Genomic DNA, 288358 nt, shown 5'->3' on the forward strand with positions numbered 1-288358 from the left:
GTTCTCCCTTTTGCCATGCATGGCGGCCCCCTAATGACAGTAGCAGAGGCTGCTCTGCATACCTTTACTGCTAGAGTCATTAAAAAGACTAACGCCGACCGAGAGTATTCGGCTTTCCCCTCCTTCTATCTGTCCTCATACTTCAAAGAAGGATTTTTAAACACTCAGGCACTGTGTATCCATCCGCATGCTGTTCCTACTGTATTTTCTGCGAGAACAAAACAGCTCTCTTTCCCAAATAAAGCACAACTTTTTTTTTTTTTTTCCTCCAGTAGAAAGTCCATTATTATAGCTATGGGAATACTAGATGCCAAAAAAATGACAACCCGAATCCAGACATATTTTGCTTCCTCTTCAGGATTCTTACAACTGCTGGAGTGCAAAGTCTTCCGATTGTTCCTACTTATTATTTAATATTGCCCAAATGAGGAAATAGTCCTTAATATCTTATGGACATAGCTTGCCCAATTCAAGATAGATGTTCTAAGTCAGACTTGCTATAATAGAAGCAGTGCTAGATCCATAGCCTTGCAGAAAAGTGTGTAGTGATGCATCCTAATGTTGAAGTATGTTGCATTACTCACTCAGGTGGCATTAAAATAAAATTGAATGGAGGGCCTGTTAAAGATGAAAGATGTGTCAATCGCATGCTCGCATGCTCAAAAGAAAGGCGATGTAATCGTTTGAGTAGCTCGACCACCGAGTACGAGGGCAGACCGCACATTGGCAGACTGCAGTTGGAATCCATTGCTAAAATGTTTTAAGCACAGACATTGCTTTATAAGACTGCGATTGCTGTCTGCAAAACTGCCGATGCAGTGCAATGACACATGGAGTCCGACATCAGTGGCAATACAGTACACTATTAACACTAACTCGTTTTGGAATTCATGCATGCAACACATTCCAGAAAAGCTGAGACAGGGACAAGAGAAGACTGGGAAAGTTGAGGGCTGCATAAGGAGGTTGAATGGGCACATGTAGTCTCGTGATTGGCTACAAAAGGAGTGTTCCCAAAGAAAGCAAGTATGGTGTGAATACCACTTGGTCAACAGCAGTTTTGCAACAGCTTGGGAATGTTTCGAAACGTACAATAGCTCCAACAGTTTAAGGTCCCTCTCAATGTACAGTTTAAAGTGACAATCGAGCATATATAGTGACATCTAGTGATTTTGAAGCACACACACACGTTGTCTCAGAGTTAACATGCATAACATACTTCGGAGAGAAAGAGAACGATACAATTCGCAATTGGTTTCTGTGGACGATAGCGCAGAATCTACAAAAGTTGGGTAAATATACAGTGTGTAAATGCGGGCTCTACATGGGATGGGGGCGTATATTTCGTGGTTGACCAGTTGTTGTGGCAAAAAGTGACTCCGCTGACACTTTATTCCTTTATTTCAGCAAACACAACAAAGATAAGAAAAGTCACATACGCCTTTTGCAGCAGTGCTTTATCGTTTCTAAATCCAAACACAAACGCACTCTAACCATTTAAGTGGAAAGCAGACGAGGCCAGCATCGAGTCTAGCAATCCAGGCACACCATCAACAGCAACATCGACACGCCAGGAAGAATCGTAGAATCACGGCACTTCAGGCGGCGGTCACTCCGGGTGTCTGTAGACACAATAAAGGAGCCGCAAACAGGGCGCAGTACGGACCCCTTCATGGCGAAAATCCAACACTCTCCAGGTTACGTTTCGTCATCAGCTCTTTCCATAGCGCAACGTCTTCGCTCAGGGGGTTTTCTTTTGTGTGTTGTAGGTTAAAGGTGTGGAAGGGGTGTGTCCAAGCCCGAGCTTCAAGGGCCTGTACCCTGCATGTTTTTCCAGGTTCCTTTCTAATGATCACGATTGTTGTCAGGCTTCTGCTGAGCTTCCCAATGAGCTTATCATTTGAATCAGGTGCGTAGTGGGAAAAAACCTGGAAAACATTCAGGATACCGACCCTCGTGGACCAGTTTTAGACACCCCTGGCAAAAAAAATAGCTCTAGTCATCCATTCAGAGATAAGGTACACCCCCAAACTAATTGTCCTGCTCATTTTCAAGGTTTTCTGTGTGAACTGAAATTCTACTGGGCCTTCTTTCTCGAATTCCTCATCTCTTCTTGGCCTACAAATCTTCTTTTATTCATCTTCCTGTTTTATTTGTGATTGGCATACAAATAAAACCAGTGGTTGGGCTGTAGTGGTTGCCTCTGCCACAATAGAGGACTTCATGTTTGGTAATGCACCTATAGTAGCATGTCACCCTACTGGATTTACAGTCAGTATTATTTATATACAGTACAGCCCTTGTTATCTGTTGTCTGACCGCATTTCCAATAATTGACTATTTCTATGCAAATAACAAAATACTGTAGGTCACCAACCTTTTTGGAAGTGAGAGCTACTTCTTTGGAACCGACTAATGCCAAGGGCATCAGTTTATACGAAGACCAGTGTTCCCTCTAAGCTGCGCGCGTGCCCATTGCGCACTGCTCGCACGTTTTCAGCGCACAAGAAAGTCTATGCCGCGCGTAAAAAAAAATGCAATACAAACCTATTAAATCTAATATCATACCTCATCTTATCTGATTAATTACACCAATAATATTTTTTTCTGTTCCGTTTTGCATTGTGACAGCGAGTGACGAGTATCCAGCCAATGATACGATAACTTTCACTTACACTATTCATCCAATCAAACGCATTGACAGAAACATTCCCTGCATATACACCCCATGCTGGTTAGCTAGCTAACAACAGTGTGGAGTTAAGAGACACGAATGCTAACCTAATTTCCTCACAAAACTTTTTCCACAGTACTTCTAAAGCTCTTGAGACAAAAATACTTCAAATAAACGGCAAACATTACAGTAAAGAAACGGCGTGGTCCAATCTGCATTCAATCTCAACTGCCCCTGTGATGGATGCCCCAAGGCTCTCAAAGAGCCAGTATCATGCACGGCTCTCTCTGCCTTAAAGGGGAAGTAACATAAATGTCCATTGGGCAGTGAGCCAAAACAACCAACAAACAAATAAATAACTTTTTAGCTCTTGGCCAAAACAAAAACTGAAATTTAAATTAACTTTGGCTTTTTCGGGATCAAAACCAATAATAATTCCAAATGCTGTGAATTGGCTCTTGCAAACATGTCATTTATAGAGGCATCCGTCCTCCTGTATTGGTCCTGGACGACGCTTCTCACCTCAGTTACCCCCTCATAAATGACGGGATAAGTAACCAGAAGCACATTACCGGTCCACACGTATGTTTAGAAGATTTTGGACATCATCAGGTCGCCCTGTTCACGTGAATTCTTGGAGTTCCGAGCTGTCTGGCGTCATCAAAGCACGGGCCACGAATGAGCACACTGGTTCAGTCCAGGGCCGCAGCTAGGCCCCTAGATAGACTCAAAGTCCCCCTCTTTCCTTGCTCATTAATGGCAGAATGCGAGTTATGTGATATTGCTCACTTTCATCAGATATGCGCATGCATGTCTGAAGTTGCTCACCTTGGTCCAAAGCCTGTTCATGAGTTTGCGTGAATTCTCGGATGCATTGAAAATTAGAGGGAACATTGGTGAAGATACCGATCACGTTATTGATTCCTCACAATAATTAAACAACAGTTGTAGTAAATATGTAAATCAAGTGAATTATGTTTTGTGCATGTAATATATGTATGCTTGTTTGTCACATTCCTAGAAAATCACACTGCTCTATCAATTATGAGCTATTTGCAGAACAGGCCTGCGTGCTACTCATTTGATCCTCGCCGGCACCACGTTGGTGACCCCTGCTGTAGGGAGTATATCAAACGCTTCTTTTGCAAAAGGCTAAATTTCCCTTTATCAAAAAGGCAAAAGGTTCTACTTGAGCATGACAGATTTAAAATATTTTATTGTGAGTTGGTGAAATTGAGACACATTCACAATGTTTTTCGTTCAACACGAAGATGCTTGCACTGCAATGACAAAACTCATTGTTCATTATAGTGAAAACCTAAAGAAGGCCTGTGACACTTACGGTATGTTAGAGGAACGAGGTGAGATGTGTTTTCAAGAGCTTTTAGTGCACATTTCAATGTATGTAGAATGCAGCTGTATGTACAGTTAAGTGATTGAGTCACCAGGTCCGTTATCATGAATGGACATGAGAAATGTGCAGAGCGACTTCCTTTGAGATGGACACCCACACAACAGTAAGGGTTGGACATATTGTATGTTTTTCAGCACGTCCCATGCAAAGGTAAAAGCGTGTCCTTGGTGTTTCTTCACTTGCTCTTTCACCTCAGTAAAGAGTGGAGACATGGACTATTAAGTGCGAGATTAGAAACATGTGGGCCTGACCTGGAAGATGGATGATCCTATCTCCAAGAGGTCGGCAATTTTCTTCTTGAACTGGGAATTGGAGAACTCTGAAGACCCCATTAGTTAACATGTGCAGAGACCATCTCATATGGAGATGAAGAAAATCACTTCATTAAAAAAATACTCCGTAAAAGTCTGCTGTCCTTAATTCCTTAAGGCCTTCTGTCAGACTATTCACAACCTTATATTCTATATAGTCTACCTACATCGACATAAAGCATTTAAAATATTTTGAATCGTGATCTGGCATACGCAATATAATAGACGGTTGATGGTTTACAACCGAGTTCTATTCCCACGGCCCAGATGTTATCCAATATCGTACTTAAATCGAAGCACGTGTTCTGCAGTCTCAACCACTAATCGATTCTAATTGCGATGTTTGAATAAAAACAACAAGCCATAAAATGATGAAATATTCCAATAAAGAGCAGTAAAAAAAATGAACACTTCCTTAACTTTAATCCTGTGGTTGCTCAAGGGGTTTTTCTCACGACAACATGTTACATAGGTTGAGGCCATAGTAGAAAACAATATTTTGTTCATAGTGTGGATGTATATTGTTGGACCATGTGTTGCTCTACATCTGTGGGACAACCTGAACACTGCTAGAGATCTTGAGTCAGTTCCAAAGTTCCTGTTAGCAAATGTAGCAAAGCTTTTATGGAATAAAGTTATGATGCAAGCTTTCAATGTTGTATATATATCGTTTTCAAAATTGCTGGTCACTTGGAGGAATTTCAAGGGTTTTCATCGGGCCCAGGCAATTTGTGTTTGGCCGTATTTCCGTGCAGTTTTACTGTGAGAAAGATGTATTTCGCAACAAGTGGAATCATTTTCCCCATTGAGTTGACTCACTCAAATGACAGGAAGTTCTTCTAAGATCCAGGAAAGGAAGAAAGTTTAATCCCCCCTGGTGGAAATGTAAAAAAAACAAAACAAAACATAAAAACAAAAAACAAAGTTGATTTGGCTGCAAATTGAGAATATGGGGCGTATCCTTGATGTGTGCATGTCCATGCGCTACTCCATTAATGTACAATGAACCGCTCATAGCTACGACATATGATTTTGGTCGTATTTTGGTCATATACAGAAAATAATGGCATTCATCAACGAACATTTTGAAGTGCGCGGTAAAGCACTCGAGAGTGTGTGCTGATCACAATTTAATCCGGGCACACGCTGCAAGTACATGTTTTGATTTGTGCCGCATCAGATCATCTTTGAGCTGTGATCCATATGAATAGTACAAGGACGTGACAACACTCATGGATTATTGATGTGATGTTAAGATAGGCGTGCCAAGGAAGACACAATAACATAGTGTAATGCCACCAATGCACTGTTAAAGGCCAACAACAATAAACACACCACTGATGTCAATGCAATAGCCATAGGCGAGCGTCACACTATAGGGCTTAATGCTCCATTACGATTTTTTTGTGAGGTCCTTCTTGTTTCCAAATAAATGAGACCATTATGTGACCTATTTCTGAACGCTAAATGCCCCCAAATTATCGCGCATGCACATTGAGAACATTATAACGTCAGAGACAGCTCAACGTGTTTGCGGAAGTACCAGGCCATGTTGAAACGGCTGTCACAGCGGTGCCATAATATTTTCAGTTATATTTAAGGGGTAAATTAAGGAGGGGAAAGGTGAAGTTTTATGTTAAGGCATTTTGTACAGTGCCAGCAACGTTTCTCTTTATTGCACCAAGCGAATGTGGTGCGGGCAAGAGCGAGAGATAGAGAAAGAGACAGAGAAACAAAATAGACATGGCTCTTCCCTTATTGAGTTCTCTTCGCCGCTTCCGCTATTGTTGTTTTGGTATTTCCAATCTTTTTCTAATCTCCCGACTTTTTGAACGCAGAATTTCGACGCTGGTCGCTTGTTTATAACGTGCGAGTCGGATGAATGCGACCTGACGTCAGCCTGAAGTCGCATGTCAAAAGATTGGTTACGTATCAGATTTAGTAGCGCATACCCAAGTGGGCTGAGTCGGATTTGAAAAATCGGATCCGTGTCACTCACACCGCCATCAAAAGATCAGATACAGGTCGGACAGAGGCAAAAAAAATCGGACATGGGTCAGGTCAGGCAGCGGTGTGAACCTGGCCTTAATAAGCTTTTCTTTTGGAGGCGTCCTTCACAATGGTGTCAGTATAACACCTAGCTTGACTCACCAATAAGCACATTGTAAATTTGATATTTGATTTAATACGATCTGAGTATCGTTGGAGGGAATGGTTGATACATTATTAAACCTAAAAATATCACATTTTCATGAAAACACTGTGAACTAAAGCGTGCCCACCTAATTTCTCACACTCCAGGGCTGAAAATGAGTCCCACACTTCCCTTATGTTGTCATTATTTTTTTCTGTTGATCAGTTTGATGGGATTACTAATGTCCACACTCTATAAAATGGAGTTGAATAGCAGCCATTGTGCAAGTACTTCTAGTAGGATATTTTCTCTGAAAATATGACATCATTGTCTGGGAGCTCCGTGAAATCCTGTTTTTTTTTTTTTTTTCTTGCTTGCTCGAGTAAAGTCATATTCCATTCAATTTTAAAAGGCTGTATTTCATCTGAAAGATATTTTTTTCTAGATTTTTAGAACCACCCAGTATGTTTCACAATACAGAAATGTGAAGTCAAAGCTCCACATCTGCAAGCTATCTAAGAGAAACATTTTTGTGCCCCCCCTCCTTCAATGATAAATGAAAGATATGGCCTTTATAATGCAATGCAATACCACACCTGAACAAACAACAAAATAATAAACCTTGCTAAATTACCCGTACTCTCAAGACAATAATAAACACTATTTTTCGAATGTAGACAGAATTCAGATCTTTTCGCAACTAATATATATATATATATATATATATATATATATATATATATATATATATATATATATATATATATATATATATATATATATATATATATATATATATATATATATATATATATATATATATATATATTACATTATTTTTTTATTTCTTCGTTAATTCATTATATCTTCATATCTTCATAAATTCAATTAGAGAAAGAAGTCAAACCACAACCATATAAACATATGTACTGTGATTTGTTCATAAAAGAGTGTGGACTTTCCTTTAACTTGCTAATCTTTTTACGTGCGCCACTTTATTGGCAGTTTGATCTGATGGCGTTTCAATCCGAAACTGGAGCTAACGGAGATGATGAGAGCAGTGCTGTCATCTAGTGGTGATCTGATATTGAGCATTGATTACAGTGACCAAGAAATAGCGTTGAACTTTAAAACTCTTAAACTTTTCCAAGGGAGTCACACACAGAAAATGAAAGCAAGTGGACAGACAGACAGACAGACTTGCGTGTCGTGAAACACGCTGAACTTCACTTGACCCCGTGAGATCATTTCCCGTCATCTTATGGTTGTCCAGTAGATGTCTCTAAACTATCAGTCTACCTGAGCGTTGGCATAGAAACCTCAATTGCGTGAGGAATAATGCGTTCATTTGAGCTGTATCATTAAAAAGGAGCTTTAGTAAAAGGTTACATTGAAAGTCGGCGGTCAGCTCTTTTGTTAAACGACCAGATTGTCATTAAATTGTAATGGTCTTTAAAGGTCAACACAACTGACTGAAAATAAAAAGGTCAGAACTGGCATAACCTCTCAGTTTTTGTTATATTTTTTTCTTTAAACACAAAACACTAACCCTTATTTTATAAAACGGTCACTTTACAAAATACAATTCCTTTCTGCAGTAACATCAAATGATTCCCGTGTTTGTGGGAGCGAAAATGCATCATCCGTTTATGACCTTGCCATCCACATTTGGATAATGCATGTAATTACAAGTGGTCGCTGTTGCAAGTCGTTCTTGAGAATGTCACCTGGTCCTGGCAGGTCACTAAATTTCTCCTTTGGTATTTTAATTATTTATACTAATTATAGTTCATGACCAGATGTGCTTACTTTGAAACAATTAATTGTGGCAGTATTTTAAGCATTCTTTGAAGACGTGTTCAAACGCTCATAAAATAGCTAATCAGCGCATCCATGTCCTTTTCATGACACGTATGTTATTACATTATTTAGGACGGCGTGTCAAATAAATGCCAAGGTCAAACTGCTCAACTTTTAAAGTCATCACTGCCGTAATCAATAGTCTTTAGACTCTTTACTCCCAAGTTTACTTTCAATATGGCCGGGTGCCAAATGACCATAAATGTGCAGAAAATGGATAGATATCCAGGAGACCACTTTTTTTTTTAGATTAAACATGAACAGAGAATTCTGATTACTTGGTAGTTATACAGTGATCCAGAAAAGAGACGAATGTATGCAAATAACAAAAAGAAACATGATATGGACATTTTCCAACAAACTGATACTGATTATGCCCACTGGACCGACTGTATCTCAACTACTTTTGGGTAAGACATGGAAAACATCATGGCCAGGTCAACAATCCTTCCAGAGGACATCCATATTTGGGTTCACAAATGAATGACTGCCTTTTTCTTAATCATTTCAACTTTATAAAATAAATGACTTTAACCCTCTCAGGCTTGAATGAGGTTTTAACATTTTTTTTGGAATACATATATATATATATATATATATATATATATATATATATATATATATATATATATATATATATATATATATATATATATATATATATATATATATATATATATATAAAACTTCTGTGAAATAAAAGGCTTATAAATTATTGATGCAACAATAGTTACTTTAATTCCATTGTTGCAAATCTGCAACACCTGGCTGGATTGGGTGGAAAACAAATGAACAAGTAATACATAAACAAATATCGACTTTTTGGGTGGGGTGCATTCCACACACCTTTTACGGCACTCAATTATTTGCATGTTCATTTAATCTCCATTAAAGAGTTGCTAATAAAATCAACATTCCAACAAAAAATCAAGGAAAACACTCACTGTAGAGTTCAATTTTAAGTCCAATAAGATACAATCCAATATATTTCCAACCAGTGGACGAGTCAGACGAAAAAAGGTGTATCTAAACAAAATAGCCCATCATTCGATGCTCAAATTGATTGAATGTTGGGAATGCAGCAGTTGCCTGGGGGAGTTTAATTCACAACCAAAAACGCCAGTTCTTGAGACTCTCCAGCTAAAACATGTCAGAGAGTGAGAAAGAATAAAGCAGCAACAGTCAACTGATTAAGCATTACAGAATATGCAAAATCCTAAAGTAGCTAATGGTAAAACCTGAAATAAGACGAGATGTACTGTAATGGGCCGGCTCAACGCTGCAGTGGTCAGCACGTCCGTCTCACAGTTCAGAGTCCCGAGTTCGATTCGGGCTCGCTCCGGCCTCCTTGTGTGGCGTTTGCGTGTTCTCCGCAAGCCTGCGCCGGTTCTCTCCGGGCACTCTGTCTTTCTCACGCAACCCAAAAAACATGCACGACAGTTGTATCGGACTCTAAAATGTCCTTAGGCGTGATTGGGTGTGTGAATGGCTTTTTGTCCCTTTGTGCCCTGTAATCGGCTGGCAACCAGTTCAGTGTTTCCCCCACTTACTACCCAAAGACAGCTGGGATAGGCACCGGCAAACCTGTGACCCTTGTCGCAGCGGCTCTCGAAAATGGATGGATGGATTGATGTACCATAATGAAAGTAAAATAAACGCAACATATGAAAGTGGCATGAATGTGACATGTAAAAATAATGAAAAATAAAAATAATCCAGATATAATGAAATGCAATGCAATTTGACAAAAGTATAATACAGTAAATTTGGTGTACTCACGCATATCCAATTCAACAACATGTTGGGCTTTAATGCAGACAATGAAAATATGATCATACTTTGTATTACTGCATGAAATATGTTTTAATAAATTACTGCCTGTGATTTTCATGCCTGGACATGTTGTTGCACTCTCTCTAGTCCAGATGATCATCCTCTACAGAGGATGGGCCTCAAATTCAGCTGTTTGGAAGTGGGATGAACCATGAGCCAAAATGCTAAATTGTGAGCAACGTGACTGGCGAAGAGCAACCCGCTCCATCGAACAGCGACCCTCTGCAAATGGTGCCTCTTCGTTCCGTCGCCCTTCCTTGGTTAGGCCCGCCTCACTGCCTTCAAAAACCGAGCATTTATTGACCCGGCTGTGTCCACCATTTCCCAGCCTCTTTGCCAGCTGCAGTCTCGGCCTGTTTGGTGACATCAAGGCAGAGCTGCAGACGCTCCTTGATGCTGGCATCCTCAAACAGATCCATGCATCTCCTTCCATCTCAAACGTCAAACCTTGAACTTTAACCGCATTCAAAATGGCAATTCCCCACAAAAGAGAGCTTGCTGCACAATTTTACAGATCAACCAGTTTCAAGAACATCTGCAGGTTCCACTCTACTGGCAGCTGTATCGTCACAGCCTATGTAACCTACATGATGAGTGGGGGGATTGGACTGCAGACACATGCCCTTTGGCTCTAGCAAGGCACTGAATCCTAATTTGCGCCAGCGGACCTGGCAGCGCTCTGGGTGGCAGACACCTAAATTAGGGTGTGAATGAGTAAATGTGAGTTGCTGTAAAGCACTTTCAGCACCCGATGCTGTAGAAAGTGCTACATTAGTCTCTTTTGCAGGGGTGGCCACTTCTTCAGCATTGACGGACTGTCCGTCAGTACGGCACTGAAGGCCGCCCGTTTTGCTAAAAGACAGACGAATGACGGAAATGCTAAAAAAATGGAGATTTAAAAACGTTGAAAGTATCATTTACATCGATCGTTGTAATCGTCGGGATTGATGTCCGTCAGTCGCCACACCCCTTTCTGCTTACTGAAATAATTCAACTGACTTGGATGTTTATATGCTACGTTGCTGCATCTTTATAGTACAAACTGCAATCAGCCTGCAGTTAATGTAACAATAGTCACTTTAAACAAACAGTGGAGAAATATGTTTAGTTGAATGAATAGACTGGGTAGGTTCAATTCACTACTTGTCAGTCGCCAGCTATGAAACAGCTGACTTTACCAGAGATGTATTTGTATTTGCTCCCTGTTTTAGTACTGGTTTCAGGTTTCTTGCTGACAAGAGCATTCAGGCATGTGTTTCGAGTAATCAATGAAAGCAGACCAAATTTGCATTTTTTTCTCTGATTGGCTCTTGGCCAGGAAATGCAAGATAGAATTTTTTTAATTTCCTAACTAAAGACATTTTTTTTTGTAGTAAATTCAACCTCACCAATACCTTCTTTCACTTGTAGTGTATGTGACAGATGAAACGTAAACACATTTAGACACATGTTTATGAAACCGTCTTCTACAGTCGTAGGGCAGGCCGTTGTAAACGAGAACCGACATCCATCATTTGAAAGTCACGTAATGCATAACAATGCCATCCAGTGGATGTTATAGCTGATTGTACTCTCATACCCTGTATTAAACATGATGGTGTGGTAGCTGGCTTTGTTTTTGTGTTAAACTCATATTACTGTGTCGACTTTCAATTGTAGTTGTGTCTGTGGAACCACAGACATGGTGTTACCTTTAAATTCTATGTCCTAAAACAGAAAATAATAATTACTATGATGCAGTAGGCCAGCGCCTGAAGAATAAAGGACCAGAGAAAAAGTGTCAAATGTCACCTTCTTGTGGTGGCGGAAGGTGGGGCAGGAATACCCTGACGGACTGCCGATTACAATTTCGGATGGCTTGAGAAAAATGACTGACGGTCGATGACTGAGAGGGGGCGGGGCTCTGATAAATGACACATGTCGGACCAGCAAAAAATGTAATGCCCACCTATGCTATTTCGCTTTAGGAATAACATATTATGAGTAAGAAAGTTCGACTCGCTGATTAATACTGTACAATCAACTAACATGTTAATTAACACGCGCATTGAACAGTAAAAAATACAAGGTGGCAAAACCTTTTCTGAAGTTGCAGCCATCTATTACCCAGGTACTAATCCATCCAAAGACAAGTGGTACTCTGAAGCATTACAAGATCAACATATGTGAAAATGGTCTGCTGCTGTGTAAGCAAGCCTCTTCATTATTTTTGGAGACGGGAGTAATGGATGAGTGGAATGAAGGAGTAGCAGGACATTAAATGGAAAATGGCAACTTTCTGATCAAAAGATAATGCATTTGTGGTGAAGCATATCTGGTAAATGCCATGAGAGAGGTGAGAGATGTTTCTGCGACAGGTGCTTTTTATAGATTTTTACTTGGTTCTTGTTACTACATGGCTATGAAGTGACGTGTGGGAAGGGGCTGTCAGCTGGGATGAGATGAACTTGCAGGGCGAAGGTTGGGCAGCAGGAGATCTTTGGGTGCTCAGAGGTTACATCGGCATATAGAGGTGCCTGAAGCGTGGAGTAGCTGGCAGCCAGCATTCACGCCCAATTGCTCAGGGGCTACGACGATGATAAATTTCACTGTGTCTCGTGAGGTGGGTGCCATTCATTCTAACGGCTTCCTGGACATGAAAACGTTTGAGGAATGAAAATGCCTTCTGAAAGGCTTGTGTACCACAGATAAACCTTTATCTGTGCGTTGGAGAAAAGAAGAGGATTATACCTATGATACCTTTCTTCTTTTATGTACATTCTGTCTGTGTGTATGTGTTTTTAGCTCAAGCCATGATTTAGAGATGTTGCTGGGGGCATTTTGCACTGTGCACATAAGTTCTGTCTTGCACTACGTACCTCAGGACAGACAAAAGCATTTGCCACTAAAGTGTTCAGTACTCTTGAACAAAAGTCCAAGTTTTGAGGATGATCAGGCATGGAAATGCTTGCCGATTGCTGCCTACCCACACATTTATGCAAACTAGCGGACATGCCCCGGCGACTCACGGACCAGCAAAAATATGTAAGATGCCTGCCTCTGTGCGCCGGCAGCAGCTAAGGCAGTGCAAAATACACAGGCTTTGGTGAGTTATTCATTTATTTTTTTAACTCGGTGAGGTGGACAAGATCAAGCATGTTAGATATTTGCTTCAAAGTTTTGTGAGACGGCAATGTCATTGAAAGCTAGCATGGCTGAAGGAAACCGTATGCTTAATAATGACCATTTCAATCGCGGCTTCCATCCTACAAAATCCTGGTTTGTCACACCGCATAAATTTAGCAGCTGCATTATTATCAGCCCTAGTTGGTGTGACGCATTCACTTCTGCGCATGCGGGTCAGTTCGGGTACTCATTTGGTTCACCTATCAGATTTACTGATGTGAACGATTTAAGAAAAAAAATAAAATCACGTTACCCTCAAAATCTAAAATGTGCGTTAGGACCTGAAGTCTGAACATAGCCTTTGTTTCTGCTTGCTTTTCCAACGGCTTTCAGATGCCTCCTTTCTCCACCCTCTTGTCTATTCACCTTGTAGTGTGTCATTCGCAGTATGAGCGGAACAAAGAGAAAAGGCCATCTGGATCAGGTCATAATGTTCGAGCGATCACGTGAGGCCCAGTCCGAACCCCTCTTAAACCCGTAATTGCTGCGCGAGTGGGAGAAAATAACAGAAATCAGCCAATCGTCAGGGGGAACACTTCCCCTCCCCGTTTGTGACACTCTTTGGGCCATTCACCCTTTGACCTCTTTCTCTGTCACATCCTGCTTTCACACCTCTTGAGATTACAGGAGCTCCTTCTCGTCTTTCTACATTTGTTCACGCCTTGTCTTCGCAGTAGGGTTTGGGATCCATTTAAGAAAAAAACCAGTGCATCTTACAAGTTCAGGGAACAGCTTTTATTGCTGATTTAAAAGAGCAGCTTCCAGTTGAGAATGAGCAGTGTGCAAAACAGAGACAAAAAGATGTCTGTACCCTTTGACTAAGACAAGGTTTCTTGGCGACCTCACACACACACGCACATGCCAATGTGCACACATGCATGCACGCGCACACGCACACACACACACACACACACACACACACACACACGTGCACCCCCGCATACTTAAAATGTGTCCAAGCAGGAAAGAAAAGGCCCCCACCAGTGGATACACTAAACCTTCAATTCACAGCTTGAACTGTACATTTCCATAACATTGAAACGGTTCCCGGTGAAATCAAATCCCCGTCTCTGTTTGCTCCAGCATTGTGAAAGTGTCTGGCTTCTGTGAAAGCCCGATTGTGTTTCATGTCTGACACTTGACCTGCATTTATTTTCACAAATCAGCATCCCTTTTGCTTCTCTTTAGCGCCTCAAAAAAGTCCTCATGAAAGAGAAGACCCCTTAACAGTACTAGAGAACATCTCTCCTTTACTTGGTGTGGAAGATAATTAACGTTCACAATGGGTCGGACAGGTCTCTTTCATACGTTTCCCATTTATGTTGGCTGTGTGTGATAGCAATTGAAGCTGTTGGACTGCCTGCCCTATGCTTGTCGAGATAATTGATAAGTGAGTGCTCCTTCTGTAGTAGATGTCTCCTTTCTGGTCTGGTCCGGTCTGCTCAACCCACCATTGATCCACCGCTGGATAGACCGGGAGTCCATTATCAAAGAGATTACTTTCAAAGGTTTTAATTTTATCGTTCTGCTCATCGATCAGCAAGGCGCTGATCGAGCGCTCCCGCGTTTGAAACGAACACAGCATGAGCATTTTCCTGAAGGATGACTGACCCCATTTTCTTGTCTTTAGAGAAGCTTGTATACCGATTCGCATTGCCACTCCCACACAAGTTCTTTGTCAACCCCCCAACAGAATCACTGCCTCTTAATGAGATTATTGTTTTTCTTTTGCTTTCAAACACATTCACTGCCTGCCCTAGCAGTTAACATGCATCAATGACATACCCGGTATGGTTAAAGTAGGAGGATTTCCATTCATCTCATTTACATGGCGCTTGGATAACCTTGGAGGGTCTAACCAGTCAAGGACACTTATTAACAAACAACCATTTGCACTTGACGTTCGTATGGAGAATTCATTCACTTAGCATGTATGCTATGGGATACAACAGGATCCATATACTGTAAGTTCCACACGTGCCCATAATTTCTATAGATTCCTACCTGCAGGAAAGATGAAGCTGAAATTTGAACACACGAATATAACTGTGGGGTTAATGTGCTAACACGAGTACAAGTTGGTAATAAAACATGTATATCTATTATATAGTCCCAAATACAAAATTCCAAATTATGTTCAATCACTAATGTTCTATTTTTTTAAAAAGTTCCCATGAATAAAAATAGTAAGACACATCACCAAAGCACAAGAACACGACACCAAAATCTTACGCCCCCCCCCCGACTTGATAAAATGTTTTTTATGTTTCAAAAGAGGCCATTATGTCGTTTTTCCTAATGTTTCTTTCAAAGGTCTTAGCACCATGAGTGATGCAATTAATAAAATGCAGATTTTTCTAAGATGTTTAATCAATAGTTATACACTGAAATAAATAGGGCTCGTGATAGAAAACTGTTAGATTCAGGCCCCTAGAACATTTCATGAACAATACACAAAAAGGGAAGACATGGTGCATTTTGAGCCTTAATGTTACCTGTGTTTTTGTCACGCAATGCATAATGGGTAACTCTGGCTCCGGGTTGCGTCACACCGCCTTTTTTTTTTACGTCTACGTGCGATGCTAATAAAGAGTTAACAGGGTTTCTATCATGTTTTTTCAAGAACATAGCTGTCTACCGCAGACCTTCTGCCCTGTGGTGAGGTCACGGTGTCTCTTCTTTTTTTGCTCACTTTTTCCACAGAATACATTCTCTTTCATGATTCAAATAAGGTCATACTGCTGAATAAATACTCTACTTTGCAATACAATAAGAGTAAATATGGGATAACGTATGTACATTTAGTCAGACAAAAACTGAAACTCAACATTTGACTTTCCCTCTGCACCAAAATATTACAGAGACCATTTTAATATATTTATGCAGTGTAACTATTTTCACTGGTTATTGTCCAATAAAAAAAACGACGGTCAGTCGTCAGATCACTACATGATGTCCCCCACGGACAGAGAAGAGAATCGGAGTCTTACAACACTTATCAGATAGTTCAGAGATTCAAGACTATCTGTATATAGATTTGTTTTCAAGCCATTCTTACTACTTTACATTGGTTAATTATATGTAAAAATAATAAAATAGTATGAGGAACAGACAAATAGTATTGATTTGTGAACAATACGGAACATGTAATTGAACACTGTACTGATTAATATATTAGCTGAAACACAGGTCTTTAGGTTTCTTTTATCGCTATTTGACATACTAGATTTTATTGATATGCTCATATATTCTGTATTGCGTTTCGGCTTCACAGATTTTTCTAACTCAGCAGGGGCCCTTTTGTGTGAAGTGTTTCACTTATCTAAGATGTATTCAGCCTTGCGGCCAAAGTCAAAAGGATATACAGTACAGACAAGACCCACTGTCTCCCGCAGAGAAAGAGGGACCAGGCCGCTCCGCAAAATAGTGACGTGAATAGCCCGTCACTTCTGCAGAGAACATCAACTAAGCATGGTAGTGCCATACCTTTTAGCTCTGGAGTGCGAAAAAAAAAAAGAGTGATACGGAGAGATGGAGTGGAGAGGGAAGGGAGAGAAGAGCAGATGTGGAGCGGAGGGGAAGAGCCGCCAGAGCGCACACGACCAAGTAGGTGTAAGAGGCCACGGTCTAAATTTGTTAGATGTGATAGCTTTTGTCAAAACATTTCAGATTTTGTGTACTCGCATGTGCCAGCCAATGTGTGGAAAGTCTCATGCATGTTTATATTTATTATATTCTAAAACAAACAAACAAAAATGTCATTGAATGTTATTTTTCCAGACTTTTTCATATGTTAAAATTAAGCAATGTTTGGCACAATTCTCAACACTGCCTTATCTTATAATTCTTTGGCTGAAATGTACTGGAGTGGAAAAAAAATTCAAAGGACAAAACGACAAAAAAAAAAAACACTCTGATACTTTATTCATTTATACAGTGCCCCAAAAACTTCAGAGGTGGCTTGTTCACTGCTTGACCGTTGTTCACTGCTTAACTTTATTTTCAACAACCAGTACGAAGACAACTGTCGGTAAATTATGCTGGTCCTTCGGACCATTTTGGCCTTCAAAATGAAACGCTCAACCTGTCGATAACCTACTGTTTGTTCCAGGCGCGAGAACAAATCTGGCATTTGCGGGCCTGTTCGTAAAAGAGGCGTACATTGCTCAAATTTGGGACGAGCCCTCGAAAGAACGTTCATCCTGATGGCTGTGTCAATGAGAAAATAAATGTGCCAATTAGTTGCGCGGAAACATGTGGAGAGAATGACTAAATCCTAAATGACCTGCTATTAAAGTCCATGAAGGAAATGAATACCATCATCAATCAGTGAGAGTTCTTCAGTTTGTGCAGTCAACTTATTTCTTTCATTGACTTTTGGGAACATTTCTGCAGTTCAGCAACTAAAATGCGAACATTACTTTGGTCAATTCCTGTCCCTCTAAGGTCTAGGCCAATTGATTCTATGACAAGGTTTTAGTCCCCGGAATTTAGCAATCATTTAATCATGATGGATCTTCAGATGTCAGTGGCTATAGTACAGAATGTCAGATCCTTTTATACTCTTTCACAGACTGATGGATAACCTTTAACTGTCGAGGGACGCTGTACGGGAAAAAGATTTTTTTGCAACTGTCTCCCATGCATTAGAGGCGTTTCTTGACGAATGCTAACAGTACCAGTGGCTTGAATGCAAAATGATTGCTTTTTGATGAATGAAAATCAGAATAAATGATTCACGCTTTTCATTGATGTCTTCTGGGAGTAAAAGATAGGATGTTCATGAAACGTGATAAGCGAATGATGTGCTGTGACAGTGACCATCTAATTGGTCTCAGGCGCACCATTAAAGCAGACTCGTGCATTTAATTATGTCCCTGGCACACCATTAAACATGCTGCCATCTTATTGTCCTCAAAGAAAAATTGAAATGACTAATGTTATTTGGTTGCTAGCATTCACTGAAACCTCACATTACATATCAAAATCTGTTTGATTAGTGCCTGCATGCACGGTTCAGATGAAGGGACGAGGAGGACGAAATTGATCCGATATCTTCCTGCTCGCAGACTGATGGTATAGTGAGAAGGGGACAGCCATATTCCGTCGACAGGGACACAAGACCGAATGACATTACTGTGGATGGGAGGAGGGGAGTGGTGGAAGGAAGAAAGCGAGGGATCTGTTGCTCAACCATGCTTTGACCTTCAACAGACCTTCATCAGACAATAACAATGTGATTGTCTCGCTTCCCTCCGAACCTCCAACATTGTGTCTCGAAATGAGAGCTCCACTTCATGCCTACGTTTCTCCTTTTGAAACTGTTCACGACACAAGTGACATGGAAGATATAATTGATAGTTTTCAAACTGGAGGCAATTAAGCACATTTATTTTTATTTTATTTCTGCAAAAGGAAGATTTACTACACAATGATAAAGTTTTTCTCTTGGGGTAGCCAAATTTATGCACCTGTCTACTTTTGTTTGAATTATTATTGCAATTTCTGTAAATCCTATGAGCTCCGTTTCCCTTTTCAAATACCACTGAGTTTGCCTGCTATATGATATATTTAACTGAAGTTGCTGATCCAAACAACCAATTATTTATAAAGGAAAATCTTGAAAATTATCAGAGGTGCCCAATTTCTTTCATATATATATATATATATATATATATATATATATATATATATATATATATATATATATCCTCGTTTGTTATTATGCGAGAAACAGATATGTGTTCACTTACCTTTCCAAAAATAATCTTTATTTTGGATAAATGAAAAGTCATTCATCACGCAGACTAATTATCCATAGCAACTTATTCATTCATAATAGATAAAATAACAGATTTGGATTTCTGCATGTGCAGTTTTTCATTTTTCATAGATATGTAATCTCCCGGAATTATGCAAGCAGAAAATTAACGGGTAGATGAAGAGAAGGTTTTGAATTTTTATTTTCCATCATCATTCCAACAGGGTAGCCAACATTATGCACGATGAATTATTCAAGACATGCATGTGAATTATAAAGGATAGTTATGATAATTGAATAAAGGTGACAGAGCTTCAATGAGATCAGATATGAGGGGAGGAACAAATACTTTCTACTTTCTACTTGCCGCTTGCATAAATGTATAAATGTCATTGGCACAAAATGGCAATTATTGATAGTCCCAATTTCTGGTTCATATGCATGAAGCAGGCCTACAGACATGGACTCTCTGTAATATGCATAAAATGTAATAGAAACATTAAATTATGGTTTTCGTGGAAAAACAGCAGTCATGTGCACCAAACAGGCCCCCAACCCGTCAGTGACAGAAAGGGGAACACTTCACTGGCGTTCGTGTTAGCATTAGCTTCAATCATGCTCCTGCTCAGTGCAGGTATAACCATTCGATTGCTCTGGATAGATATATAATTGATGGTCGTCGCCATCTGGTCCATTGCCAGACATTGGGATTTGGTCCGTATTGTAACATAAACCATCAGTCTCATGTTTCTTTTCGAACTTACTTTATTTACAGCTCAGCAGTTAGCACACTGTGCTTCTGTAGTTGACGTGACTTTGTCATGACAGCAGCCATGTTTACAAATAGCCCCTTAGTGCTGTTTCAGCCTCTGCCCTTTTGATCTGAATGAACCATTGGCCTTTCTTCTGGAGCCCATTTGCCCCGTTCATTTATCATTATTGAAAAAACTAATAGTCCTTGACTTGGGTTGTTTGAGTTATCCTTCCTTCGAGGAACCGGAGTTGGACTCACCTTAACTCTGGGGTTGAAGTCACCAAGATGTTTAAAAGGCTCCTTGGTGGCAGGGGCCCAGGGACGAATGACTTTCTGGAGTTCCTAAAAGTCTGAATGTTATGGAGCTGTCCTAGTTGACGCGCCGCTGCAAAAGTTGCACGAATGTGACGCTCAATCCGTTGACAGTTGACCGGTCAACTGCCGAGCTCTCGTTGATCGACCGCATTACATCACAATACGCAAGTAAAAACGTCAACCTCGGCCTAAATTGAACACTGAATGTGATTTCAGAACGACACCACGTTGTTCACATCAGGGTAGACATTTTTACGATAATGCTTCTGGGGGGGTAACTACAAAATTAAAGCATACTAAACCATACGGTACAATTTACTGTGAAGGCCAGCGCCTTCTCACCACATTTGAATTTTTTACTACAACGCAGTGGCTTGACATTCTCACTTGTACAGACGGCCCTCAACTTACAAACGAGTAATGTTCCGGACTGCCATTTGTTAGGTGAACTTAACTTTAATTTGTTTGTATGTGGAAAAGACAACGTCTGAACACTCGAGTAACACACGGCGAAATGGGCGGAGGAGAGTAATGCTGGGCAGAAAATGTATTTACGATCGCAGCGCCGGAATTGGGATCAGCAACAGAAAGACGTACTACCCAAAAAACGCATTACATACAAAATCTAAGCAATTTGTATTCCCAAATGTTCGTCAACAAAAGATCACAGATGAAAGTCTGTATTTTGTTGCACTTCTGGCCCAACAAGCTAAAAAATGATCCTGTCTCTGTACTGCCTTTTAAATGTGTCTTTCCTGCCCGGGTCATGACTAAACAGTGATGTCAATAAACATCGTTTAATGTCGCTTATAGAACTAAACATTGTTTAGGGATATCACTGCAAAAGAGGATTTGTTTAATTGATCATATTGGTGCTTAGCTGTAATTAACCTGGCTGCTGGAAAAGGAGATCTCGGGGCAAAACAGTTTGAGCGCTCCTGTTATGGACAGTACCTCTGGATTGGCACTCTGGGGGCGGTAGTATCTCTTTTCAAAAAAGAGCAAATGGATAGCGTGTTATTACAGGGGTATCATACTCCTCAGCCTCCATGCAGAGGGCTATTCAGGAATACCATTGAAGGAGGGTCCATTGGTAAATCAAATCTCAGAGCCAGAAGAAGAAGTGTTTTTTGTTTTTTTTTCTTATCCATGGAACAGCTGAAAGAGCTTTATACTCTCAGCAGAATTCTCAAGGCTATATGGAAGTTCACCCAACCAGTCTATGTGGGTTTTGTGGACATGGAGAAAGGGCTTGACCTTGTCCCCTCTGCAAGCCCAGTGTCAAAGTTTGGTTAACATTTCCAATGAGTGTAGCCAAGCCTGCTCTTTGTAACTGATCGTAACCTCTAAGGACAGAGTTTTTAGGCACAGCTGAGGCCTTGACGGGGTCCAGTTTGTTGTCCTCAGTTTTTAATCTTTGCCTTTTGTGGACGTGGTACATTTGGCTCAATCGAGATGTGATCTTCCACTTTTGCTGTAGAGGTTCTCCACCAAGTGTGAAGCGCTCAGAATGAAAATCGAGATCTTTACATCTGAGGTCACGGTAGAGGTGAGTCCCCCTAAGGGATCAGGGATGAGGTCCTGCGCCAAAAGAAGAAATTCAACCATCGTGCTGACGAGCAACAAAAGAATGGAGCTGGGGATTGACAGCTGGATCTGCACAGTGGCCGCGGTGATCAGTCATTTGTGGTGAGGAAAGATGTATCTGAGTCAAAAGGCAAAGCTCCCAATTTCCTGGTCAATCTACATTCCTAACCCCACCTATAGTCATGAGCTGTGAGTCATGACCGAAAGAACAAGCGCACGATACAAGAAGCCGAAATGAATTTCCTCTGCAGGGCGTCTGGGCTCTCCTTAAGCAATAAGGTGAGAAACTTGGTCAATAGGCGGGGGCTCAGGGTAGAGCCGCTGATCCTTACATTGAAGAGCCGGATGAGCTGCCTTGGGTAACTCATCGGAAAGAAGTGGATAAAGTGACTTTGGAAAGGGAAGTCTGGGCTTCTTTGCTGAAGCTGGGCCAACCTCAAATAAGCAGAAGATAACGGATGGATAGTTTTGACGATGGGTGTCTTTTGATGGCTTGTGCTTTGCCTGAAAGACCAAATACAACTTACTCATATTTTCAAATGTGTTGTAAGGGCATATAATTGTGAACTGGGTGTAGCGATCACATTAGAAAAGACGTGCAGAGGAAGGCAAAAGTCATTTACAAGATATAATCCCATTTTTAAAGTAATGTAAATTTATAATACGGTATTTGAAATACATTAAAAAAAAAAAAAAACGTAGCAAAAAGATGTTGGTTTCAATTGTATCTATTCCAGCTGTCTTGAACCATTTGCCAGCCAATCGCAGGGCACACAGAGACGAACAACAATTCACGCACCCAATCACACCTAAGGACAGTTTTGGGTGTTCAAATCACCTACCGTGCATGTTTTCGGAATGCGCGGAGAGAACACGAGCTCGAGGAGAACATACAAACCCCACACAGGAAGGCGAGGTGGATTTGAACTCGGATCCCTGAATTTGAATTTAATCATTGTGCGATTCTGAATTTTGACAGAATCTCCACAATGTTATCCTCTGTATCATTCGAACATATTTCTGCAGCAAGGATTTGGCCATTGTTTTTCCTTTGTTCCTGACCAAATTGCAAATGAAATCCAAAAATCAATGCCAACGTAGAATCGATTCATCGCGCTGCTCTTTGGAAGCGTCTGCTAGTTACAGGAAAGCTTAAGTCAACAGACAGACTAGGAGCAGAAGGACGTCGAGCAGCGTCTCAGGGGAACGTTGACAAATCCTTACATATTGATTGGATGCAGGAGTTTCTGGACGCACGTGTCTAAACACATCCCTTCAAAGCTTTAAGAGATGCTGCAAACAGAAGAGGAAGTTGCAGGCTATTATTGTGTTGTGACAAAGACGTATGTAGCAAGAAGAGAAAGTACATGTCCTTCTGACAGTCTTATTGCATGTTGCTTTACAGTACACAGCAGAATGCAGCAATGGATGACAGATTGCCCAGGGACACATTATATGTGTGAGATGGGAGTGGGGGGGTGTCTTACCAGTGAGTTGCGGGTTTGTACGGATTGACAGAGCAAAGGAAGCCGCACCCCCGTCAGCAAACCTGGGCAAGAGATTCAGTCACTGCCACGCGCTCCCTTCCGTGGCCATAAGGTACAGATACACACAGATATAATTGCAGTTACACAAACACGTAGACACTCACACGCCACTGCTCCTTTTCTTTGACTTAAAAACGATCTTACTGCAGTGACTATATCTGACCAAGTAAGGGCAATGCCTTTCTTTCAACAGCATACCATACGTACATACTGTGTGCGCGTGTGCTTGTTTCCTCAATATTTGAATTATGCAGATTGTTTTTCGCTTGATTCAATGGTATTAAAAATAAAAGTATATCTGAAAACAAACATGTTTTTCATGATCGATTTTTCATACTGGTACCACATAGGCCCCACAGAATAAACAGTGTCGCCGTGTTTAATATCTATGTGACCACAAAAGTTTTTCCCTGTTAATCTGCTTTAGTAGAATGAGCAGTACTTATATTCACTTCATGTTGAAATCTCCACACTGATATATAGCATATCCCTGTGGTGATCTCAGTGGTATTTTATATGATCATCTATTGATCGGGTGATTAGCAGCCCGGCAGGGTCCGCCAACCTCATGTTCACTGGAGAGTAATGGTTATTGAGTGAGCTGTCAATAGGAACGAAGGACACTGACCAGAACAGAGTGGGGGATGGTCATCATTAAGGAAAGGGGTAGCCATTGTGACCTTCACCTCCCCTCTACACAAGCTCCCTCTGAAGTCCGCAAGATTTGGGTAGACAGCCGTAGCTATAGCAACACATGCTTTCTTCCATTTATGAGCAGCACTCATCTTTCAAACCCGAAATGGCACTTTGCCATCTATACTTAAAATGGGTGCTACAATTCATCTTAGATGCAGAGCTTTCCGTTAGTGTGATGATGCAATTTGTCAGCGACGCGGTCATTTCCCATGACCCGCAACCATAATATTAGGGCATCTATAACATATCATAAAAATGGTGGCAAGTGTGCATCGAATTTGCCATTTTCTTGGTATTTGATCATCCCAATACAATTGACAGCTATCAAGAACAATTTGGAAAGATAGGAAAATATATAAACGAGCACAGGAAATGCAACGTGTTTAAAATTTGCATTTGGTTCAAGATTTCACTTTTAGCTATGCTCATTATAAAAAATAAAAACAACAACAACAACAAGAAAATCAATGGAGTACAGTGTTCTTGTTTGCCTGCGTCCCTGCATCCTATGTAGGTGCATACTTTTTCGACAAGGAGGCATACTTTCAAATGAAATATAATTTTCGGGTGCGCCAAAAAAGTGTTTCACATTTACTACAGTTTAAATTGATTTAAAATTTCAATATATTGAAACTAAAAAAAGAAATCGATATGCTTCTTGTCCTCTTCCATACTTTTTTTTTTTTTTTTTTACTTTTTGCTTCCATAGTAAGCAGTGAGTCGCATGATGCATAAAAACAAAAACTGGAGGATATTCAACCGTGCCGCCCTGATTGAAGGTAGACTTGACGCACAAAAATCCGAATGGCCGCAAATTTTCACTCATGTGAATTGAATAAGATAACCAGGAACACATATTAATGCAAAACAGAAAGCAAGTGGTCTGTTATCAACACAAAACAAAACTTCGGCATGTCCACAAAATAAAATACAAAATAATGTATGCAAACCAAATTACTTCATGCTCACGTATTACTCATATACATGTAAAAGAATGAAAATATTGTTCATACTGTGCAATATAATGTTGAAATTGCGATCGATAATGCTCCCGTTATGCTCAGAGATGTACAAACTGGCATACATTTCATGCTTTGCACATACAATTTAGCTGCTCACTTGAAAACGTTTATTTTCACATCATATTTGTCGTAAATGTACTGAGAAATATTATTATTTCTCATTTGGGCAATATCATTTTCACATAATATTTTGGTACAGCAATTAGGTTGGAAATGAAAACGTATGCTGCTCTACCAAATTCTGTTTCATCTTATTTTACACGAATTTACAGTTAGCTTCAAAGAGTAGCTTTTTGAAAAAGGCATGTTCTTTACAAATCTAAACTCAGTGTGAATGCAGTTTAAACCTTGGACTTACTTTGTATTTTTTGGGGGGGGACTCCAAACATTTCTGCTGGGACCCATACTTTATTAGTATCGCGAGTCTTGTTGATCCAACAGTTTACAGATGTAAAACGAGCACTGGGAGTATTACTTAATTTTGAAGGACCGTGCATTTGCACAAGAGAGTATGTCGTTAGTACTCACATGATGTGTGCAAAAATGTTCACCCCTTTTACATGACAGGCAGCTTATTCTGCTGTGGCGATGGTTGCAGGTTGTTCCTGGGCTGAAATCTGAGTAATGGCTTGAATACACCAATCCAAGGTGGGCCCAATCTTCGACATGTCAGCCGGAGAACGGAATACATTGCAACGATGCTGACTAATTAAGAAGCAATATCATGCCACTGCAGCGGTACTCACTATTTGTAACTTTTAGAAAAAGTCATTTGAAAACTCTTCACGGGGCGAATATTAAAAAGTAAACAATGCATACTGCAAGCCATTTCACTCGGTGAACTCCCATATCAAGCAAACACTCTCATAATGGGCATGGAATCAAGGCTGACATAAATCCTACCTGCTATATCCACTTGTATCCCCTATGTCTTCATTTTGTGAACAGACCTCAGTAATATCATACAATTCCAGTCTTTCTCGCACCACAGTGACAAAGTCATCTTCTCACTCTTCTGCCCAGACAGAAATTACACGTTTGAATACGGAGGGTGGCAATGTGCAAATTGGCTGATTGTCACGGCTGTCCTATGCTTACTGTGCATCCAAGATCCATGTTTGCCACTTCCTGTTTTTGCCCCTTACGCCGAGTCACTAGCGAAAAGCCACTTTCACGCCAATGTCACTCAACTCATTGCCAAAGCCGCCAAAAAACGTCCCTCGCCGCCGGCTCCGATGTAACAATGGTAACGATGTTATCATTTTTCTTTTTTTAACTAATCGGATGTGTATACAGACACCTGTGTCTCTAGGCCCTGTGATTCATTACTTTGGCCCTGCGAGTGGCAACCAAACTGATGTGGTTTCAGATCAGCCTCAATCACATTTGACTGGAATGAGAACATGTGATACTGTGTAGAAAATGAATGGATGGGTGCATAGCTTTTGGATTTAGTATTTAAAATGCATTTCTTGTTTTTTTTTCTTTTGAAGAAAGCATGCATTAGTGTCTACAAAGCTGATATAAGTGAGATTGTTGTGACTAAATCAGTCCTCATCAATTCCAGAACGTTGAGTGGAGCTAGAACATTGATTGGAGCCTGATGTCACTTTGATCTTTGGATAACTCTGCACAATAAAATTCAAGTTTAACCCAAGGAGCCTGTCATAAGTGTGTGACTGATACTGTCTCGGTCTGCATGGGTTTGCTATATGTAGTGGTGTAACTGTAGTGTATTTCTCTCATGTGAAGTGAATCTGACCCAAAAGGGTTAGGGTTATATACAATGGTGCCCCTCACTCACTTGTTCCCTTGCTTATATTAAGGAAGCCTGCCCCCTCCTACCTTCTGCTTGTGCCTACTCAAGTTATTTGCACCTTTGTGTCCTACTGGACAGTCAGGCCCCAACTTGCCAGATGTCTGTTCCCCTGGCAATAAAAGGCCGGGAGGTCAGTTCCGAGTTCCCAACCCCCCAAAAATGGCTCAGGAATGTCTTGATTCAGCACAGCTAAGCAGAGAATAGTCCAAGACAAATAATAAAATGTAATAAAAGTTTTTAAAAAAAAAGGTTAACTCTTCCATATTAAAGTATTCCTTATAATCACCAAACGCACCTGTTTGGATAATTTTGGCGGGACCCATCTTGTTTGAACCCATCTTGTTGTTCATCTGCAGAATGAACTTGGATGGAGGAGGTGACCATCAGGCCAATATCAGTGAACGCTGCTCAACCAGCTGTTCATGTGGATAAACGGATGAAAAACAAAGCCCAGACACACTCCAAAAATCTTATACGGCTTGCCACGACTGGTAAAGTTGTTAAGGTAAATGCATTTTCACTTTCTCTGTAGGTGCAATGATCACACAGCCAAAGACTTTTGTATGGTAATGTATCAGCAGAGTAGCTTATTCTTGGCGTCAGCCAGACAAACAAGTGAGGCACTTGTTGACACAACACAACTATAAAACCTGCATCGAAACCTATCCATTTTCTTTTTTAGCGCCACAGGAGACAGCTGGGCAAATAGGCCCCTTTCTCCATGACCCCTTAAGTTTGACCTCACCCCATTAATTACCTGTGGTGGCTCCCCTGTGTTCCATCCATTGGCCATTGCATTAGAGCAGACCACCTCAAGGACATCAAAGCAACTGATCCTGATGCCCACCCGGGTCTTCGGATCCTCAGTGGGAAGGATGTGTGAGACCTCAGGATGCCAGACACTTAAGAACTTCAGTCAATTGAGAAGTTTGTTCCAGGCAAGGAGTCAGCCTGTTTACGTAGGTAGCAGCAAGCACAATCAACTTTCTTCTTATCTCACCAACATCAACATATTTGCCTGGACTCTATTTATTTATTTGTTTTTATATGGGCTGGAATGGCACCTGTCTGTTTCAACAAGCAGTAATTCAAGTTGCTTTTACTGTGCACGCTATGGATTCTTGTGTGCTTGTGCGTGCATTTTCAATAAACAACACCATCTATGCTAGTAAAATGCACGCAAAACATTTGTCGATTTGATCACAAATCAGTCGCCGATGAAATCCAAGTGTCTGGGCAAACTCCGATACAGATCAGTGCCTCTTGACATGAGAGCTGTAAGAAGTTAGATACACAAGTTTGTTGAACGCATATTGGTTGAACACCTATTTAACACTTGTTTGGCATTTTGTCCAATCCTTTCATCTTCACAACAAAGGAGAAGCATCGAAAGAAGACACTAGGACAGCTCAAATTTCCCCCAGATGGTGACAGCAAGTCAATGTTCAACACGGCACGTCCATTAAGTTATCACACTACCAGGAGGGTGCCATCCCTTAGCCAAAATTCTGTAAGAATGGCGTGGAAGAAAATGACCCAAAAATTGTCAAAATACTGCACAGCAGCAAAAGAAGAAAACCATACATTTTACCTTGTTGCTAGAGTCCATTAATGCATCTGGTTTACAGGAAAAGTGGGTAGGCACCATTAAGATTTCCACTTGAATGGTACCAACATGTCATTGCTCATGATGGTGTGTAGCAAGAAATCCTAAAAGAAACAGATTAAACAAAAATATTAATGAGAGGAGCATAGATGTAATTTATTTTTATTTTTATTATTATTTTATGAATTTTCAATTTACATACTCTGTACAAAACTATATTGTTCCTGTAGTAAACATGTTTTAGAAATAAAGTCCAAAGTAAATAATTCACACCCTAATGATTGGTCATTTTTGTTCATTTGTATTATTGTTTGTTTCTTTTCCTTCCAAACAAATTGGCAAATAGAAAGAGCACCCTGCATTGAGTCATCGCGTTGGGTTTACAGAATGAAGCTGCGCCCAGGGGTATAATTAATACACAACATTGCAAATTCATATGCTTTTGCATCGTAGAGTGAGCATGAAAGGGAATTATAGAACAAACAAAAAAAAAAAAATTACACTATGAAATGGCTTAGCCGTTTGACCTCGGGCACGGGCTGCGCTTTATTAAGGGTGAGGAATTATATTGCTGCCCGGCCTGATATCCTCTGACAGTTCTGGCCAATGAAACAGGAAGCCAACCTTAGCACAAAGTACCGTGACAAGACCCTGAAAAATCAAAACATTAAAATGTTCAATAAAATCGTTTCTTTGTGTCGTCTGTAACAAACGGGGCCGGGTTCAAACGTTGCACAGCCTCATGCAACTTCACCACACATCCTGTGGAGTTTCTCCTGAGTAAGAATTAGGGACAGGTGAGAGCAACAATGGAGGGGAGGGAAACAAAGGGGCGATTTCTGCGTTTGGCCATGAGAAGAGGAAAATGCGGCGATGGTGAGACACTTCTGTGTGTTTTGAGTATACATAGAATAAAGATCAAACGCATATTCATCACACCGGGGGACTTCAGTATACAATGGTGGCCCCGTGGAGCAGTGGTCAGCACGTCCACCTCCCAGTTTTGCGGTTCGACTTCAAATCCGCCTCGCTCCAGCCTTCCTGCATGGAGTTTGCATGTTCTCCCTGAGCCCGTGTGGGTTCTCTCCGGCCACTCCGCCCTCCTCCGTGTTGGACGCGCTGAATTGTCCTTAGGTGTGCTCGGGTGCGTGAACGGTTGTTCTCCCCCCTTTGACCTGCGATTGTCCGGCACCCAGTTCAGGGTGTCCCCCGCCAACTGCTCGAAGACAGCTGGGACAGGAGACAGCAAGCCTCAGACCCTTGCGAGGATAAGCGGCTATGGAAAACGGATAGAATAACAAGGGCAGATGATGCGTTAACTTGCACATCCAATGCGTCATTGAAATAGTGGAGGTCCTCAGCTCGGAATGAAAATTGTAGACCTCATGGTGTGGAAGCCAGCCACAGGTACAATGGCCGTTTTTATTCTGTTACTGTTTGTCCTTCTCTCTGTGTTTCATGCCAGTGCTGTAATAACTGATTTTATTTCTACTTTGTTCAGACTTAGGTACAAATTCAGGTGACATCAAAGCCAAACTTGAACATCTGCTGTTTGGTGGTGCTGTCTGATGGCATTCATCATCACATCTTTTCCCTGGCTGCCTTTGTCCCATCATTTCTTTGTCCTTTCTATATGTACAAGAGATATGATCCTCCTGCGTCCACGCTGTTCCTTCTGCCGCCTTTTGTCTTTCTCCAGGGCACTTGGGTATATGCTGTAGAGTCTATATGGTAACTGCTGAGTACTTTCAGTGTGTGCATGAGTGATAAATGATGAGAAATCTGACAGCTGGAGGAGAGGGGCTTTGTTGTGGATGATGACTGCATATCACAGCACGTGAGCCCTATACTCCATTTCATTGTAGAGGCCAACCGATTTATCTCTCAAATACGTATAAATGTGTTACAAGGGCGTCTTCAGAGTCTGCATGGTCAGCTTTAGCGGAACGATTCCCTTAGCACACATTGCAATCACATCAGGGCTCCTTTTCTCTGAAACAGTCACTCCATTAATGCTTTCAGTGCCACGTCTCCCGTGGCCTCGAGATGTTAATGTGCACCGTTCTCCATCACTCACCCTCCGTCGTATGCATATCGTACACTTGATCCGCAAGCAGCAGTCTGTGGACAGGAGAGACAATGAACTGTATTCAATTTTATATATATATATATATATATATATATATATATATATATATATATATATATATATATATATAAACAAAATGTTTAAAAAAGACAGTAAAGCTCAAAAGTCTTGCCATCATGTTTCATCAAACACATCTGCTTCAAATTGAATTTGTCTAATTTATCTATTTAACAAACTTCTGTAATATTTAAACAACGTGTCATTATTTTTTTTGTTTGGAATTACTGGACACACACACACATACACAAAATTATTTATATAGGAAGGATCATTTTTACATTTTATATTTATTATTTTAATTTAGAACCGTCATTGTAAAAATTAAAATAGCAAACTTTATCTACATTGCTATAAACATTGTTTAAACCTCATTGTTAGAAAATATTTTTGAATAAAAAAAAAAAATAATACGACAAAACATGTATTTACCGTACATCTTATTAATGTTATTATCATATTCATTTAAAAGACATATGTGTGTGTCCATCTGCACCGACTTATAACAAAGTTAAAGCAAATTCAATGGCACACTTTGCATCAAGCATCATTACACAGGTTTATTTGCATAATAATTTTCAACTATAATATTCATTTATAATATTTATAATATGTATTCACAGAAGATAATGTTGCTTGCTGCTTTTCCCGCAGGGAGCTCCGCTAGTTTACCCTTAGCCCTCTGTCTAATATGCACTGTGTACTGCTTACACTGGGCATGCAGTGTGCTGTGACTTCCTCCCAGGACAATTTGACATCATCTGCTCAATGAGGTCGACTTACAGACTCTTTTCAAGTGAAATTGGGTGTCGTCTTATTCTTCGCCGTTTCTGGAATTTCTGTGTCAGTCAGGTGCAACAAATCTTAAAAATTAAGAAGGAGCTGCTCTGATTGTATGATGGGAGCTTTAACACACATGTGGCAAGCACTGCCTCCATCGATCTGCGCCCAGCTGCGCCAAATCTCGGTTTGGCCCTTCAACGACTGCGTTTGCGCCTTGCTAATCGCCAGATCTGCGCTTGGTCGCCTAAATAGGGCCCATTGTGTTTATGTGACATATCAAAAATCTCATGTTCAATTAAAAAAAGAAGTAGCTGTCATGGATTTTGGGTTGTGGGTTTATTTTGAGGGGTTCTGTTCCTTTGTTTCCGTATATAGTTCCTGTTCCCGCTCCGGTTGCGTCTTTCTGCGTTTAGTTTTGATGTAGTCCACCTGTCCGTGTTACCCGCCCCTCGTGTCCTCCAATCCGCTCCCTTTGCCTGTTGTCCCTGCCCAGCTGCCGTGTGTTTGTTTGATTAGAGCTGTATGTATTTAAACCTGGTTTTCGTTACAGCCCGCTTCGGAACATTGTCTCTGTCACGTCATGTCATATTGTCTCTACCGTATTGTTGTCTCGTAGTCCCGTCTTGCCCCGAGTCCCTCAGCTCCGTGTTTTCCTGCCAGCCTGTCCATAGTGTTTTGCTTTCTGTTTTGCCAGCCTGCCTGCGCCCTTAGTTCGAGTTTTTTGCCGTCCTGTTTTTCTCGCTTTTGTTCCCGTTCGTTTATAAATAAATGGATTTAATCAACCCCCTGTCCCGACGCTCCCCTGCTTTTGGGTCCTCCTCCTCTGCAACCATGCCGGCCTCCTCAACCGCCGTACTCCCCCGTGACAGTAGCTTCAGGCATTTCTTTTCTTTTTCAGAATTTAACAGATGCAATTATAACTCTTTATTTTTTGCTGCATTTGAGACATGGACCGAATGCAGACTAAAGTTTCAACCATCAGGATGAATAGAGCTGTTTTCTTTTGTCAAAGGACAAATACAAATAAGAAATAAAACAAACATCCTGTCCATTGCAGACTCGCTCAAACATGGGGTGCTTTTGAGTTTAGTTTGTCAAAGAGCTCTGCTACGGCTTGTTACATCAGGAGCTTTGTTGCTCGTATTAGCTGCGGCTGCAGTTGCAGATGGCTGCTTTGCATTTATGAGGTAGGCTGAACTTAGGTTGCATCTGTGGTAAGCAAAGAATGTATCTCAGTCTTCTTTTATCAAACATGAACTCAGAGGAATTTCTAGAGTTATATTTGCCATTCATTAAAATGACAATACTCACGTGCTCTTCCATTTTTACGTCTTCCTTCTGCATTCAAACATGCTCTCCCACCCACGACAGAAGTCTATCAAGTTATGCCAACACAAGGAGAGCCAATGCAAAGTTTTAAGGCAGTCTTGCTTGACTATATTTTGTAAATTAGATATCACACTGTGCTACTGCTAACAAGGTGATTGAAGCTTTCACAGCTTGGATAATTGGGTTACTTGCTGTAGAAAGACCAACATTGAATGTTGTTTGCAATATCTGTGGAGTTACTGTATCTGTTTTGAGTCGTTTCCTAGATTTGCACAGGTGGAAGAGGGTGTTTGCGCCATTGTCGGGGGAATGACAACTCCTGGCAGTTGAAGCTGCTTCCTTCATTCCCTAGTCATTAACTAGAGAGTGTGTCCATGTGTGAATGAACTCCCCCATTTTCAAGTGGCCTTTATATTTCGGACAGCCCTCAACACTCCTGTGTAATAATTATCTTGTTGAACAAGCGTCTTGAAATGCCACATCTGTAATGTAGAATGCTGATGTTAAATGCTTGCTAAGTAAGGTTATACTGCATGCTAACAGATTTGAATTTGTGAACAACCTTTGGAAAAAAATGGGCCTTTTATGTAAATAGAAACCAGTCTTGCAGCTTTATGTTTTGAAAATAGGGGCAAAATCAGAACTCGCACATGATGTATATTTTTGGTCAGTATACTTTGAAAACAGACACTAGCGAGATGTAAAGGGTGTCACTTGGGAAGACAATAAAAAGAAGTTAAAACAAGTAATAAAAGAGTGGGGAACATCAGCGATAGCCAGTATATGTGAGGGGGCAGCTTTGACCTCCAACCTCCCTCTATCGGCTGCTACTTTCGAGTTGGTGAGAGGCGCTAAGTTCTAAGAAGAAGCCAGTGGACAGCTGTGCCCCCTTTTTCCTCCTATGAGTTCTTTCTGGGAACAGAGGTCCCCTTTCTCAACACGCTTTAAATGCTGAGGGGTCAGCAGGAGCAGGGGCCCAGTTGAGGTGGCCTGGATTGGTTTAGAGTTTCACTGTGTTACATTGCCTTACCCTTTACATGTGTGTAGGTGTGTGTGAGCAGGCGTGTGTGTGGTATCAAGAATGTAGGGAGAGGAAGCTATTATGAAAACCTTCCCGCCATTATGACAAACACAAACTGCAAAGCTTGTCATGAATGCAAAAGACTGAAACTTAACTCCTGTTTTCAGTTCATCCAGAAGTATTTATTGTGCACATGCTCAGTCATGTTAGGCCCACTCAGGTCAGGCTTTTCCACACCTACCTCATCCGGTCAAGCCGTTATGGACCGTACAATGTGCATTGCGCGGTGTGGGCGGCATGGCTCGGTGGTCATCTCCCAGCCGAGAGGCCTTGGGTTTGAACCCCCGACCATCGAGACCATGTCGAAGTGTCCTTGAGCAGGACACTGAATTCCCCAGTTGCTCCTGATGCTGCATCATTGGTAGGTAAATGACTCGTTAGTGTAAAGCGCTTTGAGTACCCAAGGTAGAAAAGCGCTATAAAGTGAAAGGCCATTTACCATGATTGCACACAATTTAAAAAGTGTTGATGACTCACACCTGGACAATTTGTGTTTTGATAAATGGGCAACAGAGACAATACTATAGGCTTTTGTGGCTGGACACATAGCATCCGTATCAAAATTCATAAATGAAAAAAACGAAAATAACAATCAAAACAGAAGCAGTAGACTACAGAAAGACAGTAAAGGCAACTATAATAGAATTTAAAAAAATAGCTGAATAACAACGTTAGCTCCCGTTCACTTGAATGTAACTAATACATCCAAGCTGCTGGTCATTCAAGGAGAGGAGGCCCATTTTTTTTCTAGTCTACACCGTAATTGTGTTATTTACAAATATTTATACTATGTTTATGTGTAAATTTCAACAGTACATATTGTGGCCCCACTTCCAGACAGGCAGCTAGCAGAAAAGTGAGTGACTGTTGTGTGTTAGTTTTCACTGAAACATGGCTAAATAGTAACATTCCCGACTCCTGCTATACAACTAGAGCAGCTAACATGCTACAGATCCGACAGGGCTCTCGCAGAGGGGGGGAAGTCGCACGGTGGCGGCGTGTGTGTTTACATCCGCAAAGCGTGGTGCCGGGATGCCACCGTAGTATACAAACACTGCTCATCTCTGGCGGAATTCATGATCGTGAAGTGTCGCCCCTTCTACTTGCCAAGGGAGATAAGTTCAATCCTGCTGGTCGCTACCTATATCCCCCCAAGTAACAACAGCAACAGAAGTGCGACACTGAGCGAACTGTACTAGGCTATCAGTGAACAACGAACAGCACAACCAGACGGCTTCATCATCCTCGCTGGGGATTTCAACCATGCTGATATCGAAACTGCTCCCCCGATGTTTCATCAACAAATCCACTTTGCAACAAGAAGACATAACATTTTGGACTGTGTTTACACTCAGCACAAAGGAGCGTACAAAGCCACCCCCCTCCCCCACATTGGTGCCTCTGACCACCTCACAATTATGCTAATGCCTGCGTGCAGACCAAGAGTGAAAGTCATCAAACCTGCACTGAAAGAAGTAAGGGTGTGACCACAGGAGGTGACCTCAGCCCTACAGGACTGCTTTGAGTCAACTGACTGGGACATTTTTAAGGAAGCAGCCACCTACAACGGCATCACAGATATTGAGGAGTACATAGACACAATGACCTCCTACATCACTAAATGCATGGACGACGTGACCCACATCAAGAGGATCACCACACTGGCCATCCAGAAGTCATGGCTAACAGGAGATGTCCACAGGCCGTTGAAGGTCAGAGACAAGGCCTTCAAAGCTGGGGAGAAATCAGCCCTGAGAACAGCGAGAGCCAACCTGTCCCGTGGCATCAGGAAAGCTAAACAAGAATACACAAACCAGATAACTTCTCACTTCAAGGACAGCGAGAATGCACACAGCCTATGGCAGGGCATTCAGGCTATCACAGACTACAAACCTGCACCACAAAGCTGCGAAAGCGACATCACTCTGCTCAACAACCTAAACAGTTTCTTTGCACGCTTTGAGGAACAGAACACCACCCGCCCCAAAGAAAACACCACCACCTTCGCACGACCAGCCTCTGTGCCTGTCTCTCCGCCATCAACACCCAGAAAGCAGCAGGTCCAGGTCCAAACAACATCCCTGGCAGGGTGCTGAAAGACTGTGCAGAGGAGCTGAAAGATGTTTTTACAGACATCTTTAACACCTCCCTGAGGCAAGCCATTGTGCCATCAGGCTTCAAAGCTGCCACCATCATACTTGTGCCAAAGAAATCCTCCCCATCCTGCTTCAACGACTATCGTCCGGTGGCACTGACACCCATCATCATGAAGTGCTTTGAACGACTAGTCCTATCACACATAAAATCCATCCTGCCCCTCAGCCTGGACCCGTATCAGTTCGCCTACAGGGCAAAGCGATCCACAGACAATGCAATCTGCTCTGCCCTCCACCCGGTACTCACCCACCTGGACAAGAAAGACTCATATGTGAGAATGCTGTTCATAGACTTCAGCTCAGCGTTTAACACCAACAACTCACCTGCAAACTGGACAAACTGGGCCTCAGCACCTCACTGCAACTGGCTGATGGATTTCCTCAGCCAGAGGCCTCAGGTGGTGCGTGTTGGCAACAACATCTCAGGCAGGATCACCCTGAGCACGGGGGCCCCACAAGGCTGTGTGCTCAGCCCCCTCCTCTTCACCCTGTCACACGACTGCACAGCAACCCACAGCTCCAACCACCTCGTGAAGTTTGCTGACCACACAACACTGGTGGGCCTCATCTCCAACGGCGACGAGACCCACTACAGGAAAGAAGTGGAGCTTCTGACCAGATGGTGCAAAGACAACAACCTCCTGCTAAACATCAGCAAGACCAAAGAGATGGTCGTCAGCATCCAGAGAGGCCGCACCCAACACCCCCCACTGACCATCGATGGTGCAATAGTGGAGAGGGTGAGCAGCACCAAGTTACTGGGAGTGCACATCAGCGATGACCTCTCCTGGACCACTAACACTGCATCTCTGGCCAAGAAAGCACAGCGGCGTCTCTACTTCCTGCACAAACTGAAGCGGGCAAGTGCTGCGCCACCCATCATGACCACATTCTACAGAGGAACCATCGAAAGCATCCTCACCAGCTGCATCACCGTGTGGGGCGGGAGCTTCACTGACTACAACAGGAAGGCTCTCAACGCATTGTGAGGACAGCCGAGAGGATTATTGGTGCTCCGCTCCCCTCCCTGCAAGACCTGTACACCACCCATCTCAGCCGCAAAGCCGTCACGATTGTCACCGATAAAAGCCACCCTGCACGCAGTCTGTTCAGCCTCCTGCCCTCCGGAAAGAGGTACAGGAGCCTCCGTTCCCGCACCACCCGACTCAGGAACAGCTTCATCCACCGGGCCGTGAGACTGCTGAACTCTCCCCCCTTCCCACCCGTGAAACTGCTGAACTCTCTCTCTCTCCCACATTCAGCCCCAGCCAGAAGAAACACCTAGCTGGCAGAGGAAGTTTAGGTCATTCGCCCCCCCCCAAAAAAACAAAAAAAACAAAAACTCAAACTTTGCTCATGCACTTGCAAATTTGCACAGACCTGCTGCAGCCATATTTAGTTATAATTATACTTCTATTGCACTAGCGATTGCACTTAGAACTATAACAACTACCTCTACAAGGCTATTGTGTGATTGCAACTGGTTGGAGAAAGAAATCGCAGAATGACAAAGGAGAGTCCCATAACTCCACACTTTCTAGCCGCTGGGCAGAGGTGAAGTCTCAAGATCAGTTAAGAAACAATGGTATGAAAAACCTGCAAAATGCCCCATTGGATGTTTATACCCCTAGATTGCTTATTAGCTTCTATCATTGTCAATCAAAGAGGCATTCCACCTCAGACAGACAAGTCAATCATCATATAGGAAGCCAAGCATTCAGGTCAGCCCATTGTCCCTGTAGACACCTGCGTCCACATCCAATTTTGCGCAGTGGAGCAACCCATTCCAACACAACCCCATTGCAGTTTCAGACTCTCCACATCAGACTGTGTAAATTAATAGCGCTGTGGTGTTGCCGGGATGAACATGAAGGAAATTGGATCAGTTAGCTGCGAAGTTGCTGATTCCAAAAAAGAAGGAAAATCATTGATATAATCTAACCCAAATGGACATGATGAAATCTGCAAACAGCAGTACATATTTCAACATTTTTATTTTTTTTTTGTGGGATAGGAATGGAGACCTTTAATGGAAGTTGATCACATACAGTGTGAGAAGAGTGAAAATGTCTCTGTTCATTCTTAAATGCTTCATTCTTAAATTTATGACAAATCTGAAATGAAATATTGTTGTACAACACAATAGTATGCTCCATGTATATGTCCAGAGACAACCCAAATGAATAAATGAGGAGCGGATGAGATGTGCAGCTAGACTGGAAAGAGATCTGAGAAGGTGCAGTTTCCTGTCTTCTCTCCTCGTAAGAAAAAGCTTGTTGTCTTCCTTCCTGCCAGTAGCTCAACAAGAGATATTCAATTTTTTTGGCAATTGGATTTTTCAAAATGGGTCTCAATTGACAGCTGGCACAGTACATATTAGGAATCACATGAGAAACTCAACGCCATTTCACACTGGTAAATAACATATTCGGGTGATTAAACCTGGGAACATTGTTTCCTAAAGGCTTTTAAGGTGGAATTGAAAGCTGAAATCTCGGGAGTGCACAGTGAAGCCAACTTCAGCATCTTCCAAACTTTTTTGTTTTTTTTTACAGACTCTTCATCTCTCCACAGTGTGCGTGCTCGCCAGGAGTTGCTTACGGAACTTCCACAAGCAATGATTTCCGAGCGGTAAAAAAATTCCGGGAAGCGCGTGTTGCGGAAAGTCTGGCTGCGTTGAGGGGCATGGTTGCCAAAATGACGTCCTTTGACGTGTGGAGCCGCGCGGATCTGGCAAAAACCAAGCCTTGCTGCCGCCCTTCTCGCCGCTGCTGCTAGATTTGCTTGCTTGTTATTTCCTAAGCTTATTAAAGTCTTGACATTGTGTTTGCCTCCTTGTGGTAGGATGACAAAGTGCTTGATTTGACATGTCTAGGTACTCGGCTTTTTAAATGTTAATATCGCTGAGGATCTAAATCTTAATATAGTGGTGGCGATTACATTTCGATTAATTGTGCAGCGCTAGCATGTGTACATGTACGTGTTCAAAAAATAAACGCTTGTCAATATCAAATGATTGAATGCACATTGTGTTATTAAATGATATATATAGTAATTGAATGGATGTATTTTTTAAAATTTCAAATCAATAATCTGTTTAATATATCTGTGCTGTCGTTTTATAGACATATGAAAGTCTCAGTTGAAGTTACGAAACGCCTTTTCGGAAAAAGAATATTTTCTCTTGTTAGGATGAAAAATTCAAGATACAAAAGCCGAAAATTTTTGGTGTAAAATAATGACCTGAGAAACCAGCGCTCAGGAGACTATGATGCAGGGGTGCTCAATGCATCGCCGGCTGTCTCGCTATTTTGGTCGCCCGAATGACATTGCACAAAAGAAAAAATAAGTCTGAAGAAAAAAAAGAGCCGACTGTCAAAAAACGTCTTGAACAAGCCACTCATTTTATTATTATTGCTTTATTACTGTTGTTGTTTCTGTTTAATTACCTTCTTTATTATTTGTTTGACTGTGGAATGTAGTCTGCTCAGAGAAGTAAACTGAATAAGAACTTTACTGTGTAGTATTACTGTACCATGCATATGACAATAAAACTCTTGAATCTTGAATCATAGTTTTGAGCGATGATTTGTGGGTAGCATATCAGCAGGGTGAATCAGCTCTTAAAAGTTGAGCATTTTCTTTTCTTTTCTTTGCTTTTATCAAGTGCGCGTCGGTGCTGATGGCAGCAAAAGCACCTGTTGTATTTGTCCTGCCGTCCCTCCGATGCCATGCTGCATTTTCTTTGCCTCATGAAGCAGTCTTATCATTTTCATTTTAGGAGTCCGAATCAGAGGCCCTTTCTGGCTCAAATCAATATCCATGTTGGCCCAATACTTCTAGGCTTTGGTCAGAAAACTAAAATTTAACAATGAGGACTATCTGGCATAGCAGGTGTTGGGCCCAAGTCAATGATTGGACGTCACAGTCGTTAAAATGGCACCAACCGTTCAAACTAAAAAGGGGGGTTTGAGCAAATACAGGATCAGACAGAAAAAATGGAGCACTAATTATTAATCTAAGTTTTCAATATTGCTCCCTTAAGTCATCATTTTGGAACCTCAGGAGGGTAACTGGGCCTCACGATAATGCCTGTTCCTACTACGTAGCTGCCGATGGCTTTGCCACCCTCGTGTTACCCATATCATTACTGAGAATAAGTTGTACAGAAAATGAATGGATTGTAATATTAAACGTGACATAACACTTAGTTAGCCTGCCTCTTCCCTGCTTTGGTTCAACCTCCACATTACTCCAGTGGCTGCCGTCTGCAAGAATTTTGCATAATTAATGATAGATGTCCCGCTGATATAGAGAATCACACCCTTATTTTAAGCTTCATGCTTTTGCTATAGTTTATATATACAGCTGAGTCCAATGTCCTTCATTGACGAGCATCTCTTAGTGATGTAACTTGACTGAAAAACAAGAAAACACGTGTTACGGAAGCAGAAGCGTACGCTTCGGATTGATCATTTGTGTCTCAGCGGACCCGGGGGCAAACACGTCTATGTTGTAAAGCACGTTTCACTATCCACCAATAAAGACAGAATCATTTGTTATGACTGGAGCTAATTTATTGTTTATTTTATTCAATCAATGTTGCACAATTAAACTCTAAACAATACAAACCACTAAATTGGTCTTCTTTTTTTGCACACATACAATATATGTGGATATTTATACAAATGTATAAACTGGCATTCCAGCGAGCAAATGTGCAGCAACATTTCAGTGATGATCCCTGACAATATTGACAAATTCACCTCATATATAACCTGAACTGGACTGATCTGTGGGAAGAACAGTAAAAGCAGTGACATCAGTGCTCAAATACGCAAAGAGTAATGGACACACAAGCACACGCACGCAAACGCAAACACAAACGTGTGATCTAACACGGATCACTGTGGAAATGAAGCACCTTTTGCGCTGAATGAATGTGAAGACTGGAAATGATTTTCTTCAGTTTGGTTGACACCATTTGATATCTACTGTACAAGCTACAAAAACACAAAAAAATGGATTGAAAAAAAAATGGATAGGAACCATGTCTTTTCACCTAAGCCAATATTTAAATGACACCACGCAAGTTGACCATTTAGGACTGAATCTCTTCAAAACTTGCCAGGATTGTGAATCACAAATATAAGAGCAAAAGTAATACAATGTGACGTGAATAAATCACGTATGGGCGAAACGCTTCACGAGTTCATAGATCTGATGCTACGCTCACGGGGCAGGCGTTGGGAGTCAATCACACCCGCAGTGCTCCATTTTTATTTCATATCGAAACAGCTTTAAATCGCGTTGACAACATCGATACAGAAGATACATTCTGCTCAAGCAAGCATGTTTCATGGCAGGGAATGAAGACAGCTTGTCACTTTCGAGGCTCCCCCACCTATAGCACGAGTCGGTCAAGTGCGGATGACTAGTGGGAGCAGTCTGAGGATGAGCACATCATCGGGCTTTGGTGAGAGCAACACAGATTTAGACGAAAGGTCGCACGCGCTCTTTTCATCAACACGCGCAGGAACTAGGCCCGCCAATAGCACCCATTTGAGATCGCCACATTTGCTTGCTATCATCTGGCTACATATCAAGTCCAATAATAATCACCAAACACTTAATTTCCAGGTAAAATAACGCAAGAGTTTTGGGTTCACATGCAGCTCTATTGTAGTTTTGTCTGCAGACTACCTTTGATACACTCACGTTGTTTTTTTCCTTACAGACTACATACTAAAATTTAGACTTCAACTCTTAAATATATAAGTACAATAGCATTGTATCGCCACCATCTGACAAGAGAATAAAGTATTTGGAAAATCTCGCTATTATACGTACAGACAAAGGCTCTCAGCAGAAGAGCAGAGTTAAACGCAACGGGCAAGCAGTCAATTCACGATCGTACGGAATGGTAATTTGGTGCCACAGTGGTCGATAACGTATCATGTAAAACCTATTTTGAGCGGAGGTTAATCGCGCCAAGCTGTAGTGAAATACTTTCCTATGAATACTGCGATCTTCCATTCAATTCATCCATACAGCTTGCTGCTTAGAGCAATTCGATTTGTTCGTGAAATTTACTGGACTTTTGGGCATGGGTGGTATTCTTAAAGGTGGAAGGTGTTTTCATACGTATTCATGTTTCTTGACTCGAAAAGAGTATGCCCTGGTATAATAGTGTATCTAGTGGGACATAATTTCACTACGCTGGTTCCTGTCTTCTGTCTGTGTAATTTCAAGTTATGTGAGTCTAACATGGACCTTGGGTAGATGTTATCGATTTTAACAAACACAGCATGTTGAATAACTCCTGAACAAAATGAAGCCCCGCCTCCCACAACAGTATCACTAATCTCACTCTTAACTGCATTTTTTCAAATGTCATACTTGTAGCATGGATATCGTAACGTAAGAGATTTTCCAGGTCCCAAATTGAGTAGAGCAATAACTGCAGACTAAAGTAGACATCATCTGTTACTGCTACTACATTTCTCACAGCAATTTTGTCAGGATTTGGCATGTAGCAGAATTTAAAGACACAATGTACAGCAAATGGGGGCTACTGTTACTTTTGATGTATGCATGAACTGATATACGCAGGTCTGAGCACCTCCCCAAAAACCCAAATTCTTGAACAAAGGGCATACGGTAGTAGCCAGGCTAAAAGAAGTTTTACAATTACAACGAATCACATGGTGCCAAAGAGACTGTATAAAACAACTTTTTTTATGTTTTTTTTCCGCTGCTTCTGTTTCCTTTGCACCCATCAGGGCGCGAGCAGCTTAAAAAGGCCTCGTCACTTCTTATAGGCTGGAATAAAGAACCAGCAAACAACCTGACCTATCGGAGTCTTTTGACAGATACATGATCATCATTACAGCACACCTCCAGTGAATCGGGTTAAACAGTTTGGCACTCAAACCCGACATCCACACAGGCTGCATGAGCAATTTCCCGTGGTAGGAGATGAACCCGAAATTACAACAACCGACTGATACAGGAGCATAAAAGAAATAAAAGACGGGAAATGGCACGTGATTCTGCTTGAAATTTCACAAAACGAAAAATAGCCATCACCAGTTTCTGATGTTGAACATCACATTAGTGGTTATCAAAGGTACAAGCAGAGCGCAGTATTAATCGTAAATGCTTTTTAACACTTGCAAGTGAATATAAATACCAAAGAGTACAGTTTGATCCAAGAAAGAGAAGCGAGTATGATTCAAAAGATGAACAGACAAACGGAGCATTACACTCGCTAAGGTTAAGGTAACTAGGCTTATTTGTCGGCTGATGTGGGGACACAAACAACTCCTGTGTGATTTGAATGTTCAGAGCGTATTACCTGATCATTGTTAGTTACTGATTTCCTGCAGTTTGTCAGCAAAATTGGTATAGCTTGACGCCAACAATAATCAATGCTATGTTTGTTTTGTATATTCTGTTTATGTAAAGTCAAGCGCGCGTTCTTTTCCAAGCTACTTTGGGAACGGAGGTGGTCAAAACTAACAGCACAATAAATTACATTTTGACATCTGCTTTTCAAATCATGTCTTCCTCCAAAGGGAAACTAAATAGCTAGTTTTCACCATTGAATGTTAAAAAAAAAAAACACACTTTTTTTAAGAGCAAGTTTTACTTCAAGCCTGTGGCCAAAGACCACACTTTTGAAAAAGGCACACACTCTTGGCAGACTATTCAATTAGCTTATGTGAGACATTCATTTCTCATTTTCAAAAATAATTCCAAATAAAGGCAAACATATGAATGATCAAATATAATGCCTTGAAAATGCAGTATACTTGAGATATTTCCCACACAAAATTTTAAAAAATATACGTTGACAACACCAGAAAATGTACATTTGGATTGCCAGAAATAGGGAGTGGGTTGAATTTTAAATAGCTCGAATCACTGAAATTTGTGACAGCTTCAGATATGGTGGTGTCCGCATATGACTAACTCCAAGCAAGCGAAATAATCTGAATAAAGTTATAACATTCCCCAAAATAAATCTGCATTTTGTGTGTATTGTGAGTTGTAAGTGCCACCCACTTCACCTTGTTTTCATTGTTCAAGGGTAACCAGTAATTCAAACACCACTGACAAAACAATAGTAACATTTGTAGATAAAGTAAAAACAGAAAAAAAATACATCATTTGATTAAGTTGCACACAAACACCAGTAACTAAACAAGAACATGAACTGCCAAAGTTACCTCACAAAAGAAGGTAAACTGTTTGACATCCTGACAAGTTCACCAACCAGCAAATGCTGACAATTTTAATGTACAGTATTCACATGAGTTTGTACTGTCCATATATGTTGTTATGTTTGTACTCAACATGATTCTTTAAGCTCTAAACAAAAGGAAATAACCTATTGAGGTAGGTAACCGTAATGCATATCAGAGGGAGACCCTGTGACACCACACAGCCAAGAACTGTGGAAAGATAAAAACTGTCCCAAATTTAGTTCTTTGTGTGAGGCCATTGACATCCTGCAGGATTTTGTTCTCGAAGCTCTGGCATGTTATTAAAGAAATTCAAGGAAGGCTGTCATGTCTCCAACAGTGCCTGCTGATTTTTGTATAGAGTTATAGGAGCTTGCTGAATTTAAAAATTCAGCTTACGGATACTGACTCATTCCACATCTTGAACAAATGTTTGTTTTTTTTCCTCTATGTTGGTAAAGTAGAGAAGAAGGTTGCCCTGGAACGGTCCAACAAAGCATCCGTCCGCCCATCATCTTGGCCGCTTATTCTTACAAGGGTCGCGGGTGGGCTGTTGCCTACCCAGCTGTCTACGGCCCTTAGGCAGGGTGCAATCTGAACTGGTCACCAGTCTCAGGACAATTGCAGGGGTCTCCAAATCCGGTCCTCGAGGGCCGCTGTCCTGCACGTTTTCCCTGACACACCTGAATCAAATGATCAGGATCATCATCAGGCTTCTGCTGAGCTTGCTGATGACCAGACCGGGTTTGGAGACCCCTGATTAAGAGTGTCCATGTTTTCTTTGGAACGTGGGAAGAAACTCAAGTACCCGGTTAAAAAGCTCACAGGCATGGTGAGGACATGCAAACTACACACAGAAAGGCCAGAACTGGAAGCAAACCTATGAACTCTGAGTGCTTATCACTCTTCCATAGTGCCGGCCTTACAAAGCATAACTCAAGCGCATAGCTCAACATCCGTCCATTTACTGCTGCTTATCTTCTAAAGCAGTGGTCCCCAATCCCCGGTTCGCGGACCGGTACCGGTCCGTGGATCAACTGGTACCGGGCCGGTGGGCTGCACCCGAAATAATGTTTTGGAGATGATTTAGTTTAATGGTACGTGCACAACGAACGCGAACGAGGTGAAAAAGCGGAGAGTTTTGTACTTGTAGTCAATGGAGTTCGCGTGATTGGGTGCGAATGCATGTCGGGCGACGCGATGGACGCAAATGGAGCGACGCGAATGGCCGCGCACGGTCACGAGAAGCGAAATTTTGCCTTTTGTGTTGCATTGTCAGCACAATATTTAGCACTGTCTCGGCGACTGCGAGATTGCGACATTGAAAACTTTTGGCGCCGACTCTGGTCGCTGTTGATCTTACCCATATGACATACATAGTGAGAAGGATGATGTGGCTTTTAGAGCAGCCACCCCCCCCCCGGTCCACAATATAAATGTAAGGCGTTGACCGGTCTGTGGTGATTAAAAGGTTGGGGACCACTGCCCTAAAGGCTTGCTGGAGGCAACGGACACCCTGAACTGGTTGCCAGCCAATTACAGGGCACGTGGGACAAACTATCATTGGCACACCCAATCACACGTGTGGACAATTTAGTGTGTCCAATACACCTGCCATGCATCTAAGTGCGGGAGGAAGCTGATGTGCCTGTAGAAAATCCACTCGGGCGCGGGTAGAACATGCAAACCACACAGAAAGGCCAGAGCCAGCTGGAATTGACTCAGGTCCATTATCTGTGAAGCAGACATGCTACCCACTCATTCACTGACTTGCTCTATAACCCAACATCTAAAAATACATTTGAAAAAAATTGATTGTGTCTTTAATGCGCATTCATTTTAAAAAGACTACTCTTGCGTTTTTTGTACCAGCGTGGTACCTGCTTTTGAGGGTGGGATAACGAACATTTTTAATGAATTATTTTTTTCTTTAAACCACTCAATGTTCAGTGGCATGAGCTCCATCCATACATATGGAGTTTTTATGCAATACAAGGCAAAATGCACAATTTGAAAAAGTGAGTCAAGCTCACTGATTTTCCCCCACTCATACAGAGTAACTACAAGTGTATTCGCACTGGTTTGAAGCAAGTTGGTGTTTTCGTGTAGGACCAAAACAAAAAAACAAAAAAAAAAACCACTAAATGGTCTTTGGCGCGACCTACTGTCTTAGTTACACACAAATCATTCGAGAATTTTCTATCTGTTGGCCTATCTCAACCACCGCTGAAGAGTTTGGTTGAAAAATCGCAGGAAACGCAATATAACACATAGGTTTAACATCCATCGAAAAAACATGGATTTTAATGAGTGCGGGTGTGTCCAAACTGGTAGCCATGAACATATGTGTGGCAATTATTTAGTACTCCAAGCTGCAACAGTTTAGAATTTCCAGCATGGTTGTATTTTGAACTGTAACATGATTATATAATTAGCAACTTTTTTTTTTTTTTCTGCTTTGATTTCACAAAGAAATCATTGATTAGGTCCCACATCGGTACCGTGTATGCACGAGGGTTAAAAAGAACTGTCGAGGTGCTGTAGCGCCTATGATGAATGCTGTCAAATGGATGAAAAATGAATAGAAGATTCCGGATATTTTGCCTATGTGTATTCAAGCATGGTATTCCCTTTCCAGGGTTGGACAGCTGAAAGATGTGGCTTTCCATCTGTTAACCTTAGTAAGAGCAGTCTCAGTGGCATCAGCAAGGGACTGTAAATGATTAACCGAACTATTGAACTATACTAGCAAAAGTATAAAGTATGTATTGTCAGTTTAATCAGATTTGTGCTTGAGTTAAAAATAACAACCAAAAAAAAACCTAAAATGGGACATGCACATAAACGTCATCGTCTGTACATCTACATTCACACATACATACACACCCATACCTCTCACTAATTTGCATCATTTTGCAGTTTTCCAATTGAGCATACACTATCACATTAGCAGTAAATTGTCTGGAAAATGTTATGATGATTGCATCATATTTTCGGGAGTGTTTTGTTCAACGAAAGAAACTAAAGAAAAATGTAAAACAATAATAAACTAAGATATTAAAATGGAACTGCCTAACTGAAACAATCTAATCCATGGCACATTACATGACATTGCATGTGGTACTACTGAAATATAGGTTCTACAGACACAAATTCTTAACATGAAATAAGGGATTTTCAATACAATAGACAGAAAAGGATGAACTACATGAGCGAAAACATTAAAAATGTTAATTTGAGGTAGAACATTAACATCAGCATTTGGAAGTGCTTTATGTTGGAAACTGGTTTTTCATTCCGCTTGAACAAGCACAACAGGAGAGATGATTCTTGACATCTGAGGTAGCGCGGCACCTGATCTTCTAACTCGGACCCATCAGTTTCTCTGCATGTACAGTTCGTGTGAACACACGGGAAGATAAAGTCCCTAAAGGCTTCCCACAAAACACATTCATTCCGGCTGAGGTAGGTTTTTGTTGAATAAAAGGTTCACACAGCCTAGAGCCTGTATGATGGCCCAGAATTCTCAATGGAAAAACAAAGTCCTGAGACAAAACCGACCGCGTCCCTGGAAAAAGGTTTCGGTCTTCTGCGAGCAACAAGATGGGAGCGTTGGCATGTTTGAGCAGGCGGCTGGCATCTTCGATATCCACAGAAAAGTAGGGATGAGACCAACGACCTTTTACCGCTTTGACAAAGAGATGATAAGATACAGCATATATATGTCAATATATTTTTTATAAACCTAAAAATGAAATTATCTTTGTATAACAGCCTCTCTTCTGTGTGCTGCCGAACACCGGAAAATAAACAGAAAACCAGTGAGAGTAAAAAACACTTAACTGGTAAGCCTGGCGAAAGAAAGAAAAAGAAAAAAATCCCCAAATCATTCCTAGACTCGTAAAACTTCTTAGGGCTTCTTAACTTACCAAAAAAACTATTTGCACAAAATGCAAACTACCTTGAAAGGAAAACCTGAGTGAAAGAGAATCTGAGTGGGCACGCAATACATTGATTAGCCGTGGTTCTGTTGACCCGTATGTGTTGCAGGGGACTCTTGGAAATGTGTCTCTGCGTCCCGCTCCACAGTAAATTCATCCGGTGGTAATGTGGACAGCTGCGTGTCATTTGGGGAGTAGGTCAAGAGAGTCCCGTCAGCCTAAAAACCAGAGGGGAAATAAAATAGATTGTTTTCAAAAAGGCTGCTTTATTTTGCTTTCATTCAAAGTGAGGATTTTGTTTGTTGCCTACTCTGCTGAGTGATGAATATTTTACATGATATGTAATCTTTCATACGTACATATAAAAGGTCCTGTATCTTGGCATTTCAAAGTATTTTACCCTTTGATTTCTCACCCCAAATACCGTCAGTGTTATTTTCCTTTATTGGTGCCTGCCTAAGCATTCTAAGCATCCTAACTACCCGACTACTTGCCTTCAACTCAAGTCTACTTGGTACGTCACATGTACCCACGTCTCTTACTCTCGCTTTCAATCCGGAGTAGGGCAGGATATATTTTGTACCAATACGGCTAAGTGAGCAGGAACATTATACTTAATAGTAACAATGTTTGACTGTAGAAAATGTCAAAATGGTGAAAATGTGTGCTAGATAATCAACATAGTTAATAATAGTTGTAAATAATTCACCTGCAGGCAGAATTATTATTATAAATACTGGTTTCTTACAGGGACCGATTCAATAGGAGGAACGGGTGTTTCTTGTGTTCGGTCTCTTGAGAAGTATTTTGTTTTGTTGCTGATCTGTTTCATTGTGAAGTCAGCAAATGCCCAATTTGAGCATTATGCTGTTCAGATTCTTGTTAGAGAACAGTAAGTTGCGGAAAATGTGAATCTTTCAACCCACTGACACGCAATCTAACATACCAAGGAATTCAAATGAAGTTGAATTGTAAAAGCTATCGAGCATTTTAGGTTCCGTCCATCTATACCTTTTTTGTAGCTGCTTACCCTCACTAAGGTCGCGGGCCTGCTGGTGCCTATCCCAGCTGACTATGGGCAGTAGGTGGGGCACACCCTGAACTGGTTGCCAGCCAATTGCAGGGCACGCAGAGATGAACAACCGTACACACATCCAATCACACCAAAGGACAATTTAGTATGTCCAATTCACTTGCCATGCGTGTTTTTGGAATGTGGGAGGAAGCCGGGGTGCCCGGAGACAACCCAAACAGTCTCCTCGGGGATTACATGCAAGCTCCACACAGGAAGGCCGGAGCCAGGTGGATTTGAACTCGGGTCAACCGAGGCTTAACTGCTTGAAACAATGTCAATTTACAACAGACAGATTGCTCTTGTTTTGGCTCTGAATGAAGAGCTGGGATTCAGTCACGATTCATTGCAGGGGCTCATAGTTTCTGGCGGCTTACAGGGTTTGCTACCACCCCAAAAATCCGACTTGCCTTCTAGAAACCTGTATGGGAAGCAGTGACTGAAAAAGCACAGTAATATATAAACAATATGCAAATGATTGATCGTCTTGATTTTGGTGTGCTTCATAATAGCTAACAAACCACTATGAATTACCATTGCATTCTTTGCCTTTCCCGTAAATAGTCCTCGCAGGAAAAAGTTTGGACTCCCCGTTCTAAGTCATGTGGTTTTACAAATGCAAATCAGGTGTTCCGTAAGCAGCAGCAACCCTGAGAGGACTCACCAAGCGTGCGACTTGCAAGTTAGGCTGAGGGAATAGTCTCTCCAGCTCATTGCAGTCAACCACTTTGTTCCCTCCTGCGCTGCAATTGACCTCCATTTCTCTTCTGGTGGCAGCGTTCGGCTCAGATCCCTCCAGGGAAGAAGAGGATTCCAGTGCTGTGCCGTGTGGCGCCTGGGGGGTGGCCTGAGCTGCCTTACAAATCATCAACCTGAGGATTACCACAACCACAATTTCAAACACCAGACTAAGCATCTGACGGGCCGACGCGAATCCCTAACAAGCGCTATCGGCAGGTTGCTGTCATGAACGCACCTGCCGCGGTAGCTGAAGGCAAGGAACAGAACGCAGAAGATCATACAAGTGACTCCGATATGAATACCAATTATAATGCCGGTGGTGGATGTTTTGCTCTGGTCATCTTGCACACAATCACAGGAGGCATCGAGAACTGATGAGACAGGCATCGAGTTCAAACAAGGACAGGCATTCAAGCTTGAATCACAGTAATGGTCAAGGAAGTATGGGATTGTGTTTGTGCCAAGCACTCACCAGATTTCTCCAAAGCCTCTCGTAGTGAAACAAAGCGCATGGTGGCATTGCCATCGCCGTGTTGATTGTATGCCAGTAGATTTATCTCATAAACCAGCGAAGGATCTGGACAGAAGACACGGATATTCACACTGTGAACATTTACTCAATTTGCTCTTGTCTAAAAACTCGTCCCGAGGTCAAACGACGTTTTGCGGGGCGGCACGGCTCGGTGGTAGAGTGGTCGTCTCCCAGCCGAGAGGCTGTGAGTTCGATCCCTCGACCGTCATGACCATGCCGAAGTGTCCTTCAGCTAGACACTGAGCCCCCTATTGGTCCTGATGCTGCGTCATCAGGAGGTAAATCACTAGTTAGTGTCAAGCGCTTTGAGTACCCAAGGTAGAAAAGCGTTATATTTTTTTTTTTCCTTATAGAAAAATAACAGGTTTGAAAGTCAAACAAACAGAGGGACTCTCCAAGAGCAGGACTCCCTTGGGCTTATACATTTTTTTCAATCTCCCATGTATTATGTTTAGATATTTGTTTTCCTTTGCATTTTCCTCGACATTTGTAAAAAGAAAATCAGTAAAAACAAGAATATTTTTAAGATGATCAAATTTGGTAAAAAAATAACTTTGAATCCCAACAAATTAAAAGCGAGTCTTGAAAAAACAATATATAGTCAAAAGCTTAAATTATTACCCATAATAAAGTCCCTGACAATAATCTTGTGGCTGGTGACAAGTTGATCCTAAGTACCACACAAAAATATTTTTTAAACAAGTGTTACAAATATTAATAGCCAATTTAAATTCTAGAACCATTCAAAATAATATTTTGGTGTCAAACTAAACCAATGAAAAACATTCCAACCTGCGCAGCTTGGCGAAGCCTGCTAAGAGATTTGATACACCCAAACCTTATTTACATCCTCAACTGTCATCAATAATTGAGCAATCAAATGGTGGGCGTGAATAAAAATGAACCCAGCACACCAGACCTTCACGTCAAATGCAGTTTGACTTTGTACAACATGCCTAAGCTTCAGTCTGAGATCAAAGTGTTTATCATCAACAGGATGAAAACCAGATCCACTGCTTAGGTGGTTGACATCGTCAACGTTTCTCATCATCAAATACAAAGAATAAGAAAAAGGATCTGACAAGCCTAGATCCGGGAGACCTCACAAGATAACTTTTCCGTGACAGCACAGCTCCAACAGGCCTGGTCTACTCAGGTCCCTGTGCCAAGCAGAACCGTTTGTAGAGTTCTGCCTCGACTTCCTTGGGCAAATCGTGCCACGATACCAGTGAGAAAAAAAAAAAAGTATGGCATTTTCCAAGGCCCACAGCTGGCTCTAAGATAGGATCACCACTGAAAAAGCGGCAAGTTCAGAAGAATCTTGGGATGAACTATATCACAGCTGTCAAAGACCGAGTAGACCTTGTATGATGGAATCGACGTTCATCCAAAAAACAGGTCATCTTGATAGCGTAAAAATCGTGGTTGGCATCCACAAAGGGCGCCTAAAATATCAAGAAGTATGAGCCACTTCAGTCATTCCCAAACACAAAAGGAGTCAAATTTTGCAGAAAAAGGGCACTCCACGGCATACGCCGATCCCTACATCAAAGTTTTTCAAGTCCAGGAGCTCAACGTGCGCAAGTCCTGGCCAGCCTGACACCAGACAGGAACCTTATCGAGCATGTCTGGGTTAGAAAAGAAAGAACGGAAGACAAAACCAAAGAATCTTGATGAGATAAGCAGCATGTGATCCCTAATGACTTTGTCAATAAATTTTATGAAGCATCGGCGTAACGAAGCCTTTGGATGATTTACATGACTTTAAATATGGCTTTTACAGTGCAACTGCTAATTCTCTGATGTTATTCAACATATCAAACACATATCCATCTAATTATCCTCAAGTTATTCGCTGATTTTACTTTTTTTTTTTTTTTTATTTCTTTTTTTCACAAAATGGATAAGCGACGCGACTTCTGTCAGGTACTGTAATGTGTGGGCATCCGAGAGCAGTGAGACCTCTTACCCAGCTGAGTGATGTTGTATTGGGTAGCGTTGCGTGGTAAGAAAATGGGGCCAGTAAACGCTGCTGTGTGAGCTCTCCTGTAATAGAGTCGGAAGCCTTGGTGTTGACCCATCTTGGTGGAAGCTTCCCACATCGCTTGCACTACACTGCTGTTTACAACCTTGGCGAAGAGGGAGGGAGGTGCTGGAACTGCAACACAAAACACTCTTCGATTAAAATTCACCTCGGATTCATCCGATTCGGCACAGCGGCGTTAATTTTGTTGTTGAAAACTGAAGGAAACTATTTCTATCATTTTTTTACCTGATGGAAACTAGACAAGATGAAAACCACCGTTGATAAACAATGACTGACAAAATCAGTATGCATTTTCAATGACTAGTCAAAATGAGACCAAAGTGTAATTCTCTTCAAAAAAATGGCCACAAATCATTTTATTTTCATTTGATCGCACAAAGATGAGAGGAAAATTTTTGGATTCATGCCAGTGAAGATAAAAGTAAAACATTGGTCTTGCTTTGAACATTGGTCTTGCTTTGAATAAGGGCAGCAAAAAATGTAGATGAGATATACGGTTGTGTTTGATTTAGTGGAAGAGAAGACATTTTGGGCACACGCTAGCTGGGAAAATAATGAGAAACCTGAAGAGGCTGAACAAAGTTAATCTGAAATTCATCGTGGTGGGTTAAAAGACAGTTTGGTGATTGTTGTTATGACCTAACATTACACCGATGAAAACAATGTTGCAAAAATAATGTTAAATTGGCACCCAAATAACTCTGGCTAACTTACTAGCTTGTAACATGTAGCGATGATCACTTGTTGACAATACTCACAATACTGCGTGAAGCTTATGTTAAATGAGATTCGTAACTTGTACCGATCGAGCAACAATGATTTCAGTTGGGATGCAAGATTACCTCACGCAGCCAGTACTCAAAATGATATCAAATAGGAATTAGAGACCTAACATGCAGTAATTAACACGAGTCACCTTGGCAGCTTCACATGAATGTATAAACTAAAAATCACAATCACCTCAGTGATCTAGATCTATATCAAATATTATGCCACACATAATTCAAAACAACTTTGACTAGATTTTCACACATGAAATAGCCCAAATAAGGTATACAAGACAAGTAAGTAAAATTGTCTATTTTGGCTTAGCCCTGGTTTCATGACTGAATGTGCCAGTTATGGAAACGGGGTCCCAAGCTTAAATTTTCCAAGTAAATTTGAAATAATTGTTACGACAAAAACTAAGCCAAAATATTGACAGCATTTTGTTTGCTGAAACAAAATACGCAAATAAAACAATGTTTGATTGGACTACAATAATGACTAAAACTTTAGACAAACAGTCAACAAATACTGGGCAAAAGAAAAAGCAAGTGATTAGATGTGATGAAAACTAACATGCTATCTAAAGGGACTACATTTTAAAATAGCTCGTAAATGAACTCTTTCAGCGCCAAGAGTGATCTGCACAGCAGTGACTATGACAGAAATATCTTCTAGCCTCTGAAACATCTCCTACACTTTGATACGAACAAGATCAGTGACAATGTGTTTTGATGGCAAAATAACCGTTTGTGTATGTATGTAACTACATTACAACAGTGTTCGATTGGCATAATATTAAGAGGAGCACTGGCCACGAGTGTCATCATCTATTACTAATTAAAAAAAAAAGGTGATAAGAATTCTTGTCATTTGCACAAAACACAAGTATTTCGTTGATGGCTCTGAAAGAGTTGACAGACCTGATGCAATCAAAAAATGTTATTCCTAATGTGGATATTGTATATTAGAAAAATGAAAATGTCATTGCATTCAACACTTGTGCAACAGATGTGTTCGGTGTGAGTGCATGTTTAGTTATGAGCTCTCACCTTCCCCGTGAGTGCTCTCTGTGGCACTCTCTGATGGCTTGCTGGCCCCATGGGATGTGTAAGCCTTGACGTAGAAGGTGTAACTGGTGGAAGGCTCAAGATCGCGGATGATCTGCTGCAGCGTCACCTTACTGACGGCCTCCTCATACTCCATTTCCGCCGGGTCTGATTATGAGCATTGCAGAGACGTGAGGTAAAAGAGGACGGTCGCATATAAATAAGGTTAAACCTAGATTTTTTTTTTTTTTCATTTATGTACTACAAAAAAGATTGAGAGGGAACAGCATATACAGTATGTATGTTTCTGTCATCATTTAATGGTTTATGCTCTGGTTGTGCTGGCTCTTAATTGAATGCTAATCTAATTTGCTCTTGATAGTCTTAAGAATTTCAGACCGAGGTCGAGAAAGGAGCGTTAAAGGGTGCTACATTATTACATTTTATTGCTCTTAATCCAGAAACACGCGGCCGTAACCGCAATCTATCGCCAGTCTTAAACTATCAGGCCGTGCCATCCTGTAAGTGTATTTGCAGCACCCTTATTGGCTCATGTCTGGGGCTTTTAATCACACATGAGGGAGATGTATTGAGCAGCTTTGACAACGCTATCTATGTGATATATGACATACTGTATCATACTTTTTAATAGTTAGCGTACGTGCAATCAAATGTCTTTGATCATTAATATATTTTGATGTAATTATACTGTATATTTCATGTGATATACAGAAGGGCATCCAACCTACGCTTTCCTTTTCATTTTCAGGGCATACCTTGAATCGGCTCTTAATTTGACCAGGTGTTGAGCCAGACATTAGTCACGCACTAACATCCGCGCAAGTCATTTGCGTTTGGCTCTCCGGCTTTTGATTGAATCCTCACCGGTGGTCCGACGGATGTGGAGCACATAACCGATGATGTCCTGCATGTTCTGATCGGGCTCCCTCCAGGACACCTGGATAGCGTTGGGTGAGAGGGCCTTCGCCTGTACGTTGGTGGGCACACCCGGGAGTCCATCAGCCCAGAGCACGGTGAGGCGAGCACTGGCCTGCGTGGAGCCGGCGCTGTTCTCGGCAATGCACTGGTAGATGGCCTCGTCCTCCTGACTGATGCTGTATATCGTCAGTGTGCTGTAATATGCAGAGAGATGAGCTTCACTTACGTGAGCATGTCAAAATCCAGTTGATGTCGGGGAGCTTTTCTACAATAAGGGTATGTGGCCCACTGGGGGTGTGTGTTAGTTTAACGGGGTTTCCAATTTAATCCTTTTTAAATTGCATACATTTTTCTTTTCAAATTAAGAGCAAAGTATGTGGAACATGAAGCAACTGTCTGTGTTGGAGTGACTTTGCAAAACTTTGTGTTTTCCTTAGCTTTACTTTATATATGGACACGCGTTGCCATAGTGACACAATTTCCCAGCAGGCAGCATAGAAATAAAACTACCAGTCTAGTTGGCTGTGCAACCAACATAGGTTCACGATTTGACCAATGTCTAGTTGGTTATGGGTAGACCAATTTTAGTACATTTGGTACATACAGTCTGTTGATTTGCAATTGGCTTTTTAGGAAGTGGGGGCAAATTCACTAAAATCCTAGTCAACATGACCAATTTGATTGAACACGGTTGAAAACGCCACCATTCTACCACGAGATCAGTCGGGCACAACTCTTAGAATGCTCATTATTCTTAGTATAGTTAAAACAAAGGATGAATAGACGCAGAAAATGCAGATGCAGCAAATATATGAGCCTATTGATAAAAAAAAAAGGTTTTTCTGTTCTTATGGAAAGAGAAAAAAAAATCAATACGAAAATATTGCTCTCAATGTGTGCTAACAGAGGGCTCACAGTCAAGGAAATTGTCATGCACGCACCTCTTCCATAGTACATATTTCAACTTGGTTTGTCATCTGATGGAACTCCCTTCAGAGAGCATAAATCGATTTCATAGTTTAAAAAAAGTAATTTGCCAACATCAGTGAATCCTTTTCATTTGTACACACACACACACACGCACACGCACACACACACACACACACACACACTGGAAGCACAAAACGGTAACAAATACAGCTTTCCACACAAGGTAAATCCTTTTCCCCTCTATGCTTTTACTTTGTGCTCTCTCCACTCTATCACTGCCACAGGCTGCTTTTTGTCGATCACCGCAATTTTCTCATTCCTGGATTATCTGCGCTGGTTGTGTACATCATGAAATATGTATTTGCAGCAAAGATAGATAGCCTTCATTATCATTATACAGTGTGTGTGTGTGTGTGTGGGGGGGGGTATTATTACTAATATTTAAAAAGAATATAAATTCAAAACATAACCCCCCAAAAAATTTAAACAATGCTAATTCGACCCCAAAAAATCCATCCAAATCGTGGGCTTCAGAGTGAGCTGTGTCGGTTTTTACCTGGAACACTCACCATATTTTCCGCACTGTAAGGCGCACCGGATTGTAAGGCGCACCCTCAATTAATTTCATATTTTAAAACTTTTTCAATCACACTATAGTAATACTCAAAGTAATAACAATAATGACTCAAATGATAACTCTAAACTCTCAATAGCATATTAACTCAATTTGAGCAACCCTGTTCAACTGTAAACACACAAAAGAAACAGGTAAAGCTTACTTTATCACTTCATTCCCCATCTACGAATCCCAAACTCAATATTGATTCATATATAAGGCGCACCTCATTATAAGGCGCACCATCAGCTTTTAAAAAAAAAATAAGGCTTTTAGGTGAGCCTTATAGTGTGTAAAATATGGTACTTATATATGTAAATATGGTTCCTTGCTGCATGATAATCTCTTTCACGGTCACCTTAGAAAATGTCAAGATGACGTTGGTCTTGGTCATGAGTGAATGTCATCAATTTATGACGTACGTATTTGATTCAAAGAAGAGTAGTAGTATCCTTTGGCTTCTGTTTTTTTATATTTCTGCAACTGATTTTCACAACAGTTTCTTGATATTCTTTCAACTTTGACGGAGCCGTGTTAAGATCATCAAATTGTGTTGGATATGTAACATGAATATGTACCGTATGTGTTGTGTGCAAAAAGTACATAATTTAGTGTGGGAAAAAGTTCATCGTAGATAATCTGTCACTGCAATTTTGTGGACTTTTTTTTTTTATTGGACATGTGGAAAGAGGTATTATAGGATGACAGGCATGGCTGACCCGAAAGCAGCTTTATTTTGTTTTGTAAGGATCCATTTTTAGGGAGTGCTCTTCTTGGTTACCTTGGGAAAATGAACTCAGTAGAAATTTTTAAAATGTGCAATGGAGGCATAAATAAATGCTAAATTGATTGAATCTGACCTCATCGGTGACCACAGTCTTCAGTCCTCCAATCACTGCTCAATCATCACATTTCCAACATAGTTTCAAAGCAGCAACTGATGAAGACAGGCCATGTGAAAAGGTGCCATAGATCAGAGAAGCACCACCGTGGTAGCCTGACCTGATGCCATTACCAATACTCATGGATAGTGTGGGGGAATTCAAGAGAAACATCTCACTAAACTAATTGTTTTCAGAAGGTCAGTAGCCCTCGAATGCGCACATTCATGCTCACTCACACAAAATGATCCTGCCGGACGGGACGTGTAGGTTAACTCTTACAGTGCCCGGGACGAGAATTCTCATCTTTTAAAATAGTAATAAAAATAATAAATAATACAATTCTCTGCAATTTTTTTAATTTTATTTTTATTTTATTTTATTTTATGGAGGCTAGCTGACACCCTTGACTAGTGCTTATCTAATATTAGGCAAATTCCGCACTGTAGTGATAAGTGTGACCGTTGGATGGCAGTGTTGCCATAATACTACTCATATATTACATACTTGTAATTCAGTCAAGAATGGAAATCAATCTTTCATATATGATACCACCCATGTTTATGTAAACATAACACACAATATTCTGTTGGCCGTGAAGTGTGTAAAAGAGTTTTAATTTTTTTGTTTGACAACTTTTGAAGCCAATTTGAATGGGATTTTCAATGTTAGCACCTTATGTGGGTCAACTCTTCTTTTTGCCACTTTCCAAAGCTCAGCAGTAGGTGACGATTGTGATATTTCTACCCTGAGTGCTTCTGTTTGAAACAGGCGTTAGTCATGCTGCAGCAGTAAATGTACACCACGTTCTTTCCTACCCGGAAAAGAATATCAGACTGCCTTATGGCTAAATCCCTCTTGTGTCACAAATATCCCATGAAACGGCAATTGTCTTTTTAAAAAAGGTGACAGTCTGGACCTGATTGTTCATATGTAACTATAAAGTACCCCAAGAAGCAAAGAAACAGATGGAAAGAGTGAAAGACAAAGTGTTTGGGGATTTGGGGAGATGGGGGTGTAGGGAGTTGTTTGCTTGTCTTGCATGAGCTCCAAAGCCAGGCTGTCCTTTCCTGACAGGATGACAACCATCATTTACCCATCAGTTCAAGGTCGTTTCACGGATTGATGCATAAGGCCAGTGTGTCTGACCGTGGAGCCTTGGCTCTGTTGTTCCATCTCTGAGGGCGTGTTTGCTCACCATTGTCTCTGAGCAGCACCCCCATAAAAAACAAAACAAAAAAAAACAGCATGGCCATTCTAAATCTAGCATGAGGGAATGGGACAAAGAGGGGAACAGTACTAAAAAAAAAAAGATGGGGGATGGTCAATGAGCCGTCTGTGGCCTGAGAAGAGGAGGGAAGGGCCTGATGGTATGACTGATTATGGGTGGTGTCAGAGGTCAAGGCCACTGCCCAAGCCCAAGATCTCGATGATTCATGTGGGTTGCAAAGAGAGACCGCATCGAAGAAAAGGCCGAGCTTGGTGAAAGAAAGTGAGCTAAAAGAATGACAAAGAAAAGAAAGACCTTTGTAGATTATTTTGCAAGAAAAAAAAGTGCCATCTGCTAAGAAGCATTCAATTATAAAACACTCTAGAACTGTTGTCTTTTCATTCAATATAAACTCTTTAACCACAAGCCCCACAAAGATCAATAGAATTTCATTAGTGAAAATGCTCATGCAAGCCATACAATGCGGTAGTCTGAAGCTCAAAGCACATTAATATTTACAGCAATGGTCATAATGAAAACGTCAACAACTATCCTTGAAACAAGTGTGTTTTTAATATGTCTCAACAAGCACACAGATGTATGTGTGTTGTAACAATAAAAAGCTTCCCATGAGTGGTCGTGCCCATTTACATTAGCAGCCAATCAGGTGTGAGCTAACACCACATTCAGCATTCACCTCCAAAGTAAAGTGCAAAGGGCAACACATTTGTGTTTTTTTATGTTTAAGTATGGGCACACCAAATGAATAATAGCACTGTTAAGCTCCAGGATTTACACACATGCACGATGACTCGCTTTTTGGTTCATCTGTAGGTGCGCTTGTGGGTGCGTGTCTGTGCGTGTGTGCGTGAATGAAATGTTCAATCGATTCCCCTTTCCTACCATTGTCCGATTTCTTCTTGAAGGTCATGAGAGATGAGGGGCTGAGGGAGCAACACTGTATGCGTATTGTTGGACAAACATTCAGACACACACTCATATAGGCCATACATTAATTGAAAATGGTCCATTGCACTCACAGTATATTCCGGATTCCCTGTCATAACACCAATATACTATACAGTATTATAATGAGAATGGAGGCAACGTCCTGCCCAGAGCAGTTGAATACAATTTACATATGATTACTTTGGTTTTGGCTTGGTTCAGGAGGTAAAATGGCTGGCGCCATGATTTCCAATCTACTCTGTGTCTACGCTAGACAGCAATAAACGCAATCCACATAAACAGAGGCTCTTTGAGCTTGAGGTAAAACTCATTTTCCTGTCCGTACCCCATACCCAGTGAGCAGAAAGAAGCAGTCTGTTGTAACCTGAAATCACTGGGCATGCAAAATGGTAATATACGAATAATACGGTATAATTTTGTCATACACGGTATGTCTTTTGAATGCGGTAATGATTCATTCCAACAAATTGATGATAGTTCTTTTAGTTGAAGGCATCACACATTTATTAGCTTGTAAGACTTAATGCCATGCTTTGTGTCTTCAATTATTCTATAGGAATGTCACTGTGCACTACAACAAACTCGTTGCGAGACTATGCAGAAAATGTAAAACACACACACACACACACACACACACACACATACATATATATATATATATATATATATATATATATATATATATATATATATATATATATATATATATATATATATATATATATATATATATAAAATTGTTTGATTCACTTGAATTGAAGTCATGGAGTAGAAACTCTAATAAAGGGTTTAAAATTGTTTTAGGAATTGATGAATATATCTTTGTAATCGGTCCTTGGTGACTGTTTGAATGATCAATTTAAATTTCCATCCCTTTATTCAAAAACAGGACATTTTCATAAATTAACGGTGCAGAAACAAAGACCAGATCTGGTTTGGTCTGACTCATGTCATGTCATTGTTTTTCAAAGTAAAAGCAGATAGCCACAAGTCTGCTCTCACAATAGATTAAATAACATAAAATATTTCCTTTAATTTAATTTTAGTTCTTCAAAAAATTGTCTTTACAGTCCACTGTGTTAGAAATTGTGTCATGATATGAATGGAGGGCTCATTCACTCCTGTGCCATCTTTCGGTTGTTGGTTAACCACAGTTCTCTCAGAAATTAAGAAAAAGTGCCGTTCCTTTGTAACCTCAACATTTCTTCGGACATTCATTCCAGTGACCCGTAGTAACTTCACATCTCCTTAATTGGAAACGGTTTTCTTGATACCATCTCAATCAAGTTTTCATTAGCGAAGCCACAGCACCGGTTTGTATCACAATGACACGCGAGGAATTTTAAAGATGCAAATCTACTCTTAAATGGCAGGAAGCTTTTCACGGTCAACTAGCATTTTATGAGCTAATTAGCTAATGGTAGATTACAAAATGGATCTCGGTTCCCTCCGCAATCAAAGAACAGTTATGTGAAGCGTGACATCCACATTACAGCAGGTCATAGACTAATAGCGGCAAGCGGAAACCCACTTTATCTTCTCATTTGTCCACTTATCATTTTTCTTTTCCACAAGCCCCCTTACAACATGTTTTGTTGGTCTCATTTGTTTTCTTCCACTCCCCTTTTCTTCTCGCTGACTAATAAAGTGTAGGCCGAAGGAGGCAAGTGGGTGTGGATCAGTGCATGTGAGTGATGGCGGTGTCTGCTCAATGTACTCGCTGAGCTACACTGCAGCTATTGATCTATTTCATGCATATGCGATACACTTCCTAGTTATGAATAATAAAGCGATGCATAGCGGTTGGTTCCTCGCTTGCTCCAACAAGAATAAAATGAATCCTGAATGAAACCGTGTACGAATGTACGAAAACGTACACGCACTGGATCTATGAAGCGCCGCATGGTGTACTGCATGTTTACCTCTTTTGATGCAGAAGAGAAGACTGTCATGTTATATAATGTATATGATTAGTCAATTTGATTTATTATTCATTCAGCATGCACCTAATTCCACATGGAACGAAGCCAATATCATTACAGCACATGCATTCATTCCGTTTGTACTCCTCAGAACATTCGTGGTCGGAGCCTATTTAGCGTACTTTGGATGACGAGGTGCTTACTGATCACACATACCGATAAACGACCGGGCCCACCGGTCCAACCAACCCACACCTCTGGGCAATTTGGAGTCCTTAGTTGGTCTTAGAGTTACATAACAGCTATAACAGGCAAGAAGAACACAACAGCCGAATTACACAAGTAGAGAGGCAAACCAGAACCTCTCTGTCGCCAACCGCCAACCACATGCGCCGCTGTGCTTCCGCATATGCAAATGCATGATGATAAAAGGTAGTTGGGAACAAGCTGGTACAATGTACAATTAATCATCGGAATTGTCTTTGAGTTGCATTTGCAATACCACGTCCCGAAAGCTAATAAAACGTTCTGAGACGAATGCAGGCTTCATCGTGTGAAAACATGCTTTTACAAGACTCAGTGCACTCAAGGGGGCCTGCATGGGAAAGCATCCGATATGGTTTACGCACACAAAGGCACGCATTAAATCAGGCGGCGTAAAAATGACCGAGCCCATGGAGAAAGTAGGCAATGCAACATGGTATTCTTTAATGTCCTAAATGGTACTTAGTTGGGTGATTAGGCTCTGCAAATGAGAAAAAGAAGTCTCTTTTGTCCAGGAGAATTCATACAAAGCAAAACTGCTACATTAAACTGTTTTGCTTGCGTTATTTTGGGACATTATTTTTCAACTGAGAGACTGTTGTTTATCATTTTGCTGTTGTTGTTCCTTTACCTGTTGTTGTTCCTGAGTTTGACGTGGCCACCGGGCTCCAGGATCTGGCCGTTTTTCAGCCAGGTGAGCTGGGGCTCTGGCTCTCCCTGGGCTTGGCACGTGAAGATTGCAGTGGTCCCCACAGGTCTTGCGATGGACTGCGGAGGTTGAATAAACTCTGCGGGAGCTGAGGACAAGATGCAAAATTCCAGCTCAAGAATCTTGTCAAAAGCTAACCCAAACAGAATGCATGAGCAGAATAATGACCAGGAGAATACATCAGCGAAGCTGAATGAGAACTGGAAGTTGAATGCTACATTTCAGCTCAAATCTGCGCTTTTGCACACCAACGGCCCAATTTTGGTTGTTAAGGCAGCGGTCTGCTGCAATGTTGGGACTAACGAAGGCCCAGTGTGGACGTTTCCCCCTTTTAGCAACTACTGTAGACGTCGCGCATGGTAGAATTGAGCGTAACAGGGCTCTTGTATCTTGCTGAGCGGCGTGGTGAGATGGGGACGAAACCAGCCGAGTCCCGGCCGACCCCGGCGGTATCCCTCATTTGCATCAGGAATCAGGGCATCGAAAGCGCGCGCAGAGTTTGAGGTTGCGCAATATAAGTTGACCTGCTGGTCATAGATGTTTCATGTCGGTCAATAAACATTTCTGAGTTTAACTATTTAGCCGGATTGCTTTTGCTGAATTCAATTGACTGAGTCGTATAAATTTGTCGATTTTTGTATCATAAAAACATTTAGGAGGATTGTCACGGTGTTGTCTAATGCTCTACAATCATTCCGCTCGTCATTCACCCCCCCCCCCCCCCCCCCCCCATGTTCTGCAAAAGCTGTGACGGCTTGTCTTTGATTATAATTCATTTAAATAATTGATTCATACGGCAAAGGGGGGTTTATACGGCCTTGTTGACCACCAAGCAAGCACAGTGACTCACAGCCCACCCCACCCCACCCTCCTTGAACGGGCCGATGGAAAAATTCATCGCCCACCTCTGACTTGCAGTATGGGACACTGTGATCAGTCAGTTCTCGTAGGCAGCCGTTTGGTGTCCGCTCTTTTTTGCAGCGTGCATGTTTTTTGAGTGACCTTTATGCGCTACTATCACAAGCACCTGTGCCAATCGCGCCTACCAACACAAACAAGCTTTCCACTTTGGTCCGTTGTTGTGTTACAGTTGTAGTTTGTGGTCAGTTAGCATCCTTATAAGCTGTCATCCTAATGTACAAATGGGGAAATAACAGAGACACAGAGGTGCAAGCAAGAGAACATTTGTTAGCCCTAATGTGCTTTAAAACACTTTAACGCATGAAAGTAAACTGCAGTTTCATCATATTATGTCTCATCCCATACTGGAGGCAAGCACCAGTGGTCAATTAGAGGTGATAACTTATTCATATGGAGCAAGGCAGGGATTTTATGGATACCTTAAATCACAGTAATTACAGTTACATCTGCTTAAGTTTCATTTCGGTTGCCGTTTTAATTCGAAATTCACTGTACTCATTAGTGATTGTAACCGTAGTGCTAAATTATTTATGCCTGTGCTTATTAATAACGTGTTTTTTGATGATATCTCACAGTAAACACCAGAGGGTATACCCTCTTTATATAGGAAGCTGCAGAGCACATTGTTGGAATAATGCCTCATGGTCATGATTATCTAAAGGAGCCTGGGCTTCATCACATGTTGGCAGGGAAAACGTTTCTTATGAATCCCTTTCAGAAAAGATGTCACGTAAGGTTTGAGTGACCGTGGCGTGAATTGAACTGTTCAGAATTAAATGTATCATATTCCACCTGTTCATCTGCATGAAACAATCATTAACCTAATGATAAAGTGATAAAAAAAAATCTTTTACCGCTGACATTCATCGAGAAGAAAGATGGGCTGAACTTTCTTTTACTTAATTACAATAAAGTATAACAATATAATAACAAGGCCCCTGGCCTACGTTCTAATGGTTGTCAATCAATCGAAATAAAGAATAACGTAGCAGTTATGGTCCACGCGCGTCGATTTTTTTTTGGTGGGAAAAAGCTCTTTCCTTATGATTTGAAAAGGGATAAATGGAAAAACAAAATGTCATATTAATGGCTCCATTTGTCATAATATCTTGCAAATCAGATTATGATGAATCTTTGCACATCTTCAAAGTGAAGCACAAATCATACGGTAGCCAATCAAATATTTGGAACCAAAAATGTTTTTGAATCACCAATCAATTCTGAGTCGAATCATAGAACAAAAATCAGCATCGAATCGAACGACAGTCATATATTCCGGGCCCTATCAGCTCCCATCTCGTAAATGAATCAATAGAACTGGAGCACAAATGATGGGGATCATCAGGTCACTTCATTTAAGAAAAGAAAAGAGTTTCCTTTGTGATTACTAAATTCTCATCATCTTTGATGCCCTCATTTAATTCCAACTCCATTTGATTCGGCTACAAATATATACAAAACTGTACCGTATGACGTAGGAACGACAAGTTTATGAAGTAAACATATGCTGTGAACATTTGAGCACCCTTCATCAGCAGTTCATGCAATGTCCCTGAATTTCCATTTCTTTAGCCACTTGCATGGGATGCTGACAGCATTTGTAAGGCCTTTCATTAGCTTGCTATCTTTTCTACCTTCATTCTGTCTTTTTCACTGTGTATCACAGCGTGAACTTTGAAGGCTATTTCAAATGTGAAGGTCAGGTGGCGCTCTAGAGGATTTTGATTTGTATCTGTGTGTGTCATCATCAACTTCCATCTATCTTGCTCTTTTTTCCCCTTGTGGATCTTGTGCTTCAAGTCCCTCTTCTGCCCGTGCTTTCATTCTATATTCAACCAAATATTATCCTCACAAATTTGGAACCACTTATTTGTATGTAGTCAATTATTGACCTTTGTTTCTGACTTGATTTCCGTATTCTTCTGAAAATAAGGGCCTTTGTAAATCCATTTTTTTCATTGTCAATGCGAACGACTCTTTAACCTGTACAACTCTATTTCATTACTCTTTTTTCTTTGGGGGGTTGGGGGGGGGTCACGTAAAACTAATCATCTGAAATATTAAGAGTTACATAAAGGTATACGACCTCTTATAGCTATGTTATACCTCTGTTCAGAAATACTCACAAACTCATTTTAACTGGGAGTCAGCACATACCTGTCACAATCTAAACGGCCTTTCAAATATTTTAGTAGACTAACCCTATTTACATTTTTTTAATGTTAACACTGACATTTTGAAGTCAAATCAAGAACTTTCCATCATTCCTAGTTCCTAGTTTTTTTTTTTGTTTGTTTTTTCCCAGCTGACGTCTGACACTAAGACATGGTTCTAAATAGCGCTCAGCATGAGGTGGAATGTGACTGGTTAGGCTGAAGACATATACCAGTTATAAGTGTGTGAACACTTGTGAAATAACATTATTGCAATGCTTTGTATTTTTTACATCCCTTTCTAGGCCACATTGACAATATGAGAAGTTCTAAGTCCTGGGGGACAATTTTTTTTTTTGGTAGATACGCACTCACATGCACGCCCTTATATTGAACACATCTTACTTAACTTTGTTTACCGCATCTGCAATCGCAATGCACCTCTCTGGGTGTCCCCGAAGATCGAGTTGCCATGTCCATGAAACGCTTGACAATTTGGTGGCACAAATTAGACTGCTCTCCATGTAAAAAGGGATACATCATTATTTTTGTGAAGTGGCAAGTCTAGTTTAGCGTGTTTATGAGTTTAATGGTATTAATAATTTTAGCATACATTTTCTCCCAGCACACAGGTGAAAAAAAAGATATGTAGATTGTCAATTTTCATATTTTAAGAGGATTGTGGCTCCCAGTGAACTTTGTTGAGTGAGGCGAGCCAAACGGCTCTTTGACGACATAAGATTGTTGACCAGTCCTCTAAAGCAATATTCCTAACATACATATATTCAGACTTCACTATCCATCTTTCCTTGACAAAAATCAATAACAAAAACACAGACAGTGGCACATAATTAACATCTGTTTTCCTCCTGTAAGGATAAGATGCTTGTCTTTGACTTGACAGGAAGATAAAATGAAGTATTGACCAGGATCAATACTGCTAAAGCAAAGTGTGGTCCAGTTTAATCAATGTAAGAACAGAGTGAATGAAAGATGTTTCCTGCTTGGGGACATGCCGTGCACAAGGATACACACACACATCTGTCCTCGTATAACTGGTCAAAACCACACTTATCTCTAACCTTGTCAACGTGTCAACTTGCTGGATGAAATGCAAAGGATGAGTTGATAAAATGAAGAGCTGCAGTACAGGATATTACGCATCCAGAATTAATTATTAGCCCGACTGCAAATCTACAGGCATCAGTCATATGTGCATCTTTGTGCTGCACAAATTATTTTCAGACCTTTTTTTTTTCCCTGCACTCAACAATTTCTTGCAGAGCTGGGGGATTGGGAACCTGGGCGGTCCATGACAATGAGAATAAAATAGTGTCAGCCACCACAATTTTTTATTTTTTTTTAAATGAAAAAAAACAAACGCAACAAAAAAACTACCTGAAAACCATAAGCATGCATAAGTGGACTGCAAACATACCTTACTATATTATGGAAGTTCAACCTTTTGGAGATTTTAATCATGCTACAATGTAGATTTCTCATATTAACTACCCCCAAAGTGTCATTTCCCTTCAATGGTGCATTTCTAAGCATTCCTTGCCTATTCTGCGCTCTCACCAGCCCCGCCCCAGCAGATAAACATGACCTGCAAGAGGCCTGATGATGATTTCAAGCCCTTGTACCACCCGTGGAAGAGTAAATACATGCCTATCGATGTCCTTTAGTTTTCTTTTGGTTCCGGGGGAGAGATTTTGCACCCAGTCCACCAAGTAGACAGAAACGTTTCATTTATTAGTTACAATGTTTGACTGTAGAAAGTGCCAAAGTGGTGAAAACGTGTGTTTGGACCACAGAGTTGGACAATCAACTTCAGATCTCTTGTTATGAAAACTGGGTTCCTACGGGGATTAAATAGGAGGAACGGCTCTTAGTGAGAGTGGTCTCTTTACACAGTTTGCATTTTAATGTTGGTAAAATGTCTGCTACTCCGCTGGGGTAGTCTCTAGCATTTCTCGACCCTCGTGAAGATAAGCGGTCAATATGATAGATGGCTATTGTCAAGTACTATATTTGACCAAATTGGATGGATGCAGACTGAATAAAACTGATTTTTTTTTTTTTTTTTTTTTTTACAGATGTGTTATGTTAGTATGCAATGCTTCTTTGACTTTTGAAACTGCCATTGTTCACCAACATAGACGTGTTTTCCTCAGTACCTTGCTGGTTACTGCCACTAAAGAATAAGCTACATTCCAAAAACTATAAGGGGAGTCCTGGAGAAAATACCCATACCTTTCACCACTTTATTTGGCCTTTGTGTTTATTTTTATTTTATTTTCATTGGCGTAAGAAAAGGGAAGTGATCAGACAGATGTCCATAACGCATGTTGCCAAGAAAGGGTTATGGTTAGAAAAAAAGTTTTGCTGGTCCTGAGGCAGACAACTGATTAAGATATGCAGGCAGCATGTTTTTTGAGAATGACTCACCTTGAACCACCAGACGTCCCTGTGCTGTCCTACGAACACGGGTCCCTGGTTTGTTAGCGGCACACACATAAATTCCTGAGTGCTGCACGCCAACATCGGAAATCATCAAGTTTCCAGTCCCGAGTACTTGGATACCTTCCACACCGATGGGACGTCCATCTGAAAGGAGAAAAGGAACGCAAGCATGGATTTGAGAACACCTGACCCCAAATGAGTTCCAGTCAAGAAGAGACGACGACCACTACGGAACGAGTTGTGTTTGTCATTATTTATCGTCACCAAGACTGCTTTGTTTCAACCAGCGTGGGTGATGCTGTTAATACGAGCAACTTCATGATCATTTCCATGTGGTAAACAAACATTTATGATTGGTATGCGTGTATTTGAATCGAACATTTGTTGTCCTCCTCCCAAAAATACAACATATACGGGAATGTCATTGACACTCACGGTAGGTCATCAAATCTGAATCATCCATCTAGCCATCCAAATAAATGTGCGTGTTCTCATTATGTTTGTTTCTGTTTGGTTTTTATTTATTTATTATTTGTTGGGATTGCAGACTCTATATGAGGGGCCACCTATTTCATTTCTCGAGGGCACCTATCTGGCATGTTTGAATCAGGTGCATCGGGAGGAGGTTTGCACTGGAAACATGCTGAACAGGTGCCCTCGAGGACCGGGGTTGGAGACCCCTGCTTTAAATTGACGAAAGCTGTCAAAGTGTGGTTATTTATCAAAAAACACCCTTGGATTAATGGGTCACTGGCTCACGAATGGATGGCAAAATAAGTTTAAAACTTACAAAAACGACCAACCAATCAAACGTAGAGCAAAATAACGAAATTAATAACCTCTGTTACTGACGAACAATGATTTAATCTCAGTGTTTGGAGTGCTTTGACAATGTCGGAACAGAAGCTACCTCAAATCATGACAGGAAAGGAAAAGTAGCTCACTTCAACAGTATTATAGTGGTATTGTAGCGTGTCATTTGTATGTATCCATCATAATTAACTGCACACAACTACCCTCTGGACTGAGAAGTACCAGTCCAGCGTTGTCAAAACAACAGCTCTTTGGTTCTTTTTGCCCCTTTTACTGTGAAATTTCTGGCGCCTCTCAGCCAGGAACTAATTAACTTAGTGGCAGAAAAGAAAGAGCTGGAGCTCACAGGGTGTTGTGAAGCTCAATGAATACTGGCAAACAAACTCCAGCATTCAGTCATGAGTGATGAGAAACTATTAGCTTCATTATGCATCTTATTCTAGCCCCTTCGATGTAATCTAATATGTACAAATCCCGTCGCGTTAGCATTTTCATTCTAGAGGCATTGTGTAAGATTGAAATGTCAATGCAATTACGCTGCAACATTTGAGGGGTGGGGCACAGGTTTATATTTAGAGCAACGGATCGGTTTTGATAATAGGTACGGGAAACAGATGGCACATTGAAAAATTGATCAAGACAGATATGAGTTATAGTCAAGAATTACAATGTGCACCGAGGGAGGGGGGAAGCTAATTGCATGTGTCTCTGCCATACAAAGCAATTATTTTCCAGGATCTCCTCCATTTCCTCCAAGCTTCATGACGAGATGAGGCCGGCAGTTAACAACGTCACGTTCATCCTACAAGGCCTACAAGGTGTCGGCCCGTTGCATCTCATTTTCCCATTTTACACTCAAACAGTCCCGAATGTATGAAAATACATCAGGCCACTCAAGGATGGGTGATCGTGAAAATACCACTGCGGAACACACTTGAGACTCACACGCTAGCATGCATGACTGGACAACGTGATAGTGCGCGCTTGTGTGACATGCAGCGTAACAACAACCGACAAATGAAAAACATAGACGATAGACAGCTTTGTTTCAATCTCAGCAAGGTTTTTCATTACCTAGCCTGCTCCAAGACACAATAGGTCGAGGGTACCCTGTAGCGACACACTCCAAAATGGCGGTTTGGTGAACAGTGAGGGTGAGATTTTCTGGACCAACTAGTATCATCGGTTCTTTGTAAACAGATGACTGGGAGCCTGGAAAAACAAAAGGGCGGTTATTTAAGACAGAAATAGGATTGATGGATGGCATCCTTTAATTGGATTTCCCTCGAGTGCCTCAGACCAATATTCTCCATCTCAAGATCCGACAGATAAACAATAGGTTTGGAAAGTCTTGGGACAGTATTCAAGTGGTGACAAGTACAGCAAACGATCAGGACCCAGAAGGTATAATATGTAAGAAAGCTAGTCAAGTGTTTGTTCCACAGAGCGAGATCTGTAAGACTGCTCAAGTTGTGTGCTGTAACAACCTGAAACAGAAAGGAGGGCCTCAGCACTGTGTTTCACTCCTGCACTGTTATGAGCCACACAGCAGAACTTTCCATTGTCCGTCTCACGCACGCCTGTAATCTGCAGAACACCTGTAGGCAGAAGAGTGTACCTAAAAGAGAAAAGATGGTGCCGATTATAACTCACAAAAGATTTAGTCGCCAAAGTGCCCAATTGTAGGGACCTTTGTGCATACAGTATGTGTCAAATTCCAGTTTTCAAAGGCCAGTACACTGCGTGTTCTCAATGTTTCTCTCTCAAGCACACCAAATCCAAATGATAGGGATCACGTTTAAGCTCCTGCAGAGCCTGCTGATGAGCTCATCGTTTGAATCGGCTGTGTTGGAGAGAAAACGCAAAAGCATGCAGGATACCAGCCCTCGAGGACTGGAGTTGGACACCAGTGGACTCGGGTCTCATTTCTGCTGTTTGTAGAGTGCATGATTTGGAATGTTTACGTTTGGTTCGTCGTTATGTCGAAGGCTGAGGTATCTTAGGGTCTTTTTCACACAGGCCATAAGATGGGGATTGACAGGAGGACTAGTGTAGCACTGTGGCCGTACTGGACAGTGGTGGTGAGGAGAGTTCAGGCAAGTAGCCAAGCTCTCAATTTATCGAGCACACTTACTTTCCCATTCTCACCGAGGAGCACATATGAGAAGCGAGCTCCGGGTGGTGACGTCGAGAATGCAATACGAGCAGTAGACATCACCCCCAGAGATACTGTACTATAAGGTGAGGCTCGAAACCATCCAGGTGGGACCGGGAGTCAAGCCACTTATTCCTCCACATTAGGAAGAGCCGTTTGAGATGGCTTCGGTATTGGTTACAAAGGACACCTGGACATCTTCATGCTGAGCTTTACCAGGCATGTCCAGTCCAGAGGGAGCCTCAGGGCAGACCTTATACAAATCGTGGGGACTACAACTATGATTCGCAGCAGTGTCTCGTGGAAGCCTGACTGACTGATCATCACACAGTATGCGATTCCGTAACGGTCTATTACCTTGGTTTATTTGAAAGTAATATGACAACGACATTATAACCAACTTGTCATTGAAATTCAGACCTCTTGTCCGTTGTGTCCACAGGATGGCCGTCTTTTTCCCAGCTGATAGCGGGCTCTGGCAGGCCATGGATTTGGCATTGGAATCTGGCCACACCGGACTCCTCAGCATGAACTGGCTCTGGTTGGACATGAAAGTCAGCCATGGCTATGGGAAGGGAAGAAGTACGGGGTATTAGTCGCACATTTACTGGGAAGAAGGATAAGGTAAGATCAATAAAAGTTTGCAATTAAGAGCTATACAAATATCAAGACAAATGCAAATAAATATTATTAGTCATTTATTTCTTTACTCTCGCTTTTGACAAAATTCAATGCTCAAACTCTAGAGTTAACGTCATACATACTGCTGTTGAAATTGGTTCCTTATAAGGTAAAACAAATCCAGTGGATGAATTTGAAAAGCAACAAGTACTGGACTATAAGATGCCTATAAAATCTCTACATTTTCTCAACACCAATTATGATGAACAAAGTTTGACGTTGCGCTGTGTTTGTTTCCCTTGTGTAGTAATATGCCTTTTGTCCTGGCGCGCCTAAAATTGAGTGCTGTAATTCGAAGTACAGCACATTTGCAGATGTTTACAAAAACGAACCTGATCATTTACACTTCTTATTCCAGTGCACCTAATAGTCTTGACATTTCCGGTATCTGTTGTGTGAAAGGTCTATTTTCGTTAAAGCATAACATTAAATGTAACTTCTGCGCCGTGTGTCATTCACGTGCAAAAATATAACATGCAGATTTTAATCTGGTACCGTCGTGATGTAAATTTAAGTTAAGGAAAAAAATGTGCTGGTGCATATGGAAGAGAACAGGAGGTTGAGCATTCAGCTCGGTATAATGTTATTTTGGCAATATTTGATATATCCTATATGCCATGAAGAGATTCTTAATAAACCATCTTGCTATATCCTTCCCAGAGCCGCTCTGTGATGAGTAAAAATGCATACATGTACAGTAGCTGATAAACTGAAGCAAATTCCACTGGTTGTTTATTAATGTTTTGTAAAAGCATGGTTCATTAAGTATAAATATTCCACTAATGCGATTGTATTGATTTGCATTATACCACATGGGGGCAACACGACCCTATTATTCATATCATTTGTGATATGACTTTACTGGTCCGCCCCACTAGACAACAAATTAGGCTGTACAGTATATGGCCATTGAACTACAACGGTACCCCGGGATATACTCAGCAGGGTCTTTTGAAGACAAATAACAACAAAGACTTTGATAAGGGATCTATCAACCCTGGGAAGCATGAGATCTTTTTTTTTTGGCTTGTTGGGGGGCAAGTGCAACAGAATAAACAAAAATGTGCCACGTGAGAGTAAAACACTCTGCTAAAAATGGCGAGACGGCCAGCCAACACTTCAAAATAAACATCTTGCCAGATAATGAGTGGCCACAAACTCATTTGAATGCTCCCTCTTGAAAGCATGTCGCAATGACGGTGACAATTCTTTCTACAGCAGAAACTGTTCCTCTCGACCAGAGTGAGTGGAACTATGGCACCAGCGTTCAGCCTCTAGCATAAATTAGCCAGCCGCTAGCTAGTAGCGCTCAAGCGCACGAGAGCCGTCTTTAAAACCGTATTACTCAATAGAAGCAGCTTATAGGAGAGATATGGGATTAATATCACAATCACGAGTGTGGCGATATTTTTAGTTTTTCTGTTGAAAAAATGAACGTTAAAATTTTGGCGTAGAAGAAAAAAAGCGTGTTTATAATCACTGAATAAAAATACGCCAGCCGCCACAGCTCACACAAACTGGGTAGTTGAACTAGTTCAGTTCCGGCTGAAAAACGAGCCTGTAACAAAACTGACTCTTGTGCTTACGTTTGCATGTGCCTGCAAAAATGTGCATTTTGTCGAGGTCTGCTCAATAAAAAGAAAATTGAAACCCATTTATACCCAACATTTATATTGGGAATTATTTTATATTACACATTTTTCCAAACTCTGGTCTCATTCTCGTGGACTCGTTCACGTGAGATACCTCATCTTGTGAGGTTATTATCTCATTCCTGAAGAACATTCCTGAACATTACCATGTGATTGGTGTTCCTTACAGGAAACACAAATGTTTTCAACGCATTTCCAATAAAATCGGTGTTATATGCACAGTTCTTTGGTTTCTTGTTTGTTTGTTTTTTTTTCCAGTTAGAAGTCTGTTAGATGTTTAATAATTGAACAGAGATTTGCTTCTCAAGGAATTGTTAATGATCAAGAAACTCATATTTAACATAAATGTGTACTTTGTGCAGAGTGTCTGTGTGCATAACAATCAGCGCAACGACATCTTTTTCCAGGGACCTTCAGAAGCATAAGAGTGTATTATGTATTGCAAGATGTGCTGTATTTTTACAACAAGGGCTGGAAACATATTACAAATAACACTTCCAGGGTGAGTCCGAGAGCCAAACAAAAGGCCAAAGGCCAGTATGACCTTTATGAAGTGAAAACATGACACGTGACTGACTACTGTGTGCAGCCCCAAAACTAGATCTGAAGGCATGACGCAAGAGGCTGCAATTGAAAAGCATCACTGGGATGTGCACAGGCATCACAATACTTACACATTGACTCTAATTGTTGAGGAGACACACATAACAGTTGCTAACAGTAATCTCTGCTTACATTTGTGAAAGACATATGGTTTCCTGAGGTGTTACCATTTCGTATGTTGGTCAGGCAGATTAAAAAAATAAATAAATCATGCTAACACTGACTATGACAACACGCATGCGTCGATATCCACGTACACAGAGTTCACTTCAGCTGCGTGTTACATTTTTTTTCTCAACCGAACAAAGGCACTGTCAATGGCAGATTCAAAGGCAAGCTCAATTAGAGAAGTCCACATTATCCACAATGTTCTCTCCTTCTCCAACACACGTGCATTCATTTAATGTCAACCTAATTAACGTGGGCTATGGACTCAGCTGAATACAGTTAGCATTAAAGGCAGAACCCTATTATTCGTAGACCAGGGCTCAGGAACGTGGTGCCCGTGGGCACACCTGTTCTGAAAATAGCTTACATGAGATAGAACATTGGTGATTTTCTATGAATTTTACAAACAAGTATGCATGTATTACATTTACATTACATATTACACTTTACAAATGTACCATAGCTATTCCTTAATTATTGTGACTTTCAATAAGGTTAGTGACCCCTGTTCTTGACCCACTCGTCTCCCAACCTTACCTTCATTCTTCATTACTTAAGGCAGAGACAATTGGAAAGCAGTGGCAAAAAGCTTCCTTTATAACGGCTACGTGCTTCGATGTATGTCCTTGCACTCGTGATTGTTGCCATTGTTTGTTTTGAGAGAGTTTTATATTTCGCAGAGGAGGGCATCTTACAATTTTTTGCTGGTTTATCAGTCGTCAGTCTTCCCCTGTCATCTTCAGTCCACCTTTTTTTAGAGCCGAAAATCATAATTGTCGGTCCATCAGCCTACCGTTGATCCGTTGCTCACTTTCGTCAGTCATCATCATCCCCCCAATTCAATTTCAATCATCCAACTGAAATTAAAATGAATTAAGCCTCAGAAAAATCACTTTAAAACAGTATGAACTTGAACTTCAGGGTTACCCCCTGAAGTTCAAGTTAATACTGTTTAAAAGTGATTTTAATAAAACAAACAAACATGCAAAAATCCTTTAAAAATAAATATTGAATTAATCAATTGTTTCAGGAAAATATAACACATTTTATGTTCAGTAGGTTATTCAATTTAATTACAGTATTGTAAAAACTCCCCCCCATACGAGAATGGTTCCACCCAACATGCCCTGTGCCACCTCTTGTTACCTGTCAGGTTAATGATTTTTGAACACATCTCTATTATTACACAAAAAGAGGACACTTTGAATTGAATATTTTTCTGTGGACAAATATTTATATTTATTTCTTATATATATATATATTCATTATTTATTTATTTTTTGATAACAGGTCTGACATTTTATATTGATTATTATTTTGCGGAAAAATATGTATTAAAAATGAGGGTATTTCTTTTTGAGAACAGATTTCTTGGTGGATTTATTTTTGTGGGCCAATATAAATGAAATTTGAAAGTATATAAAGTTTAATAAATCAGATACTGACGGTACAAGTTTTTTTTTTGTTTGTTCTGTTTTTTTTAAACCCTAAAACACTTTGCACTAGTAGTGGGGTAGGCTACACCACTGAAAAAAGCTTTCAGAACCACTGCTCTACTGCTAATATACTGTTTTGTTAAAATGTTTTCTTATTTGTCAGTTCGTCAGCAAAATTTTTATTTGTCAGTCCGTCAGCAAAATGTTGGTTCGACAGTCCATCAGTACTGGACAACTGCTCACCTCTGTCGATTCTGTGTGTTCCTATTGTTGCACCCGGCCGAAGACTTACAGGCACACTGTGTAAGATTCATAAAATACATGATTAAAAAGTTTAAAAACTTGCAAATAGATGCATGTTTTAAATATAATCATAGGTCTAGTTATTTTATTATATTACAGGGGGGTGGCACTTCTCCGGAGGCGGTCATGGTTGAAATAGGCTACATATAAACACCTCCGTAATGGAAAAAAAAAAAAGACAAGCAGGTTCTTTTATTTGAATTTTAATCGTATTTAATGTTGTCAGTATCTTTCATTAAGTGTAATTTTTCCGTTTCAGTAAGAAACGGCACATCACATCACACACACACATCACATCACACATCACATAGCACATCACACCAGGATGAAGTCTTGGATTTTTTTTTTTTTTTTTATCAGAACTGGTTTTATTAAGTTCTATTTTTAAGTGTTTTATTAAGCGTGTAAAAAATAATATCATTGAAAAAATCCACGCAGCCTTGTTCCACTGTCTGTGAAAATAGTGCTCCTTTGCTATCCCCTGGCTTAATAATTTCTTGAAGTCAGAGTTGTAGTGAAGGTAACTCTAAGACAGTGGTTCTTAACCTGGGTTCGATCAAACTCTAGGGGTTCGGTGAGTCGGTCTCAGGGGTTCGGTGGAGCCTCCGCCGCAGAGGTCCACCCCTCATTCTAGTCTGTGGTTAGTAGGCACAGTCATTGAAAGCGTCCTGCTCTGAGATTTCCTACCATGCACTGTGTTGGTTTTGTTATTTGAACAAGGTGATATTAATGCACAATTCATTTTGTGCATCAGTAAAAAAAAATCATATTTTATTTTTTACCAAAGAAGGGTTCGGTGAATGAGCATATGAAACTGGTGGGGTTCGGTGCCTCCAACAAGATTAAGAACCACTGCTCTAAGAAGTCTTTTCCACTTGGGTTGCACACGTGATGGAAAAAAAAAAAGCTGAATGGATTTATAATTTGGCTCTTCAGCTAATTGGTTACTTTTTAATCATTTTGGCCATTTTCCCACCTCGGATATAAATTAAACCAGAAGACTGCACTAACAGTTTTGCTAATAGCCAAAAGATAAGTGTACCAGAGAATGAGATACTTAACATAAAGTGGCAATAAGTGCAGCTCCATTATTAGGTTGGCGCTATGAAAATTCCATATCATAGCATAATGCATTTCACATACAGTGCTCATGCCTGGGTACTGATTCATTTCAAGGTTTATCAGTTTTGACATCATTTTCTGAAATAGCAAATTTGCTCAAAATAATTTTGAACCACAAACTGCCAAAGTAACAAAATTGCACCAAGCAACACAAACTGTATGTCTTTGTTTCTCACCATTTTCGAGGTACTGCGGCAAGACGAAGAAACCGCGTTGCTGTGCTAGTGCACGTACTCTTCGCATGCCATCACAAAACTGTACAACATTGTCTAAATCATTGAAACCAAAGCCACAAGGTTCAAAGCATCAAAGGTTCATTCCACCATGCCTCCTGGGTGAGAGACATGGTCCTAGTGCTGGCCGCAGTAAAACCTTTAAAATGTTGATATCTAGATTGAGGGCGGCCCGGTGAAGCAGTGAATAGCACGACCGCCTCACAGCTCAAAGGTCCCAGTTCAAATCCACCTGGCTCCGGCCTTCCTGTGTGGAGTTTGCATGCTCTCCCCGAGCTCTGCGGTTTACTCCCACACTCCAAAAACATGCATGGCAGGTGAATTGGACATACTAAATTGTCCATAGGAGTGATTGGTGCGTGAACGGTTGTTCGTCTCTGTGTTCCCTTCGATTGGCTGGCAACCAGTTCAGGGTGTCCCCCGCCTTCTGCCCGAAGCCTGCCGAGATAGGCGCCAGATAGCCTGCGACCCCCGTGGGCATAAGCGGCTCTGGAAAATGGATGGATATCTAGACTGAATATTTTATTGGAAAAAAAATCTTCTTTCGTTAATAATAATAATAATAATAATAGTACTACTAATAATAATTTAATCATTACTGTTCATTCATGGAAGACACTGATCGCGTTAAATATTTCTCTTCAATCATTTGGATAAATATCAATTGGCAACACGTACATCTCTTTCAAGTGTCCACAAATTCAAATGATCGCTTATACAACTTTCCTAGAAAATCACTGATGAGCTATTTTTAGAACAGGCCGAGGGCTGCTCATGGTAATTCTTGGGGGGGGGACCCGTTGGCGACTAGCCTGACTTTTTCCATCAATGAAGAGGAAACAAAAAGTAAAAACGCAAAAAATATGTAGCCTTTATCAAACAACCTTGAAACAGCTATACATGCTTTGTTGTTCAACTGGAGATCCTATTTTCTGTGTGCATCTCTCACATTCAGCCACCTGGAATTGAAACACTCCTGATCAAAGACGATGAAAAATCACATATCATCAGCAGAATTTTATAAACGAATACAGCATCTTGATAACGCTTTCTGAACAGAAACCACTCTCCTCCTCCCGTTATTTTTTTCCACTCATTAAATATTATTAAGAACCGTCCTTCCTGCAATTTCACTTTATTAACGTTGTGAAATCAATGCAAACCTTTGATCCATAAGAATATGTTAATATTTACCTTTTCTAATGTGTGATTGTGAGCAAAAGCCAATACATTGTGTAACGTACTGTACGGTTGTAGAGTGCAAGTGCACCGCAGCATTGAATTAAAGCCCCAAAGGCATTATAGCCGCTGATGATGTTGCAGAGGTTAGGTGAAGGCTTAAAGAAAATCATTTTGAACCAAATTTACACAAATGAGAAGCTCAGGGTGACAAATGTCTCCTCAGTTTGAAAACACTGAAAAACATGCACTTGTGCGGTATTTCATCACGCAAAACTAAAGACTAAAAAAATATGAGGACAAATGCTTGCGCTAACTGTTTTTGTGTGATCTTGCTGACATTACTGGACGTCAGCCTGTCATGTATAAAACATGAGCCCCGCCCGCGCCACTATAGACACACAAGTCCCAACATTACCAATAAGGATAAATGTAGCGTCTATGGAGCCTGAGTGAAGCATCTGCAAGTGCGGTGGTTTTGGTAAAGCCCATGTTTGACTTGTATTTTTCATAGTGAGTATTGTATAAACATATTCTTAACACGTCTCATAATAAATGCAGTGTTGCTCTACACTGCTGCTCACCTCTACTGGATTTATGTTCGTGCAAAAACCAATCTCCCTGAGCAAATTCATTCAAATTAATTGTTCCATGTATATCACAAGGAAAAATCAGAACAAGGGTGAGCAAAGTTAGAGCAAAGCATGTGATAATATAGTTGATCATGACGAGTTTCAAAACGATAGTATCGAATCAGTAAGGAAAATAAGCAAATATACAGTCAAATTAAAGAGAGAATATATGATTGTGATTGTAAGTTATAACTGGATTTGAGAGCCAAGGTCAGGGTACTTATGATTTTTTTCTCTCCATCAACTTCACACGACTGCTTCATAAACAACGCAAATTGGAATAATGGACTGAATATTTTTATGAAAGTATCCAATCTACAGAGCAATCAAATGACAATCACAAGACTGCAAATTATTGTTTTATCTTAACCCAAATATAATGTGCCGAGACCACATTAGACAATCTTAAATAGTGGAAAAATCAAATTCCCCAGAATTTTAAGCAATAACTTGAATGGTTGCCACGCGAGATGTCAGCAAACTACATTAGATGGCGGTGAATCGGAGCATCAAGTTTTGTCGCACGTGTGCGTGTGTGTGTGTGTGTGTGTTTGTGACTGAGCATACAGCACCTTATGAGTATTCAGTTCAAAAAGTGGCAACATGTGTTATGGTCTCTAGGAGGATTTTAGTCCTATTCCAGATCAGTTCCCTCCACCAGAAGAAATAAATGCGTTTAAGAGAAGAAAAATGTGAGAGGAAATAAAGAAAACTGACCTTCATCATACATCTTCAAATGTAATATTGTTGAAATATGTAACTGTTTTCATGCATTGTGTTGCAAGTGAGATTGTCGCATCGTAGCGGTATCCGTGAGACGAGCACTTGTGGAATTGTTCTTGTTAAATTCTTGGAAATGCTCTGAGCAGCCGTCGATGCGGCAGACTTGATGTTGACGTCTGATACAATGCAGCACTAATCCCAAGGTGAAGCTCCGGCATAAATCCCCAAGCAATTATCGAATGTTATAATGTCCTCACCCTACCTAACGTCACCATTCATCGTCCCACGCCAAGCCCATCACCATCGTTTCAAGCCTTTGCATAGCCCAGCCCCCACGAGTCCGCTCAAGCATGTGATATCATTAAGTGCATGTTGTTTCAGTAGGGAGAAATGACTGCTCCGCCTCCCCTGCCCCCCTACCTTGGGAAGACACTAAAATGGAGATGAAGTCAATAAATAATAGAGATGTTTTATTGTTTTTCTGGTGAAGGAAACCCCTCACTTCAACTGCGTTTAAATAGGTGTGTGCCCCTGAAATAGTGAGATCTGTGGTAGGGATAGCATTTTTATGCAAATGTGATATTTTATAGTTTCTGGGCCCCACGAGCCCCTCTGCCCCCGAGCCTGTCCTCATGCGGCATCTGAGCCTGACTGATCAATCTGCTGCTTCCTGGTGCATGCTGCTCATCCTGTGACTGAAAGAACTGCACGTGTGGGCTGTCTTTGTGTGATACGCGCTCATTCCTACGTTTATGTAGTGTATCGATATCCTCCGGAGGCGTCGCCTGCATTGCATCAAGAATATCAGCTACCGCTTTAACTCTGATGACCGATTGCTAGATGTACATGTGAACAACGCCATAGCTAAACATCTGTTTAAAATTACATGATCGCTGTCCAAATGGTTCAAAATGTCCAAAGTGTGATATCAATCTTAACAGTCTGCCACCACTCCGTAGAAGCTCAGTCGTGTTTGCGTCATCGCTTTATGTACCATATATGTCAAATGTCACGGCAATGCACCGAAAAGCCGCAACATGAATATATCACGTCCACGATTCATCTTTGGGTCATGAGCCCGCAGGCAATCTTGAGAACAGCCTTGTGACTCCAGCGAGAATGTGTCAGTACAATCGCGCAAACCGGCTTTGCCACAGTAAAACGCATGAATGATTGGGGGCTAAAACAGTCATTTAAGTTGGAACAACTTTAAAAGATAAATTACTGACATTTAAGGCACCGATGTGAGTTAGCAGTTTTGCAGTTACTTGTTTTTTAAGTTGGGTAACAAATGGTGGGACAATTTCTGCAAACCACAGCTGCGCGATACCTAAGATTAGGGTAATGATGGACACCCGGTAAAAAGTGGTGCCAGGATCATCGATGCCAAGTAATTTTATGTTGAGAAAATATCATGTTATTTAAACTCATTTGCGCTCGTAAATGACAAACAAATCGTACTTTCCTATTGGGCACTCCAAGAAATGCTAGTATCGAAAGTAGCTCTACTCTAGACACTTTCCCCTAACTTTGATTGGATTCATTGTGCTTGCACTGATGACCTTACTTTCCATTGTTTTGATTTTTGCCTGCCTGTGCTGCCATTCAGAGCAAGCAGAATGAAACACTCTGCTAGCAGGCAATGTGCTTTTGTTATTTGCTTTAACTTCAATTATTTTGTGATAAGTGGACTTATGAAGCGCTTTCTAGACCACATTGTGCTCACTTTCCTCGATCCACACACACAGTCATACACTTGCGGTGGCATTCATCTATTTAACTTCAAGCTATGTTTAAACATTATATATTGGTAATTAAATGATGGTGTGCTACATCGTGCTACAATGCCCAGCTGGTAATTAGAAAAGCTAAAAAAAAAAAAAGAAGAAAAATCAATCAATCAATTTTATATAAATAAAATTTGATTGATTGATTGATTGAAGAAAAAAAAGCATTTGACCCTGAACGTGATCTATCTTCCACTGTAATATTGAGCAATGTTCCCTCTAATTTTCAATGCGTCTCAGCATTCACACAAAGTCCCTGAGCGGGCTTTGGACCCGAGGTGAGTAAGTTCAGGCATGCACGCAGTGCCTCGCCGTACGACTGATGTCGCTCCCAAAGTCAGCTGAATCACATAACTCACATTTTGTCATGATCAAGGAAGGAGGGGGCCTCTGAGTATGTCCAGCGGCCCTGGACTGAGCCACAGGAAAAGTGGGATCATTCGTGGCGAGTGCTTTCGAAACCTATGTGTGGACCGGTAATGTGCTTCCGGATACTTATCCCATCATTTATGAGGGGCTAGTTGAGGTGACAAGCGTCGTCCAGCACCAATACGGGAGAACGATGCATCTATCATTGACATATTGCCATCACAATATTTTTCTTCATTTTCAACAAGTTTGTTCCGATTATTTTTTTATTATATCACAGCAAATCAAATCACAGCTATTTGTGTTAGTTTTCCACAAGGTTGTTAGTATCATTTTTTTATACCTTGAGCAATAAGTGTTTTAAACATGACAGTGTAACGTATATTGCACGTCACCATGGTAATAAACGAGCCACAAGTTGCGAAAAGGAAAAAAGAATCTCACCGACTTTGACTCAGCGCTTGTTCTTCTATTTGCATACAGCCATTCCATCCTAAGAGAAGCGCATTTCTTTTTCACTTTGGCTTGGTGAGTGGATGAGTCGCTGCTCGTTCGTTTCACAAAGAAAAGAGGTTAGCGTTTTCGTCTCTTAACCCCGCACTTCCGTCAATGCGTTTGATTGGATGAATAGTGTACATGAAATCTATCGTATGATTAGCTGGACACTTGTCACTCGATGTCGCAATGCAAAATGGGACAGAAAACAATATTATTGGTCTACCGGTAATTAATCAGATAAGATGAGTTCTAATATTGGATATTATATGTTACGTTTCTATTGCATTTTGTTTTATGTCCAGCATGGGTTTTCTTGTGTGCTGATCACGTGCGAGCGGTGCGCAATTGCGCATGTGCGGAGCTTGGAGGGAACACTGACATTGAGTAGGTTATACCTGCATTGTTAAAACTATGTAGGCCTGTGTATAAGAACGAACGATATCCTTTTCAACAAATATATCTTTTACTCAGTTATTTAGAATATAATCTTATCTCATATTATTATGTTATTCATTCAAAAAGAGTGCAACGGACAGTAAAAAAAAAAAAAGTGTACGAGGAACCCAAGGGAAGTTGGAAGAAATAAATGCAAAAGACCAAGACTAGCTTTACTCGCTTTAGCATCGCATTTGTCGATCCTTGAATTTTTTTTTTTTAATTGACTTCCTTTTTTGGGAGGTCAGGAGGGGTCATGGCTTTGTGGTGAAGTGGTCATCTTGCAATTCAGTGGCCGTGGGTTTGAACCCCCGCCATCATGATCATGTCGAAGTATCCTTGAGCGAGATAACGAACTCCCAGGTGCCGCCGGTGCTGCGTCACCATTAGGTCATTGATTGGCGGATGTAAAGTGCTTTGGGAGCCTTGTAGGTGGAAAAGCGCTATATTTGTGAATTACCCTTTAAACAGGTGAACGTCACACACGCACGTTTTGACATCTTAAATTAGCAGTGTGACTTCACAGCTTCCCTACTTTTGCTTGACTTTTTTCAGGCTGACTCTGTATTTCGACATTCCACTTGCTGGAGGAAGATGGATGATCTTACCTGGAGGAATTTCCTTTTCAGTGGAAAAAATAGGCTTGCAATCTAACTGGCTTTTGGACATGCCGCTGGCTTATTTGCATTTAGCTTCGCAGTGGTGCGCCTATCCTTATTCTGATGTGTCGATCAATAAGGAGGAGCTTTCGCACAAAGTTAAATATAGTAAGATGGATGGATGCTATTAAGGCTCTCTGTAGAAGGTGAAAGGGGTGGGAGCAGAGTTATCAGTCAAAAAAGGCTTAACTATTTTTTTATCCTTTCTTTTGCTAAACAAGTCAATGAAAGGCAAAGACCACGAGGCATGCAATGCAGTTTTGTGCTAATTGAATTGCATCCCTGCTCAGGCTTCCGGTGTGAAATTTGCATTCTTTACCTATGCTTGCTGGGGTTTTCGCTGGGCTTCCCCTGACATTCCAAAAGTTGGGGGAATTGAAGAATAACTTTGGTGTGAATGCTTCTTTTTCTTTTCAGTCTTTGTCATAAGACAGAGGGGATTGTTTAAAGTATTGCTACTGTTGGGTGGAAACTTCCCATCCAAACTGGCCAATGTCTTATTTCTACACGGATCTCATTGGTCAGCGTGTTAATTTTCCAACTAGGAAGCAATTTTTTGTGAAAAACGGTTCACTTTTTCTAATGATTTGCACTTTTAATGGCTCCGCAAACATGCCATTTTTCGGTTCCCTGCAAAGGAAGCACTCTGCTAGTGTTATGTTGGTGCAAATCACAAAAATGGCAATATTATGTGATGTTTAAAAAGAAATACAAATTCTAATTGCGTAAGCCAACTATGACTTTGACTGAACAATGAGAACCATGTTACAAATGGACAATTCCTATTTCTTTCATTCTCAGAGACTGCATGAAAAGCCTCTGCGTCCATTTGACTGAAGCAGCACGGATGCATCGCTAAATTTTCAGCCTCTGCTACGACAAGAACGACAGCAGATGCTCGCTCTCGGGATTTACCTTAATAAATGCACATGCAAATTACAACCTGCTGGCACAAGATAACTGCAAAAACCGTTGTTGTGTGGTTGTTTGTCACAGAGACCCAGAGCTTATCGTTGCCGCTTCTTCTGGCCTCCTTTTTATTTCAGATATTTGATGTCTCACTCTTGAAATGCATTGGTGTGCAGACATCATCTCGTATCACGTTAATTACATCACACCTGTTAAAAGCCCAAACTATTTGCTACTGGCTGCAGATGAGCAGGGTCGCATGAGCTTCCCCGTATCCCGCACCTCCAGACTGCAATATCATTTGCTGTAGACGATTGGTTTTTCTTTTTGATGATCGACTGTCATGCCGCACCACTGTGTGCGGCACAGCTGTGAGCGATGCGATAATCTGGGAGTGTGTCTATCAACCGCTATACCTTTCATTCACCTTCACAATGCCTCTCTGAACTCTCTGCTAAATGGCCTCAGAAAACCAAATAGAGGTTTGCATGGTGAACGTCACACGTATGCAGACCATGATTGCCGTTAGTAGTTGGTCACACGAAATATTTCCACTAAAATGCTCCATATCCAAATGTTTTACTGCATATTTGTGGGGCGGCAAGAGTGGCTGAGAACGAGGGGCCGCTGATGAGGCTGGTGGGATTTGCCGGCGTCAAAATCAGCTCATGGTGCAAAAATCAATGGGGTCCGCCTCCCTCGAGAATGCTGCCCTGAGAACAAAACCAAATTTATCTTGCTGCTTGGTACCAATGACTAAATGTGCACACTCATGTTGATAGACTATTTCCTAGCTTGATCGAGTACCCATAATGAATTCTTTTCCCCAGCTTATCCAGTAATTTTCCTTCTCACTATATCGAGGAATCCTTTAGCGCTTTTTGACCGGGGATAACAATACCCCTGGCGATATGTGAAGGCACTTCAGGCATACCGCCTCTGTTAAGATTTTAACAGAGTTTCGCCGGGTTTCATCAAATCGAAATTAATGTTTGTTATTGCTATGATGAGAACATTACCTTTATATTTTCAAATTAAGGGGCAAATGATTAGAAAACGAAGCTACATGTGGCTAAATTGTGTCATAAAGATGTCCTAGTAAAAAAAAAAAAAAAAAAAATGGTAGGCGGTTACTTTGTTACATTTAGAACAGATGCACATTGTCATGAGTGACGCAATGAGTGATGAGCCAGAAAAAAAACAGAAGATGTTACTGGAACTATCTTCCAGAATTGCTGAATAAAATACGCAGAGAAATACCACTACAAATGTAGTGGAAAAGTCTGGCATAACACTTGGCTTCAAGTTACTTACTTTCCAGATAAAAAAAATATTTGCACTGTTGAAAAAAAGGATTTTACTATTTTAGTAGATAGGAATGTGAAAGTTCAGTTTGAAATTGTTACTGGATATCAGCCTTGTGGTCTTGTTGAGCTCAGCATTGTCTTCTGCAGATGGCCAACACGCTCTACATGTATCGATTGCTTTTTGTCGTATAACTGTCCAGTTTACATTCATTGCGAATGACAAACAGTCTTTGCATTTCTGCCACAAGCCTCTTTGCGGAGGTGCTTTGACCTTTGTAAATGGCAGCACGTTTTGTTACAAGTTCAACATCAACACAGGTTGGACAGCTGCCATCATGACGTCTTTTTTTTAAATGGGGGAGGAGGGGTGATGATCACTCATGGCAAAACAAAAGGTTTTGTCTACCAAGAAGGTTAAAATGGAAGAAACACTCAAACAGCATAATTGCACAGTTTGGCTTATATCCGTTTACAGATGAAGAAGGCCAGCATTAATTAGTAGCAAAGTAATGGAAGGAAGGAAATGAAAGCTATTATGTTTACACAATGATGGGAAAGGTACTGTTTAGTCACCATGCTCACCACCCTGCCATGTCTCCATCCAAGGGACAAAGACTGGGTGCTTCCACCACCCCCCTTCCTCCTGCACCACCTCAAGCCCCCTTCAACTCACACCGCACCCCTTTGTCCTTCTGGCCCCTGCTCCTCCCACTGTTGCACCCCAGCCCCTGCACCCTGCCCTGCCCCAGCAGCCCCAAATCTCTCCACTAAGCCTCTTGCACTTACTGCAGCTTGCAGGCCTAATTATAGAGAGAAGCATTAAAACACAACAGATGCTGAAAATTAAGGGATTATTTAAATGATTCCCAGTTGCAATTTGGATAAGATTAGAGACGAGGAAGGTGCACTCAGTGTGTATGCGTGTGTGCGCGTGTTGGGGGGTATGGACAAGCCTATGGGCCATTATTTAAAAAAAAAAAAAAAAATACACTTTTTTGTTTGACAGATCGCAGCTTCACTGTTGGGTGGCATCAACTCTGCAGATAGTGCAAAACAATGACTAAAGAAAAACAGGGAACAAAGAGAAGATTTGATTTGATGGGTGAGAACAACAAAGAAAGGATCTTTTGTCTCATTGTAAGACAAACCGGGTTTGAAATAGCATTATCATTATACAACTTTAAAGGTTCTCCTGTGATCATCAGAGAAATGGCTCAAATGAGCTCAAATGGACGCAAAGACACACATTAGCAAACCTCTAGAGATGTACCTACAACTCGTCCGAGCCATAAATCCGGTCAAATGTCTTGTGTAAAGTTGAACAAAGACACCCTCTGCTTCAATGTGCAGGTAAGGTTAAGGCTTTTCCCTTCTGTTCTCAGCAATCATTGAGCATATTATGGGTTTGTGTGGGATTTCCACTCTGGACACACTCACAGTCGGTTCTTATCAAGATTCCCAATTGTTGACACGAGAAAATGTTGTGTTTATCGTGGGCCCTCGGTGACATTTGAGGACAGAAAGAAGTAGTCCAGTCACAAACAAATTTTCAGGTACCAGATGTTCCAGTATCATTACCACTAGCAAGTTATGTGTATTCTTCAAGAGAAGCCTTGCTGCAAACTGAAAGTATAATGAACCTAAAAATAGAGAAAAAACAAGAAAAAAAGAAATGATTTCTGTTTTCGCATGATTGTTGCTGCAACGATTTGATAACATCGCAACGCTATTAACTACAATGCCCATAGGCCACATAACTAATTAATATTGCCAATACCTCAGCATTGCAATTCCCTGCTTTAGATTTCAAATGAGCCGGCTCTCCCATCATCCTACCTGCGTACATGAGTCACATAAATTATGTGCTGCCTTTTATTCCGCACCTCCACTGCACAACCCTAACCCTTCTCAACACTAACCCTTCTCAACACAAAAGAACCCTCAAATGTTATAGTGACTGGGGGAACATGAAATATTTGAAAATGTTGGTGTGAAATATTGCTTAATCATTTACATGGAAATGCCATAGCATTCTTTTTTGCAGCGTCAACGCCTCTTGCTTTGTTAAGCCTGAAATAAGCGCGGCCCGTAGACGATCGCTGTTGTGAATAACAACCTGGACATACATTCGGCATCGCAATCTCCTTGGTGTAACCCTCATTACTTCCCCCTCATTAGAGGACAACTATTGGGTTGTAGGGCACTTCTAAAGGGGGAAGGATAGATCTTTTGAAGGGCCTTCTCTTTTGTGTTACTGCTTCCTTGCCGTATTGGCCTGACAAAAACTACATGATATAAAATAAAAACTTGAGAAAAGCACCTGATAAAACGTGTGAGTTGCATTTTCCTACGGTGTCCATCATCCAAAGCTGTTTGGGATTTGACAAGGACTTTGACCGAGGTTGAAATGATGACACCCCCCCGCATCTGGCGCTCCCACGGGATATGTAAACGAGGCAGGGCGGGACGGAGCCGTGCGCTCCACTGCGTCTCACAGATCGGTAAAAACAGGCGTCCGCAAATGCCTGAAACGGCCATGTAAATCTCACTGTTCCGCAGCTGTGTGGTTCCCTTTGGGAATTGAGCTGTGTCTCAGCTCAGGGTCCTTAATGGCTCTCAAATTCTCCATGCATTTTCTTTTAAATGCAGGTCTGCAAAAAATAAAGAAAGAAAGAAAGCCCCTGGAATACATAAGTCCGGTGCTGAATATGCAGTAATAATATTCACAACTTAATTAATCTTAAGTATGTGAGTTCAAAGCATGAGCTGACTCAGATGAAGTGGAGAACCTCCTTTGTGTGGATTCGACAAAGCCCGTGTGCCAACTGAGGACATGGTCAGAAAAGCAATCGGTGCCTCAAACATCAACGGCTCAACACTATCATGACTGGAGATGGAAAAGACCTCAAACACACAACGGCAGTCTGCATAGTAGGCAGATAAATGAGAGTTGTCCACAATCAACTGAAACAACCATTCCACAGAGGCGGCGCCACTGAGACGCAGAACATATCATCCATATATACATACACTCGCTGGTCCAAGTATTTTGTATTTTCTTCATGAGAGCCATCGCAAAAACTTTATTAAACAATCCGTTTGTTTTGACTATGCTGAATTTTTCAAGTGGCAAACTTATGATAGGCGTTATGCATAGCAACAAAATCAAAACATCATACAGGCCTCTTCAAAGTGTGCTTAAAATCCCATATGTGTAAGATAGCTGCCAATAAAAGTGCAATGTGTTCAGAGTCCACATTTATTGTCAACTGGTGCCTGACATCACTGAAATACATTGATTGGTGATGTATACCCACCTAAACAACACGAATCCCATCTGCCGGCAATGTAAATGTACAGTTTTTAGAGGTATGTGTATCAGTGTACAGTCATTTATACGGCCAAGTAAATACAGTGACCACGAATGACGGCCCTTTGCAAGCAGTCTTTGCTCGTGGTTGAAGCAGGAGCTAAGGACTTTCCTCATATTTACTACTAATACTATTATTTCCCAGTCAATTAAAACATTGCTGCTGGTGAAGGTGCTTACAAATCCTGAATATACTGAAGAGGATAAAATGCTTGGGCCACTAATAAATCTAATTCTGTAAAATATACAGGGCTGCCACTCTGTATACACAGATAACACTCAGAGCACATGGCACCATTCTCCCATTTGCATAAGGGGACACAACGTGACATCATCAAGTGTGCATGCACATGCACTCGACGAGTCATTTGAACTTAATAAGTACAAGTGTGCATGAACATGCACTTGACAAGCCATTTGAACTGAATAAGTTAACGCTAATTAGTTGCAAATGCTTCAAGGCTCTATGGGTGATTACCAGTAAACTTATTTAGAACCTGTTGTATTTTCGATGCGACAGTACATGGCAGTCGATGAGCTATGCGGAAAAAGGACAAGTACACATGAAAACAGCATATAGACGTAAACCATCTTTGATCACACAGATATCAATTAGAAAGGGTTAGATAGGATTGTCTGTGAATGTGTTTTGTCTATTTAGTTTAGACGAATGATTTATACATTACATTTTTATCAGGCGTGTGCCCAAAAAAATCGATGCACATAAGAATTAGGATTCTCGCTGACTACGATTAAAATAGATTAAAAATGTGGCCAATCGATATGAAACATAAAAATATATCAATCCGCTTCTTGTTGGCCTCCGTACTAAGTTGTACATAGCCTCTTCTGGAAAGGCAAAAAAAATAAAAGACTGTCCTCATTGAAAGCAGTCTTGTTGCGTTTAGCAAACTTGGGTGACGTACAAAAGCTAAACAGCCTCGAATGTGAGTGCAACATTTTCCTCAGCCGCTAACGAATGGAATTTGACCGTCGTGGGTCTGCTGATTGTGTAAGCATTAAAAGTGGCCTTTACGTATTGCAGGTCCCCGACACTTTGAGGCCATGAGAAGTATTTCCAACGACACACAACGACAGGAATAGCATTTGGTCATCTGCTGTCTTCTGCTTCCTTCCTCACACACGACTATCCGAACGCACTTTTCTCTCACACGCGCACTTGAATAAATTGAATTCATTCGCAAACACGCATATTACCTCAAATGTGTAAATGAGTGAGAACACTGTCTGATTTGGACTAAATAATATGTAAAATTGCGACAGGTAATGCCCCGGATATGCTCGGAGACGAACGAACTGGTTCATACTCTGCCCATGCTCTCAATTTAGCTGCTTGCTTAAAAAGTGTTGTTTGTCATAAATGTGCAGAGTAATATTTCTATTTTTCATTTGGGCAACCGTTTTTCACGTAATATTTTGGTCCTACAATTTCCTATGAAATCAGAAAAGTTTCTTGTTCTACTTTTTTTTTTTTTTTTTTATACTGTAAAAGCTGTACAATTTATAGCTGGCTTCAAAATGTTGGCCGGATGCTATTTTTGTGGAAAAAGGCATGTTCCTCCATAGATTCGCATCTATAGATTGAAATAAAAATCATTTTCAATTGAATAAATTGTTTAAAATTGAAAGTCATTTTGAATCAGGAATCAATCCATCGAATCGGAGACCCCAAAATCGGAATGGAATCGTGAGACAATCAAAGATGCGCACCCCTGTTGTTTATGGTCCCTGGGAGACATTGTCTCTGTTTCGTTCAACCCCAAATACTGTATGTGGGTATACCTATTTGCCCATGATGACAAAGGTGGGCGGACATGCATCGACTTAGTGACGTGTGAAAAAATGAGTTTCTCTTCTCCTTGCATGCATACACACACATTCAATCACTCATACCCCACCCTGCTCCATCAGCTCAACTGACAGCAGTAATGAGTTTCTTCTCTCAGTAAGCCAACTGGCAACCACTCAAGGGAATTTTTCGGACTGAATAGCACCCATTAATCACAATCCCAGGCAACGCTGTGACATCACGTGTGGGGCAAACAGAGATGCGTTGATTGGTACGGATGAGGGTGGGGGATTACCCCGTGGTAAAAAGAGGGATCTTGTGAGGCCAGACAGAGAGAGTGCAATGATGAAAAACGTTTCTGCTGCATTAAAAACAGAGTATTGCACTTGAAGTGATCTGCGAATAAACTATAATAATTAGAATAAAAGTCCATTTCATTTTACATTCACTTTTTACTAAATATATATATATTTTCAATATAAATGTATTCTCCGTATTCAGTTCTTTTCGTGTCACTTCATATCCATTTGGTTACCCTCCTTGCAATGCTGTCGTTTTATGTTTGAGTTTTTAGCCGATTAGAATTCGGCTAACTTCTGTCGCTATGCTGTGTGAGCTCTGCCTTTGCCAGAAGCCAGGGCATTCGCATCGACACGGCGCGGGCTTCTGCGCAAGCGCAGATGGATATGTCAGTGGCTCCGATAAGCATTAATAGACAGCTGTAATAGTCAATCGAGCCATAAGTTTGCCATCTGTGGGAGACACGTGTTTTGGTGAGTCGAGCATTTAATTATTTTTTTTCTTTTTAATATGTTTTTGTATATGTATTTTATTCACATTCAATTCTTGGAGAATAAATGAAATTAGCTTCTTATATTAAAGTGAGATTTGCAATTTAAAGCTTGTTAAAGCCATATATATATATATATATATATATATATATATATATATATATATATATATACATATATATATTATGATAGTAGCTTGCATTTTCAATTCAGGAATATGATTTTTCACAACCATGTGTTAATTTCTTTTAAAAAAGGAAATCTTATATAACGAGCAATCTTCAATATGTGCTAAAAAGCAGAACGGCAAAACTCACCTCCACCTTCCCTAAACCTGAAGATGACTCAATGTGACCTTTTGACAGTACATAGATTGGCGACATCTATCTCCTTAATTCATTCATTTTATTACAACAAACACATTGTTGTGCTGGTTTTGCGCGAATACACTGGATGTGTTTTCTATGATTAGTCACTAAGATCCGCAAGCTCCATGCATTCCGAGAGCCTGGTCTTTCACAGGTTGTTGTACGCATATTAGGTTTCAATTCATGAGCATGATCTTTTCTCCCAGGTCATCTTCTAGGATTGGTCACACAACTTGCTATCCAGACATTGACTCACTCAAACGAACACTTAGTGAGCACACGGCGGACTCAAGCCCGATACAGCTCCGATGGGTCGTCCGCACCTTGTATCTCTTTGCTAAGAAAAAAAAAATAATCCCATAAAAATATGTCTTAGCACTTGAACGTTGCTGCGGCAAGTTAGCGGCGGTGATCGGTTAGCCACTTAGCGGTGCTAGGTATCAGACAGGCTAAAGAGCTGGCTGTCCGTTTGCGTCTCTAAATGTCTATAAACAACCATCAATCATAGTCAAAATCCACACGCACATCCCTACTCTTTCTCACTTTAACCTGTAAACATCTAAAAGCGATCATCAAAATGTTTCTGTTGTTTTTTTCTTGATCGGAGCTCATATTTGGTGTCAATAAAATGTTTTTATGTTTGTCACAGGGTGAAGTGGAAAATGTAGGAATGTGCATGTAAAGATTGGCAGTGGTTGCTCACTATCTTAATTGACAAGCGAATGTGACAAGCGAATATAACAAGGTTCGCTTCCTGTTTCAGCGACATCGTCTCCCTGATGTGTCAATGATGAAGCCGGCTTTTAGGATATGCCATAATTTGTAGAAAGCCGACACAAAAAATTCCTGAAGTCCGCTGAGTTTTTACCGCAGGGCAATTTTAGGGTATTCACTTTGACATACAGACCTAATTTACTGTCAGTGGTCAACCCAATCAAGTGTCCCTTTAAATAAATATTACTGTATGCCAAAAATTCTCAAATATAACATACTGCAATCCTCTGCTTGTTATATTAGCACTTCAGAACATTCTCAGTAGATTGTTCAATCTTGTTCTCTGTGCACAAAACACAAAAAAGATTACATTGCACTTATTTCATCATTAATAATATTGGATATTCGTCAATAGTAGCTTCCATTCTGTTTTATCATATTCTGTGTCCTTAAGGGGCTCTGTTCGCCACACATCAGTGAGTAATATGATCAGCTGCTTGATAACTAGATTTATGCTCACCATTCAGTTTTGATCTTTAGAGTTTTTCCTAGGCAAAATGAAAAAGAGCATGCGCTTGAAATTCATGTTTATGCAAGTAGATAAAGATAGAAAGACAAGTACAGGGGTGCAATATTTTTTCAGTCTTAAAAAATACACAATTCCAAAAACCTTTGTCCAGCAGTCGTCTGTTGTGGTTGCTATGTCAGTAGAAATTTTCAACACTGGAATGAGCAAGATAATAAATGAATGTAGTATCCACTGGCACCAAAAACAAGTAACTGCTGTACTTTAGATAAAGTATGAATATCTGATAGAATTATGAAAAAAAAATCACTGTCACAGAGAAAAGAATACATGTATTTGTAGGTTTGTATCAAATGGGAATTGGTTCAGTATATTGCCAACGGTATATGTAATCCTGCATTTAATGTTTATTTATTTATTTATTTTATGCCTGCATTCCATTAACCATTTCTCCTTTCCAGCAGACTGCAGTCACCGAAGATATTACTGCCCCTCGGTGATCCCATAGTCCGTGCACCACACTCCTCACAAAATTGCCTAATCTCGATGAATTCATGTTAATATGCAGTCAGTAACCCCCTGACTCTTTATGTGCCAGTGCAACTCTCTGCCACGCCCACCACATATACTCTAGGTCACACCAGTGCGCAAAGGAAAATAAGCAGCAAGCAAGAGGAGAAGCAAACATAGTCCCTGTCATAACCACTTAGTATTACATGACAGCGGGTGATAAATGGAAGTCCTTTTTCTTTCCTTACCTACGGAGTGTGTGTGAACAAAGACTGTGCATTTATTATGAAGGAGTACAATATCCGTTCAATTAGATAATGGCTTCCAAAGAGATGCTGTGAATGTACGTACATTGAAAAACACTTTTTTTTTTTTTTTTGGTGCAGCTTGGAAAAACCATGTTATGCCTTTCAAACTGCCTCCTGGTAAGGCAACTCCACAGCATAAGACAGGAAGGCTCTCCAGCGTGTGATCAAGACCTCACATCTGTGGAGCAACATCTACCACACCAGAGTTCTGCGAACACGCAAAATCATCAAGGACGGGACACACCCACCAAACGACCTGTTTGAAATGCTGCCATCAGGCAGACGCTACAGGAGCCTGAAGGCCAGGACTGCCAGACTGGCAAACAGCTTTTACCCACAAACTATCCGGATTTTCAAGGAATCCCTCACAAACTAATCTGTCTCCGACTACATGCATAAACAATATCTTGAACTAAAAAACTGATTTTTGCACTACATGATATTCTGCACTACAGTATTAGCACCATTGTCTCACTTTGTTGTTTATTGCTATTTATTTATTTATCTGCTTGCTCGAGTTGAGTACTCTCTGCGCACTCAGTGTGGCACACATATTACGAATGTGCCACGCAGCCATCCAATCAGAGCAAGTAAAAGTACATTGATTGAGTGGTTGCTCTCCAGTTAGATTGCTTGTTGTGTTCACCCGGAAAAAGCAAACAAGATCATGTCACACTGACCTGAGCGGGAGGTGGAATTATATCGTTAAAGTACAAAATCTAATAAGGTAGTGCTATGAAATGACACAATACAGTAATAATAATCATAATATTAAAAATAATGCCCATAAATTGTTTCCAAAGAAGTCCACCTTCTCCCACGCAAGTCCGTGCTTACGTGATCTTGTTTGCTCTTTTCCGGGTGAACAAAATTTGTTATTTTATTTCAGTTTTCTAAATGACATTCTTTCGGTGTGTTATTAGGGTTTTAGTCGGTAATGGTATGGATGTTGTAAAGCTGATTCTAAAATGCAGCCCCTTCTCTTGTGGCAAAATGGCAAACTCTGTTGCATGCTCTGCATTAACACAATCAGTATCTCCATCAAAACTGACCGTTGTTACCTGGACTCTCTGAAACCGAGGCAATGAAAGTCTCCAGCAATATATGGCTAACTAATGCATGACCTGCTTGTTAAAAAAAGGATTTGAAAGCTTCAGTTTGATGAATGGCGCAAATCCTACACTTGATGATCAAATAAACATTTTTCATCCGCTGGAGTAGCTCCACTAAGTTTCCTTTAATTTGCAAATGTGCAACTCCATCACTTACACAACGTTTGAGCTGCCCTGTCATTGAGAGAATTACCATTTCATCAGTGTCCATGAGCTTCCACTGACCATAAGCCATTACTATTCTTACATTTGAACACTGTTTACAATAATGCGTTTCAATGAAAATAAGCACCAGTGGCGCCACAAAGACAATTTACAAGCGTTAGGTCTGGGGAGCAGATTTTCACCACGCTCTAATAGCCCAAGCGCGCTTTCTCGAGCAAGCCCACCACCCTGCCTTGCATCCGGCTGCCTGTCCAAAGTTGCCTTGAAACAAAGCTGCAGGGGTCAGGAGGTCACCGCAAAGCGTTGGAATGATATATCCCTTTCTGTTTCAAGGTCCAGGAACTAGAACCCAAGAGGCCCAGAGATGATTCGAGATCATCCACACATGCACCGTCTACAAATATTACTCCCCCAAAACGCTTCACTTTCAACTAACCCGGCCTGCTTTATTGTCGGCAGCTCATTTGGCCTGTTTGCTCACAAGCGTCATTATCAATTTAGTGGTGCTGATTCACCATTGCGACATGATTAGTATAGGAACTGCAATCAGCCATTCTGTCAAAACAAGGCCAAGGCATACGGTATGCGGTAAACAAAATGATTGAGGTAGAACCACGTGTCAAACCATTGTTTCCTGTACAGATCAAGGTTTTCCAAGCCCATTATTTTCATTTTGATGCTTAGACTGTATGGAAGACGGCTACTTTCTTTCTGAGGCCTAAAATTATATCACTTAGAGCTTTGTAAGTCAAACATGTTGTAGTGAAATTGCATGTGCGTTTTGCTGAATGAGGTGAGGCACACACCACATTTGGGCATTTTCTTTCTTTTCATGATCGTTTGCATTGTTGATTTTCAGCGAAGGCTTTAAAACTATTGATGAACACATGGGATTTGGTACTTAACAATAAGGGTGGAATAACTGAACACACGTTTGTAAGTTTCTTCATCATAGCTTTCCTCTGATTACTGCTTTGCACACTGTTGGCATTCTCTTGATAAGCTTCAAGAGGTTGTCACCTGAAATGGTTTCACTTTAACCGTTGCCCTATCAGGCTTAATTAGTGGAACTTCTTGCTTTATCAATGGGATTGGGACCATCTGTTATGCTATGCAGAAGTCAGGTTAATAAACTGTTGACAGCCCTATTGGACAGCTGTTAAAATTCCTATCAAGGCAAGGAGCAGTCAGCCACCTAAAGACAACTAGTAGCCATCATGACTTTAAGTAATTGGCGCGCCCCAAATCTGGGCCTGTTCTGTAGGTGGTTTGTGATTTGAGAACAAATTGGTTCAGAACATTTTAGTTCCAGTATCCAAGTACGATTTGTCTCAATAGTCGATTTGCATTTCCTGTCCTTTGTTGTAGCGGTGAGCCTATTCACTCAGCCTATTCACTATAATACTTCGTAACTCCTTTATTTCCCAGGTGTTTCGTGATGGTTTGTCAATCGCTGCTTCCTGGTCTCTATTTCAGGGTTTGCGGATCAATTTCTACAAACCACTGAGCCGTTATTCATTTTATGTTATCATTGCCCAACTATTGAGTACGGTAATTGGTTTTGTCTTCACGCTAATCACCGTCACGTTTATATCATGATGGTAAATAAAGGGACACATACTCTTAAAAAATAATACTAGAACAAAGTAGCTCAGGCTTGTGAAAGAAACAAACAAAAGACACTAGAGTGTACAGTAATGTCTTTGCTAGGAGACATGCTAGGAGGCAAACATGAGCTTAGATGCCTCTTCTCAAGCCTGTCTGGGTCGGGGTTGAAGTTGCATTATTGTGGCAGGTTTGGGCCACCTTTATTCACTGCCAATGCCAAGGTCATTGTCACTGCCCAAGGGCCATCAGGCAACAGATTGAGCCTCCGCTGGGGAATGAGAGGGAGGCTGGCTGATGGAGGAGGGGAGACCTAATAGATAAAGAAGGGGGTAGTGGGACTCTGCCTTAGTGCACGCACAAAGGTCAACATTTCCCAGCAACACTAGCCCACTTCATCAACCAGCCCCCAACACCTTTGACCTTTTTCTTTCTAAACCAGTGCAGAAACACAGGAACACACCCACCCAGAGTCAGCGGCGACAAAAGGGGGCCTCAGTCACGGAGCGCTGATTTGGTTTGGAGAACAAACACTCGGGCCACCTTCACACCGCAGAGCCACCACGGACCGCATATCCCCACAGCCTCGGCTTGTTCCCAGCCACTCAGCTGCCCCGTAGTTCAACAGCAACAATAGGTGCTGCTCTGCTCCCAGAAGTGGCAAGACTCACAAAAACACATTGGGCAGAGAGGCAGCTGAGGCAAAGAGGGGAGTGGCTGCCCTCAAGAATCCCTCCCATCCCCCTTTAACAAAACACACAACTAGACTCCCCACCCCACACAATTTCAATAATAATGCAAGCTTCATATTGGGAACCAACCACTAATCTCTAGCTCAAAGTAAACATTGATCAATGGACCACACATCTATCGCTTTTGATGTTTTATATTTTTTCACTGATAGAAGCCTAGTTCCAAAAGGCATCTTTTCAGTTCCATGCCTGATCTGTCGGGTACAATAATTTTCTCACTTGAAAATTTACAAAAATAGAAGGGGTAATAACAATATATAAGTGTAGCGATGCAACAATTAATTTATTGACAACTGATGAGCCAAATAATCGCCTTTAGTTTAATTAGTTTTAGTCCTGTCAAGAAATTAAAACACTGGGAGAATAGCATTTGTCATTGATTGCTGTGATGAATTAATTTTTTTTTTTAAATCTCATCTAAATTATTCTGAAAAAAAAAAAACATCAATCCAATTGATACATGTTGTGTTATGACGACAGATCAAATATTGATAGGCAAAGAAAAAGTGGCTTTAGTCATTCATTTTCTTAAGCCGAATTTTAAAAGATGCGGTTGTAACAATTTACCGTTATCTGCGGTATTTGAGACAAGTCCCGAGTACTTGCTGCAACCTTTACTTTCCACCATCAGCAGAAACGGTGCTAATTTCTTTTGTTAATCATCAAGTAATTTGAAAATAAGATTGAGGGCTTGTTGCCACGTATCCTCACCACTTTGTCTGCAAAAAAAAAAAAAATCATCATCTATATCAATTTGTTTGTGTGAATAAATTAACTCTAAGCACAAATGCATGAGTGCGTCTTTGAAGTCATTTACAAGCTTGCCAAGCCACTAGCCGGCACTAGAGCAGTTTTTTCAAAACCGTATTTGAAAAACACAATTTACAACAATACTAGCATCACAATTTGCAAAAAGCAAAGCTTCTGACACAGGTAACAACATAAAAAGATAAAAAAAGAAACGCTAAAAAGAAGCCTTGCATGGATAAAGGTAGCAGGACCGCATTTTAGTCTTCCCTGCTATTACCATAATCTCATCCAATCTGGAGCGGTGTGATTTTGCGGGTGTTTGTGTAGGTGAGCAGTACATCCATAGTAAATAATAGCGAGAGCTGCCTATGTGAGGTATGTTTGTGAGTGACATGTAAAGAGCGATGATGTAAAACTCAAATTATGACTGCCATACGCAAACAATGATCCGGAGAATTTGGCAAAACTCCACTTTGGCTGGAGTCCTTTGTTTTTTAATGGAAAAAAAAAATCGGCCACGTGTTGACGATAGGGCAAACTGCTGATGTTTATCACCTGTTTGGAATAACCCCAGCTATGGGAAAAACCATGTCTGGAGCAGTGGTTCTCAACCTTGTTGGAGGCACCGAACCCCACCAGTTTCATATGCTCATTCACCGAACCCTTGTTTAGTAAAAAATAAAATATGTTTTTTTTTTTTTTTTGGTGCATGAAATGAATTGTGCATTAATATCACCTTGTTCAAATCATCACCGTGGGTATTAGTACCAGTTCCCCCTGCCGCCACGTCGTGAGTCCGTATGGCGATCGACCCTTTAGATCGCCGGCCGCAGAAGCTTATTTGCCTGGATCGACGCTCGGGAGATAAGGGGCTAATTCCGGTGTGTGGTCCCTGTAATTAATTGGTCTATTATCTTGACACCCCTAACTATTTTTGATAATTGTCTAATTGTTTGGATGTTATTGAATATAAAATTGTCCAAATATTTGAAATTTCAGATCCTCAATCTCAGATTTCGGGCGTCCTCCATGAAAACACACTGATCAAGTTGTAGTTACTCTTACTTTGAAAAAGACTTCAAGTTTTTTGCTCTTTTCTGACATTTTTCTGGGTATTTCTGTGGATTATCTGCTCTGTTTTGTTTTTGAATAAACAAGGAAATTAAAACATGCTACTTTTTTATCCACTTGATTTTTTTAATGATTGTTAGCTGTAGCACTAATACGTTCATGTGAAAATATAAATACTTACAAAAGATATACAGTAAATGTTTTGACTTTGCACTTTTGGCAGTGCATGTGATTTTGATTGTATTTCACATCAACGCTTCTCAGTATGGCCTGCGGTTGCCAAATGTTTTGATACTTAACGAGATTTGACGTGGTGTTCTATATTTCTAAATGAATGAATGCCTTAAACCAGTGGTTCCCAACCCCCGGCCCGTGGATCAACTGGTACCCGGCCGTGTGAGCTGCACCCGAAATAATGTTTTGGAGATGATTTAGTTTTATGCTATGTGCACACCGAACCCGAAAATTGGAGTCGCTACGCGCATTCGCGGGGCTTTCTGCCGCTGTTGTACTTTTTGTCCACTTGTTTGTTGCGCAAGGAGAGGGGAGGGGAGTGGAGCGAGCTTGCTGCGCACTTTACGGTAGATCCGGAAAGAAGAGCATTGCTGAGAACTTTCACTTTTCTGGGATGTGACAGCCAATATTTTCACCGACAGCACCTTTCTTCTTTTTTTTTTTTTTTTATACTGCGTGTCCCTCGCTTTGCGGCAATACTCGCCTGCCAAAAAAAAAAAGTTTCAATGTCGTAATCAAGTGGCCGAGACCGTGCTAAATATTGTGCTGACAATGCTGCGCTATCGTTAGCTTAGCACAGTAACTGGTTCAACAGCTGTTAGGGCTGCACATACCAGTTGTCCCAAGTTCTTGCTTCTGCCTTTCTACAAGCCAGGTGAGTGCGCTTGCTTGGTTCTGTTTTGTATTGAAAGCTCAGCTGGCCGTGTTGGATCGCTCCACCATGATTCATTCCTGCCCTCTGCGTGAGCCGTTGAATGTTCCCGACGTTGATTGGCTGTCTTGACGCGAAACGCGAAAAAAGGCGAAATTTTGCTTGATCTGATGATGTGGGATTTAGAGCAGCCAAAAGGTTGGGGACCACTGCCTTAAACCACACCTCCCATCTATATACGTTTATACATTTGACCAAACGCAATCATTTTTTGTTGTTCTTTTTGGTGCATTTTTGAATGTGTTTTGTAGCTTAGGAATAACATAGTTGATTGTGCTTTCCATGAAAATCCACACATGGAAAAATTTAAATTGCAATGTTGACTGACCTCAACCCAGGTTTCTTCAACTTGGTGTAGAGGAAGCATGACTAGAAAGGTGTCACATACTGTTATTTGGACAAAACATTAATCTTTCAGCTGAAAGATTGGAATAGACAAATAGACTTAAACCCAGCCATTTACCGGAGATAGCTTTTGCAGGTTGTAAACCGATACTCTGGCTTTTGGTCAACCTTGTGGTGCCGATGACTTGATCTCTGCCCTCCCTTCTTTCAGCTTTGCCCTCTATTAATGAAGAGCTCCTCCCATGGGCCCTAAAAGCAGACTCAAGGAATTTTAGGCCCCCTTTTCATTTGTTTGAATAGCAAGGGTGGTCCAAAGGGGCAAGGAGACCAGTCCAAATTTTATTAACAAAGTCCCGCTTTGCAGTTCAGACAATGGTCCAATGCCAACATTGAACTTGAATTTCAAAACAGATGTTTGAGTTGGGATGCTGTCTTAATGATTGATTTGCCTTCATTAACTTGATGCTTTGTCAATTTTTCATTAAATTACTGTTAAATACCGTTAAAACCAACTTACATTTTGGTCAACATTTAAACCTTGAAATCTGAACATCAGTTTTCTTTGCTGTCATACAGGAAATCAAAGCACATCATTTGATGCTATTTACATCTTTCATACATGGAAACAGCGGAGATAGGCTCCAGCATGCCCGCCACCTTAGTGAGTATAAGAGGCCAAGAAAATGGATGGATCGTATGTGTAAAGTTACTTATTGCTAACCTTTCATGCTTGATTTTTTCATTTGTTCAAATTAAATCAATGTCTCCGTTAAGGTAATACATTTTTTTAACATCATGTATTTGTCTGTAGCAACATGTCTAGAAAGACAAACGACCATTTTTGTTTTATCCCCCAACTGTCCCCTCTCTTGCTTCCTCGTGTAGTGGTTCGATTTGCCAAGTTATTGTGCGTGCACCAGTGGATATTTTTAGAGTCCCAGGGTTCCCATTCACAGTACACAGTAGCTCACCCCTCAAGTTAGCTCTGCACTAACTACAAACTGTTGGGGCTTTCCACTTGCAAATTTGCCACGCATGGCGAGAGGATCTGTCAGCAGAGCTGAAGATGAAAGCACCCCACAAGTCATGCCAGACATTAGATTATCTTTTCAGGAGTTGAAACTGTCATCCATGGATTGAAAATGTAGTTTGAATGCTAAGAATTATTTTCCTTTATATTGCTATTCCAAGTAATGATCTTGGTGACATGGGTTTAATATTTTTCAGTATTTTTCAGAGTACAATAGCGAATGGCACAGGCACAGCATTGCTAGGAAGTTAAGTCAGTATAGTGCTGTATTTATTTAGTCACTTACCACTGAGATTCATTCTGCTGACAAAAATAAGCACTACGTGTTCTAGGCATAGGAGATAGACATTTACGCCTCGATTGCACCTTACTGTTTGTTAACTGCTCACATAGAACACAAAAAGAAAAAAAAAGAAAAAGAAAAAATGTTGTCACATGGAAGGTAGAACGGGGGCTGTTTTTTTCTCATTAAATGGGACATGCAATGTGGCAAAACAAATCATTTATCCTGCTGACTAAGTTGAGCACACCTCAGTTCCAGAACGATGACTCCCCTAACATGCCGTGTCGGCTTTTTGCAGCCATTTAGTAGTTCTGTGTAAACAGAGGAGCAAAATGTAGGCACTCTTACTCAGGTTATTGGGAACAGGTCCTGTATATGAACCCCCTTTTCTATAAAATGCAGCCACACAACTTAAATGTGACAAAAAATTATGAAGTTGTAGGCTCTGGTGTGGTTACAATGAACAATGTTCTCTCAAGAGTGTATCTGTAGTTACAAACTACCATGAAACAACAATACGGTATGTAATACAGTGATCCCTCGCTACTTCACACCTCCCCTATTGCGCCCTCTGTGCATTGCAGATTTTTTTCCATGGAAAAAAAATAGCTATAGTGCAGTCTAATATAGCCACACGTGCGTGGTTGACTCAGAGACCAATGGCAAAAAAAAAAAAAAAATCAAAAACGTAGTACTGTTCTCACCTGACTGGCCAGTCAACCTGTCAATCAGCTCAAGAGGCGGTCCTACAAGATGCGGGGACTCCTACAAGGCACATGAATGGCTCCCGGCGTGACAATCAACCAATGAGGGCAGAAGTTATAACTCAGAAGTTGATATCCACTCCTCATTGGGGTCCGCGTCTTGTGGTAGTCAATCATGTGTCATTGAGTTGTCTTGTGTGAGTCAGTCACACACGAGCGGCTAGATTAGACCATCAAGGAGGAACTAAAGATTTGGGATCCTTTTGTAATAAATTGGAATTTCAAGTGTAAACTCTGCTTTTTAATTATGTTTGGTCAGCTACTTGCATCACTCTAATTAGATGTCCGCGCCACTACTCGTAGGGCAACTGTGGCTCACAGACATGGAAACAAGAAGGATTAACGGTTACTACGTGTGTACGGTTACTGTATAAGTTTTAACAAATTAAGATTTATGTAAATGTGTCTACCGCAGTAATATTTGTTTTAAATATGTAAAGTAAAAATACTTTTCACAATGAATATAATTCAGGTACTCCCACGCACATGCATGAAAATTCTGTCAGACTGCTACTTTGCGCTTTTTCACTTATCGCGGGGGGATGAGGGATTACTTTAAATGTATTTCTGAAGTGTTTGAACCAACAAAAGCACATAAATCCCAATGTTTTTTTCTAAACATGATGTTATATGCAGATTGCAGTAATACTGTATGTGTGTTATCTTTCCAAAAAAGATGATACAATGTGTATTTCAAAAACTGGGCAATATGTAATTCAAGGATGGAATTTCAAAGTTGAATGTGTCAATTCAGTTCAATTGAGTGGGGTTGGGTGTGATTGAGTCAGAGAAGGTTTGACGTCAAACGTTTCTTGTTGAAAACAATCATTTTACACAGACAATGAACTAGTCGCAATTGCAATTGGATTGCAATTGGTGGAATGGTAGTTACCAATCTACTTGGTTAAGGTCATGTGGTTATTATCAAAGAAGCAGCAATCTTGACTTCGCCGTCAGAGTCCCGACTGACGAATAGGGAGAAACCCTCAAAATCGAAGGGTTAAGCATGACAGAGTGGTTCCTTTCATCTGTCGTTTTGGTCCATTGTTGTAATTATCAGCTGTCACCTGACAAATCTATCACGTCATTGGCTAACTGTCTTATGAAGATATGGGAGCACAAGGCACAGTCAGACTAAGCAACAAGATAACAAATATGTGGAATTAAAAGCATCAACAATGTGTTGCAGTGAGCAACATTTTCGCTAATGAATGAGGGCTGAATGCTGATAATGGCTGGGACTGAATTGTTTGTTGTGTGGTTGTGGTTTTGTGAAGTGAAATGCACACTGAACTTGTACGCAGTCTTGCTCCACACATACTTAATACATAAAGGAACAAGTCTGAAGTAAAAAACAATGTATAAAACTAACTGGTATCTGCGTATTGACAAACATAAATCATAAGTGAATACTGTCCAGACAAAAAAAAAATTCCCACGTAGTGTTTGAATTTCTACCATACCTGCAGTCAAAAGCGTTTGCCCTTCTGGGTCGATCCTTCCTCAGCCTGTCTGTGAATCTGGCGATTGTATAAGCCACAGCGCCACCCCAAAGATACATGTCACATGACGTATTTGGCCCTTACAGCGACATTATCCAATCAGCCGGTTATGTGAAGAGATTGTGCATCAAGTTAGCCGAGTGAACTATGAAAGACCGAAAGTGCCCAAATTTTCAATCATGAGATAAAAGTGTCATTAAATAACTAAATGTTTTATTCATTAATTAAAAGTCTCATTCATTCAATAAATGTTTAATCAATTAATTAAATGTTTCATTAATTAAATAAAACATTTATTGAATGAATTCCTTTTTTTTTCAAACTTTGATGAGCGAGATTGACGGATAAACTTAATTCATGAAACATCGCAACAGTGTGTCATTAATTAATTAAATGGTTCATCAATTCATTACAAGTGTCATTCATTTAATACAGCTTTCATTCATCAATTAAATGTGACATTAATTAAATAAACGTTTTATTTAACTAGATAAATGTTTTATTTCATTAATGAAACATTGATTTAACGAATGGCACTTTGAATGTATTAATGAAACATTTAATTATTTAATTACACATTTTTTTCATTATTGAATGGTACATTCATTTATTGAATTTTGGCACTTTAGGTCCACCATAGTGAACAGCAACGTATTAGTACGTACTTTTTGTAGAGCATAAAGTGGAAAAAATGTGTGTTTGGGAACACACAGCTGGACAGCTACTCCTCATTTTCATGGAGGACCTCTTGTTGTAACGTGCCGATACAAGAGTGGATATGTAAAATGGTAAAATTTCATAAAATTATCAATGAAAGCTGGTGCATTTCCCACAATTCAACCAATAGACAGGCCATAGATGCAAGTTTAATGTATTTGTTGTTCATTTACAGTACTGTTTATCACTTACGGCAATAAGTTTGCACTGTAAAATTTCATCTCACTAAATAAACTAAACATTTGCTAGAAAAGAGGTCCCACCCATACAAGTGTAATTACACAGTTGAGGTCAAAGCTCCTGGATACAGGTATAAATCCCATGTTTTCCGAACCTCTTGTTCCAGTGGTGGGCAGATAGGGAGGTGCTGACCACAAAGAGCATAATGTGAACGTGCTCGAACATTGGTTAATCTATCAGTTCAAAGAATTGATTTAGTATGTTAGAGCCTGGCTCTATTCACAGAATATAAATGTGAGTAAATACTCTGAATGCCACTCCCCCATTGAATTCAGTCCGTCATAGATGTAAATTTTCAAATTCAGCGAGCATGAAATGATCTCATCCATTTGATTTACGAGCCAGATTTCTACCAGTATATGAGGCGAATATTTCACCTGTTTCAAACCTCCAAATGTGGATGTTTTTGCGAGGATTAGCAAAACAAACTTCACGTTTAAAAGTCAAAACAAGCTCATGCGGCATTTGCTTGGCTTATCTACGTATATGACAGAGCTGCAAGTTGCATCATGGCGAGTTAGGAAAAAGAAGCATTGGTAGAAAGGGTGTGCGGCGTGGGCAGGGTTTGGCTCAAAGAACAAAGGGAGCTGCGAGGAGAGGTTGGGATGGCGCTTCACCGTTAACCCTAGCAGGGGAGCCGTGAAAGAGGCTGGAACAGGAAGGTCGAAGGGTAACGGCCAGCTACCAATCGACACTCGAGATGCACGTACACACGCGCATGTATGCATGAACACTCTGTAAATCACTCTCACTACTTGCAGCAGGGTGGAAATTGCTCCTTCTACTATATGGTCTGATGAAACATTTCATTTGTTACTAAAGTTAACTCACATAGCTCCTATCAATTCTCAGTCTGCCTAACATTTACTCACACAAAGTGAGCAGTTTTATTTTCACCAACCAAGGGCAGGAGTACAAACAGAGACAATTTTACGAGCAGGCTCTTGCGTCTCCTATTTCATCCTTTATTGATGTCTCTTTTTCATCTAGGTCTCACTCAGAAGTCTACAGTTATGGCTGTAGTAGAACACGCATTTTGGAATTTAAGGGCAGAAACTATCATAAATGGAGTTGTAATGCCGTCAGCCGTGGGCTCTTAAGGAGTCTCAAATGTAATAATTGGATGATTTGGTTCATGATTGACCTATTTTTTCCTTTTCCACATGTTGTTTGAAGAAGGCTGTTGCCTCCATGCTAGATGCGGGAAAACGGAATGCCCCGAAAACGTGTTGACGCTTTCCAATTAATTTCAGGCATATGCACAAAAGAAAGTCATTTCAATTGATCCTAAAAGCTATTTCGTAACAGGGGGGCTTTTGTGGTGTGTTGCCTGGTGACACTGGTGTGCAGTGGGGGAGGGGGCAGAGGCCCTGGCTAAGTCCACTGTACCAAGCTCGTCACTCATTGAAATGATTAAAAGCTTTCAGAGTCTAATCTAATGTGAAAGGACCTAGAATTTGTGGCTAAATTTAGCGAGAGGCCGGCAAGAGAAACCGACCATCAAAGAGCTATCATTTGCTGCAAAAAATATTTCCTGAGCTGTATGGCGATTGTGAGGGGCAGCGGGGATTCCATTCCACACAAGACCCTGACTGTGAGCTCACACAAATGGCTGTCAAGCTAATAAAAAGTCAAATTTATGGAGGGACGTAGTTTGGAGGGTAAGACAGACGCCTTATCCACCGGGAGGGCTATAAAGAGGCTTCACACAAGCCATTGCATCGCAGTGGTACAAGTCAGAGCTCTGTTGTAGCAAGGAGTGTAACACAGCACATTACCTCAGTGCCACAAAGAGGACAGCAGCATTAACAAACACTCGGAAGAAACAAACACTAGTTTGGCAAGCTTTGTCCGAGAATGACTTATTCAAACTCATTGGTCAAAAAATTAAGCCCTGTATTTAAGACCGAAAGAAGCACGACAGAGGCGCTATCGAGCAAGGTACAGAACTTCCTCAAACGCTCATTAAAGGGACAATGCAATGCGTAAGTAAGATCAGAGTGTTTTTCATTAAAAAGGAATGAATTAAATGATTATAAATTTCAAAAACTTGCAAATAAATGTGTTCCTAATGACCAACAGCATGTCTTAAATATAATCCTAGGTCTAGTTATCATTCAATTATATTACATGGAGGATGGCACTCCTCCAGAGGCTGCCATGTCTGATATAGCTACAGACAATTGTAAATGCAGCACATTCTACAAAATCCGCATGGAGTGCTTGTATAGCATGTGGTTGTTCTTTGTCACATCTGTCATTGTGCATATTCTACCATCGACTTAAGCACCTGTGACGGCGTAACATCATTGCATTTGAAGTTTTGAGTGAGGTTACAATACTGACTGTATTTGCTACGCATACAAATAATACTGTAAAAGAGACATCCATAATATTTTCCGATCATAATATTTAGAGATTGTTTTTTTGTTCTTCAGTCAACAGATATTTTGTTTACCCCATGCATGATTGCAGTAATAAATGCAATTCACAAGCTGCCTGGCAATTTTTTTTTTCAGTCAACAGATATTTTGTATACCCTATGATTGATTGCAGTAATAAATGCAATTCACAAGCTGCCTGGCAATGTTTTCAAAGCAATTCAAGTAGATCAAATCAGAGGTTTAAAGATAATTTTGTCATTATCCAGAAAGATGCTTGAACGTGACATCTGAAATGAAAAGTCAGTCTTTCAGGCCTATGCACTTTCGTTTCATTCAGACGGGGTGAGTTCAATTTCCCACCACTGACCAATACCCACCCAAGCCCAGTCCTAAGCCTGGATAAAATATGAATGGGCAACTTTGAGAAGGGCATCCGGTGCAATACTGCGCCAAACAAATGATGTGAGGGACTCCCTGTGGCCACCCCTGATGGGACAGCTGAATCTCCCAACAAACAAATCTGTAGAGGCCTCCAAACATTGCATGCGTTTTTCACAGCGCGGGAGAGCCTTGACCAGTGAGATGTCCACCCTGACACCTCCATCTCATTGAATATAAACGCCTGTTTGCTCACACCAGTACAGCAGTGTGCTGTCTACAGAGAGCTTACAAATCAGTAGGCATCTCTCAGCCTTTGGATGTCTCTCTAATCTAGGACACAGAACCTCATCTTAGCAATACATGAAAAAAAAAAAAAATACCGTCGTACTAAATCCGCTGTAATTGCTCACCATGAATGCATGACAAGTAATGTGTAACATATTGAAGCTTAGACCTTATCGTTGCCAAATTGACAAAGCATGCTGTATGAGCATCAAAAAAGAGATGTAAAGATTTTCTTTTCCGCCTTACTATTAGTGAGTGGACTGCAGGGCCACTTAAGATCATTGCACTCTCAAAGCAGCATGGAGACAACTCAGCATGGAAGCTTGTTAATATTAGACTCAAAGACCTGAAGTAGCAGAATCAGATAGCTCATTAGCCCCATATTAAAATATGCAAATCACTCGCGAGTCGAGCTCAAAGTCTGGGATTAAACGAGGCAGTATTTCAACTTATTATATTCAATTATTAGGGGCATATAGCTCTCAATCAAACCTAACAATGATATAGTAAACTTATCTAGCCATTTTCAGCAGCAAAAAGTTAGTATTTTGCATATAATCAATCACCCGTTTTCTGGGTTTGGTCGTGTGGAGTTTGCAAGATGAGCCATGATTGGTTGTTACCTGACACCTGACTAAACATCGTGATGCCATTTTGTGTCTACGTGTAAAAATGGTACACGAAGACTTATTCAATATTCAGATTAAGTATAGAATGAAATATCAACTTTTTACTGCTGAAAAAGGCTAATGGTATATTTTGAATGTTTAAATGACTACCGCACACTTACACATATCAGACATTAGATTTAGCTCGATAATGACGACAGAAACAGCAACATAACAATAAACAAATAAAGAGAATACATACGACACGTTTCCATAAAACCAGCCTTATGTCACGGAGATGAAATTTGAGCTATTGACGAAAATACACATTTTCTACAAAAACAACCTCCTTAAGGTGATTCACGCATAAAGTACAGTAGTTATGTAGCCACTAGCCTGTGTAGGTGAAGTAAACGATCGATAGTGTACAATGGACTTGAGTCACAGCTTCTTTCAAGGAAACAAAAGGCTTACGCTAAAGGGGAGCAACCTGATTGTGGACAAAGTTGCCAGAATATTACAGCGAACAAGTCAGCCTCCGTTCGAAAAGACACAGTCAAGGCAGTCAATGTTTATTCCATCCTCTAGTGGCACACGTCACCCTCAGAATCACAGGTGTCAAACTCAAGGCCCAGGAGCCAGATCTGGCCCACCACATCATTTTGTGTGGCTGGCGAAATTCTCCTGATTTGACTTCAATTTTCTGGCTAATATTCCAAATTTGCAAGTTGTCTTCAACTTTGAAATATTTGTGGGAGCGTGGGGGGGACAAGCATTTTATTGTTCCCAATCTCTCTTTTGAACAGATTTTACCGGCCTCTGATTTCAAAACTCGGTAATGTGATGTGACCAACACACATTTTTTTTCGATTTAACAGTCATACCGGCCCTCTGACAGAAACTATAACGACAATGCGTCCCACGCTAAAAATGAGTTTGACCCCCCTGTTCCAAAGAAAAGGCTACTGCTTGGCCGACGTGGAAATGTAAACATCTGGTTAATAATGATTATATTAAATAAGCTGTCTGTCATAATGCAACCAGTCCACCTACGAGAGAAAAAAAGTATGAAGTTTAATTTGAATCTTGAGATGATTTAAAAAGACAACATTAAAGAAACGCATCCCATATTTTTTTACACAATTGCAAATCTCATTATTACTGCATTAGTAGTAGTAGTAGTAGTATCAAGAACCATCTTACGGAATTTCTAAAATATGTTTGCGCAGCTTCAAGATATATTGTACTCATTACAATGTTTGTTAGTCTCAATAAAAGAAAAACAGTTCAATACAAGTGGCTCTGTTCCAAGTTTCATTTGAAAATGGATTTGGACATACAAGCCACTCTTTGTGCTATCTAACTTTTCTGGTAACACAGACATCTTCTGTATAACCTATGTTTTTACTCTATTTTTCCTATTACAACTGAAACCTCGAAAGTTACGTTCCATCTTTCAAGCTTCATACCATGTCCGTGCGGGTTTTTTTCTGTAATGGTGAAAATGCTGATGAGCTCAGTAATCGGGCCCTCTTAATGTTACCCCTGCAGTACGGCAAAACAAAACACATGATGACACACAACTTACTGGCTGCTTGGATGCGAGCCTTGCGGCTCACCACCAGCCCAAAAGAATTCTGGGCCATACACTCGTAGTCTCCTTCATCCGACGTGTTGTCTGATTTGGTCTTGAGGAAGTGGCCGATGAGGAGAGAGCCATTGATGAAGGTGGTGTGATACTGGTCCTGAGTTAAAAGCATGCTGTTGTGCCTCCATTGTGTCGTGATAGGGGGGATGCCATCCACCTGACAATGGAGCATGAGGGGCTGCTCTTGCACTGCGATGATGTCACTTGGCTCCAGGGTGAAGGAGAGCTCTGCATCACACGGCGCACCTGGAAGAATACAAGTAAAGATCACAATGCACCCTTTTCAAATTCTAAACCGAACGAGACAGCAATTACAGTACAGTATAGGTAAGGGTAAGTGCATTCTCGGAATTCCCGATTCCTTCACGACGGACGCGTGGGACAAAGTAATGACTCTGCCTTAAATGTGTGAGACAGATCTCATTACATTGTGAAGGTGTGAATAATGCTGTGGCCTGCGATGATAGATATCAGGTATATTACGTTACACTTAGATCATTCAAACTGAGAGTCACCAGGCTTGCAAAACAATTACTGCCACGGTTATCATCGTATCAACCTTTGCCAGCAAACAAACACAAAGTATGCCCATGTGGCACATCGCCTTACGAATGAAATGTTTTTCGTACGCTACATTACCTCCAGAAAGAAGAAAGGAATGCATATATACATAGAATGAATACAGCCTGTATGTGTACTAATGTAATACACACATTCTCAAAGCTATCGCCTGTCTTTTTTTTTTCCCATTAACACAAACTATATTTATGAAATGCTCACATGCACTTTGGGATTTCCTTCCGAAGAATATGAGCTGCCCTGTTGGTCTATAAGTGTGTGGGTTGCAGGGTTGAGACAAAAAGAAATATCAAGGATACAAACAGTCTAACGTGACTTGCCTAGAAGGCTGGCTCGGTATCATGTTTCAATTGCTGATGGACTAAAGCACTACCAGTCTCTGCCCTAAAGGCCCAGGAATCTGCTGGGAGGAGAGGGAGCTCATGAAGGACCAGAGAGGGGGCTGGGTTGAGGGCACTGAGGTCAAAGCAGAGAACCTTCATCTATGAAATTTCAGCCGGGAAAAGTTTTTGACTCGCTTCAGAGATTGGCTGAACACTGCAATTGGATGAAGACTAAAATGCAAAGTATAATTTCTTCCTCCACTTGTCCCAGCCCCCTTTTTCTCTCCATGAGCACAGTATGTAAAAGTGCCATGGGACCTGAGACATCAGTGCTGCCACTTGTGAACAAGGGGGTGGTAGTAGGTGGAGCTATTTAATCCAACGCTTGAGGGTACTTATTCTTACTTCCAAATGATGCAACCCACACCCGAAAAAGTAATCATTTCCTGCATTAAATAAACTCAGATATTCAAGTTGACAGTTCACTAAAAATACCAAATCAACGTTATCATAATCATGATACTATGAGAGGACTTTTATTTGTTGTCTAGCAGAAAGCAACATTAACTTGGTAATGACTGCGCCCTGTTGCCAGCAGGGAACGGCTAATGCAACCCTGAGCTCTGAATGAGAACAAGGCAACAGGCAGTGTGAAAAGGTCAGAGGAAATGATTTTGAACCCATCATCCAACAGATGTATTGAAGCTGTCGTTAATAAGTTAAGGTCATTGGTGTGTGTGTGTGTGGGGGGGGGGGGGCAAAGGAGTCAAGCACATGCCTATCGAATTGAAAGTTCGAGCAGACAAATGTCTTTCCAGCCTTGACAGGGACAAACACTTTACTGCATTTTCCACTGTAACACTTGTATTTTTGTAGCTAAGTGTGGCTCACACAGTGATTTCTTTTTGACACATTTATGTGATTGACTGGCAAAAAAGAGAAAAGATTGACTGCAACCATTTCCACAAACGCAGAATGACACAAGCATTATGAGGCATGAGCACCACTAACATCAACAAGTTATTGCAGAACACAAAACAGACCAAGTTTTCCCATAAAACCGTTTTTGATGCCAATCGTGGGTCAAATCATGTCAAAGGTTAAAATGATTGCGTGTTTCTCGTATTTATTTCATCACCTATCCTGCTCCTCAACCAGTGCGTATTTGTAGACTGTTTATAAGAAATGGAAAGTAGTTCTATAACAGTCTGTTCGTCTCTTCAAAAACGTGGAGGAAAAGTTTCTGTATATAATAAATATAGGTGCTATTTTACATTATACATATTAGTGAGCAATGTTCGGTGTGCAGGACTCGTTAGCCTCGAGTCCATCCAAAACATTTGGAATAAAATAGCAGATTGTGAGCAAGCAGTTCTTGTCCAGGAGTGACCTTACCTTAAACGCACACCAATATTTTTTGAAAGTCTTCCCCGAAGAATGTTTGCTGGTAACACGGTCAGGTGTTCTAATTCTTTTGTCGATATAACGTATGTTTATGGATCAACAACTTTGATTTCACAGCTTTATATGAGCTGCTGCATGACTGTGCTATTAAATGGTGTAAACAGCTACTCTTGATAAGATTAACTTCTTTAGTAGATAGTTTCTAAGACTATGTTTTGCGATGTAGAAATCAATACAAATCTTTTCTTATTGCTACCATCCATTTTCTATAGCTGCAAGGTAAAGTTGATTTGAAAATGCTAAGAATAAGCTGTGTTGAAAGACTTTTCAATGGTTAATAACTTTCCAGGCAAACACCTCCATCATCTTTTGAGTAATGCATAAGTGTTGCTCAAAGGTTGAGAGTGAAATCAAGAGAGTTTACTTTATATAGTAGTACATTGTTAGGTATGAGGTTTTCTTAATCATGGGCTGTAGCGGCGCCAAAATGTGACTTTGTCCTGTTTAATACCTCTCTATTGAAGTATTCTCGAATGTGTTTTTGTCAAAAGGGAATCTAATCCCAACAGATAGTCATGAGCATTATTTCTTTAACTAATGACCTACATCTGTATAAAAGAAAACTTGAACTTTGAGAGCTGTCTCTCAATTCTCTGACATAGACATGTTACTGAGGCCTTTGTGGTCCCCTGTGTGACAAATATTCATAATCCACCAGTGCCTTTGAATTTGGGGGCCCTCACGCAGAAAATGAGTGTCACGGTGAACAAAAGGCATAAAAGAGGAAATTTTGATAAGAAGTTCCAATAACATGTACAAATAATCTCCGCAGAAGGATACAACGAGAGTATTTTAGTATATTCAAAGAGCATATGTACGTACTGATAGTTTGACAACCCCCTTTCATACACCATGACATTGTAAGGATCTCATCTATAAATCTTAACAAAAACATTATAGCTTGCTTTAAACTAATACTGAAAGGAAATAGCAATAATCAAAAGCCCACCACATTTCAGTGCCTGTGGACCAGACAATTAACGAGTCATTAACTTTCTTTTTATTATTATATAATGTGATGACAGTTTTCACCTGCTGCTTTTCCTTTGAGGCCCCAGTTTGTAATATTGCCATTGAGTGAAAAATAATTACCGGTACTGGGAATTTGGAACGGTTGACAGCCATGGATATTGCAATGCGGGAAAAACACATTGCGCTCTCACTCCGTGAGCCCTGTGCTTTGTGCTACGTTCCGTCATCAAAACAACCAACAAACTTTGCTGCACAATGGTGCGCGTGGTTTAAGTGCAACTACGCACCAGCAACCGGTAGAAGTCGACTCGATCTGTACAAATGGCATAAGTTGAACTTCTCCTACATTGCGATGCACAAAGGTTCTGCACTTGTCCGCAATGATGTCCTGTCCAAAACACAGACTGTGTGCAGCCAGAGTACAAGTTCACCAACGCACTCATCGCGGTTTCCAAGCATGCATCAATTGCCCCTTGGAGATGAAGAGACCTCTTCGAAGAAACCGTACACCAGAGCGATGTCGAGAATTATGCCACTTACCCATGCAAGCATGTAGCAGGATACCCCAAATGCATGGAACAAGGCGGCAGCGCCTCTTGGATGCCATTTAAAACGATCAATTAATCCAGCACATTCACAACGCCAATTGATGAGGTTGAGAAATATTCGGCTACATGTTCCGACCTACGTACGGGGCTACTGTTAAGTAGCACGCTCGGGTCGAACGAGCTTTCGGCATTTCAGCAATAAACTGTCAGCATCCCTCTCCTCTTTTTCTTCTTCAGTCACTCCAACAGAACCGACTATGACCCCCCCCTCTCTCACTCTCTCTCGATCGCTCTCTGGTTACCCCGCCCCCGCCCCAAAACGCACGCGCGAGCACACGTTCAATGCACTAGTTCATGAAACAAAAGAGTCGAGTTAATTTACAAACGGTTTATAAATCACAACAAATAAAGGCTTCAATAAATAATGCGAAGAAAATACAGAAATCCGTTGCAATCAATTCGCATATTTATAGTAGTAGGGCCTATACGTTGATATCAATTGGCGCACAGTATTATAGGAATATAACATCGTGATAACGTGTAATATCTTATATCGGAATTATTGATAGGGAAACGATAACTATTTAGCTGAAATTACCACTTAAGTATCATCTTGTTTTACAAAATACAATAGTAACCTTGTTGTTATTCTTATTGCAACTCAGGATGCAAACAGCGAGCTAAATATTTTTTACGACTCCTTGAACAAGACCCAGTGGGAGCTAGAAAGATTTTAGGTGGGAAAAGGCAAAATATTAACCAAAGATGTAGGTGTTTTGTTTAAAGCTAAACGGTTCAGCGTGAGCGAACATCAAAAAAACATCGTGCTCCTCACCGGGAACAAAGCAGCGCCCGGTAAAGAGTACTGTATTGCCCCCCTGCGGGTCGTGCAGTAAATGCAACTATTGTCTTTTTAAGGTAATTCTTCATTAAAAATGTACAAAAAAGCAAACAGAAAATAAAGTATATTCTGTAATGTATTTGCTGTTTGCTTTCTTTGTACTCCACTCTGACTGTATTTAGCTCCGACGTTTTAAAGTCGTGTGAACAGATGTTTATCACGTGTATGTATCACGAGAGTTGTACACTAACGCGCCAGTGACAGGCTAATTTTGAACATTGAACATTTTGAACCCCGGGTTGTGTGTTGGGTCAAGTCATTGCTTTTCTTTAATGGTGCATGATGGTCAAGGCCAAGTTGCCAACAGCCATTACATGTTCAAGTAATGGTGTCAAACTCATTTTAGCTCAGGGGGCACATGGAGTAAAAATGAAATGGCAGAAAACAATAAGAAGGAAATAGTGATGCTCGTTTTTCGCGGTTAATGGGAACCTGAATAGCTCGTGATAAGTAAAACCCACGAAGTAGCGTCCACACTTTTCACACAAAAAATAAATACATAACTGTAAATAAATACATAAAATAAAATAAGTAAATAAATAACTGTCTTCATACTATACAGTACATATGATTTAAAATAAACATTACTGCAGAAGGGCGGCTCGGTGGCGCAGTGAATAGCACGTCCGCCTCACAGTTCAAAGGTCCCGTCCAAATCCACCTGGCTCCGGCCTTCCATTGTGGAGTTTGCATGTTCTCCCCGAGCCCGCGAGGGTTCTCTCCGTGCACTCCGGCTTCCTCCCACTCCCCAAAAACATGCATGGCAGATGAATTAGACATACTAAATTGTCCTTAGGTGTGATTGGGCACGTGATTGGTCGTTCGTCTCTGTGTGCCCTGCGATTGGCTGGCAACCATTTCAGGGTGTCCCCCGCCTACTGCCTGAAGCCAGCTGAGATAAGCACCTGCAAGCCTGCGACCCCTGTGGGGTTAAGCGGCTATATAAATGGATGGATTACTGCAGAACACATATCTACTTACATCTTAAATCATTTTGTCCATTTTTTTGTCACGCGAAGAGAGGAGAGGGGAGTGGAGCGAACTTGCTGTGCATGTTACGGTAGACACGGAGAGAAGAGCATTGCTGAGAGCTTTCTGAGAGTTGAGCCAATATTTTCACCGACAGCTCCTTTATTATTCTTTTTTTTACACTGCGTGTTCTTCGCTTTGCGGCAATACTCGCCTGCCAAAAAATTAAAATTTCAATGTCACAATCAAGTGGCCGAGACCGTGCCAAATGTTGTGCTGACAATCGTTAGCTTATCACAGTAACTACGCTTCAACAGCTTAAATGAAGTAAACACTGCACATACCAGTTGTCTTAAGTTCTCCCTTCCGCCATTCTACAAGCCAGGTGAATGTTCTTGCTTGGCTCCGTTTTGCATTGAAAGTTCAGCCGGCCGTGTTGGATAGCTCCTAGTGACCGCAAAGGAGCCGCCATGATTCATTCCTGCCCCCTGCTTGAGACATTGAATATGCTCTAAGTTGATTGGCTGTCCCGATGCGAAACGCGAAAAAAGTTCAAAAATTCTAACTTCAAGTGAAAGGTGAAATTTCGCTTCTCGTGAATGCACGCGGCCATTCGCGTCGCTCCATTCGCGTCCATTGCATCGCCCGACATGCCATCGTGCCCATTCACGCGAACTTCATTGACTACAATAGAAAACGCTCCGCTTTTTCGCCTCGTTCGCATTTGGTGTGCACGCAGCATTATAGAGTAACCGAATAGTTACCCCTTTCCATCCTTTGAAGTCTCGCAGCAGGGACGGTCATGTTAGTGGCGCCCGGACGTCGAATTAAAGTCAAATCTCTACATGATCAAACATGATAACAATGAGAGTTTACACTCGAAATACCATGTTATGATAAAATAAATCTAGGTCAGAGATTTCCAACAGTCTGGTGAACGTCTTTGCTCCTCTGTCTTACAGGAGCAACAGCTTGTACCATGTGTATGTTTCATGACCGACACGCTACCTCCCTCTGGTGTAACAAGCAGGAGTTGGGGCGAGAGTAGATTACAACTCCAGAGGGATGTGCTGTGTAACTCATAAAATGCCCACACAGCACACCTAGTTGTCAAGAGGCAGTAGGCAGAGACAGAGGAATAAAGACCTTCACCAGACTGTCGGAAGTCTCTTACCTAGATTTATTTTATAATAAAATAGTATTTGAAGTGCAAACTCTCATTGTTATCATGTTTAATTGAATACAGCGTTGACTTTAATTCAAATTCCGGGCGCCGCGAATATGACCGCAGCTGCCGCTAGACTTCAAAGGATGCAAAGTGATAAGTGTTCAGTGACTGTATAAGGTTTAATCATTGATGATTTAAGTCAATATGTGTACCTCAGTTGTTCCACATCCGTGGCAAGTGCATTTAAAGTTATCTCGTCTGTCTGGCATGCAGGAAACGTCACAGCGAATCTCTCCGCAATATAGTTTTTTTTTTTTTTTCTTAAATGTGAAAGACCGAGGGTACGTAAATCAAAGCGCAAAGTAGCAGGCTATCGCTGTAGCAGAAAAAGTTACTATACACCTTCTTAAAGTTGGAAATCACTTCCTGCTTATGATGCTCAAATTTTTTTTTTACAGGCAGACCAAAACACAAATTGACCCACTCTTCAAAGAACTGTTCTGCGTTAGCCCTCCCAAGAAGCTAATGTACTAGAATCGGGGCAGGAACGAGCCAAAGGGAGAGCAGGACCACACAAAAAGGCCTACAGTCAGTGGTGTGCTAATTTGTGCATTTTTTTTTTTTTTTAATCAGTACCTGTTTTTGGTTCAAATTTCTTCGAAAGTCGTTTCGTATATTGAGTTTTCGTAAACCGTGACTGGCGGATCTCAGTACCACAGTACTCTGATTTAAGCCTTTTAATGATTTCACATCGTTTTTGCCACAATTTGGCAATCCGTGATGTTAGAAAATGTACTCGCCCACAGCTTGGATTCACTGTTGAGTTTCGGATCATCTGGTCGCAGGCCACAGCATCGTCATCAGAGGACGAGCCAAACCGTCATACGTGAGGTACTTAGCCGCAACCCCTATAAAGAATTATATTACTATGACAACACACGTTTGAATTTGTGGAATTCATGTGAGTGAATGTTTCAGCTCAGTCTTCAGGCTGCTCACAGCTAACCCAGCTGGAGATCACCACTAAGAATGCAGACAAGAAGAAAGATCCCAAAGACAAGAAGAGCTTCCCCTCGGGACCCAAAGGCGACTTCGAGGTTACATCAATCATTGCATCACACTACACGCGTTGTTCGCAAAAATATGTTTTGTGGTGGTGTTCATTTCAGTGTTTAGAAAGGGACTATATTTTGTCCCTCCGTTTTCTTTCGTGACAACGTCACTGGACACCGGTCGGCACAGTCAATGCACGTTGCTCTCTGGCTGTCTTGTTGTCCAGGTGATCATCCAGTGCAACGTGGGCTACTTCAACGTGACCGCCAATTGGGGCCACCGGGTGAATATCACAAACCCGGCTCACAATGTGACGAGCATCAGAAAGATAGAAATGTGGCGCAGCATCTGGCTGATATACGTCAGGCTGATGTGAGGTCATCGCTGTGGCCAAAGTGGATGCGCTTTTTCGTGGCCCATCCTCATTACCATGCGCATTTAACACCGCTCTTTCTCATTAATAAAGCCGACGTAAAATATTGTTTGTGTGCACTGTGAAACGCATGTCGCTAAACTATTTTGAGCACAAAAAATGTTCCAAGCAAATGAATTGTGACAGAAAGCCAGACATGTTCATTTGATTTTGACATAAATGTTCGATACTAAAGATCAGTAATGTGTCAGGAATAACCCGCGGATCTTGAATGGAAAGCGATGTAAAGTTAGTTTGTTATTCCATATGCACTTGGCGGGGACTGTCTGCGAATTACACGTTTCAGTGTGAAAAAATGTTCACGAAAAAAAATCAATGAAATAACTTTTTACCATTCTTTTTGCTGTAGAAGATCATACATGTAATGCCCTAACTACTGCAGTTGAGCTTATTGGGAGAAAAGAAAAAAAAAAAGTCATTTTATTGATTTTTCGTGAATATTTTCAGTTAATACATACATACCATGTCCATAAAGTGTATTTTTTCAAAATAAGCTCACTTGTAGTAGTTAGGGTGGTATAAATATGGCCTACTACAGCAAAAAATAGAAAACAAATTGATTTATAGTGAATATATCTCTTATTTTATATTTATTTCACTATATTTTATATTTTAATTACGTACCATGTCCATATAAAGTGTTTTTTCACAAAAAACTCACCTGTAGTAGTTAGGGCATTACAAGTTTTACCTACTACAGCAAAAAAAAATAAATAAAAATAATTGCATTGATTTTTTGGTGAATATTTTTTACATACCATGTCCATAAGTCATTTTACACAATAATCTCACCTGTAGTAGTTAGGGCATTGCAATTTTGACCTCTTACAGCAAAAAGAAAGATACAAAATCATTTCATTGACTGTTAGTGTATAGTTTTATTTTTTTTTTTAATTACGTACCATGTCCATATAGTGTTTTTTTTTTTCACAAAGAACTTACCTGTAGCAGTTAGTTAGCATTACAAATATGACCTACTACAGCAAAAAGGAAGATTAAAAAAAAAATTCCGTGATTTTTAGTGAATATTTTTAGTTATTAAAGGCATAGTATGTCCATATAAAGTGTCTTCACAAAAAGGTCACCTGTAGTAGTCAGGGCATTGCAGGTATGATCTACAACAAAAAGAATGGTATAAAATAATTGTATTGATTTTTAATGAATATATTTCATTACTAAATTCATAATATAACGTGTATAACTTGCTGACGGTCCCTGCCCACATAGCAAAATTCATCCGGCTCTTATATGGGCCACAAGCTTGCACTTCTTCTGGCCCAGTATACGGCTGGGTCCTCGGGCCAGTTCTGGCCTAAATACATCATGCCGTTTGAATTAAACAATACTGGGCCTAACATGGCCCAGTATGTTTATAATGATTGAAAAATGGCTGTGGTTCACTTCTGGGCCACATGCAGTCTTGTTGTAAATATTTTGGCCCAGTTGTGGCCCATACACTACATATCTATATTAATTGAAACCTCTCCTGCTGGCCCAGCTTTGGCCCACACACTACATACCCATATGAATGTAAAACCCTCCTGCTGCCCCAGCTCTGGCCCACACGCTACACACCGATTTCAAATCTAAGATGTGTTGCTGGGCCAAATGCGGCCCATAAAAGGCTGTGTTGTTGTCAAGGAGATCTTGAATGTTTTCATCAGTATTTGTGAAATGCTGAAACATGACACTCCAGATTGTTGCTAAAACACTAGATAAAGGCATCTTTTTAGTACAGTCCTACTTTCTCAGTTGTTGAATGTGGGGGGGTGCTAAAAATGGCGAGTGACCGATGCTTTAAATATTAAACAAAATACTCATGTATCATGTTTTAACATTCCAGAAACACCAGTGAAAAATGCAAAACTGCATATGTGAAACTGAATGTTTGCATGCACATGGGTGTTTAAAACACTAGACTCAATATTCTTTTAATTACAAAACTGATTGGTTTATTTTTCAAAACAGGCAGTACTAACAGTGAAAGTGCAAAACTATAAGCTTGAACAACAAACATTCTTAAACAAAATACGTCATAAAAAGGGTGAAAATCTACAGGTTTGAACCACTAATTTAAAACCTGCAAATTCCTGCAAGTTTTTTTTTCTTTAATTTAGACATAGTCACTCATCTGGAATCGCTGTTTTCTTCCTCCTCCTCTATCAACCCCCAGCTGCAACCATCTTTTTATAAAGTTCTCTACGTCATGTTCGGTGGCTGTTTTTGTAAGGGGGTTTTTCCTGACAGCAGCTGAAATGAACAACCATTTTAAAAAAGAAAGATTCTTTTAGCACAAAAGACAAGAATAGCAATTATATAAACTGTTGGGGTGGATTTGGGTTGCTGGCTCTTTTAAGGTGTCTACCGGGTACAGGACGGTGTATCTGTAAGGATACAGGAAGAAAAGTTCGTTCAAAGGATCTTTGTACTCAAACAGGTGGAATGGTGAAATGATGATAATGGAGATAAACATACAGAAGTGAGTATTTATCGGCAGATGCAGAGTCTGAAATATCAAATAACAAAGATAAGTATAGACTATAATAGGTAAATTATACATATCAGTAATTGGAATAATATTGAAGCCTTGACATGCAACTGAATATAAATGATCACTTTAACTTAAATACAACCTAAATAATGGCACTTAAATGACATCTTAAATAGATACATATCACACTGCCACAATCAGTATTAACATTCTAATTAGACCGCCATTGAAAAATCCCTAAATATTTATGTGGTCTATGAAGACCTCTAGCGGCCAACAACAATGGCACACATTCCAACAGTAGTATAGGTCTAATATCGCGATTCTTTACGAACATAAATAAGGACGCGAAACAGACATACAATTAACGGCTTCAAACAAATACAATAGATAACATAGAAAACTTACTTTTTTGTCATGAACTCTGTACTTAAACTTAAATGCGCAACTTCCACGACTGTACGAGCGCACGACCGCACGGTGAACAGGACATCACTGACTTTCGCATACGCAAGCATGCAGTCATGTGACCCGGAAGGTACGGCAATCAAACGGTCCACGTAACTGTGCAAACAACAAAACCACACTTTACAATCTAGCAGACACAAATATTTGGGGCCTTTTATACATAAACCATCAGAAATTTGAACGGATACAAAAAGCCCAATATTTACCAATTAGGACAGCCTTTAATTGGAGGGAAGACATTGATATTTTGCCATTCACACCTCTCCAATTAATCTCCTTTGCCAGGCTGTTGGACATTGTTTTTTTTCATTAGACGCCACACTGTGTCTTTGACATCGCTTCCACCAATCAGACTCAGGTTGTTTATCTGAAAAAAAAAAAAAAAAAAAAAAAAAAAAAAAAATATATATATATATATATATATATATATATATATATATATATATATATATATATATATATATATATATATATATATATATATATATATATATATATATATATATTTTAGTTTTTAATGCAAATCATTAGGTAGGGAACGGGTGTACTAGATTATTACACATTCTTTAAAATTGGAAATGTAAACACGGATACATATGATATATTGTATAAAAATGCTTGTGTTTTTTGACGGTATAGTAGGACTGGGACAAAAAGTTTATCAAGTCGGGTGAGTCGACTAATAAAAAGACTGACTAAAATATCTGCCTAATAGCTGTTGCTGGAACTGTTTGCAGAAGCATTTTACCTTTCCCTTTCTTTCAAACAGACACAATAATGCATTATATAGAAAGGGGGGGGGGGGGGGGGGTATCTCCCCCTAAAAACTGAAGATGTTAGAAGTTCCGGATCATTTCAAAATGAAATAGTAATAAAAATAAAGTAATATACATATATTTTTTTAAATGGATCTCTCTTACCACAGCAATCCACTGTTGCTGCATTTAAACTGAAATCATTCATACGTGACATGATACCATGAAAATGTTTATGACAGTAGCATAGAGCCTTGATAAAGACAACATTTGTACACAATGGTGAAATTTCACCCTAAATAAGATAACAATTTACCAGTTTCATTCTGAAATCCGACTCCTGGATTTGGGCTTCAATATTCTGGAGGCCTTGTTGGTCTTTTATGGGCAAAAGACCATCATTAATTTGATAATCAGCCACATCTTGCTGCCTGGCTTTCAGTAGTTGCAGTTTTGCTGGTCAAGTATCATCTCCTGTTTGGTGAGCATTTCACGCATTAGTGCTGAAAAGCAAACAAAGTATATAAAGCATTAAAAAAAAATCTAACAGCTCTTACTCGCCATGTCATTGAATGGATTTGTTTCAATCATAAAAGTAGAACGGTTACGGTAATTTCTTTTCACACTTGACCTTTATATACAGTTAACGACTGACAATATTCAATTTCAACCTCAGTACTGTACCATCTTTTTCTGCTTATCGGGGGTCATTTCGCGGGGGCACCAGCTTCAGCAGAGAAGGGAAGACTTCCCTTTTCTCAGCCACATCGGCCACCAACTCAGGAGGGATCCCGAGGTGTTCCCAGGTCAGCTAAGAGACATAGTCTCTTCAGCGTGTCCTGGGTCGCTCTGGGGCCTCCTCCCAGTGGGACATGCCCTCACTTAGGAGGTATTCTAAACATGAACAGATGCCCGAGCTAACTCAGGAGCAGTGACTCGACTGAGCTTCTCGCCTTTATTTCTAAGGGGGAGCCTTGACACCCTGTGTAAGAAACTAGTTTCGGACGCTTGTTTCCGGTATCTCGTTATTTCGATCACGACCCACAGCTCATGATCATAAGTGAGGGCAAGAAGAAGAAAGTACTTTTCTTGTTAAAAACTCTTTGTAACTAAGACTTTCTTACCTGTTACAGATTGCAATTGTTCTTGATGAGTCCTTAATGGTGTGAGCTTTGAATGTGACCATGGGTTAGGATTATCTAAAAAGATAGAATTATTTTAGTACACTGAAGGAACTTTTTTTTTTTTTTTTTTTGCGCATTAGGAGTTACAGTAGACATTGATCATTGTGTCTGAAAATAGTTAAAGAGAATGGGGAAATTAAAAAAAAAAGTTGACAAGAAAATAGAAATGTGACTCCCTGGACTTTAAGATCATTACCTGGCTAGCAATTATTTTTAAATGAATATTGAATGATGAGAAGATAGCCCTGAAAGGGACAGTGTGTAAGATTTAAACAATTTTTCATTAAAAAGGAATATATTAAATGATTGTAAATTTCAAAAACTTGCAAATGAATGTGTTCTTAAAGACCAACAGTATGCTGTAAATATAAACATAGGTCTAGTTATCATTAAATGATATTATTAGATGGGGTGTGGTGACCATGCGTTTGTTAAAGCTACATAGAATGGTAAATGCAGCACCTCCTGCTGTTCGTGATGAAAAGCGGTCGAAATCTAACACCTTGTCCTTTAAACACCACAGAGGGAAAGGCAATCTCAATTCAACATATTAAAAACATATTTCCTCGTTTCCTCCCCTTTTACCTCATTTCATGGGTTAACTTCAATGAAACTGTAAAATTTGAATTTAAGGCATCTATCTCACATGTTATGAATTAATGAGAAGACTTGGATGTAACCATACCTTTAATGGGCCACTCACAGAGATAATTTTGTTGTTGTTCATCCATTTTCCAATCATCTCCCAGAAGTAGCGACATCCTCAAAATTCAGCGTAATAATTGATTTAGACATGCAAATGCATCATGTCCCATGATTTAGCCAAAGACCTTATCCTCCGTGCATGCCAAGAAGGTAAAACAAACAAAAACAAAAAAACAGCAATTGCCATCTAATTATGTTTTTAAAGAGGCAGCTGGTTGAATCTACTCTGCAAACACTACTGATACCGTATCACTGGTCTTAGTTAACAAACACTTCCAAAGATATCCACTGTGAGGCACACAAGACTTTGAAAAAAAGTTCTCTGACTGTAGTATACTATACTATACTATACTATACTATACTATACTATACTATACTATACTATACGGGAACGGACAACACTATACTATACTATACTATACTATACTATACTATACTATACTATACTATACTATACTATACTATACTATACATTTTCAAAACAAGATCAAATGATATCACATGTAAACCTTAATATTGTACACAAAGCTAGTTTGTTTGACTAGCATTAGCATAAATGTGATCTTGATGAAAAAATTAGCACTTACATTTCTTTTTGAAGTCATGTTTTGAAAGCTTGCTTGTAAGATCCAAAAGAAAATGCATGGAGGGCATTTGAAGCTTCATAATTGATTTCGATATGTAAAGATTTGTCCTGCAAGCAGCCAATTACCGTAATCCTACAAATAAGACATACTTTTTTTCTCCAATTACCTTAACGATACGAGCTAGGGGGCGGATGTCAGCTGGCTGTTAGCAGTCAGTGCTGTTGTAGCAAACGGCAGCTTGTGTTAGTTTAGGTTGTTTCAGCATTATTTTCAATAAAAGAAGCGAGCAGACTGAACCAACATCCGAATCTATCCTCGTTCACACAGGAATATTACTAAAACAGAGAGGATCATGTCATGGTTATGATGTCTCCATCTGCTTCAAATAAAAGCAGCAAGGTATGTGCTCTGGTGCAAGCACACAGAAATGTATTCCATTTGACTCATTGACTGCACAGGCAAAATGAACTTGAACTGCATTAAGAATAAAAGGGAAAACAACTGCTTCGAGCATACACTGGCGCTGTGTTCACTGACCACTCACGAGGAGGGAAATCTGAAACACAATTAACCTGCAACAAATATATAACTGACGTACATGACCACAAGAAAATAATTTACAAAGATGAGATTCATTCTGTTTTGCTATAGTTTTTACATTGTCGCCAAACTGTTGGTGCGTCTTATATACAGTAACATAGAAAATGACAAAATTTAGTATAGTCGGCCTTGATGGATCTTAAGTTGAGGGCCTGTTCTTGTGCTGCCATGATTAACGTCTCTGTGCTGTCTTTCAGCCCATCCTTTTACAGCCACTGCGCTTTTTATCACTGGCACCCCAGTTCTGCAACTGAATGCTGAACTTCCTCACCGGCAGACCCTTATCAGTCGGAGTCCACAACCGCACATCCAGCACCAGGACTTTAAGCACAGGGACACCCCAGGTCTGTGTGCTGAGGCCCCTGCTTTACACACTCTTCACCTTTGACCGCGTTGCCTCCCAAAAACACACCAGCATAATTAAATATGCGGACGACACTACAGTCATCACTGGAGGGGCTGAGACAGCATAGAGGAAATAGGTAGAAAACCTTGTGTCGCAGCAACAATCTCCACCACAACACGGACAAAACCAAAGAACTGATCATAGACTCAAGGTGGCAGGTGGAGCCACACAAACCACTATTCATCGATGGGACTGAGGTGGAGCAGATGGGAGCCTTCAAATTGCTCAGCACCTACATCAGCGAGGATATCACCTGGTCCCACAACACTCGATAGATCATCAAGAAGTCTCAACAGAGACTGTACTTTCTGGGAGACTGATGAAATTTGGCATGTAAGCAAAGACTCTTGAAAACTTCTACATATACACGTTCCAAAGTGTTCTCTCCACTTCCATCACAGTCTGGTACGGCATCACAGTCTGGTACGGAAACTGCATGGCACAAGTCAGGAAGGCTCTCCAGTGTGTGATCAAGTCCTCACCGCCCTCACCCAAGTCCTCTGTGGAGCAGCTTTACCCTCACTGCAGGACATTTACCACACCAGGGTTCTGTGGAGAACACACAGCATCATCAAGGACAAGACACACCCACAAAACGATCTGTTTGAAATGCTACCATCAGGCAGACGCTACAGGAGCCTGAGGGCCAAGACTGCCAGACTGGCAAACAGCTTCTACCCACAAACCATCCGGATTCTCAACAAATCCCTCACGAACTAATCTGCCTCCTACTGCATTCATAAACAATAACTTGCACTAAAATTTTGCACTAAATGATATTCTGCACTACATTATTAGCACCATTGTCTCTGTTTGTTGTTTATTGGTTTTTATTGCTATTTATTTATTGCTTGGTTATAGGGCTGCACGATTGTGGCCAAAATAATAATCCTGATTATTTTGGTCAATATTACGATCACGATTATTAATCACCAACTATTAATAAGATTTTCCAAAAAAGGTCTCAAATTACATCTCGTATGGTATACTAGGGCCTGATGAAGGCAGAGGCTTTTGGCATGGAAAGATGTGGTTAACATTGTCATCTAAAGGCTTTTAGGCTGGAATTGAAACCTGATATCTTATCTCCAGCGCGCCAGTAAAACCAACTTCAGCGCTGTCATCGCGTCTCAATCTAGATGTGTCAAAGAAGACGAATGGAATCCCACCTGCTAGTAGATTCAAACGATTGAAATTCTTCCAAACTTGTTGTTTTTTTTCCTTTTTATCAGACTCCTCGCCCCTGTGTGTTTGCTCGCCGGTGTTCACCAATAAGGCGAACACCAATAAGCAATAGTTCGTCCGACACGTTTTCGGCCGAGTACTTCCACACGGAGAAGAAATAAAAAATTCATCGTGTGGTACAAGTATACATATAACAAGAAATCCCTTGAATCTTGAATAAAATAGTGTGGCAGGATGAATCTGGCTACCGGACCATGAGTTTGGCATCTGTTCATTATTTCATTTTAAGTATTCAATTTAATTTCTGTTATTGCTTAGCAATGACCGTGAAATAGTTCTTAAAACCACTGCACTCTTAAATGACCCTGGTTGACAATGGAATTTATAATGAACATACTTGGGAAGCCAATAGTGAATGCATGTATGTTAACTGACAGATTTTGAGCCCTTTTCACACTCTAAGGAATTGCTATGTATAATTTTCATGCATTCTCACTTGACAGCATTGTGGCGTTTTATCTCTTATGCCCCTTCCTGGCAGAGTTTCCTTTAGTTTTGAAGAGGAAACCAATGGTGGAGAAAGTGTTCTTGGCAGTTTATTACTACGTAATGTTAAGTGAGGAATTGAAATTCACTCTTAAGGTTGTGGCTTTGACTCTTCTAACTTTGCTCTGAGGCTTTTATAAGATTTCCTCATGAGTGCATGGGTTTTCTCCCACCGTCCAAAAACATGTATATACAGTAGCTATTCACACACCACGCCCGGAAGACCTAATCGCTCACTTTCTTGTGACCCAAAACAGGACATATAATTGAGCTGTATGAGATTAGTGAAATTTGAGCAATAATATCTGTCCTCAACAGCAACTTCAGCATAGATGGCGAGTGCTGCTTCTACCCCAAAATTAAGATGCACTACCAATGTAGGCCACAAGATACCGTTGTTGTATACAAATTGCCGTTTTTTAGAGAGCACCTCGTGGTCGAAAATTATTTCCTCGTTTTAAGAGATTTTGCTTGATTCAATCTATGATTAAATTAAGATCTCAATTTCTTGCCTGTAAGTTGTTTTACACTCACATTCGCTGTCTATTTCTTCCACATTGAGCCGATGGAAAGCCTCCTGGCCAGTGGCCACTCCCCTTTTATGAGTACCTTCATTACTCAGGCGACGTCTGGGAGCTTGGAGGGATCGCTTACATCAGGCGTCTTTTACAACGTGCTGAAGATGCTTCCCCGTTTCTTTTATTGACGCTGTGCGTCCATGTTGGAGGCCTTTTCGAGGCGACAGTGCCATTGTGGCATCGCCGTTTTGTGTCTCCCAGTCACACTCGCGCTGACTGTTAACACGGTTGGCCGCAATGAGGAGAATAACGGGCAAGACGAGGGATGAAACTTTGATCGAGCTGCAGAGCGCAGGAGACGTTCACACTGGCGGTAGGCCCATTTGTTTGTGCACACATATCGTTTCTTTTCTCTCTATCTTCATTGATTTGTGTCAAAGTATGCTCAGTCCGCATGAAATCAATTATTCACTAATCAAGTCAACGGTTATATATTAGCGACTTTTATAACGTGACCTTTTTTTTTTTTTTTAAGAAAACTATATTCTAATAAACAACTAGGGTTGTGTTAAAGTCTCAAATGTATTTTGGTGCAAACACGAACAGACTCGTCTATGTGAACTTTGTGCTTTCTCTGAGTAGAGGCTGCTGTTGATATTCATAGTCAAATGCGTTGGACCAGAACTTAGACTGCTTCTCTCCTTTTTTCAATTTTGTTGGCTCAATAATTGCCATTCCAAAACAAATTGTGGGGTCAACCTGAAGTGTTTTTACAACATATAACCAAAGCTGTATGTCAGACAGCCAGAGGGTTGCTCAAACATTAAGAAAGTATTCAAACGGAAAATATAAGTTATTTTTGCTATCCATATTTAATGGGAGTTTTTAAGTGACAGCCAGTATTTCTTGACCAAACACCAAATCGCTTTCATTGTGGTGTGAAACAATAGCCAGCAAACATAGTCCATTAGGGATATTTTACCCAGCTACGCATATGCTTTTAGATGCTGGCTTGATGAAAATGAATCATTTTCCCATTGCTTTTGCATCAATGGCTCTCGTAAAAGGACTCGTTTTCACTTAATGTTCTACGCATAAACAGATGCTTGTATTGTTGCACTACCTTTACATTTCTTACTCCCGCTAAAATAGGATTACCTTCTAAGTGTTCCAAAATATTAACACATATTTACTCAATCCTCTGTTTACATCGCTTTTATCTGCACTGAAAAAAAAAACATGATTCATTTTATATTTAAATAATTTGATAGAGATTAAGATGTTGGCAGGACAGGTGTGAATGCTCATGGTCTGTGGGGAACAAGCACTGGAATGGGCCAACAATGCCACATACTCAACATAGGAAGAAGTGATGACTTCTTATGTTGCAACTCATCAAGTTCACCTAACTCGAATACTTTGATTTCCCTGCAGCCAATTCACAATAATTAAAGCCTTGACGTAAAAAATTCCAGTGTGTGACATACTGGCATAACAATAAGTGAAATAATTCACGATTTGGAGGTAATATACTCTGAATGGCTGATGCAAATTATGAAGTCATTTTTTTTAAAAGGCTCTAATTAAATAATACTGGTTCCTGGTATAAAACACTGATACTGATAACAGTGTTTTCAGTAAAACAAACAAACAAAAACAGACATTGATAGTAAAAATTGCAATGTTAAATGGCTGCCCTCTAGCTTCAGTCGCAAGGGGGCAATTTACCATCCGTTTATACATCAGCCCATGGCACCAAGATTATATACAACACCTAGAAACAAAGCTTCTAAAACCAACAGGGGCTGAGCTAAAAAAGAAATTGGATAACAATACAAAAAAGAAATTGTATACAAATACATAAACCTGTATCCTTTATAACATTACCAAAAGAAAAAAAAAAACAATATAAATCAACTTTCTGCAACTGTTAATTGTATTTTGCAGTGTTTATACGGGTTACCGCTTAGTCTAAAACAGAAAAAAAAATCAGGTGCATCAAAGGTTTTAAAAAAACAAACAAAAACAATATCTTTTCCCTGGGCTCATCCACGCCCTTCATATGTGTTTCACCCGCTAGGTAATCCATTTTAGTGACATCAAACACCATGGCATACGGGCTGTTTCTAATGAATTTGTGGTTCAATAACAAAAATGTGAGGAGCTGGTTTGTTCAAAAGTGATCAGTAAAAACGTCAACTGTCAGGCTGTCATCAAAAGCAAATCTACAATTGTGTCTATTAAAACGACAGTTACGTATGTAACAGTGGTCCTACGAGCCCAGGATGACCGCCAGAGGCTGTGCTAAAACCACGGAATAAGCCTTTGGGCGACCGCAAGACGAGAATGCATACCATCAAAAACGTCATGTATATGACACCAGGGACATATACAAGGCAGCGCCACCTGGTAGTCTGTCCCTCAGAATCTACTCGCGTGAACATCGCAGAGACAAGGAATCCGAGTGACAAGTAACTCTGGCGGTCATCTGGGGCTCATAGACCCACAACGTTACTGTTGTTCTATTTTGCCCCTCCAGACCGCCAGAGGCGGTGCTAAAAGCACAGAATGATGAATAACAGCTAGGTCACGAGGACACCCCAGTACTTACCTCAACCTCACATAGACGACTCCGAGGAGGCCAGGACTACAGACAGAGTTAGGGCGGCAGCAACATCCAAACAGTAGAACCTGGCAAAAGTGCTAGGCGACGACCAGGAAGCAGCAGCACAAACATCTTCCAAGGGAGCCACTTTCAGTACAGCCCAAGAAGTTGCGACAGTCATAGTAGAATAGGCGCGGACTCACGAATGTAAGGGGTGTTCCAAATCCCCGCAAGCATGCGTGATCACGTTAACTCTCTATTGAGACAAACATTTGGAAAGAGGGGAGCCCTTGGAAGGTCCCCCGTACAAAACGAAAAGCTGAGATGAAACAACGCTGGAGCATCCACATAAAAACGCAGTGCCCGCACAGGGCACAAGAGGTCGGCAGGTGTCCCAGCGTTCCCAGACGAGGGCACAAAACGAGCGATGCGCAAAGGTTTATTGGCATAGGAAGAGGATCGCACTTTCGGCACAAAAGCGGCATTCGACCACAGAGTGACCGCGCCCCCATCAGGGTGCCACTTGATGCAGGACAGGGCATGTGATTCCCAACACGTTTGGCCGAGACAACCGCAAGCAAAAATGCAGTCTTCAGATAAACCCACCTGAGAGGCACCTCACACAGGGGTTCAAAAGGAGGCCGGCACAAGGATTCAAGCACCACGTGCAGGTCCCAGGCAGGGGTGCGTGGTGCACTGTAGGGTCGGTGTCGCCGGGCCCCTCTCATGAATGAAGAAACAAGCGGGTGGCGCCGTAACGAATCGCCATCAACCGACACATGGCGGACCACCTGGCAGTGACATAAACCTTCAATGTGGAAGGTGAGCAACCCTTGTCCAGGCAAGACTGCAGAAATTCCAAGACAGCGGTAACAGGACAAGCCACTAGGTCCGCGTCAAGCTTCGTGCAACACGACACAAGCAACCTCCACCTGTTGTTATACAATAACCGCGTAGAAGGAGCCCTGGCATTGACCATACAATAGTGTGCCTGACTGACTCAGAGCAGCGGCTCAGCAATGGTTCGGGCCCCTCAGAGGCCAAACACACACACAAAGTCGAAGAAGGTGGGGATGCTACACTCATCCCTCTTGCTGTGATAACAGATCTGACGGGGCTGGAAGATGCAAAACACAGGCTGTGGATCTGAGGGAACCACATCCGTGCCGGCCAAAAAGGTTCCGCCAGCAACAGTGTGTGGCCCTCCTGAAGGACTCTCCGTAGCACCATCCAGATCAGGGGAAGGGAGGGGCTTATAGGAGACAAAACGGCCAAGGCTGCACCAGGGCATCCAGCCCCAGTGGACTGCTGAACTCCCATCAGGGAGAACCAAAGGAGTCAGTGAGTCAACTCTTGTGGCAATGAGGTCGACCTCTGCCTGACCGACGCAAGCCCATATAGCGAGCAAATCTCCGGGTACAGAGGCCACTCCCCTGGCGCTGGAATCCTGCGAGACGAGTCCGCTACCTGATTTAGGACACCTGGAAAGTAGGCTGCCTGCAGACTGGCTCTGTGGGCGGCAGCCCATTGAAGAAGGACTCAAGCGACCAACAGCAGCCTGATGAACCTGGTACACCCCTGATGATTGATGTGGAAAACTGTCGAGGTGTTGTCCGACTGCAAAATGATGTTCCAACCCCGAAGGAATAGCAGGAAGTGGATACGCGCCAGATACACAGCCTGAAGTTCCAGGACACTGATGTGGTCTGCGGTATCCGCCGATGACCAATGTCCCTGAGTGAATCTGTAGTGCCAAACGGCACCCCAGCCAGAGAAACTGACATCTGTGGAAACCACTTCCAGGCGAGATTGCATCACTCCTAGACGAACACTCGCGGCCACAAAGGCCTGCCGGTGCCACGGGGCCAGCACAAGAAGACAGCGATAAGAGGCACGTAGGCATCGGTGCTGATGTCTCTTGGCATCCAAGTGGAAGCTGTTCAATCACATCTGTAGGGACGAATGTGTAGGAGCCCCAGAGGAACCACCGCGGTGAGAGAAGTTAACTTTCACAGAGCGAGCTCGTCTGGTGGCAAGAGCAAGGACGCGACATCCTCCTCTACAACAGGCATGCGGAGGCGCTCCTGCAACTGTGCAGACATCCCTTCCAATTGGGAAGGCGAAAAAGGCTACCTCAGCCGCTAACCCAGTTGCCCACTGCTAGCCGGAAGCATAACCTCGCTTAGAGGAGGAAGCAGTCTGAGATAGATTGGCAGAGCGGTGTTTCACGCCTCATCTGTGAACAGGCGGCAAGGAGACTGCCAACTCAAGAGCAGGGGCAACGGACGTAGCCTTGTTGGACTCCAAAGAATCGGTTACCTCACCCACGGCCACACTCACCTGCAACAAAGAGACCGTGTCAACTTGAGTCGAGTCATGGCAATGCAAACGGCGTCCACCCCGTGTGTCCGCCAGGACAATGTGACAGCCACAACTGGAGCACAGCACGGAGCCCTCCAAGCGACCGCGAAAAGTGCAACAAAACCTGTCAAGGGAAGAGCCTTTGTGGGACGCAACCGCAGCGAGCCGCAGACAGGCAAGCGATATGGGGCAGAGAGCGGAGGCGAGGTCAGCGAGAGGAACATGTAACAAAAACAGCAACAGGTGCGTAACATAGCCGGTACAGCGGAAGATGGACAATAGCAATTAGCCGAGATCGTGTGTGAAGCGCAAGCAACGCGCCACAGGCGGGAATTGGACAAGGACGGATGACAGAGGCAGCCGCGACGCCGCAAGCTGGCTGGTAAGCAGGCAACACAAACAGCCGCGAAAACTTCACAGCCAGGCAAGAACAAAGCACAAGTTTACGGCAAGTAAGCACATCAGGCCGTGAACTCCATAAAAGGCACGCATAATCAAGTATTAATGCCGAAATAAACATCTCTGAAATAACACCAAAAAAAACGGTTTTCAAAAATCACAAAAGAAGAAACACTGAAAGCAATAGCACACAAATAAAACAACACAACTTACCACGTGATGCAAAGCCACAGCAAACATTGCGCAACCAAACAAGGGTAAACCAACACAAGCGTCGCAGCCACCGAAGGGCGAAGAGTAAACCGCAACCCCGACGGACACAGTATCTGGACAACAAGTGATGAGAGGAAATAAATAAACCACAAAAAGCACAGTACTCATATGGCATGCAAACCACCGTTTTTGATGCTATGCATTCTCGTCTTGCGCTTGCGCGAAGGCTTATTCTGTGCTTTTAGCACCAAGGGGCAAAATACAACTCCTTTGACAGATAATCTGACTGCGATGCCACTAAAAACACTGGCATCAGGTGCCGTGCAAGGTAAAGGGCTTTGTTTTATTTTATTTTTTTTAATTTGGAATTTTTATTCTTTTTTTTTTTTTTTTATTTCATGCACTTTGATGCACATATTTTGTTCCGTTTTAGACCAAGCTGTAACTCGTATAAACGCTGTAAAAAATAATTAACAGTTGTTGAAAGTTGATTAATATTGTTTTTTTTAAAAATTTTGTTAATGTTAAAATGGATATAGGTTTAGGTATACTTCACATTTTTATAGATATTAATCTTATTTATAGTCAGCGCATCGAGTGGGGGGGGGGCGTGAAAAGTTTTCTCTTTTCTCGTGGGGGCTTGGCAAAATATAATTGAGAAGCACTGGCATAACGCAAATGCCGAAACTAATGTTGCAACAATAAAATGATATGATGTTTCCATGCTTTCTTTTTTGACACAGCTCAATATTAATTTGTTGAAAAGCCAAATAAGACCATCACTATCCGACACCCCAAATAGCCCCTCGCATTTAACTCACGGACCTCCTCTTCTTCCTGCTCGTCATTTGCGCAAACATCCTCGTAACTCTTCCACATGTAGTCACCTTCTGACCTATCCAATTTGTTTGAAATGGAGGTCTTCGGAGATGATTTGCTGATCATCTTACTTGGGATGTTCTTTACCCAAGTGATAAGTGTTGTGAGATCAGGGCGTGGAACTTTGCCCTTAACTGTTTCTCCCCCCCTCCCACTGCCGACATCCAAGTGTGCGTTCAAGCACACGTCCAACCTTGCTGACGACTCAGCTGAAGCAGTTGCAGTTCCCTCCACCAAAATCAGTGTTTGTGGGAGGATTTTTTTTTTAATTTGCTTCATTCATTCCTTTTCTGATCTTGTTATTAAACTTTCATTTTTTGAGCCACAACCTCCCAGCCTTCCTGCATGTTTTGGTCCCCTTCCCACACCCTCCTCTACTTGCTATGCCCCGTCGCCATGCCCATGACACCCTTAGGCACCAGTAAACCTGTATGCCATATGGCAAATTGTGTGTGTGTGTGTGCATGTGTGTTAATTTTTAACTTTATATGTATGTATGACATTCCCTCTTGTGTTTTGTTTTTGTTCTTTAACTTGTCAGCAATTTTTTTTTATTTTATTGAAAAAAACAATTTTAATGGCAGAATGCATGCAGTTGCACTTCTGTATGTAATGCTTGTTAAAAAGGTCTTTAATTTCACAGGGGAGAGCTAATAACCAATTACATTGCGATAGGATGAGTTGATGTGAGCAATATGGTAAACAAGATTGGGTCAGTGGCTGTCCTGATCTCCAATTTTTTCAAACTTTACAATGTTCATACAGTCTAAAGAATAAGGTCAATTAAAAATACTTTGTGGCAAAAGAAGAACCCTTTAAATAGACGTAAATAATTTGTTGTAGCTCTGTGGTGGCAATTACATGCTTTTATGATCTTCTTTTAAAAGGATGCATGTCTCTTATACCAACCAAAATCATCTTGTATCATTTATTGGATCAATGAGGTCTTGTTACGACAAACATTGGAACAATGCAAGGTAGATTGTTAGTTTATAAAAGAAAACATGTGCAATTATGTTACATAAATTATACATGCAAGTATGTTTATAAACCATCTTTTATTAAGTTTCAAATTTAGTTTTTCTAAAATATAAGAAATCGAAGGGGCCCTGGGTACCATTTTGGCTTTATTTTGGCCATGTTATAATCTTGTGATCTTGTTCAACACTGAAATGTTATTTTTAGTCCTCATGGTTTGACCTCATGATTGGATTTGTTTCATATTATTAATAAATGTATGTTGTACTTGGCGCACCGAACCCCAGTACACCATGGTCAAACATAGGGGTGTCCATATGTTCACTTGGCACCAGAACACCCTAGGCCGCAGTTCGATTATCGACTTTGTGCTTGTATCATCGGATTTGCGGCCGCATGTTTTGGACACTCGGGTGAAGAGAGGGGCGGAGCTGTCAACTGATCACCACCTGGTGTTGTGTTGGCTCCGATGGCGGGGGAGGATGCCGGCCAGACCTGGCAGACCCAAATGTATCGTGAGGGTCTGCTGGGAATGTCTGGCAGAGTCCCCTGTCAGAAGGAGTTTGAACTCCCACCTCCGGCAGAATTTCTCCCACGTCCCGGAGGAGGCGGGGGACATTGAGTCCTAGTAGACCATGTTACGCGCCTCCATTGTCGAGGCGGCTGATTGGAGTTGTGGCCGCAAGGTGTTCGGTGCCTGCCGTGGCGGCAATCCCCGAGCCCGCTGGTGGACACCAGCGGTGAGGGATGCTGTCAAGCTGAAGGAGGAGTCCTATCAGGCCTTTTTGGCCTGTGGGACTCCAGAGGCAGCTGACAGGTACCGGCCGGCCAAGCGGAGTGCGGCTTCGGCGGTCGCCAAGGCAAAAACTTGGGTGTGGGAGGATTTCGGTGAGCTCATGGAAAGCGACTTCTGGACGGCTTCGAAGAAATTCTGGTCCACCATCCGGCGTCTCAGAGGGGGTAAGCAGTGCACCATTGACACTGTGTACAGTGGAAATGGGGCACTGCTGACCTCAACTCGGGACATTGTGAACCGGTGGGCAGAATACTTCGAAGACCTCCTCAATCCCACTGACACGTCTTCCTCTGAGGAAGCAGAGCCTTCAGGCCCCGAGGTGCGCTTTCCCATCTCTGGGGCTGAGGTCACTGAGGTGGTCAAAAACAACCCTTGGTGGCAAGGTCCCGGGGGTGGATGAGATCCGCCCGGATTTCCTGAAGGCTCTGGATGCTGTAGGACTGTCTTTGCTGACACGCCTCTGCAACATCTCGTGGACATCGGGGACAGTGCCCCTTGATCGGCAGACTGGGGTGGTGGTTGAGTTCAAGTATCTCGGGTTCTTGTTCACGAGTGAGGGTACGATGGAGCGTGAGATCGACAGACGGATCGGTGCGGTGTCTGCTCTCATGTGGGCTCTGCTCCAGTCTGTCGTGGTGAAGAAAGAGCTGAGCCGAAAGGCGACGCTCTATGTTTACCGCTCGATCTACGTTCCTGCCCTCACCTATGGCCACGAGCTGTGGGTCGTGACCGAAAGAACAAGATCCCGGATACAAGCGGCCGAAATTAGTTTCCTCCGCAGGGTGTCCGGGCTCTCCCTTACTGATAGGATGAGAAGCTTGGTCATCTGGGATGGGCTCAGCGTCGAGCCGCTGCTCCTCCACGTTGAGAGGATACAGTTGAGGTGGTTCGGGCATCTGGTTAGGATGCCTCCCCGGACGCCTCCCTGGTGAGGTGTTTCGGGCATGTCCCACTGGAAGGAGGCCCCAGGGATGACCCAGGACACGCTGGAGGGACTATGTCTCTCGGCTGGCCTGGGAGAGCCTGGGGATCCTTCCGGAAGAGCTGGATGAAGTGGCCGGAGAGAGGGAAGTCTGGGCTTCCTTGCTCAAGCTGCTGCCCCCGCAACCTGACCCCAGAGGACAGCGGTAGATGGATGGATGGATGGATGGATGGATGGATGGATGGATGGATGTATCTTGTATATTGTTAACTTGTGTATCTGGACTGGCTGGGGGAACAAATAGTAGTCAGACAGATTTGCTGATTGAACTGCAATAAAAATAAATCTGAACTTGTTACCAGAACTATATTACATTTCTACGAATCTGTGGGAGCTTGATAAACTTCCCGTAGTATGCAGCGAATTTGTTGATGCGCGTATCATAGCAGACCTTTAGCCATGAGTGAAAGGGGAGGAAAAGGTCTGTCCTCACTTGTGCTTTAGCTCTGTTTTGACTGGTACCTCATACACAGCTGCCCAAACATGGATTTATATACTTGACTAACGTGGTAGTGTAAAACATTTAAAGGGCCTGTATCATGAAAATACAATTTTTCAAGCTATTAACCGTATTATAATGTCAATCTCACCCTAAGCACCCTAAGAGTCTTATTTTCTTATTTTTTGCATTTCCAACAATTCTTTGCTTATTCTGCTCTTGTCAGCACTGGCCTTGCCCGAGCAGATAAAAATGGCTTGCGCAAGGCAAGATGCCGATAATATTCTCTCATACCACCTCTACACCACACCCATCGCCTGTGCAAGTGTAAATACACGACCACCTTATCTGAAGAGACGTTCAAAATTTTTACTTTCATTTTCACTACGGAAATGGGGAGCAGAGTTTTGCACTGTCAGCCTAGTAAATGGTAACATTTCATTTATTAGTTACAAAGTTTTAATGTAGAAAATGTCCAAGTGGCAAAAATATGTGTTTGGGAGCACATAGCTGGTCAATTTACACTGTAGTACTTAATTCACACACGGAGCTGTTGTTATGAGTAGTTGTATCACAAGGGGACTGGTTTGATAGGAGAAACAAGTGTTATTGTGTCCAGTATCTTGACCCGTCTTTTGAATTTTATTGTCCCTAAAACGCCTGTTTTTGGCTTCTTCATTCACTTTGCCTCTGACTCCCCTTACTGATTGCCACAACCTTGGCTTTTTGTCATTGTTTATTCATGGACAGTTAGCTTTTGAAATATGTCATGAAGGAGGCGTGGCATCCACACAGTGAGAGGCACTGCTTCTACCAACGAGACGTTTCACTTCTTGGTTGGCAATGTCAATACCAAGAAAGACTCATGTTTAATAAGAATTGACATTGCCAACGTATCAACGGTAATTCACCGCGGAAAAGTTCAAATGTGATGATATGGGCCCTTTAACCCTTTAAGGCCTAAATTCATTCAACTCCAGGTCCAAGTTTCTCTTTGCAACACATCTGAATTTTATCAAACTGTTCTTGGGTTATATGTTTCCATGATGAGGCATCTATTGGCTATTCACACCATGTTTTCTGTGTTGCGATTATATTGTCATGTGTTCTCCGTGCCAAACGGATACTCTTTAAAACGAGCTCATCGTTTACCTGTAGATGCTTTTGAACCTGAATTGTGATTGAAATCTAAACTGTACAACCGTATGCTGCACTTTAATGGCAGTTTCTGGAGTCAGTGCCAACCTGAGCCTGGAATCACTCCACACATCAACATTTACAGACAGTTGCAAAATAAATCAAAACGTACTGTTTTCACCATTGTCCTGAATTTATAAGATAACATGATTAAATGTAAAATATGAAGGGAAACATAAATATAACATATACAAATGGAAACGTGAATGGATATGCAGTATAATTACAGTATTAACTACTTTTAGTAATTATAATTTAGGTCTTCTTTGTTTCTCCATTTTATGGTACCCCCTGGAGTGGCACCTTTTATCATTTGCTTATGCTTCTTCATGGGTGGAGGCCTAAACAGCAGAGATGAGCAATTTGTCAGTACTGCCCGACTGTCTGTCACAGACAGACTGCAATTGCATACGAACTGCCGAATAACAAAAAAAAAACGACTATCAAAGACCGATGCAACAGTAGATTTCTTCCGTCATTTTATTGTATCTTTGTAATCGTCACAGTTAGTCTCCTCGTTAAATCTCTGAAATTTCTGAGAAATGTTTAAACTGTCATATAAGGTGGGTACCTTCCATTTTTTTGCACATCTTCAGTCCACCGACCCCCCTTTCATCATCATCATCGTTAGGCAGTTTTTTTCACGGTGAAAATTGGAATTGTCGGTCTGGTGGTTCGTCAGACAGCCTTTGGTCTGTTGTTCATTTCCGTTGTCAGTTGGCTTGTAATTCTGTCAGATCCTGGGGAGCATTTGTCCGACGGATATCTGACAGGATGTCTTATCAATGATTACAACGACAGACAAAGTGGCTCCCTGGAGCTTTTTCAAAAATGTTTGAAAATTGAAAAAGATGGGGCGGATTTTTTTTAAATGTTTTAATATGGTTTCTGTAGGGGGACAAACGTGACAAAAACATTCTTAATGTTTTCCAATGCTGTCAAAATGTGTAGAATAAATATTACATTTCAACATTTCTGTCAACGAAAAATTACATCATAGCCTGCGACACGCGTTTCTATCAGCAGGGCGGGATGCCAGGCAAGTGGCCGTTGTAAACAAACCGGCGGCCATGAGGGCCGCCCAAAGGGAAAAAGAGAAAAATAACTGGGGAGAACAGACGATTCAACATTTCTCGGACCCAATCATTTGCATTCGTTGCCAATGCAGAAGGATTGCCTGAATGTTTGCTCTGTAGCGAGAAGTTGTCAAATAACAAAAAGAGCAATGTGGAACGACATTTTCAGGGAAGGCGTTCTACATTTACAGCCGATTACCCAGTTGGCAATGAGAGAAAAAGTGCGATTGCATTACTTCTGCAGAAATTAGAGGAGCGCAAAAATATACTTAAGAAGTGGATTGCATCTCCAAACTCCACGACTGCTGCAAGTTTCGTTGCAACCCGGGAGATAATAAAATGTGCCAAACCGTTCACAGATGGTAACTACATGGAGTCATTCATCAACATATCAGCACACCTCTTTACAGGCTTCATGAACAAAACCGGGATAATACAAAATTAAAAAAAAGAAAAGACACGCCTAGAGTCTAGGCCCTAGACAGTGAAGGGAAGAACGATTAAAATGGCAGGCAACATCGCCAATCAACAAATCAAGGACATTATTTCAGCGCCAGCATACACAATTGCCTGCGATGTGTGATGTGATCGATATTGAACAGACTTTATGCGGGTATGTGGCTGATGTTTTATTTTTATAAATGCAGGCTGCGTTTTATTGCACTCTATTGCTCAGGTAAGGGGCACGTTATACACGTTCCATTTTGTTGTTTTTTCGAATCCTCATGAATAAAAACTTCAAAAATCTGCTTTATTTAATTTCATCAAAGCAATGAAACATAATTCTTTAATATTGTAATGAAGTTAAACTTGAGGCTGCATCGCAGTAGTCACGTGGTGCGTAATTTTCGACTGGATGCGCTGCAGTAAAAATAAACATTTAATCATGAAACATCATTATTTATTTGTAGTTAACTTACCGATAATCATTTTGATCGTAGGCTAATATAGCTATTATAGATACATACAGCATGTGTTGCCTTCTTTATAAGGCTTTTAATTATTTTGCAGCTCCAGACATTTTTGTTTTTTGTTTTTTGGTCCAATATGGCTCTTTCAACATTTTGGGTCGGCGACCCCTGTCAAAGAAGGTAACAAGGCCGTATTTGCCACCCATCCCTGGTTATTGGGCTACCATCAACTGTCCCTTAGAAAAAAAATTCAGTTCATATGTTTCTTTTGGGCAACCATTTCTGTAGGGGAAAAAAAAAACAAAACAGCATCATAGGTATATGCCTGAATTATAACTGCGCTCTAGTGGACGCGATTGGTAATTGCAGTCTGGTGCCAAGGTAATTCACACGAGGAATTGTGGTGTGTATGATGGTGGTGTGTATGAACTTTTCCATTTATTTTGGATGAATGAAGACTGTAAATTTTAGCATTTGATTTATGTTCAAGCCTAAGCTATAGAGAAGGGGTGTCAAACGTACGGCCCGTGGGTATTAGCGTTTATATTAGCCTGTTAGCTTTGCCGCGCTACTACTCAGCGCAGGTAAAATCCTTCGATCGTCCCGAAGAGAAATAACAATGAGCGAGGTTTGCCATCTGAGCAATTACCAGACATGCAGTTTTAGTCCATGCTGTATTATAGCTAATCATTCTTGTCATTCTTTTTAACTTTACCTTATTCACAGCTCAGTAGTTAGCATGCAGGGTTTTTACATTTGACGGGATGCCATTACTTCTTTACGAGTTTTTAAACCTCCTCTGTCATTTATATCATAATATGGGTGCTACCCAGTGCTATGATGACAGGAGTTAGTGACGGACCAACAATTGGCTGACTAAGTGACGGACCAAGAATACAATTTTTGGCTTGGAGTAATGGCTGACGACGATGACGTAAGAGGAGGCCCATCACTGATGACTGACTGACAAACAAACATGTAAAATGCCCACCTCTGCTTAACAGCCTCTTCAATGAAAAACCCAGGATCTCTTTCAAAATCCTGCCCTTCAATCATGATACAGATTATAGTTATATACCTTAGTTTTTTATAGGTTCACTACAGCTTTTATTGATTTTTAATATTTATGGGCTTTTTTCATGTACTGTATGTGCTTTCTTCAATGCTGATCGCACACGCCGATCTGCATCCAGATGAAGTCATCTCCCAATTGGAGTAGAAACAGAGCCAAAGAGTTGCCATGGAAACTGACCCTGTAATTGTATTAGAGCTGTGATGGTGGCACTACTGTAGACACACACAAAAAAAAAAACACATACAAAGCTGCCTTTCTTCTCATTCCCACAGTCTACACCGTAATATTGTTTTGTGTTTGATCAAATAACATTTTTTTTAAAGAAATAACCAGCATCTGACTTTGCTGTATATGTATATGGCCGGTTTTCTTGGTGGATTAAACTGATTGAACAATTGCTAAGCCACCAAATAACCTTTACGGGATAACTTGGTTACCTTTGCGGGAAAACAGGCTCATCAGGTAAAGGCTTCTTAATTCGATTATAACTGAGCCTAATCTGGATGTGCTAGTGTTCCTTGGAAACCGCTGTGGATTTCACATATATCACCTCTTCACCCAATATCGACATGCTATTTCAAGTTTTGATAGTTGTGTGGCACAAAGATAAGACTGTGTCTACAGCAGCTGCAGACTTGCATTCCATAAACTGAATTTCATCAACTATCATGACTTCATGGACTTCTAAGGGAAGTTGATGGATTAAATTGAATCATACTTTACTTTTTTTTTTTTAAATAGATAGTTTATTGGAACTCTTCAATTAAAACTCATGTTTTAATAGTTATTTCTTTAAATCAGGGGGACAAAAAAAAGGTGAATGGTACCTTCACTTTACACGTCACAAGGGTTTTGTGGTTCCCAACGGGGGGATGTAACACTTTGGTGAACATTCTGACTTTTTTTTTTTCTTCTTTTAACTTATCCAAGCTTCCCTGAGGCACTATTACTACAAGTGAGAGAGACCCTGATACTGATCATGTCCACCAGCACTTCAAAACAGGCTTGTTTACTTATCAGCAAGACCATAACACCACTTTCTAATGTTTATATCTGCTTCCTTAAGATGGTCCTGCCGTGCTGACTGCATTCAGGATCAACCTGCACACAGGTACGGGCAGATCCGAGGCTTAACGCGATGCCTGTCTGTCCGTCCTTTCATTACTTTCGTCCTCTTGTCTCATTTCACGTACGCATTCCCATGACGCTAAGCTGTTCTAAATAGTTTAGCATAACTCAGCTATGCTTCTGTTTGGCTGTTAATTCTGCACTGGTATGTGTGCTAATCACACACAGAGGAGTCTTTGCCTCTTTGCTGTTTCAGCCTCCGTGTTGGCCCTCAGCTGCAGGTTGTACAGTGTGCTGTGTTCATGGCTGAAGTGTCTCATTTGCACTGATGCATGTACACATGTTATAGTCAGGCATGCCAACATGCGTATTGTGGCAATACACGTTTCTAAACCATCAGAGAATTTGTTTGCGTTCACGCTAACAAATGTGGTCACTCTCTTCAATGTTCGCTCCTCCATTCACAGTGTTTTCTGACAAGCTGACCATGGTATACTTATTTAGGGTCCCCGCGGGTCCTTAAAAAGTCTTAAAAAGTCTGAAATATTTAGTTTGATTTTCAAGGTCTTTAAATGTCTTGAATTTTAGAGTTAAGGTCTTAAATTTCACATCTTTCCGATCCATCTGGTCTCGTGCTTAGTTTTCATTTTAACCACCGCACCATCTGGTGGCAGCACCTCGAGCTACGTGCTTGCAACTTGCATCATTTAGTGACGGAAGGGGAATGCGATGCGTTACGTTTGCGTAGCCTCGTTTCAAGCAGCAGAGTAAGTCGATTCGCGTTTTAATAGTCACTTGTAAAAAAATGTATTGCTTGTGGTGTTTTTCTGAATGTTTGCTTATTTTAAAAATAAGCAAATAATAATTCTTATTATCAAGCTACCACATGTTGCATCATTCAATTAATCAATCAAATTTTATTTGTAAAGCCCTAAATCACCGAAGTCTCTTGTTCTGATTCTTCTGAAAATGTTGCGTCTCCCTCACCCATCCACACGCCATCTGATTGTCAGCCTCCAAACCTTTGTAGGATTTAAGATCTTCGGCTGTGTATGGGCTCGGTGAAAAAAAACAAGTAGTTGACTATATCTGGATATGTAATTGTGGGAAGAATAGCCGGATTGTCGTTTATCCAGGATGAGTCAGCCAACTCATATGGATCGACAGCGCCAATAAACTGTAATTTTTCCACATACCGGGTCTTCTCTTGTGTCACTTGAGTCCTTCAATGTATGCCATCGCATCGGCGACAGGCTTTGCTAAGGTTTTTTTTTTTTTTTTGGTCTCAACATTGATAATTTTATTTAATCTGTCCATGATACACATGATGGCATTGCACTTCGTTTGTTGAGTAATCCGGGTTACTCCCCACAATGTCACGTCATTGAAAACCTGTCAGAGAAATCTCTAAAAGAAGACTAGGACAAGCCTAGCTGCTAAGCAGCAAAAAGAATAACTCAGACCAGCCAATATTGACTTTTCTATACCATGCCATAGGGAAAAAGCTTCGACGAACGAACTTGTGCGTTCCCGGCACGAATTCAATTCGCTCAAGCCTCCCTGCCTGGTTTTTATTCATTCAGCAAAGCATTGCAGATCACAAGACATAACAAAAAGAGCCAGTCGGGCGCCACCAACAGGTTTTATCTGTCGGCATTAGGTTCTTAAGTTTTCCTCTCAGAGGACTTAAAAAGGTCTTAAAAGTCTTTAAATTTGCTGATAAGATTTGTGCAGATACCCTGTTATATATTGCTCGCTGAAAGAAATTGATGCAATGTGACTCGGATACAATCCACCACTATGACACAATTTTATAATTACGCTATATTAAAATGTATTGATGGTAAGATGAAAGCTCAAACTTAAAGTGAAATTATTACATGTCATTAAAATCCTGATTGGCGTTTTAAAACCACAGCCAAGCAGTTACTTGTAAATATCCAATAAATGTAACAAAATACATAAAGGTACAAAATAAATAAGCAACTCTGAAAGTCATCATGTGGTACATACTGCATTACGAACCTTGCTGTTAATTTCTTAATTTCTCACGCAGAAAAGCATGAGTCTTGTAGGCTTATTACGAGAATTTTAAACTTGTATTAATGTTAGATTTTGCGCTTTGCAAAAACAGAAAATAGTGAAGCAGTATTGACTTCCCAGCGGTGTAGAATCTAGTACGGGTATTAGATTTCTTGGCCAGAGGCAATTAGAATAAAAATGAAACTTTAATCAGGTAACTTTTTTGCCATTATTATTCAGGTAAAATGCTTGAAATGCACAGTCTCGTTCTTCACCTCCCTAAATGGTTAGTCAAATGCCTGTGGGCACATGAGATATTGGCTTGTCTGTCTTCTCTTGGAAGGATAACTCGAGACACGCTGGAGGTCCATGTTTAAATATCGATGGTTCTAACGAGCAGCATTTCTGAACCCTTTAAATCAAGCTTCGCGATCTACATTTTAGCAACAGTGGTAACTTAGAATAAACTACTGTTACTTGCTTTTAAATAATTCAGTCCATTCGCATGGTTTGGTTTTCACGAGAAGTGTGTTTCTTTCTTTCAAATATGTTTGACACATGATAAGGAGTTCTCTGACGTTATTCGTTTTTCATGGAAGTACTTTGAAGGCACTGCAATACTCACAATGCATTTTATAGGACTCATCCTTTAAAAGGACACATGAAAGACTGGCTTGATTTGCATCTACATTTACATGGAAAAAAAAATACATCTTTTTTTTCCTTGAAGGAAGATTAATCAGACTTTACAGCAGCAAACTGGATTGAAGCAGGCGTAGTCTAGAATGTGAATGTCCCACATATTCAGATAACCTAACCGAGCCTAGTTCATGAGCAAATACAAAAGGCAACATAAAACATATCACTTCCTGTGCCCAGTTGTTGTCCTCGTTTGTTTAAATCCTACACTCTCATAATCGTATAGTGTTTCGAAACAGCCTTCATCTGAACTTATTTTTTTCCTTGAATCATAGCAAATGCATTTTTCCCTCCTATCTGCACATCATTGAGATTCTTGGTTTGTGTTGGCCGATCCTTATTAACACTTTTATTTTTTATACAACCAACAGTTTCTGTTTATTATGTTCACATTGTGAAAAGCAGAATACTAGAGTATTTTCTTGTCTGTAAAGGTTTTTCATGACGCAGTTTCAAAGACATTTTGCAGTCTGCCATCTCTACCTCTTGGTGTACATTCCATCATTTAAATTGAAGACGCCACCAGAGGGGGGGAAAAAAAAAAAAGCTTCATTTGACATCGTCCCCACCCGACAAAATATCACAACTTGAAGTCCTACACTACCGGCAAGAAATACCGAGTCAAACATATAGCCTATATGTATGATGTCCAATAATTATGAACACGGGCATACACTATACTGGGAACCGCGAAAATGAGCCACAAATCTAACAATAGCCATAATTAACAAAGACCTAGCCCTCTGCAGAGTTAATGTTGTGTTAATAAAGTATATCATCATGAATCTCATTGATTTGTGCAATGTTGATTTTACCTTGTTTTGAGCTGCTTCACACTGGGCGTCTCTAGCAGCGAGCCAGGTTCTCATTACCATGGTCACCACACTATCGACTGAATACCTACTCTATTACTAATATAAGATGAGAATCGGCCAACTCTCCATACTAGCTGCAGGTGTCGACAAAGAATAGGCCGCGTGGTTATATGTTACATCCATACAATAAATACCTTGGTACGAGAAAAAGAATAAATAATATTTGAAAGGTGGTGCATGGGCTATTTAGAGCAGTTTAGCAACAAGAAGCTGCAGCAATTATCTGTCACACATTTTTCGAGAAGGAGTATTTCACTGGATGAACTGATGATGTCCTGTATTGGGTGGAGGTTGTTATACAGTACATCTTAGATAATACCTTGACTTCCATTGTCCTGTCTGGCACCACTTGTAATTCATCTATGGACAGAAAGGGCCTTTCTTACCAGCCTGTCCAGGGCTCACCCTGTCAGCAGCTGGGTGTCCCAACAGCCTAAAAAATGGACTGATACCAGTTTGCAACTATTGAGTCATAACATGTAGGAGGGCCCTCTCAGAATTGGTGTCTGTTGTGGCCTGTTATCTGTACTTGCAGTGAATGTTGTGGCCCAGTGGAGTTTATTGATGACGTAACCTGGGGAGCCCATTCTGTGGGCGGTCACCCACGCCAAAAGAGTTTTGCTTTCGCTGCGGAAAGAGGTGGTCCCACTGACACTGGTCCTAATGCTCAGATTCAGAACGTATTACGGTATTGTGAACATGGCTTGATGTCAGGGTCATTAGACAGCTTCTGTAGGTGATCTGGAGCAATTACCACCTGGACATGATGTGATATGTTTTTTCTGTTTGTTTTTCTTAAATGTATGCAAGGTTGCTTTCATAGTGGCTAAACATCAGCATTTCCCTACGCTCAAACACTTTAAAAGTGAACATTAGCATTTTTTTTTAGAATCATATAGTTTCCAAGAAACTATCACAATAAACAACAGTATGATTTGGCTTGTTTTTTATAATGCTACTTTTATGACTTTAGAGACAAAATTGTACATACTTTTTCAAAGCAATCATCTTTCTTCAATAAGAATAAACATTTAGATATCAATGTGTGTGTTTATATTTTTATAACAAATATAAATACATCTCATACCCATAGAACCACATATTCTTCAATGGTTAAAATGTGAGCCGTTTAATCTCTTTCACAATGCCTTGTTTTACAAAGCTGTAAAGGTTGTGTTTGATAATCCACATATTTTAAGCAATTTGCATTGCCTGTCAAAAAGCTACTGTTAATGTTAAAAGAATGATGACAGGAAGTATGTTCACAGCATCATGATTACTGAAAAAATTAATTAATGAAAAAATTCTGAAATATGACTTTTTTTAGCAGTTAGATTTGAAGCATCCAATATAAAATGGCTCAATAAAGGTTGTAAAAACCTAATCTAATACTATATTTACTCTACAAAATGAGAGCTCAAACTTATTCAATGCCTTATATTGTGACTGACTGGTAATTGACAAGTGGAGAAAACGTCATGTGTCTGTTTTTGTTGTTGTAGACAATCATTTACGGAGCAAGTTATGCCGCTTTAACCCGTTCAAGTTGATCATCGCTTGTTGCTCACCACGATACAGTCGAGTGGGTGATCACAAGAGCTCTACACAATGGAGATTTTCCATCAAAAGAGAAGGCTCAATATGCATGGTTCACTGTCAATTATGGCACTTGAAACTTCTAACTGGTATCTCTCACCAGTCGTCTTTAGTTCCTGGCAAGTAGAAGCAAATGTTCACTGAACCTTTATGCATGACCAAGCAATTAAAAAGTACAAAAAGAGCAACAAAGGGAGATGGCTGTTTGCTGATGTCTACGGCTGTGCCAGTTCCCAATTAGGGATGCTGAACACAACCGTGCTCCATTAATAAATGAGACCGAGGGGACACATTCAAAACGGTCTGAAACAGTCAAACGGAACCATTTAAACCAGTGGACTTCAATCCTTGTATTTTAGTTACAAATTAATCTTATTTTTTCACACTTATATTTTTGGACTCTCAACCTAATGGAAAGTAATATTTGTGGTGTCTCGCTGCAGCATAAATCTGCGCCGGACTCCTTGAGGTGACAGGCTTTATAAACATGGTTTTACCTTGAGGGAATTCCATTGATTCCTTACGTCATTCCATTGGTCCTTAATAATGAAAGTGGGTCTTCAGCCAGTAAAAGTATTACCCGTACGACATATGTGGCTTTGCCAGCCAAATAGACATATTTGAATCTGTGGTGAAGGAAATATACCATCTGAATGTTAATTTAATATGATGACATAGTTAAGAAAATAATATCTTGTGTCTTAAAAGGAGCCCAAGGACACATGCATATTTAATGGGCTTTGTACAGCCATGATTAGTTTGACTCTCAAGTGGTCTAGTCGGTACAACGTTGGTTGATTAAACTAATTAATTCAAATATATTGAATTGAAGACAAGATCAATTGTAGAAAGTTGTTTATTTGAAAAAAAGCTCATATTTAGGCCAGAGGTGCACGTGTGTGTGTGTGTGTGTGTGTGTATACATATACTATGTGTGTATATATATATATATATATATATATATATATATATATATATATATATATCTATCTATATAGTACATGTGTATATATTTGAGTGTGTAAGTGGTCGAGGTGTGAATCTTTTCGAGCACAAAACCATTGTATTCAAATCGATCTATAAGCTATGATCCGTTTCAAGGACAATTCCTAAAAGAAGATGACGATTGAATCTGATTCGGTTCAGTTCTTGTCAATACAAATTGAAAATTTAACCCCAGTACTTATTTCAAACAACAAAAAAAGAGAAAAAAAATCAATATAGGTTCCTTTTGTTTACGTTGTTTATATCGTGTCCAAGAGAAAACATTTTGCGCCACCCCAACTCACCGAGGTGACTATAAATAAGATCACTATCTAAGGTAATTGCACTTTTTTCCCTACAACGCGTCACTACAATGCTGGTCTGCTATTGGTCGGCGTCGCCTCACGAAGACGCTGGTCTGCTATTGGTCGGCCTCACTCATTTCAAAATGGCCAAATGGTAAAGCTTTGTTGTATCGTGAGTGGTTACAAAACCGTATTTCGAGTGCATTTTACTGCTTACTTCAAACTTAAATAGGTTAGCCATGTGTCCCAAGATTGCTAAGTAAGAAGATGATTTATATGGAAACGAAGCTGGAGATGGTAATAGATATAGATATATAGATTATAGATAATAATAAATAATAAATAATGATAATAATAAAACAATTTGTACCTGGGGTTCTAAACGCATTAGCTAATTAACATAGGTTTGGATTGCCCGTCATACGGTGAATTCGCCTTACAAGCTCACTGTACCACAGCCTGTAACGCTTTGACATCACTGAGCTTTTCTATTTGTTCTGTAGAGAAACATGTGAGGCAGTTCTTCATGTTTTGTCATTATGTTCAGAACAGCTCGCTTTTAGATGCATGTTCGTGATTCATTTTACTCTTGGTTGGTGTGCAGAAACTATGTTTCTATGCTGTCAATTTTTTTTTTTCATGTTTTTTCTTCAAGTTTTCTTGCTTGCCCACATTTCACTTTAACACAGTTAGTGACATCGCTCACTCAGATCAAGTAACATGCAACCAATTTGCCAATTTTTTTCACTACTATTCGCATGATTGATACGATATTGTAAAATGAGGTAAGATAAGGTGAGCGTAATGTAAAATGAGGTTACCTGGCCTTGAGTAATCTTTCACTTTATAGTACTGTTCAAAACATTTGACGTTTGTTGTGAATTGTCTCTTTATGGTTGTCCTGTCATCGTTGGCCAGTCCTTCTCAAATAGTGGGAATGTGCAATGTAATGCCAGGGGGGGCATGGATGACCCCAGAGAAAAGAATTTGTTTTTACCATGTGAAGTGCAATTGTGATCAAATAAGGATGGGCGTGTTTCTTTTCAGCCTCTTTGATGCACTTGGGTTTTTTCCTACTTAGACAAACCTTTAACCTGTATGAATGCTGTAAAAATTAAAAAAAGGAGATAGTTTGTAGTTGAATGTTGGTTTATGTTGCTTTTTCCCTTTTTTTTCAGTGTAAAAAGGATACGGTTTTAGGTATACGTCTACAATTTTTTTGCAGATTTTTTTTTTTTTATGTTCGATGTGACAATTGAGGGGGCACGAAATGTTTTCTCTTTCCTCGGGGGGCTTTGCAAAATATAATTGAAAATACTGTCATAGATGAGTCCCCCTGTGGAAACATCTCTGACACACTGCTGGCACTTTGCTTCTATTTGCGCAGCTCAAATAAGGGTCTATAAACATGTCACATGCTCTCAAAAAAGGAAGAAAATAATACGGTGGTCAAAAATAATTCTTCAGGCGCAAAGCTGGCACTTCTTCCCACGATCCCAGTGATGATTCGTTGTTTGTCCTAAGGGATTCTCCTCCTCTTATTGATGACACATGTTTATTCCTCAAAAGGGTGTCCACATAGAGCTTACACTTAAAAGCCGGTTTTCTATTGGCCCCCAGTGCTGTCTGTCATCTTTGTGACCTATCAGACGTTGCTGCCTGAATAAGGCTGAGGATTGTCCTTAGTGGACTGCATTCACGTGGGACTTGTGGCAGTGCAGAGAGGCGTGCGCTCGGCCCCTCCCCCTCGCTGTCTTCATGCAAGTCCTAACCTCCCCCACAGGAAGTGCTACGTTTTCATCATTGGAGAACAAGAGAGCGAGGTAGGCAGCAAGCGTCTGCCCTGCTGGAATGCAGTTTGTCATTGTAGCGCAGACAGACAGGAGCATGTGTACGGCACTGATTTTTATCTCTATCACAACTTCACCGAGTGCCATTTTAGTCCTTTCCTACCAGAATAATCACTGAGGCCTTATTAGACTGGCAGAGGTATTTCCATCCATATTAACTAGGAGGTAACTCGAATTAGAATTAGCCGTAGTTGCCACGTAGAGCAGCTGTTGCTTTAAACGTTGCTTTAATGTAGAAAGCCAGTCAGAGATTGCATCACATGGGGGGGCCTTTTGTTCTTTCCGGTTTACTACAAAAATATTTTAAAATGTATAGATATATCACAGTGAAAAAACAAGTTGGGGTTCATTTTAATAAGTAGTATGTTTGAATGCTGCAGGTGATGTTCGAAAAAATATTTATGAATTGTTCACTGTCCTTCGGGTTAAATATTGCAAACAACTCTTCTTTTTGTATGCAAGAAAAAAAATCGAAAGTAATTACATAAAACATCAGGAACTCCTGTGCCTACTGTGACATGGTTATTATGAATCCACTAGACTAGACTTGAACAAGAATGAAGACTACTCCTATATTAACAGGAAATCACCGTTAAGGTGCCGCTCTACAGCACTGAGCCATGATGTTGTTACTGTTTACACACTGCATGGATTAACTCCCAATTTATACATGCCTGGCATGCACACTTTCAGTCTAGCGTATTTTCTGTACTATCAGGCGCACCGGCATATAAGGTGCACCTTCAATGAATGGCCTATTTTAAAACTGTTTTCATATAGAAGATACAGTAGTGGCTGGAGTTGCGTTATGCATCCACTAGATGGAGATGCGCTAAGGGAAACGTCAACAAAACAGTCAGATACGTCAAACAAACTTGATTAATAGAAATTCAGAAATTAAGAATAAAGATGATGTGTACAAATTACTACATGTAATCGAGGAAAAATCCCTCGATTACATTAAAAGACTGTTTAAATCAATGCCAAGACGAATCTAGAGTTTAAAAGAATAGAATTACGATTCAATGAAATATTACATTTGAAGTTCTTAATCAAATTGCAACCAAAAACCTTAAAACATATTGTTTTGTGATTTAAACAGTTTCTGGATTGATTTTTGTTTTTTATAAAATAACGTGTTATTTTACAAAATCTCTCGGTTTTAATGCCTTGTTCCCATATAAACTGCTTGAAAATTGGACCATATAGTATAGCATATCAAAATTTCAAAGAGTGTGTTATAAGAATATTCATTGTAAAAAATACATTTAGAACTGAACTGCAGTGCAAAAAATGGAAGAATTTACAAGGGGATTAAGTTTTTCTATTTTTTTCGTCCCCCCAAAATGAAAGGGGTCAGCGTTATGCGATGCATGCACTGTATAAGGTACACCGGATTATCAGACGCACTGTCAATATTTGAGAAAATTGAAGACTTTTATGTGTGCCTATAGTGCATAAAATACGGTGTGCCAAATCTCTCATCCAGACCTCTGGCACAACCGCTGTGCACAAAAGGCTGATTTGTACACAAAAAATAAGTGACATATTAAAGTCTTAGGCTGGCTCTAAATCCTGAAGCCTTTTGTTTTCACATGATGTGAATTAAATCAAGATACATATCGAAAATCAGACGCACTTTGGATGTGAAAAAAAAAACGCTACATATTGTCACAGCACAAGTCACAACCAGCTCAAATTAAAACTAAAACTCGGGATTACTTTCTGGTGCTGTTGTTACTTGCAACATTTGTTTAAATTCTTGATTTTAATTTAATCTGAACTACACTTGAATGCATTAAAGTTTGTTCAACCATCTACCCTCAATGGTATTTTTAAACCCATGCTAGTTTGTTTATGTAGTATTGGCCCAAAATTCCTCAAATATTTTTCTGAAGTAACAGTTGTCATTTGTAGTTTTCAGACAAGCAACCTCTTCATGGGTTATTAAAACTTGCCTCAAAACCCATTTTAAATCCTTGGCTTTTAACAGAGCTTGAGCTGTTGCCTATGTTTTAATATCTTTTTATCTTTCTTGTTTCAAACTTTGTTGTTGTTCTACAGTGTTTTTTTATTTTATTTTTATTTTGCTGTGTGTAATTGTAACACTTTATGCTGCCATTGTTATGTAGAGCTATTTCAATAAAATTACAAACTGCATTAAAATTGACATGAGTGGAATTTTAGAGACAGCATATGCATTCACTGTATGGCCACTTGATTCAATGTGCTTAGTACAGCTGCCTTATGGTCAGACATTTTGAGTTTGAATCTCGGATCAGACCTTTCTTTTAGTGTTTGCTCAGTTTTAATATATCGTATCACCGGTTGCGTGTTGATTATGCGTGAGTCGATATTCTCACGATGCGATAACCATGCACAAAAATATTGTGGTGTCATGGTATCACATATTACAATTGAAGTTGTTTTTTTTGTTTTTTTTTTTAACCATTGAACATTATCTATTTTATTTTTAAACAAAATGTTGAATATTTAGTGTGTTAGGAAATGACAAATACAAATAAATGAATAAATAAATAAGTAAACGCATATTTTTAGTTGTTCTTAACAAGTCACAGTCCCCAATTAAAAATAATAATATTAATAATAATGGTGATTGCTATCTAATTTTTTCCAAAAATCTCGTTGAGTTAACTGCAAGCACTAGTGGTAGTGTATCACCAAACAACACAAACGTCTGTCTACTGGCAGGCACAATGTGGGACAATGTTTCCCACACGTTTGCATGACAAAAGCATCTGCTTTTCTCACTCTAATATGTGTATTATTATTAATATGTGAAATGGCGTTGAGTTTCTCACTCGATTCCTCTTTCCTTTCACATCTGTAGCCGTCATTAGTAGTCAATGAGTGAATACGTATCGTAGGTGAAAGACTGGTTTTAAAATGACATATTTTAGGAGCTGTATTTTCAATACTGTGATGCCGCGATACCATGGTATTTTTGTTCAAGGTTATCATACCATCAGATTCTGATATCACCCCATGCCTAGTTTACATATGCAAATGTGTCATGTCCTCCAGCGTGATGCTTTGGTTCAAAGGTGTTAAGACAAAGAACCCCCCATCATCCCTTCCTTATCCCCATAGATGCCAAGAAGTTTGAAAACAAAACAAAAACAGCAAATTACCATCTATTTTGAAAGAGTTTTGTTGAGTCAACTCTGCAGGCGGCCGATCATATTCTTCTTCGTTTAAATATCCCCTTTGTTAGATTAAGTAAAAACGGGAAACGCTCATTACTGATTATAGACAGTAATATCGGTTTTTGAATCCTTGACCTTTTCACACCACGGCAAACAGTCAACCCAGTTACCGGTGTTGATATATGTACTGTGTAGTACTGGCCACAGGTAACATGTACACAACCATAGGGGAACAGCAGTTATTCAACGTTGGTACAAAACATTGACAATTATCTGACTGAAAACGATGTCTTTGATTTGCAGATGAAAATGGAGGAAATGATGTTAATTCACTTTCTGAGAGAGCAACCCTGCCTGGTCACACTGAGGTAAGATGCTGTACATTTGCATCATCATTAGCCTTTCAACAGTCTCGCAAGTAAGCTGTTTTAGCTGGGGGAACGCAGTGAGAAATGTGTTGTGTAATAAATGGAATTGTCAATTTCATAAGGCGTCGTAATAGGGAGAGCAGGTCGGGCGATGTCTTTTATTCCCCAATTTGACTTTTTCTGTAGGGAGATAAAAGCAATGATGGTAAAAGCATGTTATTGTTTCATCTGAACGAGCTGTCCTTACCAGGCATAAAGTCAGAGGAGCTGTAGATTGAAACTCTAAACTGTTGCTAAGTGTGTTTGTGAATGTGGATAGTTCTTTGTCTTTGTATGAATACTGTTCGTCAGGGGTGTCAAACCTATTTTTATCGTGGGCCACATTGTATTTATCGTTTCTGTCAGAGGGCCCGGATTGATTGGGAATGACAGAATAGTTGGGTTTTTTTTTTGTTTTTTTAAGGCAACTAGCAGGTTCAGTATTTTAGCCAGAAACAGAAAGTCAAATCAGTTTTTCCAAATGAGGGGATCGGGCCGGATCGAGCCTTGAGGTTGACACCTGTCCTGTTCATTGCACAGTGAACAACATCAAGATGTGGAATGCCTTAGCTTTCAACTTAGTGCCCTGCATGATAGTCTCAAAGCAGTAATCGTGGCTTCATGACATTTTGTCACATAATATTTGGACAGCCGTTGTTCCGAGTTAAGCTGTGCTGTTATACAGGGAGAATACACAGAATAGCTTTAATGCCGCAATGAGGGATTTTCCTTGTTTAGGCAGACCGCATGTGCAGCATATGCTTGGTGGCCTTTTATTATCTCGGCGCTCTCATTGCTGAATCACAAGACCTCAGTTATTCAAAGAGTTCTTGTCATTCCCCAGCAAGAGAACACACAAACTATTGATGCGGAGTCGCCTCAGATAATTCATCTTCACTCAGAAGCTTGGTTATTTGACTTCAGTCCTTTAATAGAACATTTAATCAGTGCAACTTGGTTGGCATTTTTCCTGCTCAAGTATAAAAATACATTAACTTGCCACTTGAAGCTTATCGCTTTTACAAGTCGATGTGGTGTTCTGATAAATTAGGCGGGAGTTTTTAAACTAAACAAAAGTTTCTCCTTCAGTCAGAAGATAACGACATAAATGGACTTCATGCCTTTTAATTTCCCTTGCCGTCATATTACAGCAAATGTGTTATATAAAATGTGTTGAGGACTATACTGCAATATTTTTAGGACTTTTTCATGTAGTTGTTGTACTACATAAAATGGATTTGGCTTGGTTTTCTGACAGGTTTTCAGTTGCTCTTATGCTAATGCTAATAAAAACATGACAGCAACTTGATCTGAAAATTATGAAAGGCCGTCAAATCCAAAATGTGAAATAGAGCAGTAATTGCTGCATCGCATAGTATTCCATTTCATACTGTAGTTTATTAGCAGCACGGTTAATGACATCATAATGTCATGCCTTATCAGTATTTGTGTATGAAACAAAAGTTGACTGTCACAATAGTGTTAATGTACTTTAACGATTTAAATGACATTGTTGGAATATAATGGCTCAGGTGTTTTATTTTCTGATGAGGCACATATTTATTCACCATATATCAATATTTGGCAGGAACAAAAGAAATTTAGGCAGCAAGCCTACAACTCTTGTAATGGATAGATGGGTGAATAAGCTGAATAACTGAACTTCCAAGAATTAAGTCTATGTGTGACTAAGAATTAATGTATTTTAGTGCCATGGATGAGAATTCTTGTTTTTTTAAAATAGTCATAACAATAATAAGTAATAAAATTCTCGTCAAATACGTTTGTTTTTTGTTTTTTTTATGGAGCGTAGCTGATACCCTTGACTAATGCATACCTAATATATGCCAATTGAGCTCTGTAGTGATAAATGTGACCATTGGATGGCTGTGTTTCCACACATACAACACAGGTATGACCTACATGCTATTCAAAATAAGGAATTAAAATCAATCTTTCAAATACCACTCCTATTTACATAGACATACAGGAGCACACAATATTTTGTCAGCCTTGAAAGATGAGAAAAATGCTAAATATGCTAAAAAAAAAAAGCTAAATTAGAGGTTTCCTTTTCCAATAACGATTTGCACGAAAATTGTTTGTTCCCATGTACTGTAAACACTAACCAAGATTTCCTTTTCTTAATGTTATCTCACAGACAGAAAAACTGCAACCGAACAGAGACACAGTATTCTTCCGAGATGGCATGCGCAGGATCGACTTTGTGTTGTCCTATGTCGATGACAAAGATGGAGAGAAGAAACAGGTACCAGAGGCCACTTTGACACTGCACTCTTAGCACACTGGCAAATCAGAGGCTAACTATGGATTTTTTCACATAGTGGTGTATTCATAGATGAATACCGTTTTCAAAGTTGAAAATGAAGCATTCACAGCTTTCCCTATGAAGATAGATACATGTTCTCATCAACAGCGACTAGAACAGTCGTTTTCAACATAAACGTACGTAATGAGTTTGGGGTGTTAAACATTACACTTGGTGGTGACGTGCCTGATAGACCTCTGTGCCGGCAAATTCAAACTCACCCCATCCCACATTCATAACTTAACATTAAGGACAGCGAACCAGAAAAATGTTGTGGAAATGTGGGCTTAGATAGCCAGTAAAAAGGCCCAGTCATCATTTTACCGGGACAGTGTGGTACTGTTAGCTTTGTTACACAATCCAGAAAAGCAATATTTTAAAAGACAAGTAGGAAGCGAAGTTAGTAACCCTTTTTTTCATCCACCCATTTTTTGGGGGGGACTCACAATTTTTGTACGGCATAGCTCATATGTAGGTAATTGTTGAAAACATAAGATCAGTCACAAAAGAGAGCTTTACAGAAAACTGAGACACATTCATTACTTTTTGCTACAGTTTTTTTGAAGATGAAGATGTAGAAAACTTCTCAACAAAAGTTTGCAATGTTGTCTCGCAAAGAGTCAGGAAACATACTTATTGACATGGTCAACTGTGGGCTATTTAACACTCACTATCACTTTTAGCAGCAACTTTTCTTGTTTGCCAGTTGCTGCTCTAGGGCCTGTGTCCAACAAATGTGCTGCTTGCGCTAGCACCACCCCCAGCTTAGTGCACAGAGTGCTGTGGTGTGTAGATTACAAAAGTGGGCTCTGGCACTTCAACCCTGTGAGCCTCAACCCATGATGTCATACAACTAAGAGCTATAAAAAATGCATTAAAATACTTCATGTTTGACAAACAGACAACTGGTTTCTCTCCTGCGGCTATACTTTGTCCCCTTGATTTTTGTGGTCACTGAAAAAGTAAACCTAACCGTTTACACCGGGATGCTTCCCATTAGAGTGTTACCAAACGGATGGCTGGGGTGAAGATCCAGTTTGTGTTAGCATTCACCATGTGGGCACCAGCACAACCCCAAGTGAATAATAATGTTGCGCTGTAACTGCTGGATGTGAAACTAAGCAACGTGTGCCCTTGCTTGGTCAGCAGTTTCAGTGGAAACCTCTTAACATGTTTGTACTGCCCCCCACCCCCCGGCGTTAATAATTGTGTACCTCCCTCACAATCCAATGTTGATTTTTTAATATATTTTATTTTATTCATATCACTATTACACCCCTAAGCGAAGTTGGTTGTACACAACATGCAAATTTGTTGTTGAACTGGAATTAGATCTGAAGTGGATGAAAGTGAGAAATCCATTTCAAGCTTAACTTGAGAATAAACCTGCTTGATTAGTTTTTGTTGAATAAAGCTTTCTCTATCCCATGTCTACCACCTTTAGCTGGCTATTTAATATATTCTTTTTTTTTTTTATGAAATATGATTGGTATTGACACAAACTTACACACAGGCAAAGATGAATGACAAAGGGGAAAAGAAAAAAAAAAGTGTGGTTTGGAACTTGTTCTGCTTTCGTTCTTGTGATGTGTGTGTTTGTCCTCAGGAGAGGAGGAGGGAGTTTGAGGCCAACCTTGAGAAAGCTGGACTGGAGCTGGAGACTGAAGACAAATCTGTAAGAGATCGTTTCACGGAACACTTGCACCATCTAGAGGACTATATTGAGTGGCACAAGATATTAGTGGAAAACAAGTCTTAAAGGGGAGGCTCACTATTGTCTTAGCTGCCAATTGATTGTTTAGTTGCTCATTTTGTTGATGGGAAATGGAGAAAAATAAAACTTCCACATTCTCCACTTGCTAAACTAGGATTCGAAAGACCAGAAGACATATTTCTTGAAGATCCATGCTCCGTGGGATGTACTGGCTACCTACGCTGACGTCTTGAAGGTCAAAGTTCCTTTCAAAGCCAGCGATATCCCCCACGGCCGGGATGTTCCTCTGGAGTGGCTGTCACATCCCTTCCGCTTGCCAGAACACATTATGCATCCTCAACCTGATTATTTTACATACCCCTTTGATAAAAGCAGGGCTGATTTCTTCCTCATTAATGACAAGGATACATTCTTCCCTCCATCCACAAGAAATAGAATTGTGAGTGCTTATCCGTTCAAGTGTTATTTGCATATAGAACTTGATTAATTCTCCATATATATCGATTTTGAATCTTTTTGTTTTCTCAGGTGTTCTATATCTTAGCCCGATGTCCATATTTCAAAAATGGACAACAAGATAAAGACAAGACCGGAATCAAGAGGTTACTTAGCAACGGGACATACACAGCAGCATTCCCACTTCATGATGTAAGTTATACAAACTAAAATAGTCAGACAAAGTTTATTATTATGTTTTTTTTGTTGTTTTTTTTTTTTTTGGTAAATCATTAGTGCTGGGTATTGTGTCTTAAATGTGTTCTGTAATTTATTGAGATACAGCAAAGGTGGATTGCGACGTATTGCGATACATTGGGCAATGTTTGTAAGTAAAAATCTATGGCATTTATTTTAACAATGACCGGAAAAAAAAATGAAGGAAATTATTAGAATAGGCAAATTCTATTTGACATTTATGAACACACATTAAACATTCTTTTAAAAATAAAAAGCATGTCAACATTTTTTATCCCAAGCATGCCCTTGACTTTGTTAATATGTCCCCAGCAGATGAGAATACTGTACTCTTTCACATGGCATAGCCACACGTGTCTGTTATCAAGCACCACTTCGTTCTCACCATAAACCAAACTGATCTGTGGCGTCAGTTGCGTTGGTGGAAAAAAAATACAACAAAAACCAAGGAGAAATCCATTGTTAAAATTTACAGTGCAATAAATTGCAACCTCGAGATATGGTCGCTTCTGTACAGGTTTGTTTTCTTCAGATTACAAAAATTATGAAACAAAATGAAATAACACAAGACAAAACTTGAAGTCTCAAAATTGCCATTTCAAATAAAGGCAACATGAGATTATACTGCTCAATAATATGGCTGCTGAGAAATTATTGCACATATAGGGGCTTGCTATGAACAACCTGAACAGGAGACTATGGCGACAACGACAGAAAGGAAGGAAGTGTAATCTTTGTATCATAACATTTTATTTTTCCGCTTTTTATTTGCCTCCTCTGCTGCCATTTTGCTTTGGAACATAGCCTCACTCAAAGTAATGTATTGTAACATTTAGTGTGTTTTTTTTTTTTGAAGCGCTTGGAATGGCTTACATGTAAAACACGATTCAAAACCCTGTCCGACAAAAATCATGATACGAAAGCCACTCCGGAGTGGATTGATTTTAAGAAAACAAAATACTGCAAAAATAAGGCGTTTCAAAACGGATACTCCATATATTGGAAACTGAACGTCGTATTGCAGTACGCTTATTGCCTCTCTTTGTGTTGTACTATATCGACATTGTCGCCCAGCACTACATTTTGACATCAGCAGAATTTTAAATGTAACGTTCTTCCCAACACTTTTGCCCTACAAAACATAACTGTGTTTCGTTCAGTGCCGTTACTGGAAGAGGGCAAGAAATGCAGAATGTGAGAGTGAGCGCTTCAATTTGTACACACACTGGGCCAGATTTCTCTGCTTTTACAAAGAGCAGCCACTTAACCTCATCAGGTATCAGAACAGAAACTACAACTGTTCATTTCGCTAACATTTCCTTTTGAATTCAAAATTTCCCCCCTGTTGACAAACAAGTTGTTGCAATGAAACTGTGCTCCCAGGAAATACTACGGGGAAAAGATCGGGATTTACTTTGCGTGGCTGGGATTCTACACAGAGATGTTATTCTTTGCTGCTGTCATGGGCTTCATATGTTTCACCTATGGAGTGCTTAGCTATGACGACAACATATCCAGGTTGGTAGGAGAAGAGAAATTGCATCTGTGTTGTACTGTTTTTGCTCCTAAATAGTGTTCATTTTGTTCATGAAAGAGGAAGAGGAGGAATTAACAATTATGATTATGAGGATTTCAAATCCTGTCTGCCAATCTGCCATAAAAGTCAACCACACAACCATTTTCAAAACCTGCAACCATTTGAGAGCACAACATGTCATGCACAAACACATGGGCACACAGGTGTCAAACATTGGGTCTCACGGGGCCCGGAAACAAAATAGATGGACACCTTTTATACAACAAAGTTGAACTTGCGAAAAAACACGACTAACATGAAAGGACAATAATCGCGTCCCCAAGCTAAAACCAAAAAAAAAAAAACAGTGAAATAATTGTTCTGACTAAAAATAGATTAAAATGTTGACAATTGGCAAACAATAGATGAAAAATTGATGTATTATCAAATGAAAATAAAGACTGAAACGCTCAACATATATTGAACAAAAATTTGAGAAAAAGCCAATTTGAGGTTGGCTAAATGTGATTATTACTAACAAGCACAACTGAAATTGGTATTTAAAATGGCTGATAAATTAACACTCCTAAAATGTTAATGGACCTGTTAAACTATGGCTATGAAGATTCTATATAACCAAACAAACAAAAAATAGGAATCTAATCTACTAATGTGTTAGCCGTGTTCTATTTGTTCCTCAAAACAACTTAGGACTCACAACTAAACCCAAATCACAAAGAATGACTGAAACCTGGTTACTGTATCTCTTTAACATTCTCTTTCTCTGTCATTAGCAAAGAAATTTGTGATGCTAATATTGGAGGCCAAATTGTGATGTGTCCACTGTGTGACAAAAAGTGCTCTTTCTGGAATCTCAACTCTACATGCCTCTCATCCTGGGTAACTTCATCCTCTTTTGACAGTACCCTGTTTCAAATTAATTTACAGTCTGAAGAATTATAACCTGCGGAGTCAACAACATGTTGCCAGGTTACTGCTGTGTTTTACTGTATTGCTTTAATGAAGTGATCCCATTTGATTTTTTTTTTTTTTTGGTCCCCTCCAGCAATCCCATCTGTTCGACAATGAGGGAACAGTGTTCTTTGCCATATTCATGGGGATTTGGGGTGAGTAGTTGTGCAGAACCTTTGTCTGACCCTATCCCTCCATCTTGGAGAGCATGTTTTCACTGTGAAGTCCTTCATACTTAAGCATCTGACTAACCACGTGTTTCTGAAGGCCATATCAACTTGCCAGTACGATTATATTACACGACTGGGTTTCATGTCTAACGGTGCGTACGGCAGGCTTTGGACATTCCTTAGCAACACATTGTAAGGAGTGTTCTATTCCTCTAATTCTCTGCATAATTGTGGTATAAGTTAGGTGTGAAATTTTGGAATAACCCAGAAACATTCACAACGTGTTTGACGCACGAAGCCTTATTTACCCAGTTCATTGACAATTTGTATTTTAACAGTCCTCTTCGTCATGCTTTTCACATTTCGAAATCATAAAACCAAGACAACCCGATCAACACTGCCTTGCAAAAGTGAGGTTTCAAACAGCATGTTATTCGATAGGTTTGGCCATTGATCTTAGAGTGTCACTCGCACTGGTTCAGCAATAGGTTATACATAAAGACTGTGGCCCAGGTAACAGCTTCGCACATCTTGATATTTTAACAGTCAGCTTTATGATACAGATGATGCTTTTTGAACCGTAATGACTAAGTTCAGGGGTGCCACTCCTTTCAAGAGTTAATATAGCTTGAATTTCATGACCTTTTAACGTGTCTGAGAGCGTTTCCATTTAAATGGGATTTCCAAACTTTTAACTGCTACTAACTGTAAATTCCAAAGTTTATCGAGGGTCAAATTAAATTCATCTGTAAAGGGCGGGGAGTGCACCCGAAAGCCTGATATGGATCACATTTTGTGAGTGGTGTAGATCCATTACGAGATCTATTCCTTAACAATTTCACGACTGATTTTTTTTTTAATTTTATTTTTAATAAAACTTATGACATATATTACGCCTTTAAATGTCTATGATACTTGGAAAATTAGTTTAAAGTTCCTACTTTCATTTCCACCTAGAAATACCACTAGGACTGTATAGCCCATTCTCCAGTTTGAGTCAAACTGATGTTTTTAGTCCGACTAACTCCCTCTAGAAGGGTAAATGGAACGGGGACGGTGGGTGCAACTCAAACTTCTATTGCTTGAACTTGTATGCAATCGCCCATGTGACATCTGGTCTCGCACGGTGACGGTAATAGCAGTATAGTAGTTTCAGCAATGGCAGCAGGTCACAAACCGTCAATCCGTTCCAGTCCCGACATCGATTGAATCAGGTGACCGCTTACAGCTGGACACTGACGTGTTTAAAAAGAGCCCCGCCCAGCCCGCACGCGCAAACCTGAAATCAATTGTCGGCAATCACCCCACCCTCAGCACAATCTTCATCTAGAAGTGTCAGGTAACTCAAATGATCACACTGAGAAAAATAAATTGAGGTTCAGTCAGCGGAAAGTTCTACACCTCCCACTTGGTCTACTGATTCTCGAATCCAAGTTGGCCGCAATATCTTGCAAATAATCCTTTAGAACATAGAGTGCGCATCATAAGCGTTATCACTATAAGGCAGTTTCAAAATATGTGAAGAACATAAAGCTTGTTTATCATGTTTATCCCTTTCATTGAAACACACCAGCCACCCACCAGCTGTTTGCAGGTGTAGAGGTTTTATCCTTTGCCGAAACACACCACCAATCCTTAAAGGCGTTTGGTGGTGCGGAGTATTGATCCTCTACCGAAAGGCACCACAACCCTTGAAGGCCTCGGTGGTGGGGAGTCTTTGTCCAGTACCGAAACACACCACCAATCCTTATAGGTCTTTGGTGGTGGGGAGTCTTTTTCCAGTACCGAAACACTCCACGTGGTGAGGAAAGTCCTTGACGGAAACACACCATGTGGAATGGAAGATCCTTTACCGAAACACACCACACGGTGGCAATTGTCCTCTGCTGGCACACCGTGTGATGGGGAGTCTTTTGTTGGCTCCTCACCTGTAAAAGAACCACCAATCTACTTACATCCCCATGAAAAGCGGTGGAAGGGTAGGTTTTCCTGGTTTGGCTCTTCTTTGTTTGTCCACAAAACACAGGAACGCTGGTATGTTCGTACTCGCACATCTTCATGATTAGCTTCATGAGCCTCCCTTGTTAAAAGAGTACTCTATGGATTGTAAGGGATTAGAGGCACTCCACTTTCTCCTTGTGAAATAGTTTGGACTCTACCATAACATAGCAACAACCCAGAAGAAGCGCCCCTACTGACGACAAGTCTGTTCAGTGTCGGTACAGGAAACGTGACTCCTTTCTGGGCAGCGAGGCATAGGGTCATTAAATGCAGATCACGATACTTGTACAAAAAATGAGCTAGCGAAGTGAAAATGATCACCAAACATATATATATATATATATATATATATATATATATATATATATATATATATATCACCAGCACTATATGGTAAATGCTCTAGAAATTGTACAACGCAAGCTACCTTGTAGCACTGGCTTGTTGTGTATGGAAAAGTTGCTCGTAGAATATGTTTCAATTGATGTAACCTGATTTTATAAACACCTTTGCTTCTTTTCTACTGTACTTTAGTAACTCTCTTTTTGGAGTTCTGGAAGCGGCGTCAAGCCCGATTGGAATATGAATGGGACTTGGTGGACTTTGAAGAAGAACAGCAACAGCTTCAAATTCGGCCCGAGTTTGAAATTAGATGCACAAACAGGAGACTCAACAAGATCACTCAGGTGCACCATTACCTTCTTCTGAACCAGAACACCAGTTCGACATATCAACACGCGGTGTATTAATTAAATACAACCCCTCAACCAGGAAATGGAACCATATCTTCCCGTGAGCAGCAAGTGTGCTCGCTTCTGCCTGTCTGGGGCCACTGTCATCTTCTGGGTAATTTGAATGTTTGAGGTCAACAGTTTATTTATTTGCCAGGCCTCATCCCACAGTCCTGAAAACACACTTTTGTTGGTGTGTTCTTCACAGATATCACTCATCCTGGCCTGTATTATTGGGGTGATAGCGTACAGGCTGGCAGTGTATGCGGCCTTTGCAAGCATCATTAAAGACCCCATGAGAAAGATTCAGGTGGTGGGCAGGTTCATCACACCTCAACTGGCTACCTCTGCCACAGCATCTTGCATCAACTTTGTCATCATCATGATCCTCAACTTCTTCTACGAGAGGGTGGCTGTCTGGATTACTGATATGGGTATGTTTACGACATGGTACTGCCCAAACTTCACAAACTGGTTTGATGTTGTGATGTTCATAGTGCTTTCTCCAAACATGTGCTTCCCCCAGAGATCCCAAAGACCCACCTGGAATATGAGAACAGGCTCACTATGAAGATGTTTCTCTTCCAGTTTGTCAACTATTACTCGTCTTGCTTTTATGTGGCTTTCTTTAAGGGCAAATTTGTGGGGTTTCCTGGTGAATATTCATACATGTTCGGGAAGTGGAGCAAACTGAGGAACGAAGAGGTGCGCAACTCCAGTTTTGAAAACAAAATGTCTTTTTCTTGAATAAAACTCCTTCTATGTGTTTTTTCTTTTTGCTGTTCTAGTGTGACCCCGGAGGCTGTCTTATAGAGCTGACGACACAGTTGGTGATCGTCATGGCTGGAAAACAACTGTGGGGGAACATCCAGGAAGCACTCCTGCCGTGAGTTCATTGAATCTGAATTCCCTCACTCAGTTTCACATGGAATTATTTGCCAATTTTACGATAACGATGCACTGAAGATGCACACATGCCCCACTAGCCTCTTAGTGAGACACACCTGCATTATCTAATGAAAATCTAAACTCTTGTGCAGCCATATCAGGTTGTACAAATATTTGAAACACCCTTAAAGGGCCCATATTATATATTATTGATGTAGCTTGTTTGAGAGTTTGACACCAGGAGCATTAAGAGGACAACACAAAATCTTTCATATTTTTCTAGAAGAACACATCAGTGCACAGAGCCTGAAGCCTTGCTTTCACAAATAATATACCCAACGTTCTGCTGGGAGTACGCTCAACAATGAGCTATACTTTTGTATCGTTACCTGGGTAAAGATATCATATTATTAGAGCCTACTGTTAGTATAATACAGTGCAAGTTCTTACACCTTGGACAGCATTTGGTTTTTTTTTGTTTTTTTTTTTCTTCCTTTATTTAACCAGGAGAAATCCAATGAGATATACATCTCTTTTGCTAGGATGTCCTGGAGAGGAGTTTACAGAAACCAAAAGTAAACAAAGGTTCAGAGGGGAGGAAAGGAGGACAGATTAAGAAAAGAAAAGAAAGAAAATAGTAATAATGATAAGGAAAAACAAAAATGTTAATGGCAGCAGTCAGTACATTCAATTATTTGCATGAGCAACTAGTAACAAGGAGTTTGGAGACAGCATGTTTGAATTGAGCAAAAGGTAATGGGAGAGCTGAGTTTCAAGTGGGCTTGCAAATCGTTCCATGCCCATGGACCAAAATAGGACAAACTTTTTCTCAGTCCTAATAGTGGGAACCTCAAAACACAGCCAACTGTTTGACCTGAGGTTTAAAGTGGAATGAACCTTTTTAAATTTGCAGCAGATGTATTGTGGAAGGGTACTAGAAGCAGCTTTATAAGTCATATGATACCAGTGTGATAGTCTTCCATTGTTGAGGGATGACAGTCCTGTGAGGGAATATAGGATGCAGTGGTGGGTTCTGAAGGATGAATTTGTTATAAATCTCAGGGCGGAGTGATAAATAGGATCCAATTTTGCCAGGGTATTGGGATATGCTATTTTATAGATTGTGTCGCCGTAATCAAGCTGTGATAGAAATAGGCTTTTGAAAAATGCAAGAAGCCAAGTCCACGCCTGTTTTTGAAATCTAAGGGCGTCAAGAAATCGTGTGGGTCATTTACCGCAGTAGGCTCTGGAACTAAGTTGTTGTCTAGTAAAGCAGGAGAACTGAGAACCGGTCGGGTAGTTTTTAAAGAGGTAGTGCAAGCAACAGGTGTAAGTGTAATAAGATGGCAAGAGTTATGTTTTGCAACAAGAGCAGGTGATTTATACGGTCTAATTGTAACTCGTACTGGGATGGTTTTAGGTGTTGCGGGGCTAAAACACTGGAGGGCGGGGCTATGTGGCGTTACTGTTAGTCATGGACATGAGCGGATGGCCAGTTCAACATTAGAGGTTGGGAGGCGGGAGCCGTCAATTTTAGGGTGCAAGCCATCTCTTTGCAAAAGATATTGTCTATTTAAGAATGAGGTCAAATCATCAACAAAAGTGCTTCTCTGACGTGTACAGAAGCCTTTTAACCAGATATGGAATTGGTGGAGACGACTAAATTTCTCGTCACCGAAGCAGGGCGAGGGCAACGGACCGGAAACTATCAACTTTTTACAGGTGTCCTTCAGTGTGTCTGCAAGGCTGATGAAGTCCTTTTCGAGGGCTTCTGACTGTTGAAACTTAATGTCATTTACACCCGCTCCCAGAACCAAGGTGGAGGCGCTTGTGTGCTGTGAACTTAATTGCAGTGAAGCGGTTTTGATATTTTTCACAGTTCTGCCATCGCTAAGTGCTACATGTCTGACAATAGACGTGCCGATTACCAGCAGGGATGGGGGACGCAACGTTTTAGAATGGCAATCTACAAGGGACAGCCGGGTGTTGTTGTCGGTATTGTTATAAAGCAATGCCGGCACAAAGCGAAACTTACACGGCAGGGCTCCACAGCGGGAGCCCAGTGCAACTGGAGAATGCTCAGTAAATCACCCGTTAGTGAAGTACATGAATGTCAGAAGCCGGAAATAAAAACTTACCGGCAGAGGCCCAGAACTGGGCATTGAACACGTCCAATGAGATAGATGTATGTAATTCCAAAAGGTTTTTCCAGGTTAAAAGGTGTAGAACCCAAGATACAGGGACAGGGTCCGAAAAATAAATAAATAAAATTTCACGGAACAACAAGAGGGAGGAATAGGGCTAAATGGATAAAAATGAGAGAGAGGGAGAATCAGCAAAGACGCCACCGAGGTCAGCGGACGCCATGCATGACTCATAAGGCTAAACAGTAGAGTGACTGAACAATATTTTGAAATTTTGCCCATTTCTGTCGACTTCTTGATAGGCTGATGCGTAACTGGTGGAGTAGCAGAAAGGGGAGGCACCATCCTGAGAACCATTATAGCCGCTGGGAGCAGGACCATGTCCTCCAGAACTTCAGCCAGCTGGGATTGTTCTATGAATACCTAGAGATGGGTCAGATGATTATTTCTCATTAACTTAATGAAAAAAATAATCAGATGAACGTTTTGTATCTGTTCCATGTTTTAAAGAATTACTATGCTGTTACTTACAGGTTGCAATGTAACCTTCAATTGTTTCCTGTGTTGTGTTTCTTTTCACCCTCCCTGGCTCCTCTCAGTGGTCCAGTTTGGTTTCATCACTCTGTTTGTTGCGTCCTTTCCTTTGGCGCCACTTCTGGCTCTGTTCAACAACATCCTGGAAATTCGGGTGGACGCCTGGAAGTTCACCACTCAGTTCAGACGACCTGTGGCATCCAAAGCCAGAAACATCGGCGCTTGGCAGGAGATTCTCAATGCTGTTGCCATTTTGTCTGTTGTTACCAATGTATGTTTGAGTGTTGGAACATTATTTTGCTTTGTGAAAAGTGCAATGAACGCAATATCCAATTATTATTCGGAGGTCCTTATTTTGCCATCTTTTTCAACTTTTTCAACTTCACATTCTCGTGTGATTTTAGGCATTCATAATGGCGTTCACCTCAGACATGATTCCTCGTATGGTCTACCTGTATGCATACAGTAAAGGGACCTCAATGAGGGGTTACGTGAACAACAGCCTGTCCATATACAACATCTCCCAGATTCACGACCGCAATATGCCAGAAGAACAAGACAACTGGCTTGATAATTCAACAGTCACTTGCAGGTATTAAGCCAATGTGATGAAGTCAAAGGCCTGGACGACAGGGTTGTCATGGCTGACTCTTAGTCCAGATGGTTCTAGACTTGGCCGTTCCCCTGCACTGTGGATTAGGCAAAGGTTTTCTCCTATTTGTCGACTCAGTGGCAGGCTGATGAGTGGCCCACCGTTTTTCATGAGTGCTCCTGAATGGCTGCAAAGGACACAATATGAGTTTCTAAATATATTTCTGTTTTCTTAATGCTTTTCTCAAGGCACGTATGTGAAGTAAGATCCTGCCTTCAACCTTTAAAAGAAGGGAGGGGTGGGGGCTGAGTCCAAACTGAAAATGAAGCCAACTTAGTGCCACCAATGCGGACAAAACTTTTAACTCACAGGTGTCAAACTCCAGTCATCGAGGACAGGTATCCTGCAGGTTTTTTGGTTTTCTCTCCTAAACATACCTGATTAGGATCATTTTCAAGTTCCCAGAGATTACTAATGAGGTAATCATTTGAATCAGTTGTGTTGAGGAGAGAAAACCGGAAAACCTGCAGGATACCGGCCCTCTAGGACTGGTGATCGACACCTATGTTTTAACTGATTATTCTAAATTGCCTTGATAGGAACTTGATTGTGAATCTTTGTTTCGTTATATATATATATATATATATATATATATATATATATATATATATATATATATATATATATATATATAATATAATATAATATGTGTGTGTGTGTGCGTATTTCTATATGTAACTGTTTTCCAAATGGCTATCGGAAAAACTCATTCAAACAAGAAAGCCAATCGTGAGCTAAGAGTTTTTGTACACGTCTGCATATAATTCTTTGTTGGCTTTTTCCAGATACAGAGATTACCGCTACCCGCCAGGCCACTACAGAGAGTACACTCATACTATGCAGTTCTGGCATATACTGGCAGCCAAAATGGCTTTCATCATCATCATGGAAGTAAGAGACTGACTTATTCCTTCTTTCAAATAATTGCAGGAAAAGGCTTAGTATTGTTATTGAGCTTGCCTTATGATCCCTCTCCCTATGCAGCATGTGGTCTTTGTGGTGAAGTTCTTTGTGGCGTGGATGATTCCAGATGTGCCCTCAGATGTGAAGGCACGATTTAAACGGGAACGCTACCTGATTCAAGAATATCTGCATAATTATGAGGTAGAGAGACTTAAACTGCAGCTGAGTGCCAGCTTCATCACGGAGCCCCTCTCAGAGATGTCCCCTGTGCCGGACAAGCATGAAATGTTGTCAGAGTGCCTCTAGCTGCCATTTCACATACCACAGCGGACAGGCTAAGAAAGGGAGTCCTGAGCTTGTTTGTTTACCTGCTGATGGCATATGTCTGCAAGGGCTTATGTGTTTTGGCAAAACCATGCTGGCCTTGTTTCTTGTTTCATGGGCATCATCACCTGCTGTAATTGATTCCTATATTAGGATCCGAGCAGACATACTTGTAGTAGGGAAAAATGTCATTGCAATGAATATTTCACATTTGCTTCTCAAATGCATGTAGTGTATCAGTGCCATAGAAAATATGAAGGAGTTCACGTGAAAATGAACAAGATAAACAATTGTGCAATTCTCCATATCATGCCTTCTTCCTTTTTGTAGCCCACACCTAAGAAAATCATGTATGTATTTATGGATGTGCGGATAAAGCGAATGACATTTTAATAACCCTTTTAAAAATTTTAATATATTTGTCCCAGCATGTGATACTTGTAAAGAGGGTACGGGATGAATAACTGAATTTCTCAGAAAAGCTGTTGTATGTAGAATAGTCGTGGTGAAAAGAAGTCTTGTCGTTGTAAAAAAGTCGTGCTGTATTTCTGTCGGTCTTAGATCCTTGAGCTTACGGTCACAAAAATGATATGTATCAAAACATTTACAGTGCCTTGAAAAACTATTTGTATCACATTTTTGGGACCTTAAATGCACAAATGAGTGTATTTTGGGGGGATTGTATGTTATATTAGGTGATACTACAAAATACCACGCCGACAAATACGATACAAATTTTAGCCCTCGTGTGCCCCTCCCAGTCCCAAAAAAGCAGCCAGTCAACCAAAAGTTTTTTTGTTTTTTTTTTTTAAGGGTCAAAGTTTTGAAATGCCTTCTACAAGGGCATGCGCTTGCTCGTTTAAGAAGGATGTGGTTTAAATCAAATATGAGCAAGGAAATATGAAACGTGAAGATGAAAATATGATTTTGATGGCCATTGCAAAGTTGGTCGACCTGCCTCAATGCAGTGCACATTTGGTGTGAATCATTCAATGGGGTTGACTCCTGTATGTCGGAAGAAACAAATAAAAACAAAACTGTCGAACCATTATGAAGTCATCAAAATTGTATTTTCTTTGTGGCCAAATGCATTCAGGATATAAAATCCATGATAATACTTTCTTGTCACTGCTAGGCCACGCCAAATGGCAAATCATCTTTTATTGACACAAACAAATCCTAAATCAAAACCCTCATTGCAATTTGACATAAAAAAACACACAGGTAGCAACAGTAAAACACGCAGGAATGAACTCTAAGCTTAATAGGAACGTTTTTTGTTTTGATTTCGTTTTCTGTGTGTGTTTGTTTTGTTTTTTGCGGGTTGGTGGGGCCAAAGAATTGTTTTTTTCACAATTTAATCTATTGAAATGTCAAACATCCTCACATTTTAAAATGTTCAGATTTGAGATGATGTCCTTACCTGCTTTTGGAATTTACTTTCCAGTGGTCATTCAACATGTCCTTTAAGTTTTGAAACTCTATCTTTTTTTTCCCTATGGAGAGAGAGAGGGGAAAACCTTTTCGGATATTGCAAAAGACTTGAGATTGGGATGGAGATTCAGCTTCTAACTAGACAGTGACGTTAAATTTAAAGTTACAGAGCTGCAACGAAATCGCTTCAAATACCATGAGCTTTTTTTTTGCAATCGTTCAATGTCTACTTGTTCAAAGAGGGTGGAGCTACGATATTCAAGGGGTATATGAAAAGATTATAGACATTGTGCAGAAGAAGTATTGATGCATGTCCCAAACAAAAGAGTGTGTCTATACTGGGACAAAAGCACTTCAGCACCGTTGGATCAAGTGTTCAGCCCTTGTTCAAATCTTTTATCCCTCTTAGTTTCCTGATGCTTAAAATTTATCGTTACACCACTTGTAAAACAAATGATTTGCAGCTGTAATTGCAGTGTAAAACAGTTATGTAAAGTTGTGATGGAAAAGGATGGCGTTTTATTGACAATGTTTTCCATCCCACTTCACTATAATGTGCTGTGTAACGTTCTTCATATAAAATCTCTCGAACGTTTGTGTTTGTAAGGTGGCAAGATGCCAAAATGTTATAAAGAGAAATACTTCTTCAAGGTACTGTGAATGGGATATACAGCAATGGTACTGTAAACAGTTTGTATATTTTTTGTTACATTGTTCCACTTGGTAGGTGGCGATGGATGGGATTCACACAATGATGGTGACTGCAGCAACAGTGTGTTGCTTGTTGGACGAGTGCAATATTATCGCTCCCACTGCAGAATAAATGAAAATGAAAAGCTTTTTTTTTTTCTTTCTTTCTTTTTGGTCGCAATTTAGACATGTGATGGAAATGTATTTATTGTGTTACCTGCTTGAATAAAATGAGTGTTTCTCTTTTCCCGTGAAATTATTCCTTTTTCACTCTGCATTTAATTGTCTAAAACTAGTTGAAGTCTGCCCGAGACGAGGGGCCTCCCTGGTAGAAGCTGTTAGCTTTTAACTGAACATGATCGACATTTTTCCTGTGGACATAAGCCTCAGGGCTTTTGTATTGTTGTATTTGAAGATAGACTCCAAAACAAAAGCCATTGCGGCCGAATGTAGCAAATGAAGCCGTCAAATATCATCAAAAAATGCTTGTTGTTGCCATTCTACCACCTCATGTTAGCGATGCAATCCAAGTACAAAATAAGACTTTACCTATATTTTGTTTGGGCACAACTTGCCTCGCATCGAACAGATTATCCAAGTTTGCAGTCCAAGAATGGCAAATCGAGATTTGCACCGCCCCAGGCAGTTTTATGTTGCCACTGGCCTATTTCGCCCAAGTTGAATATAGGTATTGGATTTACTGCAGTTTTTTCCACGATATTATCGGTCTGTAAGCTAAAAATGCTAACCTGTATGCAGTGTAGGGAGTAATGCAGGACAAATGTCATGTAATTACTGTAATACACTGCAAAATGTTACGCATTACTAAAGTAATATAATTCCTGTAATCCATTTCCTTTTGCTGTAACGCGGTAGTGTGATGAATTACACACAAATAAAAAATAGTAAAATGTTACTCGGTACAATTGAGAATAACATGATATGCATTACAGTTGATTTTTAACCTAAAGGTGGTGTTTTTGTTTTTTGTTTTTATATTATGATTCCCAAATTCACCAAAACACCTGAGATCGGAGGAAAAACGTCTGGGGCGATACCCCTACTTTCTTTAGTACCTGCAACAAATATATTAAACATTAACAAATCAATCAAGATTAATACACACTACAGCAGAGATGAGTGCGACGGCGGCAGATGACAGGTTGAATATGGACAATATGTACACAAAATGTAACTACGTCCACTACTTTGAGTTTGTCAGAGATTAAGTCAAGAAGAATATAATAGTTAGGTGCACTTTGTGTGTGCGACACCTAAAAAGCTGTCCACTTCACAAAATAGAACCGGTAATTTGACAAATCTTTTTGAGCCGAGCCATAGTACCGTGAAGTTAGCAAAAGAAAACGTGGAGGATTGAGAGTGGGGATAAAACGAAGCAGGCCAAATTATTGTTCTCTCGCTCAGGGTTGCCTACTTCTACCTCAAGAGGTTAGTGGTGGAGTGGGTATGTCGTACGTAGTACAGGGGATATGCCAGCATTTTGGAGCTAGCAATAATGACAAGGTAAGCTATCACTAATTTTCACTGTACAACTGCTATGGTCTATAAATAGTTGCGGTCAATGTGTATCAAGATGAAGCATACAAAAAAACTCTTCTTAAACAGTTAAAGACAATAACGATGATGTAGGCTAGCTGCTAACACAGAAGCCATCTATTTTTGAAACGTCTGTCCCTTAACCTAGCCAACTGAACTTGAATTTGAATATTAACATTGAATTTGTGCAATTTGCTAACTGTTTGTGCCTAAAGCATAAACAATGAATCACTACGCTGTGAAGCTAAGTAATAATGGCATTAATATACAAAACATTTTGTATGTTGTCTTGAAAGGTTTACAACACAATACAGATTCAATTACTTGTACTGTTTAGGCTTAAACCAACCTTCTACTGAATGTGTAATGAGCATAATGGGTTCCATTTGGAATGGCAAATCCATATTTCCAATTAAGTTGGTGAGAGTAATATAAAAGTAGTGTAAGTGTAGTGTAATGCCTTACAATTCAAATACAGTAATATTGTAACTAATTACTTTGAAATGACAGTAATAAGTAATAAATAATGCATTGTGGCGAGGCGAAGAAACCACACGTTGCTGTGCTAGTGGAGATCTTTACTCTTCGCATGCCATCACAAAACTGATACAACAAAGTCCAAAACAGCAAAGACAAAGCCAACAGGTTCAAAGCATCAAAGGATCATAGCGACATGTCTACTGGGTGAGAGACATGGTCCTAGTGTCCGCCACACAGCTCCCCCCCGAACACCCAGAAAGGCATAACGGAAAACCCCACAGGGTATTCACCAGTCTGGCACCCTGAGTCACATTCCGGTCCTGGGCGGTGTATGTGACACCAGGGCCCCAGGTGCTACAGGAGTAAGGGTGAGACGCTCAGCGTGAAAACCATGAGGTAGCGTTGGCAAAGGGATGTTCTGAAGTTCCGCAGGAGCCGGAGTGGCAGTGCTGACCCGCATGCTGGCAGGCACAGTGGCTTCCGAGGGACAGCCGGTCGCGGCTGCGTCCCAGTCTGTGCCTGGGCATGAACCTGCTGCGGCATCAACACCAGCTGACCCGCTCCGATGTATACTCGGACCATACCTGCGGGCATGGTGAATCGGAGGGGCGGCTGAATGATGGTGGCTGGAGGCCTACTGCTGAGGCCGGACGGACATCGGTAGTAGATGAGGCCGCCCGGCTGGAAGATCCCGGTCGACGGCCAGGGACTCCGAAATTGGACTGCACAGCCGTTCTCACCGGCGCCCGTACCAGCCTGTTGCTGGCTGGCTCGATCCCTGGTGGGACTGGGCGACGGGTGAGACTGGGCGACGGGTGAGAGGACCCTTGTCGGGTCGCTGGCTGGCTGACGTGGTACCAGCTTGCTGCATCACCTGACATATAGTAGGCTGGTGGAGGAATGTCACGATGTGGGACGTCTGCCGCCACAGCATTACAGTTTCGAAGTAACTTGCCCAACGCTGTGTGTATGGCACACAGTTGTACCAATAATTCTAGGAGATGCACTGGATGAAAATTTCATCGGTAAGTGTTTTTTGTTTGTTTGTTTGTTTTGTTTTGGTTTTTTTTGTTTGTTTTTTGTCCTTCTCGGACTCTTCTGCAAAAGAGTGTGCTGTGAAATGAAATCAAAGCACATCAAGACAACATTTGCTGTCACTCACTATGCCCAATACTGAGATGTTAAACTCAAAGTGGTCGTTTCAAACAGGAAGGTCGTTATCTTTTTACCTCTTTCATTACTTCAGGGAGGGATCCAGTGGAACCGGCCAGGAGTCATAGAGGAAACCAATCTGTACCACATCAAGCACATTGTTCAAGACAAACTGAATCGGATCTGTTCTTCACAATGGTTTACATATTTTCTTCTTTATATTGTAAATTTTGTTTTGCTGTTGTGCACTGTATATTATAAATTGGGGTGACTGTGTCACATAGGTTAGCACGTCTGCCTTTTTGAGGACATTTCAAGGACCCGAGTTCTAGTATACCTGGCTATTGCCTTCCTGTGTGGAGTTTGCATGTTCTCCTCTTCTCCGTGGATCCTCTCTGGACACTCTGGCCTCCCCCCACAGTTCAAAAAACGTGTATGGCAGGTGTATTGGACATACTAAATTGTGTAGTGTTATTTATCTGTGTGACTATTGCCCGAAATCAGCTGAGATAGGCACCAGCAAGCCTGCGACCCTAGTGGGCATAAAGCGGCTCAAGAAGTTGGATAGATGGACGTTATAAACTATCCAATATATCAGAATAAGACGTAAATGATGATGTGGCATGTAGTTATATTTATGGCCGTCAGATGGTAGTCTTTACCCATAAATGAGATACTGATTTTTTTTCCTAGTCATGCGGGTTTCTCATAAATCAAAGCAATATGTACTGTATTTTTTCGCTTTTATATATATATATATATATATATATATATATATATATATATATATATATATATATATATATATATATATATATAGAGAGAGAGAGAGAGAGAGAGAGAGAGAGAGAGAGAGAGAGAGCGACTAATAAATATGTTGGTTCATTCGTTCATTTTGCTTTGCTTTGTGATTTAATCCCAAAATATGTTCATGTGTCTGTGGGAAGATCTGGCTTTCTGGGAGATAAACATGTGGAGAGACGCATGCATTATTGATGGATTCCTACGTGGAGAAAAGGAGGTTGTTGAAGGGAAATCCACTCCTGCTCATTTGGTTTCCATAGTACCGCCCTTGGGGGCTGCAGTTACCAAATAAAGGGGGCGTAATTGTGTGTTTACTAGTTCGTTGTGCATTTTTTTTAGTTTGGATTTTTTTCACATTCTTTTCAAATCATCACAATAAATTTGCACCTTTTATTTAGTTACCCGGAAGTAGCACATAAAGCTGGTGAACCTGAAGACAGTAAATCATAAAAACATAAATGATAAGGGCTCGGGATGGGACAGGTGTAAATATGTTTCGGTGTTGAACGGTGATATCGGCCTTGGTCTTGGTCCACGTGTCCAGTTATTGAAGCTGTCGCTGACCTGGGTCCTGAATGCGCCGTCATATCAACCTGCGCTCAGCACAGTAGAGACCGGCTCACTCCCTCTTTGATTTTACACACGCTAATTTAAATCGAGTTTATTTACAGAATCTACTTTGTATCTTTTTCCGCTCTCTTTTCTTTCCCTTCTCGTTCTGAGTCTCGTCGTGTACGCCAAGGCGTCGTCCGCTCATTTTGTGCCTTTTGCTGCTCGCTGCTGGCCAGTTGCGCCTCCTGCTCACCAGCTCGCCATCCAGGAGCGGAGTTGGTGCTAGATGATGAATGAAGACGCTCGCGTCGTCTGATCCATTTGACTAGAGGAAGGGGGTTTCCTTTTGGGGGGTTCGCCGTCAAGAAAAGCCATCATCAACTGGGTTTGCTTTGTCACAACTTGGCTCGTTATTTACCTTACGGTCGTCCGAGTCGGCTCTCGTGCGAAAGATCATGACGTGCAAGCAGTGAAGAAGAGGCTACAACCGCAACGACAGAACGGGCCTGAACATAGAGACTGAATATGGAGTCCATGAAGACCAGGGCCACAGCGGGGATGAAGGAGTTGGCGGGGAAGACCCTGGGCCACATGCACAGGTAAGGACGCGATGTCTGCGCGAGCCTGACGGATTTGACCCGAAGAGGGAGCTGGAAATGTCTTGCTATCAAATTTTTATTTGGAATGGGTGATTTACACACCTGCAGGCCACTGATAAGTCACTTATAACTATAGGAGATCTGTAGGCACGCCTCTAGATGTGAGAAGAATTATGCAATCGAGTGCTCGTGTGTATGCGAGTGCGCACACACGCGCGTGCAAGTGCGTGCACTTGATGGTATTGTCAGGGGTCAGGCCATTGACACAGGGCCACTTTATGAATGTGCAATGTCACTGTCACTCATGTTAAATAAAAAAGTATTCTCCACCGTGAGTTTGCACACACACACACACACACACACACACACACACACATTATATATATATATATATATATATATATATATATATATATATATATATATATATATATATATATATATATTCTGATCGCAGTCTTGTTGCTTCATTACAGAATGTAGAAAAACGCAGATGTGAATACGCGATTGACACGTTATTTTTTTCGTGAAAAAAACGAACAGTAAATTAAATGAGTGTATTTTTTTCTTGACCAGTTGCGTTTGAATCATTCCAAAATATTCAAAAAGATTCTAAAATTACACCGAAAAGAAAATGATGTGCAAATATGTGCGAGAGGGGGCGGGAAAAACGAGGGAAGACATTTGAGGAATGCCCACATGTGCGTGGGGAGCTACTCAGTCTACTGAATGCCAATGAGCAAAAAAGTGATGCTGCAATGCGGTACTAGGGCATATTTTCGTTTTTCCATTTTTCGAAAACTCAGTAACATTTAATCATCTTTTTTTTATTAATATTTTGAGTTTGAAAAAAATGTTGGTGTCTCCTGAGACCCATAAAGTCTTACCTCCCACATTTCGTCAAGACGGTTCCCTTTTTTATAAAAACCAAAGGCCACAAACATGTGTAAGAGCACGAGCAATAAATAAAAGAGAAATAAAAATGGCGTCGTGATGCTTGTGCAAAAGGAATTGTATTTACACAAGGTCTGTATATCGGTGCATGCGGTCTGGTCCCAAGTGGTGTCCTGGCTGCGATCTGTGCAGGATAATGGAGAAGAGACAAAAAGGCGGGGAGGTGATCGAATTGACCGAAGACGGGCGGCCCCGCGAGGCCGCGGAGAGAAAGCCTCCATTGTGCGACTGCAAATGTTTCGGCCTGCCGCGCCGCTATATCATCGCCATCATGAGCGGCCTGGGATTTTGCATCTCCTTCGGCATCCGGTGTAATTTGGGCGTGGCCATCGTGGGCATGGTCAACAACAGCACCATCCACCAGAATGGCAAGATCATCATTAAAGAGGTGTGCTCAACACCAAGCAAGTCAGTGGGATAACAGAGGGCCTATTTCTGCAAACTCGTTAAAATATTTCAAATTCCTGAAAAGAACACACACAAAACAGCTCACGTTTTGTACAAACTGTTAGAAAAAAAAAATCTCTTGTGGATTAGCATGCGCGAGTCAATTCTGATTTATTATTTTTTTACATGAACGTCAAATGGTAGCAGGAATATTATAAAGGCAAGTTTTATAGTATTTTTTTCTTTTTTCGCCTTTCCATGTCTGCATTCATCAAATAAGACGTATAATAAAAGGCAGTGAAGTTTTTCGCATTGAATCGTGATGGTTTTATAATAAAAAGGCGTAAAGCCAAACGGTAATGGCTTTAATCCACGGCACCGCATAACCGCAGTGAAAGCAGGGAAATTTAATGAAATGCGATGTCCGGGTTAATATTTTTGATTGAAAAGTTAGCCACAAATATTTTTCCTCTCGAAAAGGTTGTTCAGAAATGATCAAAATGTCACTCTTGTATTTTTCTCTGAACGATTTACCAGAAAGCCAAATTTAACTGGGACCCAGAGACAGTGGGAATGATTCATGGATCTTTCTTCTGGGGCTACATAGTGACTCAAATCCCAGGAGGCTACATCTCCTCCAGGCTGGCCGCAAACAGGTAGGCGGTATCACCGCACGTCACACCCGTGTCTACGTCACCAAAATGCTCCTGTGAATTTTTGAAAACGAACTCTTAAGTATTCATCTGTAGCCTATATATGCATCTTGCTGGCAGTGGCCCCTCGTGCAGGCTTTGTGCCACCTGTTAATGAGCTCCCTTGGGGCCGGGGGCTCTAATCTGCGGGGGCGTAGAGAGCAAACCTCGAACGTGTTGGCGCTGAAAGGGCCTCTATTCACAGGCCAAGTCTTTTATGTACCTACAAATTTATACCGATAAAAAGAAAAAAAATGATTCGATAATTAGCGCAAAATATAAATAGAAATAATGCCATTACTTATATATAGGAAATAGAATCGAAAGTGCTAATGTTGACCTTTATTTAATCCTGCATTCCACTCATTTTCCCTTTTGCGCAAAATTAACTTGTGCTTACCGTAGCTACTGCATGCGGTTGTAATTGTCGACACGTTGGACCCGTGCCTGACTCATGGGTCGACCAGATTAGGGGCGCTCCTTCCGGTGTGCTGCAGATGAGGAAGGCGGAGCATGTGACAGAAATGAGGAATGGATATCGAGAAAGACTTGATTCTGTTCGTTGCGCGTGTGTGCCAGTTTTTTTTTTTTTTTAAATAAGTATTAAATGAGAAAACAGTGATGAAAAAAAACTGCACTCACGCACGCACACACACGCACCCACGCACACACACACACCTACGCACGCCTGTAGAGACACACTTTCACACACCCGCACGCAATCCATGGGTGTCTTGGAGCACAATTTAGAAACACTATAGTCTATTTGGGAGCGTGAGGAGCTCCGATTTTGGTTGCTAAGCAACACTGGCGATGGGACGTGTCTGATAAATATTTATCTCGATGACGTCTGCTATGCTGCTGAGCCATTGGAGGAAAATGAATGTAACTCGATGGAATTAGAAATTCATCAAAATGAATGTCAGCAAATTTGAGTAATTAGGCCTTTGTCTGCCTTTCAAATACAGAAACATTGGAAATTTGCTACACCTATATATGTAAATCGCATATATATAATCGCAATTGTGAGGGCTCTTAATATTATGTGTGTTTTTCATACGCATTCGCTATTTTCAGGGTGTTTGGTGCAGCCATTGTGCTAACTTCAATACTCAACATGTTCATCCCGTCAGCCGCTCGAGTCCATTATGGGTGCGTCATTTTTGTTAGGATATTGCAAGGCCTGGTGGAGGTAAGCAGACATAATTCCAAATCCATCACACTTTCCCATCACATACCTGTATGTTTTGAACTATGAATAGCAATGGTTATGGGCATATGCCTGTGTGAATTCTACACAATGGAAAAGCAAAGGCGTGCACTTGATATTCAACCTGTGAAAATCTGAGATGGGCTAAATTGATTTATTAGTCCACGACAGCTCTGTGGCATAGCACACATCCATTTCCTTGACAGTGATTTTAATATGGAAAAATTCTGAAAGAAATGCTAATATATGTAGTTCTTTTTGACATCCTAAAATAGATGGCATTGACAAAGAAAATCCAAATGTTCATATCATATCCTGCAACATTAAAAAAAAGCACAATTCTGTCCCATATACTGCATTTAGCACAACATGTTCAAAATAGCGTTTGACTAACACTTAATAGCTTCACAGCTGCTTTCCTCAACAAACAAGCTCATTAGCTGTTATTTGTTCAGGCTGATTAAAAGGGTGAAAATGTTCATTTGCGTTAGTTATTGTTAATCACTAATTCATTGAAAAAGGCATTCACTAAATATTTAATGCATATTACCTGTTAATGATTTTTACTGGAGAATGAGCCTTTTCGTGATTGGTATCTGTCAATCGTTTCATTCAGGGAGTCACCTATCCAGCCTGCCATGGCATATGGAGTAAATGGGCTCCTCCACTCGAAAGGAGTCGTCTGGCCACCATCTCTTTCTGTGGTAACTATTCATGTCATATGAGAGGACTTTCTGTTCAGGCCTTACACCAGGGGTCTCTAAAGTCGGTCCTCGAGGGCCGCTGCCCTGCATGTTTTCCAGGTTTCTTTCCCCGGGACACCTGATTTAAGTGCTCAGGATCATCATCAGGCTTCTGTTGAGCTTGCTGATGACCTGAATCGAGTGTGTCGGGGAAAGAAACCTGGAAAATATGCAGGGCTGCGGCCCTCGAGGACCGAGTTAGGAGACCCCTGCCTTACACCAACCATAATCTTACTGTTTATACATATACAGTGTGTGTGTACATATATATATATATATATATATATATATATATATATATATATATATATATATATATATATATATATATATATATATGTATATATATATATATATATATATATATATATATATATATATATATATATATATATATATATATATATATATATGTGTATATATATATATATATATATATATATATATATATATATATATATATATATATATATATATATATATATATATATCCTGCTCGCCAGCGTCTGCCCCTCCATGTCGTCTCACCAGGCGGTCGCTCAGACTTGTTGTGCTCCCTGTGTATTTGACGCTGGCTCTTCAGAGTTTGCAAATTGCCTGGCTTTTGTCGAGCTTTCCATTTGTCTTTAAAAATCCAAACAATATCCATACTTTGAATTTCAGATGAGGAGCGCTGAATATTTGGTCCGCATCGTCCGCCATATTACTGCACGCTCTACGCAGCCGACGTCACAGGTTAAACGTCAACGCTGAAATTTTGTGAGAGTTCATACCACGCTTAGCCAAAGAACGGAGCATAACAACGGCAGTCGGGAAACCGATTTGCGGCCATAAATCCGGGCCATCGGATCGCTCTTAGTGTATTTTAACCGATTCAGGGCTCCATCGACCGATGCACTCGGATCTCATACACTACAGACCGATAACCGATTCGAATCTGTCTATCTTTACACCACTAATATTTATGTATTGTCTGGCTTCTTCTCAGGCTCTTATGCTGGTGCTGTGATTGCAATGCCTCTGGCTGGGATACTGGTTCAGTATACAGGATGGTCTTCAGTGTTTTATGTCTATGGTATGCTTAATTACGACATTGGATCGGGTTAGAGTAAATACACATTTTTAGGTGTGAAAGTCATATTCACTTTAGGCCAAACACTTTAGTTGGAACAATAAAGAACCAAAAAAAAAATCAGAAAAGAAAAGGCAGATCATCAGCGCATCCACTGAGAGTGGAATGGATTTTGTCGTAGGCAGACCAAGTATAGATTTATTCTCCCAATGTTTTGGCGTGTTAATAACTGCTTCCTATCTTTCACTCCGTACTGGAAACAGATAGCTGCTCTGCCCAAGCATTATTCCCTCAGGCATTTTGAGGCCTGTCAAATAAAATGCAGTTTAGAGAGGGGAAGTAACAAAAACCTGTCTGCAGTTATCTGATATCCTACTTCATTGTTTTGCATAATTTCCTAATTGCCTATGATGTGTAGGATGTGTTGGCATCGTTTGGTACATGTTCTGGATATTCGTGTCTTATGAGAGCCCCGCTGAACATCCGACCATCAGTGATGAGGAGCGCTGCTACATTGAGGAGAGTATAGGAGAGAGTGCCATGTTAATGGGTCCTGCCGAGGTGAGAAAACAGAGAGCAGCAAAGGCAACATTCCCAGTGAACAGTAATTACACTAACTGTCAATAATTTAGTTTGAGCGCGCCTCTCTGTATTAGAGCACACTGTTCCGTTCCACCGTACATGCCCGAAATGAAATACAGTGAAATCATCTTCTCACAGAAATTCAAGACACCCTGGAGGAAGTTCTTCACCTCAATGCCCGTCTATGCAATCATTGTGGCCAACTTCTGCAGGAGCTGGACGTTTTACTTGCTACTTATCAGCCAACCTGCATACTTTGAGGAAGTGTTTGGCTTTGAGATAAGCAAGGTAAATATAGCACATGCCTGATAGATTGAAATATTGAATATGTGGGACGTTACCGACACACAAGCAAGTACTAGCCAAATGTTTGGGGGCATGGAACACAATCAATGATGCTTTTGCCCATGAACTACGAGCATTACATAACGAGCGCGCAGCCGTACACAAATGATGACCATAAAGCCGAACAAGAGGAGTGGAAAATCAGGTAATGATGGATTGACCGAGAGACAAGTGTGTTTTTACTTGCTTTACACCATGTTCCTTCGGGAATCATTGCCGCGGTTGCCAAACTTGGGTTAGAGTTTGATTCAAAAGTGCAAATCCAATCAAGATTTAGAAGAAACAAGTTTGAACATGTGGATGAGATGAAATAGTGACAGAAGACACAACAGCAGGCTCTGTGAAAGTGCATCAGAAACGAACCAGAACTTTAGGCACAAACAACATTTTCCACACATTTAGTTTGGAAATGCCACAATCAAAATGAGAATGAGTGGTTTGCATTTATTTCCTGCGATTGAAGGTTGGAATACTGTCTGCACTGCCCCATTTGGTGATGACCATTATTGTGCCCTTCGGGGGGCAGTTGGCCGATCATCTGCGAAGCAAGAACATCCTATCAACAACCACGGTCCGAAAAATCATGAACTGCGGAGGTGAGGAGTCTTCACTGCGGTCCGAGTATCAATTTTCACACCTCTTTCTGCACAGCTAAAGGGTGTTACTGTCGCACTGTTGATTTTTGCTTGGTCATCAATGTGGTGGTGAGATGCTCGATACTTGTCCAAATACACTACGTGGTTGTCATTGCACATTGATTCTATTTCTGCCTCTCATGTAACGGAGAGAAAAATCATCACACAGGCTTAATTCAATTGCAACTGTAATGGGGAACAGCCTGTGGGCTTTGTGGGCTTTGACTGTCCCTCCCTTGTTAGGATTTGGCATGGAGGCTACGCTGCTCCTCGTGGTAGGGTACTCCCATAGCAAAGGGGTGGCCATCTCCTTCCTGGTGCTTGCGGTTGGCTTCAGTGGATTTGCTATATCAGGTGGGTAGATTTGATTTCATCACTAATGATAGAAATATACAGAAATTTTGTTAGGAGGTCTTTGATTAAAACAAGGAACCTAAGGAAAGGGGCAAAACTTAGAACAGCCATAACATGAGGAAGACTTGAACAATCCGTGAGCAGCATCAGTGGTTTGACTCCTTTTCGGAGTAAAAAATACCGTATCGGCACAGTCTACACAGCTGTGACCTATAACGGCTGTAATGAAGCGAGAGGGCCCTGTTTTGGGAGGCCACCGGTGCGCTCTGCGTAAAAAACGCTAATCGACTGGTTTCGGCCCACCATGGCGTACAACGCTTCAACTCCCTGTTGAAGCCAAGTCTAGGAAAATACCAGAAGAGAGAAAACTCCGCCCATGGACACCTTTAGACTGCACTTTACACAACACTTGCACGCTGCACAAAAATAGGGGTAATGGTATTGTGAAATGAATATCTCTGAGAGTGTCAGTTAAAACATGGAAAATGAAAGAAATGCTACCTACTTACAGTACTATATGTAACATATATCTACTGTGGTGATATAAGTCTGAAAGTACCTGTAAAATTGGACAGGCATAAATCTGGTCCTCTATCTGAACATTTGTAATTTGTTACATGGCCTAAAATGATTATGAAGCCTGAATCATTTTGTTTTTGTAGTGGGATGTGGTGTCAGGAACTAATTTAAATACAAATTGACCAACAGCTTCTCCTGCATAAAACGGCAGAGTACTTTGAACTCCAGTGAAAAGCAAGGCAGAGTGTTTCTAAAAATCGACATGGTTCCATCTAAGCCACGGTTGATATTTGTGCTGTTTTGATAGAGTTTACAATTTGGTAACTTAGCTCTTTACCGTTCTACAGTGATCTGCGTTTAACCTGTTGCGACCTCGACGTGCTGACTATAAATAAAATTATTATTTATAAAAATTGTATACCTAAACGTGTGTTACATTTTGTTACATTAACAAAAGAAAAAAGGTAATGCAGATCAACTTTCAACAACTGTTCATTACTTTTTACAGTGTTTAAATGGGTTACAGCTCCGTCTAAACAGTAAACAAATAACCAAGTGCATAAAAGTGTCCGAAACTAATTAAAATGATGAAAGCTCTTATTTTACTGCAATTACACTTCATGCATATAACAAAGCCTTTTCCCTGGGGTCAACCGCGCCTCCTGGCGTCACCTCAGCCCCCCAAATATATGCACCATATATATGTAATATATACCCACGACAGTCATAGTAAATCCTGTACCCATTTGTAATGACTTTTATTTCTTTTACCTTTTGGTGGCCAGGGTGGCAATGTGAGATTTTTGTCTGTGTGCAAAATGTGACTGCCTGTTCTTGAGCTTTCTCCTGGAGTGTTAAATAATTCAGAGCCAATGGTCTCAAGAGATTTGTCAGGCAGACAGACTGGAGCAGCCACTCAGAGTGGGGGAGCTGGTTACTGCCTGTTTCTCTTGCGAGATGGACACTTTTGTCCTCCCTTTAACCACAACTCTTACTGTTGCTTTTATTGCCGTGTGCCTCGTGTTTTCTCACTCTATTTGAGTTATTCATCTGCTCTCATTTTGAGACATTTTGTGATGTCTACCGCATACATTCATTCCTTTTCTGTGTTCAGGCTTTAATGTCAACCACTTGGACATCGCGCCCCGCTACGCCAGTATCCTCATGGGCATCTCTAATGGAGTGGGTACCCTGTCTGGCATGGTGTGCCCACTTATTGTTGGAGCTATGACAAAAAACAAGGTAGAGCAAAACAAACTACTGTACAAAGGTTTATGATATGACAAATGCTCTGTCTCTGTCAATCCAATCTTTACAAACAGAACGGGGACTCTTTCATCAATCTTTTGAGGATTATGGAAACAATCAGTACAAATACATCGTATAACAGCCGATAACTGTGCCACCGTGTAGATCACAGTTCACGATCGATACGGATTGATAATATTACTCGTAGAACATGCTTATAATACATTGTGTTATTGGGGCCAATCAAAAGTGCCTTCAGTCATTTATGTACTTTATAGACTTTACAGATGTAGTTGTAACCATTGACCTCATGCTGTTTACCCTGCGATTGGCTGGCAACCAATTCAGTGTTTGCGATACCCATTGACCAAAGACGGCTGGGGTAGACTCCAGTACACCCGCAATCCGCGTGAACTGCACTTGAGGGTGATGCGATTGACATTTGTTATCCAAGCCCCAACAACTCAGGCGCACAAAAAGGTGCATAACAATGAATCCAATCAGCATACACAAAACAGAAAGTTAGAGATCAAAAATTGGATCTACTCGGTAAAAAAAAAAAAAGAAAAAGAAACGCTTTATCTGTAACTGATCACAATCAATTTGTTAATGATTGTATTAGCTTTTGCTCGTTGAGTTTCACTTACTCTGACCAACCAACAAGAGGGCAGTAAATCACTGACAAATTTGCTTTTTTAAGGCACAGGCGTCAAGCTCACGGCCTGGAGGCCAGATCCGGTCCGTCACATCATTTTATGTGGCCCGCGAAACGCCGATTTGACTTCCAGTTTCTAGCTAATATACCAAATTTACAAGTTGTCAAACTATTAAAAAAGATTGGGGGAAAAAAAGCAAAAAAAAAAACCAACAACAAAAAAAACCAACAAAATAGGATTTTCTTATTCCCAAACTCTCTTTTAAACAGTTTTTGCCGGCTTCTGATTTCCACCTGTGTGTGACGAACGCACTTAAAATTGATTTGATTTCACAGTCATTCCGGCCCTCTGACAGAAACTATAACTACAATGTGGCCCACCATAAAAATGAGTTTGGCACCCCTGGTTTAAAGAGACAGCCCCATTGCTAATATAGTTCATCTTACATTGGTTTGCCCAGCTCTGAACGCCTCGGGCAAAATAGCTTGACATGGACATGGGCATGATTGGACAAAACAATCGAATAATACACACACAATCTAGAAAAAGTAAAGCGAGTGAAAAATGCTACGAAATTAATGAAATAGACTAGGACTAGGACAGTATAATTGCAATTTCCTACAAAAAATATTTACGGGCTGTCATGTTTAGGCCAGTAGACAATGTCTTTTTGGCCCTCACTGATCCATTTGTGCAAAACGCTAAAAGAAGAAGGAAAAAAGGCATTAATTTCTGCATATGCATGAGGAGAACGGAGAAGGATTTCACAAATACAATTCTGCAGTGAACCTTGTCATTTTATTTGGTTTGGAGGTCTCTAGGTTACATGAAGGTTCCGGCGCTAAAAGGGCAAAAGTGCAGCTGGGACCAAGTGTATTTGTTCATCAATGTGTCTGTATGTGTATGTGGAAGATTAGTACATGTGCGGCACAACATTTCATGGAGCAAGACATTCTGCAAGATATTTTGAATCACAAGTGAAGTGACATCCGTCTGCGGTTTCAGCATAACTTGTGGCAGCAACCTTCTCACAGCAAAGCATTTCTTCATTGCAAGCAGTTGTATTGGTTGCAGCAAATGTATAATCACCATATTTACAATTATTCCAACATTGTTCTCGATTCAACGCGGTCATTGTTCTCTCCTTCTTTGCCCGCTTCAGACCAGAGAAGAATGGCAGTACGTGTTCCTCATTGCCTCCATGGTGCACTATGGAGGTGTGGTGTTCTACGGCATCTTTGCATCAGGGGAAAAACAACCGTGGGCTGATCCCGAGCTCACCAGCGAGGAGAAGTGCGGCTTCATCGACGAGGACGAGCTGGCACAGGAGACCGGTGACATCACCCAGGGTTATGGTGCTTATGCCGGTCCCGCCAAGTCGTACGGCGCCACTACGCAGGTGAACGGAGGCTGGGCGGCCAGCTGGGAGAAGACGGAGGAGTATGTGCAAGAAGAGTCTCAGGGGGGAGGCTATGGATATGGGCAGGAGGAGGGATTCTCTTAGACCAAACGCACGGCACGAAAACGGCATATATGTGGTGTTGACCTCTTGAGTGTGTGTCTACAAAGTCAAAATTACTGTCATCAACATCATCAAATTTGGAAGATTTGGAGGTGGAGTCAAGTAAAAAATATTCTTCACAATAATGTTCTATCTTCCCCTAAAAAATCAAAACACAACATTCGGATTAATGTCGTGTTTGGGTAATGTGCAAAATTCACCTGATTTCATCTCGGATCCACCGTTTTGCCCGTGGCCGCCGACTAAAAATGACAAGCTCACAAGCTCAGCACTTAGGCGTTTTAACGTCATGTTCACCGCAAACGGCAAAATCCCCACACCCTAAAATGGATAAAAACTGCCGGATTCACACAATAATAACCGTAATGCATGTGTTTAGATTAGTGGTGGCACATTGAACACACTATTGTAAGGACATTTTTTGACTTGAGTCACCCCTTAAAAAAAACAAAAAAAAACATCCTGAACCCCAATCCATTGTTGTTGTTTGCACAAGTATCATCTTAATGTATAAATGAAAAGCTACACTATGGTATTTGATTCAAAAGATGTGTAACACATATCAAATTGGCAATCTGTAAATGTATTATGCAAATGGGTGATAGAAATACTTCTTTGGAGTGAAATTGTGTTTTGATGTTAAAATCCACATTTAAAAAAAAATGTATATATATATATATATATATATATATATATATATATATATATATATATATATATATATATATATATATATATATATATATATATATATATATATATATATGTGTATACTGTATACGGATGCCTGTAGGGAAAAGTCATCATTAATCATATGACCTGCTTCTGGTTAGAATACTACACGCTACAATCCAGACACAGGGGTTGAGAAACGAGTCACAGCACAGCTTTGTAAACAGAAACTGACCACCGTCAATATTGATTGTACCGTATCACTCCTAAGCACATATATTTTGTTGTTCTGGTGTGGACATTTGACTTTGACATGGTAACATATGATGGGTAACACTGCATTAAGTTAACCATGTCTGTTTCTGATGTGTCCTTACATGTAGTCCATTTTGTGACATGATGCCCCTGTGGTTCGGACTGTGTTATTAACAGTCCACAGATAGTTTTGTGCAAGAAGTGTCATTTCATTTTTGCAAAAAAAATAGGTCGTCAAATAAGCACATAGATAGATATATGACACACATTGTGTAATCAAGATATTCACTGCGGAACAGATAAGAGGTGTTTACAGTATTTTCTTAATCCCAAATATTTATTGTGAAAAAGACATATTGAATGGTCTGTGCAATGAAGAGAGAAAATAACCGAAGACTCTCACAATATTAAAAATATTAGAGCAGCACATTAAATTTAATAAGATGATATGTATTTGAGGATGAAGTGAGCATTTCCCAAATTATATGGATGTTTACATTTATTATTTAGCATACAGTTTAGATAAATACCAGTGATATAATGCTTTTCCATCTTGGCAAATAACCTTTTTGCTGTTTGTACAACAAATGATTCATGTCATCTATTGGCCTGTGCAAATATTCACATGTAGCTAAAATATAAAGAATGGACCAATACATTCCAATTTATGTTTGCTTGAGGGGCCAGCATTTCACATTCAGTGGTGGCCATTCAGCAGCATTTCACAATATAAATAAATGTGTGGATGAGTATTTATGCATGTAACTCTGTATTTCAACTTTTCTTTTGCTCATTGCCCAGTCCCCTTTGAAATAATGTTTTTGTCCTCAAAACTGTTTTGTGTTATCCATTTCTTAGCACAATTAACCAAAGGGTAAACAGCAAAAATAGGATTTCCAAGAAAGTTACGTTTTCTAAGGCCAACAGCAACAATGTTGCTGTCTGAACCACCAGTGTGCAAGTGGCACCAAACAGCTCTCTGTACTATACAAAGCAATAAATCCATAACAGTTTTGCTCCAACTTTGAACATCACTGTTACTCAACATCAACAGTTTGTATGCATTTGTTTTCAATAGTCTTTTTGTGATAATAAATGTAAAAAATGCACAAAGATAGCGATAATTATAAATATATATATATATATATATATATATATATATATATATATATATATATATATATATATATATATATATATATATATATATATATATATATATATGGAAAAGATGCTATAACAATATTTAGTCTGCTGCAGACATCTTTGACGACATAGAAAAGAGTGTGATGGGGCTGTTCACCAGAAAAGAATGAATGTCTATGTGAACAACCGTTGCGTGTTTGTCATGTTGTTGTTCTGTTCTTGCACCGGTTGCGATGTTGCTCCCTTCTCCATGTCCATTCTTTTCTCTCACATTTAGTTTTCATTTTGATCAACATTGATCATCAAGTGGCTGTATTTTGCTGTGTTTCATTCCTTTTTTTTTTTTAAATTTTATATTTCCTGTTTTCATTGTCCAAATAATCAGTGATGTTCGTTGACAAAAATTGATTCCGTCCTTTCCGGAGACACTTGTGCAACATAAAGTAGTTCAAGTTTCCTGTTTTTGTGCCTCTGAAGTTGAAATGTATTTCTCTGCCTTCTGTTGCTGTGTAAACAAAGAGATTTGTGTCAAAAGAATAACTCTCATCATTCAAAAAAAAGCAAACAACAAACAACAAAAATTCAAAAACAATCTTGTGTCATAAATTTGTTCTGAGAAGCATGCTAACTGACGTACAAGCAAAGAACATGCGACTGCAATTTTGTCAACCTTACAAGATCCCAGCAGCAATAATGGTTTGAAATGGAATGAATCTTAATCATATATTTCCAAATAAACAGCGTTCTTCCATAGACATAAATCAAATATATTGTTCCTTCCAAATTTGAAGGAGCTCTACATTACAATAAACCTCGACTGATGCCATGGTGGACCTTAAAAGTTCCTCTAAGACTGTACAAAACACAACTTGTAGTATTTGAGGGTGCAGGAACCACTGATGTAAGTACAGAACGACTTTAAGATATACATATGGAGTGCCACCTCAAACCAAAAACAACAAAAATCACTTATTCTACAAGATATGCACAAGGCCCTGGTCAATTTGAAGTTTATTTTGAAGTCGAGGTATTCAAATCAAAGCGATGGAGAAGATTTTTAAATCGGGTTTGAGTAAGCACACTCTTGCGACGGTTGCGAGGCCACAGGACGCACTCAGCTAATGGCCGTCCTTCTTGCCCGCCGGCGGTGAGATCAATAGTGTCGTTCGCTAGTGGTCGACAGGACCTATTGACAGCTCTAACCTCTTAATGGAGATGAGAGGGAGGAAGAGTGCTTATTGAGCTATTTGGGAGTGGTATTTCGATTTAAGAGACCTCCACCAACAAAGCATCAAGACTCACAGAAGAGAACACCAACCGGTGTACATGTTCAGGAATACATTATTTCAATTATTCGATCAGAAAAGGACTTCCTCAACTTTTTGGAGTTAGGCACCCCTTTTTAAAAGCAAATTTTCCAAGGACCCCCATTGCAAATGTTTGCATTTTTTGTTTTGTTTTGTTTTTAATTAGAAGTGCCCTTTTTTCAGCAACATATTCAATGTGACAGCAAGTATATTTGTTACTTTCCAGCTATACTGAAGTTTAGAAAATAAAAATAGCAAATTGCACACCTCCTTATAACAAACCAGGTCCCAAAAATCTTGCCGCCGATTTTTTTCGTCGTAAATAGCTTTGCTGGCTTTATTGCCTCGTTAGCAAGTAATTGTAGACACAAAACGCATTTTGACAAATTTCAAAATGATTACATGATTAAAAAAAAAATATATATATTAAAAAGGTTGCTTTATTGAAGAGTCATGAATACTTTCACAATAGAATATGAAATAAAATGAAAATAAACATATGCATATCGGCAGCTCAGTGGAACAGTGAATAGCACGTCCGCCTCACAGTTCGAGGGACCCGAGTTGAAATCCACTTGGCTCCGGCCTTCCTGTGTGGAGTTTGTGGAGAGGGTTCTCTTTGGGTGCTCCAGCTTCCCCCCACACTCCGAAAACATGCACGGCAGATGAATTGGACATACTAAATTGTCCTTAGGTCTTAGTGGGTGCATGAATGGTTGTCGGTCCCAATGTGCCCTGCGATTGGCTGGCAACCGGTTCAGGGTGTCCCCCGCCGACTGACTGAGGCCAGCTGGGATAGGCACCAGCGAGCCTGCGACCCTTGTGGATTTGAACCCAGGTGGATTTGAACTCGGGGCCCTTTAACTGCGAGGCGGACATGCTATTCAATGTGAAACTGAGCCGCCCCAATGCAAAAATCTGTAACTGTTAAGAGATCAGCTAAATCAGTTCCAAATCACCCAAATTATTTCTCGGATACCCTGCGGTCAGGCCACGGACTCCCAGAGGTCATCAATGACATTTTTTAATTCAGTTGGACTTTCAGTGCCAAAATTAATGCACTACTCCTGACAAGAACTGTCCAGCAATTATAAAAACATCTTACAGTCAGACACAAAAGCAACTTGAATTGAAACAAATTCAGTAAGAATCTACCCAACAGCAAGAACTGTGAATTGTTTTGTTGGAATATCATCGGAGAACATCATGGAAATCAAACGAGTCTCAGAAAATGTTCTTCTTTGTTTTAGTCATCAGAGGAACAGCCATGATTTAAATTCCATTTCAAGATTACGAGAACAAGTGGTCAGCATTTTTTTCGAGTGGAAATAAACTGCAACTACCACGCTTCATAACTTTATTTTAATTTGGACCGGAAGTGGCTTTTGAAGTATTTTTGAGCTCACAAACGGCCATCCAGGAAGGAGCCGACCCTCGCATCCGCGTGTGTTAAGCACTTACAATTGAGGCGGCTTTGAAAACATGATGTGGATCACCGGTGACCAAAAATTGAATCGTAACATTAAAACGCGGATTGATATGAAGCTTTTTACGGTGGGCAAAGGTTGACTTTTGAACGAGGTGACAAAAAAATAAATAAATCAAAAAATCAGCCCGTGATTGTGAGGCCCATTTCTCCAGCTCACTTGTTCTGTTAATTTGACAAGCGCCACATACGTGCCACCAGCCACAGCAAATGTTATTTTCTCAGAGTCGACCAAGCATGACTGAGATCCTGTCGCAGCGCAAGTGAGGGAGGTGACCCATAACCCCGTGTGACCATCAATCTGCTTATTACATAAAACGCGCCACTCCCCCTCTTGCCCCATTGAACACCCCTACCATCTGAGATTGATAAAGGTTAGAAAAGAACGCGCAGCTCCCGGACTTTGAGAGCGGATGCACGCCTCCCTGTGTCGAAAGACGTCACCGAGAGGTTTACGGACGTCATCAATTCTTTAAACGCTCACTTGACATTTCAAAGTTTTCATTTGCTTTGTACACACAAATACAGTACGTGGGCGTGTGCGTGGCCTCGTGGATTCTAAATTGAATGCTGGTGTGCACATATGCTCAGCATCTTAAATGCTTGTTCAATGTGGGTGGAGGCAGGTGTTGCCAGAGCCTCCAGGGACATTCCATGTGTGTCGACGGGTGTGTGCGCGTGTAGGGAAAAATAGATGCCAAAATCAGTCTTTAATGACTGCCGGGCTGCGCCCGTGTCATGGGAGGGCCCCTGAGAGCCAACGTGGCTCATAAATAAGCTCTTGATTTGCACAATGTGCCTCCAGCACCAATTTGCTGGGTGATGACAAAGTCTGGCTTTCTGGAGGATATTGATTCAGACACCGTCCCCAAGAAGACGGACCACATGTAAACCAACGCATTGTATCATTCTGGGATAAAACACCCAAAGCAATCCCATCCGACTTTAGCTTCTTTTCAAATCGTCAAACGTGAGGACAACCCGAGCGGGCTATTATTTGAACTTCTGAAGCCTCTCCTCCTCTCACTCGTCACCATGCACGTGCGCTGCCCGTGGTGCTTCACGCCGACACGGTCTTGTTCCCAAGGGGTTAATGCTCCAAAATAAATGTGCGAAAAACAAAAACAAAAACAAAAAAAACTGCGAGAATACAAGAGGACATCACACCGTGGCTTTATGTGATGCAGAGTTCTATGTGCTGGTTAGTTAATGCTGCGAAAACAGGGCGTGGATCGTCACTGATTGGCTCTGAAAGTGGACACGTGATCCTCCTGCCGCACGAGTCGGAAAGCATGATTGGATGCACATGCCAGCCTTCAGCAGTAACACCGGCGATGATATATTTAGCAGCCCCCACATCGCCCCCCTCTAACCCTTTCCCTCCTCTCCTCCGCCTTGTCGAGAAGTGCGTCATAGGCTCGTCAGCAAGGAGCCTCTGGGGCGAGCTACTCTAAAATTAGGAAGTCAAAAACTCTTCAATAGCAGAGCGTGGCTGCACAAGCGCACGTGCTCTCTCACACGACAAGGAGAAGCAAGACTTTGCGCCTACACCTGAATTCTTAGGAGGACCAATTTGTGTGCTTTGTTCATGCAGTGCTGACCCCTACTTTGAAGGGGCTGACTCACAAACTCTCAGTGGCGCTGAACACTTCAAAGATGTATCATCCTTCACAAGGTCTCCTGTGTGATTCAGGGACAAACGGATACACTGTATGAGAGATGCTGGCTCTCCTCAAATATCGTAAATTGACTCTACAAAAATGCACGCTACCAAGCTAAGGTTTGCAGTCATGTTCGAATCCAAATGGGATCAAACACATTGAGAGGTTCAAAAATTCAAGCTTGACTCTTGAAAATCCAAGCTGTGAACTGCAAGGCATTCCAGGTCATAAAGCACCCACCGCATCACGACGCTGACTCTGAAAAAACCAAGATGCGCAGAGTTACCTGGACAGAATGGGCTTACTAGATGGTGAGGGTTGACTTGACCGCCTCCATTTGGCCCATTGACCATCGCGGACTAGGAGATCGGCCGTCTGCGGTCCACTCGGTTGGAATGTGGGGTGGTTCCTGCCCAATGGCTTTGCCTGCTGTCAAGACATCACTGCACTATATAGCACAATATGTTTTCTGTAATCTGTATTGTTTATGTGTATGTCTGTATTTGGTACATGCAGCATCCGCTTCAACCTGTGGGCCTGGAAGGGGGATCCTCCCACCTGTGGTCCCTTCTAGAGGTTTCTGATTTTCCCCCAATTGGGGTTTTTGAGTTTTTCCTTCCCCTTCTGGGAGCTTTGACAGGGGATGCCGTTGTCTACCTTAGATTGAAAAGATGTCACTGTACGACTTCTTTTTTCGAAAGAGGTCTCCTCATGACCTCTTCATCTGTGAAGCCCTTTGAGACTTTGGTGATTTAGGGCTATACAAATGAAATGTGATTGATTGACTTGAAATATTAAATTTTTTTTAAAAAAAATCTGTTTTTATCAACATGTTTGTTGATTACTCAATGAACTTTTGTTCTCAGTGATAAATATGCATTTAAATTCATGAAAATCGTAAATAATGAAAATATACTGAAATACAACATCTTGGCATCGTGGCACTGTATATTTCAGGCAACCAAATATTAAAAATAGCTCGATTCCAAGTTTTCCAAGAATTTCTCTACCAAAACAGTCTTTAAATAGCTAAAGTTATCCTTGCTCCAATCTTGTTTTGTTTTTTTTTTGTTTTTTTTTTTCAGCAGTTCCATTTTTACTGGGAATCCACACACTCGTCGAATCATACAGAAAATCACAGTGGGGAAAAGAACCAAAACATTTTTTTTAATAAATAGATTACTGTAAATAAAGATTAAATGGACTTAAATGAAATTAAACAGATTATTGCAAGTAAAGTTGATTGCATTTTGTCAACATCTTGCTTATGGCATTAATGTGAAATTTACCAACAAAAAATGAGTTCTATCTTGGCAAAGAGAGTGGAAAATGTACTTGAACTAAATGAACATTACATTTCAAGTGATTCAGCTCCTAAACAAGCGTGAATGTTGTTCTATACAAAGGAAATGAAGAAAGCAGGGAATTACTTAAACCCATGACAAGATGCTCTATGAAGGATTGTCTAATAGTATGTCACCAGATGGGCATCTGTGTGTGTGTGTATCATGTGTGTGCGTGTGCGTGTGTGCGTGTGTGTATGAGGGGGGTACCAAAAGAAAAAAAAACCCCACAAGGATCAAGCCTCCTTTGTCCTCTTGTGATGGCCTCGCAGGAGGGTGACGCACACGCATGCACATCTACACACCATAATGCACACACACACTTTTGGACACGTGCACTCCAAATCTCATTAAAAGTGAGAGGGTGAGAACCTTTCATGTCTAATGGAAGTGGATGGAAGTCAACCTTTTGCTTTAACAATTTTGCATTTCATACAGTGTTTGCCTGATGTAAATGTCACTAAAAGATCGCGTTTTTGGTCAAATGGAATAGACACAAAATAATAGTGCTACTATAAAAAATAACTTACATTTTAAAATATTTTGGGGGGTATCATTTATTTGTCTTGCATATACCGCTTAGTGCAGATGCCTCACTGCACACCACCTAACCACAATAATGCAATTTTGTTTGAATGCCACTTGTATTAGATAATGACAACCCTGACTATTATATCAAACTGTTATATTGTCATGTTGTTACCATAATTGCTAGTTTGGATGAAACCACACCAAGCATCCATTTATACCCTGCAATTTAATCATGAGGGTTGGAAATTGCTTTCCAATTACAGGCAATTGCACTTCAAAAAAGCTGAAGAGATAGAAAAAAAAAACGTACACGCAGATGCTTTTTTTTTTCAATTTGGACCACTGCATTACCACTTTGAATGAAACACACCCAGCGAAATTGGTTTGTGATTTGTTTTATTGAGGTGATAAAAAAATCGATGGAATTTGCCTTTAAGAGCAAAAGGTGTGAGAGGAGACACTATAGGGCAGTGTGACAGAAAATAAACAAAATGGGTTAATCAACCCTCGTCAGAACTTGCAGTTTACTATTTGCGATCTGTGCATTCGTTCCGAGATTCGAGCAAATAAAATCGATTTCCTCCAACAGCAGATTGCAAACATTTGTGTGTAGTTCCTTTAAGCATGTGACTCAATATGATATCTTGATGATATGAATCCTATTGTAAACGTGATGATAGTGTTGGATAAGATCACCGGCTCCTTTTCATCACAGCATCAGCGTCCTTTGTTATCTGCGCCTCTTCTCGGCTCGCTCCCTCCCCCGTGCTATCCCTCGCAGGGCGATTGCTGCATGGTGACTCACATACTGCGGAGACGCTTCATCTCAATGACGGATCGCATGAGTCACACACTGTCCGTTTTTCAAAACTTTCTTTTCCACTAAAGCTTGCAAGCAGCCGCCACGATCCGGAAGCACTCGCCACAGTTTGTTTTCCCACTCGAATCTAAACAAACATAACGGTGCCCCCTTCGCAAAGGTCTGACCGTGGACACTGAAAGTCATTCCAGGTCATGAAGCTTTATCCAAATCATAAAGCTGACTGAGAAAATCCAAAGCTGTTTTTTGTACAAATGGTGCCCGCTTTGCAGAATCTAAACTAGAAAACATATTCTGGTTTTTTTTGTTTGTTTTTTTATATATATATTTTTTTTTTGGGGGGGGTCCAATAATTTCATCAATATTTCTTGTATTGACGACTTGTATGCCTACATTATTCAGGAGCTTTTCAAACAATTTAAAAAAAAAGTTGAATCCGAATGTGTTTTGCTGGTACAGTAAATAGAATAGAATAGAATAGAATAGAATAGAATAGAATAGAAAAGAATAGAATAGAATAGAGTGACGTATGGCATGCGACAAGAGAAAGGTCTGAACAATACAGAAGTGAGTGCGAGAAATCTCGTCATTCTCACATTGGACACACATGAATAATTAACAATTTGATGGCGGAAAGCTGACGTAGAAAGCTGTATTATTTTTAGATGATAAGTAAATGGACCTGCAACAACGTATTTTTAAACTCAAACAGATCATGATTATCCTATTCCAAAATTAAACATGTATGAAAAGGGTAAATGTGTGACTATTTTTTTTCTCTTTTTTTTCCCTTTCTTTTGTCCGTCCTTCTAAAACGTCCATAAGTTGCTATGGAGACTGGGTGCTGGGAGGAAGAACGAGAGAGAACTGTAGCTGTCAGAAGACAACGCTGGGTTCAAGGTTCAGATTTGTTTTTCATTGTTACCATCCCTGCAATATTTAGGCTTTAACTCAACGCAATCCAAAACCTCATTGATAGGAGAGACAGCCACTGTACATTCATTCATAGTGCAGAGCTTCCAATAATGGCCGTCATGGCGGTTTCTCATCATTTGCGAGCGAGGTTATGATCCTTCACGTGCTGACAGGGTTAAGCGACTGGACGGTGATAACATAGACGTCTGAGGCACTCTATCACTCGGTAATCACATTACATTGCTACTCCATTGCTTTCACTTGCTCCCGGTAATCTTGTTAAAAATCCTTGTGATTGGAATCAGGGTGACAGAGAGACAAATGGCCCACAGGGCGAGCCCTCCTCATCTGACTGAAGCTCTTGAAGTGCATCAGGCTTTTGTTGAGTTGCCATGGAGCTGCATAGGCATACAGGTAATGAAATGCACCATAAAATGCAGGTATGCCCTTGAGCTCCCATTTAAAAGATGCCCGTCTGCCATTTGCATACATTTAGACATGTAGGCCTTCATTCGAGACAGCTTCCCTTTTGTGTTTTGCCCATGAAGCCGGATGAATAAACCGACTACACAATGGCGCTACCCACTCCATTAAGAGTAGACAGCGCCTCGTAGTCCTCCCCAACCCCCTTTTTTCTTTGGACACGTGCATGAGTAGCTATGCCGCCCTCTAGTGGACGTATGTTGACACTGCATTACAAATAATTACGCAACTAGATCGTTCGTTTTCTTCATACTGTATATGCGGGAAATAAAGAATCCGTTAAGACCACAGAACAGGCGTGTTTTGCTCGACACGTGCGTGCTCGTTTGTTCTGTCGCGACATTTAAGTCCTCGGCGTGGCAGGTAGTTTAATTACAGAAAAACTCCAGCCTGCAGCCACTGACCCCCCGCCACGGCCAGCCTGAGCCGAGGTAGCCAGCATTCATTAGTCATGTGCAGACGTAGCTGACATATTATTAGCTGGTCTCTCATATGAACGCCTCGCAGCCACACGCCCACTGGCAGCAGCTTTAATAATCTGCAAGAATCATCAGTGGTAATTAAAATGACGCAGAAGACAAGGAACAAAATTAGTTAAATTCCTTGGAGAGAAGGAGTGGCGGAGAGAAGTATTTTCTCATGATAGAGAGTAGTATTACAGTCACTATTTAATGAAAAATGCACATCATTACATACATTTTCCGCTGAGGCTTTCTGTTGCAAGGAGCAATTCAACATCATAAAATTGTAATTGCGAGAAAATAGAATGTTTTGTCAGGAAAGCTGCATAATAACATTTATAGCAAAAGGTACGTTTCTTGGTGGTTACAATGAAATATAAATTCAAACATTGTGGTACCTTGAAATAAAAGTTAACTGTGTTACAAATCCTCGTTTATATCGCAAATCATGCAGCTATCAAAAGTTGGCTACTTTACTTATTGAAATGAATAGAATGCCAGTCCCCCAATTATCAGTGCCCCAATATCAGATGTTTTTAAAGAAAAACTGTGCAGAAATACCTCTCTACATATGAAATAAATGTGTAAGTCATTTTGTCGCCTGATTTTTTTTTTATAGTAAGAGGCGCTTCTTTCATGTATGTAGTCAAATCCGTTCCAAGTCCAAAAATGCTTATAAACGCTTTAAATTTGTAACATTAATTATAGCAGTTGACAATATGAAGATGCTGTTCATTTGTTTGCCTTGAGATGGCGCAGGTGCATTGGTTAGCTCATTGTATTTGTACATTGTTATCTTATATTTTAGTGATATATATATATATATATATATATATATATATATATATATATATATATATATATATATATATATATATATATATATATATATATATATATATATACACACACACACACACATAAATTACATGGCAGCATCTTACCTCACAAAGATGTCTGCTTTACAGAAAGATAAAACACTTGTGAGTCTCTAATCTCTGTCCCCCATCTGATAGGCCTCAGGTCCTTGACCCAGGGGACCAATTTGAGTGGTTGACAGCACATGGTGCCTCGTGCGGCATTATCGATCCCCCATTACCAATGTAGTGGGGACAAAGAGGGACTCTGTTGTCTTGGCAACCTGTAATGCCATCTGTCATGTGTGTGCTGATCATCATTTTGTTGCTGAGACATTGTTTTGATTGAATTATTTCCTCCCAGAGAAAGTCTCCACTAACAAAGGGACTCTTTCCATTTTTTGTCAACGAAGGGTAAAGCAGAAAGGTGTGTGTGTGTTTTTTTCTTTTGGTTTTGTTTTTAAATCAGAGTAAAACGTGATTAGTTTGTTGGGAGGAAAAGATTCATTGTAATTGCAAAAGCAACCTAAAACAACAATCATTGTCCAAAAAAGAAAATCCAAAATCGTGACTTTCACTACAAAGGTTATTAGAATAGAAAAATACATTAATTGCATTCTCGCCTGACATTTTCTACGCTCTGCAGCATTTTCTGTGTAACGTACTGCTGAATCAGTTTTGCAACACATAATGCACTTTTTTAACTTGAGCAACATGCTGGCTCTATTGTTAAAACATATATTGCTCACTGAAACGGATGTCTCCCACTGTTTTTCGCGTAAGGTTGAATTGTAGGATGAAGGACATCCAAACAAAACTCATTCATATTCATAAGATTGCTGCCTGCATGCAGATTAGAAAGAAGGATTCACACTTCAGGAAGACGGGGGTCTGGGGGGGGGGACCTCTCCCCTGGGGCAGGGCCTGTAAATGAACCAGCAGTCACACCTGAGCTACAGAGCATGAAGCCAAGCACACACCATGCACACACAAACACACACTTGTAGCCCTTATAAATGTATCTCATCCCAGTCAACGAGAAGACTGGAGGATCGTTATTCAAAAATTGAAGTCGAATTTTCCATTCATTTAAAATGCTGCAAATTGTCAATTGATTTTCTTCTTCAAAACTATCCATCTACTGCTTGATCTAAAGTTGGGTTGCGGAGGGCAGCAGCATCAACAGTGATGCCCAGACTTCCGACTCCCCGTCCACTTCGTCCAACTCCTCTGGGATCCTCTGATGTTCCCTGGCCAGCCGAGAGACATGGTCTCTTCAGAGTGTCCTGGGTCATCCCCGGACCCTCTTCCCGGTGGGACATGCACCGAAGACCTCTCAAGGGAGGTATCCAGAAGGCATGCTAACCAGATGCCCGAGCCACCTCAGCTGCCTCCTCTCAATAAATAGCAGCGATGGCTTTACTCTGAATCTCACTCAACTATTTCTAAGGGAGAGCTCAGACACTATCCAGAGGAAACTCATTTTGGCCGCTTGTATCTGGGAACCCGTTCATTTTGTCACAATCCTAGGTCGTGATTATCGAGTAAATGGACTTTCACTTATATAGCGCTTTTCTCTCGGCTGGGAGACGACCACTCTACCACTGAGCCATGCCGACCATGTGTGGGTAGGAACATGTATTGAACAGTAAATCGAGAGCTTCGACTTTTGGCTCAGCTTCTTCTTTACCGCAGCAGACTGATACAAAGTCTGCATCGTAGCAGATGCTGCACCAATCCACCTGTTGGTCACCTGTTTCATCCTGCACTCGCTCACAAACAAGCCCTTGAGAGATTTAAAATCCTCCACTTGGTGTATACGAAAACATTTTAAAATCGACAGACTAAGCCTGATGAAACGGTTGATGTCAATCCTTCATCTTAATTAGTCGTTGTACTCATTACCTGTGTCAACTGTCAACTTTCCACCCATCTAAATCTTCCAAACTTCTGAGAAATGTTTAAAACCACTATATACTTGGGAGTAATGAAATATAAACCCGTCCAAATAGGCAGCATGAATAATTGCATCAAACCAAGAGCATTTGTATGCAGCCGCTACCATTAAGATTTAAGGTGTCTTTTATGTAATTCTCTGAGCAATGTTCTGTCCTCATTGGCGTTAGCCAGCACGGCTAGGATTTCGATGTTTGCGCTGCGTTTCACAGTCATGTTTCCATGAACTGAAATGCACACTGCACACAAGCTGGCTCAAAACATTCATTGTATTTAAAAATAACAATGTATAGAATCAAGGATGAAGTAATTTTTGTGGTTTTTTTGCTTTCTAAATATGATTTGAATTATTGGATATCGCTTGCACAGTTGGGCAAAGATTCTGGTTTGCAGTTCCGAGGGCAAGGAGACGACGGCATTGGGTATTTGCTGGATTCTGAAGGGGCAATTTTATGTCGGACCCATGTTTTCTTCTGGTGGGTTTGACTCTATGGGCTTGAACTGGCATCTGAAAGGGCTTTAACCGGGTTCTAGCTGGGTGAACTATATTTGACCCATGTAGACCAAAGGTAACCAAGGAAGGACTGATAAAAGTTGTCTATAGTTTTACCCCATAACCATGTAGCCCATATTCAGGCCATCTGTTACTTAGACGCGGCTAACGAATTCCAGACATGATTAACCAGTTCGAGGCAATGTCTACTTAGCCCAAACTTAATCCATGCAGTACTCATACATAGTTAACCAGTCATAACCCATGCCCTCTTAGCCCACACGTAAGCCAGACAGGACCGATAAATCTTAACTAGTTCTAACCCATACACACTTAGTCCATATTCATCTTATACGAGAATGAGACATAGATGTTCTAACCCATGCCTAGCCTTGATATAACCAATATTGGACCCACAACATTTGCTTTGCTGATGGTACCCAAGGGCATCATTCATTTTCATTCCCATTTGCCTTTTGCGCGCCAGTACTATGGAATGCCCTACCTATGGAAGTTCGTGCAGCCACCTCAGTAAAAATCCTTAAATCCCGACTAAAAACACATTTATACTCAAAAGCATTTAGTCAATTGGGCCTGTCTGCAGCTTTCTTCTTTTTTTTTTTTCCCCGCCCCCTTCTTCCGGCTCGGAGAGGGGGCTAGCTAGATGGCGAAGGTTGACTTGACCGCCCCCATTTGGCCCTGCGCTGATCGACCATCGTAGGTTAGGAGATCGACCGTCTGCGGTCCAATTGGTTGGACCGTGGGAAGGTTCCTGCCCAATGGCTTAGCCTGCTGTCAAGTCATCATTGCACTATATAGCACAATATGTTTTCTGTAATCTATATTGTTTACCTGTACTTGTCTGTAGTGTGTATCTATTTGTCTGTATTTGGTATATGCAGCATCCACTTCAACCTGTGGGCCTGGAAGGGGGCTCCTCCCACCTGTGGTCCCTTCTGGAAGTTTCTGATTTTCCCCTAATTGGGGTTTTTGAGTTTTTCCTTCCCCTTCTGGGAGCTTTGACAGGGGATGCTTTTGTGTACCTCACACCGAAAAGATGTCTCTGTATGACTTCTTTTTTTGAAAGAAGTCTTGACATGACCTCTTTTCATCTGTGAAGCCCTTTGAGACTTTGGTGATTTAGGGCTATACAAATAAAATTTGATTGATTGATTGATTGATTTGCCCAGTTCAAGCCCATGCCAACAAAGACCAAATATCCCCACATACAAACCAGTACCATGGCCCACCTCTAGCCCATGCTCACTCGGCACATAGGAGACCTGCATGTGCCTGACAGGAGGCCCAGATGGAAATGTTCGCTGGGTAGAAAATTAAGCTCAGAAGAATCTTGGTTTTTGCGAGTAGCGTAAAAATGCAATACCAATGATGTGAAGACTAAGATTTTGCTTTGGCTTTAGTTTAAGGATGATGGAGGTTTGATTTCCTTGGGTATTTATTAATTTTCTTCTTTTTTTTGTGAGGGACAAGGCAACAGAAGTGATGACGGAAGTGCCGTTATTGTTACAGTTTGGGTAAATTTCCAAAAATGATGGCCCAATGGCGACGCAAGGAGGTCCGCATCCCGACGGTACTGTAAACATCGGACCAACAAAAAATAAAACATGCCCAGCTAGGAGCATTCATGACCATTGTCAACACTGGCACCCTCGCAAATGTTTGCATATCGGATCACATATAGCTGTAAGAAATGTTGCCACACTTCTCAAAGGTTTTGTGTTCAAGAGCGGCACACTGTATTTGTTTCCGAGCTGGTTTCACCACATTATATTCGCTAAAATAATTCCAGATGAAGTGAGGAGGGACCATAAGTATCAATTTGTGGAAAAATAAAACTGTTTTGTTTAAAATGTGCTTGATGTGACTGACAAATACACAGCCCAGTCCAGAGACTGAGGACACACATTAAGAAGGAAATAAATATTGCCATTTTGGATGATTGCTGATGTAATTAATATTGTTTCATAGTTTCAACGCTTCACATGGGGAAAGAAGCCAGTCCGGAGATGGCACGGTTGTAAGATGACACCATGAGTCGCAAGTTGAAAGTACTCTGCCGAGAGCTGCAACCCCGCCTGCGAGGGAGAGCTAGGCCGTGACCATCAGGCTCTAAGTCATGTGTGTGCACTGCAGGAAGAACTGAGAGCAAATTTGGATGAGCAAATTTGGATTTGGTGATAAACCTTCGTGTAATTCAATTTCTGATTACTATAGGCACCTTTTGTAAGTACATCTATCTTTTCCATGTAATGTTTTCAGAAAGCTGTCATAAGTTATGTTGCAATTGAAAAAGAGAACTGATTGACAAATTGATCATTTCATTTAAAAGTTAGGGTGTGTGGGTGGCAAAATTTAAAGGTGTGAAAAAGATAAAGGCAGTCGTAGTCATTGTATTTAAAATACACTATTATTTAGCTTGACATCACATGTTCGAATTTGTAAGAAAGGTCTTTTATATTTAGCATTATACGCATTGTTTTATTGTTATCTTGTGCCTGTCAAAAAGGGGTGTTCTAAAAGAGTTTTTGCTTACGTTTGTTTTGGAAGGTACCGTATGTACAAGTTGTCTTGTGTGTTTGTGACCCTGTTGGACCTGCTATTTATGAAAACAAATAGTTGGAACACAGAACAGACTTTTCTGAGGGATTGTTATTTGAGTCCCACCTCTCAGTGAAGAAAAAAAAAAAGAGCAAAAAGTTTAATTTGACTGCGATCTCATTCCAATGAGGCTGCAAATTGAATGGAACCCACAAAGGTAGCAGTTACCGATCTAGATCGTCTCCATCCTGTGTTCATAATAGGTTTATAGAAGTAACTCAGTGGAAGGAAGCCATGTTGTGGAAGCAATGTTACAGATCACCTTGGCTCTGTTGCTTTTCATCATTTGCTAGGAATTATTCCCTGCTTGTATGTGAATATTTGTAGTGCGTATAACCCACTGAAGGGCACTGACGATTAACTGCAAATGCGGTTTATTCCAGGTTTATTCAAATGTGGGGTAAGATTTTTCCTCGTTACTTAAGATCGTTTTGCTCACGTGTTTCAGTTCAGTATGTCAATGCAGCTGTTTAATTTGATCAGCCTATTACTGAAAGCCCAATTAAAGGTCAGTCAAGCTCATGTATACATTGTGTTAAGTAAGCTGCAAGACCGTAGAAACACCGATACGTGTGAACGGGCATGTGTATGTGTGCGAGTGCCCATGTGTGTTGTCTTTACAGACGTGTACATCGACGTTTGCCGGAGCATAAAGGCTTCTAGTGTCTCAAAGATAGGCCAGTGGGTGACCTTTGCCACATCTTCCCAGCAGAAAAATCCTTGAGGACAGGTGTGAATTTCTCACCTGGATGTTTTGTTAGAGACCGCATGGCTTGCTGGTCAACCAAAAAAGCAGGCTCCGACTTGGCACGAGACCCATTCCCATACCCCGCGTCTGGCCCAAGTCTGCACCGTGTGTTTACAAAAGGGCTCTTTGACTAAGTCCATGCTGCAACATGCTTGCCTACATTTCCACATTTGGGGTTTGTGAGAATTCATTTGACTTCTCACATACACTGTTCAGGACAATTTTTCTGACACTTCTCGTGCGCGGTATTCATCCCCCTCTTAAAAACGTCCAGATGCTGTTACAATACAGATATACCAGGTCCATAATATCAAAACACTAGTGATATGATACCGTATAAATGTGTTATAAACAAATGTGATGCTACTTGTCAGAGTTCCAAGCATCTGCATACCAGGTGTGTTTCAATCTGATGATACTTTAGATATTTACTGTAAAATATTTCATTCTTACTAAAAGTAAAAGAAAATCACACGGACATGGGACTCGGATGGTCTTTGACAACCATATGTCAACAAACCTACTATACTAACCAAGTGTGTGTTTTTGTCTTGATTCTGAGTCTTGATTCTTGTCTTGATTCTGTCTCTGTGCCTCAGTTTTCTGATGGAGGCTTCTCTGAGAACATGAGAAATCAGCCGCGCACTTACGGCTAAGTAAAATCTTTTTTTTTTTTTCAAAAATAACTGAATATGTGTCAAGTGGCATCCACTCAAATCTTTGGGTAACATGCAGTATTTTTACCTAAAGTTGGGGACATATGAATTAAACCGTACATATATATATATATATATATATATATATATATATATATATATATATATATATATATATATATATATATATATATATATATATATATATATATATATATATATATATGTTTTTACAAAACAACCCAATTAGCCCAAAATGTTTTGCCAAAATTTTTTTCATCCAATTTTTTAGGTTGGATGAATTTCTTAATAAGTTACGTGCGTGTTTTGAGTTGCATTGAGCAAACGCTCTTTAAAATGTAGCTAAAGACCTTGTTCTTATATTCTTTTTCACCCACTTTGTATGATGATTAAAAATCATAGTTTGTGCACGCAAATATGTATATTTAGGTTTCGATCATCGCTGTCAAAGCTGCCAATTTTTTCGGCATGATACTTACTTAGATGCAATCATACAGTTGACATTTCCTAGCTTATTGTTTGGGTCAGTCCTCAGAGCGATGTGTTAATTTAATTTAAAAAACATATACTTAAAAACTAAAAGTGCTGTTGTCCAGCAAATGGTCATGGATAAAGCTGGTAAGTCAAATTGAGACCATGATCAACGTTTGGAGTCTGATTGACACAACAGCTTGATTAGTCAATCACAGACTGAAACTAAAATGTTTCCCTAGGACTTGCGAAAGCCGATCAAAGCAAAAGTATGGATGTGGAAGTGGAATCAATCAACAGGAGGGCTGAGAGTTCTCTGAGTCATCCGACAGGGCTTGGGATGAGCTGTCTCCTTGGCCAGAAATATCGCCACTGCGGGCCGGGCCTTGCCAGTCCTCAGGAGTACAATCAGTGGCTACCGTACCGCCACGATGCCAGCCTGCTGCCCATGAAAGAAGACCTGGCTCTTTGGCTCAACACCATCATGGGTGAGTTGTTAGCACGTCCCCTTCACACTGCAGTGGTCGCAGGTTCACTTCCGGCCCTGGCCTTCATGTGTGGAGTTTGCATATTTTCCCTGTGCCTGTATGGGTTTTCTCTGGGTATTCCTGTTTTCTCCCAAATTCCAAAAAACATTTATGGTAGGTATAAAAGAAATTTGTCGGAAATATGTTGAGACTCAATCTTAAACACTTTGTTTTCGTACCTCCGTATGCATGTACTAAAATAAAGAAGCTGGGCAATCTTTGTTCGGTTGCTTATGAATGACGATAATACTAACAAATGTCGGAGGGTTTTAGCAGTATGATTACAAAGGGACTTAAAATGACTTGTTGAGATTTCCTCTAACAAACTCTGACATTCGCATTGAACTTCAACAGCATCAATCAACAGCAACAGCAGCGATCTGTAAAGAATTATTTGCATCTTGGAACGCCCTTTTTTCATAAGCAGCCGGTTTGGTCGGGTTTACTCCCAAACAAACCAACATAAGAACTATCGTCGCACTATTTAGGATTTGATGAAGGTGATAAAGCCTTTTACTCCAAGAGACTTCCAATAACGGGAAAAAAAAACCCCAAAACATAGGGTCACTCCATAGGACATATTCAACGGTTGTAGAGATGTGCAAGGCGGAGGTGGGCAATTCATCGGTGCTGAGAGACTATCAGTTTGTCCGTCAGACTGTCGTTCCGCTGATGGACTGCCAAGTGACGGACCGCCATGTGGCGAACACAGTTTAAAAACGATGGACTGAGACAAACGGAACAGTAGATTTGGTCTGTCATTTTAATCCGTAGTAATCTTCCCCAACTGCGTATGTTGTTGTCCATGTTCCATATTCCAAGGGAACAAGACTGCTTATTGCAGTCTGCTAGTGCCATACCGATAGTTTATTTTGTCATTTGCATGATTGAAGTTGAGACTTGAAAGTTTAGCTTTAGCTGGGTTTAAGACCAAGAGGGAGACACTGACGACTGACGAACCAACCAACAAAAAATGTACTATGTAAACATGTAAACTGCCCATCACGAGTGCAAGCTACATATTGATTGGTCCCGATTCTCAGACATTAGACGTTGAACATTTGAATTCATGCACGCTAGCAATGACGATAGAGCTCCACTGGAGCCTCGTTGAAGAACTACTACAGTACGCACATGATTTAAGCCAGTTGAAAGGGTTCCTTTAAGCTTACATTCATAAGACATAAACAACTTTTCAAATGTTAACTCTAACTAGCACGTCATCCTCACAGTTTAGAGTCCCGCATTCAAATCCAGCTCGCTCCAGCCTTCCTGTGTGGAGTTAGCATGTTCTCCCCAAGCCTACGTGGATTCTGTGCGGGCACTGTGGCTTCCTCCCACCCTCTGAAAAGATGCATGGCAGTTGTATTGGACACTCCAAATCAGGTGTGAATGGGTGTGTGCATGGCTGTTAGTCTCTCTTTGCCTTGCGATTGGCTGGTAAACTGTTCAGGTTGACCCCTACCTTTTGCCCATCCACACCTAGAATAGGCGCCAGCAAGCCTGCGACCCGAGTAAGGATAAGCGGCGAAAGATAATGGATTAATGGATGTTCTGTAGATATCACAATGGGGCTGGGGCTGCTGCACCAGTAGCCCCCTTGGAAAAGACAAACAATTTAAAAGGAAACGGATGCTTATTGTGTGTGCGTGTGTGTGCGTGCGTGTGTAAAGGTGTGGACGTTACCGCTGACACTCTTATGGACCGATTGGACAACGGCGTTGTTCTTTGCCAGCTGGCCCAATTTATCCAGGAAAAAATGAGCCAAAGCAGTCATGGCAAGGTAATGCATCATAACCAAACCACAATTTCTTGGATTGCTGTTTTTACACATCCCTTTTAACCTGTCTCTTTGCCAAAGACAGGTACTGAAAGTACAATTAGGCAAAATAGCGCATTAGATGACATCGGATATTGGGACATTAGATAACTATCCGTATCGTACTCTACATAATTTCCTGATCCATTATAATGTCCCTGTAATATTACATTCACCTAAACAATCAAACAAACAAAATACATGGGAAAGACACGATGAAACCCTAAAAAACCTAAAAGACATAACTACAAGAGTTTCAAGTAAATTGTCAACAATGGGACAGATGATGCTTCCATATATGACCTCATAGTGGCGTGTGTGACTGTGGATGTATGTTTTGCTATTATGCAATTTTATGAAATCTGTGTGTAGACGTTCACAAGAAGAGTGATCCACTGGCGTGGTGATGCAACTTCAGGATCTTTTTTTGCCCGAGACAACACTGCGAACTTCCTCTACTGGTGCCGCAAGATTGGCATTGACAGGGCCCACCTTTTCGAATCTGAGGATTTGGGTGAGCTCATGGTGTATTCCTCAATAAAAGATTCCCGGTTCAACAATTTTTGCTGCGCAAGCGATTGAGTCCACAGGGTCAATCATTCACATATAAGGCGGATCGGCTTGCCATTATGTTCAACAAAAAAAGTATAAACTCTCCCACTCTGGCAAAAACGTCCCGTGTTCTTCATATTTTCGTTTGGTTGTGCTTTTTTCCCCTGCCATTTCAAGAGGTAACTTGACGGAAATTGTTTACAACACAAATGATGTCACCCCAAAGATTCTCTCGTCGCTCGTTTGACATCACTCAAACAGGCTTACACGGTCAGTGTGCCATCTAGCTGTGGGGGGGTGAATGACAGCGCCAGCCAAGCATTTTTGACGCATGTCATGTGACAGCTCCTGAAGAGCCGCAGTACTAGACCATTTCCAAGCGGCTTGGTATCCTTGTGGCAACCGTCCAGAGCATCATAAACTACATGAGGTTGAACACTGTTAAAAACCTTGGTGGGTGTGGCAAGAATTGTAAAGTGTCACTCAAACTTGCCAGGAAAGTATGCTGAGAGGTGTATATCAACCCTCAGACATCAACCGAGGCCCTAATAAAAACACTTGAGCAGAGAGTGACGATTGTTTCAAGGTCTAGCCTTGAGTGGCCTTGGAAGACAACCCAGCTCAAGAAAAAGTACGGTGAGGCTTGTCTGGCATCTGCCAGAGGTTACCTCCTGCATGACTTGAGATTTTGGTCAACCACCCTGTGGTATGGTGAGGTCATGTCAGTTATTGGGCTTATGAATATTTAGTAAGAAAAAAAAGGAGATGCTTATGAGCCAAAAAACACCATCCCTCCTATCAGGCATGGTAGTGAAAACATAGTTTTATGAGAAAGCTTCTCCTCCAGCGGTGCAGGGAACCTTGTCAAGGTTGAGGAAATTATAAAGCAATGAAGATTACGTCGGAATCCTTCACGAAAATCTGAAGGAGTCTGCTGAGGAACTCCAGCTCAGCCACAACTGGATGGTCCAGAAGGATAATTATCCAAAACAAAGGGCAAAGGTAGTGAAGAAATGGACAAGGACGATGATGTGAATGTCTTAAAATGGTCAAATCAGAGTCCTGACCTGGATTCGATCAAAGACTTATGGTGAAACTTGAAGATGAGAAAGGTGGCTCGGAAATGCAGCAACTTGACCCGGCTTAAGGCCTTAGCCTGTGAACAATGGGTCAATATTCTCGAGGAGGAATGCCGAATGCTAGTTAACACATACAGGAATGGTCTGGGGGTACTTTTAAAAATGTAAAGCAAGGGTATTGATTAATAATGAAGACAATGGACTGGGGTATGAATAATTTTAAACATAGCATTTTTTTGGTTTTCCATCAATAAAATACTGTACCTGCTAGATTTTGCTTTTCTTCAATTGTGTAGTGTTTTGATTATTGTACTCGTTTGTCACATATAACTCATGAAGAAACTTGCATAAATGAAAAGATTTTGAGACAAAAACGAAAAAACAAAAAACATTTCAAAGGTATGAACAATTTTGAGGACAAGTGCATATGGATAGGGCTGATGTCACTGAACATTTTGAGGTGCTGAAAGTAATATATTTATGCTGGACAACGTTATGACCCTTTCAGTGTTAGCCCAAGTTGGGTGATAGTAAGGCCAGGCTGGTGCAAAATCCAAAAAGCCATATCAAGAAAAATATTTATAGAATGTTTATAATAAAAAAGAATTTTGCCATGGGTTAACAATCTTTGCCTTGCTCAAAACAGTCACAAATGCACAGGTCAAAACAGCAATAGCCAGACATAAAAACAATCTTCAGTCAAGTAAGGCAAAACCAACTTGAGGCAGAAATAACAGAGGCAACAGCATACTGTAATGTTACATGATCACACCTATTAAATACTGCAAATGAGGAACAGACGCTACAGCTAACATTCCTATAACTCTATAAAAAGAAGGTTTCCCATAAATCTTCATACGACGTGTAATTTGCGGACTCCACCGAAGACGTCATCGATTGCTCAATAAATGGTATCATGACTGCCAACCACCAATTTTGAATAAAATTACAAATTTCCGCCAATCACCATTCAAGTCAATGAAATTGGAATAAAGTCTAGTGGATAGTTTGTGACTATACGACAGTGTGATAACGTGCATAACACAAAATCTGGATGAATTTAAAAGGTATATGAATAGGTAATACGATAATACGTGTCATTGTGGCCCATATGACGAATGATTCCACTTATGTCCACCTTGTACACCGGGTGTTTTTCCGTAGTGCTTTGGATTGGTGAACTTGTTTTTAACAGCATTTGCGTTGGATGTGTACCAGCTGAGAGAATTTGTAGCTTTGTTGGGTCCAGATCGGTGCTCTGTTTGATCTGAAAGCAATGGACTGGTAGAAAGAGATGACGCATTCACGTGCTCATCCACATTCAAAGGCCACAAGAATTCCAATTCTGCCCCCAAAACAGAGATGAACAACATAGACAGAGTGTTTCACAATGTGCCCCCTTTATCGTCACATATATCTCCACCGTCACATTTATCTCCAGAAAGACTTTTTGTCAAAACAATTTTTCATTTGTTCTATTCTTATCTCCGTCTCTCTCCTCTTTGTTTGTGTTCTGTACATTGCGCTGTTTGAAGTTCTCCATAAGCAACCTCGGGAAGTATGCCTGTGCCTGATGGCGTTGGGACGCATTGCCGCCAGGTAACTCTAAGTGCTCCAACCTAAATCAAGCTCTTGCTAAGTGAGAACATAAAACAATGAATGAGAGTGTGGCAAAGACAACGAAGCGGGCAAACGTATAGCAGAACTTCGATGCAATTTCATTATCCTTTTAATGCCACAGCTGTAAAAGAACACAACATTCGCTGGTATTCTGAATTACCGTAATTCCCCAAAATATGAGACGCACCACGGGTGGCACCATTAATGTAGGAGTCAAATTCTGTTATTTTCTATGTTAACGTGTATAAGACACACCAAAACCTTGCAAACAGTGTTAAAACTATAGCAAAAGAGAATAAATCTCATCTTTTGTAAACTCTTAATATTGGATTGCCGTTCCGTGTTCTCTAACTAGTGCATTCTTATTTGAATCAGATCAGAGACATCATAACGATTTCCTCCCGGTTTTCATAATTTTCCTGCGTGTAAACAAGGATTGATTCGGACATTGGTTCAGTCTGCCTACTTGTTTTATTGAAACTTATGCCGTAACCACCTCAGCTAACACGAGCTGCTGTTAGCTGTAACAAGCACTTGATGCTAAAAGCCAACTGACGTCCCCCTCCTCTAGCTCATCCCATTATGGTAAATATTTCAAATAAGAGTGCGGCTGGAATAAAAATGCAAAGTCGTGCGTCGAAACTCACCTTAGGAGCTAATTAGATCAAACTTTCTTGAATGGTGTTGAATTAATTAAATAAAATCTCATTTTTAAGTTGTCTTTTATAGGATTTTGGTCTTCATTTTGTAGAAAAAAAAAGTTTGTCTTTTATTTGGGGAATTACGGTACTTAATGATTATTGCCCTACTCTTGCCTTTTCAGGTATGGAGTTGAGCCTCCAGGCCTGGTGAAAATGGAGAGAGAGATAGACAAGGAAGAAGGATGGGGTACTTCTCCATTGCTACCCTTCTCCTTTTTTCCAGCCCGGGACCTTTGCTCACAAACACATTCGAGCAAGCCCCCAACCCCGCCTCCTCCATCCCCACCAGCGCCCCTCACTCCAAGCGCCATCTGCTTTTCTGAGGCTCATCTCACACCCCTCACGTCTGATCTTCCATCAGTCACTGCACGCCTAATGCCCTCATGTTTATCCCCCCTGCAGTCTTTCGTCACAGCACCAAAACTCTGCACAGCCACAGCTTCAACACAAACCCCTTTGTGTTCCACTGGCACATCTGCAACTTCAAAAGGCCAAAAGCAGGTACCCACCGCAGCAAGACCACCCACACCCTCCCGTCCACCGAACCTGAAACGTCACTCCGGCAAATCCGCTACGCGAAAGAGCAACGGCACCACCGACATTTTGGATGACATTGTATGCCTCATTCATGGAATGTTTTATTTGAACTTGCTTACGCTGTGGACATTGCATGTCAGGAGTACATTAATGCCCTGTGTCTGTCTCACTTTTATCAGGTAAGAAACATGGTTGAAAATCCGCCCTGCAGCTGTCCAAACAGGTTCCCTGTTGAAAAGCAGCCAAAAAGCTGTTATCGTGTGGGGGAAAAAGTTCTTTACATACGGGTAAGCATACTTATATTTTTTCCCCCTGTTCACCTTTATTCACTCATGCTACATTAACAAATAACACATAAAAACCAACAGCCAAACTTTTTTAATGGAGTTCACTTACCTGCAAACACTTTTTTTTTTTTTTTTTATAAGGGATGACCACATTTACCTGACTCTAACTCGAGCAAGGCTAATAAACACACTGTAATTAACAAATGTTGCACTTCCTGCTGCCTTCATAAGTCATCTGGAGTAGTTAGGAATGAAAATGTACCCTAAAATTATATATATATATCTATATATATCTATATATATATATATATATATATATATATATATATATATATATATATATATATATATATATATATATACGTGTGTGTGCGCGCACACGTTATTTTCCTCATACTATTTTCTTACAAAAAATCTGTGTACAAAAAATCTGTGTTTGTTGGAGCAGTCATATATTTTGATGGATCTTAGCAGGAGTGAAATAAATCATCCAGTATACAACGAGATGTCTTCCCACATGGCAGGCCATTGACTCCCAAGGGGACTGCTATTTGAACTGCACACAACAGCCGTATCTTTGCAAAATCTACCTGAAAGCGGAACGTATGTTTTCCCCTTGGATTCAAACTCTTAGTTTGAAGGTCTGTGTACTGAATAAAATCATTGTCAGCCCAGTCTTAGACAGACCATTCGTTGCCAGGCAACCCTGACTCCCAGAAGGCCTTTCCTTCAGCCTTTGTATTGAAACATACAGGTGGTGAATGACTCACGGAGGCTGAAAGGCACCAACATCTCCATCCCAGATAATGGCAAATAAGGCAGTGATTCAACTTGCTGACACACAACGATGGATTCAGTTTTTTTTCCCTATTACGTTATGCTATCAGAGATACTTTGAGGCGACCCACTTTGTATGAGTAGATCAAATGTTTGCCGTGAAATTACGTGGAAGAGCTCCATTGCCGTTTGCTGAAAATACCATTTTTACACCTTGAGATGATCAGCACGTTTTAACGACTCAATTCTATTGGTGTCCTGTTCAAAATATGTGTAGCAGTTTTTACAATACAACCAATGGAAACGTTTTTTTGAGCTACTTTAATGGCTGCCTTTCAAACAATTAAACACCATCTCAGGCTGCAAAGAGATCTTGCTGATGGGGTAGCTTATCACCATCACTTTCTTAAAATGAAGCGTGTTGACAATTTGGGATGACCAATTTAACGGTTAACCTGGAAATCCCCCACAAAAAGTGAAATCCGCCAAGTAGGATGCCCCCCCCAGTAGTTTTCATGTTTGTCTATGTAGGTACCAGATTTTTTTTTTATGTGAATGTGAGAAGTATTTATACCTTACATATTTGAGACAAAGATGACTGCAGTACACATAATCACTTAAATAAGACACTTGGCGCGACATCGACCAACGAGGGCAGGAAATGGTCGAGTTCACGTTGGGAGCCAATCACGCATCTTGTTGGGCTGCCTGTGAGCCGATTGACAGTATTGCTGGCCAGTTGTTTTCAAGCTGTTGACGACAATACTCGGAGAATCCTTCATGCGAAAATCAAACGCGAGCGCGGCAGAAGGAGAGTGGTGAGGACGAAAGAAAGCTTTGGGGAGATCTTACGTAGAGTGCGGAAGTAATAAATTGGAATTTCGAGTGTAAACTCTGCTTCCTTGTTATTATGTTTGGTCAGCTATAGGCTCCGCTCTAGGTCGAGATCTGAGAAGTGCCAGTGGCATTGGTCAACTTGTCTGTTTGGCATGCAAGAAACCTTTCCAGTGCGTCTCTCACTAATATACGTTCTAATTATGTTGCATACAGTCCACAAAGGGTCCCCCGACGCATCGTTTGCTATCTGAGACTGATTCATTTGGTGAATTAAAATGTTGCCTTTGTATTTTATTTTCTTCTTTTTAGCCCAACTCCGCCCAACAGTCCGCTCAGCCATAACTCCTCAAATGTAGACTTGTAGAAAACTGTAAAACTCGCACAAAACTTGTGATCCTGATCTGCTGCAGCCAATGACCCTGACTCCATCTATCACTTTGAATTCCACGGCTGCCATCTTGTGTGTTAAGAAACATCCCAAAACCTCAATTACCATACACCACAATCACCCCGGTTGCGGACACGCCTTTGAAACAAGCATATAGTATTGATTTGCAAAACAAAGTCATTAGCGAGGTGTTTAATCGGACAGCTTGTTAATGAGCGCCTGAGCATGACGACCCCTCCTCTTTGTGTAAACTTTCGACCCCTCCCCCACCCCACCTCAGTCCTGTCCATTTCCTCGGGGGACTATTCAATCATGGTGACTACGAAGTGCTCAGCCATTCTTTGGGGTTGAATAAGAGGAAAGCTTTCCTTTCTTCCCTGCACCCAATTAGGCTCTCCTCAAGCTGTGTAGCCAGGACACAGCGTAACTGCCATTGGGAGGAAAGCCACACGCACAAGATCATGCCACATCCTTTCTTTGTTCATCACATTTGCTAATGACATAAACCTAATGACAGAGAAACGACTTTGGAGCAATAGAAGTGGAACGTATTTTATATATATTTTTTCTTTTGGCCTCATTTCGCCCACCCTTTATGCTTGTGTAACTTCTGACAAAGAAATATTAGTAACATAGAGAAACCTTCCGAAAACATTCGGATTCATTCAAATATGATGCTCACCAGTGAGCTTCATTGTTATGCCTTTGCGTGTTCTGTAGTCTGGGCTAACAATTTGCATGACACTGCTGAGTTTAGAGAGCAATACTGTTAGTTTTAAAACTAACAAAACATATAAATATATATAATATATTATATATATATATATATATATATATATATATATATATATATATATATATATATATATAGAGGCTATATATACACACAAACACGCACATGCACACACACCCCGGTTACGACATCCCTGCACATTTTTTTTCACTTTACAACATGGACTGTCACGTTATTTCGTCCTCTCTTAACAACATTTTTTTCACCTTACGACATCAAAAACAACAACTTCTCTCCTCAAACATGGCGGTCAGTGTGCGTGCGTTACCGTGCTCATATGTATCACAGCATTCGTCACTACAATGCTGGTCTGCTATCGGTCAGCGTTACGACTCCCTAAGATGCTGGTCTATTATTGGTCGGCGTCACGGGGTCACAAAGACGGTGACATGCTAAAGTTGTGTGAGTGCTTACAATATCGTACATATTGTGCATTCTAGTGCTCAATTCATACACTAATTGGTTAGCCATGGATCCCAAGATTGCTAGTGATGTTAAAGAGAAGAAGATGATTGGTATGGAAACGAAGCTGGAGATAATCAAGAAATACAGAGAAGGCTAGGCTAGGTTAGGCTAACAAGCTCGTCACATCACTCAAAAGGTAAATAAATCCTTTACATATTTTCTATTTATGATGTTATTTAATTATGTATCGTATATTATATATGAATAGCACTTACTATACTATTTTGTTACAAATTTTTAATATACACAGTAGATAAAATTGTGTTTGGCTTTAGCCACAGGTGTGTCCACTTAACTGGCAGGTTAATGAGCTGATTGGACTCAGGTTGAAAAGAAGTACCTGTGGCTAAAGCCAAAATGTGGCAAGGTTTTTATTTTCTGGAATTGTTTTTCCTATTCTGGTCAAGACAAATCCAAATCATCCTGTCAATTCACTTGGCCATCACTAGTTGCATATCATTAAGTTAGATTGCTTGGCCCTTCAGAGCCATTCATTTTGTTCACCGGTAAAAAAAAAAAAAAAAAAATACATTAATTTTTCACTGAAGAAAGGATCATATGATCATATGAAAGCAGTTGGGTTGAGTGCCTCCAACGGGGTCAAGAACCACTTCTATAAACTTTACGTGGGTCCGCTACCTGCCCCCCCCCAAAAAAAATTGTGGATCCGGCTCAAGCCTGACTCCTACTGGCAGTTTAAAACCCTTTTCTGCCATGTGAGCTCACATGAATTTTTCAGCAGGACAAGATGAGTCGGTGAACCGAGGGAGGGCTCAAGGGAATGCAGACGATGTTATAGGATGCAGGCGTAGCAGACTGTGTAGGTGGGGGAATCTGTAGGGGGGAGGGGCTTTATTGCTGACCTACAAATTAAGCTCCCGCGTGAGAATTTTGAACATTCTATTCATTCCTGAGTTTGATTAGTTTCATTTTTACCATAGGAACTATGGACTAACATGAAATTTACACATTGTGAGCTACCTTCAACTCAGGTTATTCACATCAACAAACAGCAAACTGCACACACATCACCCGTGCATCCCCAAAGTATAATACAAAACAAGTAAAAGGCAACACACAGTAGAATCTACTCAAATCTTAGTATTTCTCTCAAGCTCCAAAAATATTTTCCTAAAGATTGTAACAAACGAGAAGATGTCAATTTTACTACCTTTTTTGACCTCAACCTCGATGTTAAGGCTCACTTGCTTTAAGGCCAGATGGGAGTAGTGTCCATTTACATCCAGCAGATGACACTGCAGCACGTGAAATGGTATTGTTTTATTCGTGCCCAACTCAAGGTCGAGGGGCTGGATCCAGCCCGTCATAAAGAAAAGTAATTTGCAACGATTTCATCTTTCGTTCTAAAATCGTTAGCATGTTTTCAAACAAGGTTGAGGTTTTTACGAGCTTTTTGAGCTCATCTAACCAAAATCCTTTTTATTTATTTTTTTAATTACCAATAGCTGAGCTATTTTCTTTGGCGTTTCTAATATGGGTGTCCATGAGTTTTAGTAATATAACGAGACAATTATAGAATTTTGTGACTTGTCATGATGATCATCAGCGTATATGTGATTACGTTATGATTCTCATATTTGACACTATATGTTGGTGCAGTAGTTAAATAATTGCAAAAGAACACCCAGACAAAGGCAAAACAAAAATCACGTGTATTTTACCAACCAAACAAAGGCAATTACTGAACTGTGAAAGAACAGGAGCGTAATTGACATGTAAGTCAGGAAAACGGTTCAATGAGAATGTCAGACTTGACCCCTGTCAACCTTAACATTTTAATCTGGAGGATGCCATCTGAGATAGACCACGTGGAGGCTTCCCTCCGCGCCTGTTTAAGTCTGTGCGTGTGCCATTGATTTTTCATCCCAAACGTGTGACACGCTGCTCCAAACATGGGGGAAGGAGGGGCGCAGGGCATATCTGCTTGTGTGATCACATTCTTAATGCGTCCTTAATGAAGGGTTTATTGGCGATAAACCAAGTGGGGGTGGGCCAGTGCTGACAGGACAACAGCTCGCTCGGCAAGGCCTCCTGGGAAGGTTTATGTCTCCTGGGAGTTGAGGGTGTGCAAGGGATTCATCTCAAGCCTCCTTTAATTTTTCTCCTGGCTTCATATTGTGGCAGTAGTTGCCATGGCAGCTGTTGGTTTTCATGGTTGTCTGTGAAGGATGTGTTGAATCTGAGACAGCGGCCCTTTCCGCAACAGCTGTCTGCGAGCACATTGCACAAGGCTAGATGCAGTTACCGAAAGCAGTGCGCGTTACGCGGTTCGTGTGCGGATGAAGCGTTGTGCGTCACCGCTCGTGTGCGCACGCATGCTCATATATGGATTAGTCTGTCGTGTGAGCTCAGCTGGTGGCACGAGGTCCTCTTTCATTTGCTTTAATGAGATTTTGACAAAGCTCTCTGAGAGAGCATTTGACTTTCATGGCGACAACTTCATATGCAAGGGAAGCTTGTAAATATTAGCTTGGTGTATGTGGCGTGCGTGGCTGCGTGTGTGTGTTTGTGTAATTTCAATTTTAATGTAATTGATCATCTATAAACATTTCAGCACGAAGATCGCTACGTGACTGTTGTTGTTTTCTTTTGTTGTTTGATGTCACAGATGCTGAATGAGCGTCAGGTGATGGTGCGCGTGGGTGGAGGCTGGGAGTCTTTTTTAAGCTACCTACAGAAACATGACCCCTGCAGAGGAGGACCTATGAGCAAATCTGAAATCAGAAGCTGTCGAGACAAAGTACAGTCATTCAGTTTGAACGTGTCACCCGACAGCTACATGGTGGTCAACGCCCATTGCCGTGGAAAGAAATAGACTGAGCTACAGCTAATTTGTGTCTTTTTGTTATCCAGTCAAACTGAATATCAGGAATGCATATTTTAAACAGGACATGTGTCCTCATTGTGGTGTTCTATACACCATAGGGACGCAATGAATTGGCTTATACAGTCAATCAGATTAAAATTCTTCATTTATTTTTGTAGAGGTTATGAAAGAGAGGCTAACATTTTTCAGTCATGGGCAATCGATTGGTTACCTTGTCAGTAGCGTCGTGGCTGTAGTATATAACGGTTCATCACCGTGTCTCACACTTCACTTTAAACAGAGGACAATGGTGCTGGCTCTGGACCCACAACCTCAACTAACTTCTACCTAAAAACATAAATAGTGAGCTAACATTAAACTTAGTCACAGAGGACTGTGAATTCAGAATTGTTTGCTTGTTCAGATTTAGCAAAAGGCCATGTCGGCTCATAAAAACTTCAACAAATTTAGCTCTTCTGGCTAAGAATACCAATTTTGAAATTCCTCCAAAAATACTCTCCAAACAGACCTGATTTCATTTCCCAGCAGCCAAAAGGTAAAAATTGTAATCAAACTACATGCAAATAAGGGATTGATAGATGAGTTGTATCCAGGTAAAGTTGTCAACAAATAAGCCGGAGAGCCTTTTTCCAAGTGATTATTTCTTTACATGAATACACATAGCAACTAATAAGGGTAAAAAAAAATAAAAAATACACTGCATTGTTAACCTCCAGCACGACTGCGGTCTACAGTGTTGCCATGGGATCCAGACACAGGCAAATGTGTCCATCATACAAACTGATCATTCACACAAAATACAGTTGACCGTTCTTTCTGTGACGATTCTTTTTCTACTTTTAATTCAATATACAGTATTTAAGTTATCGCACAAACATGAGGGCGAGACTCCTTTGTTGCATTTACATGCACGCATGCCCCTCTCGCCAGACAAGATTGACAATATGGTCGCTTTCGGGGAAAAAAGGTTTTGATATGCCTTGCATATTATAGTCATGTAATGCTGTCATGTAAAATATGTAATGTATTTATTGTAATGTTTTGGTCACTTCTCAATGTAGCCATTTTATGCAACGTTTTCAAGCAATGTTAGGTTGTTATCATTATGTGTTTATTTCTTGTCTAGAAGAGCATGCATTGCTATCCATCTATGCAGTCCATTTCGCCCCAGTCCTTAGATGAAGCTGTTGATGCAGGAAAGTGTGAAGTGAAACCTCGGCCCAGCTGTTGGCGATGCCCGGCTGGCTCTTTTTGTTATGTCTTGTAACGTGCAATGCTTTGCTGAATGAATAAAAAGCTGGCGGGGGCGGCCGGGCTCTCGGCGGTTTAGGCGAACATGAGAGAGAGAGCCAAGCCCTCCCTTTGCCGGCAAAGAAAAGTCAGTCTTAGTTGGACTGAGTTACTGTTTTGTCTTAGTCTTCTTTCATAGATTTCTCTGACACAAGTCTACTTCAAGCTGTATTAAGTGGGGTGAAAAGAAATTCGAATATGAACACGGTTAACCTAAGCATCATCGAAATTGGACCTACACTTACCCCATATTGCACGTGGTTGAAGTGACTGAAGGTGTTCCTTTTGTTATTACGTTGAATGAAAAAAAGTGTTGAACCATCAAAGTGTAGTCATTTACTTTTTGAAAATAGAATATGCATGATAAAGTATCAATAACTTTTTTCAACGCAAATTATCTTGTGACACAAAACAAAAATAAATAAAACGTCGGCATAAAGGAATCTTCAAATATGTTTTGCGGTTGAGGCTTGCTTTATTTCATCAAATGTGTTTGGATTTTGAGTGGTGTAGTTTCCTAAGGACGTTTCATGCTGGTGGCATTTGGATTTAATACTATGTAAATACATGTAAGATCATCTTAAAGAAAAAATAAGTAAATAGTCCTTTTTGGATTGTTTGTCCTACAAATTAGTTTTGCCTAAAATACAAAAACATAGTTTCCACCTCTAGATGGCATTATGTGCTCAGTGACGCCCATGTTGAGGTTCTCGAGACCTGCAGTCAACATAGGAAGGGGAGGTGCGAGACTGTGTGTGTGTGTGTGTGTGTGTGTGTGTGTGTGTGTGTGTGTGTGTGTGTGTGGAGGGGGCACAATTAGACGTGCCATTGTGAAGCAAACTAAATGATGGAAACCAGAAAGCAAGAAATTACGTATTTTATTTCATTAAAAGAAATAATGAAAATTGGCATTTTAAAACCAACTGCAATGATATCATGCATGTCTGTTACGTCTTTTCAGTCACCATAAAGCACCCGGTGAATTGTACTGGTACAAATTTAAAAACAATGAGGAAATACAAAAATGAATAAATAAAAAGCTGTGCTACTGAAATAAGTGCCACGTTGAATGGCAGCTTTTCCACCGAGCACAGAAAGTTGAACGATGGGAGGACATGTATTGGGTTCCATCACACATTGCTGTAATCAACAGCAGACCCGCTATTCTAAGTTGCAGGTGAGTACATGTAATTTTGTATTAAAAGTAAATGACAGTATGGTCAAATCTAGATGGGGTTGACATGTTATATGCATGAACTGCAACAAATTTTTTTCAATCATTTTCACGATTGTTTGTAGTTGTAGTATATCAGATCAAAAGTCTGTCAGACCGTTACCACAAAAGTACACAAAAAATACATGTGAAATATTGCTTCAATTATGTCAACATGTTCACATTACTATTTAGTCCTTATAGTAATACTGACATTATTGGCGAGTTTGGGTGGTGATCTTTATAAAAGCAAACAAATACAAAGTGTTCTCATGAATGGTGTAAATGTTCATGGTTTATTCCTCAAACTCCCAACCTGGTTACTGCCATCCGATTTTCATAATAAAAGATTGATCTGACTTTCCATATACAGTATACACAATGGGATATAAACCCAGCATGTTTGTAAAAGACACATCATAGTGTGCATCGCATGTTCATGTCCTTTGTGAAGCCGTATGTGACTATGCAAACATAAACTTTTATAACGTCTGCTCAGACTTTGAACAGACCCAACAATGTGCAAAGATTCAATAAGACACTGAAGACACTTTTCAATCATTCTTCAGCTAACTTCTAACCTCTTGTAGTGGTTGGATTAGGTGAGAAGGATTTCAGCTTTACATACAGGGTTGTCAACACACATTAAGAATTTTGAAGAATTTTCAAGAATTGTTGACTGCCAAAGCCTGAGAACATCTGTGTCTCTCTTCACACATCTTGCTCAATTTTAAAGCTTAACCTTTTTTGTGACCAGGAGAAACTAAAAAGTCCGGCCTATGCAAAATAAGCCGCTGAGCAAACTTCCTCAACGTTTTCACGTGAAAGAAGGTATAAACTCATATACTTGTTTTGATCATTTTTCTAATACGCCTCCTTTTGAAAAAGAAAATGATGCAAAGACATACTTAACTCTTTCAGTGCCACGCATCATCGGAAAAGGCAACTTCTAGCGCGCTAGTATATTTAGCATTTTCACTCATCTTTCAGGGCCCACAGAATATTGTGTGCTATGTCTATGTAAACGTGGGTGGTATCATATGAAAGATGAGATTTCCAAGGCTTACTTAGAATTCTAAGCATGCCACGTATGTGTAGTATGTATGGCAACGCTGCCATCCATTGGGCACTGTTAGCACTAAAGTGCTCAATTGGCTTAGTATTAGATAAGCGCTAGTCAAGGGTGTCAACTACCCTCCATAAAAAAATAAATCAATAAAAGATGAGAATTCTCCTCCATGGCGCTGACAGAGTTAATACATTGTAAGCACATATCTCATATCACATGGGTGAATAATGTTCAGGCAGGTACACCTTTTCTTTCGTTTATATGTATTGTTTTGTACGGGTCTTACCAGATTTAAATGGACTGCCGCCCAGAATTATTCCACAGCTGACCAAAATGATGGAAAAATCTGTTTCATTTGTGTGGAATGGTCATAACACCGTTAGCTTCATGTAGAAGCTATTGAACCAGATTGGGAGATTTAACACTAAAATTTAAGATTGACATCCAGAAATGTATCATTTGAATAAAGAAATACCGTGATCCCTCCTACTTTGCTGTCTCAGATATCGCGGTCTCAGTACTTCGCGTTTTTTTTCCAGGAAAATAAAAAATGTTTCAAAATAAAAAATGTTTATTCTGTTTATGTGTTCGTTTGTGTAGAGGTTGCACTTTATAGTTAGTAGTTGTTAGTTGTTGTTAACCCGCTAATGTTGGCTAAAAATACAGTAAATTTGTAGATTAAGTGTTTATATGTTAGTTTACTGACTTTAAGATTGTTGTTGATTTATTATTCAACAGATACTACATGATACACCATACATGAGCCAACATAAATGTGAAGTTCAACGTGATGACTTGCGTACTCTTTCACCGGAGTCTTGGTGCAGATAACCAGTCCTGAGAACAAACTAAGTAATATTAGTTATTTAATGAATATACAATAATGTTAATAAGGATAATGTAATGTTAAGTAATAGGAGAAAGGAAATAAAATAGGCCAAAAATACAAAAAAAAAGGATTGTTTATGGTTACTGCGGCTATATTGGGGCGTACATAGAAATCTAGGAACTGATACCCTACTTCGCGGGTTTCAGACTTTGCGGGGGGTTGACAGTTGACTTACTTCCTGAACAGAGAAACAAAGTACACTTTGTAGTTTGGTAATGTGCTTGATCAATGTCTGACTTGCCACAGATGATCAGTGAGCTGGATCAAATTAGGATATCAAAAGCTGAGTCGTTTGAAATTCCTCATTTAGGCATGTTCACTTTGGGTAAACAGCTCAGTGAGCTCTCTGAATATTATGTTAAAGAGGATGTGGATGACGAAAGTCCTCAAAACGCTTCATGATGCTGAATGGTCTCTGGGAGAAATCCTGGGCGGTGGCAGTATAACGCATTTATTAAGCACTACAGATGACAACAAAATTAGCGTGTCTTTTGGCACATTGGGCCATCAGAAAGAAATGTATAAACTGGGCCTTGATCAAGTTTGAACCCTGCAATAATGAAACTGATGCATTCCCTTTCAAACAACTGAGTTATGCTTGAACTTGGTGAAACGAATCCAACAAAGAGCTCCGCATCTGATGATTCATAGGAATGTTGGACTTGAGTGTAAAAAAAAAAAAAAAACTCTGCTGTTGATTCTGTTGAGTCAAGGTAGAGTTAAGGACACTGGCCACTTTTTTGGCAAAATTAAAACACTACAGCACTTTTCTTCCTAAAACAAATACGCTGAATGGATGACTGTGACTGTAAACCACGCAGCATGTGAATTTCGCACTTTGCCTCTTGTCACGTCACAATGCAGCTGTCAGCAAACAACTAACTCTTTCAAGAGTTATAAAAGTTCAGCAGCACGACGTCACAGCTCAGGAGTTATGTATTTCAGTCCAAAAAAACCTCAAAAGGCCATCATGTTGCTAAATCCTATAATGGATTCGTTCCTCGAGCACAAATCTTTTAACGCAAGCGTGCTGAGCCATCAGCCATCATTGCTTTAACACACATAGATATAAACAACTTCTTTTTTTTTTTTTTTAAATCTGCTTTACATGAAACTATGTCTCCTGGGGATGAAGTTGTACACACACTCACAAACGCGTGCACACATATACAAATGTTTTAAACGATGATCAAATAGTTTGCGAGGCAAATTTAGTCGTGTGTTTTTTGATTCATCCAGCAGACATCTACCACGGTCAGGACTAACGTTTGGTATTGAGCTACACTAAGAGTAAGCAATGGGCATATTTGCCAGATTTTCATTTTTTCCCCCTCCACGAACAATAACAGCACACTGCACACGCAATTCAAAAGATCAAGCTGACGGGATGTTCTGGCCTCATTCTATGTGATTTGCTCTGTTTGGATGATTTCTCTTGTGATTCATCAGCAGAAAATGAGTGTGTGGAAAAGCTGGTGTCTGTCTGCATGGGTCTGTGTGCGTCTCTAGAAGTGTGTGGGTGTGCGTGTGTGTGTGTGTGTGCGTGTGTGTGCGTGCGTGTGTGTCAAACGGCTTTAGGCCAGCACCATTGTAAAACAGTCACCTTCAGTTTGCCATAAAGTCAGCATGTCGAAAAAGACAGCATCAAAAAACCTTGTGCATGACAGCCAAAGATTTGAAGTTGCACTCTTGGTGTCCCTGGAGGTCCTTTCGTGCGGGTCCGAGAAGTCTTTGTTCCCGAATGTGTGTTATCACAACTCAGGCACAATGAACACTGAGTGGGACAGCGATGTTGCGCGTGCGCTAAGATGGCGATATGACAAAGGTTTGGGGGGATTTTAACATCCGTGTTTTGAAGGGTGTACTTTTTTGTGTGCTGAGCGGTTACAGGCCTGGCCATGTCACACGGTTCCATTCTCATGCCTTGGCTTGTGGGTTGCCGTGCGGGCCGGCGTGCTGAGGGAGGGGGCCAAGGTGCAGAGGAAACCGGCCAGCAGAGTAAGGCCAAGGCCGCCCCAAGCGCAAAACATAGACCAGCCATAGCCGTGGCTTATGTCCTCGGGAAGGCCGTACATGTTGCGAGGGTAGCGGGATAGCTCAAAGTTGATGCCGGCCACACATGTGCACAAGGAGATGATGCAGCATGTTCCTGTGAACAGACATGCATTCATTGTATACGTGAAAAAAACGACATTCAGGTTCCCTATTCTAGTAGGAAAGTATCATTTGGACATTTATGGACTGTAAATTGGCTTATTCAATCCACAAGTGTGTCTTGTGTTGGCTGTCTAAATACCATGCCTCATCACCAGTCATTTTACCGCAGGCACAAACACACCTTACAACCTTGCTAAATACATAGGATTCTTCCTCATATGTATGCAGTCTTTTCACTCTATTCCGTAACATGCTAAGAATGTAAGTCTATTCATTTATTAGTGGTTCACTATTACTGCCCCTATTGCCCTATTTACTGTTTTTTTTGTTCTGTTTTTTTCTTTGTTTTATTGCCTACCTTATTATTTGCTCGGCTGTGGAATGTAAACTGCTCGGGGAAGTGAGCAGAACAAGAAATTGATTGCGTGCTATTACTGTGCATATGACAATAAAACTCTTGAATCTTGAAACTTTCAAAGTCGGGTAGTGCCTCAGTTCATTTTGGAGTGCAACCAATATTTGCCGCAAAAGTTGTCCCAAAAAAGTGTCATCAAAATCCTCATTATTGGCTACCTTGACATGCAGTCAATTTTAAAATATAATTTGTTTTGTATTTGTGATGCTTTATCACAAAATCAGGCTTATGTAACAGGGATTAGTTTTGAGTGACGAAAATGCAATTTTTCTACATAGATGCTTGTAACGCTTTCAGTGCCGAGTGTTATCCGAAAAGGTAACCCCGAGAGTGCAACATGAACAAAAACAATTAAAAGGTGTTTCTAATGAAAAAATGAAAGATTTAAGGTCTCAACTTTCATTTTCCAGCAGCCAAAAGGTTCCAATTGTAATTGTAGTGTATGAAAATAAGGTAGACGATCAAACTTATTTTTGTCAAAACCAGGGATTTCAACTTGGCGACATTCGAATCGCTGTAAATTTGTGAATTCTTTGTATAAACTCCATGTATTGTATCTGATTTTAAATCGCATTATGTGTAGAATTAGAATATACTGACATTTTCAGACATAATCCTAATTCTTTGAAAACACATCACATTTAGACTTTAGTTACCTATATAGTTATGTATAGTTATGTATGAATTTTTTTTCTTTTGGTTTTTTTTCACATTGTTAATACACACCAATCAGAGCAGCACTCCCAAATATGTTGTATACTTGTATACAATGACAATAAAGGCATTATACTCTATTCTGGTTACTTTTTTCTAAATGAAGACATAACTCATTTTAATATAAATCCATAATCATGAAAAAACAAAAGTAATGTGAGGTGAATTTCTGAATGCAGTGATTCTGAGCAGAAATAAACACGTCTGAGAATTTCATCAACACCGGCGTAAAGCACCACGAGGTGACGATTTCCAGCAGGTATCTTCAAAGGGTGACTAATTTTAATTTGAACTTTGAATTTTTCATCATAAAGCAGACAGCTCGTAGTAGGAATTTTAGAACTTAACCGCCTTGCATTATAATATATTAATATTATTAAGCAATATGATGTACAGTGCATCCGGACAATACTCAGCGGTTCACTTTTCCACATTTTGTCACCTTACAGCCTCATTCCAAATTGTACAAATTCTACACAAAATATCCCATGATGCCAATGTGAAAAGGAAAGTGAAAACTGGGAAATCACAGTTACACAGTAAGTAATTTGCCAGAAAGCTCAAAATTGAGCTCAAGTGCATTTTTTTTTCCCACTGATCACCTTTGAGAGGTTTCTTCAGCTTAATTGAATGCAGCCGAATGAATATCTGTAGACCTATGAGACGGGATTGTCTTGAGGCACAAATCTGGGGAAGGACACAGGAAAACCTCTGCTACTTTTGGGTCCCAGTGAGCACAGTGGCCTCCACTGTTCGTATTAGAAAGATGTTTGGAACCACCTGTACTCTTCCTTGAGCTGGCAGGCCATCTAAACTGGGTGATTGCGGGAGAAGGGCGTTAGCAAGGAAGGAGGCCAAGAACCCGAGAGAAACAAAATTGTCTGATCCGATGAGACAAAGAATTAACTGTTTGGTGTGAAAGCCAGGTGTTCATGAAGGAAACCGGTCACCAGGCTGATACCATCTCCACAGTAAAACGTGGTGGTGGCAGCATCATGCCATGGAGATGTCTTTCAACAGCAGGAACTGGTAGACGAGTCAGGATAGAAGGATAAATGAATTCGGCAATATACAGAGTTCGCGAAAACATGCCCCAGCGCGCTCTTGACCTCAGACGGGGGTGAAGGTTCATTTTTCAGCAAGATGACGAGCAGCCTGCCAACTCAACAGGAGAGGTAACTGGACGACCTGAAGTACACAGCCAAGATCTTGTGAACCACTCTGTGACTGTCCTGGAGTGGCTCAGCCAGAGCCCAGAGCTCAAAGGTTGATCAACAAAATATTGGGCGAAGGCTGTGAATAGCTGAATGTACCGCATTTCTTTGTCTTTTTTAATACAAGTCGATTTCCGGTGTCAGTCGACCCCTCCCCTTTACTGTAACTTGGGTGAATTTTTAGAAAAATCCGAAAGTAATGTCAGGTCAATCCCTGACTTGAGTCGTTACATATACCATGGCTATCCCATTAAAACATCATGATGTGTGTGATTGAAATGAGGTAATTATTTGAAGAGGCATTTCTACGTTGTATTTTGCAACATACGGTACCTGACTGACAGTGAATGCGGGAGCGTCAGTCCACCTCCTTGCTTCCTCTTTGCCTCTTTCGGCAAGTCCAACAAGACTGCGAGACTCCCTGATGCTGCGCACATTTCCAAACGAGCGCCGCCACCTAGCTTCAGCTGGCCATCGTCGTTCAGTGCCAGCGTAACACGAGAGTTTATCAATGGTAAAATCAGGGCATTATACGGTACCTTTGGTTTTTTTTGTGGTAAAGTTTTCCTTTTTCATACTCCACGCCAGCCGCAAAAACTAACCGCGCAGCGTCCATTTTGACCATGATAAGGTAAGATGACGGTGTTTGACAAAAATGGATATTGATACTGGATACTGATGTGTGGAGAAAATTGGTCTGGTTTTCAGATAATAAGGAAGGGAAAAAAATATGACTAAAAAAATAAGATAAATGTCATTTCTTATTTTTATTGGAATTTCTTGTGTGTGATTTCTTATTTTTATTCTTATTTCTTATCTAAATGTCAAAAATTAAAGCAATTTCCCCAACTCTTTTTTTATATTGGCATACTGGGTAGAATTTTGAGACAAGCGATTAATAATGTTTGGAATGAAGCTGATAAATGACAAAATGTGGAAAAGGTGAAGCCAGTGGCGGTCCGTGCGTTTCACACTTAACCCTTCAGTGATGTCCGACTTGAATAAATACCCCTCAGAAGGCACTATTTTCCGGAGCATTTAAACATCAATAAACCCGCATCAGCAAAAACTTATCATTATATGTGATACTGCCAAAACTTAAAATAATCATCATTGTAATCATCACAAGTTAGCTGAATTTTAATTGGCTAAAAACTCTAACCTAAAACTACAACACTGGAAGGAGCGTAACCAAACGGATGTAGAACGACATGAAAAGAACAGAATATGGAGAACAATTTTATGTATCAAATACAGTGGGCCCCCGTGTTACGAACTTAATCCGTTCAGCGGCTAGGCTGGTAACTCGAATTGGTCGTATGACGGGCAATCCAAACCTATGTTAATTAGTGAATGCGTGCAACACGTGCAAAAACCTTAGGTAAAAACATCACGACTTTATACACATCTTAAAAATTAGAAACATAAATAAAGGAAAAATTACATTTACCTTTGGGGCGATGTGACTTGAGCTGGTGGTGGGTGGAGGCGGAAGGGAGCAGAGACGGATCCGCAGAATTTATTTTATTTTTTTCTTAAACGAGAATTTTTCTTAAACGAGAACATATCACCGGCGATTTCCTTCTCTTTAATCCATAATAGAAGAAGCCTCTCCATTTTGATGTCGACTGAGGTCCGTCCCCTGGCAAGGAAAGTCTTGCCCTTAGAAGACTTGCTTGCTATCATAGCTTCCTTGTTATTGAGAATTGTACATATTGCCGAGCGGTTACGGCCATACTCACTAGCAAGGTTAACTATGCGTGCACCTCCTTTGTATTTTTTTATTATCTCCTGCTTCATTTTTATTGTCATCATCCTCTTACTTCTTCCTTTACAGCCACTTGCAAATTTAGAAGCCATGTCTAACAGATAAAGTTTGCAAAGTCTTCACAACACACCGACCAGCTGTGCCATCAAGCTAGATGAAGGCGTTCGGCCAATAGCATATCGGCATTTCTGTGATTGACGTGACGCCGGCCAATAGCATATCCACATCTCCGTGACTGAGACCGTGACTTTGACCTTAATCGACCAATAGCATATCGGCATCTCCGTGACTGAGACCGTGACTGAGACCGTGACTGTGACCGTATAAGACCAATAGCATATTGGCGTCTTCGTAACATGTGACAGAAGTTGTTTTTGTTGATGCAGCAAAGCGAAGAAAATAGTGCTGACACACTGACCGGGCATGTTGGATGGTTCGTAAGATGAAAGGTTTGTGCGTAAGAGGGGGACAAAAAACGCCGCGGTCCACGTCGTAAGATGAAAAATACGTAAAATTTTGGGCAGTAGGACACCCTGAACTGGTTGCCAGCCAATCGCAGGGCACACAGAGACGAACAACCAATCACGCGCCCAATCACGCCTAAGGACAATTTAGTATGTCCAATTCACCTGCCATGCATGTTTTTTGGGAGAGGGAGGAAGCCAGACTGCCCGGAGAGAACCCACGCGGGCTCAGGGAAAACATGCAAACTCAACACAGGAAGGTTGGAGCCAGGTGGATTTGAACTGGGACCTTTGAACTGTGAGACGGACGTGCTATTCACTGCGCCACTGTTATTTAATTTAACTGTATAGTAGATTATGTTACTAATTTTTAATATGTGGATATAGTCGTGATGTTTTTACCAAAGGTTTTTGCACCCATGGCACGTATTCACTAATTAACAGAGGTTTGGATTGACCGTCATACGGCGTATTCGAGTTACGAGCCTAGCCGCTGAACGGATTACGGTCGTAACACGGGGCCCCACTATATATATATATATATATATATATATATATATATATATATATATATATATATATATATATATATATATATATATATATATGTAGATAAAGATATATATATATATATATATATATATATATATATATATATATATATATATATATATATATATATATATATATATATATATATATATATAGATAGATAGATAGATAGATAGATAGATAGATAGATAGATAGATAGATAGTAAATATTTAGTAATAATTCTTAAATGAAATTGACTTTAATTATATAAGTATTATAGTTTATTATAGTCATGATAATGATGTCCGGTTATGTTAGGCCAGCAGAGAATACTTTGCAGGCCCTGACGGACCACCACTGGATGAAGCACTGTGAATACTTTCCCAATGCACCATAGTCGTTGGTGTGCAGTGAATTTTATGCAATGCCTTTTTTGGTTTTCAAATTTCAATATTTTAGAGGGACTTGCTCTATGTTATGTGCATACTAACTGGGTTCCAACACCTTTTAAATTAATTTGACCTTTCTTCTAATACTCGTCTTGATAAAAGACACTCCCAAAAAAAACCTCAAGTGTGTTATTTGGCTCAGATCTCTCTTTTCAAATGTGCATCATATTAGCATAACAGTGTCACAATATTGCTAAGACCTTTTTAATGCTATTTGCTGGTGACCAAGATCATAATTCATGCATTTGTCTAACCCAACTTGTGTCTTTCTGGTCTCGCCATCTCCTTTGTGGACTTGATCGAGTCTTTTTTCCACGTGGACCCCACGTCTCTGTCTGCTTTGAATTTAAAGGGAATGACAGAAGCCGCTTGCAATGAATTGCAAAAACGTTGGCTGCCTTGCCTATCACAACAGCACAAATGCTCACTCCTATCCACGGCCATCTACGAGAATGCCAAAAAGAAAAGTTCGAACGTAAATGTAGCCCACTTGGCATTCATTGAAGCCTGTTCCTGGAAGATGGAAGCACTGCAGTACATTACCTTCTCAAGATTTCTTTTTTTTTCCCCCTCATATGTTTTCCCCCCCTTGTCCTCGTGAGTGGTTTGGATCAGGAGTATTTAACATTTTTCAACTGTGGGCCTATTAAACCCTTTGAAACACCATTGTGATTTTAGGGCAGTATAAATAAATCTTACTTGACCAGACCTCTGCTTAAAATGTTCCAAAAAGTTAATCTTTCAGGTTGGCAGTTCTCAAATGGTGTATGAGGGCACGTTAGGGAGTATGTCAGATTTTAGCCAAGTTTCTGATTGTATCAGCAAATCTAATTGAATCCATTTTAATGTTGTGACATTAACAGTAATTTTCAAATTGAGAGCAAATTCATTGGAACCTTTGTTATAATAGGTACTTTTGGATACCTACTGTCATTAGAGATTATCGTATTTTCCGCACTATAAGGCGCACCGGATTATAAAGTGCACATAGAGTTGAAACTCTACTGGCTGGGGTTGCTTTATGCATCCACTAGATAGAGTTGCGTTATGCAGCCACTAGATGGTGCTTTACGAAAGGGAATGAATTCAAAACAATCAGAAAAGTCGTCAAACTGTATTAATAGAATATAAACTTTATTCATACAATATAAGTGTTGGATGAATATTATACTAAGAAATATTTGTTATTAAAAAAAAATCAGAAAAAACAGAGAATGCGTTATTGGTAATTGCTATTTAACTACTAAACAGGAGCAGCAGAGCGCAGAATAGATCCAGATCAAGGCATGCACTTGTGAACGCTGCGCCACAATTCTTTTGATTTTCCCCTCGACATGCATTATATATTTTTGATCAGCTATTTCGTTATGGAGCACAAAGAAGTTACAAATAAACGGAAGTCAGGGAAATTTAAACGACAAACATGCAACGGTATGAGTTTGGAGCCAAGCGCGGGTGAAGTCTGGCGCTGCTGTCTTTTTTCATTCTTTCCTATAGTTCCTATAGTTTGTGCAGTCAGCGTATGATTTGACCCACAGTACTTATAGTGCGGAAAATAAGGAACATATTCAAACATGGGGTTTAGACTTGCCATAACTTGAATTTAGCCTCTGCTACTTCTATTTAACCTGAGTATAAAAGTGATAAAAAGTAAAAGTTGAGAAAAAAATATTTAACATGCGTGCTGGCTTTTCATACCTGTTGCACAAATGCAAACATTGATTTGTAAAACAGCTTATTTCATACAACCCTTGTATTGGATGTCATTACATTGAGCAAGTGGTCATAATGTTGCGGTTGGGTCGTGTTTGCGTAAATGTGCGCAAATGTTTCCACACAGTACCTCCCATGAGAAAGAGAAGCCCAGCTACATATTGCATGAGGTCATGCTGTTGGCAGCATCCCAGCACTCCAATTATCCAGCCAAAAAGAATTATGGAGACTGCCATACCAACAAAACCAGCCGTCATTCTTCTTAGATCTGCAAGAAGAGATGACAAGGTTACAAACGTTTTCATGTGAACTATTGTTATCACTCTTATTGCTGTTCCATCACACAGTTGATTGGAAGAACACCTTTGCTGCTGTCAAATACAAATCACAGGGCACAGAGGGCCGAACAAACGATTCACACACGATCACACCTCAGGGTAATTTAGAGTGTCCGGTATACTTGTCATGCATGTTTTTGGAATGTGGGAGAAGCCGGAGTGCCCAGAGAGAACCCAAGCGAGCCTCGGAGAGGACATGCAAACACCACACAGGAAGGTCGCAGAAGAGAGCTGGATTTGAACTCGAGACTCTGAACTATGAAGCGAATGTGCTAATCGCGTCTTTTTTTTTATGTCCAAAAAAAATTAAACAAAAAAAATAAATTTTCCTTGCATTTTTGGAATGACAATAAAAAAACTTCACACTCTTATAATTTTCATAAGACAGTAGTTATACTTTGGGATAATGCATGAATATACTGTTATGTAATACTGTACCCCATCCATCCACAACACACCTCGTTCTCAATGAGGTCCCAGGTAAGCTGCTCGCAATCATAGCTAACCCTAGGTGACAAAAGGTGGGGTGCACCCTGGATGACTTGCTGGCCATTTGCAGCGCAAATATTGAGAACTCTTCACACTAGCGTTCACACTGGAAGGAAATTAAACAGATTTGGGCAGACTGTACATCATGGACGGACAACGGTTTTGCCAACGGCCCGCCAAGTGATGGGAACACTCATCAAGAGGGGAAGAACAAGAATGTTGGAAAGGATGGGTTTCGTCCATCGTTGTAATTGTTGGTGTGGACATTACATCAAATATCGGTTAGACCAATATAAGAATTACAGCCACCTTTATTCGCTACATTTCACTTACTACAAAAGGGAATCATTGTGGGGATCATCGTACATCCCGAGGACAAGAAATGGCAAAGAATGAGTGAAATGAATGAAATGCCTTGTGACAATTCACTACCTTTCTTTCACAGTGACAACTTTTGCCAGCATTACTGGGGATGTCTTTGTTTGCGCTGCCTTTCTGAGTCATAGTTTCATGAACTGAAATGCATAGTGTACACAATCTTGTCCAGCAGAACGATTGTAAAGACCTAAAGTAAAAAGTAAAGTTAACAATTAAGTGGTAAGAAATATTTTGTGTTATTTTTCTTTTTAAATAAGATTTACAGAAAAATAATAGTTGAGCAAAGAATTTTTCTGGATGCCTTCCCGCAGCAAGGGGGTGACAAGTTCAAGTAATAAATGGGTACATATCAAAGTGACAAGCTCTCTGATTGGCTCTTTTTCCCCAAATAAAAGACATTATTTAGTTAGTTCAAGCTCAGAAAATCCTTGCATCTGTGACAGATGAAATTTAATGCAATGTGACCTCTTTTAATGGAACCGTCACCTATTATGGTCAAGCCGTTAAATTGGGATGGCTGGATAAACAAACAAAACCCCAGAGGTTGAAATTAATATGGTAAATATTAATATGAGGTTAATATTAATATGAGGGACCTACCATGATCTATGATGACGGTGCACCGACGACTAACAGACCTAAAATGTAAGATGCCCACCTTTGCAAATAAAACCCCTATCGGGCAAACATTTGCAGGTCTTTGCCAAGGTAGCATTCTTGTCAGGGTTCGTTCAAGGTCGCCAATGTCCATCTGTACAGTGATCCTTCGCTACTTTGCGCATCTCCTATCAGTGCATCTCAGATTTTTTTTTTCATGAAAAAAAAAATAAAAGAACATAAAGAACATAGAGTCTGAGTGGACCATCTTCAGGCCCTCCATTTTCGATTCAGCTAATCCGAGTTGTGTCCGTAAGGAGTTTGGTGCTTGTCGGGGGTGGCAATCTGTGAATCTGCCGGTGTTGCGGTAAGGCTGCTGTCAAGCTGAAGGAAGAGTCCTATCGGAGGCAGCTGGAGAGGAGGGTCCATCAGGAAGTTGCACCTCAGATTCAGGAGGAGCGGTGTGGATGTCATGCAGGCCAGAGAAAAGTTGGACCAGCTCTTCCTCCTCTGCAGGATCCTTGAGCGTGTATGAGAGTTTGCCTAACCAGTCTACATGTGCTTCGTGGACTTGGAGAAGGTAGACAACTATGTCACTCGGGCAGCTCTGTGGGTGGGGGTGCTTCGGGAGGACAGGGTACTGAGCCTCCTGACATGGGCTGTTTGGTCCCTGTACCACCAATGTAAGTGTCTGTGAAGGGAATCATACATTAGGTTGTTCTCATTATGTACTTCTTGTCTACAATAGTGTGCATGGTTATCCATCTATGCAATCCTAGTTCATTTCGACCTTGTCCTTAGATAGAGCTGTTGACACGGGACTTTGGCCCAGCTGTCGGTGGTGCCCGGCTGGCTCTTTTGTGGTGTCTTGTAATGTGCATTGCTTTGCTGAAAGAATAAAAAGCAGGCGGGGACACCTGAGTGGCGAATTAGGGCTGGCAACGCATGTTTGTTCGCCAAGCTTTTTCCCTGTGCTATGGCGGAGAAAAGTCAATCTTGGCTGGTCTGAGTTACCGTTTTGGCTGCTTAGCAGCTAGGCTTGTCCTAGTCTTCTTTTAGTGATTTCTCTGACAGTGTCTGGTCTGGTGTCTGGTAGTAAGAAGAATTCGTTTCCGGTGAGGGTTGGGCTCCACCAAGGACAAACTTTCTCACTGATTCTGTTCATTATCTGGATGGACAGAGTTTCTAGGTGCAGCCGAAGCGTTAAGGGTGTCCAGGTCGGGGGTCTCGGCAACGCATCTCTGGTGTTTGCTGATGAAATTGTGCTTTTGGCTTCTTCGGGTCATGACCTCCGACTCTCACTGGGGCGGTTCGAAGCTGAGTGTGAAGCGGCTGGGATGAAGATTAGCACCTCCAAGTCTGAGACCATGGTCCTTGGTCGGTAAAGGATGACGTGCCCTTTCCGGGTTAGGAATGATGTCCTGCCTCAAGCGGAGGAGTTTAAGTATCTTGGGTCCTTGGTCACAAGTGAGGGCAGGATGGAACGGGAGATCGGCAGGTGGGTCGGTGCAGCGTCTGCTGTGATGCGGCCTCTGTACCGCTTTGTTGTAGTAAAGAGAGAGCTGAGGCGAAAGGCAAAGCTTTCTATTTACCGGTCGATCTACATTTCTGCCCTTACTTATGGTCACGAGTTGTGGGAGGTGACCGAAGAACGAGGCCTCAGACGGAAGTGGTCGTAACGAGTTTTCCCTGGAGGATGTCTGGGCTCTCCCTTTGACATAGGGTGAGAAGCTTGGTCATCCAGAAGGTGCTCAGCTTCGAGCCGTGCCTCCTCCACGCTGAGGGGCCAGTTCGAGTGGTTCGGGTGCGTGGTTAGGATGCCTCTCAAATGCCTCCCCGAGGATCCTCCTTGAGGAGCTGGGCGAAGTGGCCAGGCAGAGGAAAGCCTCTGGCTTCCCTGCTGAAGCTGCTGCCCCCTGTGACCCGACCATAAAAAAAGCAGTAGAAAATGGATGGATGGATGGATGGATGGACATCATATTTACAATTTTTTTACACGTCTATGCTCCCAGATATATGGATGTCATGTCATAGAAATTCAGAAGATTTAACTGAGTGAGGTGACAAACTGTTACCAAGGGGTGGTGACAATTAGGACAGATTAAAATGACAGACAAAATCTATAGTTCCATTTGTCTTTGCTCGTCGTTTTCAAAATGTTTTCATTATTCGGTGGTCCACGACCAACGTGCTTTTCCTTCTGACTTAGATTTGCAAGTTTAAGTAAACAGAACCCTCCAGTGAATAAAAGAAGCAGGTAAATGAAAGCAATAGTAACGCCGATTGCCCTTACTTGCCATCGTTTTCCGAAGATGCTTTTTTTGACAAGAGTTCCTCCCTATCACCTGTGGGGAGGTGCCTCCAGAGTGACATGGCGAAAATGAAGCCATTATGCAGGTATGTTTTTCAAAACAAGGCAAGAGGCGTGGAGGTAATAAAGCTGTTATGCAAGGTATGCTGTTCGAAACAAGGCAAGACGGCAAACCTTTTGAATCATTTAGCACTCAAGTGATGAAGTGGAAAGCATGACATGCGAGCAGAGTTTGCACTGCATGAAAACATAACCGAGCAAGCAGTTTCGCCGCTACTCTACTTTCAGCCACCAGAGCAATACAGCTGTCCTTCGTGTCATCTTGTGATCATGTCCATTTGCAAATAGCAATGATGTAAACACCATAAAGAGGATCATAACTTCAAAACTATTCATTTACATTTGTAGGCGTATTCATTATTTCTGAGAGTCCACTTTTGGTGGACTTTTGGCTTTTTATATTGTTTAACGTTTGTTGCACTGTGGAATGCAGATGTTTAAAATAAATGACAATAAACATGTTTTTATTTTTGATATACTACCTGTTTTAGGTTATATTAATATCAAAAGGTTATTTTAAATGTAATTCTATTTGTTTTCAGTACCAATGCTTTAAAAGTGACCAATTTCAAACCATTATTTTGTGCACAGAATTATTAGGATCAAAGCACCGTGAAAGATTTGCATTGTACTGATGGAAACATGTGTGCTCTTCTGACTTGGTCATAATGAAAGAAAGGAGAAGCCACTTCGGTGGTGAGGGAGTGGTTCAATTCACAACATGATTGAAAAGATCTTATATGTTTTCTGGATTTTCTTGAATTGAAACTTTTCAAAGAGAAAATAACACCTCACACTTCAGTGGTCCAACAAATTGGCAGACATTTACAAAATTCACAAAATATTAGCATTATGGACATAAATCCTCCCACCGTGCAAAAAAATCAAATCAAATCAAATCTGGAGAGACCTCTATAGAAAAATTTCATTTTCTACAAATGAGTCATACATTTTTTTTTGCTGGTCAGACTGTTGTCATTGCCCCGCCCCCCCTTCTGTCATTGTTGGTCCACCATTTTTTTTCACGCTGAAAATCGCCTGAATGAGCCTCCTCCTTGCCTCGGAAAGTCCGAGGAAAGGCAGCACAAACAATGACAACTTCAGTAGCCTGACCTCATGAAATTTCTCTTTCCTGGATGCCCAGGAGAAGCTCAAAATGTAGGCACTATTCTTATATAATAGTACTATATTATTAAATAATACAAGTTTATATATACAGTATTATTCCCTTTTTTTTTTTTTAAATCATTTCTGTCATTCGTTGATCCTGGGCAAAATGGGCATCTGTTAAATAATACAAGTTTATATATACAGTATTATTCCCCTTTTTTTTTTCATTCCTGTCATTCGTTGATCCTGGGCAAAATGGGCATCTGTCAGCGACGGGAATTGTCGGTGTTGAAGGATCGCCCACCTCTGGCTTTGACGATCCTAAAATCCCCGTCGTCTGACGATGCAGTCTTTGTCATGAAATAATATATCGTTCAGCTCTCGCAGTGTCTGCAAGGCTTTAGGGAAAAGTGGGTCGCCAAATGCAAATGAATGTAGAGGAAATACTGCATTGATCATCACATTATGTAGTGTTTGTGCTCAAAGCCAAAATAGTCACAGCAGAGAAAAGAACTAGAGTGCCAGATAAGCAGCTCTGTAAAAATACAAGATGGTATTAATACTCACGAAGTGCATGCCATTCATCCTGCCTTATGGTCTTGGTGATGTTAACGGGTAAATTCCGTGGAAGAACGGATGAAGTATAGTGATACTTTACTGGAGTGCATCTTTGAATTATTCCTGGGGAGACAAAGAAAAATTGAAAGTGATCATGTAAATACATATTCTTAAGGTTCAATAACGTCTCGAACACCCCTTTACAACAATATTGCACTGCATACATTCAATAGTAAAGAAAAGAGGTTCTCAAATGTCCTCGATCTTGGGAGTCGCATCCTCCTGTTGGTGCCAGCTCGTGAAACACTCTCATTGACGTTAAGTGCAAAAACACATTCATCCAAATGCCGAGCTGCACTGTATTTGTAAACAAGTAATTAGAGCACAAGTGAGTGTCACGTCCTATCACTTACAGTACCTATTATGCAGGAACTTGGTACACCTCTATATTGTGCCCCAAGAAAACTGTATGAAAATACAGTTAACTTTTTACTGGTTGTCTGCACCATACCCAAAATGGGTGCTTGACCCACTTTTGGGTCTGGACCCACCAGTTGAAAATCGCTGCTATAGAGCAAGGGTTCGCAAACTTTTTGGAGTCGGGGATCGCTTTTTGTAAATCAAATTTTCCAAGGACCCCCTCCATTGCAAATGTTTGTGGAAACAAAAGAACAAAAATCATTCAAACCAAACATAAGTGCCCATTTTGTCCACCTACAAACAGGTGGTCCTCGGGTTATGAAGTTCTCACAGGAATGATGGTGCCTCTGTGAAAATGGCCGCCGCGCTGTTTCCTGTTGCACGGCCCTTCAAGACAAGAGTTCTCTACAAAATTAAATGCGGCACAAGAACAAAGTTTATCCGACGAAACCGGGGCAAAAAGGGTCAGAAGAATAGTACAATACTTTACAGTGCAGTACGTATAGAGTAATATATTTTATTTATTATTTAGTCTTTTAATTTCCAAATACTGCCAAATATTGCTTGACTAAATAATCAAGCTCTTTGATGATGATAAGGATTGTGTGAGTGTGTTTGACAAATAACAAAATTATGACATTTTAAAAAATATAATAAACTGGTTGAATTGATTGCTTTATTCATGAGTCATGAGTATTTTCACAATTTAATATTAAAAATATTTTTAAAAAATATATATAGTGTTGCGTAGAGAGAGGGAGGGTGGCTCATCACGCGAGAGAGACGTATCCTGTGTCTACGGCCACCGGATGAACGGATAACAATATATATATATATATATATATATATATATATATATATATATATATATATATATATATATGTTTTTTCGCTGTATGTATTTTTTTAAGAAAATGATTTCTTATTTCACTAGGGGTTACATTCATTATAGAAAAACACTTTAGATTTTTTACTAAACAACCGCAATAACAGCATTTGCTAACATATTCTAACTTTTAAAGAGTGAAAAAAAAGTCGTCACAGTAAGATTTTTTAAGGGAAACATATAGCACGACTTTCAAAGTACGTTACACACACATTTTTTTGACATGATACAAACATTGATATATAACACCCACAAAGAGAGTGAGTCATTTTCCTCATTCAAATGTTACAGATGTGTTTTAATTATTTCCAGAAACCATGAAAAGTTTATTATACAAAGAGTTGGCATCGCAACTCTGTGGCCGCAAAGCTTCTGATGATGGTTAGTTAGTAAGTTTGTTCCTCACCGAGAGTCAATTCTTTTGGACTTGACGGACCTGATCATTTTGAAGCATTTTGGCCAAATTAGACATTTTCATCCCCGCCTATTTATGGGATGTAACAAAAAATAATGGATACTACAAAAAAGACTTAGAAAAACGACTCTCTGACCTTACTCACATGTAAGGATTCCAGTGCATATATATATATATATATACATACTGTCTATAAAAAGGCCTTTTGTCAGACAACTCAACAGCAAGTGTGTAAGGTCCTTGGTGGTCCCACAATAGCACTAATGAAAGATTGTGCACCAGCCACAATTGAAATTAATGATCTATTAACTAGTTATTCGATTAACTGTTACTTATTGAATTAATTAATTGTTTCAGGAAAATATGAGTTCATAAAACAAATTTTATGTTCAGTAAGTTATTCATTTTTATTATTGTAAAAACCCCAGATTCTCTCCCACTCTAGAATGGTTAGACCCAACTTGTGACGTGCCACCTCTCGTTACCTGTTAATGATTTATTTTTGTGAACATGTCTGCTACGATCCCATAAGAGGACACTTTAAGTTAAATATTTTTCCATGCACAAATATGTATTTATAATTATTTCTTTTCGAGAATGGGTCTGACACTTTATGTTGATTAGTTTTTTTTTTTTGGGGGGGGGGATATTTATTAATAGTTAAGTGAATAATTTATTTTTGTGACGCGATTTGTTCTGTAACCCCAAAAGCGGCCGCTTTATGTTTAATATTCTTATGTGGATAAGTATTTATTCACAATTATTTCTTTTTGAGAATAGGTCTGACACTTTATATTGATTATTTTTTTTGTGGGAAAATATTTTTGTAATTGTTATTTCTTTTTGATAACAGATTTTTTGTATGATCCTAAACACGACACTTTATGCTGATTGTTTTTTGTGGAACAATACAGATTAAGTTTGTAAGGGTGTACAGTTTAATAAGTGAGACACTGATGGCATGTTTTTAGGGGTTTTTTGTTGTTGTTTTTTTTTAACCCCCAAATTGCTTTGCACTGGTTAAGGGGTAATTTTTTTTAAGGTATGTTTCACAGGATGCACATGACTGAAAAAAAGGTTGAGAACCCCTGGTCTAAGTCATAGGTGTAAAACCAGTCCCCGAGGGGTGGTATGCTGCCTATTTTCAAGGAGTCCCTCCCCAACACACCTGATTCAAACGATTAGCTAATTGTAAATCACTGCAGGAGCTAGAAAATGAGATTAGTCATTTGAATCGGGTGCGTTTGACCGGTTCAGTCAGCATACGGTGCCATATATTTTATTGTGATGATTCTTGAGCAGAAGGAAAAGCAAATTTGGCACGTTTATGGAGAATTGGGGGTGTCTCAGTGAAACGCATTGATTTCCACAATGTGAGCTAAAGGTTTGTTTTTGTTTTGATTCGCTTAGGATCCAGAACTAAATTGAATAGATGATAAAGAACTGTTTGTTTGTTTTTCGGCCGAGGATTGCACAATGAACGCTGTTGAGGCGACATGCCCATCCAGCAAGTCAAATGAGGTTATGACGAGAGCCACGCTGCGTTGGTGTTGTCAAGCGAAAGAGCATCGCGGCCTGCTCGTCACAGACAGGCGCCGGCCGGGATGCCGCTCATGTTTACCTTTGTAAATAAGGTCCTCGGTCTCAAGGTCGAATCCCTCCCGATGGCATTTCCTCCAGAGGCCAGACACGGTCGAGTTGAACTGCCGACTACAATGGGACTCCATGGAGGAGGCTGCGGCCACAAAGTGCCGCTTGCCCCTGAAGAGAGGAGCAGCCTCCGGGCCGCCTCCTCTCCTCTCGGGAGGCATCTGGAGCGGGAGGTTGTGGTTGGAGATGTAGATGTAGCCCGGGTCGTTGCGCTTGTTGGCGTAGTTTTTACACCTCTCTCGGTGCCTCCTGGCGTCCGTCTCGTACCAGTAGTCGGTGCAAATCGCCATGGCGAGCAGCCCCAGCGCGCAGAACGCCAGGAAGAGCCCTCCGCTGGTTAATAATTTCATCGCGGCCATCTTCCCCAATCGACGGAGGCAGGCGAGAAGCTTTTTCCGGTGGCCGCGGTGCTGCCTGCCGGTGCTGGTGCCTGTGCTGGCGCGTGAAGTCAGAGGCTCACGCGGTGCTGTTCTCCGAGCATGCTGACCGAAGGGCCGTGCTGGAACGACAGGATGCTGCGGGTTGTTCTTGTGCTCCCCGCGTGATGCGGTGTTGTTTTCACCATCTGTTGGGGTAAAGGAGGAGCGGATGGATGGCGACCAGCGCTGTGAGGAGGAGGCTGAGCCACGGAATGTAGTAGCGCGCTCTCTCCTCCAGGCTGTCGGAGGATGGCGAGCCGTCTGGAATCTGCCGACACTCTTACATACAGGCTGCACGGAACTTGGACATCCAGGATTGCCTCGGTTGACTTTCAGTTCAAGACATAAAGCGAATCAGCGAATTAAAACAAAACAAAAACAACAACAACAACAACAACAACAACAAAACGTTTCTTGGCACACATGTGCAATATCTCAATTTTTAAGGGCCCAGATATTTTAAACTTTTCGTTGTCAATTATATGCATACAGGTTGCAATTGACAATTGACCCCTTGGCAATTTCATTTCTTTTTAAACATGAGGTTTTTTCTTTCTTTTTTTTTGGTACAAACATTACCAACAAGGAAGTGAAACCCACGCCTCATGTGGTTGCTGCACTCCAGCAAAGTGAAAAAGCCAAAAACTGACGTTTTACTGAGCTCAAAATGAACTGGAGAGCCAACAAAGCAAAACACGTGTCAAGAGACCATACACAGCAATGCCCGTTCCTCCCTATTAAATTGATCCATCAAGGAAACCAGTATATCATAACGACAGTTTCACTCGTGGCTGAATTTTGTACTACAAAAATTATTGTCAGGTTGTGTGCTCTCAAACACATATTTTTGCCGTGGACATTTTCTACGGTAAAACTAAGTCAGTAATAAATGAATCTGACTGTGCAAAACCGCTCCTCCCAAATTCTGTAATGAAAACAAAACTAAAAGACATGAGAGTTTTCTGAGATTAGTTGGGTGTGTATTCACTCTTGCACACATGTCACGAGGGACTACTATTATTGTCATAACGCCTCTCTCACGAACACTTTTTATCTGGTCCGGGTGGGCGGTTCTGAGAGCGGAGAATAAGCAAGGAAATCTTAGAAATGCATCGGTGAAGGAAAATAACACTTTGGTAGTCTCAAGGGTGGGAAATAGACATTGTAACATGGCTGGGGGAAATTTTGATCCCACTTAAGTTTTTATTGTGTGATATCAAATGAAAAGCATACCGAAAAAAACACTTAAAACATGACGACTTTAAATATGCTATGCTGCCATCCCTTCTAAATGCTTGCAAACAGGAGGTCAAGAGGGGCACCCTATAACTGTCCCATTGAGCCCAAGTCAGGCTAATTTACTGCCATTCAAAATTGGAAATATTGTCCATTTTGGACATATTGAAAACCCGATGTTTTATTATGCACCCCCCCCAATTTTTGCATTAATCTTTTCAACGGGTACTCGCGAAATGGGCAGCAATATAAATTGTGCTGGCACCCTAAAACCACCGGGTGGTGCTAGCAGCCACTCTATTTGGAAGCCTTTCAATGACTTTGATGATTGGCTTAGCCTGGACACCCATAATGCAAAAGTTTTCTAGATTAATAATACTCTAGTTATGACATAATATATATTCCTATTTCAATTTCATAAATACACATCATAGTTACTTTTGCTATCATCGCATATTTACCATTTTTGTAAATAAAGAATTTAAAAAATGAATCTAATTTTTAATCATTAACTTTATCCTTTCTGAATGCTGATGAGATCTGTTTTCACGCATTGGGTTTCTGGAGCTTGAGTTGTTGGAGGTTAGAAAACAAAGGTCAGTCAGACCCTAAAATGGACACTGATAAGCTGTTATTGTCTTTGGACTGATAGTCTCCAAGTGTGGTTTGGAGGGCAAATTCAGGAGCAGGAGGAAGAATTGAAAATGGAAGAGCATGTGAGAGTTGTTCTCCAGATGAATGATGAATTTAACTTAAAAAAAAAAAGAAAAAAAAACACCCTGACGGCAACTTTGATAAAGGTAGTGATGCGCATTCACAGATGCAGCTCAAATTTAGTCTATCACATAAATGCAATGCACCTAGCTGTGACTATAGTCACATCTTACAATAGCAACAAAAACTCTAAAGTTGTGAGGAAAACACCCATTGTTAAAGCAAGTTTGTGATGGACAGGATGGATAAAGTTTTTTTTGTTTGTTTTTTTTTTTAATGTTAATTTCTCATTTTTGGCAAAGTACTAAAGCAAACTGCACCGGTCACCAGTCTTAGAACTAGTCTCAAATACATTTGCTGATCAATGGTTAAAAGTGCATCCTGTTAACACCTGTTGAAACAAATAAACAAAATACTTTGAAATGTGTTGTTTTACGCGTACATCAATCTTTATGATCGGTCACAATGTTTAAGGTAAGATTTAAAAGAGATGAATCAGATAGATTCATTCCAAATGTTAATTAATATCTCAAATTTGACAGCACAACTTCATGCACAAAAAAACAAAACAAAAAAAGGGAGCAAAAAAAACCCCATCTCGATTCTGCTTTATATTTAGAGTAATTTCTTTGATTGAGAAAAAGATCATTCTGTTCTACAGAAAGTGGGTTTTATCAATTTAACACCTACCAATAAGGTCAATATCAGAAGCATGCCAAAGCATAAAGCCAGATGGTACTTAACCAAAAAAAAAAAAAAAAAAACGTTTTGTATTTGACAGCTAAAACCAACATAATCTGAAGGTACTGCTCACATTACATCTAGTGAAACCTCACTTTGAATTTGTCTTCAAAGACCAAGTAAGATCTCGGCGTTTGATATAAAAGTTTAACATATATGTCTTTCAAAGATCCAAAACAACCAAAATATAAAGAACGTAACATTGACCTCAAATATTCATGAACTGTCGTAAAACCATTAAATGCACATTTTTAACCATTGAAATGTACTAAGTTGGGCTTTTAACGCTTTAAAAGCAAAAGGAAGTTTGACCTCTCAACAAACGAAAATGTCAAAACTTGTGATTTGGCCCATCTGAAAACCACGTCGGCGATCCCATTAAGTTTATATTTAATCTCCTGATGCATCATCTGTCAACAATTACTTGTTTTAATATTGTTATTTGTTCAAATTTTATAAGGTCATATTATCCTAATGAGGAATGCAAAAATTTGTAAAAAAAACAAAAAAACAACGGATTTGCTATCTGATGTGGAAACGAAATCTCAAAAAGACTGTTCCGTGTGGGCAGTAGTACTCAATCAGTGATTAACAAAGTGAGGACCCAGGTGTTTCCTCATACTGGATGTGGCTTGTCCATCCATCCATTTTCTATAGCCGCTTATCCCCACAGGGGTCGCAGGCTTGCTGGCGCCTATCTAAGCTGGCCTCGGGGAGTAGGCGGAGGACAGACACCGAGACAGAAACAAACGACCGATCACACTTAAGGACAATTTAGTATGTCCAATTCTCCTGCCGTGCATGTTTCTTTGGGGGGAGTGGGAGGAAGCCGCAGTGCCCGGAGAGAACCCACGCGGGCTCGGGGAGAACATGCAAACTCCACACCGGGACCTTTGAACCGTGAGGCGGACGTGCTATTCACTGCGCCACCGAGCCAGCCGACACAATCATTATTATTATTATTATTATTTTTAAGTCATTGCTCACACGAACGGATCCAAATTTCAATTAGCCTGGCCATAGAGAACATCTAAATACATTTTAGCCGTTCATTTACAACTATGAAATTGTAAGATGGGCTTCCAGCAAATGCATTGGAAGGTGGGAAAAAATATGAAAAGGTAAAACGAGTTGCCACAAAGAAAAATGAAGCTAAATTGTAACAAGTATTTCCACATTAGGTTGTTTGTTAAATTATTATTGAATGTTGAACAATGGTTTGGGAAAATGCGGTCAGGTAGAAACTCATAGAAGAGGGTAGAAGCCGCTTTTAATTGCCTTCTACTGTTTCTTCTTTTTTATGCTAATCCGCCACCATATTTGACTTAAATGTTGAGTGTGCATTTGTTATTCTTGTTATTCTACGTGACTGAAAAGCCTCCCACAGCCAAAACGCACCTCATAAGACTGATGACTAAAATAGACAACCTGCGGCGTAGTCGTTATGGCAACACATGCATACCAAACAAGCTATAGACAAGCGAAGCCACCATCGTTGTGCCTCCTCCCTCATTTCCATTTGACACTTTACACGTAAGATTTTAACGGCATTGACGTATGCTGGACTAGATTTTGCACGGCAAGGGTGAAGATAGGTATGGGATGATTTGCCATTTTATACAAATGTCACATTCAGACAAACTAGGATTCATACCTAAGACTAATTTGCAGTCTTCATACCAAAGCCCTATTTGGAGTCTACGTTGAACCTCGGGAGAAAAGCGCTATATAAGCGAAGGTCCGTTTCCCATTTACCAACCTGACACGACTTTGGAATGTGGGAGGAGGTTGGATTCAAACTCCCAACTTCAGAACCGTGAGGCGAATATGCTAAGGTTTATAAATAGCCTTTCCAGAGGGAATGTAAACACAAAGTACACTTTGGTGAGGTTTGTGCAACATCTTGACGCAAAATGCTGCAGGTGCGGTAGTGTATATCCGACTGTTTTTTTTCTATTTAAATAAATATGCAACAGCAATACACTTTTTGATTGGGATAAATATATTTTTAAAAAAAAAGAAAAATCCACTGGGCTGGATGTCACACCATAACCACGTGCAAACAGGATTGTCAGATATATCAGTATTTGGTAACAGAAATCCATACAAATCATCATACTGTATTTCCCTTGATTTTTGGAGCTGGCACTTTGTCCAAGATCAAATAAAAACATCACATCTGAAGATTCCGTTTGTCATCGCTTCATAAAGTGCACTTTTTCTTGAGGCATACATGAGAATTATCCAGACGGCGTATTCTGGCTATCAAAATGGAGCGTTGATGTCATGAGCAGCCGTAATGCAATAGGAAGTAGTGAGGACGTTGGCCTTGTTTTTGGTTGAAGTCTTTGTATGATAAAACGAAGAGGAGCAGGCCTTTACGCTCAAACAGTGATGGTTGACAAGAGAGCCATGAGCGCCACACCAGAGAAAATGAGTAGGGTCTGAAGCAGCGAGTGGCTACAAAAAAGAAAATGTTTTTAAAAGTCACATTCACAGACAATTCAATATTGTATTCACGGTCAACGTGCATCATACCTCAAACTGGATTCCTCCAGCAGGTCGGGAACTATGTTCACCAAGGCTATGTAGAGAAAGCCTCCGGAGGTGAATGGAAGTATCCAGGAAGTACCATTTTCTGGAAATACCAGATGAATAATGTTGTTGGCATGACGTTTGATGGAAAGGATTCCTAAACCTGCGATATACAGTATGTATCTGACCTGTGCCTTTTGGCGATTGGGCATATAAAGCAAAGCAAGCCCCAAGGACACCGACCAACGCGGTGGACAGCTGTAGACGGGCGGCGCTCCACCGGTCGAAGCCGGCTCGGAGCAAAATGGCAAAGTCGCCCACCTGAGGACAACGCCACGTATCATACGGCTTGAGCCATTTCACATCCGAATTGCGGGCCTTTAACTCACTACGCCTAGAATTAACAGAAATCAAGTCCAATATTTTCAGATCAAAGAGTCTCACCTCGTGTGGGATTTCATGGAGCAATATGGCGAAGGTGGTAAGAAATCCAACCTGCAAGTCAAGTATGATTAGCGGAAGGTCTTTGACTATTTTGTCAATGACCACGATTGGAATATTACGGCTTGTTGTTCGAGCCGCGGCATTCGTATTCGTGTCACATGGCTATAGTTTGAATAAGAGCGCCAGTGAACATGTACATACTGTAGGTATGTGTGTGTGTGTGTGTGGGGTGCATGACATCTAGCTAACTTCCTCTCTGGCACATACATCCATAGTTCCTGCTGATAGCCTTATGCCCCTCCACCTGGACTCATCTTTTTCCATATATAATATGGATACGGTCATTTTCCCAAGTTGTGTTTCTGCTGACAGCCCATTTTGTAATCCAGGAGTTAAACAAGAAAGAATCTGTACTAAAATTCGGAATTCTACTTTAAATTTGGAAAACGTTTGTTTTGTTTTGATATCTAAGTACAAAAAGTAGTTCAACAAGACTAATCGTTCAAAAAATGTTCAATATTAGTTAAATATTTCAAACCAATAACACTATAGTATAGACATTTTAGCTGCAAAAAAAAAAAAAAATATATATATATATATATATATATATTTTTTTTGTCATCACTTAACAGGAAAATGTTTTTATTACATCTTTCACAGGTTCGCTGCTTCACAGATTTTTTACAGTGTAGTTGATAATTACAGCGCATCGTGCACTGAATCCTGATTGGCCCAGGGGCTTTACTGTTGTCTCGAAAAAAAATATTGAAGCTATACTCTACTGGTTTTTCACTTGTCAATTTATTACAAAAGGCAAGAGGATCCAAAAGCTTGCTTTCGTCTCTCCTGTGTCTCCCCTGTTTCCGAGTGCGCTCAGCTCAGCTGATTGACAGCTTGGTCTCTGGGAGCCGATCACGTGACTCGTAGGCGTGCCGAGAGCAAACGCACACACCCGGTCTGTGTGCCTACATAGAGAGCAACGGAGAAATGCGCAGTTTCGGAAATCTGACTTTTACCTAGATTTCTTTCGTAATAAATTGAAATTTCAAGTGTATTGTGATGATATAAGAGGCTTCACTTTAATTCGAGGTTTATAAAAATCTTCTTGCTCAGAAAAAGAAAGAGCTCAACTACTATAGTACTCATAACAAGGTGCGGGTTCAGGACGAAGACGCATTGCTGGGACTGTGAAATACGCAAGTGACAGTGTTTCCAACTTTGTACCACTACATTAAAATGATTGTCTTAAACAAATTTGGGGCTTTAAAACAAGTTTTGATTTTCGGTTTTAGTCTATAGTTTAGTATTGCATTGTAAAATAAGAAAAAAAAATAAAGCTGGCTACTTCACGCATTTCACTTTGCGCCTGTTATTTTTGGAACGTAACCCCCGCGATGAACGAGGGATTACAGTATACCTTTACTTTATTCTACTGCATGGTGGATTGCTCTTTCAAATCCGTTGCACTTTGTACATCTACCTATCTAGTTACATGTAAACAGTTGCTCACCTTCTTGCTTACAAGGAAGCTCCCAGCGACAGCCAGTCCATGTGTAAAGTTGTCAATGCAGTTGGCCAGTAGGTTAAGGTAGCCACTTGTCTGAAATATAGAGCAGTTATTCAGCTCATTCCTGTCCCACATATGTACACCCTGAATGAGGCTTCGAGTTTAAGACGAGGACTTCTGTAGGAATGGCCGTGACCCGCTGCCCGTTTGCTGTGTTGGTCGGTAGTAAATTCACGTAGAATAGTTGATTCAGACCTGCCTTTATGACTCCAATTGGATTATACTTCAACTGTCAAGATGTAAATTGCATTTCGGCAGTAAATATGATGACGTACTTGGAAAGGGATCTGGGAGCGAAAAATGAGCTACTACCGGACAGCACCTTTCTGACAAATCGCACTGCCTTTTCGTGGCAAGACTCAATCACATCGAACATGAGCAGTATGCCTACAATGTGTGTCACCACTCCTTATTTAATGATAAGTACACCCACTAGCACACAGGTGCGTATTTAAAGCAGTTGCAATGTCGTGCCCGGGAAAAGCAACTGGGCAAGACATGAAAGAGCACACATTCCGTTCTTGAAAGCTGATGCTCGTCGAGTCCTTGCCATTTCTTTGGCACTCAGCATCCTTTTTGACTTTTGTGGTCAATGTAGAGGCTGACTTGAATGGAACTGGAGGGAACACTCTACACGCCTTATTTTATGGTGATTAACTAATACACGCCATAAAGGTCCCCTTTTCGAAGAAAATGAATCGGTAGTGAAAGCTTTGAGGTCCACTGCACACGTTTGCTCATCGGCATTCTAAACATACCTGGATTTTATCAGATGTTCCCTGCACACTCTGATGCTTGGTGGATTTCGATGACTCAGATTGAGACCCGTTTCCATGTACCAGATCAGCCTTTCCATTGTATACAGAACTTGACTGTGTGCAGAGGGGAGGGGGAAAAAGATCATACCACAGCTTGGCATGGACCAAAGTGTCTTTAAGACGTACTGTTTCATTGAACATTTAAACTAAAACCGTTCTTGAAAAACCTAAAGCACTTGCATGGATGTACTGCTTTGCACTGGAGGCTGCAATAATCAGCCTTAGGCAATGAGTAACTGGGAATAAAGACGTTACCATCAACTTTGAAAAGTTTTTGTTTTTGTGATATGAGAGTAGCAAAGATTAGGCCGCTGGTGAGTTGGCTAAAATGGGATGAATGCATCATGAACGAAGTTGAGATGGAATGTCTGCCAACTTGGGGCACTTTCCATTAAAGGTGCTGAGAATTCACAGTATCCCGTTGTTTCCAGATGACAAGCTACTACTTGTCTTGCAGACTATTAACCCTGTGATAGTTCATGAATCTTTACTGATGAGCTTCAGGGCGCCAATCCATTCACCATGAAAAGGGCGCACAAGAGTTCGGTGGGAGGGGCTCGGGGTGCATTCGGAAATGCATTCTTATGCCCTACATGACCCTGAGAGCGTGTATGTGGTCAGAGAGAGAGAGCGAGAGAGAGAGCTTGCTCCCTTATTGATATCTGAATGTAGCCTATGTTTTAAACCTAATAAGCTCGTACTTAAATTCTTTCCAGCTGTACTGCTTGACACTCTGGGTGCACGGGTCCCCACTTGCAGGGCCTTCCGTAGGTGTGCCCACACTTTGTCAGCAGGTCAACTACTAAAATGACCTGAGTCCAAATGTATATTATATGTTGGTGCACCTTTGCATCATTGCATGAATCCATACATACTACATACAGTATATATATATATATACAGTGTGTATATATAGTATATATACACGGTATTGTCTAGACAGTGGGGCAAGCGACAGGTAGGTAGATTTTCTCTTGGTACTCCGGTTTCCTCCCACACTCCAAAAACAGGTTAAGTGAATCGGAAACAAAGTTCAGGGTGCAGAGTGTTGAGCAATGGATTTACAACCTTATTTTGTGTCCTAACACACCAGCTCTTGAGTTTGATCTTTTCAAATTGTGTGGGTGAGTGTATATGAACAAATAATGATGCACACACGTTGAAGGTGAGCTAGAGAACTTACAGTAGAGTTAAAATTCAGGTCTGAATGTGAGGGTGGATCTATGTCTCCATCTGGATCTGAGAACATCTTCTCCAAGAGAAGAAATGCAAGTAGGCCAGTGATAACCCACAAGCCCTGTGCCATGTAGTGTTTTTCTTTGTCAGCTGGAAATGAGAAGATAAACGTTACTTTTAGCAACAGATGAACAACATGTTTCTACTCAAAAAAGCATAGTGTATACTGAACCGGAGAACTGCAGCAGTTGCATTAGCTATTGTCACATGTAAGACACTGACATTGACTTAATATTTTGGAGTTTAAAAAAAACTTAAAATCACAATAAATACACATTACATTATTAATGATAGAATGAGCAAAATAGTGGTACTGATGGAAAGGTGACCCACCTGAGGAGCCAGAGTGCGCCCATGCTTCAGGAAGGAGATGAAGGAATACATCGCCAAGAAGACCACCGATTGCGAAGCTCAAAAGTCTCTTAAGCTTCTGGTGTCCAGCTGAAAATAACAAAAGTGTGGGAAAAAAAAAAGATTTTATCTTCGACATCTTTCATTTTCATCAGAAAAGGTCTTGAACAGGACAAACAGGAGGAGCTTACTGATATAAGTGGTAGCGGGGGTGCTTTAAAAGAAAGGATTGAGGAAGGTTATTTACCCCACTACTTATTTGTTCGCGGCTCCCCCCGTAAATGACGAACTTCTAGTAAAATTGCACTTGAAAAACAAAGACCAAAAATACTGGCAGACTGGCGAGGCCACAAGCCTCAAGCCGATTTCACGTGCGTCTTTTTAATCAAAGCAGAGCACACAAGAGAACTTTTTGTCCAGTACATTCTGTTCCTGTGTGCACCTACATGACCAGATCTAGCGGTCCGCTATTTTGAACTAGCTTTACATTGTGCTAGTGCTATTGTTGAGAGTTAAAAAGAAAAGCTATAAAAGTCATAAAAGGAAAACAGAACAAAAACTGTTATTACACACAAAGTTCCAGATTGCTGAAAGATAAAGCGACTCGAGTGAGGGTGGATATGGTTTTGGGTCGTGTGTGTGTGTGTGTGTGTGTGTTAAACTAAACTTGAGAATAGCATGTCATTGGCAAGGCTATGTACGCATTTAAGCATAACGACTTGCTTGACTAAAGTGCTCAAGTATAAGCACTGTACTTATATTCGTACAGGTCAGAGGGGTCCAAACTACTGGCCGAGGGCTATTTGCAGGCCACAATCTATTTTTCAGCACCCTGCGCAAAAATGAAAAATTACACTTGAGGCTAATAGTTAAATACATAAATGTTTGGAGATGGTAAGAGTAAGAAGGGTGTTGAAAAATAGGTGCCAATATTTTTATTAAATAGCCTCATTTACAGTAGATCTTTACTCGGTGTGGAAAAAAAGACAAATTATTTGTACGAATATGTGAGATAAAAATATAACTTCAAAACCGTTAATGATTATACAACTTGAACAAATAATTGTGTCAATGTACGGTTTATAAAAATATTACTTAATTAATGCGCAAGTAACAGTTTTAAAAATGGTCATCTTACAAGAGGTTGCTCTTGTTTTGGTTCTGATTGCGGAGATGGGATTTGGTTGCCATTCGGTGCAGGTGTGAACCCAGTTTAATAGGTTACTGTGCCATTGACCACCCCCAGAATCTTGAGAAATCTTCAAACATTTGCTTTATAATTATAAGCTTTGACAAAAAAACGCAAGCCAGGGACGTCGTAAACCGGGGGTCCACTGTACTGGGCTAATGAAGCCAGAAAAAGGGATCCCTGTGAAAATTGAAAAGGCTTTGGTATTCCGACACCTTTTGATAGCAAGCATCTTGCTACCAACAGCAAAATATAATGAGTAATTCATGATATGCGCCCTACCTTCTGTTTTCAGGGCTGCTCCGGCTTCAATCGGAATGACGAGCAAGGGAAAAATCCCACTAAGGCCTACAACAACTGAGCCCACAAGGGACAAGACCCAAACATGAGTGTGCTCACTAGCTAGCAAGTCTGCTAGCGCTTTGAGGCCTTGAAAGTCCCCAGTGCAGTTAGGACCTGGTCTTGCAGCTGTGGCTGTTGCATGAGCCATGGCTGTTTGAGTCATCTTCTGGCCTGATGCCACCTTGGAGGTCAACAACAGCAGAGTGACTATGATAAATAGAGCAGACATGGCCCAGAAGGGCCTCCGACAGGCTTCAGCTTTCATCCGTTCCATGGGCCAAAGAACACATGTAACCGGTAATTCTGTAACAAGAGGAACATATATTTATTTGTTTAGCACAGGATTATTCTCATTCCTTTGTTTTGTAAAAGTTCAAAATGTTCAGACTGAAAAGAATATTCCAGTCTTAACACGTTATAAGACTGTTACAGTAAAATGTGGTGCTTTATCATACAGTCAATTCTAAGCCATTATTCTTTATGGCTTGCACACCTTCAGCTTACTGCAAACAACGTGGTCGACGCAGAAATAAGGCCAAGCAATGGATTGCCCATGGAGGTCTACATGGCGCATGTTTTGGTCCTAAATTTTTAAGACTTTTCTTTTATCCTCCGGATCTGGTGCATAATTGCAAATGCTCTGAATTTGAAAGAAACACCTTTCTTGCTGCCAACAATGCCAAAGGAAACTTATCATAAGCAACAACAGAGCAAATTTAAGAGACAAGTGTAATTCAGTGTAATGGTCCACGATGAAGACTTACATATATATCACGTTAACTTAGAATCGATGCATTTCACCCTATAGGCATCATAGTCTCTCCAGTATTCTGCGGCCACACAATTTACCTTTGATTTCAACACACTCCACAAAATTCGAAGCAGTCCGCTGAATATAGGGCACGGTGCAGAGTATATGTTACATTTACACGTTATCTTCATCCGAACAAATACATTTTGCCGTCCAATAGACCGGCTATATGTTCACATTAAATTCAATCTTTTTTTGTTCTTTTTATGCATGTTATAATGTGAATGGGGCGTGTCTATGCTGTGATCATGGACTTTATTGATGTGCCACAAAGCACAAAGCAAAACTTTGAGCAATGCGCAAAACAAACCGCGCGTTTATGGAAGTAAATATGGGCCAGCAAGGAGACGCTCATCTTTTTTTATCTCATATATCTACAAAGCAGAGCAGATGCAGGGGTAGAAATATTTGGATTGGTATATATGGGTGGACTGGGTGGCACGTCCGCCACGCAGTGCTGAGTTGGCAAGTTTGCTTCCGGCACAAGCCTCCCTGTGTGGCATTTGCACGTTATCCGCCCTGCTTGCGTAGGTTTTTACCAGGTACTTCGGTTTTCTAAACATTGCAAAGATAGGTTTGGTGGACACTAAATTGTCCTTAGGTGTGGTTCTGCATGTGTGTGTGTGTGCGAATAGTAAGTCTTTATGTGCCCATGATCGGTTTGCAACCAGGTTAGGGTGTACTCAGTACACAAAGACAGATAGTATACAGTAGGTTCCAGCACGCCCACAACCCATGTGACGATAAGCAGTTAGGAAAGAAAATGGATGGATGGCTGGATTGGTTGATGCAATTCATGTTTACAATATGAAGGTCAAGTAGATACTCTTTTATTTCAATCTTTGCTTTAATCTCACTTGTTAGGCACAAATTAAAATGTATGCATTTACAATAACGCAAATAAATTTGGCCAAGATGGACACAAAGATTAATGGATGTTGAGTATTTTCATCCATTATCTGCACCTTATCGGAGGCTGGGTTGTGAGAGAAGCAGCTTATGCAGGAAAGCCCAGACATCCCTCTCCCCAGCCACTTTGTCCAGCTCCTCCAGGAAGATCCCCAGGCCAGCTGAGAGACATAATCTCTCCAACGTGTCCTGGGTTGTCCCAGAGCCTTCTCCCTAGTGGGACATGTAAGAAACACCTCACGAGGGAGGCGTCCAGAAGGCATCCTAATCAAAGCCACCTCAACTGGATCCTTCCTCTCGACATGAAGGAGAAGTGGTGCGACTGATGTCTCATGGAATGTCTCACCAGAAATGTGAGCTATTTGTTCGGTGTTCAATGGTTTGGATACTTCGAAGGTTTTTGATAGTCCGGAAGCACACACACACATCTGTCACCGTTTCCCCCAGCTGTCATTTAAACAGATGCCAACAGAAGTTGAAGTTGTCATTGCAGAACAGGTAGTTTGATATTGAATTACAGTACAAAAAGTTTAATGCGCTCTGCTTCCTAATAATTTCGATAGTTAAATCAGAGGAGGTTTTTTTTTCCATTGCCATTATTTCATGCCGCATTACGTTGAAAACCTCGATTTAAAACTTTCAGTCGTGAAGAAAATAATTTGAACCCAGACAAAAATATATGATGACGATGCTAATAAAAATCAACTTGACAGCGCTCGAGTCACTGTCTCGAGAGTGTACGAACCGTCACGGAGTTTTAGGGAAGGATTACAATCATTTTCTGCAGATTCTACATCCGATGATACGCATAAACATGCATACTTACTACTTACTTAGCTACTACTAAAACCTATTCTAAATGTAAATGCTATGAGGGTTTAAACGAGCTCCGACCCAGGCACACAAAGTTAGCAAGCTAAAGCTAGCTCGGTAAAAACACTTGCATGCCCAAAAGTCGTGAGCATCTACAAATTCAATCTGTGCGCGGCGCTACCTCATGCATCATTTGCAAGTTCATGTTCATGTTTCATTTTTTGCTCCGATACCTTGTGGTTGAAGTAGTCGTTGCACCGGAGTGTCCCTGCCATCCAGGCCAACTTAAGGGAAGCTGCCTTGCGCCGCACACTTCGCAGGATCTTCCGCCGGCAGCCAAAGGCAGGAATGGTCCGGCCTCAGCTGCCTTCTAGGAGCCTTCTTTTTTTTCTTTTTTTTTTTTTTAGTTCTCCGGGAGCCACGTAGAAGATTCCTTCAGAGGAAAAAAACTGGCCAACAAGAGAGGAAGTATGACAAGTTGAGATACACGCCCCACTTGACGAAACTCTTCGGAACGTTTCTACTTAAGGAATTCAAAGTGGTACAATACGTAGTTATTAAGTAAGGCGTGTGCTGTTTTATTCGTCTCATGGCCTATCGTTGAATGACAGTCTAGTTAACATAATGAGCGTTCCAGTTTTCAGTAAAACTAAAATATACGTGCTATATATCCGATTACAAACTTGCATAGGCTTGGTTTAGATTCAAATCAGTACTGTTTGTTTTTTTTGTTGTTTTGTTTGTTTTTGTAACCGTTGGATATAGGTAGAGAAAGCATGCACAAAGTACTGATTAAATTCCATTAAAGTCTTTCAAAATAAAAAAGCTCTAAAATGTGTTTTACAAACGCTCACTAATTTTAAATTTGAGGCCTGCTACTTGCACCTAAAAGTTGGCACAGGCACATATTACCCCTATATTAAATTATCTTCCCATTTAACCTTTAGATGCATATGGGGTCAAATATGACCACATATAAATTGGCTCCTTCCTCATTTCTGTGGTTCTTTTTCATATGTTCACTTGCAAATGTTTAATTTTATCAAACCAATATGAATATGACACTGAGACTACCCAAGGAAATATAAATAGTATTTTCTTGATGATGAGTTTATTTACCAGCTGGGGAAAAAAATTGAAACCGATCTCCGATCCTATGCAAAAAAGTAATTACAATTTGCGAGTTGGGCTTCCAGCAATAACTGAAATCAAACATTTGTGATAATTGGTTATGAGCCTTTCACACCGCTGTGAAGGAATCTTGGATCGCTTTTCTTTGCAATATTGTTTCAATACTGCCATGATAAGGCTATTTCTATCATCAACTGTGTGTTAAAGATCACACTACAGCACATTTCAATTGATTCTAATCGGTATTTTGACTTGGTCACTTCAATTTTTTTTTTATTTTTTAGCCATTATTAGGTGGACCCGCTTGTCAAATCAAATTGATTTGCATAACCCAGAATCAACAGGCTTCCCTGGTGAAAAAGAAATCCTTGATAGGATCACACAGAACATTCCAAATATACAACAGCATTCCCCTGAAAAAAGCTCCCAGAAGAGAAAGAAAATAACTCAAAAACCCAGTCGGGAAAAAATAAGAAACCTTGAGAAAGGACCGCAAATGCGAGAAGCCCCCAATTATCCTTTCCTGCTATGTGATCCAAGTATGTTGGAGTTTAATTAGTTTGTGCCCTCAAGGATCAAAAGGACAGAATAATTCATTTTTCCATATATCATAGCAAGGTATCCTGATCTTAAGGAAGCAACGCAGCCACAGACCATTACACTGCCACCATCATGCATTGCTGTTGGCATCATGTTCCTTTTTTTTTTTTTTTAATCAAATACTGTCCCAATGAAATGCTGGTGATGTCATCCCAATTTGCATATTCTTCCTTGTAATATTACAGGTGGAAATGCACAGAAGAGTTTCATACCCACAGGCAGCAATCCACGAGAGGTTCGTGCACAGCCATGAAGTTGTTTGGCGTGAAGCTTCGTAGCTGTAGAAGTGAGCATTGTTTTGAAGCGACCACACTCATATGTTTTAGATCCGTAGTCCAAAAATAAATAAATAAAGCCGCACAATTTTGATTCATCGTCACAAGGATACATTTCAAACATGCAAATTATTATTGCCACTGATACGAATCATTGATCATGTATATGACTGTGGTCTTACTCCATAATTGAAAATCCGAATTTGGCCATATTCAGGTTTTAAATACCATATACAATGCTGATTTTACCTCTGAAAACTGTTGGGTCTCTGGGACTCTCAATACTAAAAAACTATGAGTGCCAACAGAAATGTTTGGGGTCCCAAAAATCATGCAGTTAAAAGAACAAAGTTAGTCTAAAGTTCAAACTAAATTTACGTGAGCAAAAACCAACAACATATATCAACAAATGTCACAGTAAAATTTATTAAAATAGAATGAACCTACATGTAATATCAGTCATTCTCTTCTTCATATCGCGACAACTGATCCCCTTTTGGAAAAAAAAATCCTCTTTTTAACTTTAGTTTCAACATGCCCCTTTTGGTCCTCTTCTTCCTGAAAGTGCTTCATTTTCGCTTCGTTACTTTCTGTCTCATTGTTTCCTGTGTATTATTTGACTTGTCACTGATACTAAAAAAAAAAAAATATATACTATGCTATTGTACTAAAACTGATACTTAAAAAAAATGCAGACCTTACTTTGTTTTGGGCATAAAGATAGCCCTTTTTTTAATACAATTTGAATAGTTTAAAATTTTGGCCCACAACAGTCCTCGAGGGGCGGTATCAGAGTTTTCCAGTTTTCTCTCCTCAGCACACCTGATAAAGATTAGTTCATTAGAATGCTCTGCAGGAGCTTGAAAATGATTATAATCATATGAATCAGGCGTGTTGAGGAGAGAAAACACAAAAAAATGCTGGATACCGGCCCTCAAGGACTGGAGTTGGGCACCTGTGCCATATGCTGTTATTTGAGCAAAAGGTGCCCTTATTGAAGAATAAAAATGATCAAATATGTTCAGTTTTCATGAACATTTTTCTTTGTTTCCAAAACAGTTCCATCATTATTTCTTCATAATGTTGATGACATAAGCATTAATTTCAGCTTGACGGAAATTTTGAAACAAGATATAAAAACATAAAATCCGAATGCTATACCTTTTGTATTTTTTTTCATTCATTATTTTAACCAAAAAACTGTAGTTAAATATACTGTAAGAATGTGTTTGTCTGACTGCTCCATATGTCATTTTAGTAACAAATTACACAACAGATGATCAAAAGTGCACTGCAACTGTTGATGTTATGAGCCTAAAACTGGGAGGGCTTGCAGTGATTGAGTCAAAGCAGAGGTCGGAAACCCGCTGCCCAGGAGCTGTATGTGGCTCATTAGCGCTCCCTGGGGCTTTTTCAAAAATCTATGACAATGAAGCGTGACTAAGCATAACATTACTTGCTCTAATAGCTCATATGCACTGTTAGCAACTGCTGTCAAACTAGTGAGACAGCTGTGTTTCAAAGAAGACTTTGCGCTACATGTATTTGATCATCAACATGATGCGTTAGTAAAATCACCTGAAGTGCAAAGATGAATTTTGACGTGACGGAATAGGAAGAGATCATACGGTTCAGGATTTCAGAGTGATTCTTGAAATAAAATTGCCCAGCCCAGTCTGAATTGTCACAGTGCACAGAAATGACATTTTGCAACAAAATGGAGTTTAGAACAGTTTCGTCCAGCGTAAGACGGCATGACTCCTTCTTGTGACTGACTCCAAGCCAACCTTTAGATGTTGATCATAGTATTAGATTATGATGACTAGTATAGTGTTTTAAAAATGTTTCCAGATATGTTAAAATTCTCCCAAATAGCTCCCAATTTCCCTGAACTATATTAGTCCCACTTTTCGCCGATCACACATGGTGGGCGTGTCAGATGCCCAGCATGAATATTGCTGCACTTTGAAATTGTGCTAGAAGCTGATTTAAACACTAACACAAGAATATGGTTCAGAATCTGTCGGCATGAACAGGGTTTTATTTGCATGAAAAACAATTGTCCCCTCAGATTAACCAAATTTCGGCATGATTAAAAAAGGATGTGTACAGTGTGCTATAGTTCTTAATCATTGGTTGTTTTGAACAAAGCATGTCAAATACACATTTTTAAGACACTAAATTGAGGGGGGGGGGGGGGGGGGGGGGGGGGGCTGGAGATGATATGTGTATGTATCCTTTAATGTTTTATGGTTTGTTAGTTTGTTTTTAGTCACTCTGTATTTGACAAGAGAATTTGCCTTTTTGGAGTTTGTGGTTCATGTGTCAGTTCCTCTCTGTGTGCGTTCACACACCACTCCTCTTGTTCCTCTAAAGGACGTATTTTTTGATTAGATAATATTGAAACTGAAGAAACGTCTGACCCATTCACCTTACTTTACCCACTGTTTCCTAACAGTCACAATTTGGCATGGCTGCGTGAGGCGGTGTGGGACGTGGGAAAGATGGAACCAAAAAATGCAGGGCTGAGAGGGATGAGGCTCAAATGATGCTGGTTTAATATAAAACAAAGGCTGGGAGAAAAGGAACAAACAAATACAAAGTACAACCAAAATGCTAAACACAAACTCAATGAACAGGAGGCATCACGGGAAGGATGAGTGTCAGAGACGACAAAGACAGGAAGACGTACAAAGACAACTAGCTGAACAATCCTGTGGTTTATATAGACAAGACACTAATGACAACAACGAGGAATGGCTGGAGGAGAATGTGAGTCAGGGGAAGCTGATAGGCTGACACACGGGGCAGGAACAGGCGAACAACAGGTGGACAGGATCAAGCTAATGAGAGGGGCAGACTCGGCGAGGATGAGAACTGAAAGGCAAACTAAAACCAAAAACCCACAACTAAACTCTCCATGGAAAAACCCACACAGAATATGACACTTACATGTATAAACTTCTGAGAGTTCTTAAAAATTGACCAACTACAAAAGGGTGTGTGTGTGTGTGTGTGTGGGGGGGGGGTCACTCAAGTCAGACTGCAGTCAGTGTTCCACACCACTGTGAAAGCTGTGCGTGTGAATGGCGTCGCAGTGTTAGCCTGGATGGTGCCCACGTATGTGTACAAGTCCTATTATTATTTCGGGGGAGTTTTTGTTGTTGCTGTCCAACAACCTTTACAGTCCCCTCAGGAAAAAAAGCATGAACAGCTTGCTTCATAATGTTCATTCGAGCAAATAACTGCATTTGCGGATTATGACAGGGAGGCTTGATGACGAATGAGTGAATATGCTAATTGCTGGAACCAATGCTTTATGCAATTTGACAGCAAAGATTCAGCTTATCGAAGAAGTGATCATAAAGCAAAACTAACTTCCTGCAGCATGACTTATAATGGTATATACCTGCTCTGTGTAGACATTCCAAAAAGAAAATATAGTCACAGGCCTTGTCTACACGTAGCCGGGGTTCTTGCCAACTGGCAGGAAATGTCTCTGTTTTTCCCTATTAGTATTAGTTTTTCTTCCATCATAACCGAATCCTTCAATACCGCCAGCCAAAATTGAGATTTGCCCAAGCCTCCGGTTTAGTGGTTGTGTGTAACCAGCTTAAACTAGAGATTTGCGTCATTGCGCTACTCTTTTTTCCCGCCAAAGGCGCAGATACTGGTGACTTCAGATGCGGACGTTCTCTCTGATTGGACACATCAGAGCCGTAAATTATTTCTGATTGGACAGAATTTGGCGAAACTACTGCTGCCTAGTGACTTGGCATGTTTGTAAATGAATGAAACCGCACTCTGTACAAACCTTGAATAAATGCTCTAAAAAAAAACATTTTATGTTGGTTTATATTGCTTTTCAAAATGTTCAAAAGGATACCGTTTTAGATATACATACACTGGTTTGAAAAAGTTAGGGCACCCCTGATCATTTTCAAGATTTTCCTGTATGAATCATTGGTGGTTGGGATCAGCAATTTCAGCAAAATATATAATAGAGCAGATAAACACTGTGATATTTGAGAAGTGAAATTAGGTTCATAGGTTGTACAGAATATGTGCAATAAATATTTAAACAAAAGTAGAGAGCTGCATAAATTTGGGCACCCTAACATAAAAATGACATCAATGTTTCGTAGAGCCTCCTTTAGCAGGAATTAAAGCTCCCAAACGCTTCCAATGAGGTTCTGGGCTCTGGATTCTGGTTGAAGGTATTTTCTTCTTTACAACATTTCCAGTTCAGTCAGGTTTGATGGTTTCCGAGCATGGACTTACCGCTTTGATTCACACCGCGTTAATATTCAGGTCTGGGGATTCCGATGGCCATTCCAGAACGTTGTACTTGTTCCTCTGCACAAAGCCCTTAGTCGAATTTGACCAGTGTTTAGTGTCGTTGTGTTGTCGAAGTATCCAGCCCTGGCACAACTTCAGCTTTGTCACTGATTCTTGAACATTGTTTGTCAAGAATCCGCTGATACTGAATCCATGCGACCTTCAACTTGAACAAGATTTCCAGTACCCGCACTGGCCACACAGCCCCACAGCATGATGGAACCACCACTAAATTTCACTGCTTGCACAAGTGTTTCATGGAATGCTGTCTTCTTTTTCCGCCATACACACAGCCTCATGTCATGTTCAAAATACTCAATTTAAGTTTCATCAGTCCACAGCACCTTATTCCAAAATGAAGCTGGGCAAATGTGCATGCAATTTGCATACCTCAAGCAACTCTGTTTAGGGCATGGGGTCAGAAAAGGCTTCTGCCGCATTTGTCTGCCATCCAGCATCTCCTTGCGCAAAATGCGCTGAGCGATGCACCGTGACACCTTCTGAAGCAAAATGATGTTGTAGGTCTTTGGAGCTGGTCTGTTGGTTGAGTTTGACTATTCTCATCATTTTTTGCCTCTGCTTTCTGAGATTTTTCTTGGCCTGCCACATCAGGTCTTAATTCCAACTGTGCCTGTGGTCTTTCCTTTTCCTCACTAGGTTCCTGAGCTTTGTCTGAAACATGAAGAAAAATGCCAAGTGCATCAAAGGGCTTGAAAGAAAAGAAATAATAATAAATAATATTTTATTGCAAACATACTTCAGATGACAAAACAAAAAAAAAACATTCTCCTTGGTCATCCGCACCCCCTCTGGCATCACCTTGCGCTCCCCCAGGGGCGGCCTGCCCCACTATTTGAGAAGCACTGATGTAGACCATGGGCCAGTGAGCTTGCCAAATAATTCCCCCCCAATAGTAGCGCTAAAGCTATTCAAATCAATGCCTACTTTTGTGTAAGTAACTATTGCACATTTTCAGTAAATCCCTACGAACTTCATTTCACTCCTCAAATATCACTGTGTTTATCTGCTATATGATATACTTTACTGAAATTGATGGAGCCACCAATGATTTATAAAGGAAAATCTTGAAAATGATCAGGGGTCCCCACATTTTTCATACCACAGTATACAGTATACATTTTTTTTATATATAATAATCTTTTTCATGGTTGGTGTGGCAAGTGTGGGTGGTGCAAACTGTTTTCTCTTTCCTGGGGGTCTTTGCAAAATTGCAAAATATAATTGAAATTCTTTCTGAGGTACCTGCCAGCACCAGTGTTGGGCAAGTCACTTCACAACTGTAATCAGGGTATCTGCACATATCTTATCAGCAAATTTAAAGACTTTTAAGACCTTTTTAAGTCCTCTGAGAGGAAAACTTAAGACCTAATGCTGACAGAAAAAAAATCCCAAAACATACTGTACATACAGAGAGCACCACAGTGGTGTGGTGAGGCTGAACAGCTCATCGGGGAGCTTAAGACTCGTCAGATGGACACAAATCAGGAGCTGATTTTCTATCTTGACGTGGTTAAGTGGATGTATAAACTGTATATGTACATGTATTTCAGGTAATTTCTAGATTTTGGGCACACATAGAATAAAAAAAAAGACAAAAAACAACAAAAAAAAAAAACCCTTAGCAAAGCCTGTCACCGATGCGAAGGCATACTTTGAAGGACTCAGAACACAAGAAAAGGCCTGGTATGTGGAAAAATTACAGTTTATTGGCGGTGTGGATCCATATGAGTTGGCTGACTCATCCTGGATAAACGACGATCCAGCTATTCTTCCCACAATTACATTTCCAGATATAGTCAATTACTTGTATTTTTTTCACCGAGCCCATACACAGCCGAAGATCTTAAATCCTACAAAGGTTTGGAGGCTTACAACCAGATGGCGTGTGGATGCGTGAGGGCGACGCAACATTTTCAGAAGAATCAGAACAACATAACTCATTTATGCAACATGTGGTAGCTTGATAATGAGAATTATGCCGATGTTTATTTATGTCATACCAAAGTCCCTTACATGAAAATAAGCAAACAGAAAAACACCACAAGCAATAAACGTTTTTACAAGTTACTATTAAAACATCGTAACTGCTTTACAAACTTTGTCATTAGTGGCTTGCAATCAATAGTTTCTTAACTGAAAAAAATGAGCGGAACAAATTTGGATTTTCGGATTTTCTCCTCTCAAATCCTGGTTGAGCTTTGCAATAATTGACCATTTTTCCTAACGATTTTGCAGATATATGTCGTGCCAATGCAGTGTTATGGTACCGAGTACCTCCAAGATGGCGGCTTCCGGGTTTATGACGCAGCGTGAAAACCCTCTATAGACCTACTGAATTACGACCAAGACAATTGTCAAAAAGACAATTATTATTGTATTATTCCCCTTGCTTCATGAACGTTCTCTACTTTCATCAGCCGTCCCTAATACCTCTCGTCCTCCAACCGTCACTAAACACATACTTTCCCATCGCCAATCGATTCACTCCACTGCATGAAACTAGGCTACGCAAACGTAACAAATGGGTTGAGGCAAGTAGCCGAAGTGCTGCCCCCAGATGGTGCGGTGGTTAAAACGTAAATTAGGCACAAGACCAGACGGATCAGAAAGACATGAAATTTAAGAGCTTAACTCTAAAATTCAAGACATTTTAAGACCTTGAAAGTCAAAATAAATATTTCAGACTTTTTACGGACCCGCGGGGACCCTGTGTAATGCATTATTTACTACTTACTACTGTTATTTCAAAGTAATTAGTTACATTACAGTATTACTGTGTTTGAAATGTAATGTTTTACACTACTATTGCATTACTTTTATATTACTCTCCCCACGATAACTGGAAATATGGATTTGCCATTCGAAATGTAACTCGTTACATTCAATACACATCCAGTGAAAGGTTGGCTTAAGCATAAAACCAGTACAAATCTTTCATCTGTGTTTAACTGTAAAGACAAGACGCAAAATATTATTTTTGTATTTCATTGTATACTTAGCTTCACAGCGTACTGTAGTGAAACATTGTTTTTGCAGTAGGCAGAAACTGTTAGTAGGTTTCTCAATTTCAATGTTATATAATAATGTAATATAATAATGTAATATTCAAATTTAAGTTCAGTCGTCTAGGTTAGGAACAGAGGTTTCAAAATAGATGGTTTTGGTGGGGCTAAAGTTAGCAGCTAGCCTGCATCATTAAGTTCGTTAACGTAGTTTCACATGAGTTTTGCATGCTTCATCTTAATGCACATTAACTAGAACTTTTTATAGACTATTAGTGATTGTACAGTGAATATCAGCACTTGCTTACCTTGTCATTGTCAGTTGCAACAGGGATCTTGCTGACAAGATTTGCAAACGCTGTTGAATCCATTGCGTAAAGCGGCAGCAAATCTCCTAACGAATCTCTTGACCTCTTGAGGTGGAAGCGGTTTCTCTCAGCGAGAGAGAGCAAATGTCAGCGTGTTTTCTTTTAGCTAACTTCACATGACTGAGGCACAGCTCTAAATGATTTGACAAATTACTGCCCCTATTTGGCGAAGTGAACAGCTTTTTAGGTGTCGCGCACAAAGTGTACCTCATGATTATATTTTTCTTGTCTTTATCTCTGACGAACTAAAAGTAATGGGCGTATGTCGATCTTGTGTACGTATTCAACATATTACACCTGTTTTCTGCTAGTGCCGTATTCATCCCCGCTGTAATCCATCAGGACTTTTCTCTTCTAATCTCGCGGTGTTTTGGGCGAAAATGGGGGTGGGACGACACCACTTTCAGGCTAAAAATGCATCGAAATGCATTGTGTTACTCTCATTTGCAACGAGTTTAAAGATTGCATTTTTTGTGTCTGTAATACATTACACTACGTTACAGCAACAAGTAATGCACTACAGTAATTACATTACTTTTGTAATGAATTACTCCCAACACTGGCCAGCAGCATTTTCTCAATGAGCGGGGACAGGTTGGGAGTCGCTCTGGGAGCAACGTCCATCCTGGGCGAGCACTAATTCACAACCACAGCAATACCTCTTTTTTCTTCTCTCTCAGCCAGGCCGCACCTGATAGTGTAGCACAAAAATACTGGGGCACAGCTCCAACAAAAGGGTCTTATGCGGGATCCGCACTTTCTGTAATTATTCATTAATTCCTGTACTTTTCGTTTAGAACAAGCCATCATTTTAGTCATACAACACTGCATGTGTGAGGGCAAAATGTGATGTTATCATTTATTTGAAAAATAATGAGACTTCACCAGCCATCTTATTGAATGGTTTCAGAAACATATAGGTGATTTACCATTTTGTACGAACTATTAATAGAAATATATTTTTTTGTGAACACATATGTAGATAATTTGGCCTTGACTCAACTAGTCAAGAACAAAGAATGCCCCTGCTGCCATAATTAAGTCTCAATGTGTCTGGCCACTAGGTGGTTTGTGCAATAGCAATTTGTCACACTGAGGGCAGAAAAGAAAACATTGTAAATAAGTACACTGTTTCAACAAAACTATTCATAAAATAAATGAGTAAAAACGACTGGAAACTTTGTACAACATAACTCATTGTCATTTTGCCATTACATATGTTGTACAAACAGTACATTACATCCACGTTAATGACACAGTCATTGATGTTCGTTTAATTGTATTTGTTAAACGTTTTCTCTAATTAAAAATATATAAAACTGTTCTTTACCAAGTGTAGTGAGTTATGAATATAAAAAGTGCCAAAAAAAAAACTGACAAAAAAAAATGTGATTAATATCCGCACTGAGTCATCTTGTCTGGCTTGAGCAACATGAAAAAAGAGGAACTTGATTGTTTTGAGGGATAGGGGCTGAGAGCCTTATATGGTATATGTTTCTAAATAAGCATTTTTAAGTTGTTGCAATGAGACCATCAAGTAAATCTAACATGGAACAGTGTGCTTAAATACATAAAATAACATATTAGAACAGCAGTCTATGCTCGCTTCTCCAAGAGGTCTCTGGTTCACCTCCTTTTGTGTCGTGCGTGTGAGTGACTACGGGTATGTTTGTTCATGTGCCTTGTGATTCACACAATCTAATAATATCCTCAGCCTTGGCTGAGGGTTGGTATCGAGGAGTCCAGAGAAAATGAGGAATCAGGAATAAGAAGTGAGAGAGCTGGATGTCCCCTAGCATACATGTCAGACAACTGTTCCATGTCATTGTGAAACAAATAATGGCCACTGAAACCTGCGCTGCAAGAACAATGGTCTTTTATGTGTGCCGTCCACCCACAGAAATGAAATAAAGAATCGATTCCAAAATACTTTTTTACATATGTTGAAAGAATCATATTTTAGCCAGATCATATCTTAGTCCAGGTCACAAGTCGAGGTACCGTTTTCAGGACAACACAATTGGATGTTTTGTTTTGAAAGTTACAAGCAGCACCATCGCTATCATCACCAGTAAAACTACATTTTTTTTGCTGAACAAATAATTAATCACAAAAAGGATATTAATTTTCAAGAGTACAAAGCTATCATTATTATTAATTGTCAAATTATATAATTATTTGATAACTCGATTATTTTTCAAGTACAATTGAAACATTTCAAAACACATTTTTGTACTTATTGTTAACTGCAAATGACATAAAAGGTGCTGAAGGCTCAGTTATCAACCAATCACGACTTCCTTGGTTTGGTGATTTGATGTTTGTAAGTTGAGGTTTGATTGGTTGAGCCCTGAGTATATATGGTGTCCTTTTCAGTTGGCACCAAGTGGTATTAATTGCGCATGAAAAATAATGTCATCATCAAATTAAATATAGACAAAAAATACTCTTTACTGCTGAAAATGGCTAAAGTTAAGCGTTCCTTAAATTTCATGAACTGCAATAGCATATCATAACACTAACATGTTGAGAGAGTAACATTTCAGTTATTTTACTCACATTCCAAGACAATACTTTTTCTCTTCCTTTTTTGTGTATATGCAACTATTTCAAAACGGGACATATTGTATTTGTAATTTAATTTTATGCAGTAAAGTGAAGTAGTCTAAGGATGACTGTGGACTGAGAGCCTGAAAGAATATGTTCTGTGGGAAGTTTGTCACCTTCTTGTTTTAATAAGGAAGAAGAAATAGGAGAAGAAGCCTTATGGTGCTCAACCTAAATTGGCAGAATTAAGGAAGTTTTTAGTTCCCCTGCTAATTCAGAGATATATAGAAAGCTGCATTTTTCAACCACCTTTGGCAATTTGCTTCCAGTAGTTAACGAAGTGACTTTTGTGGGAATGTATACTCTGTCCACTGGGTGATTTACACAGCAAACTGGTAAGACCAAATAACTTTTGTTCTTTAAGAGAGAAGGTGGGCGTTTCCCTGCAGGGGCACGCTGATCTCTTCGTATTATTAGGTCTATTCCACTTCTAACAATGTGGAAACACCTCTCCTTAGTACTATTCAGTCTCTTTTTACAACGATTTACACACAAATGTTTTTTCCAGGATGTTTTTGCAACTATCCATGTTTCATTTGTGTAATATCATATTGTTTATGACTATTATCACACTCAGTGAAATAGGACGAATGAGTGAAATATGTCACGACCGAGTGACAATTTCAGGTACATTACATTCAAAGTTAGTAGCAATAATTCAATATTTTATTTGACAAGAAATAAAGAGACAAATATCAAACAGAAACGCCATAGTGTCATCACACCATTCTAAAATGTCTCTAAACTTAGGTTAAGAGTCACAATTAAGTCAGGTTTATTGCATGTTTGATGTTGGTTGACAATAGGATTGACAAATAAAATGTTCTATCTGTATTTTTGATTCTAACTCAGGATTTAAAATGCTTTCAACAGAGTTTTTTTTTTATTATTTGTAAACTGCATTTCTTAAGAAAAATGTTGAGCGAAGGTGATTACGAAACATGTGCACTACCACAGGATTTTCAGAGTTTGGACATCAACCAGCACTCAGCCTGGCTAAACTGATGTTCTGCAGAGGAGGAGCGCAACGCTTCCTGTTGCGACGTTGCCTGTATCCTGTTTTCCACAGTCAGTGGTCATGCGTGTCATTCCCCTATATGCAAGCCTGCGTAGGCACAATCTCGTGATCCTGTGCTGTGAGGCTTCTGAAACTCCCAACACGGATACTCCAAATGTTCGTGATAAAGAGACAAACAAAACAAAACTGTTGATGTCAGCTACATGGGTTTTGCAATTTTTTAAATCCGTTGACAAAGTGACACTTTTGAAAGCAATGACTGCATAAGCGGTCTAAAAACACGTACAAGTAATGGGAATCATTTTTATGACAAATATTAAAAAGTTTTAAAATGTCATTTAATCTTGCTCAAATCAATCAAGTCAGCCATTCATAATGACTATTTTAAAGAAGGATTTGGCAGATTTGTGAGTTATTGTGGATCTGGCCAATGAGGATGTGCCATGTCTTGAATCCCACTTAAATGTGGTGCAACATTTACTGTTCATATCCTCAGCTAGCAGACAAAACAGGAATTTTTGATATAGGCTGGAAAATTTTCAGTCATCCGTCATTTGACAAGTGTGAAAAGAACACGTGAATGTCGTACAAGTTACTGCGAAGAAACAAGCTTTCAAAATCTTTTTAAAATTACATTTTAGAATACCTGATTACTCACAAGGAATTTCAAAACGTTCACCTTTTTTTTTTGTTTAACACTTTTATCCAATTTGCCATTGTCTCTGCGGTAGGAGAGGCAGGCTTGTGTAAACAAAACATTGAATGCTGTTGTGACAAATATATAATAATAAAGCGATGAAATAAAAGTAGAAATTCACTCATTAAAGAAAGACACCCAGAAAACGACAAAGATTTACATTTGGATTATTTACAGATGTTCAGATGACATGATGATCCGCCTGCTGTTTGAAGAGGAGCAGCATGTTTGTACAGTATACATAATGTACAGCCGTGTTGGTACGGTGCTACAGTTCTACATCCGCCTGGATTCTGGTCAATGTCTTGCTCAAAGGTCACATCATGATGTTTGCGACTTTTATCGGTCACTTTTCCACTTGCATAACTCATTTCTGAAATGGCATTAGAGACGAGGGACTCCGGGTCATTCGGTGGCAACTTCAAAGGGACGTGCTAGGTCGTTTGTTGGATTAAAAAAAAAAAAAAAAAAAAAAAAACCTTGGCAATGAGGCGCCAAAATGATGCCTATCGTCTAAGTGATGCCTTATTTTCATACACTTTGATTACAATTTAAACCTTTCCTAATCATGCCAATCTTATAGAAATACAGTAAGTAAGCAATTCTGCGTCCGGCAAAAGATTATTTGCAATCATGTAAGTCCACTGCTTTTCAGCTACAAGCTAAGCCGCCCAAAAATACTGACTAATAATGAGAGCTGTCGTTGTTTCTCAATGCACTGTAGATGCTGATTGCTGTTCTACTAGGGTGTTAGATGGTGCAATACTTAACTTCTGTTCCACATCCGTCATCCGTTTATTAAATGCGGTGTTGCGGCCCCCAAAACCTAAACAGAAAAAAATTGTCTTTCTGAAAAACTAACTGCACTAACTTTATGGCTCACACCATGATGACTATGTATCAAGAGTAGTGACCGTCAATCAAACAATGTCCATTCAAGATATCATGTTCTAAATGCAAAATGATAGTCAATAAAAGCAACAAAAATATAAATAAATAAAGTGGATGGATGGTTGGATGAATGGACAAAAGGATTTATTTTTGTCACTTTGAATGTGGCTGAGCAAATGCGCTATCTGGACCGTGCTTCTCACTACATATTATTATCTTAATCTACATACAAGGTTTATGATAACATTCACACCTTAACACTGGCCTCCCAAAACTGACAATGGTAACACAAGGTACACTAACTGTTTTTGTGTGGCGCAACAGAGAGAGGACAGCTTAATCTTTTCACTTTGTCTGGACAGAAAACAGAAGTACATAATTGAGAGCAAACCAGAATGATGATGTCTCACAGCTACCGCTACAGAGGTACAAGTACTGTATATCTGAGTGTCGCTTATAATATGTTTGTCAAAAAAAATAAATAAATAAAACATGACACAAACCTTTAATTCCACTTTTTGTGTTGGAGTTTAGGGAAAAAGCTGAAATGTCAACAACCATTGATTATGAACGAAATGCTTCAAGCATCTTTCCCCATTTTCCCCTGTGAGCCTAGTCTGATGAATAGTCTTGATTATAATGCAAATGCAATGCTTTAGTGACACTGAATTTTGTTGAAACGTGAGGTTTTGCCTTTACTATGCTGTACTCTTATCAGCCATTATTATACTTCGGCTTCTACACAGAACTGGCCTTTCGTTCTTTGCGGCCTGAAACAAAATCAACTTTTGGAATTCACAACAAAATTAAGATGTAGATGCCCAATGCAAAAGTTGATTTTAGAGCTCTCCATTTCTGCCAATTTATTCGTGATCATTCACACACTAACCTTTTCGCAGCAATTACGCTTTATACAGGCAGTTGTTTACTTTATTCTGGTGTCAGCATGCACCTTCTTCAGCCATGTATTGTTTTGAGACTTAGAGCAGGTGTGGGCATAGATATTGCTCCCAGCCTTAGCATCTGAACAGTGGGATTCCCCTCTATGAACAAGGTAGCCTTCATTCACCTTTGTGTAGGAGGGATGGTTTCGGAAGGTTGGAACTCTACTTTTCGGAGTCTTTGGAAGGGGTACTGGAGAGCATTCCCCCTGAGGACTCCCTGGCTCTGCTCGGGATCTTTAATGCTAAGATGGGCAATGAGGGGAAGGGTGTATGTGAAAGGAATGGCCCCTCTGATCAAAACACGAATTATGATCTGTTACCAGACTTCTGTGCCCATCACAGACTGTCCATGACAATGAACTTGTTCAAATATAAGGAGGCCCTCATGTCCACTTGTCACCAGGACACCCTAGGCCAAAGTTTGATAAAAGACTGGGTCATCTGAGAGGGAATCAGCTACTGCTCCTCCATGTTGAGATGCGCCACATGAGGTGACTCAGGCATCCGATTCGGATGCCTCCTACCTTCAGGAGCTGGCGAGCCTGTAAGCTGTCTCCCAGCTGTCTTATGCTACGTGCACACCGAACGCAAACGAAGCGAAAACGCGGAGAGTTTTGTTTTGTAGCCAATGGTGTTCGCGCCACTGGGCGCGAATGCGCGTCGGACGACGCGATGGACGCGAATGGAGCGACGCGAATGGCCGCGCGCGGTCACGAGAAGCCAAATTTCGCCTTTCGCGTGAAGTTAATTTTTTTTTTTTTTTCCGCATTTCGCGTCGCGACAGCCAATCAACTTCGGGAACATTCAACGGCTCACGCAGGGGGCAGGAATGAATCATAGCGGCCGCTTTGCGGTCACCGGGAGCAATCCAACACAGCCAGCTGATTTTTCAATACAAAACAGAGCCAAGCAAGCGCACTCACCTGGCTTGTAGAAAGGCGGAAGCGAGAACTTGGAACAACTTGTATATGCAGCCCTAACAGCTGTTGAACCGTCGTTACTGTGCTAAGCTAACGATAGCGCAGCCTTGTCAGCACAATATTAAGCACGATCTCGGCCACTTGATTGCGACATTGAAACTTTTTTTTCCGGTAGGCGAGTATTGCCGCAAAGCGAGGGACACGCAGTGCAAAAAAAAGAAAAGAAAAGAAGAATAAAGCTGCTGTCGGTGAAAATATTGGCTCTGTCACATCCCAAAAAAGTGAAAGTTCTCAGCAATGCTCTTCTTTCCGGATCTACCGTAAAGTGCGCAGCAAGCTCGCTCCACTCCTCTCCCCTCTCCTCGCGCGACAAAAAAGTGTACAAAAAGTACAACAGCGACAGAAAGGCCCGCGAATGAGCGTAGCGACGCAAATTTTCGCATTCGGTGTGCACGCAGCATCAGAGGTAATTTGGGATCCCCCTGGAAATGTTTGAGGAAAAGTTTGAAGAAGAGGGTAGGGAAGAGGCTAGTTTAGGCCTCCCTGCAATAGCTGTTGCTTACCTTTGGAAAATAAAGTCGATGGATTAAAAATGATAATAGATTTTTCACAACAATTTGATTTAGAATATTCTTTCTATGCATACATCCAGTTATAATTTGAGGTAATACTCAAATTATTGTTGTCACTGTCACTAAGTTATAGAAAATGAATAAAGTCTATTGGTTGTTAATTGAGCTACATTTTTTTCTTTATCATTCTATTCCCACAAAATGGAACTACAGTTAAACTTTTGATCTAACATGTTTTATATGTTTGTTTTATGTTTTAAACCTTCTGCAACACAGGGAAGACAAAGGAAGACATTCTTCTCAGAATTCAAGATCGTCCTATTAATGTGACATGTACAAGTACTTGGATTCATTGTAAGACATTCATAGAACCAAATGTGAAAGAAGCTTCCACTTCCTCATTTTGCTTTCGTGCCTTTGATGTACATTGTACCCTGCAGAGTTCCCATGGCAGACATATACATAGAAAGATTAATTGTAAGACGCTGGTATAGATAGAATTATACGATTTTACACTGAGGTTAATGTTAAATATTTGGTGATTTTCTGCGTGTGTCTTATTAATGTGTACCGGTATAATGTTGAACCACACAACTTGCTGTTGTCTGCTTGCAATGACATATTTGTTTATCGGCTATCTTAATGCATTTATTCATTTAACGTCTACTTTATAAAGCAGGGGTCACCAACGCGAGTAGCCCACAGACCTGTTCTGCAAATAGTTTTCAAGTGATAGAACTTGAACTAGGAATTTTATTCACAATTAAGCATTATGACGTATACATTACATATGGTATTACACTTGATTCATATATTTACTACAGCTGTTTTTTTTTAATTATTGTGAGAAATCAATAACATGATCAGGGTCTTCACATAAACTGGTAGCTCATCGTATTACTCAGTACCAAAGAAGTAACTCTCGGTTTCAAAAGGGTTGGCGACCCTTGTTATAAAGCATAGTTCAGATTTAAAAACTACTATTGTACTTGTCTAAAATGCTTATTGTATATGTGACGTCATACTCACAAATCCAGCCTGTAAGATTTGTATGAAGCTGCCAATTATCTAAATAAAAGTTCTCTATCCAGTTTACAGATTCAGTTGTTTATTTGGAAACTTGACAGTTCAGTGCTGCAAAGTATGTCAAAAGCTATTATGACTCACATCTGGGGCGCCACCCAAAATCTTCCATGAATTGTTGTTGTATCGATCCCATTATTTAATGCGCTTGTATTATATATTTTTATTCCTATTTTTCATCATTCGTCTTTGCAGCATATCAAGTATTTTCTTATTTCTCAAACAAAATGAAGACATCTTTCAATTCTAGGTAAGCACTGCTGAAAAATAAGAAGTCCAATAGAATCACTCCACTGACAAAACGTCAACCGACATTTACAAGTACCATTGTTACTACTTTAGTAGTGCAACCTTGCATTTTAAATAAAACCTTTCGTCTGTTAAATTGTCTGCAGTATGTTGCCGAATCGTGTGTACATCACCCTCACTTGCCTTGTTACACTTTGGAGGAGTGCGCTGTTCACGGTTAAATATCCCAGTTTCCATTGTACTAAACAGATGGCAAACAGCATGGCATTCAATTGGCAAGGATCCTTACACAATTCCTGCAAAATAAATTCCTTGTATTTCCAACATATTCAGACTACGTCACCTCTTGAGCATGTATTAGAATCGATGCTTATCATCAACCCAATGTGTTTCTTCAGGATAAACTATGCACAACCCAATTTAAATCAATTCTGAGTAATAACAATATAAGGATTAGCAAATCCCTTTGAACACTATAGAACTCAATACAAAGACAAGATACAGTAGTTAATGTTCAAATTGCTAAACATTTATGTACAGTATTTATTTTTGCAAATATGCTCTCATTTTTAATGTGATGTTTACAAGATGTTGCAAACAGATTGTGACAGCATCAAGAGCAGACAAGAAAAGTTGGGGAATACAGTGGACCCCCGGTTACGGCGTCCCCGGCTTACGTTTTTTTCACGTTACGATGTGGAATACTGAGTTTTTCCGTCCCGTCTTTAAGGCATTCATCCCGCTTTACGATTAACATCATCAACTGTCATGACCTGTGGGGTTGAATAATAATAACATTGAATAATAACATTGAAATTGTGAAATACACTAACTGTTTTTGCCTTGGGCATAAACATTGCATCACTATGCTGTGAATATAAGTAATAAAGGGATTGAAATACAAAAGAACGATTGTGTATCTTATCTTTACGGTTTACAATACAATACAGATTAAATAATTTGTACCGAAGAATGTCTAATGAGCTCTATTTAGACTGGCAAATCCATATATTCAGTTATGTATAGGAATGCAATAGACGTGTTACGCCTTACATTGCAAATTCAGTAGTAACATTGTAATGTACTTAATTACTTTGAAATGTCAGTAATAAATAATGCATTAGCATTTTGAGGTACAGTAACTTGCCCAACACTGGTGAAGGCAGCATGCTCAAAGAAAGGTACATCATACACGTTCAAACAGCCTGGCTCCATTATAAAAGAAGTGGAGGACTCCACTGTCCTGGCAGCGATTCGGGTCTGTCTCCCTTTGCCCTTTGAAACAAAACATTTTGCAACTGCAAAAAGCATCAGATGGGCAAACGTTTTGAAATGCTATCACGTACGCCTCGTTCATCTGTACAAAATAACACTACTCCGCTGATTTCTTTGTCAAAATACGTCCTTTGATACCATTGATTTTCACAAAATTCAAGCATTTCAGCTCCACTTATTTCAAATAGAACCGTGGACAGGACAGCAGACCTCAAATCTTCCCTCAAACGTAAGGGTCAAATCATCCGATGGTAAAAAAAAGTGGTTATCAGTCTTTTGGTGTTACATCCTCACAAGCCAAGGTACGCATGTTTCTTTGTTCAAAGGCGGTCGCGAGCAGGGGCTATATCCCCCTTTGGCATTTTCTGAAACTCCTGTATTTCCTTTGTGATAATCAGAATCTCCAAAACTGATACTGTTGCTTCATCTTATCTTCCAGTCATGTGCGGGTATGTGCGTGATTATACGACTGTAATTCTCATTTGCGAGCCGTTACGCGGAGAAATTGGTTCGACAAATTGATTGAGGTTTTAGTGACGGAAAAGATTTCTGCTTCATGTTTACTCATTTTTGATGAAGTTTAAATTTGGGGAACGCAAAGACTTATCTGAATGTACATCCAATTTTTTGAGCTGGCCAATACTTGATCAGATTGGACTTTGGAGGGTGGACTTTTCCACCATTAGCAACCCAAGCTTTGATTTACAAACTAACAAAACGATTTTCAGAACTATTGCATTTGACTTCAGTCATTGCAGAAGCGTATTAGACGATGAGATGTTTAAGTACACGGTCACTGATGATTGGCCGCCAAGGGAGGTGACAATATAGAGCTGCTGATAAATGCGAAGTTTCACGGGCTCCCCTATAGCAGTAGACACACTCTGTTGCTCCCACCCACATCAATTTACAGAAGTTAAAAGTTCCTTTTTCACTTCACGGGCAAACAGTGAGCCTTTGCTTTGCTGATTTTCTTGCTGTATTTGATCCTGCCGAAGGCCTCTTGGACCGGTTCAACTCACCACAGTGAATGATACATTGAGAGAGACTGCGGGACATGTTTTGGTTAGCGTTAAATGAGAGGAAATTTTGAAATATTGTGCAATGATGCTGCAAAGGTTTTGAAAGATTGTAAGAGCTTTTTGGTCTGCAAGGTGTGTTCCAGCGCACTCACTGGAGAAAAAGCCCCCATGTTGCATCCCTACAGAATGGAGAGTTATTTCATTGCACCTGTAAGTATCACTTTTTTTTGTTTTTTTTCTTATTCACATTGTCAGAATAACAGAATAACTTGCCCATTCAGAATGGACTTATTTTTCAGCTTTTTTTTTTTTTAAACTACAAATATTGTAGACGAGGGATTGTGCTCGTTTGTCGTTTTACATTTGCTGAGTTGTAGTTCATTTGCGTACAGGATGCCAAGGCTAACAAAATTTGATACTTCAGACGACATGAAAACGAAGCTCTAAAGAGCTTGACAGTTTCAGAATAGCTATGACAAGAAAAAAGAAATCCTGATTTCTATTTTATTTAAGAACATACGTATTCTTGCCATTATACCCAAATAAAATATTTAAATATTGTTTGTAAATATGTCATTAGTACAAGAAACTTTACTGATTGAGTAAATATATTGACCACAAATGGACTGTTGTTTCTGATAATTGTTCAACTATGTTTTTCATTTGTGATTGTATTAAATTTCAATGTGCTCTTATAGCCCTCAGAAGAAATGTATGATTCCGAGATCTACAGACATCAAATTCCAGAATTTTATAGTCCATATGTTGTGGATACAGAGATGCAAGCAGGTCAGTTTTACGCCAGCATTTCACGGGTTTTTTTTCTTCTTTTTTCCCTAAAGATGTTATACATACACAGTTCACCTAAATTTTAACCATTTTTTAATTAATAACCCAATTACAATATTGTTTTCTAAAATTGTTTTTTAACATTTTTTTAATAATAGAAATGAAGCATTCAAACTTGATCAGTATTTTATATATTTCAAACTTATATGAAAATGAATCATGATGAAAAACTTTTTTTTTTTTTTCTTTTAATGGATATTATTATGAGCGCAGCTGAAGAGCACAGGAAACAGATGCTATTTTTTGGGCTGCAGCAACTACAGACATAGAACAAATTCTGCCCCAAGGGGATTTGTTGACTTTCTCTTGGTAGCAACAGTTTTGAATATTCCACCAAAACAGACATAATGGAGAGAATGAATTGAACAGCAAATACTATTTCCAGGTGTGAAGTTGGTTAATACTGTTTTCTAATAAAACCAAACTCTCCTTGCTCTGTTTAAATTCTCACTGGTTGTTTGAATGAAAAATTCACGTTGCTATAGCTCAGTCTGAAGTGATCTCATATTTCATTGTCTTCTCCAAATAGACCACTGGGACTACCATCCTCACCCTCACGCATACCAGATTGAGTTTGAAAACCTTCAAGAGACAAACTTCACAGAGCTGCAAAGCGTGCAGCCTCTACACCCGCCCGGTCTCATCCGACACGATGTCATGCACTACGATCCAGAAAATCTACTGGATCCAAACCTTGGGGCACATTCTCACATGTTACCGCAACCAGTGAGTCCATCTGAAACTAAATCATGACTAAAACCATATTATCATGAAAAAACAAAACAAAACAAGACAATTCATGTGCTAAAGTGAAGAAGCGTGAAGAATTATGTGCCATGTCATCTCCAATTTGTGTACTTTTACAGTTGTTCATGAATAGTTTGTTATACATCCACACATATTAATGCTAGCTACTCAACGCTATTGGCAAATGTATTGCTGGCTCAAAGACAATAGCTGGGAGGAATAGGGATCCCAATTTGACACCATAATTTCTATGTTTCAACATGTACAGGGTACGTACGACAAGTGGAAATGTCTTAACAAGCTGAATTTTTTTTTTTTGTCATCGCCACAAATCTACAAAATCCAACAGTTTTGTTGTTGTTTTCCTTCATTTTGATCGAACTGTTAACAATTTTGATTGGTCTTTACCAAAATCTGGATTACAAATTTTGAGTAAAATATCAGTGTTTGAAACTTTTAATTTCACGACAAACATTTCTTCGAAATAGCAGAACAGAAAGTTCAATTGAGTGGTGCATTATAGCATTATGACAATGATTCCTTATGAACCGCTTTTTGACAAATTGTATAAAGTGAGGTGATATGAGAAAATGTAAATGCTGCGATTTTTGAGTGAACTTTAGTCATATACAGTATTTTTTTTAAAGGACCAGGTAATGCTTACCAGAATAATATCACATGCTTATCTCTTTGTTATCTGCTAAATAATGTGAAATGCAGTAAAAGGATGAAGAATGCGGTGAAATTTTGACTTTGCTGCAAGGCAATTTGATGTGCTCACGACAATTTGATGTGCGTACGACAAAAAAAAAACCACATGAAATGAAAAGCAAACATGTCTTTAAAACACATACAATATATATATATATATATATATATATATATATATATATATATATATATATATATATATATATATATATATATATATATATATATACTGTAACTTGACCTCAAAGTGGTCATTCATGCATATGAAATGATAACTAAAATCCACAAAATATGAAAATGAAATGAGCAGCATCAACACATCCAGTTCTCAGTATAACAGTATGAAATGCGACACCTATTACAGCCTTGTTTTATCATTCATTCAAAATCATTCATGTTGAAAATGAATCATCATTATCTATTTTTTCCAAATGTCTCTTTTGCCTGCGTGGGGGTGTGGGGTTGTTTAGACCAGCGGACGGTGTTGATGTTTGTATGCTTGTGAAGCCCATTGAGACTCTTGAATGATTCATTTGCTCCATCGATTTGACTTAACTCAAATCTTGGCTTTTGGCTCTCTGTACTGGAATTCACAGAAACATGCACATGCCGTATATGGTTCACTCTTTCTGTGCCATGAATGAGAATTTTCGGCATGTAAAATGATCAGGTTGTGTACCAGTGAAAAGAATATTCCCCAACTGTTTTTTTTTTTCTTAATAGGATAGATGACAGTCGTGGCCAGCGCTCCCCTTAATATTAAGCCGGTTGGGCACTGTTGTAATCTACTTGTATGCATACGCAAACTGTTCTATACACAGTGTTTTATACATCTAAACATAAGCAAACTGTTATTTTGATGTCATGAACAGGTTTCCACCGTTTATGTTCATGTTTTATCGGAGGGAAAGATGTTTCAGATGCTCCTAAAAAATATTAGTGTCCAAATATTATTGTTGTACAGAAAACACATCTTATCACAAAGGCCCATTTTTCACCTTTTGTTCAAAATGGTGTGGTGTCACTCAATGACCTATTTTCAAACAGTGATTGCTAGAGAACAGAATTAGATGACATTTTACTTTTTTTTTTTCGAGATAAAGAATGCAATCCAGTCTTTCCAACGGCGCATTCTGTCGGCCCTGAAAGATGCATCAAAATCGGATGGCACTCTCAGGCACAGGGGTCAACTCAAGACCCGGGGCCAGATCCGGCCCGCCACATTATTTTATGTGGCCCGCGAAATGCTGATTTGATTTCAAGTTTCAGGCTAAAAACTAACAAAACTACCAAACTTGGAAGTTGTCTCCAACGTTTAATTTTTATAGTGAAAAACGACAAGCAACAATTTTTTCTTCCCAATGTCTCTTTTGAACAGTTTTTATCAAGCCTCTGATATCAAATCAAGCTAAGTGTGTCACAAACACACTTAAAAATAATTTGATTCGCAGTCATTCCGACTCTCTGACAGAAAGTGCAACTACAATGTGGCCCACGGTAAAAAACGAGTTGCCTTTTCAGATAACGCTTGGCACTGAAAGAGTTGAGGACCTTGTGATCTCCATGGGAATGCCACCTTGTGTCCAGTTCACGTGTAACAGTGAGCCAAAAGAGATGAGAAAATACATAGATAAAATATATTTAGTGCATAGAATACATTGAGTGTTTTTTTTTTCTTCCTAAAAACATTGATGACTCCAATGGGTGATCACAGTATAACTAACACATCCCTTTAATATGGAATGAGACCTAATTGAAGCTTGGTAAATAAAAGGACTTTGTCTCTTGGTTTCAAGGTAACATTCTTCCCACGGACTATGTATCCTAAACATGTGTCCCAGCACAGCACTGATGATGAAGAGCATGGACGTCAAAGTCCCCCCCTGGAGGTATCTGATGAGGAGTGCCTTCGGGAGCAAGTCCCTTATGTCATACCGGGAGAGATGGGTAAGATAACCCATTCAAAAGACAACAACTAGGTTTACATGCAGTCATATTCAGGTTAAGGTGGGGTTTGTGTCAAAACTCGGGTTTCCGAAACATTCGTATTATCTCCATTTACACGCATTAACGAGGGGGGCTGGATTAACCGTGTTACCCCGATTGGGAATGTGACATACTGCTAGTGTCATGGCTCAGGTAGACATTATTTCTACTGTCAATAAAACACAATCTATTCATGACTCTCACCACAATAACAATCGGTTTCCTCCTCGCACCAAAAGTGTGGTTCGTTGTTTTGTCTTGATTTTGTATTCAATTTAGACTCTCTTGTAAATTGCAACATAGTATTTTTTCTTTCTTCTAACGTTTGTGAAAATATAGCACCAATTTAGAAAGAAAGAAAGAAAGAAAGAAAGAAAGAAAGAAAGAAAGAAAGAAAGAAAGAAAGAAAGAAAGAAAGAAAGAAAGAAAGAATGTTACCTCCCAAAAATTCTGCATTGGATTAAATTAGGAAACACTGATAAATACTGTATTATTGGATTAAATTAGGAAACACTAATACATACTGTATTCGTCAAGTTTTCCATGGAAAACGGGAGAGGAATTGAATAATACATCTCTGGAAAAACTGGGAGAATGGCAACAATAAATGAAACAAATGCAATAATTTTGGTGAAAAAAGGGAAGAATTTGGCCATGAAGATGACACTATTGAAACTGTATATCAATCCACATTTGTGAATATAATGAGATTGACTGTGGTTTTAATGTCTTAATTGCACTTACGCTATACTGCCCTTCACCACAACATGAGTAGGCATAATAATTTTTTGTAGACTGGAATGACATGCCTGACAAACAACATACCGGTACCTCATTAATATTAAAATTAGGAGTGAATAGATTTTTGTGTGGAAAAAAAAAGTACAACATGATTTCTCGCACTTAAAGTTGATTTCTTGTTCAGTAGTTTTGTGCCGATCTTGAATGAGAATTTTCATAGAAAAATTTTGTTTCAAACCCGTTTTCATTGGGCTAGTAATGTGAAAAACGAATATTAAATGTATTGTCAAAAATAAAATATATTGAGAGCAGCTCTTTTATCCAAGTAATTTATCACACATCTGGTGTAGGAATTGTTTGGTTCTATGTAGCCCGCCCCTTAGCCCATAGTACGAAGGATAGATTGTTCATCTCTAATGGAAACGTTATATAATATGAAGAGAATACATCATTAAGTGCACCCGTATTTTCTGTTGCGACACCATAAGAAAGCTGAGATGAGCACAACAAAAAAAGCTTAAAATGTGTGAGTGTGTTCTTTGCACGTCATCCAAATACCTCATGGAGGTGATTAGTTTTCCAGCTCATTTTATTCATCAGAATTCATCATCATTCAACTTGTCAGGCGTAAGGAGACGTTGTATTTACAATATAAATGTGTTTTCCATCACTGAATCAATGGAACAAATGGAGTGGAATTTTGCTCGCTCTCAGTGGCTAACTGCATTTTGCAGACTACAGCATCTGTGTTTCTTATTTCTTCATTCAACAGGAGCTGACCTCAGTGGACATTGCACAATTTCTCTGAATCTTTGCTTGCACGCAAACTTCTAAAAGAGTGTTAGAATGACTTTTTTTTTTTTGGACTAATCATGACTGATTAGTAGCTTGTTTTTTTTTAAACTACACCAGTCATTATTGAGTATTTTTTAACAACTACATTTTTAACAACTGCGTTGTACATTTTTTTTCCTGCTTTTCTTTTTTGTTTTTACTATATCATAGTAACATTTTTATATAGTGCTTTTGTAGGTCCTCTATGAAGCATTATTTTTCTGTTTTCAAATTCTCCCATCTGTGACCCCCTAATGCAGTCCTTGAAAATAGTTGGATGGGCCCCTTGGGAGGGAGGATGACCCCAGGGAAAAGACTTAGTTTTTCTCACGTGAAGTGTAATTGCAATAAAATAAGAATTTATCTTTTTTTTTTTTTTCAGGCACTTTGGTGCACTTGGTTATTTTTTTCTATTTTAGACTAAGCTGTAACCTGTATAAATGCTGTGAAAATGATTAGCAGTTGTTGAAAGTTTTTTTGTAATGCTTTTTTTCTATACTTATAGACTTTTTATTGATAATAATCTTATTCATAGTCAGTGCGTCAAGTGTGTGTGTGGGGGGGGGGGGGGGGGTCTTTTTCCTGTGTGTGTGGTGTTTGTGTGTGTGTGTGTGTGTGTGTGTGTGTGGGGGGGGGGGGGGGGGGGGGGGGGGGGTCCCTGGCAAAAAATAGTTGAGAAGCAGTGCCCTAATGTGCCGCTAGAGTCCATGTTAGTGATGTCACAAGAAGTGATCCAAAATCAATTATATAGTAATTGAAAATTAATCCCCGTGCATATTCTATGCCAGGCAGAACAAATACATGTTCTTCCATTAGAGGGCAGAAGGCACAATAAACCTGTGGAACCACTTGTTGTAATTCATCCAACAGAAATGGTTGTGACTAAAGGTTGGTTGCACTTTAGCCGTCAAGAATTCTTTTCTGGACAAGCATGAAACAAAGGCTGCCTCAATTAAAAATAAAGGTCATACACCCAAGCCCTATGAAACACATTTCTGACAATAGGTCATTGCAATTACTCTTTAATGATGCTCTTAACTTATAATTGAAAATAATTGGGCTTGTTTACTGACATGATGACTGAGGGAAAAGCCTTCCAATTGCAAACCTAGTTAAATAGATCATCTCACATCAAAGTATGGACTCTGTTTATATACAGCATACATGGATTTTTGTACATATATAGCAGATGTTTTCCTGTGAATTAATTTGAAGCCGACTCGTTACAATAGCGCTCACAGTTAATTATCCGCTTCAGCAGCCACAAAATAAATCAGGATGCATTGGGCAATGATGTAAGAAAATCCGTCATTATTCCTTGGAATTTTTATGCCGACCTATCCCCAAATTATGGTTAAACTGACTTTGCATCACTCAGTCAGGTGTGCTTGGCCCCTTTTCACTCTCCTCAGCTTTTATTTTATTTTTTTAGAGTTTGTGCATATTATTTTGTATTGACTTAGTCAGATCAAACCCAACAAAAGCTTACACCAGTACACAATGAAGAACTGTGAAACTTTGTGATTTTTCCTACAGGCAACAAAAAGAAGATTCGTTTGTATCAGTTCCTGTTGGACCTTTTACAAAACGGCGATATGAAGGACAGTATCTGGTGGGTGGACAGAGACAAAGGAATGTTCCAGTTCTCATCCAAACACAAGGAGGCTCTCGCACACCGCTGGGGAATCCAAAAGGGCAACCGCAAAAAAATGACCTATCAAAAGATGGCGAGGGCTTTGCGCAACTACGGCAAAACTGGCGAGGTAAAAAAGATCAAGAAGAAACTGACGTACCAGTTCAGTGATGAGGTCCTGGGGAAGACTCATTTGGAGAGAAAGCCATACATGTAGGCGGAGTCCTGAATTACACGATGCCAATGTTAACATTTGATATTTGGTTTCTAGTGTAACTGCTCACCCAAAGTTAACATGGTTTTGTAAATAGCCTCAAAAGCATCATGAAAGCTGTCCAGCAGGAGCATACTGGGTCATTGTACAGCACATGTATTTCTCACAGCTAAGAAATCCAGTGTGAAGATGAAATTATCGAGTGTCTACGATCCATGTCTATTGCTTTTCCTCTTCAAGGACATAGGAAAGCTTTAGCCGGTATAGCGTGTGTACAGCAAAGAAACGAGGCCATGACTTGATGTGAAAGTGTAGAGTGTAGGCCTGATTAATCAATACCAATAGTTTGTTCAAAGCGGGATATTTGCATACAACTGTAGAATCATGGAGAACGTAATAAACATTCATTTCAGTCAAGTCATAATCCTACATGAATGCCAAATTATTTTTAAAAACTGCCTACTGTATGAGACATGTGAAGATATTTATTGTTATGACCAGTGCATGACCGAATGTCATCTACGCAGTGTCTGACTTAATAGTTGTCTAGGGCTGGGCGATAATATCGGCGTATCGATATATTGCGATACGAAGTGACGCAATACACGTTTTGCAATATGCAATATGACATACAGTGTCCGATACACTGTATCGCGTATTGGTTTTGAAATGCCTTTTTGGGTACTATTTTGTTTTTAGGAATCAGTCTGGTCTGGAGGCCCTTTCGTATCATGATAATCAATCTTGTTTTACATGTAAACCATT

At 40.4% G+C, this 288358-nt stretch overlaps 7 protein-coding genes and 1 long non-coding RNA gene across 13 annotated transcripts in view; 4 read left to right on the plus strand and 4 right to left on the minus strand.

Annotated features, from left to right (window-relative positions):
• Positions 1-46863: 46863 nt before the first annotated feature.
• On the minus strand, positions 46864-115113 carry igdcc3 (immunoglobulin superfamily, DCC subclass, member 3). Its single transcript, XM_088413525.1, has 14 exons — positions 114891-115113; positions 110953-111258; positions 71752-71896; positions 70664-70794; positions 70251-70388; positions 68349-68507; positions 62749-62914; positions 55272-55519; positions 54390-54554; positions 52495-52683; positions 50466-50570; positions 50229-50364; positions 49917-50124; positions 46864-48398 (listed from the first exon to the last, which is right to left on the minus strand). Exons 1-14 carry the CDS (start codon positions 114955-114957, stop codon positions 48255-48257), a joined length of 2307 nt encoding a protein of 768 aa, XP_088269651.1. The 5' UTR covers positions 114958-115113; the 3' UTR covers positions 46864-48254.
• Positions 115114-121410: 6297 nt separating this feature from the next.
• Positions 121411-131626, minus strand: LOC148425014 (uncharacterized). Its single transcript, XR_015865382.1, has 7 exons — positions 131479-131626; positions 124261-124335; positions 123453-123639; positions 122588-122748; positions 122322-122477; positions 121898-121928; positions 121411-121806 (listed from the first exon to the last, which is right to left on the minus strand). It is a non-coding gene; the product is annotated as an uncharacterized LOC148425014 (long non-coding RNA).
• On the plus strand, positions 128977-173692 carry ano5b (anoctamin 5b). Of its 2 annotated transcripts, XM_088413224.1 has the most exons (21): positions 128977-129240; positions 143845-143889; positions 155648-155712; positions 157913-158020; positions 159687-159755; positions 159949-160233; positions 160323-160442; positions 161648-161763; positions 161871-162005; positions 162798-162903; positions 163070-163130; positions 165681-165832; positions 165918-165992; positions 166086-166311; positions 166404-166582; positions 166666-166763; positions 169212-169342; positions 169509-169714; positions 169848-170035; positions 170881-170986; positions 171080-173692. In XM_088413224.1, exons 1-21 carry the CDS (start codon positions 129165-129167, stop codon positions 171302-171304), a joined length of 2772 nt encoding a protein of 923 aa, XP_088269350.1. In that variant the 5' UTR covers positions 128977-129164; the 3' UTR covers positions 171305-173692. The 2 variants fall into 2 exon arrangements, with proteins under 2 accessions (XP_088269350.1, XP_088269351.1); XM_088413225.1 differs by lacking the exon at positions 143845-143889.
• A 4264-nt stretch (positions 173693-177956) lies between these two features.
• Positions 177957-189820, plus strand: slc17a6b (solute carrier family 17 member 6b). Its single transcript, XM_088413802.1, has 12 exons — positions 177957-178590; positions 179677-179932; positions 180469-180587; positions 181701-181815; positions 182450-182537; positions 183565-183651; positions 184067-184209; positions 184369-184518; positions 185039-185171; positions 185454-185564; positions 187198-187325; positions 189150-189820. Exons 1-12 carry the CDS (start codon positions 178517-178519, stop codon positions 189489-189491), a joined length of 1746 nt encoding a protein of 581 aa, XP_088269928.1. The 5' UTR covers positions 177957-178516; the 3' UTR covers positions 189492-189820.
• Positions 189821-208681: 18861 nt separating this feature from the next.
• gas2b (growth arrest-specific 2b) lies at positions 208682-222906 on the plus strand. Its single transcript, XM_088413329.1, has 7 exons — positions 208682-208898; positions 210611-210720; positions 211129-211270; positions 213923-213986; positions 214831-215323; positions 215425-215532; positions 221422-222906. The coding sequence occupies exons 1-7, from the start codon at positions 208682-208684 to the stop codon at positions 221626-221628; spliced, it is 1341 nt and encodes a 446-aa protein (XP_088269455.1). The 3' UTR covers positions 221629-222906.
• An 885-nt stretch (positions 222907-223791) lies between these two features.
• tmem276b (transmembrane protein 276b) lies at positions 223792-245426 on the minus strand. Its single transcript, XM_088413717.1, has 4 exons — positions 244712-245426; positions 241379-241492; positions 235659-235796; positions 223792-228250 (listed from the first exon to the last, which is right to left on the minus strand). The coding sequence occupies exons 1-4, from the start codon at positions 245097-245099 to the stop codon at positions 228003-228005; spliced, it is 888 nt and encodes a 295-aa protein (XP_088269843.1). The 5' UTR covers positions 245100-245426; the 3' UTR covers positions 223792-228002.
• A 4405-nt stretch (positions 245427-249831) lies between these two features.
• slc39a13 (solute carrier family 39 member 13) lies at positions 249832-259349 on the minus strand. Of its 3 annotated transcripts, none has more exons than XM_088413938.1 (10): positions 259099-259349; positions 256273-256635; positions 254784-254891; positions 254398-254540; positions 253155-253268; positions 252340-252429; positions 250830-250880; positions 250574-250706; positions 250389-250488; positions 249832-250310 (listed from the first exon to the last, which is right to left on the minus strand). In XM_088413938.1, exons 2-10 carry the CDS (start codon positions 256604-256606, stop codon positions 250235-250237), a joined length of 1149 nt encoding a protein of 382 aa, XP_088270064.1. In that variant the 5' UTR covers positions 256607-256635; positions 259099-259349; the 3' UTR covers positions 249832-250234. The 3 variants fall into 3 exon arrangements, with proteins under 3 accessions (XP_088270064.1, XP_088270065.1, XP_088270066.1); XM_088413939.1 differs by lacking the exon at positions 259099-259349 and adding an exon at positions 257182-257350; XM_088413940.1 differs by lacking the exon at positions 259099-259349 and adding an exon at positions 257097-257335.
• A 12173-nt stretch (positions 259350-271522) lies between these two features.
• spi1b (Spi-1 proto-oncogene b) overlaps positions 271523-288358 on the plus strand; it is a 17244-nt gene continuing 408 nt past the window's right edge. The window contains exons 1-6 of one of the 3 annotated variants that reach the window (XM_088412871.1): positions 271523-271542; positions 280011-280088; positions 280577-280667; positions 281257-281453; positions 283982-284132; positions 287283-288358. The exon at positions 287283-288358 is cut by the window's right edge and continues 408 nt beyond it. In XM_088412871.1, the coding sequence (XP_088268997.1) occupies positions 280047-280088; positions 280577-280667; positions 281257-281453; positions 283982-284132; positions 287283-287596 (795 nt within the window). In that variant the 5' untranslated portion in view covers positions 271523-271542; positions 280011-280046 and the 3' untranslated portion in view covers positions 287597-288358. Of the gene's footprint in view, positions 271543-273139; positions 273183-279452; positions 280089-280576; positions 280668-281256; positions 281454-283981; positions 284133-287282 lie in introns of those variants that run through there. The other 2 variants (XM_088412870.1, XM_088412869.1) reach the window with 2 other exon arrangements.

This window comes from Hippichthys cyanospilos, chromosome 4 (assembly GCF_059441005.1).
Source record: "Hippichthys cyanospilos isolate Australia breed blue-spotted pipefish chromosome 4, RoL_Hcya_1.0, whole genome shotgun sequence".
Taxonomy (NCBI): Eukaryota; Metazoa; Chordata; class Actinopteri; order Syngnathiformes; family Syngnathidae; genus Hippichthys; species Hippichthys cyanospilos.

What these genes read in the sequence shown, in the direction of transcription:
- igdcc3 (XM_088413525.1), bottom strand. Translation starts at nt 114,957, where the DNA reads ATGGCATCCAAGAGGCGCTGCCGCCTTGTTCCATGCATTTGGGGTATC. An exon ending in CCTGCTACATGCTTGCATGG is followed by an intron (nt 111,259 to 114,890) that starts GTAAGTGGCATA and finishes GTATTCTTCCAG; the next exon opens with GTGCGCCGTGTGATGCAGAG. An exon ending in AGAGGCTTTGGAGAAATCTG is followed by an intron (nt 50,365 to 50,465) that starts GTGAGTGCTTGG and finishes CTGTCTCATCAG; the next exon opens with TTCTCGATGCCTCCTGTGAT.
- ano5b (XM_088413224.1), top strand. Translation starts at nt 129,165, where the DNA reads ATGAGGAGAATAACGGGCAAGACGAGGGATGAAACTTTGATCGAGCTG. An exon ending in CCCTGCCTGGTCACACTGAG is followed by an intron (nt 155,713 to 157,912) that starts GTAAGATGCTGT and finishes GTTATCTCACAG; the next exon opens with ACAGAAAAACTGCAACCGAA. An exon ending in CATCCACAAGAAATAGAATT is followed by an intron (nt 160,234 to 160,322) that starts GTGAGTGCTTAT and finishes TTGTTTTCTCAG; the next exon opens with GTGTTCTATATCTTAGCCCG.
- slc17a6b (XM_088413802.1), top strand. Translation starts at nt 178,517, where the DNA reads ATGGAGTCCATGAAGACCAGGGCCACAGCGGGGATGAAGGAGTTGGCG. An exon ending in TCCAGGCTGGCCGCAAACAG is followed by an intron (nt 180,588 to 181,700) that starts GTAGGCGGTATC and finishes CGCTATTTTCAG; the next exon opens with GGTGTTTGGTGCAGCCATTG. An exon ending in TTCAGTGTTTTATGTCTATG is followed by an intron (nt 183,652 to 184,066) that starts GTATGCTTAATT and finishes TATGATGTGTAG; the next exon opens with GATGTGTTGGCATCGTTTGG.
- gas2b (XM_088413329.1), top strand. Translation starts at nt 208,682, where the DNA reads ATGGATGTGGAAGTGGAATCAATCAACAGGAGGGCTGAGAGTTCTCTG. An exon ending in GCCAAAGCAGTCATGGCAAG is followed by an intron (nt 210,721 to 211,128) that starts GTAATGCATCAT and finishes ATCTGTGTGTAG; the next exon opens with ACGTTCACAAGAAGAGTGAT. An exon ending in TTGGGACGCATTGCCGCCAG is followed by an intron (nt 213,987 to 214,830) that starts GTAACTCTAAGT and finishes TTGCCTTTTCAG; the next exon opens with GTATGGAGTTGAGCCTCCAG.
- tmem276b (XM_088413717.1), bottom strand. Translation starts at nt 245,099, where the DNA reads ATGGCCGCGATGAAATTATTAACCAGCGGAGGGCTCTTCCTGGCGTTC. An exon ending in CGAGGACCTTATTTACAAAG is followed by an intron (nt 241,493 to 244,711) that starts GTAAACATGAGC and finishes TTGTCTCCCCAG; the next exon opens with GAATAATTCAAAGATGCACT. An exon ending in GGATGAATGGCATGCACTTC is followed by an intron (nt 235,797 to 241,378) that starts GTGAGTATTAAT and finishes CTCTTCTTGCAG; the next exon opens with ATCTAAGAAGAATGACGGCT.
- slc39a13 (XM_088413938.1), bottom strand. Translation starts at nt 256,606, where the DNA reads ATGGAACGGATGAAAGCTGAAGCCTGTCGGAGGCCCTTCTGGGCCATG. An exon ending in AGCAGCCCTGAAAACAGAAG is followed by an intron (nt 254,892 to 256,272) that starts GTAGGGCGCATA and finishes TGTTATTTTCAG; the next exon opens with CTGGACACCAGAAGCTTAAG. An exon ending in GAACATCTGATAAAATCCAG is followed by an intron (nt 252,430 to 253,154) that starts GTATGTTTAGAA and finishes TCTATATTTCAG; the next exon opens with ACAAGTGGCTACCTTAACCT.